The sequence below is a fragment of the Echiichthys vipera genome, assembly GCF_963691815.1.
Source record: "Echiichthys vipera genome assembly, chromosome: 20".
NCBI lineage: Eukaryota > Metazoa > Chordata > Actinopteri > Perciformes > Trachinidae > Echiichthys > Echiichthys vipera.
In genome coordinates, this window is record NC_139845.1 from 8,518,907 (window position 1) to 8,765,213 (window position 246,307).

General features: G+C 41.0%; 4 protein-coding genes across 4 annotated transcripts; 2 read left to right on the top strand and 2 right to left on the bottom strand.

Annotated features, from left to right (window-relative positions):
• Positions 1-13,680: 13,680 nt before the first annotated feature.
• snd1 (staphylococcal nuclease and tudor domain containing 1) lies at positions 13,681-193,738 on the bottom strand. The gene is made up of 24 exons (XM_083935604.1): positions 193,530-193,738; positions 190,657-190,806; positions 189,667-189,787; positions 189,054-189,135; positions 184,272-184,432; positions 182,545-182,636; positions 181,495-181,653; positions 180,582-180,688; positions 179,987-180,077; positions 174,399-174,503; positions 161,653-161,754; positions 153,427-153,527; positions 150,851-150,961; positions 149,133-149,205; positions 144,391-144,532; positions 132,226-132,335; positions 81,176-81,364; positions 55,408-55,549; positions 39,686-39,809; positions 37,924-37,993; positions 35,584-35,697; positions 31,298-31,501; positions 17,530-17,574; positions 13,681-14,684 (listed from the first exon to the last, which is right to left on the bottom strand). Exons 1-24 carry the CDS (start codon positions 193,602-193,604, stop codon positions 14,619-14,621), a joined length of 2,736 nt encoding a protein of 911 aa, XP_083791730.1. The 5' UTR covers positions 193,605-193,738; the 3' UTR covers positions 13,681-14,618.
• lrrc4.1 (leucine rich repeat containing 4.1) lies at positions 106,822-110,218 on the top strand. Its single transcript, XM_083934784.1, has one exon. It carries the CDS (start codon positions 106,825-106,827, stop codon positions 109,687-109,689), a length of 2,865 nt encoding a protein of 954 aa, XP_083790910.1. The 5' UTR covers positions 106,822-106,824; the 3' UTR covers positions 109,690-110,218.
• Positions 193,739-196,786: 3,048 nt separating the features above from the next.
• On the top strand, positions 196,787-203,220 carry pax4 (paired box 4; the record flags this gene model as incomplete). Its single annotated transcript, XM_083935072.1, has 10 exons — positions 196,787-196,805; positions 199,219-199,349; positions 199,538-199,753; positions 199,849-199,939; positions 200,428-200,568; positions 200,667-200,749; positions 200,833-200,896; positions 201,074-201,141; positions 201,448-201,553; positions 202,895-203,220. The coding sequence occupies 10 exons, from the start codon at positions 196,787-196,789 to the stop codon at positions 203,218-203,220; spliced, it is 1,245 nt and encodes a 414-aa protein (XP_083791198.1).
• A 5,316-nt stretch (positions 203,221-208,536) lies between these two features.
• On the bottom strand, positions 208,537-229,404 carry LOC310962313 (hepatocyte growth factor-like; the record flags this gene model as incomplete). The annotated part of the gene is made up of 18 exons (XM_083934726.1): positions 208,537-208,713; positions 209,092-209,225; positions 209,341-209,447; positions 209,678-209,815; positions 210,636-210,710; positions 210,808-210,907; positions 211,134-211,166; positions 212,186-212,325; positions 213,484-213,577; positions 215,950-216,101; positions 216,284-216,455; positions 218,519-218,637; positions 218,826-218,946; positions 219,211-219,353; positions 222,760-222,874; positions 223,528-223,640; positions 223,801-223,963; positions 229,341-229,404. The coding sequence occupies 18 exons, from the start codon at positions 229,402-229,404 to the stop codon at positions 208,537-208,539; spliced, it is 2,160 nt and encodes a 719-aa protein (XP_083790852.1).
• Positions 229,405-246,307: the final 16,903 nt, after the last annotated feature.

Genomic DNA, 246,307 nt, shown 5'->3' on the forward strand with positions numbered 1-246,307 from the left:
CCATAGGTGGGGTGTGCATGTCAACGCACACCTGACAACAGAGCCTGTTTCTATGGTGACCAAGAATTAAAAGTGGATGGAGAGGGGGATAATTGCAGCCGCATAGGACTGAAAAAAAAAAAACATGTGACCAGCTGTAGCTCTTTGAGAAATGAGAAAACGGAGACATTCTTTATCCTTTTTTATTACAAGCTGATTTGATTGGGATGAAAGTATCAAGGAAATGTAAAAATGAACAATTTAATACACATCCCCAGTTGGTGCCACGTACCTGGGTCTCAGTCTGTCAGTGATTATTGCTCTAGGTATTCCATCACACATTCTGACAGTGTAGCTGGTGGCATTAGCACGAGGCGAAATTACAAGGAAGCCACCATGACAAGATAAATACAATAAATCTAAAATTCTCTTTGTCAAATTCATGGCCTGCTAATGAGTTCTGGAGGCTTTAACAGTAAACAGCAACTTCTTATTTCAAACAAATGGAGAGTGTGTCCTTCTATAACTGCCAAGGCACAGTGAGTGATAGCTCAGATGGGAAAGAGTAAAGAAAGTTGCAGTTTTCTTTCCAAGTCTGGAGATTAGAAAATGGCTATATGGCCGTTTGCCGGTGAGGTATGAATGCTGCATTTGAAAAATGTACATGTCATGAGGTTTTAAGATCAGAAAACAAACCAAAAAATAACTTGAAGCTACAAATCGGCTGTGTTCAGACCACACTTCTTTGTGGAGTATCACAGAATAACAGTGTGAATCAGAGCGTTCCTGCTGACAAGTGTTGTGTAGAACCTGTTATGTAATCATGCCATGTCTGCACGCTACATTCAACATGCAGACTTCCAACTAACAGGCTCACTGGAAGGCCTGTGATGTCCCCCAACTGCCACCTGCTGCAACAAGCGCCATCTCCACAGTTGCAGGGCATTAGCATGGCATGAAGCTGGCACAGCACAACAGGAACCCACATACATCCCTCAAGGGGCGAGAGAAGGGTGTTTTTTCTCCTCTTTTTTGAGAGGGTTGGTTGTGTTCCTGGGCAGCAGGCACCCCCAGAGCAGTAGGATGTACAACAGAAAACTTGCAAACCACAGCAGGCACCAAGGAGGATTGGAATGCCACTTGATAATGCTGTATCCCTTGGGTGGCTTATGGAATTGGCAAACACATGCAGGCTTGAAGCGATGGCACTCGGTAAAGGGATGGGGGGAAACAAGTGTTGGCTGCACACTTTAAGATAGATATGTGGGGAGGGTATAGTACTAGAAAGTTAGTGTGCGGTGGACTGAAGTGAGACAAGGCATGCGTGCGTGCACATATGGTACAGTACATGTGTGCCCAAGCTGGAGGACAAAGGAGAGAGGGTGTACTTGTGCTTTGATGTCATTGAGTGATACGCCTTTATAATGTGTATGCATGCGTGTCATGTACGTGTGTGCCCTGTACTTGCATTGTGCACGCTCGGCTTGCCAGTGTACCGGAAGTACTGCAAGGCTCGGGGACAGAGACGGGCAGCGTGCTCTGGCGACGAGGTTCATACCCTCTGGTGTGTGCTGTCACTTCAGTGGAGGGGTTTCTCCAACAAGGTGCAAAAGGAGAAGACAGCGGAGGAGAACAGGCACTGTTTGTGTCTGTGTGTGTCTGGGCTGACCTCCTTCGTGCTTCCACCATGTCTGCTTCCTCCTAGTCCTCCCTCCTTCTCATATGTGATTTAGCATTCAACACAGGGCGCTTACAGCTTTCTAAGCCAACAAAGGTTTGTGTTTTCAAGCCTGAATGTCCACACAGGTGTAGTCATTTAAATTACTGAAAGTATATTGTGTTAAATTATACAGTAGGAAGATCATTATGCCTACTCAATGTCATGGAAACGGCTCCTATCAGATGTGCTGTGTATTGACCACTGAGTTGCTTTTAGATTAATTTCAATAATGAAGGAAAGAACATGTTTGATTCTTAATTGATTAAGTTAAAGATGAGTGCAGATGATGTATTAGTGCATTTAAAGGTTGGGAATGTTTTGATGTTTTTCAATCAGCTAAAGTTGTTAACATTTTAAATGAATGCACAATGGTGTACCAAAACTCCCCGTGTTCTCCCAAAACTTAGACTTTTGCTTTTTAAATCATGAATATTTAGTGTTATAGAAAAATACTTAAGCATTTAAACCAAGTTTCAGGGCATTTAGAGAGCAACCTGAAGGCTGAAAAGTTTAAGGCAATTGATTTTCCTGAGCCAGCCACGGAAGTCTCAAAATCCAACATGGCGGCGCCCAGCGTCAATAGGAGTTAAAGTTGTAGGAATTCACTGTTTATTCTCACTTCTGTCTTATCTCATTAAATAATCATACTCTCAGTACTGTCCATCTTTCACCTGTGGACAGTGTTTGTAAGCACAAAATACAGCATAACGCATTGTTATCAGCTGGTATCGCTTACAATAGCTAACCAGGCTAACAAATGAAATATTATGGTTTTCCAGCATTGTAACTGCAATGTAGTCGCCTCAGGTGTGACGGCATTGCCAATTCTGACTCCCAGGGTTCATGGAACACATCATCAGCATCAGTTGTCAGTCAGTCTTTGCATTTTGTGTTTGTGCACTTGTACCCGTATTTCAAGACATTGAATGGACAGTTTTAATTGCAACTGTAATGTGTAAGTCTGGCAGTGGAAGGTACAACTGACCTGGCAAGGTGGACCTTCTTTATTGTAGTTTCAGTTGTAACTATGCTTAGCTTTCATTGGTTATGCTCACATTAAATCTCAATGTTTCATTATTTGTCCTTATTCTTGCATTTTCTCAGTCCCTTGGTTACCTTAGCTCCTGTGGGCCATCGTATGTGTATGAATATCTATTTTCAAACTCCTCACTGCCAAATCTAGGTTTAGCAACCATATTTATTATTGTTAAACTTAACCGCTCTCTTCTATGTGATGTCACATATAACGATATATACTGTATATACTAGCTTTTCTTTTCAATACAATTTTAAGGACTGAATGAAGAAAAATAATTGAATTAAGTGTATATTAAGTGCATTTATTAAAAGTGTATTTATCACAAAAACAAATCCAATGAGAGAGAGAGAAGGAGTTTTAACCTGGCGGTGAGGTCTAGTTATGTACCAGGCAGGACAAAAAAAAGAAACTTATTTGTTTGGATTATACAAGTATAAAAGGAACATGAATACATACAAAGATGAATACTGAAAAGAAAACCTTGTACTGGGGAGACAGAAAACAGAGGTAACACAGTTGCCTCCTACAGCAAAATTATGTTCAAAGAAAAGCTGCTGAAACACGAGTGGGAAATAACATTACCTAACACACAGGTATACACATGTACATACTGTACACAAACATATACACACCAAGGAGTTCAACAAAGGTGTCTGTGGAGTCGGAAAAGCAGTGCAATCTGATAATTATTATCAGGATTATTATTGCTTATCAGGGCCTCAAAGGAATATTTGCCCTATTGGATTCATGATTAATCTGTGAGCAAATTATCACTGTGTCCTTGGAGGGTTCTTTTTAAATTGCAGTGCAGTGTCCCTCATAGAATACCAAAACCTGAAGCGGGTATATATGCTTTATACGAATAAGGCTTTCTGATTCACCATTTCTTTTCAATGGGAATTATTCACTCACCCACTGAAGACCTTCAATGTTTTCAAAAGAAAAAAAAGGGCTTGTCTCACTCATACTGCAATGACAGCTGAACGTACATAAGTGGATTATGTAATGTCCAACCAACAGACAAGTCCATTAGTGTCAGATTCGTGCAGTGATAGACCACCGCACTGTACATCCAAGTGGATCAGTGTGTCTGCGTGGATCAACACTTAATTGCTTGGTGAAGACTCCCCTCTCTTTAAAGACACATCCGAATGATGCAGGGTGGGTGGGAATGACAATGACAGTGTGGCTTTTTAAATCACTGTTTTCACTTCTTCTTGTTCCCCTTCTGCCACTCACCAGGTTGTGCTGATTTGGCAACCCACTGTGTTGGCCAATTAGATGTGTGCCAAATAGACACTCTTGTGACTCATGTAACACTGAGCTATTTCTACTCTTTACCTCACAAACAATCAAGGTGACTGCCATTGTATTTAGCCAAAATACTCTTTCAGTGCCAACCAAAATGTGTCCATAGCCTCTGGTTTAAAAAAAAGTACTGAAAACTTTCAAATGTCTCGACAGATATGTAGTATTGTTTAAAAAGATAATTTCAATCTAAAGTTTAATCAATTTTAGCTGAGGAATGTTATGCCTTAACTGGAGGTTGTTGTCCAAAGCTGGTGCTTCAACCTTTAAGCTTCAAGGGCACCCTTAGGCCCCAGTCCCAGAAGCGTTGCTAGCAAATCCATTATTTTCCCACGGCACAGTGCACCTGGGGTACGCTCCTCTCTTGCACGTTGCATTTTTCGAGCAGTTTTAAGGCATGCATGAAATTTGTTAAATGTTCTTAACTTTTAAGAACAAGGCGCAGAGGGGGAAGAAAGTATTTTATAAAAATAAATTTATGAACATATATGTTTACATGTCTGAAAGTAACGTATGAAAAGAAAGTTCTTCATTTTAGGTCAGGGTTCTTACCTTACCTTGCACAGTACCTGAATTCTTGCAATAACACAAGGTCACACGAGAATCGCGTTCACATGTCTCATGAAAATCCCTCGTCAGTTGCAGTTCTCTCAACCATCGCAGCCTCCTCTCTATGTGCTATAGTTTTGGATATTGTAGACCTTAATTTTACATTCATGTATGGTTTTGCTGATGGGGGATTCATTATCCAAGCAGAATCTTTTTTTTTACTCAGATCCTTTGAGAGCTTTCTTTAAAGAGCGTCTTCAGGCAAATCTAACTGTATAACCATGTGCTATAAATTGCCAATTGCTTGACATGAATGTTTCTGACAGAACAGTGTATTTGCATCTGAAAAGCCTTTAAACTGGACTTCCAGTCATCCAAAAACAAACAAACAAACAAAAAAAAAAAAACGCCCACATTAACACTCAAACCAACATAGTCCCTTGAAATAGTTTCTTTTCTGTGATGTTGTTGATCTGAATGCCTCCGGTGGTGGGAGGGGGGTGTCTTGATGGGTCAGTTTACTGACTGCGTACAGTTTATATGTCAGCATCATACTGGGGCGGTGTGATCATTTCGTTTTTATAATAGGTAACAAATCCCAACCTTTGCTCTGTGATCATATTTGAATAGAATGCACAAAAGCAAGTCTCGGATAGTTAAATAGCCTTAATTGAATTAAACTGCAGGACCAAATCCCCATCTCTGTGTCCACTAACAATAACTTCATTACTATCTAGGACCTACAATGGAATGGACCAGCACTTGTAATTGGAGCTTACAGAAAAAAAAAATACTCTGGGGTGTGAAAATGTTAAGAAGCAGGATTATACTGAAAACTGAGAAGGAATTACACATGAATCTATATATTCTGGACAATATCTACCTAATTAAACTTGAATTCTGGCTCCCGGGGGGTGTCTTCCACAAACGTATAATTCAAGTGATTTGTTGCACTGTATTTTTAAGGATTATTTTAAGGCTTAACCTGCTTCTTCACTTCCTCCTTTGTGTATTCAAAACAGTAAATTGACATTATAATAGAATAATGAGCAAGTAGGATAGAGTAGCAGGAATGAAAAGGGGTGTCATATTAATAAATCCACTTCCACAAGCAGCAGTTAAGACTGTGGGCGGGAATTTATTTAAATATGATGAATGGTAAAGTGCAAGACAAGCTGTAAAGCTCTATGACCGAATGTGGACAGTGCCAGTCCAGTGGGAATATTAATAGTGGACATAGATCCCAGGGGCTAAGTCCAGTACCTTGTACTTTATTAACATTATGGGTGTGAGGATGTTCTATTATAATGGATGGGATAGAAAGGTTCACAGATGGCTCAAAGGAATAATACTGATGAGACTGAAAAGGCAAACACCTCGTGCAACATCATGGATTTGAATCTCATATCTGCATTATTTAAGCCAGTTTAATTAAAATATCTAATTGATAAAGATAAGCTACAATCATGCCAACCTGCTGGTTTGAAGCATTAAGAACTGGTATTAGTATTTCAGGGAAATTATTTTCCCTAATTAATATGCATATTCATGCAATAAAGTCCTCCTACATGAGACACAAAATACAAAACAGATAAACTGATAAGTCCTTAGAAAATGAGTTTAGTGGTTAGCTCGGTAGATTTAAGCAGCAGAGCATTGCGCCAACAGCCATTTAATGCCATTGTCCCGTCACTGGAACCTTAGTGGAGCCAGTTGTCCAACACAAATTCAAGGGCAAGGTTAGTCTCACATAGCCAACCCTACCCACATTGCTGTGAAGTATGGTCTGGTTACATTGCCATTATCATTTTAGGATAGGGGAAAAAAATGCCGTGGCTTGTTACGCTAGACAAGGGCAAGGTCAAGCTGTTAGTGGGCCTCTCATTTTTTGATTTCAAAGGTTCTCTGTGTAAAGTTAAGAGAACCCTTGTTATTAGCTATCATTAGCTAAGAACAAAGGGTAGACCAAGGGCAGTGAGCAGCTACAATTTAGAGGGTTTCTGATAACTTCAGCCCTAATTGTCAGATGTGACTTAATAGCAATTTGTCATTAGTCACATAAAATGCAATGGCACTTTTGAATGTTATAATTAAAGTAATGAAAATGTAATTTTAGGTATCCTAGTATAGTCATTATCACTAGGCGTGTACAGCGAACTGGTATTTTCCTTGGGCGCACTGAGGATATTTCCACGACTGCACCGGTTTTATATCTTGATGACTCGAATTGAGAAGTCTATACTGAAGGTCTTTCCTGTTCTCTGGTGACTCTCTTCAAAGCCATCTGGAGGCAGCAGATATCTGTTCCATTTGCAGTCTTTAATTGGAGTAATACTGCGCACTGTCAAGGCACAATTACGCACTGCAGATCTGCTGGTTACATTTTATGCAACCGGCACCATACAGAAACCTCCGTACTTATGTGCATATCAAACTTGTTGTGATTAATTACTCCGTTTCTGTTGCGAATCAACAGACGTGTTGGAGACAGACACATTTAAACAGTTCACACAGTCCCATGAAAAATCATAGATTAATTGAAACTTCTCTCTAAGCTAATAATTCTCTCGGGACAGTGTGTTCCTACCAATCCTCTCCCAGTGTCTCCATCCAAAACAGACACATTTTTAATTATGGTACATGTAGATGTGAGGCTGTGATGAGTAACATGATGTGTTTAAATGTTATAGGGATGTTCCCAGAAACTAAGGGTTGTTATTTTACAAGCCCAATTAATTTGTCGGCCATTAGTAGGTTCGGGAATATATTGCAATATGATTTTAAGAGGGGCAAAAATGTATTTGGTGTTAAACACTGAAGTGGTATTAAAGCAACATATTTCCCCATGTTCACCTTCAAACAGCAATTTATTCTTAAGACACTGCTGTTTATACAAGTAAGAAAAAAGAAACGAAGGAAATACAAAGAGACACTTGAAGGCAGCTCAGTGACATGCTGAACTGCTTGTAATACACAAGGGAAGTGGTTTGAATCTTCTCGGATTTGTACAGCTGTGTGTTATCGTCGTCTGTGGCGTAATGTGATGATGTGCAGAACAAGTCTAATGTTATTGAAATCGCTCAGGGATAAAGCAACTGGCATTCCCCCATAAAAAGCTTTTTCAGGGTAGATTTCATCCTTGATAGTGGAAAAGTTATGTTGATAAAACCGTAGTGCACTGCACGTCAACAATACAGCACATAATGTTTCATTGCACCGTTTTTTAAAAGCCACACATACACACACACAATATTCTCTTAATATCGTAGATGTTTAAAAGCATGAAGCAAGTGCATTTCACATACTGACTCCTTTAAAGGCACTCTACAGAAGTTAATTAGGAAAAAAAAGGTTTGAATTCTATCCTGAACTTTCTTGTGAAAACATATTTAACCATTTTTAAAGAAAAGTTTAATTTTCAGGTGGCCGTGCCTTTTTCAAATGCTTTCACTTCACTCCTTTCAGTGTTGCCAGGCTTGCAAACACTGTTTATTCAATGGTACATGCTGATCTGACCTTCTTCTCTGTGAGCTTTTTACTCATTCTGCACATACCAGAGCTCTCTTACTCAAACTAAATCTTCTCTCCTCTTACAGTACTAAGTCCATAGTCTGTTAACATTTTTACAGGATAGGTTAAAAACTGTATAAAAAATGGACATAGCCTCTCCGCTGGGGCCGTTCTCTCAACTTGATCCAATCAATCCTCTGGGAGCCGCCATCTTGCAGTGCAGGCAGCCAACATTTATGATACACATGTATGATTTAAAAGGATATTCAGCACAGTACCATGCCCATAGACTGGGACGAACAGCTAAAATGTACATTAATACAATAATTTTAACTTACTGAACTAGATCTAGATGAAGATTTAGACAATTGACAGGCTACATAAGTCCTGCACACAGTCCTACCCTGTAAACATCCCTTAACAATCTTATGTTACCTTCATTTACTTACAACTATCAGCATGCTGGCCTTCCTGCTTTCGTGGTTTGACCACAGTCTGTATAGAAAATGGACATAGCGTACCCGCCGGGGTCCCTTCTCTCAACTGTATCCTATCGTACTCGCCTACGGGAGTCGGCATCTTGTCAGACTTAGACTCCGCCGCACTTCCTCTTACAAAAAAAGGGCATTGATGAGACGTTGCGGGGAGGGAGATATGTCCATCTGGTTGACGTATACCTCAGACGGGAAGTGAGGGCTAGCGACTAGCTGTCACTCAAGAGGCCGCGCCCCTAATTATTCATAAACTTTAACCTCCAATAAAATAAAATCTAGCATGGTACAAAATAATTCACCCTACTCAGTGTTGTCATGGAAATATGACCTACACATACAGACTAGAATGTTTTTTTACGCTGTGTCAACGGCCTATTTAACATGAGGGTCAATGAGAAATTGCTCTATTATGCAAACTGCCCCTACTGGCCCGTCAGAGAACAGCAGTTTTTGGCACTTAGGAATAGGACCAACCAGGAAAGCGCTTTGGTGGGGGCTTGGGTTTGACCTGGCTGTTTTGTTTCCACCTCTTGTTATTTTTCAACCCAATTGTGGATACATGTGTAACTCACTAAATATGTTACTGTATTCCAAGACCACGAGGCAGAGACATACTGATAAAAAACGCAATATGCTGCTTAATAGTGCAACAATTCATGCAGCAGTAAAACTAAATCAACTTCTGAAAGCAGGTTCTAAGCAGGTTTTAAGTATGTTGTGTGTTGACACTGGCAAAGTCACAAATTAAAGTAGTCTGTAATCAAACCAGTCAGCATGCGTACTAAAAAATATATTTTTGAGTGTACTGCTGATGGGCACAATTCTCCCACAATGCATGCACAAAGGAAATTAAGTGGCTCACAGCTGGGGGAAAAAAACCCTTATTGTGGGTGGTGAATAAACTCTATGAACACCTAAAAATATATATATATAACAATGGAACTGTTGGAAATACATTGAGTTCTCTCTGTGGACTTAGATTGATAATAGCACTTGTTGATTGGCATCCCGTAGCGCAATTGTTTAAAAACGTACTGTTAATATACATACATAAACAGTAGTATAATAGTATACACAATAGTATAAACTGTAGAATGGAATATTAATGTATGAGTAATGTATGGGTGCATGTATGAGTCTGCAGATGTATGTATGAGTCTGCAGATGCATGCAACTAAGTGAATAAGACTGCATTGCAACACAATATTCTTTAGTTTTTATTTGCTAATGTAAATTTTAATGCATTTTTCATGGTTCTCGTTTTCAAAGGTTACTCTTTATTTAGTTTTAATCATGTTTTCTCCATGGGCGGGGGTTGTCAAATTGACATTGCTTGTCCTGCAAGCATGAACGCAGCTTGACATATCTGTCCTTAAGCAAATGGTGGAGTTAATTTACAGATAAACACTGTTTCTACCTTACCAACAACTAGACACTGGGATGTTTATGATGTTTTACCAAGTGACAGACAGACAGAGAGCCCTTTCTGACAGGATCCCTTCGCTAAAATTATAACTGTATCCAGGAAGAGCCGATTAACGTGTGCTGGCCAGTGTGACGGTGGCTGGGATCCTGTAGGGGCTGAAGCCGGTACATTTTGGATACCAACTGCACCTCTGCAGGACAGTGGGCCGGACGTGAGCGTGTGTTACTGAGAGATAAGGAAAGACAAGGCGGTGATGCAGTATTTTTTGAGGCAGGAGGCATGAAATTAAGTGGCATGAACAGTAAATTAACAATTCAAAAGAGCAGATTGACATTATAAATAGAATAAAATTAACTTTGTCTGCCACATATTTGGCCCCCTAATCTCAGCCTGTTTAAATAAGAGGTAATTAAATGTAATAAAGATCTTATTTAAGCACTTGTAAAGGACACCGACATTTAAAAAGATAATCCTGCTTTTGAATAAGTTAAAAAGCTTTGGCTACTTCTCCTTTTTTTAAAGAAAATACAGTCAAATGTAATGTTACTCAAAGCACAGAGGTTCAAGAGAGAAGTAACCACGATTGACCATTCTGATCTATGTGATCCGTGATGCGTTCACTGACACCACACACAAACTATATACACTAAAACCATGCCACTCAAATCTATCCTACGTTTGCATCATTGATCAAATGTGTTTAAATGCATTGGCTTTCTTTCAGGTTTGTGAATTATTGAGATGGGTTTTTATCCTTTCCTCAAACCCTTCAGAGGGGAAACATGCCGTGGGTTCATGAAAAAAAATATATTTTCTCATACTGTTTCTTCTTTGCAACAAGTCATTTCTTTTTTTGTTTTTCATGTAGCTGCTCTGGTAACACATGTAAAGACGTGGATAGATGACAGAAAAACACCATTTGCCTAATTGAAAAAAAAGGACTGGTGATGGGTGCTTTTCTCTTACAAATCCTTCACAACAAGGCAACGTTTCATGGTTTAATTGTTGTTGACACAGTTTTGATTTGGCTGCCGTGGAAGGCACTGAATAATCGTCATTCCTAAGCAAACAATTTGCTGACAACAGCTCTTTGTAATCTGTGTGTCACGTCTGCTGGGCCTTGTTTCAACTATGACAGCTTTACAAACAGAGAGGAGATGAAACCAGAAGGCTTAGCTTACAACTCCAACAGACGACCACTTTTCCTATCACCCATGATCGCTTTCTTTTGCTTCCCTTTTCTTCTTTAGTAAGTGGGCCCGGTAGCTATATCTCATCAGCTCAGGGAGGACTAGCAATGAGGCAAATGGGGACAGATATCGGAGGAGAGTTGAGAGACGACGGATAGTTTGTGACAAAAAAAAAGGCAGAGAAAGGACACATCTATAAGACAAAGTCGTCTCAGCCAGTCTGAGTCAGCTGACAGGACAGACAGGATTGTTAATTGCCCTGAGAGCATATTTCTCATCCCAGCCGCTGGTAATTGGACGTGAACACCGGTGATAAATTGCTCAGGCCATGTTTGATTTGGTGGCTCCAGAGTGCTGCGTGGCACCTGGAATTAAGACTGGCATGCAGTGGGGAGGGATGTTGGCAGTTTCTCTTTAAAAAGATTAAATATATATATATAAATATGACTTTAACTTCTGCTCATACATTTTTGAATCATTCAATGACAACGTGTAACACCTTAGTATGAGCTTTTATTACAGGTAAAATACAAAGCTCAGTGGTGAATAGTTATTTATGCCTTTGGTTCTGTGATCGTGCAAAACCTTCTGTGTATTAACTATCAACCACAGGGAAAGTCATTTCAAATAAAAGTCTGTAAGAGTCATGGCATATAGATTTTTGATTTTCGGACACACTTTCCTATGAGTTTTCCTCCCTTTTTAAAGAAATGATGCCATGACTGCTTCAGACAGGCTACCCTATGACTGATTTAAGCAATTTTTGGACATATTTATACTTTTTTGACATGCTATGACTATTTTTTAGGACACAATTTTCAATGAGTTTTCCTAACCTTTTTAAACAGATTATGCCATGACTGCTTTATAATAATTTTAGCATTTTTGGACATATCTATATCCTCAGGCCTGGACTCTGCTGTCCACTTACACCTCAAGGAGAAAGCCCACTCCTTTGATTACAACAATGTCCACATCCTTGACAGACAGGACAGATGGTTTGAAAGAGGAGTAAAAGAAGCCATCTCTGCAAAAGTAGAGAAACTATCGCTAAACAGAGGAGGAGGTCTGAGACACCACTTATCTCCAATTTACAATGCAGCCCTTTCATCCCTTCCCAGGAGATTCAACAATCTAACCTCAAAGAACAACTGTTCACACACAGCCTCCTGTGACTCCAACGACTGCCGTTAAGACTCAATAGAGCACTAACAAAGTCGAAACCTACTTCTCACCAGCAACTGTCACTCTAACGACGGTCGTTGGCACTTGGAGGACAAAGGGTTTCAGTGACATCATCGGCCTTGTGAGAGGTTAAATACCTGGATCAACTGATGAAGCCTCTTGGATGAGAGGTGGAACATCTTCCTAGACAAATGACCAAGTCCAGTTGCTTTTGACTGAAATTGCTGGGGGATAACGATGACCAGCACAAATGAGAACATTCACATCCAGGCTTATTGTCAAAATATAATGTTTTATAATTGAAAAGTTGTTAAACTGAGTAGTTCTATAGTATGTCTAAAAGGTTCATAGTTTAGTTATGGAAAAAAGTAAACAAGTCATACTTAAGTATGTTGAAAAAAGCCTTCAAAAAAATCATAGTAAAGTATGTTAAAGGAAGTCAAAAAACGTTAAAATACAATATGTTGAAAAAAATGTCAAATGCGTCATGATATTGCATTTCTAAAACATTCATTGCATATTTATTCTTGAAAAAATGTAAATCAAATTCATAGTAAAAAAAAAAAAAGTCAATGCAATATGTTGAAATAAATTTGAAAATCAGTCATTCTTAGCATAGCATGTCTAAGAAGAAGAAGAAGAATTAGAAGAATTACTTTATCAATCCCGCAACGGGAAATTCGATTTGTTCACTCTATTATTCATGTTACACACACACAGGCCTGAAATACACACACACAATCACAAACAGGACCTATATACATGCAATTAATGGAGAGATGTCAGAGCGAGGGGGCTGCCAGTCTACCGGCGGCCCGAGCAGTTCCAGCCGAGTCACCTATGGACTGAGCTACTGCCGCCCCAAAGACTAGTTCCCCGCGGCGGTGAGAGCGCCGAATCCTAACCACTAGACCACCAGGGAAATAGTCAGAGCACAGGTTGTTGAAAAAGGTAAAGAAATGTCATAATACAGTCAAACAACTATAACAATTGAAGATAGTCTACTTTACATCATTGCTTAGAAGCTGTAAATATAATTTTATAATATTTGACTTTGAGGTGAAGTCATTGGAAAAAAATGCCAAGCTTTTAGTCAAAGACACTTGTCAGAGCATTTTGTTTTACAGGCAACAGAACCTTTTATCAGCACCGAAGTGCTTGTTTATTTAGGCAACTTTTTTTTTTATATACTTAAATCTAACATCAAAACTAAAATTCAAGTAGAACTTCAATAGTGCTTGTACAAAGGACTGTATTTAAGACAAAAATAAAGAAGACACTTAGTTTGCTTATTTTTATTCAGCAGATTTTAATAGAATGCAAAGGTCCATTATGTGGAAACAAATTCAAACACTGTTTCTGCTGTGGCATACAGAGACAGAAAGAGAAGAGACTGCCCATAACAGGATCATAACCATTACTAGAATGTAAACTTTACAGAAGGAGATAGAGAGATGATAAAATGCCACATGATGGCATCAATTTTTCATAAAAGTGTGACATGGTTAATAAACGACAAAACACTTCCCACAAAAACATCTGCAAATGTCATCACACAGATATACATTGAAGACAAAAATAAACTCATCCTTTTTTTTTGTCTGTGTGGCTCCACCTACAGTATTTCTCTAAAATAAATCCATTTACACTTTTCAACATATCCTCACATTTACATGAAATTCGTTAGGGAAGCATTTGTTTGCAAAAATCAAGCGTCCCCCCCCCCGAACACCCAGTCCCTTTCCTGTACAGAAGAAAGCAGGGATTGGGCTAGAGCATTAGAGAACAAAGAACATGATTGGCTGAAACACATACATAACTATAATAATTATTATCATTCACACAGAAAGTCTGCTGAAAAGGTAACATGGCAAATTACAGAGATTGGCAATAGTGCAGGCTGCTTGAGCTGGCAGTGGGCCATTAGGAAAATAAAGGATGAATAGAAAGTGATTCTTGCACGATTCATTTTTACTTTAGCATTGCTAGCATGCTCTATTTGGAGCTATGGGGGGCTAGCTGAAGAGAAAAAAACGTGTGAGCAGAAGAGAAGTCAGGGCTGGAGGGATGAAATGTCAAATAAAAAGGAAGATTGAGTCAATGCTTGTCGTTTAGTTTTTCCATCATCTGTCTTCTGTCCAATGTGCCACTTGCCGTCCATGGTGGTCTTTGGAATGGTGTTGATAGGATGGTCATTTTTCCCCCCCGTTTTTCTTTTTTAACGGCGGTAACCAAACTCATCGGCATCATCCGCGCGGAAGTCTCCATAGCGCCAAATGTTGAGCTGAAGAGAAGACGGACACAGATTTAATTGATCTTAATGGGATAAATAACCATAAAAAGCAGTTATGTACCAAATTACTTTGGATGGGGCTTCAATAACCTCTTTTGCACATTACCTTAAATGGTCAGGAGAAGAGAGAGAGTAGGAGGAAGATGGAAAGCCACCGCGTAATAGTGAGAGTAAGATCACTGCTTTCACAGCCCAGTGCGACGGCTGCATCATCATCACCACCACCACTACTACTTAATCCAACTCTTTGTGCTTACCCATCCAAGCTGGAGGCCCACATTGCCTCAAATACAACCCAGTCTATTGCTTCTCCTTTCCCATTACATTCACATACGTGCATCGCCTCATAAACCATCACATGCATTTCCCAGCTAAATGTCGCCATTATTACAATGCAATTGGCAAAGTGAGTGTGTGTAATTTGGAGAAGCATCCAGTATAGTATTAGTTATTTAAATGTGATAGAAACTGTACAGAGTGTGTGTGTGTGTGTGTGTGTGTATACACAGGGCTTTGTGTCTGTGTGGGATGTTTCTTTTTTGGCTCTCAGAAGCGTACGCGCTCAGCTGTTAATGCTGTGATTCATACCTAATTAGCGACTGTGCTAATTAGCACTAGTTATTAGGATGAATGAATGAAGCAAGCCATTTGTACGTTTTGACATTTCCCCCGTCTCTCACTCCACTACTTTTTTTTTTTTTTTATCTCTCCACCTCCCTGACAACCTGAAAACATGGTTGTAACTGGAATTGTGATTAGAGCCAATTCCACCTCTGACTGCTCATTTTCTTGAGCATGCTGCATAACTACGGGGTAACTAAGAGGAGCACAGGAGGAACGACTTCCTCAAGGATTCTTGAGCCATCATCAGCTTGACATTTACATGAGTAAAAACAAAACAGGATCCAAGTGCTATCTATGCAAGCTCAGGGGGTTCTTGTGAAAGGCACCTCGGCTCTGTACAAACGCTTGCCTGTCAAAGTCTAAATATAAAAACCAAAAGTGATCTGGCCTTTGCCAACAGAGCTCATGTATAGACATCTATTATTGCTTCTTTAATTCACCAGGAAACGACCCAAAACATCAATATTAGTTAATCCATAGCAATATTAACTGGCTTCTCGAGCTGGGCTGTGACACTCAGTCCCGAGTCCCAAGACACCTTTCTTTAAAAGGTCATGAACATCATTTTAAAGTCCGTAAAACAATCGGACACTGTTTCGGACAGAAGTTTAAAGCAAATGTAGTCTGGCTTACTCGATGTACAGTGCAGGTATAAAGCCTGACATCTGGAGCGTGATATCAGACTGTCTCTGCAACGTTCATTTCCGCGGACAGACAGCGCTGACCTAGCACTGTAGAGCTTGGTATGGCTTTGTGAGACTATAGCATATGTTACTCAAGTTCACACGGCTTGTTCCTTGAGCCTGTATTATGCCCCACCGTCTGAGTAAAAGCTATGAAGATGGAAAAGGGGGGCAGATCTGTCGCGCCTCTGAGCCGGCGGCGGTGCACAAGTTGACCCAGCGAAGGGTCAAAAAGTGACTAAGCAAACATTGGATGCTGTAGTCCACCTTCTATTCCTCTCCCCTTTTCTCTCTCTCCCTCGCACACAGCACAGCATTCCGTCTCTGTGCTCCTCTCTACTGACCGCTACTTGCGCTACTACAATGCATAAAGTTTATGGTTTGTGTGTCAGGTGGGATTAGAGTGGTTGAAAGGTTCTGATTGGCCCCAGTGCACTAGATGCTGACCGCTCTTTTGCTTCTGGAATGCTGGAAGAGTGTTTTGTGAAATCACACAGCGGGGTTGCATTTTCGCCACCTTTGCTTGGTTGTGTGAATAAACAAAGCCGGGGTAAACAGCAGATCTTTATTAGGGTGCTGCATGATCTGTGTGTGATGGGGCTTCAAACACAGGAGTAAATAGAGCATTCATTGGGGACTATCTGCAGCGGCGGTATTTAGCTAGTGAGTATTTACGGCAGCTGGATGGTGATCGAAACACTTGGTAACACCTTACTTTAATGTTTTGAAGGATCATTTCACAGTGCAAAGGTGTAGCACATTTATGTGTCTGTAACAGAGGAGCTAAGTGAGACAAAGAAATAAGCTATATCACACAGTCGATACTTGTAAGTAAGATCAACTGTTGGTTTAGATTTTTCCTTTGACAATAATAAATATATACTGTATTATATCACCAGATGTATCCTTCAAACACAGATTTGCTTTTCATCTCATGAGATGAGAGATTTGCTTTTGTCTTATAAAAATGAATACAATCATTATGATCTCCTTTCGGATGCTTTCCTTTGCTGCTAGTTTCACTCTATTTGAGCCCAGTAAACCACCTGGTCAGTCAGAGTCTTTTCCACTGGACGGTGTTGCGTCCAAGCTGTGTAACTTGACTCATCTTCACACGGGAGCACTGGGGTGTTATGTGCTGCTTCTATTAATTTTTTCCCCCATCTCTCTTTCTACCCCCACTGCACACTTTTGCACACATCCCCACCCCCATTTTCACAGTATGGACCTGCACAGACTGTGGGAAGCAATCCATATGGGACAATGGCGACTGCCAATGTAATGTGTCGCATTTTGAGAGAGAGAGAGAGAGAAAAGAAGCAAAGAGAAACGAGACTCTCTCTCTAGTATTTGGTGTTGAAAAGTAATTAGTGTTGTAATGTACACTTGTTTTGGCAACATTAGGTTTCTCACTGAGAGGCAGAAGAAGCACAATTATTAGGATGAGGAGCTGAAAAAGAAGCTGATATAAAGACGAGAAAGACAATGAGAGTGACAGAGATTGGTGGGATTTGGATGAAGTGACTCACCCTGGCACTCTTGGCAGATTCTTGACTGTTCAGGTACTCTGTCACCTGGGGTAGAAAAAGAAGAGTCATTAGCATATCACATCGCTGCGTCACAGGAAGGATTTTAAAGGATTAAGGGGAATCAATGCATCCTTTCAACCTGCTTTGCCCCTCGAGACAACCCGTTTTTTTTGAGAAAGGGCACTGCTCACCCTCCAAGCAACACTGGATGTAAGAAACAGTGTTCTCTGAAGATCAATAGGATCAAGATAACACACGTAGATGCAGTGGTTATGTCACATCTGGATGTGGAACGTATAAATGTGAAGAAAGCACACGGAGCACAGAACGCCACATTACGGCTCACCCTTTGGGGTCATTGCTTTATCCGCCGTGTGCAGGGCATCACTTTGCGGTTCATGCCACAGCTCACACTAGCAAAGCCATTGGAGATGAGAGGCTCTCATAACCCCCTTGTGCCTGCCAGCCTCAGGACAACACCTCACTGGTTTGGGGCAGCAATTTATAATCAAGGGCATTCACAGGACGCCTTATGAGAGCTACTGGCTAAAAAGAGTGAGCCCTTAGTTCTACCTGTGTTTCATATAGAAAAATCAGAGTTCTCTTGTATGGTAGTATATAGACAGATACGTATAGTATTTATGATGATTGCCAATACTATCCTTTATTCAAGTGAGAAAATGTAACTTTTGAAATAAATAATACACTTATGAAGGAAAAGTCGATTTCATAAGCACCCTTGTCCAATACACTACCTTACTGGTTTGGTATAAGACTGAATATTCTGCGGATTGCTTTTCGTATTCATCAATTCATCATTTCTAAAATGTCAGAAAATAATGAAACCACCCCCTCACATTTTCTCACAATCCAAGCTGACACAATTCAAAGTGCAAAGTGCAAAACCAAAACTCAAAACTCAAACCAGAGATATAAAATGAAGAAAAGCTGCAGATACCCAAATTTGGGAAGCTGGTACCAGTGAGTGTTTGATATTTTTGCTACAAAAAAAAGACCTAAACTAATCAATAGGCAAAATATTTGCAGATTCGTTTTTCTGGCAACTCACTAAACCTTTTAGCTTTTTGTGGCTATTGTGGGAAAACTTTAAGGAAGATAACTTCTGTACGACGGGCATCACAGATTGGCTAACCTTATGACTCTCTCTACTTGAGTAATAACTGTTGGATGACATTTAATCTTAACTCATAGCCACATTAGTCTCTATACAGCAAACGTCACATAAGACAAAGGCATTAGAATGTTAGCTACAAATCTATTATGCAACTTAAGAGTGACAATATAATAATATATTCAATATACTATCAAATACTACATTAAACAGAGTCTTATATAATGTGGTTTTATTTAAAACAACATTTGAGTCTAAAATTGATGCGCACACACATAGAAACACACACACGCGCACACACGCACGCATGCACACACACCCACAAATAATGTGTTTTTTATAAAAGCATTCGTTTTCTGGGCTTGAAACAAAGAACTGGAAGTTCGTACGTATGGACACAGAGAGGGACAAAAGAGTTGGAGGAAGAGAAGAGGAGGAAGCCAATGTGCAGTGTTGAGCATATTGACTGCTTCTGCAAGAACAGCCATTTAGCCTCATTGAATGAACCAGTGATGAGTCATAGGGCAGGGGGTGCAGAGAGAGAGTGAAAGAGGCAGTGTTTGGTCAGATGGGTACAGTGTAAGTGGATGTATGGACCTTGGAAAGCTGAAGCGGCTGACCCTCTGAGTGGAGTTGTCCTCCACCATTACAATGTCAGAGTGGATACAGAGTTATAAAGCTCTACCCAAGGCCCTCACACACAGTTCGCCTCACCTCCACCACGTCTAACCCTGGCAACCCCCACCACTCACATTCTGTCTGTGAATGGTGGAGGTATAGTTCTGCATGTAAGTGTTGCACAAAAAATACTGCATTTAAAGCATACTTTGCGGGATCCTGATTAGAGGGACACATGCAAAAGGGAATAGTAGCATTACAGTTCATAGAAATAACACCAAGAAAGCAAAACTCACTTGAAAGAAAGAGACTGTAAAGATGAGTCATTGTATTCTTGTAATGGTTTCAATTGTGCACCATGTTTTGTAGCTTATTATAGCAGCAGATGAGCTGGCTTTCACACTCAGACGCACACACCAGAACAAGGATGCCAGATGTTAAAACTGTCGAGTGTGGAAGGGGCTCTGGAGTGTAATTGCTTAGCTAGCTTGCGCACATAGGTTGATTTGATAGCTACGCTGCACATGGCATCGCCAAGATAACAGACTGGCAGCTGGATCGTACAGCCAGGTCTGTCTGGGGGAGTGCATGTGTGCGTGTGCGGCTGGGGAAAGTGCAGTGGCTGCACAAGTCATCCATCAAAGCCAACTAAAGGGAGGGTTTTTTGGAAGGCGTTGGGATATGGCATCTTGGTCCCATCAGGCAGATGTCACCATACGGAAGACCCAACCGACGATATTTCAAGAGCACAAAAGGGCCAGTGATGCCAATTGGGCTTTGGAGGGGAGCTATCCGTGCCCGTAGCGGTTTTAGCTGTCATTCGTAGTGCTGCGCTACGAGAGCTTGGGCCTCACTAAAAGGATGTGGAAGAGGATTTCATATCTGCCAAAATGGATCAAGCAATATTTGAACAGAAAAGAGAAAAATTTCATTGAAAGAAAAAATGGCTAGGACTATAAAGCCTAGCTCAACTTTAAAGGAAAACTATATCCACTTTTTCCAAACTCCACACAGCTGAGAGCGTGCCTCCAAATTATTCTGTGAAAGATGCTCAGTCAAGAGCACTACAGCACAATATGCACAGATGATATGCTGCCATATTGGCACTACCGCGGTGAGCCTCTTTGTACTCTGGTCGGGAGGGTGCCTTTCCTGGCTCGCCCTCATCCTTCACTGTTATGCTCAGTGTAGCTCAATGTAACACAACAGCCAATCAATGTGCAGCTCAACGCCGATGATCACTGCCTTCGGATCCTGAACAGCCCCACGTATCCTGTCCCCGGATCCTTCTTTCACTACTTTTCTATCGGCTCCAGTAGGGAGGTATAATAGCTCATTAAGACGCAAACAGAAGCAAAACTCATCTGGAGATGAGTAAAGGAATGTTTCTTGTCACGGTACACAAGTGCGACATTAAACACAGCAAGGATGGAAAAGAGGATAGATGGAGGATTGTCAGAATAATTATGCAAGGCAAAGGCCAACAAGGAAGCGAGGAGAAGAATATGAAACAAGAAAAAGGGGATAATGAATGAGGAGACAAGGAAGAAAAGAATTGGGAGGGGGCTTGGATGGCAGAAGGCAGCGGGTGACAGCGTGCTTTTCTGGATGACCCTACAGAGCTCCCATATGCCAGACAGATGCCATGTTTGGTGAGCAGTGGCCATGGACACTGGCAGTAGCAGAGAAAATGCTGTTCGGCTGAGGAGGTTGCTGCATGTGTGGGAGTGTCCTTCAATTTGTGTGATAAATTCGTAGGATCCATTTAACTCTGCTCGGAGTCTGTAACATGCAACCAAAACAGCTCTGGAAGTTTAACTGATTACAGAAGTCAATTTGTTATAATTTCATGCCAACAGTTCACGTTTTAGTGTTTTAATCACAGCCTTCTGAGACTAGAAAACTACTATGTGACGCACACAATCAGGGGAAAAACAAAAAGATTATTTACAACTGCTGTTTGAGTCCATTTTAATGCATGCAGGTGACTTTGTAGTTGCAGACTTGGTGAGGGACTTTGTGTGAGCGTGATGCTTTTCATAAGATCAACGACAGGTGGTGTGGGTATGGTGTTTTAGCACTTGTCAGTGTGTCTGCCTGGCTGTGAATCTGTCTGCATGAGAGTGAGACCGTCTATTTCCCCGTACTGGCCGGCATGCCGTGCCCAGGTGGTGTTCTGGTAAGCATGGTGTGAAAGTGATGGATCAGAAGCAAGCGCTAACATGGCTGTGTTCTGACAGGTTGTGTGTGTCTGGTGCGTAGGTGAGCTGCCTTCACAGCACCCAAGAATGGTAAATAAAAGCAGATTTTGGATTGAGTGCATATGAAAAAGTAAGTGACTAATCAAAGTTCTAGTGTTGAGTGTGGTCTCTTGGTCTTTGCCGCCGAGATAGCATGTCAGGCAACGTAGAAACCACTTGAGTGGAAAGGGAACAATGAGGCTTGTCCTCCACGCATGTTGAGCTTTTCTCATTAACAGCAATGACGATCAGACACACAGCCTCCCAGACAAGAGCAGTCAAACTCCAACCACAGAGAAAACTGCTACTCACTCCCTTTTGTAATTTTTTTCTTTGTTGCTGCTTTGCTCAGTTTTGTTTTTTGCTCTCTCAATCCTCATTACACATGGTTTCATCCTCTATCCACCTGCTCCGCCTCCTTTTCACTCCACTGAAAGCCGAAAAACTCTACACAAGACAGGTCTTTGTCAGAGGGTTTGCTGGAACATAACAGCTTTTTATGTGTGTAACTCACACTGTTTCAAGTTGAGTGTACTTGGTTGAACTGTGGATTGTAGTGCAAAGAGATGTCTCTCATTCAACATGTCAGTGCATTAATACTGCATGGCAAGCAGAGAGTAGGCCAGGGTGGTGGGAAAGTCTCTTCAGACTTCTCAAGTGGTTGGATAGCGAAAGGCTCGTCACACAAGCACCATAGTTAACCAGGGAGAGGATCCTCGTGTGTGCGTGAGAAACAGACGAGGGAAGGTCATCGCATTCAAGTAAATGTAGGATGAAACCATTTGCACTGCCTCATTTTCACAGATGTTTAACTTCACATGTAAATTTTACTTTACCCATACATTTTTTTTTTCTAAAAATCCACGATCGAACCGAAAAAAAGGTAGAAAATCCAATTAAATAACACAAAAATTTGTGTGAAAAGTTTCTCATTTTACTTTATATTGATTAAAGCATTTTGTGAGCTGTCAATGATGTAAGAGAACTTTGTTTACTGTAAACTGTAAAAAAAAAAAAAAAAAATGAGCCTTATATGTTCATCATGTGTATGAGTGTCATTGTCCCTATCTGGGGTAAAATGGGAATACGCCATGTTGCACGCTGTTCCCCCCCAGCATGGCTGTCGGAGAAGATCAGGCGCTTTGGCGGGAACGTGGCATGACAAGCCCACCAGCATGGGCTCATAAAGTTAAGGAGGACACACATACACACACACACACACAAGTAAAACACATGCACACTAAACAAATGCAAGGACTAACAGATATCACAAAGAACATTCTCCAATGCTCTCCTGGGGGCACTGGGAAGAAAACAAGTCTTATGTAAACACTAATGTATCATAGAAATATGTTGTGTTCATGATAAAGAAAAAAAGTACACACACACACACACACATACATATATATATATGAAGGCTGTGTAAAGAGTTTGCACTACAATAACTGTTTCCTATCTCCTGGTCAGGAGGTCACACAACTCAAAATAATCAAAGTTTGATCATTGTGGTGCCTCCACTCCCTTCCTGACAATTTTCTACTTAGCCTCAGGGTGTATGGGAGGGAGGATATAGTGTGTGTGTGTGTGTTTAAATCCGCAGAAGATAAAATGGCGTTTGGGAAGTGGCGCGTGTCAGCTAGGACATGTCAAAAGGGCCCTCAGAGCTGTGGCAGTAGGGGAGGCAACTGCCTGTGCGTGTGCTTGTGCATGCAGTCAATAACAGGGGAGCAGAAAATGTCCATTAAAAAGGCTACTTCTCTAAGTTTACTTGTAAATTAGGTATTGAGCCATTGGTGGAGAGCGGTCATGCCATCACACATGACCGTGAAGCTTAGTGTGCGTGTGTGTTTATATGTGCCATGTGATGTTTTTGTGGGATAAGGTGGGGGGTTGTTGATGGGCTGTGATAGCCGTTGGAGTTGAACACGGAGGGCATCGGCCTGAAAGTTAGTCAACTGGTGGTCTGGAAATGGCTAAAAGCCATTTAAAGATGACACGGTAAAGAATTTTGGGGTCAGGGTGAGAGCAAAGGGGACTGGATTCACAGTGGCAGGATCCATGGGGGTGCTTACTGGCTCGGAAACATAAAATTCCAACTCCCTATTTATGTTATAAAAAAAGGGAAGTAAACTCCAGATTTCTCAATGGATTATTTCATTCTTAGACATAATCAGTGGCGATTGCTCTAAGACTGCAAGGGAAGCTCAGCTTCCCCTAAAATGTCACCAAATTCCCACCATTCCGTTGTTCTGAACTGATCCGGAGACTTTACTGATCCCCAGCGACTTTGTCTTTGTTAAAAACAACTAGCGTTGCGTTTGGCGACTCTGTTCTGTCACTCAACGGTTTCTTTCCCTAACGAGTAGCCTGGCGCAGCAGCTCCAGCTGGGCCAAGGCTGTTTAAGCAGCCTAGCTCTGCTGACCATTGAGAGGACACTGATCAAGTCCCTGGAAAAGACGCCTAGTTGGTACGACAAGGTCACAGAAGGGTAGAACTTACAAATAAATAAACAAACACATTTATGAGGTAGGCCGAAAAAATTAGCTTCCCCCCCTCAAGACCAGCAGCTGCCACTGCTCTCTATAGTTTGAGAAAATGGTGTGAAGGGAAATAAATTAACACCTTATCCAAGGCACTGGGGAAAGTTCAAATTATATATAACCTATACTGTGACATAACGTTGGCTAGTGTTTACAAATATATATACACCATTATTTTTTTGCATTTTCTTTATTTTGTTTCTATTAACTTAATTTGGGACCGGAGGGCGAAATAAGAGCCATTTGTCAGGCAGTTGATGAAAAGTTATAACATATGTCGATAAAGAAGAACATCCAGTTATGGTCTTGTGTTAAGACTATCCATGTCCAATATTACAGATGTACCGTATATAGAGATGGATAATTTGCTGTTATTTTCAATCTAATAGCCTTGCATTTGCTCTATGTTCCAACAGTGAACATGCCATATCTTTTCTTTTTGCCCCATTTAAATTTTGTTTTTGTTCTATATGATTCATCTTGGGTTTGTTCTCTCAGGTATTGTATATGTGCATTTTCTCTTGCGCCCCCCCTATCCATTTCAAATAAATAGTTAAGTGTATGTTGGAGCTCATGAGGGATCCCCACACATGTACTATGTTTGTCCACTCTGCTTGGGGACAGCTCATAAGTGACCAGAGCAGCTCTACTACATGAAACATTGGTTGCCCATGAGGCCTGATTTTGTTACGGTGAACCTACTGTATAGAAACACCAATATTCCCATGAGGCATATCATCAGTGTCCAAACCAGTGCCTTAAAAGTACGGCAGCAGGGGACTACATCACATGAGCCATCTTACTGTAGGGTATGTGTACCAAACGGCACAATTGCTCTTTGATAAATGGAACAACCCATCCCTGGAGGCATCCTGTGTATGTGTGAGCCTCCCTCCTGATTTCCTGTATGGATTTCCCACATGCAGCTGTAGGTGTGCCTACACTTCTAAGCACACCATTTCATCTTCATCTACAGTTTCAACCCCCATTAACACAATTACCGTGCAATACAACTGCTGAGCTATTAACTACGCCAGGGACTCTAACTGCAATCTGTAAGAAAACTACACTACCCGTGAGGCAGTTTATGTGAAAACACATGGATAAATAACAAAATGCCTGCATCTCATGCGAGTCGCAACTTAGAGGCTGCCCTTCTGGCCCCTTGGAACTACTTAAAAGTCCTCTGCTCAGCATTCAAACATGAAAGCAAGGCCTCAGTGTGAATACAGCTACAATGCAGGGAAAGAAGATAAAAGGAAAAAATAAAACTACATTTCCCAGGGGGCTGCCGGATAATTAAAGATTCCAGGACTCTCATCTGCAGCGTTCACTCTAAGGGAGCCACCTCACAGCTGTTTTCCCCACAGTCCACCTTCCGCTGACACACACAACTCTAACATTTTAATAAAGATCTCAAGCATGTCTTTACAAACATTTATCTAAGGTGTGTGAATTCTTCTTTTATATATATCTTTATCTCTTCAGTTAGGAACGTAATAAACACTAGGCCTAGGTCAATACAGCAGGCGGCGTCGTTGTTGGTGATTGATAATTGCGCTGACAAGGGACTGACAGACACTTCCGTGTTTGTAATTGACTTGTAATTAGCAAACAGGAGGTTATTAGCTTGAAACGCTAATAAACTTTGGGGGCTAGCACCGATGTCAGTTAGCTGAGGAGAAACGCATAGCACCCTGTGGCCTGCCAGAGTTTGAATCAGTCATGTTATTTGGCAGCTGCTGACAGAAAACACTGGTGAAAAGCAGCAGAGCACAAAAGATAGTGCTTCTAACCACACAGCCATCTTCAAATTGAGCTGTCATGACAGACTCATTTCAGCTACATCTGCAACTAAAGAAAAAAAGTCAGGTCTGAGTGTGAATCAAAGAAAGCTACTGCAGGCACTTATTCAGGCAGAAAGAAAAATGCATTTATAGTATATCTAGTTATCCGTTGATCCCACTATCTCTTTCACTCTCTCCTTTAAATATTAGCCTGCGGACACACGCACCCAACTTTATGCCTTCACTTAGAATTATAAAAGAGAGGCATTGCTGTCAACTCAGCGTGGGTTCAGGGCAGAATCAGCTGATGCAAGTTGCAAATAATTACAGATAACCGCATTTTAAATCGCAGCTCATTATGAGGCCAACACCAGGTCTGATCTGAGTGCCTCTCCACTTTAATTTCTGGGGATTATTGTTCATCATGAAATTGCACGGCAAGACAAAATGGAAATTAGCACATGGAAAAGCTAAACTAGCAGCCTTTGCATCGCTGTCCAAATCCTCAAGCTCAGTTTGGTTAATATGAAAAACAAAGCTTAAAAATTAGTACTGGGAGAGGGGGAAGGGTGTATGAGTGAGTGAATCTCTGAGTGGAGAAAAAAGTAATAATGACAAGTATGGCAAAGTGAGGGAGCGATGTGCAGAAGGCGGAGAAATGGAGAGGTAAGAGGGACTGAGAGTAAAGGGCAGAGTAAACAAAAAAGAAGTGATGGAGAGGACAGCACTTTGAAAGAAAGGCAATGGGAAGGAGAGTGGTAGAATTGGAGTGATGTTGTGAAACTTAGGTGGAGAAAAAAAATGAAAGACACCATACTGAATGAGTGGAGAGAGACATTAAGAGGGATGAAGGAGAAGACAGAAGTGTTTTCTTGAGTGAGTGTAAGCTAGTGTGGCAACTTGCCAGTGTAGCAGTGGTTAGTTGATGGTGCCAGGGCAATTTAAGGATGGCTTAGTATATCTCTTGTGCCTGAGGTGTAGAAGGCATGAAGTCAGTGTGAGAGTCTCAGGTCAGAGCCAGAGTGAAGGATTTTAGTTTAGTTTTACAATTCAAAGTTTTGACTCATCCCTTTTTTGGTTGCCAAAGTTCAACTGTTTATAACTGGAGTGATTATACTTCAATATAATACTTAAAATAAGTTATGCTTCAAGTTCTGTCGCAGTTTTTGTCTTCAGTACTTTCTTGTTCATGCTGATGCTTACTTGATTAACCTCTACACTCTCGCAATTTATGACGATGAAAATCCATGCACACTTATTTACGCATTTGCTTGATTTTATACCGGAGGGAAGAAATACAAATTTTTTCGCTCCCTACTTAAGAATGGCAGTTGCCAACAAGGGGCAATCAGACAAAATTACATGGTTGACACTTATTACTGCTGCTATGGCACTTATTACTGCTGCTATGGCCCAAGAGCAACGAACATGAATATATATATATATATATATATATATATATATATATATATATATATATATATATATATATATATATATATATATATATATATATATATATATATATATATATATATAACAATCTACAACACAACTGTGTCTTATGAAACAACAGTTGACTTCTACAGAAGCTTCTCCTTAAGCTCTATATGTCATTTTAAAATCTCTGAGTGGTGATTAGGGCTTTGTGTTGGCAAAAATCTGGTGACATCATACGTATCATGGTATAGGGGATAAGATTCATTATATGGCCGTACTGTAAACATGGCCAGTATGAAGAACACACGACCAAATGCATACATTGTTAAGACGGGCTCAACAAGTCAAATGGCTAAGGATAAATTACAGTACAGTACAGTTGTATCAGTATTTCCTTTAACCCCTAGTGGTGACAGAGAGGAAGAGCAGACAAGAACAAAGAGATGGATAATGGGATGCGGTGAACGAGCAGGTGTTTTCATTGACAGAAAATCTGGTGGGTAGAGAGCAAAAAATTAAAAAGTAAATACAGGCTGAATTGGACACCAGCATGATATCCAGTAGTTACTTGCCCGTGGTGCCTCAAATACTTCATCTACTCGATGTAATGTATAGAACATTAATATCCCTTCTGTTTCAAATGTTGTGCTAGTGATAAAGCAATGATATCGCTAACTGACAATAATCTAAATATCAAAGCCTTATAAAGAACACGTACAGATGGACAACACATGATATGCCCGATGTATGACGGATTAAATTTTATACTATGACATTAAATCTGCCTGATTGTCAGTGTCGATACAGTATGTGTGTGCACACTAAATGCATCCTATAGATATTAACAGTATGGAATATACTGTATATGGTAGCTCTGATTCAGACTGATGTTGACATGGATTTTTGAGTCAGTCCACTCTGTAGGACAAAATGTCAGTTGCACTCTAATCCCTTGCTTTATCTTCCATCTGCACCTCTGGGTCAGTATCCTCTCACTCAGTACAGATTATCAATCAAAATTGAACTTAGTGATTTTCCACCCACCTACTACTTCCTGGGCCCCTGCCTTCCTTTTAATATCCCACTTCCATCCAATCAGATACCAGCAGCTGACATGCATACGATCATCTTTGCACCTACACTTTTACATTACTATTTATCCTTTGCCATAATAGTATAGCTGCAACAATAGCCATCCATATGGCATGCATAGTGGACACTGAATGTAGGGCTTAAGACAGAAATGCACTAGAAAAAAAAAGGACATAAAACCCCAAATGGATGAATATCCCTCTCTGCTCTCCCTCTCTTGGGACAATGCCATCCTCAAAGACTGGTGTTAACCTTCAGTGCACTTATGACTGACTATTGATAGTCTGAAGTGCCAGTGAACATTACAGCCCATCTGTTATGCAATACTTAGTGCTAGAGTAGAGATTACAATGACCATGTTCCAATCCCCTGGAATGGATAATGAATAAAGAATAGAGCCAAAATGGAATAGATAGCAAAGACAAAAGTCACTTTTACAAGGAGGCTGATAGTCTGGATGAGTGAGAGGAGAGAAAGAGCTAAGACTGAGCCTGCTTGGATATGACACTATCAAAAGCTTGAGGGGAAGAATGGGGGCATGGATCCAGAGGTCAACAAAAGGTTGTATCTTGGAACATTTTTTTGGCTCTACTGCTCCTGCAAGATAATATTTTCTGCTGTTGCACTGGCAGCAGCAGCTGCAATGCTGCTCATGAATCTTAAACCAGAAATGCTCCTTGCAAACAAAAGACTCTGGGTCAACTCAGGTAAATACAAAAAAAAAAGAAAAAGCCAATTTACAGATGAAATTGTAAATGCATCCAAAGCAGCATATCAAATAGGAATGGGTCAACAAAATCAATCAAAATAGTTTTCATTTGTTAGGTAAAAACATTTACCGTCTTTTTGAAGGGCTGCATTCAATTAAACTAATCTAATCTTCCCATTATTATCTTAATTAACGTTTTTTTTGTCCAGGAAAAATACCAAAAAAGTTGTATATTTTAAGGGAAATTTAAAATTTGTAATGACAATATATTAATTGCAACATAGCGGCAAATCGTTTTTTTTTTTGTTCAACTAATCCACATCAAGATGATAATTGATACATTGTTTCAGGGCTCCATCAACTTCGAAAAGTTTTTTTATCATCTCTAATAAAGTCTTAAAGACCAGAAAGGGAAAGCATTTAAGCAACATCCTTGGTCATCACAAAACCACATTATACATCAAGTCTGGTAGAAACAGTTCTATACCTTAGCTCTGATAAACAACTTCTAGCTGGGGGGAAATGCAGCTACTGTATAAAGCAAAGTACAATGTATCTATGTCTATTGCATAAACCCGCACAGTCTATGAATCCCTCCGTCAATACTCTTTTTGGAGGTTTGAAAAGTGGACTAATCACACTTCGGCTGGTTTGTCTTTGAGTTTGGAAGCAGACTTGATGGGAAGAATTATCAACAAAAAATGCTGTAGAGCTTACTTTAACACTCACTTGTAAGCACATTGGCAACACTGCTGCTTGTTAAGCTCTCTCCAGATCAAAATATTTGTCTGTAGCCAGCAAGGAAGGGGGAAATGCTGGAGATGCAGCTGTTGAATACTAAAGAGAAACTATTTGATCCAACAGAACCTAAATCTGTGCAGTCTATAAGCCTATTAGTCGCATAGCTGAAAGGTTTTAATCACTGTCCTTTGTCTATAAGGTCCATTACCCAGAGACTGCATTATGGTTCCTGGCTACTCTTCCGAGGTCAGAGGTCAAAACACTCTTACAATGATGCACAGTGCTTTATTGACTGACTAAGAGGCATGAAGTGCTTTTATTGGTGCCGTTTAGTGTGTACAAAAATTTGTTAGTAACTAAGTCTGCATGTGCGAATGAAACTATCTCTTTACAAATGTGTTATTCATAGGCTCTGAATTATATGAAAATATATTTTGATTATGCTTCTGAACAATTACACTCTTGTGGACATATTTCTCTATTCCGTTGTGCTTTACAATTTTTAAGTAAATAGCAGAGTGACTAATATTGGGGTTGTGCAGAAGCAGTAATTGCAGCAGAAATAAATGTCCTCCATTTTTCTCTATCGTTCATGTACAGAGAGTACAGAGTGTCTGCTACGCGAATTAGCATAATGAGTGGAAAGTAAATGAGCGACGCTTCGTGGTTTGACAAAATGGCTGCCATTTGAGGCAAATTGTAGAGGTGTGTAAGTGTTTATTGTGTGGCTGGGGATTATCAAGCGAGGAGAAGAATTATGTCTCTTGTGCCACAGTTCTCATTACAAAACCTACAGGCATTTAGTAATTTATAAAAAAAAAAATCTATACGTGACAAACAAAGATGGAAACAACTGATGGATGCTAGCATAGCAATGTAATTATTGGCTTGTTAGAGAACCAGAGGCAGGATACAGTCCCTTTAACATTAAATAATACACAAGGGGCTCATTTCCGAGTGAGAATGCTAAACATTTACTGTGCGCTTAAAAATAAGTAGCACCTGCTTCCATTTTATCAACTGACGGCTTTGTTTATTTAGAACAGCTGTGACACAAATATTGATCCATACTGTGCAATTCAACTGCACTATGAGCCACTGAATAACTAAAGTAGTTAGAGCAATATAAGTCATACTTTGAAACACGGATACTCGATTTGCTGTTTTGCATGGCCACAAACGAAAGTCAGAGTAGGGCAGGGTAAAAATAATTTGTTTACACAGACAGTCCCTTACCTTTATGCAATTTAAAGTACAATTCACATCTCACACTCAGTACAAAGTATTTTGCACCATGAGTGCCTAGTATAAAGTCCCAGTGAGACTAGAAATTGTCATGTACTAAAGGCCTAAAACACCAGCCTCCAATTTAGTTTCTAGGTCTTCAAAAGCTGAATTGAAGTCTTGAAATCTCTTTTATCTAATACCACCCTCCCATCACCAATGTATATTCCATCTCTTCACTTACTATCTTCTGCAGGTACTTCTCCTTGCGGACGTCCACCATGACCAAGCCCTCCTTTACCAGGTTAAGGCCAACGTCGTCCTTGGTGTCCCCGAACTGTATTGTGACATGTGGGCAGCTGACACCTGAGTACTCCACGTTCAACAGGCACTGGGTGTTATGGATGTCCCGCACAACGCAGTCCACCACGTCCGCGCGGGCATCATCCTGAAGAAGCAAGGGGTTGATAGGGGAAGAAAGGGGAGGTGCGAGAAGAACAGGAAATGGGGCAGTAATGGATGGTGGGATTGAAGGAGGTTCAAATGAAGATTGAGAGGAAAAAGGGAAGGAGAAAAGGGAGACAGGAGAAAAGTGAAAGGGATAATTAGTATGTTATCACTGATGGCTCTTAAGATATGCACACACACAGTTTCATTGATATGTAGGGTCATTTTATCAGCCTGTTGGGGGTAAAATCCTATCTATACACCCGGTAACGTGGTCAGTAAGAACAGATCAGATTTGTCGTGGAGCACAGCAACAATCTTCTCAACCAAGAGATTTTAGTTTGGCTACATAATGGTCTGACTCTCAACTGCCCTCCTCCTCCTCCTCATCATTATCCTGTCCCTTTCTTCTCTTTTCTTCTCATTCTTCAGTTAGTTACTTCGCTATTTCTTATTGCTGACCTTCTCGAATGTGAAAGGCTAGCATTTGATTGAACACACGGTGGAGAAGGAGGTGGAACGGCTGCAATGCAATCCTGACCTCACGTCCTCGAGCAGTCTGGGTGAAAAAAGTGAGAAAAACAAGGGAGCTGCATCTTCAGAGGCAGGAAGACTTTTAAAAACAAAAATCAGTCCCTGGCCGTCATCCATCCCTCCCCTACACCATCCATCTCTTCGCTTCCTTTCTTTCTCGCCCTGGTCTTGTCTCCATGGCAACCCCTTTCGAGCTAGCCGCCCTTGGGTACGTGCGTGTATGTGTGTGCGAGCGTGTGTGGGCAGGGAAGCTTGTTCAAGGCACAAAACTAAGGGCCTTTTTTGTCCCCGCTCTCCCCGTGGTCAACTCGTCACAGGCGCTGCAGGGGAGCTCTGGGCAGAGAGGGAGTTGCAGAGTGAGAGTTGGTGTGTGACAGAGCGACAGAGACAGCATACACAGGAGGAGAGGGAAGAAACACAAGCAGAGAGAGAATATTACAGGACCACAATACTTGGACGTTCGTGAAGGGACAATACAAAATTAATGAGAGCTTTCTAATGTGACCCTCTCTGGTCCAGCATATGCAGAACAGACCGGGTTAAAGCTTCAATTTGATAAAAAAAAGGGCTAAAATATTTGCCTTTTACTCCTGTAAATTGCACGTGCAGCTGGACTTTGTGTGAGCCAAGAAAATAGCTCAGTTTTCACTGCCGAAAGTATTACTAATTTTATACCTTTTTTGTGAAATATAAAAATGTTTTATAAAAAAATGAAATTGAAAATCTATTCAACATTTGGGTGCATTAAAATATATAAAGGATCACCAACTATTTTGGTAAACACTTAAAAAAATAATCTATATTTTTGGATTCCAACTTCTTTAATGTGAATATATTCTGGTTTCTTTCCTCCTCTATGACAGTACACTGAATATCTTAGAAAAAAAATAAGACATTTGAGAAAGTCATCTTAGGCTTTGGCAACCACTGATCAAGATTTTTTTATTTTTTTTTATTTTTTTACATTTTTCAGACAGTTTAATGACCAAAAAGCTAATTGATTAATTCTTGATTAATTGCTGTTTGGTCAAATCGATAGAGAAAGTAATTGTTGGTTGCAGTCCTAATCAAAAAGTTTATTATATAAGTTATTGTATAAGTTTTAATTTCAAATACAAAAAAGTAAATAGTATGAAAATGGTAGGATGTGCATGTGGTTTTATTTTTAGCCTTTTCCAATAACTTTTATTTTGCAAGTTTTGTCACAACAAAAAAGTTTTAAATCAATCAAGTAAATAATTAAAATTGTTTAAGAAGATGCAAAATCTCAAGCAACTTCTTAATTTGCCGTTGAATACAAACCACTGCCATAGGGAAGAAGCTTTGGTGTGGTTCGATTTTTTGTGTGACACTTTTTAGAGTTTATTTTAATGCTCATCCTTTATTTTGTGAACTGTTGGCATAAACTACTTTCTTTAATTAGGCATAATAAAGAGGTGGCAGTGTGTCCTGAGTGCAGACAACTGAGAAATTACAACGTCTGTGATACAATTGGAGTAAACAGTGTAAAACTGTGCCAACAGTTGTTGCTGCAGGTAACTGCTGCAGTCAGATGTAACTTACTTGACAAAGTACGAGGCACATGTTATCTCCATGACAAGCACACATTTCAAGTAAGACTGTTTTTCAGTGCACCCTACATCCTGACACTTTTCGGAAGATACTGTCACTATGAAATATTTTATGAAACTGCACGGAAAGCAGCAGCAAGATCTCCTCCTCACTCTCAGGATTTTGGTGCTGAGAAAAGAAAGATTTTAAGACATTTTATGCAGGGCATCAGCTGGAAGGTTGCGAGACAAACGGCAACAACCTTTCCTATGTGCATCAGCAAAGGCGCAGCACAAGTGGGGCACAGTGCCGTCAGAGTGAGTGACACAGTAAAAAGCTTCAGATAAAGCAGACGGCAAACACATGAAAGGGAAACCAAGAGAAAACAGAAAGAACAGGGAAAAGGTTAGACAGATGTAGAGTGACAAAGAAAGAGTGAGAAAGAGAGGGGTAAGGTGCGTGTCAGCTTCCAACATGTGGTAGAGGTGTGTGTGTGTGTGTGTGTGTGTGTGTGTGTGTGTGTGTGTGTGTGTCTTGGGGCTGTAAAGTGTAGGTGATGCCTTTGTCCCCTGGGCTGGACCAACAGATGGGCCACTTCATCCTTCAGGAGACACTGACTCATGAGACAGGTGACAGCATGCATGCAGGCACTACCAGCACTCTCTCTCACACACGCACAACCACTGTGACTGAGTGAAGCTTTGATAGACATGTCCAACAAGAAGCCAATAGATACATATCTAGATGAAAAAATGTATTAAAAAAAATCTATGAACCAAACTTAAATAAAACAAATATGAATAGATGTATTATAGATGTATAAGATGTATGTCTTTGTTGGTTGATAACCGCACACAGCTCAGTAAAAATAAAAATAAAAACACAAAACAGGCCCATATTTATAACGGCAGCCTCTCAACTAAACATTACGTTTAATCGCCGCCTCTTAGGGACAGTTTTAACAATACTAAACACTATAAACTTCAAAGGGGTAGGATTTATTGTCGGACTGTTGTATTAGATTGCATTATTTCAATTTTATACCGATCTAATGGACAATAAAGTTATCTGCATCTGAATTTAACTAAACTAGATGTACCTAATAAACTGGCCACTGAGTGCAGATAAATAATCAAAATTAGCAGCAAACAAATGTGTCCATAGTGGGGAATAGGAATGATTCATTTCAAGAACATGTGACATCACAAACGTGTTAATGCTCAGCACCTTATCTGAGCTTAATGGAACACACACACACACACAACACCAATTAAAGACATGACCCAATACTGTGCCAATCAGGCATACACCAAACGAAAACATGTTTGTATCTGCACAAGCTATTCAGGATGCTGCCGGCTCAGGAGGCTACCAATGAGTTGACCCCGTCACACACAAAACGTAATCATACACACATACACGCACACACGCGCACACTTACTGGAGGTTGAGTAAACACTTGGATGTAAACAAGAAGATTAGAGCTGCAGAAAAAAAAAACAGCAACTGCTGCTCGGCTATCAGATGAACATTTATATGCACAAACATAGGCATAAAGTACCTGGATGGTTTGCATCTTTCTATAAGATGTGTTGGAGTTTGGGTTGCTGAGGAAATATAGTATACACTATCAAATTGTTCATAAAACATTGATGTCTCTGCTACTATGTCAATTATTCTATAATATTATGAAACAAAGTAAATCAATGGCTTGGTGTTTGTCATTGCGCTGTCTGCTTGCACTACATCCATTATGGATGAGCATAATTTTCACAAACACTTGCTCGGAATGAAAATGCGACCCTGTCCGTCAGTTACACACTTATCTCTTCTTACGATAAGTGAAACTCAAATAGATTCTATGTCTCTTCAGAAAAGTCAACTTTCAAAAGCTGGCAGAAAACGAGTCTGAGGAAGTTGATATCTTAAAGTTAATTTTGAAGCTTTCAGCTGCGACACATATCTCTACTCTGCGCGCATGCTCGTCCGTGCACTTACGTCCTGTGGGACCTGGATGAAGGCCAAGGCATGCTCGGTGGCCTGTGCTGGCAAAGTCCTGGTGCCGAAGGCAGGGGGGATGGCAGCCAGACGAGTGGACGACACAACTTCTCTCTGAGGGAGGACGAGCAGAGGACAGAAATTAGACTCAATTTAGAGCATTTTTCAAGAGCGTCTTCATGGTGTTTATCTATGCAATCATACCCCGACACACAATGGCATTTGTTTTTCTGTGTTATCAAGGCTAAATACTGTAGCTGAAAAGTAAGCCTGGGTTTAGGATAAAACATATTGGCTCTTGGGAAATTATTTGGTTTATGAGTTTGAGGTTTTGAGGCTTGACAACAATTGGGAGTGCGTGTTTGTGATGATGTCTAAGCTAACATGACAGAAACATCCAGACAAAAGAGGCCACAGAGATCTAGGGAGAAAGGTCTGGTGTGTTCTGTAATGATACAGATAAATATAACAAAAGGCTTGTGATGAAAGTTCACTTTCTGGACTTTCTCTCAAATCTGCAAGCGAAGGACATTCTTAAACAAAACACAGCATATACTCAGGCTTTAAATTCTGTACTCTGTAATGTTTTACTATTGTCCCTTGATTCTGAATCAATTCTGAAACCTGTACGTCAGTTTAACAATGATAGTTTACAACTGTGAAAGGACAGATGCCATTTTGTAGCTTAAAGGCTGCATGCTTGTATATGTCACCTTAGCCATCGTTTCACAGCTGTTTCTACTGAGGCCCCTTTCCCTAAGCTCCAGCTGCTCTCTAGCTCAGCTACAAGCTAAGAGGAATAGAACCACAGTAGACGTCCAGTCGGTAGTCAGACTTTTCAGATCAGAAAAAACTAAAATCAGTAAAATGGAAAATCTGCGGGGAAAAAAAGTAACATTCTAAAAAGTGAGTAAGAGACTATAACTCAGGTTTTATTGTACAAAGATTAATGAATTAATGATCTCTGCATGTGTTTACCTGCATTTATAACCTGACAACCTGATGACTTGTGGATCTACAGAACATCAGTCAACATGGGTTATCGTCTCTATATTCATGGTCAGGCCTAAAAATACTGTATCTTGTGCTGATTGCATTGTCGGGGCTCCAGTTTGCACATTGCTTTATATGAAAATTTCTTCATTTTAAAGGTTTGACATGACATAATATATACTGCATAATGCTGATGATCACCACAGTCTACCTAAAAGGAAAACATGCTGGTAAAAAGTCACACAAATACAGCCATTTGAAGTGGGGAGTTAATTTAATGACCCCCATATCTTAGGTTAATGTGTTCATTCGACTGTACAGTCTAGACAGAAAACGCCTTGAACGTTTATTATGGATTAAGATGTTAAGATTTATCAACACCATATTAAGAGTTTGACAGCACTGTAAATGTGGGCCTTAAAAATGAAAGACAAAAGTGCTCTGCTGTGTTTGCTAATGATCACATAATAATTCAGGCACTGACCTATCCTGGAGACAGGTGGCAATATTACCAACTAATAGCTCATGACACAGAGACATGAAATCAAGGCCAGAGTGACTCAACCTTCAATGACGCAAAAGTAAAGGGAACAAGGTGGATATCAGCTCCATTTTTTTGGTGCGCCAGGTCGGCCTCAGAGAATCACACTTTCAGCAACATGCCAGGACACATCGCGTCTGCCAGCCAAACCTCGAGCTGTCCCCAACTCTGAGGTCAGTCACACACTGTGCCGCTCCACTGCATCATGGGAAATCACCCGCAGGCTGGGGGTTGGCTCCATGAGCCACTTGGTGATGCAAGCATGTGTACACACGTCAGTAGAAACACACACAAGGACACACTCACAAGGATGTAGTGCCTTCGTCATCACTGAATAAGAAATAAAAGAGATCCCAAGAGAGTGTGTGTGTGTGTGTGTGTGTGTGTGTGTGTGTGTGTGTGTGTGTGTGTGTGTGTGTGTGTGTGTGTGTGTGGGGGGGGGGGGGGGGGGGGGGGGGTAGTTTTGCTTTTGTCATTGTTATGAAAGGGAATAAAAATGATACACTCAGCTGCACTCTTTGCTTCAGTCAAACAATAAAGGGAAAACCAACAAGCCTGCATCATATTTGTCCTAAAAACTCCAGCTGTAAGGATACATAAAGGCTTTGAATGTGGAGATAAGCAAACAGCTGGTGTCTAAATAGATCCAAGAAGTAGAAGAGAAATCCCTCCTCAGATGCTAGGTTCCCTCTGGCTGTGGGTTTGGCCATAACAAGGGGCCCTAAACAATAGCATTGTGTTTTAATGATGACTATGCAACATTCAGCACTTTTAACACAGTCAAATACATGATCACAGTTACTCACATTGCCGTAGTCAATGTAGAAGACGTGAACCTTTGCTGGTGACTCAACTTTTTCCACTCTGGCTCTGTACCTGCAGTAGCAAAAGAAATAGAGAAAGAGAAAGAAAGAAAGAGAGAGAGCAAGAGAGAGAGAGAGAGAGAGAGAGAGAGAGAGAGAGAGAGAGAGATTAAGGAGGGTACAAAAAGAGAGGGAGATGAGTAAATGATTCTGTGGTTATTTCCCTCGGGAAAAGGTGCTGGAGGTTCTGTCTGTTGTGATCAGGGGATAGGAGCTAGAGAGGATGAGCAGGACGGGGGAGTGATAGGGGACAAAGGGGGTCTATCAGGATGTGGCAGAGCTGTGAAAATTGCACAGAGGCCTCTTTGCAATAAAGGACATAAATTTGGACCTATTTTTGCCTTGTAGCAAAGAACTATAGTTTTGTAAGGTTCGATTTTTGTACTTCAATGAAGATAAACTTGGTATTACAAAGACAAGTTAAAGAAAACCACAAAGAGCCAAATCCTACTCAGGAATTCATATAGAAGCTACAAAAGAGCAAGTTTTCCTCAGACTCAGGAAGTGCCTTCATCTGACCATCACTTGTCTGACTCTCAATTTAGAACGAGAGCGGAGAAGACAAATTGGCTAAGAACCAAGGAAAGCAGGAGAAAAGCAAAAAACTACGGCCACATGGGCAAAGAAAGAGACAAGATAAAGTTAAACTCAAATAAGTGATTAAGAGGAAGACATAAAGAACAACAATAAGTGCAGAGAGCAAAAAAAAAAAAAAGAGTTAGAGACAAAGTGTTTGTATGACTGATGAACTGAGGTTTTTTCCTTTCTATTTACTCTGAATGTGGTGTTCTGAGAGTATTTGAAAGGCGACGCGTTCCTAATTAGCCCCCTAATGAAACAAGCAGACATTCCACATGCATCACAGAATACAAAGATATGGACACAGAACAATGCGAACATGAACATAATTAGCTTGCTGAATAATATAAGACTGGTAGAAGAAAGGAAAAAAAAGAGACAAAAATCTCAGACGGGACTATGGTTTTGTTGTTGAAAGTAACAAGAAGACTTTTCTCTACAATAAAGGCTGAAGAAAGTGAAGGTTTACAACAGATTGTCTGTTTTAAATGCTTGCTGACTGGCAGAGGGGACAAAGGAATAAATTGTTTTTTTCCCCTTAAAACCACGAAGAGGAAGATGGAGGGAAGGATGGAGAAGGGAAAGAAGAACACCTGTGTCGGAGGAACATTTGGTTTTTTAATCAGTTTTGTGATCTTTTTTTGTCGTCACCTTCTTGACATAGACTCTCTCTCACCCTCCCTCGATCACTGTGACTTTTATCTGTCCCCATGACCATCTGTAAACTTCCGGTGAGGAGATGAAGGTGTGTGTGTGGCTGTGTGTATGTGCGTGTGTGTGTGTGCACGTGTGTGAGTGTGTGTGCGCATTACTGTCAAGCAACTGCTGATTCTGAAAGGCCAAAGCAGAGGCAGTGAGCTAATTACACCCTGCGGCCGTCTGCAGTTAACGCATCACAGGCTTAAACAGAGATGAGGTAAAAATGAAACGTCAGGGCTTCACACACAAACATATATATGTCTCGTGGAAATGAAGCTCATTGAACTGAAAAATGTCTCAAGTGTTGTAGATTTTGTTTGTAACTTTGACTAGTAAAGATAAGATGCTTGATATAGGTTATGGGTAAAGGGTTCAGATTATTGTAAGGCTTTTAAATATAACCACAAGAATCAAAATGTTTGCTTACCATTCGCCATCAGCAAACTTGGCTATGCAGTAGTCCCCCCGACGTGCAGCGTAGGATCCTTCGACTGGCGGCTGGGCGGCGATCTCTGCTCTCATGGTCTCCATCAGACTCTCCAACTGGGCCCCTGACAAAGACAAGAGAAATGAGGGAGTTGAAGACAAACTTCCATTTACAATTCACTGTGCTGTTTCCGTTTGACATAGATGTGCATACTGTTTTACTTCTTTCACCATTTTACCACATTTAAATGATGAGTTCCAGTTGAACTTCACCACTGCCTTAGAGAAGTTACCTCAAACCTTGATTCATATGAACAAAGACATAATAAAAATCCATATTGGTAGAGCACAAAACTCCTCATTAAAAACTCAAAAAAAATGTTTAAATAAAAACTTAACTTTTGAATAAAAAGAAGAGACAATGTTATTTAAGGACAGTTTCTCTTTAACACGTCAGTTCTAATGGTATGTCAGCTTGAAACCCAAGTAAATGCCATCTGCCTTTTAGAGACTGTGACAAAAAAACACACTAGGAGAAAGGAAAAATAGCTGTTAGGCCATCATAGCTGCACAGCTAACACAGATTGCCCCTGCTGGAGACGTATAGCTTTGAGTAAAGCAAGCTAGCTTTTCCAATGGGCCTTTATGGACTATCAAGCCATTTTATGCGCAATAGGCCTGTTATGGTGGATTCAAGGAGAGTCGATGTGGTGGGAATTGGAGAAATCAGATCGGCTCCATGAATTCAATGACTGTGGCAAGTGGCAGCCTGATTTGCTCCCATCACTGCCACTAAGCATGTGCATCTCCAAGAGAGCTTTTCCTTGGTATTTGAAGGACGTGTGGGAAAACAGAACTATACATATTACACAAACAATATAGGTATAGCACCTTTAGACCCATAAGTTACCCTTATTGACATGTTCCTCAACACTAGATTTGTTTTGCGTTTGCACTGCAGACCGGATGGTAAGAGCCATGGACAACTGTGTGATCAGAAACAAGCTGAAAAACCTTTTCAGTCCTCCCTACTCCATCCTTCATCACAGACTATGCAGAGGAAAATCTGCATCAACTGCTAACTACAGGATTTTGAGCTCAACTTTTTTATATATCGGATCATTGTGCTAGGTACGTCAACAGATGGTTAACGTAAAAAAAAAAAAAAATCGGTAAAGGATGGAATGGTTTTATTGGTACCGTCTACAACTTTTGACAATGGAAACACAAAAATAACTGTTTTAACATGTACAATCTTAACCGGACTGTTCGGTGGAAACAAGGCTTATACTGTATGTGTGTATATGTATAGTGCCGCTTGTATATGTGTGTGTGTGTGTGCTTGCGTGCGTGTGTAGCAGCAGCTAGTTTAGTAAGTGGCCCAAATTAAATTTGATGTGGTATTTCTAGAGGCCAATTTTACCAAGAAGAGGGTTTTGTGGGAATGCAGGGTCGTCAGTAATGGAGCATTTTAACCGCATACTAACACAATGGAGGGTAAATGGAGGCAAAATACAATCCTATCGTCAAATAAACAGTGTACAGTTTTGCAGCACTAACAGATACTGAACTTGAGATGCAAAACTTAAAGAAACAGATAATCACTGTTTCTAGTGTCAGCTCTCTGCAATAGTCAGATCTCTTAAACCGAAAATACACAATATTCCAGGTTTTCTAAATTGGGCTAAGGAATTGAGAGAAGTCCAGTTAACAACACGATGTCTTCAGTTTCTTGGCCAAATATACCACATGGTTTCTCACAGAGATTTTACACGCAAATACGTTTTGCATGATTTGGATTTTAAAAAACAGGAAAAAATAAAGTCTTGCACACTCTGGCTAAATATGCATTATTCAGGGCATGTTTCAGCCATCAGGCCCTCTTCAGGATGAACAATCAACAATTGAAGCATCTGTGATATCATCTGAATAAAAGAGAAATGGAGTGTGCAGACTTTTCCTGCTTCTCTTCGATATTATATATTGCATCTTTTAGAAGACAAAGACTTGACTGTGAAAAAGGATTACTGTTGCTGCTGTGAGGAAAGATGAAAAGATGTTTAGTCTGAGCAGTCCTTCCTTGTATTCTAAACAACTGAATCCAAAGCCACCTTCAAAGAGCCAATAACTAAAAACTGGTTTAAAATAAAACCTACCTGTCATAAACAATGAACAGGTATAGAATGGGAAATATTTGCAATGAAAAAACTAAACAAACAAAAAAGGCCTTTTCCCTGACGGATGCCAAGGAGATCTCCCCAGGAATGGATCACTTTCAACTGCAAACAATAAATATTTATATCTGGGTGCGAATAAATCTAAGGAAAATATGGACTTTAAAACAGTGGAGTAAGTAATTAAAACCTTAATTGGTTCTCATGCAATCTTGTGTAAAATATCAGCTACACATAAACGACCCAAAGGAAATTAACTAGACTAAATTGACACCAAGATGAATAACTCTAAATAAGTCGGTTTATACAGCTGAACAGAACCCCATTTGTTAAACTCAAGCAAACAGTAGGGAAACACTGTGTGCTCTCACACTGCAGAGTCTGTCCAAATGCTCTGAGCAGAAAAAAAAACCCTCTTCAAGCTGCAGCTTCGTGTATCACTAATACACTTTGAATATGCCAGCCTTGGATAAAAAACAAAGAGGAGAAATCGGATTACTGACCATCTGTATGTGAACTTGGGTTTTATAGTAACTAGGTTATTGCAGCTCAGGTAAACACATTCTCAGATTCCTTTTTTAACACGATTTCTCCCACTAACCTGGTTTCTTGTGTAGGTAAGTGCAGTCAGTGTGTGTGTGTGTGTGTGTGTGTGTGTGTGTGTGTGTGTGTGTGTGTGTGTGTGTGTGTGCGTGTGCGTAAAAATGAGTAAGTTAGGCTTACTATGCATATTACTGTTCCATCAAACATACAGCTTGGAGGCAGACAGTGCAGCACTGAAAATAGACACTGTCTTTTACTCCTTTACTGTTGAGTTGTCATTAACATCTACCATTATTTCTGCTTTTAGAAAAATACAAATAATGATGCTGTTTATCTGAGCCAACCAACGGCAGACAGGAAACCAACATTAGCATGTCAAACTTAAAAGAAAAAGCACCAGCTAGGGGTACAAAGGGATTTAGAGAGTGAGAAAAGAGGAAAAAGGGAAAATCAGGGAGCTCGATTTGATTGTGAAGGGGATCAGGGCAGGAGGGGGGTTGTGTCCAAACACCTCATTGGCCACCCACTGCTACACCAACTGCTGATGAATGCAGTGAGGGGAATAGGAGCATAAATACACACGCACACACAAAACAGAAACATCCTCAGCGTTTTCTAGAGAAAGCAGTTTTTGGAAAACACGTTAGATGAATAGCTTCCTGTACCCCTCGCCTTAGCACAAACACACGGGCGAGATGGTGTGGTTACATCATTGTACTCCAGCTTTGCCACAGCGGCATGGTGCAGACTTACTAGAATGGCATTGGGCTAAAGCTGTCGGAGGCAGCCACCTCCTTGATTTATTAATCTAATTAAAAAAAAAAAGTGTGTGCCTTCCTTCCTTCGCATAGTGTACTAGTGTGCATTTCTGTGTGTATATTTACACACTGAATTATATATTTATTTCCATTCCTGGGCCATGTTCCACTTTGGGTCCGGAGAGACCCAAATAAATGACATGAACTTAAAAGAGGGTTCTACCTTCTATTTATATATTCACGCACATGAAGCCTTAATGGATGGAGCCTCTTAGCCCAACCTAATTAAAATGCTTTATTCATGTAAATGGTACAGCAGACTCGAGCTACAGAATAGAGGTGCAGCTCGAATATGTGATACATTAAATGGGGTAAAATTCAAAACACACCATACTGTGAACAGGGTCTTGATTGGCTGATGGTGTTCTGATATGACTGCCAAATCTCTGCTTGTCAAAAGTCCAATTCCTTGCTGTCAAATCAGATGGTCTGCTAATATACGATGCCACTAGAATACTACGCCACCATGGTGCAATCTTTGAATTACTATTCCAATGCAGTCATGCTTATGCTCCTAATCTTCCTTTTTTCTCCTGCTTGCACCATGACAAAGTGCTGTTACAGTTAGTGCTGTTTTTTGATGCTCAGATGGCTCTCTTTGAACCGGTTGAATAATCTCTGAAGGACATCGTTCCTACATCTAGACTATGAAAATGTCTTGTTGACTGATTTTTTACGGACAAAAAATACAGGAAAACAAATGTTTCTTTAAGCTCCAATTGTATAAAGCAGGTTGAGGTGTTCTATCAATATTGTGAAAGCATTATAACGCTCAATGCAGAAATGCACACAGCTTTATTCAGAAACTGTGCCTTTAAATAAACCATCAGGACTTCCTTATGGTTGTGAAGTATAACTATGTTATAAATCTATACTATATAAATCTACTACAGTGCCGTTACAGTCATTCCTCAGCTGCAATGACGGTGCAGATACACCTGGAGCGCAGATGCGGAAGACCCAGAAAGACTAACCAATCAGAGCAGACTGAGCCTTTTCAGGGGTGGACAGTAGAGAGACATGCGCTTTTCAGATAGAGGGTGAATACAGGTACATTCATTCAGACAGAATGAGAAAAAAAAATGTGTTTTTTGAGCACTAAAGAATGTTAACATGTTCTGGTATTAACCCAAAACACAAGTATGAATCTGAAAATGTCCCCGTTAAAACAAGATTGTACAGTATGTTCCCTAGCACCCCAAATGTGTTGTATTATCCCCTGCAAGAAGACACTGACATTTACAGACTCACATACACACTGATATGCCATGGTTACTGTAGCTAAGACATATCTATGTTTAACTTGAATATATATCTATAGCAGTGATGGAGTTGAAATCGAAGTCTGATGCCTTCATTTTCACTGGTGCACTGAGCATGTGTTACAAGCTGCACGCACACATTTTGTTCCATCTCATTCTGAGTTTTATATATTTCCCCATGTCTCTGATCACATTAGTTGGACTTTTCTATAGGCTTACTTCTACGTCTGGACACACTGGTCTAGCTATACCTCTAGTTGGGGTTATACAATCAAAGGGCACTGACAGTATGGTGTTATGGATCGCCAAGTTTAACAAGCTGATTTACGATCTGCTGTGACCCATAGATTCACTCCAATTATAAGTCAAGTCCATTCACACTTTAACAATAAATCTATGACCATGCACTTACTGACATGAAAACATGTCTCCTGACGTCCCTCTGAGCAGTCTTTTAGAATTGGGTTCATGATTACAACAATTTACCATAAAAATCTGTTCTATATTCAATTTATGTCAACAAATTAACTCATCATATTGATCTAAATATAATTGACATAAATATACCACATCCTAATTTACTGGATATGTCTTGCAACACGCAGACATCTATAGCTCGCCTTGTCTCCTTATAGTAGTGGTAGTAGTAAACTGACAGCTTTTAATTCATACACCTTTTCTTCCCTGTGTGCACTTTAGCATTTTATAATGTTCATGTCCACATTTGTAGGGTGCATTTTATTTAGTATGCAGTGTGCCACATGCATTATCATTATTCTCAGTTGGGATTTTACAGATCCAATTTGCTGTGCAGACTCTTGGACAAAGGGGTTATGAAATTATCAGGAAAACATCATCCATGTGTGCAGGTTTATGTCCAGAGTGTAAATATATAATAAATAGATATGTACAAAAAAGCAGACATTTGGAATCACACATTATACAATAAAATAAATTATCTTATCATTAAACATTAAATCTAGGCCCTTGTGGGTCAATTGGGCAAAGTGTTATACATCCTACTGAAATTCTGAATGAATGTGAGCAGTCATATTAGGAAGTAAGTACAGCTAGGACAGTCTGCTTTACAGAGCCAGACTCCTATTTAATGTTGGCATAAAGACAACCAAATATCTGCGTGCAGAAGGGCTAAACCATGTCGAGCGTGAGAGCTCATTTTGTGTTAAAGGGAGAGCCAAACCGATGATCCAAAAAACAGCCAAACCACTGACTTTGTGTGATGCTGGCCAATTTCTCTGTCTTCATCTCTTTATTCCTCCATTAAATTTTCTCTCCCGTTCGGTAATTTGTTTTTACACCATTATGGTTGCAGCTGTTTGTAGATCATATACAATTACAATGTGCACAGTGTTGAGTGAGGGAGCGATTAGGCTTAAAAACAAGAAAACAACGGAGAAGGGGAGCGAGAGGGTAAGAGAGACTTAAGACAGTTTTACAGGTTGGTCATGATCGGATTTGATTATGTTGTGGCACACGGTGTGTGAGCACAGACAAGGGGGAAACAAAAAGCCAATGAAAACAGTGAATCATGTGCCCTTTCGCTACGCATCCCAAGGCCATGCTGAATTCTATTAAGCTGTTTACCAAAGCCATTAAACCACAGAAGGGTAAATAATCACAATATGACAGAGGCATAGGCCAAGAGAGAGATGGTTGCATATGAAAGCATTCTCATTTTCTGGCTTATAAGAATGAAGGAATTAAGAGTCAAAGTGGAGTGCATCCATGAAAAGGACACCTGCCAGGGAAACAATAGACTTGAGAGGTTTCGGAGACATAAATCTGGCTATAATTGACTATAATTTGCGGAAAAAAAAGGAGGGCAGCATCTAGAGAAATGAGTCACAGTTTGAATACATTTTTGCATAAACTTTCCTGTTCACCTTAGAAATACCACAGACCTATTGCTGTGTGCCCTGGCTGACTGGTCAAAGACTGTCCTGCATGCATGGATGGTGCATCATCTACATTCACAGCGACTGAACAGAGCTTGGTGCTTTAGCTCACCTGTTAGTTTAGAGAGTTAAATATGCATGAGATTTGGGCAGGCTGCATCCGCTGGAGTAGAGGGATGGCTGCATTTCAGGACAGGCAAGCAACACTTCAAAAGGTAAAAAGGCAGCACTGACAAAACACAGGCTCTGTACAGTATGTACTGTACTGCCCCTGGAGGCCTGCATTTTTGTGTGCAAGCAAACACACACAGCTGCCACGAGTCTAATGCCCCTTGTGGATGGACAACAATGAGCTCACCTAGGGATATCCGTACATTCTGAAGACACAGTGTGACAAGGAGGGAGCCAAGACAAGAGAAAGGCCATTTACTCCCCTTCATGAGTGATGTTTAAAGTGGTGTCAGCATCTGCTGAGCATTGAGGGAGGCCACTATAAAAAACAAATGATCCCCCTGCTTGACTAATGCTGCTCCACTCCCACTGGAGAGAGATATGGATTATATCTCATGCGATACCCCCCCACCACCACCAATTACCCTGTTCCATTCTACCCTTCCCGGCAGTCTGGAGCCTTTTACAGCAAATTACTGTTTCTGTAATTGGCAAAACCATCACTGAAAACCTAAACAGAGACAGCATCTGTGGTTCTCTTTTTGCATCAGTCTTTCATGTTCCTCTCTGCCACCTGTCGAGCCTCATTGACTGCAGTTAATGCCCTGTTTTGATTGTGAGGAGTCCAAATATATTCAGAAGTTGGCCGTGTTCAAATTTTGGGGGAGAGCACTGGGGAATGGGAGCCCGGCTAATTTTGAAGAGGACCCCACTTGAACCTGTAAGGTGCTCACAACTGCGCAAAGTGTCATTAATCTTTAGATTTAGACCCAGAAGTTGACAGTGCAAATCATGCTCGCTAGGATAGTGAAGAACACGGATGAAGATGATAAAAATCAAAAGCACCCTACCTCAAAACCACAAGTGAGCTGACCTTTTAGAAGCTAAGTTGCATATCTGATTTAATAATGGATGCCTCGGGGGGCGGGGGAGATCATCTGGGCATGGTCTGACCTCTAAATATTGCAGCGGCCGCATCTACTGCAACTTTCATTCACCTGATTTGTTACTTTGTTCCCTGCTGGTATATGAATATGACTGCAACAAGGCCTTGAACACCCTTCAACTGAATAAAACACGAGACAAAAGACCAATGGACGAAGTCACATGGGCCACAATTTGGGTAAAGTACTTCACTGAAAGAAGCACTTTTGAGTACACAGTGTGCAGTGTCTAATTATTTAGACAGCAAGATATTTTATTAAGGCTGAATTTATAATTATAATAATGGTGCAGCTTTAGCTTTGAGATGACTGTGCATTGAGAGAACACTATAGCAATTACAGCCATTCTCCCCTAATTCGATGGGGCCATTAAACTATTCTACATAATCATTAATACAATTGTCACATTAGGTACTCTGTTGAATTTCTTTTGTCTGTTGCCTGAAATCAGAGTTCATTTTTTCATTTCACAATTAGTTCCTTCACTTCATTGTTTTAATTAGACTGATCAACAAAGAACTTGCATGATTAAGAAAAGAATTCTCTCTCAAATGCTTTTTAAAGAAAAAAAATCATTTCTTAACGCTCTGCTGTAGGAGTTAATTATCTCAACCCCTGACTGACTTGCCACAGGAAAATATTTCATCCAGAATGAAAGAAAAAAAAGACACTGAGAAGCACGGCAACTACCAATTCTACCCTTGTTTTTTGTGAAGTTCTTTTGCATAAAGCAATCATCACTTGGCTGCGTTGACATGACATCCAATTAGCGGGCCACTCACCCAGATCAATATGAATTGCTACAGTAATTCTCATGTCCTCTTATTGAAATTGACACTGTGAATACCAGTGTTATTGTGGTAACTTGCCTCTGTTTAATATAGAGTTGGAGTTGGAAATAAAGATACTGATGCTGTGATACTGGGAAATCACTGAAGGGAGGCCATATTGGCTGAAGATGTCCTTGTGTGGCAAAGCATACATCATTAAATGAGGAAACCAACACAAAGAGGGAAAAAGTAAATAAGCCAATGGGACAATTCTCAATTGGCAGTAAAGAAAACCAGCCTGTGAAAAAATAAGTTTGAAACAACATTTCAAAGTATGTATTGAATTCAATTTCAAAAAGAGAGAAAGGGGCCTGGTTTGAAGTGTAGCCAGAGAGAGAAACAGCTCCCTGCATGCCTTGCTCCATCAGTAGCTGGGCCCAGCATCATTAGGTGATGAACAGCTGCTGTGTGTAAAAGGTAGAAGTGTGAATAATGTGGACGGAGTGGCACCTGGTTGGGGGGGAACGACTCTACTCATTATGAGTCTGTATGGGTGCCAGGAAACAAGCACCAGACAGGATGTACCGCCAACTGCGCTGCAGCTGAGACTTGAGGTGGGCAGAAAATGTTTGTCGGTCGGAGCCCAGGCATCGCAATCCAGCCCCACGGAGGGGATAACAGAGTGAGGTCCAAATTAGGTGCATGCTGCTCGCTAGGCAAAGAAGACCCTGAAAGAAGTTTGCCCTGTGATAGTTTGTAGGCCAGGACAGACCATGCAGGATGGATCTTACATGTCTAAGTGTTGCATCTCAGTCATTGACAGGACCAAGGTGTGCATACAACGTACAAAACAGGTGATAACAAGTGGAAACGCGACAAACATCAAGCTGGGGATTAGTTATCTGCACTAAGCATAGAGTTGTCCCTCTAGCTCTATTTGAAACCTTCCTAAACTAGAATGCAATATATAATTGGGCCAGAGCTTATGAGTTACAGAACTAATACTACTTGTACTTTATGTGTTTGATTAAAAAAATTTGAAAAGTGGCAGAGCATCCAATACTCAGGTTGCAGCCATTACGGCTATTTACCCGTAAAGACTTCCGGGGTATATTTAGTGAGTTTTTTTTTTATTATGTTGACTCTCCAGCGTAGTAGCAAAGCAACAATAGGGTACAGCATAGAGTCACTTACTCCCTCTGTGCCTGGAGTGGCCTCTGTGTTTTAGTGTCCAAGGTCACACAGATCTATGCAGGTCCCCCTCTGACAGTAATTACATATAGCCTCCGGAGAGAGAGAGCAACACACACAAGAAAAATAGGGAGAGAAGAGAGGAAAAGCAGTACGAGGAAATGACAATGGGTTGCAGGGAGGAAATGGAGACAATGAGTGATAAACACATACAGCAACAGATAAAGACCCTTAAAATAAACTGAGGATTAAAGAGTGCAATCCCCCAAGCTTCTCAGTGACTTGGAAAAACCATTCCTAACGTCAAATGAATCACTAATCGAGCTTGTGTAAAGATATCTATATGAAAAAGCAGCTTAATAATAATTATATGTGAATAATTAAAATAGTAAAAAGGCGTAAAATACAGAGCGCTTGGGACCCCAGAGAAGAAAAGATATTATAAACTGCTTTATCTCCACAAAATATAGGAATCACTTAGAAGATAACAGATGATTTCATGGGCCTACGCATGTTCATTTAAGTGCAACAGCTGTGCAGACTCCAACCACCACTGCCCTCAGCAGACCACAATGAATAAATAAATAAATCCATCCACCCTGGCCTAGTATATAGCCCCACTCTTACAGGCTTAATGGTTGGGATACAGAATTAACATATTAACGGTTACTGTTCCTTTTAAACGTTTTTTCCCTCTTCTGTATTGCTTTTTAAAAGATGTACTGTCCACTCACTATATGCTATTTCAAACATCTGGTAATTTGCCCTACTAGACTTCTATTATGCTGACATTGCATCATTCTTTCTTCTACTTCTGTATATGGTGCTCTCTTCAGATACCTGACCCAATTTACCATATCCAGTTCTTAACCGCGAGAATATTTACCAGACAATAAAGCATCAGTGGTATTACCGGGACAGCGTCTCAACCGTGCAAGATACACAAAACTATGTACCGTATTTTTCGGATTATAAGTCACAGTTTTTTTCATATTTTGGCCGGGGGTGCGACTTATACTCTGGAGCGACTTATGTGTGAAATTATTAACACATTACCGTAAAATATCAAATAATAGGCCGGGCTATTATTTATGACAGTCACATAAGAGACTAGGCGTATATCAGCAATCGTCACACACACACGTCAACCACTCAAAATTGGGCGGGGGCGGGTCATGGCAGAAGTGCATTGTGAAAAAGATGCTACCTGCTACTTGGAGTTGGCGGAGTTATTCAGAAGTGACACAGAGGAAGAAGAGTTCATCGGTTTTAGTGATTAGGTGGGACAGATTGTTTGGTAAACGTAGAGCATGTTCTATATGTTATAGTTAGTTAAATGACTCTTACCGTAATATGTTACGTTAACATACCAGGCACGTTCTCAGTTCGTTGTCAATGCGTCATATAACGTACACTTATTCAGCCTGTTGTTCTCTATTCTATTTTTATTTTAAATTGCCTTTCAAGATGAAATGTCTATTCTTGGTGTTATTTATCAAATAAATTTCCCCCAAAAATGCGACTTATACTCTAGTGCGACTTATATATGTTTTTTTCCTTCTTTATTACGCATTTTTGGCTGGTGCGACTTATACTCCGGAGCGACTTTTAATCCGAAAAATACGGTAGTTGGGACCAAAATGGAGGCAGAGTTTGTGATCCATGCAAAGGCACTGGAAATAGGGGGGGTTAAAGGTAGGGGAAATAGACTATGACGCCCACTTTACCTGGAATATTTCACTATGTTCTGGTCCCTCTTTCCTACGTCCAATCAATAAAGTTCCTTTTATCTTATTGAAGCAACGCTTGAAACATATGGAAGCTTAACTGCAGACAGAAAAATGACTCTCTGCCAACTGTATTTTAATCATCTTTGTTTCGATACATGCAGCTATCATTCATGATTCGTTTTACACTCCCAATGAAAGCTGTGGATTATTATTATATAAGTTAAGTAAATGTGCTTGCACCAACCATCAATAACAATACTGTTTCATTCTCTTGTTCAAGTTACTTTCAAAAGGCTGGTTCCTGGCTTTCAAACTGAACATCAGTTGAGCCCAAGGGAAAGCCAGTTAGGCTTGTCCTCCATGCCACAAGTGTGCTATACCTCAAGGATGGTCAAGGAGTACTCAGTGTAAGTGTTTTCTCCATCTGGCAAATGGAGTGCTGGTAGTGGTTGCCAAAAACACTGACTGAATTTTTGCTCCGTTCTTAGCCAGTAAATCTGAAACACCAGTGGAGGAAATATGCAGGTGTTAATAAAATCAACAATCTGACTCGTAGGGCAAGTGTTCATACCTCCTAAAGCTGCATAAATACTATACAATTTCAACAGAAACATCACAATTCTGATTTTGTCACAGGGGTCATAATTGCTCTTGTATTATGTTGAACTGCAGTGATATTTACAGTATTGTGTGTGTAGTTTAAGTGAAATGTAAGCATTTGTTTTTGCTCTGAATCAATTACTTGACAAACACGATTTGTGAGAGGTTAATTGGGTCTGGCCAAGTGCTGCACACATGGGATGAGAACATTCATACAAATTTCACAAACTGTGGTTCATAACCGCACAATCATTTATGTTAAGTGTTATGTTGTCATCAGTTGCAATCACAAACATGTTTATGAAATTCAGTCTCTGCTTATCTGCCTATATAAAGTCCTTCATTTCAGAAATTGAGGGAAAGGGGGGGTGGAACATGTAATGATATTGCAAAGCACTCTGCTTGTATGATTTTACAGGCCCTAACACTTTGATGTGCTCTTCAAGGGGCTGGTATGACTTAATGTAGCTTTGAGGAAGCGTCAGCGAAAATGAAAGAGACCATGGGAGAAAAAGAGATGGAGGAAGGCGGGGAGGGGAAAACAACGTGATATAGAGGGAGATGAGGAGAAGTAGGCAGGGGTGAGGACTGGTCAGGTTTTGCCTCCCTGCTGAGAATAACACTTTTTTTTATGGTAGCATGTAAGCCTCTTGGTAGAAGAACACGGGGCAATTAAAGGGGGAAATATATAAATAAAAAGGAGCCCAGCATTGCTGGATCATCTAAAAATCAAGCCTTCATCAGAGAAAATATTAAATAACGCACCTGTCAAAATACACTGAGAGCAGCAATATAAAAAAGTGCATTTGTGTACAATTTCTTTAAATACAACACTTATGTTACTGCTGAGAAAATGCTCTGCAGCCTGCTGTTTCAACGATTTGCTCTTTTGTGTGTAACTCAGGCTAAGGTTTCACAATACATGAATTTTAAACTTTGATAAAATACAAGTATAAGAAATGGTGTTCAATACTATGGCACAAACTAAAAAACAAAATAGTATTTCTCAAAAACGGCACACAGTTCTTGTACAGTACTTAAACACAAAACCATCACACCATTGATTTTATTCTCTGTTTTATTTGTGCAACCTTGTGTTGAAAATCTGATTGTATATCTGCTTTTTTTTATAGCTTCGATAAGATTTAATACTATCGGATGTGGACTAAGTTTTGGGCCATGTGTTGTTGAAAAAGTATATAAGAATCCATTCCACAAGACATTTTGTCTGCAAGTCCTTTGGTCGACATGTGCCATGTACAGTACATTTCAACCTCTTTGCAGTGACATGTGATTTTGTTTAGTGATAAAACCTTGCACATAACCTCAACATCACTCCTGACTTGCAGGGGAGTGAAGCTGAAGTAGCCAGAGGAAGTGTACAGGCTTTAGATTTGAATCTGCAGCTCAGGGCAAGAAGATGAATAACAGATTGTTTGTGCACAGTTTGTAACACCTGGAGGAAAGAAAGATAGACATTCTTAAAGAACAATTGAAGGCCAAATGCTTTCCACACTCATATGTGATTGGATTATTATGTTGTGAATGATGCTTAGGCCTAGATTGGCAGTAAATGAAGGCAAATTAATTAATTTCCACAGTGAGGCAAACTAAGAGGTGGCCAAAGTCAATTTCATGGCCTCTGACAGTCGACTGCCAGTGAAACCAGATGTGGGGGGGCTGTGAGAGGAAGACCTCTGCATCCTGTACTGCTCCCACACACAAACTGGCAGACGATGAAGGGATAGGGATTGGCATGAAGGCTTCAGATCTGTTCCAGCTAGTTTGTGAGTGCAGGTTTTGGTGTAATTATGACAATGATTAAGTCACAAAGTCCAAAGGTGTCCAAGGACAGGCTGGTCCAAATCCTAATACTCCTTCAAGGATCATAATGATGATTTGGAAACGGCTGAAATACATGCTTTTTGGCTATACAGTACCACTGAAAAGAGAATTCTATTCTCTCATTATGTGGACCTTATAATATTGACGATTGTAGCAATAATAGCACAAGCTTTGCTCTTAGTGAATTGCTGCTGAAGCATAAGACCGGTCTGCCCTTAGTTACTGTTGCTACCTCAGAGAACTTACTTGCAACAAACTGCTGTGTGTGTGTGCACTTTTTCACTACTAATTAAAAATGTATACATATGTATACATATAGACACGCACCTTGATTTTGATATTGCAGAGGATGGACCATTAGGTATACTACCTAAAAAAGACAGACCGTTACCCAGAACAAAACAGAATCGAGGGAGGTATTATGTGTGCATACAAGCATTCACACACACACACACACACACACAACCACACACCTCTTGTCAGAGGGAGCAGCCATGAGGGAATACTAGGGATTGTTAGTTTTCTCATCTCCGAACTTTTCTCTCCTTTCCTCCCCCTGTCACTGGTGACAAGACGGGATGGTGTGATTTATTCCTGTCATTCAGTAGTAATAACAAGTAGGACGTCCTTTGTTTTGTCTCTGCTGGTGGGAGGGATGCTGTGGCTAGGGATGAGGTGAATGTCAGAGAGGTAGAGATAATTGTCATTCATAAAGTCAGTGTGGTGTTAAAAAGGGAATAAAAAGTGAGATCTCCTGCTTGCGTCTCTGTGTGGAGAGATGTCGATGTCACAAAAAAAGAAATGTGTATCAGGCACGTTTCAAGCAACTGGTTTGGAGCGAAAAACTGAGCCACATTGTAATTTTATAAGTTGGCATACTCGGCTACGCATGGCTGTAATTTGCCGGTAAACAGAGTAGAAGTAGAGATTGTTAACCAGAAACAACTCAAGTCACCATGGCCATCAAACTCATTTACGAGAGAAAATGGACACGGCTTCAGGAAGGGTGTAAGTGGTTCAATTCATGCTGTCCAGAGACGAAGACACATTATAGTAGTAACCGCGAAGACGCTGACAGGAAACAGCTGATTAGTCACAGGGATTTCATATTTTACTAAAACACATCTGATTTGAACCAAAACTCATCAACTGGCTTAAGGAAATATCCACAACTTTACCTATGGAGAAGATAACTTAAATTATAAAAGGAAAACTACCACTATTTCAAAACATTTGGGGTAATTTTAAGGACTATATGGAGAGTGTGGATTTAAGTAATGCGGGAAATGAAGCTGATGAGGCGTAGCCGTCGGTAGTCCTTTGCAGTGATCCAAAGTAATTTCTTTTCTTTTGATATTTGATTTCTTTATTCTGTGTGAACTGTACATCTAAATTTGTGTTTATGATCTAGGCACAATAGTGAAATAACCTGGGCCAACTATTGATAAGGCAGAGAAACATTTACTGTTTGGGTTGTTGTTGTTTTTGGTTTGTTTTGTTTTTTTATACTTGTAATTTAACCTAAGTGTTGCTCTATGTTATCTCATAAATACCTGACTTGTAAAGAGGGACAATTTAACTGCTGGACAATAGTTTAGTTAACCCTGACGTCTTCCTTGATGTGAGAGCACTCTTATTTATATATTTTGAAAACATTGTGAAAATTCAATAAAGATAATGTTGGGGAAAAAAACACATCTGAATTACCAATGTATTCGATTGATATCACACATTCTTGCACACACACAAAACTGGATACCTGTCTCGACATCCTGGGTGTAGAAGTGCAGGGTGTCGCAGATTTCGGTGACGTATACTGCTCTGTAGTTGGCCACTCGTTCCTTCTCTTCTGTTACATGCACAACCTCCTCGACTGGCTTCTCTTCATAATTGGCCCAGATCTACAACACAAACGGAGGGGACATAGACAAGTCAGAGACTGCAACAAATACCAGACCTCTACAGCAATAAAAAAACACAGCGCTTAAGTAAGTACTTAAGAATATTCTTTGTATAATTTGCGAAAAAGAAGGATAGATTGTGTGTCACAGAACAAGACTCAAACTAATGATGTGAATGTCCTTGATATGCCCAATCAATAAATATTTTGAATATCTTTTCCTACCTACTTTATACATAACAGTTATTCACACATTTTTCACGAATAACATATTTGTGAGAGCACAAGAATAAAGACAGAAACAATATTATCATGGTGACACACCAGGCACGGTGACATTTTTGTTACTCATTATCTTGTGCAAAACTCAAACCCATGATGCTGTCAGCATATGCAACAATCTATCTTTCTGCTTTCAGCTTTCTGAGCCACCATGGTGGTCCAAAGATGTTTCAATTTAGAGAAGATAACTGTAAAGACCTTATGTGACAGTCTTATCAACAGACGGTATGAGTAATAATGGAAAAAGTAATATACCAATTCACTGATTTAACATTCAACACTGATGCTTTGAAAGTAATAATGGTTGTCATAAACCACTCTGCAAATGATTAGAGCCTGAATAATTCTTGTGGTAAAAGAAGCCAAATGATGTCAGCTTACATCCAAGACTCCTAATGGATGCTTTTAACTAAAAATGCCAAACCATTGCTGGTTCAAGTTTCTCAATTGTGAGGATGTAAGACTGTTATTTGCCATTTATGACAGTATACTGGATATTGTTGGGTTTTGGATTGTTGGTCGGACAAAACGTTGTCTTGAACTCTGAGAAATTATTCTAAGAAATGTCATAGACTAAATAAATGATTAGTTTTTGCTCAAGAAAGAAATCTATAGATTAGGGTGAAATAGACAAATCTATAGATTTCTTTCTTGAGCAAAAACTAGATAGATGTAACTAATTAAGTTGCAGCTTTCAATTAAATTACAATTGAAAGAAACTGCATTTTTGCTCCTCACTGAGTGTATGTCAAAACCTTACAATCTTCAAGAAATATTTGGAACATGGCATGCAGGAATAACAAAAGAATGTATCTGATAGAACCCAGCTCGACTCAGTGATTTCCAGCGATACGTAGTGGGTGGCTTTACTTTGCCTGTGCTGTTTAGCCTAAACATGATGCATGGAACTCAACTGTGAACAAGTCAGGCCTTTATTTCCACGTGTCCTTCATGTGTGTATCTTTGCTACCGTCTATTCTTAAGAATCAATTTGAGATACAGAGTGTGATAGCAGTTTTGTACATTTTGGCTAGTCTTGACCTCCTCAAGCTGCTATTTTAGGGTTCTGTCTTGGGTTTAGGGTTAAAGTTATAATTGGGTTTAGACTGGGGTTGAGGTTAGCCATGTACTGTTCGGAATACAGGTTTGGGAAATAATGTAACCAATGAGGTTCCTCACAAGCATAGCAATTTGTGTGTGTGTGTGTGTGTGTGTGTGTGTGTGTGTGTGTGTGTGTGTGTGTGTGTGTGTGTAAGCGAGCAATATCCTTTCTACTGTATGCTGCATCAAGGTTACTTCTCTTTCGGCTCCCCAGGAGAAACAGAGGGCAGGAGGCTCATTAGGGAGAAGTGCTTCGCCTTGGGCCACATATCAAACTGCATGGATGTCAGAAGGTGTGTGTGTGTGTGTGCGTGTGTAAGCAAGGGATGCACCAGAAAGAGTGGGTGGTTGACTGAATACAGAGTGTTTGTAAACAGCTTCAAGTACAGTAATTGTATTAAGCACGTGCACCAACACAGGATGGTCAGGATGAAAGTGAGCTAATCAACTCCCCGCAGATGAAACGCTGCAGAAGGGGAGTGAAGGAGATGTACAGGAGGAGACAGGGAGTGAAGATGGGCGGGGAACTCAAAAGTCAAAAAGTGCAATCAAGCTTCACAGCGCCCCAACTTCTTGTGCAGCTGCAACAACACAGCTTGTTACTGCTCGTTCCTGCAGGCTATTTGGGAAGTGTTTACTTTTAAAGGTTAGAAAAAGAGAGGGAAAAATGGGAGACAGATTTTTTAACAGCACAGTGATATTAGCCAATTAGGTTCTGGCTAATTATTTAACTGCATGGTATCATCGAGCTAATTAGATTAGCTGGTTTTAATGTTGTCATTTTTTTCACTCTGCCTTAGCTCATCTGCCGAGCTACGCTAGTGTTAAGGCTTAGTTAATCATACCCGAGGCATTTTTTTTTTTTTAATATGCTGGCTCTTCAGCATGCAACGCAAGATTATCCTTTTTCCCTCTATGATTCGGTGATGTACAGTGGCAAGTCTTAGGAGGGAACAGAGTGTGTGTGTGTGTGTGTGTGTGTGTGTGTGTGTGTGTGCAAAAGAGAAATAGGTGAATGAGATTTGGAGGGGGAAAAAACAACAGTTATAACCATGGATTAAATGAATCAAGTGACTGAAGAGCTGAGTGCTGCTGCCTTGTCTACCCGTTGACAAAAGACAGGGTCATACACTACAAAATTACACTCAATTATTTATCTCACAAATGCTGCAACAAAGAAAAAAATAAAAAGAATAGAGCTGGAGAATGGGAAAAATTAGGGAAGAATGAAGGGGGAAAAAAGCAGGTGGAAATTCTGGGGATTGAGGGCAAGCAAGGTTAATGACGAACCGAAAACACAGCCACGCTTCGTAAACCCTGAGATCAACCAGGACTTTTTTTGGACAGCATTAGACAGGCATGTGCATTATTAGCACACTTATAGACAGCCATATGCAGACACTATATGCACAGTCACAAATGCTAGACTATAAACATGCTTCCCACATTCGCAATTGAGCTGACATGGCTTGGCTTTTAATCAAACCTGCAGCCCCAATTAGGGAATACAAAGATTAAAGTGTCACCTTTCATTAGAGTGGTGACTATCACTGCAGCACCTTCAGGGTGGTAGCAAGTGGGTGGGTTTAAGGTGGGGTTGGCGCAGTCACATGGCTTCTATGTTGACCTCTGACTTTGTGTTGAGTGTGGATCAAAGGGGAAATACATTTGCCTCCCTTTTGAACACTCTCTAGGTGCTGAAGACACAACTAGACTGCTCGATTGAAATTTAGAAGTTGCACAGATACAACAAAAGTCAATAAAACTCAGGCAATGTCGAGCATCTCATTCAATCTGGAACTCTTTGGGGTCAGTGTAAACGTCCATTTGGTCTCAGTGTGTTATTTACATATTCAGCTCTGACTGAGTGAATTGCTGTGTATTAGTTCTCTGTTGTGACCAAAAATCTTTCATCAGAGTTGTCCACCAGTGTGCTATCACACATGTTTTGCTGTGGTCAGACAAATGAGTCCAGTTCCAAAAGAAAGCCTGGGGAAATTTTTTTTGAAGAGGTTGTAATGCTGATACAATATTTAATGGTAATGCTTGAATATAAATATCGCTTACGCACACATTTCACATAAACTGCAACATCTTCTATTAGCTATTTGTTTTGCACTACACTGTAGAGCTTTATCTCTTTTTAAAGCGAAAATAAATGCACGTATACAAACGCGTGTGCACAGACACACGCTGTGCCCAGGGCTTACGACCTTCCGTGAGCAGCCAACCATCCTGTTTGTTCCACTTGAATGCAGGTATGTGGCTGCTGCTGCTCTGCAACTGCAGCCAGACGCTAGAGCCACCAAGCTGCCAGAGACAATGAGTATGAGAGAGAGAGAGAGAGAGAGAGAGAGAGAGAGAGAGAGAGAGAGAGAGAGAGAGAAAGCGAGAGAGAGAGAGAGAGAAAGCGAGAGCAAGGAAAAAGTGGCAGGCCATTAAGCTCAGGCTGTAAGGACAACAAGTCCTAATAATGGAGGCCAAGCTGAAAGACATGGCAGGTTAGGCTGACCTTCACAACTCCTGAATGACAAAACACACTTACACCCCAGTAAGTCCAGTGGGTGATGATGGGGCAGTGTTGCTCCACTGCTGCACATGGTGACAATCAGAACCACATGGAGTGTTTAAGCACTTGTGGTAAGGATTAGGCCTGTTCACCTATCCATTTTTTCGGTTTCCTTCTCCTCTACCTTTAATTCTCATACTACATAGTAAAAATTGATCAGTTCACAATTGAAATATATTTTCCAGTTATATAAATGATAACGTTTTAAGACACCAGCCACTGTACCTTTCAACAGCCACATTGGTCTCCTGAAGTGAAAGCTGAATGCAAAAAGCTCAGCACCCTGAAGAAGAAATACCTAGTTATAGCCAAATCGTTACAGCAATTCACTCATGGTGAGTCTTAATTTCCCAACCTGGCACACCAGATACCTCGCTGATGGAAGAGTGGCTCTTTGACAAGTGCAGCTCTGCTGTGTAGAGCTAAGTGGGCTGCTGATTAGCTTAGTGCTGATTTGTCTGAATATTTGTAATTTGATGAAGAGTGCGGCAGACTAGAAAGACTAAGCAAGTGTGATACATTCGTACAGTAGATTCCCACATACAAGCACAGGTGGGTGAATACACAGACAGATGGATGACTGAACACACACATAGTGCCAGAACAAGGGGGTGAATGCTGGTTTGAACACTGATTAAAGGTGGCAGTGTGTCAATTCCGGTAGCGTGTGTGGTTTGAGGACAGAAAAATCACCAATGCTCCCTAAAGTACATACTATGCACTTTGTTAGCAGGCAGATGCCCAAATCTATATAATAAAAAGACAAAGGGTTTGGTTAAAGACTCGAAGTTGGAGCATCTTTACTGTAACTACTTTTACAAATTTCCAAGTGAAACAGAATATTTGAGAGCTGCTACAGCTACAAGAGGGATATATATCATATTCATCGCATTGATTGGACCGCTAAAGTGGGTGGGCTTAGAGAGAAGCACCATATGGAGCTACAGAACAGAGGACTGTTGGCTCCAGTTGTGATATCAGGAGGAGGATGAGAAAGAAATGAAGGGAAACTTTGCCAACTTTCATCTGGCCCTGTGTCTGTGCGGACAGGACACGCAAATAAAAGATGCCCGGCCTCCCAGTCCCTCCAAGGCGTAAGCGGCTTGGAGCTCACCCTTGGGCAAAAGTCTGCATGTACTGCCCACCTGCAGCGACAAAGAGTCGGGCGAAAGCCTTCCTGAAATAGACCTCAGCCACTTTTGATGGTTAAAAACATTGCTATCGTATTGTAATCCCAGATTCTACAAATGACCAGTGTGGCTGGCTAGTTGCCCAAAGTGGTGTTTGATTGGATTCGTTTTTGCAAATGCCCCAGAGTGCTGGATGAATCATTCAACATTAGTAACTCTTTTACTTGGTTTTACAGGAACAGAAAAGAGAAGGATTTAAATGTAAAGACACTCCAATACTCATATGTGGCATATATCAAGAGACAGATGAACAGTTAACAAAGAGACACAGGATTCAAACTGGGAAAATGTATGTTTAATTTCAACGGTTCTTTAAGAGAAACAGTAATAGTTCAAAAGAAACTGACTCCCATCTTCGATACTCAAATCTGTTTTGAACCGAAATCTCTAAAACTTCTTCTATGATTTGAGAAATTCATAATAACTCTATTGTGAAATTAAGAATACATTTCACCCCTTCTATGATTAATCTGACACACTCAGAAGAGAGCGCTCCTTGTAAAGAACATTATGTCCACCACTCTAAATACAGTCCATCCTCACAATTCCTCATTAACTGGTCTCCCCTTCACTACTGCATTATGTGAAACACTTGACAGCTGCAGTATGCACATGTCGCTGCCAACCGATTCAACCGCACCTCAGTGAGCAAAGTTGCTCAGCCTTCACAACCCGTGACAAACTTGTATAGCACTGAAACAACTGCAGCAGTGGCAAACTGGAGTCATGTGAACAAAGTAATATAGAGCAGTCTCCTATATATATATATATATATATATATATATATTAATTAATTATCCAATCACACTTGGAGACCAGTTGAAATCAATAGGAGTATGTTAGTCATAATAGCACACTTTGTACGACAGTTTAGCCCCCATTATATCCCTGATGAATCCCCCTTTAGAGAGAATGGTTAATTAATTCTATTGAGGGCATGTTCTTCTCTTCTGGTCCTTGTCTGTTCACTTGTTTTTTTTTTTTTAGAAGGGCCCATCAGAAGCTGCAAATAAGAATAAAAGGGGACCACCTTTACTTATGACTTATTTTATCCTGTTTAGATGCTTGCTACGTGAGTGTCACTGATAACAATACAACAAGAGATGGTATCAAACTAATTATGAGTAGGTCAGTCAAGGCTGCATATTCACATGAAAAGTTAAACACTAACTGCATTCTTTTTTGCTGTAAATACAATCCCTCTGGTACTCTGTTATCCCTTACAACAAGGTTTGATTGACATGCAAAGTGAGAAACAGCTCATTAGAAATCTTGATTGGAGTCACATTCATGAGTGGGACAGGTTGTATGTGGCAGAAAGGTGGACGACCCTGGATTTCCTGTTGCTCGATGATGTTGTCAATATCGACTAGGCAATTAGGGGTGTAAAAATATCAACAAGATTGACAATTGCTTCACTGGGGGGCAACCTGCCATATCCCAATTGCCATGATTATGCTTCCTCCTCTTAAAGTCATAGGAACTTTATTAAAAATTAAGAGTGGATTTACTATGTATACAGTACATGCATACATGTCGTGTACATTCTATCATACGATGTGTAGAATAATATCTGAGACATGCTATTTAGGGTGCTAGTGTGGTGTAGAACCGCTTGTTAAAATATCTTATCAATTAATATTTATACTCTACCCTTGATAAAAAGGTGAAATGTAAAAGTAGCGCTAGGCAGCATGCCAATATATACCATCTGTCCTCTCTGTCCAGTTTGAAAAAAAAGTAAAAGAAGCCATCTATATAAAAGTAGAGAAACCATCGCTAAACAGAGGTCTGAGACACCACTTATCTCCAATTTACAATCCATCCCTTCCCAGGAGATCCAACAATCTAACCTCAAAGAACAACTGTTCACAAATGGCCTACTAACGATGTCAAAACCAACTTCCCACCAACAACTGTCACTCAAACAACGGTTGTTGACACTTGGAGCACATAGGGTTCCAGTAACATCACCGGCCTTGTGAGAGGTGAAGGGGCGCACTCACACTGTCCGTCTGTACCGTGCCCCCAAACGGTCCGTGGCCAGCAATGGCGCCACAGCTAGGCAAGGTACAGTTGCACTCACACTGGTCAAACGAACTAGACTTTACCCGTAAAACCTGTTTGGGCACGGTACGGATGGACAGTGTGAGTGCGCCCTAAATACCTGGATATCCACACCAGATAGTTGGACCCGGCCCAGCCCGGTCAGATGCATAAATGAACTGTTGAAGCCTCCCTAGACAAATGACCAAGTGTAGTTGCTTTGACTGAAAATGCTTTGGGGATGATATATATCAAATATGAAATTATCTGTAATGGGAGAGAAATGATTGGCCATATAGCCTAGCCATAGATTAATGGCTGTTTATGGTTGTAGTTATAAATACAGGTAGTGCCATAATTGTTGACTAGATGTAATGCTATGGTTGACAGTCAATGAGAAAATCCTCTTTAGAAATAAAAAAAAGCAAAAGGAATATTCTCGATGTGGCCATTTTGATAAAAGAAACACACATCAAATGGTGAAAAATAACCTTTTTCCTCCTCTTTGCTGATATGAGTAAACATTCTCTTTTCTATTATGGCTATTCAAACCACTATGACTCACTGCTAACAACTGATGTGATGATTCTGATGAGCTGATAAAGGTACCACACAGCTTGACGGACTGACAGGCATGCTACCAGGGTCCCTTACTTTGATTTATCAATGGTTAAGAGTTCATTTGAGGTGCAATGATCACAATGTAGGTGACAGTTTTCTTCATTGAACTCGATTGGACAGTGAGTTGAGTGACAGGTGTCAGGGTTGCCCTATCGCTCTTGAACAGCAAAGAGAAAAGACATTAACCCAATGCAACTGCCTGGCCTGAAGAGGCCCGCCTCCAAGGTTAAGAGGGGTTGTTGGTACATTAACCCTGATCACTTACCTTGTCATGGTGGGATAAGTAAGAGGGGCGGCCGTGGTAGTGGGAGGAGAACTGATTTACAGGAAGGGGGACTGTCTTGTCTGTATGCAAGTCTTGTCATTCCTTCCTTGCTGTACATATTCAGACATAATGCATGGCAGCCTTGCATCATAAAACATAAAGACTGTGTTAGTACACACAAACACATATACGTGCACAGAGGCACGGTTGTGGCCTTGGGAAAAATTGGTTCATGTTGAGCTACGATGTGGTAGCATCATCGTTCCTGCCACAGTGGGCTAATACAGTCCCACTGCTTATGGGCCTGCAAGGCCACACACGTGGACATGGTAACATAAAATGTCAGCTGCACACAGGGCTATTTGACAAGCCGTAAAAGTTGCGCATCACCAGTATATCGTGTTTGCCGAGGCAATTGGTTTAACACATTGAACACACAAAGCATTCCAAAGGCGATTATTGTATATAAAAATACTAGATAACATATCTGTACAAATATACCAGTATTTGAATAGAACTCTGCAATCAACTGTATGAAGCAGCAAGAAAAAAATAAGACAATAATAACATGGTCCTCAGCACAGGCAAAACTGCGGTGTCTCAAAATTTGAGACGGCGCCTCTAGCAAAACTTCAACAGTTACTTTAAATCAATCTTATATTTGACTGCTTGCCAACGAAGAGGTCAAAATATAAGGGTTATATGGTTTCTCAGTTTGCTGCCAGTTAAGATTCCAGTTGAGACATTCTAAAAAATCTGAAGAGGTGAAACTGATGTTATAATAAGAGAATAAATGGGTAGTTAGAATATTCTGTAATACTTAAAAACTAGAAATAAGACATTTGCAATTAATTCAGGGTAAAGTAACTGCATTTGAAACAAGGGCTCCATCCATTAAAAACACATCTCAGAGAGATACGGTGCTAAGATCTAGGTTCAAGCTGAGGCTACACTGTGGATTTAAACTCTTGGATACACTGCCCACCACTGGAAGCCAATCAGTCCTAATCTGCTTAAATAAGAATATTAAAAAAATAGGTGCCTATTTTCACATACCAAGCCAAACACTGAGCAAAGAGGGGGAAAGCAGGAGAGGGATGGAGGGATGAGTCTCTCGGATGTGGTTACTTAGCAGATAAATTATGCATTAAAACTGCACAGGTGGCGCAGGACAGGGTTTTTAGGTGAAGGGAGGGAGCTGAGCAGCTGGGGAATTCATAACAGAAACGGGAGAGCAAGTGAAGGAGAGAGAAAGACATACTCCCTAGCTTCATATCACAGCCAACAGATGTTCTCCCATCACAGAGGCGGCAGGCAGGCGGCAGGGCTACTCAACCCCGGCTTACACGGCTAATATGACCCCCCCTTGTGCTGCCACACACACATATGGACACACACGGACACACGGCAGTCAAGGGCTTAGAAACGATTTAAGGCTGTCGTGGTGGTAACTTGTTACACTTTTAAAATTGGCACAGATGTGTGTTGGGTTGGGGGGGTTGTAACAAGTCTGTCAAAGTATTAATAGCAACAAGTATGTAAGTTTATTTACATACATTTCAAGAACAGAAATCTCAAAGTGCTCCACAATAGAAAAAAACATATCGCAAATAAAACAAAGAAATGCGATAAAGAGATATGCGTACAACAAAAAGTATGGTGGGTGATCTGTGCCGGTGAACTGAAGGGGGGGAGGGGGGGGGGGGGTGTTACCATGGAAACAGGACACGGGTGCATACGTAATCGAGGCAATACATGCACGTTTAAACCTACACCTGTCCTCATGGGCGCCACCCTACTCAGCTGGTATGGAAAACCAGACGGCTGAGAGTACGAACAGGGCATTGCTCACAGTTCACACACACACACACACACAAAACCACACACATCGTCCCCGGAGGCAGTCACTCCAGCATATGGAGCCTTATGTCAAGTGGACCGTTTTTTTTTCTTCTTTTTCCTTTTTTACTGGGGCAGTGAGTGTGTCTATCTACGGTCATTAAAAGATGATCAAGCCAAGCAAGATGTCGTCAGAGCAGAACAACAGCAGCATTGGGGAATAAGCGTGCAATTAAAGCAGACCAGCTGCAAGTGCGAGGGCACATGATAGAGACACTCAATCTTCAAATGGCGTAGACAGAGAGGCAGAAAAAAAAGAGACAAAAAAAGAGGGGGAGACAAAATAATTAAGCTGTAGCCAAGACAAACACTTTGTCTGATTGTGTATCATGATAACCTTGCTGGAAGGAGAGATGGAGGGCTGTACAGAGGGACAGAGCACTTAGAGCTTTGCTTGATTTGTGCTTGATTACTAGGTTTGTTTGCTTGTCCGGCTCCGATTTTGCATTTTAATGTGTGATGACTTCCCCACTCTCTCTGCCCTTGTTCTTTGCATTTATTCTGTGTTGATATTTTTATGACCTTGACATCAAATGGCAGGAAGGAATGGGAGTTCTGTCTCTTTTTTACGACTACACCCACCTAACTGAACAGCATGCTAGATAGCAGTGGGCTGAAATCAACAATGAATACACAGCATTTTAGCCAACCCCATGTCTCTTCCGCCCTCTGTGGTTCCTTTCATCCTTCCTCTGTAAGATATGTTTATCAACTCAAGCAGAATATTGTTCGTGAGAGCATGCTCTCTGTGTGATCATGGGAAATTATAGGGCTTAAAGTAACAAGGAGAGAAAGAGGAAAGAAAAGAGCAAGTATAAAGTAAAGTGATTAAGAAATTGTACTACCTCAATGTTACAATGTATAAGTATGCAATTAAAAGGCAATTAATCAACTTTTTAATTAACAGGCTAGTCTGTCCTGGGTTGCCACAGTGTTGCCATGACAACTGGTTTTCCAGGGTGGCGTTATCTCTTTTCTTCCTTTCTGTGTAGACTCCTGATCATTTTTCTCTCTGATCACACCTTCCACTCCATTGTTCTTCCACTCCCTATGCACTCTTCTTTAAGAAGAAGCAAAAATAATAGAGGTACGAAAAAGGAGGGAGCGATGGAGGGAGGGAAGCAGAGTTGGTGGGGATTAAGGGAATGGGAAGAGATGCAGGATAGCAGAGAGTGACAGAGAGGTTAATATGGAACTGGCAATTGTGAGGAGCAGCGATGGAAAGCGAAAACAGGAGGCAACAGAGGGACTAGAAAGGGGGAGGGGGAGAGAGAGGAGTAAGGGGAGAAAAAGATGGCAGTATTATCACATCAGAGGTAAAGCTCCTTGACGTCGCTGAATCGTTTCGCACATCTCACAATTTGTAGGGCGATTCAAAGGTCTGGTGTTGATCTTTTGAATAGCTGCTTTCCCCAGCTTCAGAAGCAACTGAGGTAATCTGCATTCTTGTAGGTGGGACTATGGTTTGCCCTGTCATCTACGGCTGCCAGAGAACAAATGAATATGGCGACAAAGGCATGGAATCAACAGAGCTATATCAGCTCTATAATTTAGACCAGGCACTAAAGTAATTTCTTGTTTTTGTCAGATTCGTAAATTTGATACTTGACCCCATTACATACAAAGGAGAGTGGTAAGAAGGCATCTTTGTTTGATCCCCTGAAACTAAGAGTCCTGGCCTGAGTACACCGCAGTAGTAAAATAGTTAATGCACAATAGGGTTGGGCGACTGGAAGAATATACCGGCTATCCCAAAAAATAACAACCAGCAATGTAGCTGTAAAAAACAGCGTCTAGAGCTATGATCAAATCTTACTCTAATTGGTGAGTTTTATTTGAGTTTGAATTAAGTGAGTTGAGTGAGTTGACATGGCAATTAAACTTGTCTTAGTTTGGTAAAGGAGAGCGACTTGAATTCAGAAGGTTATTTGTTTTTCTTTAAATATTTGTTATGAACGTAGATGTGCATCAAATTGAATACTGAGTCAATAGAAAATGATTTGTCAAGACACCTACTGACACTGCAGAAGGGGAAGTAATGTGGGAAATGTGGAGAAAAAAGCACCAACAACAACAGAAAGAGAGAGAAGGAAGCTAAGAGATACTGGTACAGCAGCGCAAATCGGAAGTGCAGTGATGACGAGAGCCTGTTTATGTAACCATCTCTCCCCAAGGCTTAAGAGAGAGGGGAACAGAGCGACTCTGTAAAATGTACAAAAACACACTCACAAAACTAGCAGAGTGGTCCCATTCTCTAGATTTAGAGTGTTCTCTGCAGGCTAGCCAACCAGGAGACTGAACACAATTAAAGTGAACTGACCTAAATGACAAGAACGCTTAAGATTTCATCAAGAATTCTCTCAAACCTAGATATTTACAAAACAATGGATCACGCTGGTGACAAATAGGAAACAGAGCAGGACAGGCACAGAGTTATTTCAGGTACCTTGTCCGCCCTGTTAATAAACCCTTCCACCCTCTTAGTTTGACTGATGAGATGGATCGCACCAGCCACACCTCTAATGGTCAGTCAAAGACAAACACACAATATGGAGAATACAGAAATGGACACATAAATATCAACTTTCCCCCCCCTTACAAAGTACTTGTTTAAATATTTTATGGTAATATTGATAGGATAAATCTATTAAAATGATAATGTACGGGTTTGAAATTATATTCATAGGTGCAGGTGGTACAGAGCCTATAAAAACATAAAACTAGGGTTGTCACAGTTATCCAAATCCAGGACAGCACTGACACCTATGTCACTGTTAGACTAGACTAGACTAGACTAGAGTCCCGATCCGATTCATAAAGTTCAACAAATGATTGCCACTCAAATACTTCTCTAAAATGAAGTTATCAAGTATGATAAAACCGACATATTTTGGAGGAATATAACACACTAAGGCCATAGAATACAATTTAAAACCGTAAACCTGCTTCTGATGTTTGATAACTGAAAGCTAATTTCCATCGGTTTCTGATTTGTGACACCCCTACATCAAACTGCATAAAAGCGATGGAAATTCCAATGATTTCAAATGTTTAATATTATTTCAAATAATGAATACAGTGATCGCAAAACCATGAGAGCATAACTCACACACTATCCAGTAATTTAATCCTCTGAGTACAAATAGCATCTCTCCCTGCTTCCTTTTATTCATCCATCTATTCCTCTTTGAGCACATCACTGTGCTTCCAAGGTTGACAGCCCGTGAAAAAGGACCCATTCGTTTTCTATTAAGGGCTACCATTTTTTAAAGGTTTAACAAACATGTTGAAAGCCTTACTACAAACCAGCAATGGCAATCTGCAGTGCACTGGCATTTTATGACTTAACTAGGGTCAGGAGAACATATTTTATTTGGTTGGACAGTGTGACGATTTCTGAGAGGCCACTAAAGACGCTAAAATATGGGTCTCAGATAAAACTTGAGCTGACAGGTATGGCCCTCTGCAGTTTGCAGAAATCATAGTGCTGGTGGAGCGTGACGCACAAACAATACAGGGAACTGCAACGACAGTGTATAGTAACAAACAGGAGCAAGCCATTGTTGCTCAGTGAGAAGTTGCAGTCAGTTCTATCAAAAATCCACTGTAAGACAAATGAGCAAGAATTTACTTTTGGGTGCTTTGGTTAGAAATCACACTTTGAAAAAGGTGCCTTTAGAAAAACCAGAGGACAGTAGATGAAAAAAAAGTGTCACCAATAAATCAATGCTCTTAGCATTCTCCTTACAGAGAGAAAGCATTAAAGAGCATCTTAGGTAAGGGGTGAATAATAAACAGGATGCCTAATACAGGGCTTAGATCTGGAAAATGCAAAAAGGCGAAAGGGAATAAGGGATCCAGAAAGAGAAAGAGGCTAAATCAAAGACAAGAAGATGGAAAAAGAGAACAATAGGGGTGATAGTGTTTAGGGACTGAAGCAAGCGCAAATGAGTGAGAGGAAGAAACGGCAGAGGAGTTGAAGAGGGAAAAAAGAGACAGAAAATCAGAAGGATGAGAGGCAATGGAGGAGCCGTCATGGGGCGAACAGAGGAAAAGAATAGGCAAATGCATTAAGGAGTGGAATTGCCCGCTCAACCAAGACCGGTCTGCCAATGTGTGGAGGACTCAGTGTCTGTGAGCAGGTAATAAAAAGAACTGATGAGGCGTTAGCACCACACTGGCTATAAGCTGCTTCTCCCTGTGCGGACTAAGCGTAGGCTGGCCTGATCTGCCTCAACTTAGATGAGGCTAGAAGACCGTGTGTATTGGAGTAACAACAACATAAATAATGATGCATATTTAGCAAGGTCACAGGTGTCAGAGGCAACTAACTGTCATAGCCCTTTTAGGTGACAACAGGCCAGTGGGGCTATGTCAGCAAGGTTTGATCTTAATTCCTTGGAACTAATAAAACCGGAACTCATTAAACGGAGCAAGGTTTGAAGATCCCAACCGGCACACAGAGCATTTAAATGGTGCCCTCAAGAAACAAATATTTAGCATTTCATTAGACAGTGGAGGAAAGCGAGGGAAGCATGGAGGGGAAAAAGCAAGGGAGGGTATTTCACTGCCGACCCATATTAAATGGAGTTAAATGTGGCTCCGAGCAGAGGCCCTAAAAAATGTCAAAGTGTGGGTAAATGACGATAACTTGCGTGTGTCTTGTTCTAGCGCAAGCGTGGCAAGACCTCACTGTTTCCTTTTTCCCCCTGATTAAAAGGACGATTAGAGAGGACACCTGAAGCAGGGCAAAATATGCAGACTTGATGTTTTCACAGCATCTGCTTGATGACTTCAAAATAACATAAATGTCAGTTATCTGTGGGGGGAAATGTCATCAGTGCTTCAACCCATAATGGATGTTTCCATGAATGGTGTGGCCGATACATTCTGGCAGGGTTCTCTGTACAAATTGCTGCAAGGTTACAGGCATGTCACTGACATAGGCTAATCGGAGTTAGTATCCAATAGATCTAATCCTTTAGAAGTATTTCAAGAAGACGTTGACTAATAGATTATAAAGGATGAGAAGGAAAGAAGATGCATTTAAAAAGGCATAATTTAAGAATAAGTAGGTTCAGATAAATATGTATAAGTAGACACCCATGATACTTAATCAATTAGAGGCCCTTGACCAAAGTAATGACCTTTGCAGTGAATGACTAATCAAAGCGGTGCAATCTGAGGTCAAATATGGCGGTGTTAAAATTCAAGACTCGCTGCCTTTATTCCATGTACTCATTCTAGTGGAGGTAGGAAGCAGTCAGCCACAACCAGTCCTCAGCAAACCAAGTGGAAAAGTGTCTCCTTACAGTGTCCCAGGGGGGACAAACCAGAAAAAAAAGGAGAAAAAAAAGAATCCGCTAGCCCAACTCTCAGTGCATGTCCTTCACACTCACATCCATCAGCAGAGATGGGGTAGAAATTGGGGCAGATGGAGGGAAAGAAAGAAAGGGTAGCCCCAAGATATAAGAAGCAGGGAGGGTGGAGAAAGGTAGACGGGCAGACCTGGGGGTTTGTGTTTTCTATCGCGGGTGGTGGAGCTGAGCATGTGTTAATCAGCCATAATGCAACGCACTATGTCATATCACATTATGCTCTCTGCCAGCGTTTCACCTCCTTTCACTATTTACAGTCCTCTCTCTCCTCCGGTGGCCTACGCCTTTCATCCCGGGAGCAGAGTGAATGGGTGGGGGTGTGCAGTTGGGGGTGGTGGTTTGTGGGGGAGGTGGGGTGGTTGAGGGGGGCTGAGTTTTTCTGCACTGATAAACCAAAGGCAGCCACAAACCCGCCCCTGAGGACCTCTGCTAAGAGCCTGCAAGAATCCTGTGCATGACTGGAGAAGGGGAAAGCACAAGGCCAAGGACATACAGACAAATGCATATAAACACATGCAGGGTCAGAAACAAAACAATGCACATGCACACGACTGCAAGTTAAAGGAAATATACAAACAAAACAATGACACACAGACCGTAAAGACCATAATACACACTGCCGTGAAGGAAAAATCAGCACAAGTACACAAAGTACACACAGATGAAACTCTGCTAAACAAAATAGGCCTACTTCCTACTTATATGCTTCATCAAGTAGAATATTTTCTCTAAGCGTGTGTGTTCCTCAGGATTGTCCTCGTGTCCTTGAGGCTGGATGCATTTTTCAGATGACATTTTCAAAGTCAGCATGTAATCCTGCAACTCATGTAAATGTATAATTTAGCATGCAGAAGGTGAGACTGCTGAGACGGAGTCGCTTCATTGAGTGTGTCTTGAAATGTTTTAGTTTCTGGCTCATCGAAACGAGTTTGCATGCGTCAGTTTGCAGGTGACAACCATGTGCACGAATGCACAGCCTGTGTGTCGGATGGAGAAGGAAGTAGATAAAGATGGTAAGAATGTTTGCATGTGAATTTGCAAGACTGTGAGTGAAGCTGACAGACTGCTGAATTTGCAACTTGGAACTGGTGAAAAAGAGGTTGAAGACAGAGACAGGGGGGGGGGGGGCTTGAGGGTGGGGTGTAAATAACACACACATCACTGGGTCCACTGATCTCTTTCTCTGTCTTTCTGTCTCTCTGCCTCAGGGCACTGAAGGTCCAGCTTGCAGTCTGCAGTGTGTGTGTGCATGTATGTCGTGGTGTGTCACCAGAGAGTGTGTGCATACGTCTATAGTGTCTATAATTCTGCACATGCTCAAAGTGTGTTGAGAAAAGTGAGAGACAGTCAAGAGTATGGTGTGTGCACGTGCGGCGCCTCCCTCCATCTGCAACCAAGTTTGTATGCGTGTGGATGTGTACACAACACACTGGGAATCACATTATGTAATCTTTAGCCCTATGAAAGAGCCTGCGTCAGCTCTTTGCTTTTGTGTGGTAGGTGGTTTATTTTGTGCATACAGTCTTGGGGAGAACGATGAAGGCAGGAGCAAACAAGCAACACACACACACACACACACACACACACACACACACACACACACACACACACACACACACACACACACACACACACACACACACACACACACACACACACACACACACACACACACACACACACACACACACACACACACACACACACACACACACACACACACACACACACACACACACACACACACACACACACACACACACACACACACACACACACACACACACACACACACACACACACCGATGTGAGGTCTCGCACGGGTCACCTCTCCCATTGTGGCCACCCTGCAGGCAATAATGTCCCCTTGCTGTGATCCCGCTGTCCTTTCACACTTGCCAACAAACCCGGCAACCTTCATCATGCTTGTGTATTGACACACTGGCAATGGGGCCAAACATTCTCTTCCTGAATGTGTTGATTTCCAGCATGGGATAGGATCTCCTGAGCCACTTATAGTGTTCTGCTGTCTTACGCTGTATGCCTCTGCTCGGTACAGGCAAGCTCTTGACTTTTCTTTATTGTGACTTAACTTTGATGAAATACTGACAACATGATTAATTGGCAAAGAACTAGCAAATATTATGACACATATAGGTATTTTACAATACTTTATAAACACCAATGTAGGGGAATAACCCTGGCATGGTAATACAGAAAAAAATGTGCTTCGGGCATATTCAATTGATTGCAACAGTTATTTTCTGACATGCTGTTAGCTTGTGCTGCAGAGGCATTGCACTGCATTGCTCTGCTTTCTAACAGGGCCGAACGATTCGTGGAAAAAAAAATCTATCTGTAATTATTTTATCTGATATTGCAATATGATTTTCTTTTCCATTATTCTCATTTTCATTGAAAAATATATTCAAATGATTATGGTGTGGGTTTTGAGAGGATCTGTACCAAGCAAAGGTTTTGACAAGTCTTTAGAATATGACTAATAGGCTAGACGTCTCTGCAATACCACAATACTAATTTCAGAATGGTATTTTGATACATATTTTGCCTTTAACAAATATAGCGCCTCCAGGGATTTGGATATTGTACTAGTTCATATTGCGATTTAGATTTTTAAAAAAGCTGTTCCTGAGGATTATTTTACTTTAAAGAAAACATGGGTAACTGTTTTGAACAGAGCATGGAAATAGCTGGTACAAACGATAATTTGACCACAGAAGGCTGAGGACTGCTGCACCATGAGTCAGCGAGCTGTACTAATCTTTTCATTGCTTCACACAACTACAGCACTGTGTTCTAGTGAGAGAAAAAGATAATGTTGTCCTAAAGTAAAGCGAAGACCTTGGAGTTTAGTGGTTATTCGACTAAATATTGCTTTTGTGCTGCACTATGAAAACCAGTGGACGATATATTGGAAACACAAGCGAGAAAAGCCTGAATAGATTACCCATAGGTGAGGTGATGTACTGTGACTTTTGGCAAAGTTTAAGCCACTCATCTCCTAAAGGGCAGAAAAATGCAAATCACCAGTGACATAATGACTCTCCTGGCCCCTCCGTCTTTGAGATGGCTGAGCAAAATGCTGCCACTGACACCATTTTATTCTACCATTCGTTTTCTGGTATTTGACAGGGCCTCTTCACAAAGCTGCCATTTTAATATATGTCCTCATTAAACTATCAAGTAAAAACAACATGTCAGTAGTTAAACAATATCCCTCAATGACTTAAATACATATTGAATTGTAACTCACACAAGACAAAATTGTGACATTTGATTCAGAGGCATTTTAACGTATGTAGAAATGTAATTTTCAGACCTGCCATTTACAGGTACAAAACATGGATGTTGTGACATCTATCATCTATGATTTTCCATCAGCAGTTTTAAATACAACAATTGCATTATGCATGGTCTTCAGGACGCACGCAATGTGTTTTCTGAATGTCTCCAGCTTATATTTGAGGCCCCTTCACTGGAGGAAAAACATGGGAAGACAAAAAAGGAAACATAATCCACAAAACTTTGTTGGCAGTAGTCCAAGTTTAACAAATGAAGATGAAGGAGTTTGCTGGACTTGGAACATTATGACCAGATAAAATATTTTTCCTATTTTATTCAAAGTTCACCCATTTAAAACCTTGCAATTGCCTGTTTGAAACCTTTCCACAAGCGAATTGAGGAAATACAAAATAGTTTTGCTTGTGATTCTGAGAACATATCCAAAGCTGCAAAGAAAGAAGCAATCTATGATCTCATTGTCCAATTCACACCTACAGGCCACAGTGTACTGAACACAAAGGAGCCAAGAGAAGCAAATACAAATGTTCAGTTTTTAGGCATTATGTGTTATCAAAGAAACCTCTCTGGCATTAACGGACACATTTTAAAAGGAAGTAGCTTTCATCTCTCCGAAGGCCATATCTTCTAAATTTACAAAAGTGACCAAGACTTCTCTGTGATAACTAGAATTAGGGAAAAGGGGCAATAGAGTGTGGCTACCTGACCCGAAACCCGAAATTGTGAGTTCAGACAAATATTTACAAATGATGTTCGCGTAGGGTATGGCCTACTAGAATGGTGCTTCAAGATCTTTGAATACAGTGAAAAAAGAAACATAAATGATGGATCTACTGTCTTTGAAACACAATGGGTTTCTCTTTGGTCAGGTTCGGACGAAGAACAGAATGCCTTTCGCGTTCGGGTCGGGCTTGGTAATTACTCTTCATTCATTTCCCATTAGCTGCCACTAAGGTAGCAACTATTCTTCTTGGGGTTCACACTCTCTCACACTCGGGTCAGGTTCAGATTAAAAAAATTATATAGGGCCCAAGCCCCGCTTTAGTGGGAAAATGTAGTTCACAAGAAATCTCCAAAGTGGCTGGCAAATCTTAAAAAATCAGCACTTTGCTCCTGAAGAAAAACTTCCTCCTCAATCCTTTCAAATGCAGAAGGATCATTTCATTTTCATCCTGGCATGAGAAGCTTTTTCCTCAGCCATCAATCCTGTTTCTTCTCAAATGGACTGGACAGATATCTCATTAATTGAATATCACTTTCTGTGATTGGCCATGTCATGGACGTTGTTCCTGTCAACACCACACAGCCTCCATTTGTTAAATCACAAAGGAAACAATAATAGCAGTAAGAAATAGATGGGGGAGATAAAAAGGGGTGACTGTAATGGTAATACAGGTGCAATCATCCTGTTTGCTCCAGAATGCCATTAAGGCTCAATCCTTCACAAAGGCTAATGCAATTTGTGAGAGAAAAGTAATAACAGTAATGATTTCATGTTCGCCAAAAATCTCTCTGCAGAGCGAGGACAGCCAGGGACTAACACCAAAAAGTTGAGAGAAGATAATTTGCAGGAGCAGCAATGGGATTTGGCTAAAAGAGATCTAAATTGGAGAAACAGTGGGTAGAGTCGGGAAGGGAGTCAAATTTACTTTATTTCATTTGAAGCCTCCATAGATGAGCTACTTTAATAATAATCCCCAGAATTTTTCCATGATATTGCCTGGTGACTGCCACAGGTTATTTCAGTATAAGAGGCTAAGAAAATGGCAGGGGAAAGAGAAAAAGATTGCAACCCTGAAAGCGTTTCAATGGCTTCGGGGCTTAGGAAAGCACTGAGCATGGTATTAATAGAAAAGGGACTGCCATCCATGGAAAGTAAAGAAGGCTGCTTGTATGTAATTCTACATAGACAATTTATCAAAGACTAAAATCGTCTTGCCACATGCGCAACAGAAAATAGTCCTTGTACAAATCATGTTTCTTCTTAATTTGTTGAGTGCGAAATCACTCTAGGTAAAACATGCAATACCAAGTAGATTTTCATACAAACAGTATTATTTGAACAGGACAGAATGCTAAATAAAGCTAATCCTTAAGAGTGAAACCATTCCACAAGCAGTAAACTCCTCCTGCCTGAACTCAGAGACACAAGCCTGTTAGCTTTGCTAAAAGCCCAATTATCTTGATTCATCCACAGTGTGTTCCTGTTTAGCCAGGTGTGTGATGTGCTGACTGGCTGGAGAAGACACAGCCTAGATGAGAGGACAGGGAGATGTCACTTTTTGCACAGTGAGATATCTGGTTGGATGGTTAGTTGTTTGGCTTACGAGGAAAACCATTTGATCCTTGAGAGAGCGCGCCAGAGGCAACTGAAATGAAATAATGGGACAAAAATGGCAACGTATATAATAAGACATGCTTACAATGCTAGTAAGCCAATCACATCAAATCTAAGTGCTATGACTTGCTTTGCAGTAAAAAAAAGGTTTGTGTAAGCCATGACATTAATGTATTCTTTTGAACAGGCCCCTGGGCGAAGTGACAGTCAAGTCGGCTGGACTTGCAGCGTTGGATCCTGCCCGAAAAAACAAAATATGAAAAAAAAAAAAAAAAAATGGAGAAAGCTTATGTACTTCAATAAGACTACGTCAAGGACACGTCACCAGGCTCAATGTCAAAACGATGCTGCTTCAAATGCTTTGACGAGTGTCGTTGATAGACAGGTGAAGCATAAGGAACAGCAGCACCGGGTCCTGGGTTTATGCTTCAGAGGGATTTTTTCTCTCAAAAATGGTACAAGTGATGCAGCTGCCTGACTCACTCTGACCACAGTCCATGCCAAATAAGGAACCGTCCTTGATACAAACAACTGCCAAGCAGCTGAGGTGAACAAGGGCATGACACCAGACATCTGAGCAGGCATTAATCTGGTTCTTACGGAGGCATTCAAAGATGATTCATTGAAGGAGAAAAGAAAAAAAGAGACAGTGTGAAGTGAAGAGGTTGAGCATAAGAACGTAAGAACACTGAAGAGGTTAAAGGAAATACAGTGGTCTGAGGCGGGCTGAGCAGGACTGAAGGAAAGGGGCGGGCAGTGATGAAAGGAGGAGAGTCCTGTGACATGAAATATCTTTAACAGGGGTTGTCATAGCCTCTTTGTTACTCCATTCACTCTCTTTTCTATCCCCTTCTCTCCCACTTCGAGACCCACCGGAGTGTGTTAATTTCCTTCAAGGTTCAGTAATTACCACAAAAAAAGAAAAACCTTGCTCAACAGGAAGCCGATGGTTATTATTGAAGGCCAATTGTTGATTTGCCTCTTTGCCACGCCAATTGCTAGCCTGTTTCCTTCCCCTGCCTGTTTGCGGATGTATATTGGAAAATGCATGTATGCATTCAACATTGGAGGATGGTTAAGGCTCTGACTTGCAGGACCAAGAGCTTCTGAGGATGCAAAAGTATGTCCCTCATTATCACAACTCCTCATTCCATTCCATTGCAGAATTTTCATAGAAAAAGGGAAAAAAAAATCCTCTTAGGCACAACCAAATATTGACAAACCGCACCTGTTCAGTCTTGGGGAACTTAAATGAAAGCTACAGCCTATGTCTCTGCAATCGAAATCCCTGCTCCCAATCCACTTTGAGCCAAACTGCTGCTATCTTTTCAAATTTCTTTCACTCAGCTGCAGCATGGGAATACTGGAACATCTCATGAAATTGCTGCAATGAGCCATCTCATATTACAAAGACAAAATGTTTTTGCAAGCCTTGTTTACAGAGATGCCTAGTAAGGAAGAATTTGTTTTTTCTACCCCTCGGAGTATCCATATAAACACAAAAATGCTTTGGAAAAACCATGCAAGATATTTAAGAAGAGGGCATGAGCATCGCTTGGCAACAACCAACTCATTGTTAAAACAATGTGAAATAAGTTAATACGGTTTTGTGGGTCTGTCTTGGAGCTGAATTGTTGCAAATGTTAGCGCTGAAAGCGCGACAATAGGCTCTGACAAGGTGACGTGCTTTAAAGAGATTTATGTAAACAATAGTTCAGCCATAAATAAACGTAATGGGGAACAGAATTAGGAATGTGCATAGGCCTACAACTTGAGCCTTCTGCATGTGTTTGCTTTGAGGACGGCCCCAAACATTGTTCCAAGAGATGCTGATGTGCAAGATCCAAATCTGCTGAGCTCTAGAAAATCCTCTCTTCTTCAAACCCTTTGGAATGCTTCATTTAGAACACGATCACTTGGTCCCATTGGGCTCATTGAGGGAAAAACTCATTCACTTAAGTCACTCGAACTAAGCAGTTTTGGTTCAGGATGCTACTGCAGAAAGACTCAATCCCCCTGGTTGTCCTGGGTCCCTGCTGGACCACCAACGCACAGTTTTCCTTAATGATGTGTGTGTGTGTGTGTGTACACACCCTACGAGTCCACTTCATTACGACAACCTTGTTTTCTTGTAGGGACGCCTGACACAGCAGTACCACTGATGTCTTCCATATCCACAGCCGTAGGGCCAGTAAAGAGAGGGCAACGAGAAAGGAGGAAGAAAGGGAGGGAGGCGGGAGGAGATGCAATCTGCCCTACCTAGCCTCAGCCTACACATAGACAAAGACCAGCTACTACTTCAAAAGAGAGAGACGGGGGGGGGGGGGGTGGGGGGGGCTCTCAGCTTTTCTCGAGATGGTCTCTACGGGTTAATTAGAACACAGAGTCCCACCTCATCTGCCTTCAAGTTGCATACTATGCATTCACACACAGATACAACCAACTTCCCTGCGCTCCATTAACACAACACACTCTCAGCTACACACACACAAGCAAACAAATCAGGATCTGTGCACCAGTGCTTGTGGCAAACATTAAATATAATCACTGTCTGTCTGGTCGACTCAGACTCCACACGGTCGTTGTTCCTCTCGGCCCTGTTCGCACTCAGGTAAGCTAAAGTCAAAACCTTGTGGTGAAAGTCAATCCGTCTCAATGTGGGGAACTGGTAGTAGTGCAATTGTCATTAGAGGTGTCAGGAATGTGCCGCAACTGGCTGCAGTTAGATTTAACATGACAGAGTTGGTGTGCTCACCTCGCACGCTTTCTTTTCAATCCAGACAAAATGTTCTCACCGAAAATGTTTGTCCACTCACGATGTTTAGCTCTCTCTTTCAGATTTTTGAGTAAAGAAAGACACAGATGGAGTGTATCTGTGAGGAAAAAGAGGGAGGCCAAGAGCTGGAACACACTGACGAACATGATGGATTTAGGGAAGGGAAAAAAGAGCACAGTCCCTTCTTGGCTCCAGCAATACATCACGTTTATATGTGGAGAGGAGGCATTTTTGTCTCCTCAAGGACCCAAATAGGTAGAAGTGAGTGGAAGAGAGAGAATGGAATAGATAGAGGGTAAAAGAAATGGGTTACAGAGATAGAGAGAAAGAGGACAAGGATGACAGCTGGCCGGGCACTTCATGCATCTGGCAGGGGTGACTCGTAGAGCCATAATGAAAATGCAGGGCTAGATCAAGATCATTGCGAGAGAGGCCTTCATCCATCAAAAGACTCCCATTGAGTAAAGGAACCTTCAATGATAACGGTAAAAATGTGGCTATTCTCAACCCCAGATGAAGCATTTCCACATTTGCTTTACCTAAGGAACTGCCTACATGCCATTAATGCATAACTTGTTATTTCTCATGATCAAATGGGGTGTCATGCTAGATATATTACCTTCATGAGGATGTACGCTAACAGGTGTGATTATAAAAAAAAGCTCAGTTTTTATAAATGAAAGCCAAGGGTCGTGGCAGCACCTGTCCGAATTGACAGGCTGGTAAGGGAGATGGGCTGTGCCTTTGAGAAGGGCAGTGTGTGGAAGTTTACATACAAGTGACAGTTAAGTGAGAGTAAAGTCGCTGTCGAGCGAAGAGTTAGGTTATGCCAAAGAAAGCATCTTTTTGCAGACTCCGTGAAGAATGTGTTTGTGTTCCCTGTTTTTTTATATTTTCTTCAAAAGAACTAGGTCGCGGGTACAAGCGGCTGAAATGGGTTTTCTCAGGAGGGTGGCTGGAGTCTCCCTTAGAGATAGGGTGAGAAGTTCAGCCATCCGTGAGGAACTCTGAGTAGAGCCGCTGCTCCTTTGCGTTGAAAGGAGTCAGTTGAGGTGGTTCGGGCATCTAGTAAGGATGCCCCCTGGGGGCCTCCCTAGGGAGGCTTTCCAGGTACGTCCAGCTGGGAGGGGGCCTCGGGGAAGACCCAGGACCAGGTGGAGAGATTATATCTCCACACTGGCCTGGGAACGCCTCGGGATCCCCCAGTTAGAGCTGGTTAATGTGGCCCGGGAAAGGGAAGTTTGGGGTCCCCTGCTAGAGCTGCAGCCCCCACGACCCGGCCCCGGATAAGCGGTTGCAGATGAGATGAGATGAGTTCTGATCATTCCTGATCATTCCTGTTGACTTACCTCCACGAATGAGCTGCTAACAAGTGCTGAGGAAGGAGGTGGAAAAGAGCTAGCTAGTCGTGTAGCTTGCAAGGAATGGACCACACCCTTACCAGGTTTATGCAGCACTGACTAAAATGTGTCCACAGGCAGCCAGACCTGGCACACCATAGATCAGGGATGTTGAAGGCAGCAAAATAAATCCTGATCTGGCAACCCAGGCTGGTTGCAGTGGCACAATTAACTTTTTCTATATAGTGCATCAGGCATGCTGGAACACAGAAATATATCTTGAGCCTTAACTTTTTTTTTAATTAATACAATGGTAAATGTCAAGTTGAATATCCAAGTCTCCCATTAATGAATACGAGTAACTCAATTCAGGTGCTTCTTTCACCACTTGGAAGCTTTATAGAGACAGTTTTATGCCAGTCGGGAGTGTAGTCGTCACTTCAAATGTTTAAACAGGATATATAGCAGTTGCAGCTCTTGTAGCATCTAAATGAGACCTACCTTCTCTTTCCTCTGTCGGCATGCCTCCTCTGCTGAGACCAAGGTTTTGTAGTAGGCGCTTCGCTCTGCTGTAAAGTGGACCTTGGACAGAGCATTTTCTACCAGCGCGACTGACAGATTCACACCCTCAATGTGCAGCCATCCAATGAAGTTCCCTGCTTTGTCCATGCTCTCCACTTCAACTTCCACCTGGAACAGAAGGGTAGAGAGGGAGGTGGGGGAGAGAAAAGAGGCCAAGTTAATGTCCTGTGTCCGAAATTAGGTTTGAGATTCAATTACAGCAATGAAGTGAAGGCGGGGGGTGACCTGCGGGGAGTCACCACTGTTTTTAAATAGGCATATCAATGGAGGCCAGTGAGCTCTATATTGATTTGGTAGAACACACACAGGTCGTTTCATTCCTGTTGGGGATTTCCCAGTCAGTGGTATCTGGTCTTGACCAGCATGGCACACAAAGACCCAGTAGTTGCCTCTTGTTTTAGTGCACATTAAGGTAAACTTGTCCTTGACATTTTCAATGAGCGCTACGGTCAGTTTCCAAAAGAGGCAACTTCTGTGTCAATTACTGCAAACATTAAACTCTTAGGCGTAGAAATCCCAGGGTCTGCACAAACAGTATGAGTGGCTTCAAATTAATGTTGTGCATGCACGTCAACGTTAAATATCACCATCCTCCTTTTTTTTGTAATGTAAATCATTTGCAATTAGTGACAGCCAACTTGCAATTCCCTTAAGTTAACAAATGAGGGCACTGAAAAAGCTAACCCTGCTGACAAAGTAGGAAAGATCTCCCAACATCCCACCCGATGGACTATAACCAAATTCTGCCTATTCAGGCTAATTATCTATTCATTACATTTTGTTTCATAAGTGATGGACGACCAGGTAAAAAAAAAAAAAAGGGGGGGGGGGGGTCAATTGATTATTTTTTTCCTACTCTAAAGCCTCAGTCAGCAAGAAAGTGAGAGGGCAGGTGTGCTGAAGAGATAGGGAGTAGGGAGAAGTCAAGAGATTAAGACTCGGGCTGCTTAGCCCTGAAGCCACAAGGGAAATCTGAGGGGAATTAAGTTTGTAAACTGCTCTGCCTGGTTCTGAACTAAAGTAAAAAGCTTTTATTAATGAATGCATAATCTGTTCTATTATTAAGATCAAAACTGACAACACGGGCATATAGCAACGACATACATGTATTCCCACTTTGTGGATCCAGTTGCCATTTGGATTAAGCCATCAGCAGTGTGCAAAACAACAACACGGTGTTTAAGGCTCTGTTGCAACAACACCTAGTGTCTGTGATTTGTCTCCCAAAGTTTGTGATATACAACAGTAGTTGAGTTCTTTAAAAAAAATAATGATGATTGTACTTTTCTAAAACATGTAAAAGACAAAAGAGGACTACCCTCCCAGATCCTGACCGTGATTCAATCTACTCCTACCTCCTTTAATCTGCTTTATTTTACTCTACTCTCTTCCTCTGTCATCACAGATACTCAGCCCATTTTATCTCTCTTTGTCTCTAAGTGCAGAAGTGGTTACATAACTAGGCTATTAGAGCAGCACTGGTCCTGCGAGCACCCAAATGTCAAAGTGGCGAGTGCTGGCTAGAACCAACTTAACTGTCATCAACTACCACTAAGGCATCAAATGCAAAAACAAAAATAAAACTGCACTGACAACTCAACACTCACACACTAGCTGGGAAAAATGCCAATTAGTAGGAAAAATACAAAGTTTCAATCTGATCTGTTCCACAAGGTGTAATAACATTTTATGCAAAAAAGAAGACAAAGTGTGCAGACTAAAAGCTCCTAAACCACAAACAATTATCCCTGTGAAAAACAATGGTACAATGAGACTAATTAATTACCCATTTTTAGTATTAGTAGCCTTTTGCTTCGCAGGTCAGTCAAATAGAAGAAAAATGTTATGTTAATAAGAGATTTAATCATAGTTTACACTCCCGGGAAAATTACACACTCAAAATGTCCCATTTGCCACCGTATTGCTGATCATTTACAATCCTTCTCTTAAAGCTCAAATCATTCCACAGTGATTTCTGTTTAGGTGCAGAAAGCTATCTGGAGGTCAAGGAGATATTCTCTCAACCCGTCATTCCTTTACATCCATACGTTTGTTCAAGGAAAATATAATAGCAAAATACATAAATGTGATGGATGTCACAGCAACTTGGAGACGTCACAGAGCATGACAAGTCGGATCAATCATGCCTTTATGGGGTCAGATGTAAACATGTGACATCAGAAATGATGAGAGGAAGAGGGGGGAATATGCTGTAGGGATGGAATTGTTTAAGTTTAATTATTGGTAACACAGACGTATTTAGATTATAATAGAACAAATTAGTCTTAGTTTTCCCCAGTCCGCTTAAAATGGAAACTACATATACCTCATACTGCCGATCTTATGGAAAGAAAATTAGCTTGACAACGGAACAATATGACTAGAGGGGAGGCGTCACTGCACACAGCGTTAATAACCACTAATAGGCCTACTGAGGAATGTCAGTAATATACCAGAATACATGCAAATTCACATAGCACGATTGACGAACAGCAGCAAATTCAACAGGCTAAAATAAAGCAGTTCACTTAACCAATTACTCATTCAATACAAAATAAATCTGTTTTCATATGTATCTTTATGGGAAGTGCTATAAGTGAATTTGAAAATAAATGTAAATTATAAACCTTGAGTGACCAAGATCTTGAAAACATCATTAAATAAAAGGAAACTGGCATCCCACCGGGTAACTGAGATGAGATGAAAGGGGCTAATAGAGGTCAAATGTGAAATTAAGAAGGACAAATTAATTCATAAAAAAAGAGTGGAGGCCCAATTTTCCACTGGCAGCATAAGATCAACTAGGAGAGGCTTTAAAGCCATGGCAGGATGGCATAGTGTGGCTACAATGTGTTGCACTTTATACGAAGAATTGATAACAGCTCTTTCATCCAGTGAGAAATCAATGGCAATAATGAGAACCTAAAAGACTGAATAGCACAATTGCCAATGACAAATATGGATGACATATTAACAGTCTCAAAGATAGCGAGTTTTACTGTAAGCAGCTTGCACAATCGACCTATAAGGTAGTTTTTTGGGTGACGACGGTGTCCCTGATTAAGTTAGCTAATAAATTATTTTAGGGCACTGCTGAGATCTGTCAAGTTATAATCAGAATTTCTCCTTTTTTTGACATTATATAGAAAAACTATTACTAAAGGAAGTAATCAATAGATTAATCTTTACTTCTTGACTTTACTAGGATTATTGCAGCCCGTTGGGAACTGCTCCAACATAATTTCCCTCTCTGCGTCCCTACTTTGCGTCAAGAAACCGTGCTAGATCTGAAGATTGAATTTCATAGTTTTAAAAATACACACACACATGGAATTTGAGGTCCTCCTCCCTTAAAAGTAAATAGATTTGGTCACAATGTGAAGAGGACAGGCGAGGCTGAGTGGAAACTGCTTTGTGTAGAGCCCAGATGGTTCCCAGCGGATGCTTCCTTCGAGCCAAAATGGCTCCCGCCGGAACACAAATGGGCTCTGGTAATCTCATAAACGGCGGGATTGTGTCGACACAGTGGACGGAAAAGAGAAAAAGGCAAGAAATACGCATACACACAAAGTGATGCGTGTGCGTGCAAGCACATACACACGTGTACTCATTCACAAGTACAAAAGACAAAGCCATTTGGTACCATTGAAGTGAAACCTGGCCCGAGGGCATGTTTGAAAACTGCAGCTGATTTAATTCACTTAGCTGTTTGAAAGTGAACAGAAAAAAATCAAAAAAGACTGCGGTAGGTGACACGTCATGTCAGAGCCAATCCCTGCACTAAAAGAAAATTAAAGAACACGGTGGGCTGGCAATTTAAAAATTGGCAAGCAGTGGGATTTCCTTTTATCACCACATCTTAACAAAACAACACTTGAATACCTGGAGGGAAAAAGCTAATGGATAAATAACCAAAAGGTTACAGAGAGCAGGTTGTGTCCACTTGTGTGTCAAGCCAAAATTAAGACCCCGTGAGGTCTAACCTGGCACACAGGCGAGAAGCTCAATTCAAGAATTGCTTTATGCAAACATTATGCACTACGCATTCTCTCTTTGTGGAAAAGGGAACAGGTTATATACATTATGCAAGGCACAGAGGAGATTAATCTGTCAGTCAGTGCTTTCAATCATCACTGACGGTAACTCTGCCACTGTTTAAATCTGAGTTTAACGGCATATTCCAATTACTGAGATCACAGTTATCACCATAGAGATTTAAGTCCGCAAGAGTCAAATTACCAGCCCTGGTCGTAAAAGTTTAAAGGCAGAGACGGGGGACAACATTGCATTTGTTCAGAGTGTACTCCGGGCTGATGCTGTGTGTGAGTAAGTGAGAGACAGAGTGAGAGGAAGTGTATGTGTATGAGGGCCTTGGCAATGTGCAGATGCAGTGAACACCAGTAAAACAGATTGGCAGGTGAAGATGTTTTGGCATGTCTTCATTTATTCTCATTAGGCAACATGGAGGTGGCTGCTTCTACGGCTCATGTACTTTGCCACCTAGCTCGGCTCTCTCAAATCTTTGTGTGTGTATGGAATCAAATCAAAGTGAAATATCAATACTTTTTAAGTAGCAAGTTAAATGATGCAGGGTAAAATACTTATGTGGGTGTGTTTGTGCCTGCTTGAGTGTATGAGTGTTAAGGGATTTAGTGTTCATCACATTAATGAATCTGGGTGTTGGTGTGTATATAAATGTGTCGCATGTCAGCACACATGGCTGATATAACAAGGTAAGGTAGGCCAAAGTAACTTACTGTGACCAAGAGTACTGGCATCCATTTTTTCTCTCCATCTATGTCATACTATCTGCTCATCTCCCCCATCATAATGACTCAGAGAAAACAAAAAAGACTGGCAGATGGACGGACAGAAAGAAAGTCAGACAGAAAAAAGAAAGAAAAAGAAAGAAAGACTACACTCACTCCCACTTAAAGCCCTTTGCTCATCCAGCAGAATAAGCCATTCATCAAACTGAGCCTTGGAGAAGATTGAAGGAGCGATGTGGAGGTGTGCAGCGTGTGCATGCTACTTTGTGAGCTGGGGCAAAGCGATCAAACCTCCTTGAAGCAATGAGTGATCCTAAGCCCTAGATTGAGGTGCAACGTGGAGAGAAAAGGGAAAAGGGGAGAGCGATCAGATAATCTCTATACCTTAATTCCTATTCTTAGCCTTCCCTATTCACTTAAAAAAATCAATGGCTCTGGACACTTAATTCAAAGTCATGAATGTTGCATGAAAAGGACAGTTTGTCCTTTTCATGTGGATTTAAGTAGAAAAGTCTGAGCACTGACGGATCAGCCTCACTGCTCTAAGACCAGTCTTGCGTGAAAACTCCATTTGGGGGTATGAACGGCTCAATCCAACAAAAGTCCATCATCTTGCAATATTGCCCCTCGTGCTGGCTTATAGAGATCATTTTTTCTAAGTGGACACACAGAGTCCCTTGTACCCCCGGCAAGATGTACATTTTCAGATGTTCAGAAGATTTCAAACAAAAATCAATATCTCGTGAAGGTGTTGCTGTTGGGCGGAGATCATTAATCAAAGATAAATTGCAAACTGAATGAACTTGTCCAGGACAGCAGATGAGAAGAGAGCACAACAAATGAAGAGACAACTACCACTATGTAATGAATACACTATTAGTGCGACAGAGTTGCTACAAGCCAGGACAGCTATGTGAAAGGGCTCTATGGTGATTCTGTAATATCTGTGTGAGATTCTCTGCGTGTGTGCCGATAGGTATGTAATTGTTTGCCTGCCAGAGAGCAGGAATAACATCTCAGTAGCGCTGCCACGGTTGTGTGGCAGTGTGGACAGCGCTAAACAAAAAGAAAATGAGAGGCGACATCCTCGTGTTAATATTGGGTCATCTTTGCTAACAAAAGGGAAAGATAAGAAAAAATGACAAGCTGTTGAAAGTAAATTTTTTAACACCCTGAAGCTGTTGACATGCTGTGCGGTCATTTGGTTGAAAAAACACACACAGGCCACATGCACTACCGCTGTCACCCTCTAACAATCTTCCCACAGCCCATTATCAATAGTGCATGTCCATTACTAAGGTCCATAAACTGCTGTTAATGGAACATAGCAGCATAGCTTTGTCAGGAAACGGGGCCACATGCTAGATCCTTCAAAATAAACACTAGCTATTTATTATTTTATGAGGCACTTTTTCAGGTTTAGTTACCCTGACTCTATAAAGAGACGTGTCTTTCTTAAGTGAAACTCTGAAAATGTCCAAATGTGTTAGCATATCACTGTGGTCAAATTGAGAGAGGAAAAGACCTATCGGTTCTGGAAGAAATCTATAAGTATGGATTTTTTTTTAAAAAGAAGAGAGAGAGCAAGATAGAGAACAAGAGAGAATAAATTAATGAATCAAACAAACCACTATTGATCCCTTAATGGCATGGATCAGGCAGGGATGTAAATAGCGTGTTAATGGGCCCTGGTTTACAAAAAAAAATCAGCAGCCAGTAGTAAAAAGAGGTGAGCCTGGAAACCGATGACCCATGTAGTCCCCACTGCAAAAAAGGAAATAAGGCCCAGAGAGGGTAAAGCAGGTCACCAACCATCGAACAGGGGTAATATGTGGGCAGCAAGACTGCTCCTGTTTTTATTGACATACGCTAAAATGATTGACCTATTTTCATTTTTCAAACACGTGAGAAACATGCGCCATCTGCAGGGGGAAAAAAAACATTCTGTCACACAGATAAAAATAATTATTTGGGGTTAGCAATGGGATTTTTCTTTTATCACAATGTCCATACAAAACATATTTTTAAAACCTGGAGGAGATAGACTTCTATCAGCAACACCATGCCAGTGGTACATTTAGAATGAAAAAAGGTTGGATGAGGTGAAGCTCCCCTTCCGGCTACCCTAAGCTGGTAGGATGTCTATGTGTGCAGGTTATTGACTGTCCTTGCTTCGGCAAGCTAGCGCCACTGCTAAGCTCTAGGCCAGGGGCCAAACCTCTGGCACCAATTCTAAACTAGGTTGCTTCATTAACAATCGGACCATGGAGTCAGGAAAAACAGCTATTTGTCAGAAGTTTGATTGAGTTAAGCCTGCGAACGGGCGAGGGGGCCGAGAGAGGTTGTAAAATATGTTGGGGAAATGAGGGATAAGCAGTTAATAACAAATAAAAGGAGTACGACACTATGCACTAATATAGTTAGAAGCTGAAAGAAAAACACTTTAAAGCGTTTATTCATGTATGTTAGGTTATACTTGTTGAAAAATAAATTAATAAACACTATCTGCTGACAGGAAATCTCATTGTGTAAATATCTTTTTTTTCACTTTACTTACCAAAAGTCAACCCTACAAGATTGCCACAATATCATAAATAAAAATAGTTATATTCACCATATCGCCAAAGCTCCACTTACAACTACATTAAAAATGTATATAATGCTCATAAATGTGAAATAGGGGGACTTAAAGTGTTGCCAAACATCTTTCCATTGTACAAGAGCAACACACAGGGGGAAATGGCAGGCAGAGCTCATGTTGAAAGAAGCTCTCCGTTTACAGTGTAGTGTAAGGTGAGGATTGGGCTCATCTTGGCAGGACATTACCATCCACAGTGTTCACTACACAGCTGACGTGGGTCTCAATCTGGCTGTTTAAACAACTTAGTGACCAGAAGGACGCTTTTTCACATACCCACAGTCTACAGTTATAGCAGCAGTTGCATCGAGGAAAACAAATATTTTACTGGCACTACAGCAAACTAACTACAGTACCTTTCAGTCTTGACAAAATTTTAGTGCTTTCTGCCTGTTCAACAGTTTCTGGAGCAAGCAGTCCAATCTTTTTCTAAATTTGAGGGGAAGCAGTTAAACCTGGCTATCTTGGCTGTTACATAATGGCTGAGGTTATTTTGGGGGGAAAACACACATATCCTGTGGGAATGGAACACTTTCAGGAGTTTAAGAGTCCAATTTCAGCAAAGGCTGGTGTTGGTAGGAATGGAACAAGAGCATGCAGTCTGGCTATGAATGTGTTTGTGAGGGTGCCTGTGTGTATAGACTCTCCCAGGGTGATCAATGTGACTCAGGGGGTCCCATACATCATTGTCAGTGGCAGGCTGCTGTCTGTCTGTGGCAAGGTGGGGAAAAGTCAAACGGCTTCTCTAATGGCCAGGGCCATTAACGGTCAGGCAAACAAGCATGATCCCCATCATTAAACCTGCCTGATGCCCATTAATGAGTTTTTCTTTTATCAATAGATAATTGATGTTTGTCCTGCTTCCTTGTTCTGACAAAACAGGTGTATAAAGGGAGTTGGTGGAGAAGGTAAAAGGGGGAAGAGATGGAGAACCAGGCAAAATAAATCATATGCTTCCAGTTAATGCAGGTGGAAGACAAAATGATCTGGCATTATTACCCACTTAACTTTTTGAATCTGTTATTTTATCCTGGCATCACTCTCCTTTCAAGCTGACATCAAACTATGTTATACAGCGAAATCAACAGTTAGAATTGGTTGTCCAATTTGATACCTAATATAAAACTTTCAATCAATGCTCGGTGGTCTCTGCAGTTGTCTGGGCTCATTATCTGTCAGTCTCACCTCAGAAAAGAAAGAAGAAAAAAATTCAAGCTAGAATTATTCAGGGCACAGCATAGTCATAACTACAGCCAGCGCTCGGGAGAAGTAATGGCAAAAGAGTTATACACTGGGAGAAAAGTCTTCCAAAGGAGGGCTTTGAAAGACTTATGAAGCCTTCACGAAAGAGTCAGAGTCAAGATGTCGAGAGTAAAAAAAGAAGAGGTCAATAGTGAGTCGATCAGAGCCATTGTCCTCTGTAAATGACCTACAGTAGACTACCAAACTAAAGCAATAAATTATGGAGGGATCTCCTGCTGAGGGATGGTGTTTGTTCAGGGCTACACTAGGCATTTTAAGTCATGTATGGTCAAAATAAATCAGTCCCTTTGCTAGTGACAGAATTACTTTGCATCTTTTTAGTATCTGGTAGCAATTTGCTGTGGAGGTGTTGGGAGTTGGAGAAGTATCCATTAAAGTCAATGACAGATAAATCACGCATTATACTCTAAGATAAACACTTGTCATGTGTTTTCAGCATTGATCAGACACAGTTGTAGCCCATTAAAAAGCACACACTCGACTAAAGTCATGTTGAAACGTATACAAAAGAAACTGACTCTGGTCGGAACCTGCAGGCCTTTGTAATGCTCACTGACCTCTGTGATCTTTCTTTTCCCCCGAAAGCCACAACATGTACAAACAATTATGGACCATAGGGGTTTGACAAGTACTAACACAATGAAAGGGTCAGGGACATCGGGTAATGCAAGACGTCTGGTGATGTAATGACCGACATCAGTCTCTCTGTATGTACCCTTATGGATCAATAGTGTTATGAAGAAGCTTGATCCTTCAACTAACACACTGTGCCTGGCTAAGGCCTCCCATTTGAGTCCATTACCTGGGCCCCCCTAGTCCTGTGATCTCCTATTAAATCAACACTTTATACTGTATGTGTGTGACACTTTACAGAGTAGGTATAGACCACACTCCATGACTTATTTATGATTTACACAGACCCAAAATTTCCTCCATAGAGTACGGTGGCAATGAAAACATTCCCTGGTTACGAGCGTTTGATGAGAGAAGGGGTACAGCAAAAGTCAGCAAACCTCATCATGCTAAACCTGTAGTTAAATTAGTTTATAGATCCTTTGTTACCCAGATGAAAGAACAGCACAGTCCTCACGCAGCACAAGAGGTAGCTGAGGGATAGCGAGACTCTGCATTGGGCCTTAACAGCCTGGTTATTAAAATCAATAACAGCAATAACTACAATCCATCTCATCTTTAAGAGAGGGGTGACATGGCATGCCGGTCGATCATTATTGAGCTACATTTGTAATATTACTAATATCATATAATTCCCCCTAACTGGGGATGTGAAGGTGTTGATGGGAAAATGCAAATTGAAGTCAGCTGTAAATTATTGAACAGCTGTTAACGACAAATGTAACATAGCTTTGTACAAGTTTTTTATTTTGTAATATTTTTTATTTTGTGGTCCACACATCCTAGCTACTACCGATTTAAATAGAAACAAAAGGGGTGAAAACTTCCAGATTAATTGCCGCTCAGGACACATTTGAATAGACACTTTAATTTGATTTCTAAGCATTTTTCACTTAGTTCCCCAGAGGTAAACTGTGTTCTGTGTTGAGACTCCCAGCTTCTCGAGTCCCTAGGGTATTGGAAAGCAATGAGAGGTAAGAGTCCAAATCTTCAAATCGTTGCCTGAAGCAGCGAGTGCTTGGTGGGAGCAGTCAAGCCACATTGAGCACATTCAGGGGTGGCCAAAATGATTGGAGAGGGCATTAAGCCACATTACCTCTCAAAATGACAGCGTTGCTTTCCCACAGATCCATTTTCACATATACCTTGGAGTACATAACCAATAAAGCCGGGCCATTATTTTGCCATCACTGAGCAGTACAGCAGAAACAAAGAGCAAATTACAATGACATGTTTTCACTACTAATTTTGCTTCAGTTTAAGAGCAGATATTTTCCTCTAGACTGAGGCTTTTAAACACAATCTTCCAGCATGCTTGTTTTTCATGAGGATGGGGATCATTTCAAAGTGCAACACGATAGTTGCCATGTGTCCAAACAAAATACAAATACTTACAGGTGGTGACATGTTAAAATAAAAGGCAAGAGTCTGTACCTTTTTGCTATGTCAAACCTCTCCACGAGCAGCTGTTTCTTCACTCATGCTACACTTGACACAGCTTTATGAATCAATTTAAGATTTCATAATGGAATTTTAAATATTCATGATTCTCTGGCATCAATGGCCAAACCATGGTGGGGTGCCATAGATAGCTCTATGTATAGAAAACAGTGGGGTTACGCGATTTCTTATTGAACATTTCAGTGCAATGATTGCTGATGAGGTCATTAAAAAAAAAAAAGAGTTGGGTCCTCTAGTCCAAAATGGAGGAAAAGAAAATGAAGAATGAGGACCACCTGACAAAATCAGAAGCTGGACAACCCCATAACTATTTTTATTTTCTTTGATTCAAAAGGAGAACGCTCCCAAAGGAGGGATAGGGAACAAAACTCAAATTAGACACAGACTTAAACCTACAGGCATTGTAATGTGTAATGCGAACTGTTCATTATTCACAACTGGCTTACAGTACCTAATCCCTTACTTTCAAGTAATATCTAAACACATGAATTCGGTCCATGGAGAAAATTTTAAAAGTGTGTAAAAAAAAATACTGAAAGAAAACAAAATGAGAGAAAAAAAAACTGTATTGCAGAGGAGAAAAAACAAACTTCCATAGCACTGTGAAAAACATTTCTGCACCGTCTGGCATTGTAGCTATGTTATTTGGACTTCAATGACCTCTGGAGGGTGGAGGGTGAAAGCGAGAAGGGCACGGGGCAATCATGGCCGGGCCATCATCATTTGTCTCCACCTCCTTTTCTATCCTCTTTCACCAGTTGACACGGCAAATGGCATAGCCAGCCTGTGTCACTCAAAAAGCCATTTCTGTCCTCCCAGACCATGCCTGGGCTGACAGAGTGAGAGAATGAGGCAGAGGAAAAAAGGGTCGGAAATAAGCAGACAGAAGCATTTTTTCAACTTCGCTTTTTGTCAATGTTGGTGTGCTTGTCAAACTGAGAGGCAGTGCCCGGTTGCTAGGCTGGTTGGAGAGTTGTTAGGCAAGGGTTGAGGTTTGAGTATGGTAAAAGTGGTAGAGGCGAGCTACTGAAGAGGTACTCCATGCAGCTATAAACTAGTTGCATAAATAAGAGTCAACATTGCAGGCTGGATAGACACACGGCACAGAGGTATTGGTTTTGTTTCACCTTGAACACTTTCTTTCGTCGTACCTGGTCTGTCCTTTTATCTTCGCTGGTTGCCATTTTCTCTCTCTTCCTCCATTTAGCAATCCACACAATCAAATCCAATAACCATTTCACCTCTTCTTCATGTGTCCACAGTGTAAGTTGTTGTGCAACAGTTATAACATTACTAAGTTACACTGATGAAACAAAGCTTCCAAGGACGGGTTTTTTTTTTCAAGGAATCTTTTCAGCCTTGGTGGCAACTGTGAGGTACACTAAAAGAGCATATTATAAAATGAATTTTTCATGCCAACAGACAGAGATCATATAATAACTGCAAACAATATAAAATCCTGGAGACGAATCATCATATAATCATCCTTCAATTCTGGCAATCCAATTCAACCTCTCTGAAGGTTCAATCACATAAACGGCAACTGACGATCAACAAATGAGATAGTGGATTGAGATGGGTGGTGTGTGGGTGTGTATGTGAGAAAGATTGGGGCGGCTGATTGAATCAAATCATGCCTACTTACGAGTCATGCAGTTAGTCTGTTGCTAGACTGAAAATGATGATTCATTTACAAATAAGATTTGCCCTCTATTTTCTTTCTCACACTATAATAGCACCTACCCAAAGTAGTTAATCTAATCTGTGTGCTGTCAAATAAATATGATTACAACCACGTTGCAACTTTACCTTTGTTTAGCAAGCCCACCTTTGGGGAACATGTTACATTACTGAACCATGCTCTTGGACATAATATACAAGCCGCTTTATCTTGCCGTCAGAGCTCTGCTCCATTTTCCACAGAAGTTTCCCCTCTCTCACCTTTGGCTGTTGAGTCTCCCTCTGCTTAAGTTCTTCTGTATACTCCAGATCATTAAGGGATCCTCCACAGTGGACAGCATTTCATCGCTTCATTTGTTTATTTAATAAACTGTAGAAAGTCTGACTCAAAAAGCAGGACTGCTGAGTAATTCAGTGCTCAGCATAGTTGCTCTTATACATAGGAATACATAGAGAAATGTAGTGCCAAAGGAGATGGCTGCCTGACAGCAAGGTAAAGCTGTGAAAATGTTCTAAATATATGTTCTATTATATATACACTTAAACTGATATTGTCTGCTTCTCCAAACTGGCGTTGTGTTGACCATCATCTACTGCAGGTAACACACCGACTATTCTTCCCAGTACAGCCCAATCAAAATCCCTGAACTGAGCCTCCAAACCACACAAAAGTTTCAAAAGGGATTCATTTCTTATCACTTCTCTCAGTCACTTTGTTGCAATCATCCATTTCCACTGATTTTCTCCTACCATTTGGGGAAAAGGGAGGGAAATCAGTGTCAAAAACAAGACAGGGCTTCCAAACACCTCCATAATGAGGAGACAAGGGAGCGAAATGGGGCTAATATTTGCGGAATATATATGAGAGAGAGACAGAGAGAGAGTAATGAAAGAGTGTATGAAAAAGCAGATGCTGTTGATCAGCGTTACCTCGGAGAGGACATGCTCTGACTAGATCCGCACAGAAATGGAAGATGCGGGACAAACAATGAAAGCAGCAAAAAAAGTACATTTCTATTTTCATTCATCCCACTGGTCTGTACTACCCAAAACTCACATGAAGGTATAAATTAAAATCCCTAATAGTAACAATACAGTAGATATAATTGTACTGAAATGATCCCTCAAATGACAAAATTGTGTATGTATGTATTGTACGTATTAAATGACTGCTGGACAGAAAAAAAAAACGAGTGAACATTACTCACAACGCTTAAAGTAAAAGCTTTCAAATTACATATAATATAACAAATGGATTCCTGCCACAGATGGGTTCTCTTTGCTTGAGGATAGCTATGAGTCAGTCATGAATCAGTCAACAATGTCAGTATTGCATTTTATCCCTTCAAAGGATCTTCATGTATAGAGCTTGTGTCAGTGCTGCAGCAGGCTCTTAACTGTTTTTTTTCACCCCTGAAGGATTGTGAAGCGTGCGTGCCAAGACCATGGCGCATACGCAGTTCAATATAATGCAATCCAGTACAATACGCAGGAAGGTTGAGTCATTCATGAGAGCACATGAACAAAAGGGCATCAGACATGTCTTTAAGCCAACGTGATGTCACTAGACACTGTCACAGTATGTTTATCACAGTTTGATGGATGCATTCCCTTTTTTTTTTTGTCGTTTATACTTTCTAACTTTCTATGGCAACTGCAGCCACTGTCTTTGGTAAGTACTGTCACTATGGTAACATATTTTTGTCTAACACAGCATCTGAGCAACAAGTGACTGTCAGTTCAAGTATGATTCTACAGGATAATGTATAGGATAATTATATGATATTGCAAAGACACAGCCAGCAATAATATGACAATGAATGTGTCAAAATGTACTTGTACTGTATAAAAAAAATATAAATTTTAAACAGACACACATACACACAGTCACAGTGGAATAGAAACAGCATGTGATTGTTTACTTGATACATTTAGCTTCTGCACACCATTTCCTGCTTTTAACACCACCAGGTGTGCAATATGACAATTCAAAATAGAATGGATAACGCTCACTTCAATAAGACACGCACAGGCACACACACAAAATTCAATTACAACAACGTGGCCACAGGCAACGGCAGACAACCCACTACTACCGTAGAGTTACAGCCACAACAATCTTGTGGCCAGCTCAACACTCATGCAGCCCAGACTTACTGCCTGAATACCCAATGAGACACTTTTTAACAGTTAAAACCATATGCCCAAAGGCTGTTGTCTCATGGTGTTTCCGCTGAATGAATAAGTGGAGAGCTCAATTGCTTCCTCAGAAGAAAAATTTAAACCAATGTGTCTTAGTGGTTTCATAATTTTTTAGTAATTTATTGCTGTGCACAGCTGAGCTACTAACAAATGGGTGGCAGAATGATGATGGGCAACAAGAAAATAAATAAATAAATGGCAGCCCATGGAAGAAGAGTGTCTAGACGGTTAAGTCAGCAAAGCCATCTTCAGACAAAACATACATATTAAATTGCATACACAGGCACTCAAAGCTTTGCAAGCAGTTTGTTTAACTAGGAAAGGAAAAAAATACAATCTGAAGGAGCATCTGAGTCACAGCTTAGAGGCAATCGAAGGTAGAGCAAGAATAAAATACCTATGTATATCCATTAGAGCAATGGCATGGAATCACATGTACACATGGGCAGTATTGAGGCGAAACAAGAATGTATTTTATTATTAGGGCTGCGACTAATGATTATTTTCATTATTCATTAATCTATAGATTATTTCCTTGATTCTGTCCATCCCAATTTCACACAGTCCAAGGTGATGTCTTAACATCTCTTGATCAGTTAGTCCAAAACCAAAAAAATATTCAGTTTAACATGATAAAATAAGAGCAAGAAATCTGAAGGCTGGAAATGGCATTTTCTGATTTTTTTTCTCTTAATTAATCAGTTATCAAAATAGTTGGCGATTATTTTTCTGTCCATGGACTAATCGATTCATTGACAGATCTTTGCAGCTATGTTCATAATAATAATAATAATAATAATAATAATAATAATTTAGTTGCTCGAAGATCACAGGAGGCCCCCCTACATCATGACGCTTATCTACAGGTATTACAGCAGCACAGACTTCAACATCTTTCTTCTTTCCAATTACTAGGGGCAATATTTTCACCAACCCTCAATGTGGTTCCCTCATGGTTTGTTATTGTTCGGTCACTTGAAATGAGAAAAAAAATAAAATTAAGCTACTGAAATACAGCGATAGGTTTCAAGACTAAATTATCATTTTCAGCAGAATGTCAAACTATGAGTGGCAGGAAAATGAAAGTGAAATCAATGTCTGCCTTGGGAAATTACCACTGTCCACCCAACTACAGTGCAAGTGACCTAGACTGATGCCATCAGTGAGAGAACTGACAGAGAGAATAGAGAAAGAGCACCAGTGGGAGGATTAGTAGACAGTGGTCTGTGTGCAGCATGGATCTATAAAATATCTAAAAGCAAACACTGGCAGAATAACATGGAACAAAAGTAAGAGATTCAATGTAGCTAAAACATACGTGATGCACTTATTGTAGATTGCAGATGGCTTTTAGTGTGTTGTGGAAATGCAATGTCATTTCTCTATGTGTATGTTTAAAAAGTTAAAGAGCCCTTCGTGCTTCATTTAGCTTATTCCCTTGATATCATGTAAAATGTATCTCACTGCATCATAAAACCACAGGCATGTACCCGAGTATGACCATATGTGACTCTGTATGCAGTACTTTTCTCCAGATACAGGGAGAACGGAATCAATTTGACATTAAGGATAGTGCTTTACAGTTATGAATCCATCAGCAGGAACAGTCTTCCGATAACGGAGTTATTCTCTCGTACAAATACAAAGAAAAAGGAATGTATATACGGTCGCTTAAAATCCTAACAACTCGAGAACTCAAGTGGGTTTTATCATAAAACTGCATAAACACGCATAAACCTGTCAGAAAGTAACAAAACTGCAGCCGATTTACTTTTTGTTTTTTTTTAAAGTTCACCTCAGCAAAAGTAAGCAAAAAGTGCTAGCTAGTAAACAATTTATGCCTGTTCAATGCTGTGTGAATGTGCCAGTAACCTTTATATAGTCGTCATCAGATTCAGATACAAAGTAACCAAGCTTACGGCACATATCAACATGCAGGGAAACTCATGTCATGTATCAGGTCAGCCGGATGTCTACCTACTGCCAGTCACCAATTTCCTTTCATGCTCCTGTTCAGGGCAGGCCAACCATACCCGTTTTAATCCCCAAAGCTATGCAGAAATGCTAACACGCAAAAAGGGATTAGAGGGCATGTGTGTCTCAGATATGCCTGCATTAGCAAGATTTAATACAACAGCCAGATGAAGAATACAAGCACTTGCATGTAGCAGGCTCAGGGCATTTACTTTCCATTTTAGATTACTTCTACTACTTAAAATTCAATTCTTGTTGTAAAGTTGTCAACCACACACAGAAAGGAACAACAATTGCTGTCTTTTTTTTCTTTTTCTTTTTTAACAAGACCAAGCTTGTGAAGTGTACAGCACTGGTGCCACACCTCCGTCCACTGATGCTACTATTTCACCTCATGTGCGGTTCACCCACACAAAACACATGTTGCCATGCGTAGTGGTACTTCGGAGAACTCAATCGACATCCTACCCTCAGCTCTCCTTAGTGGCTGGAAGCGGACTGTGTGGGTGGATTGGCTCTGACAGAATGGACTGCTGTGTTATTGACTTCAATTTAGAAAGTGCTCCCTGCTGCTTCTCCCCCCATTCCCTTCATAGCCGGGACCCTGCTGGCCCCCAGCTGCAGCCTACGATATCCCTGATTGCACTTCTACAGAAAACACATTTAAGCAAGGTCACAGGGCTTGGAGTTGGTAGGGTGGGGGGGGGGGGGGGGGTCAAAGCCCATGCGGGTGTCAGCCCTCCCTCTCCTGCATTGTCTCCTATCCGCTTGGGCGGACAGCTGCTGAAGTGTTGTATTGTTGGAAGCTACAGGTACATCGGCACCAAACATTTGACGCTGTGCTGGCTGCGCTCATAGATTAGACACACTTAGCTTGGCCTCTCAAATCCCCAGTATGGGGAAATGATGGAGGCAGAGAGACAGCGGATATTAAACAGGAAAAATAACTGGCCGGGAGGTGAGTGGTCTTATTAGAGAATAGACAGAAAATGAATCTTCTGTACAGGCATAAACAAACTCCCATCCTTTTTCTGCAGCATATACAGGTAAAAGGTTAGTTCAAGTCACAAGAATGACCCTTCTTAACTCAAAGTATACTTGATTAGTGAGTGTTTATTATACTCCTCTCACATTGGGGAGCAGATGGTTCAATAGAACACAGATAAAGTAGACAGGCAACTATCAGTAATGAAATCCAAATTGGATGCATATTAGGAAAACACTCTTTAACTCCCGTCTGCTTTCTAACATTGGAACATCATTGGAAGGTGGTTTGCAGTACTGTCTGGTGTCTGTACAAAGATATCTAGCACAAGGTAAAATACACAGCAAGATACTGTAGACGAATAGGCTTAAAACTCAAACATGGAAGTGGAAAAACAGATTCTGTGTGTGCATGCCAATAATCTTTATCTGCCGGACATTGCTGCCGTAATCTGGGCGTGGACAGGTGGATTTGAGAAGATGAAAAGCTGTTTCATTCTTTTCTTCCCTCCCTGGGTCTGTGCAGTAACAGGCCTCAGTATGGCTAATCCTCCCCAACATGAAGCTTGATGGAGATTCTGGGATTAGCAGCTCCATAGAAATAAAACTGTTAAGAAGGTAATTGTCGCTGTGATTTTAGGGGGAAAAGGGTATTTGAAGGTCACGGTATCATACTGGGAGAGGAAAGAAGGGTGGTCACAAGTATAAAAGACCTGAACCCTGAAGATGCCAACGTGGTTTCAACATTTAGGGATTTAATGAGAGAAAGATTTTTAGTTTAATAAGCAAACTAAGAGCTTTTTGTAGCAATGCATGTTTGATCCAATCCAATTAGCAGCAGAACTTTCATACTTTAGGAAGACTACACACAAAAAGCTAGACAATAGTACCGTATCAAGACAAGAAAATACAAGATAAAGCATTTGTTAGTGTGTCCAATAAATCGCTGTTTTGACGTTAATTCAATGTAATACTATAAAAACAAGTACTGCAAACTGTGACAAGTGCAATTAATGCAAAGGCCCAACTTAAAACTAATGTCACATATATTGTCAGTTGCAGAATAGCAACTCATCAGTTAGGAATTTTGTTTTGACCAAACCAAGGACACATAAAAATAAAAGAAGGAGAGGGAGGGGTGGACCTGAATGAAGACTGCATCTTTGCTTCCAAGGAGCTAAAAGTCTAGAAGATTTAGGTGCTCTCTCAGTAGTGAATTACTATGCTTTACCTTCACATTGCTCAGAGAAAGAGACATCCATTTCCTACGGCCTGGCAGTTGGCAAGGCAACATTGTGATGAACACACATACCGGGATGCTCCATGAATCCTAATGAGGCCAGCTGACCAATGACGTGGCCAAGGCAAGACATGGGGAGCATTAGCATATGCCAAGAAAAGTATAAAGGACATATTATAAGCTTGGTACTATGATATACTGCATCCATATTTGTTTTTAATTCTAAATTCCATTCTTAAAAATAAGTGTGGAGGTAATTGGTGAAAACAGGGTTGACAATGTTCTAAATGTCAACAGGCCAAAGTTAATACACTTCCATTTCCAAATGTGCATGCAGTATCTCCTCCTTTCTATCTATCTTGGCTCATGATGATTGGGTTAACAGTGCTAACATGCTTGTATCTTTCTTCTGCTTCCAGCTAACACAGCGCTAGGGCTAATCCCTGCTCTGGCAGCCAATATGAACACAGCTCAACATAATGAAGCCCATTAGTCTGGAGACAATGACTGCTAGCAAAGCTCATACACTGAATAACACAGGATGAAAGAAAAAAAAAAGAGCAGTGAAAACGTTCATCTTTTATCACGTGCCTTCAGTTGCCATGAACTCATATTGCACTCATTTGAGAGGAAACACACTGTCACATACAAAGACATATGCAGAATGAGCAAACAGAATTAACTTGAGAATGGCCTGCAAATAGCCAAACAGAGGAACACTGTAAGAAGTAGCAATTTAGAGAAGACGAGTGAGGGAAAGAAGACAGAGGGGAGGACCGAAGAACACCTGCAGCAAAAGAAAAAAAAAAGAGGACAGACAAAATGGGGGTGAGAAAAATGAAAACAGGGCAAGAACAAAGGCACTGAAAGAAGAGTGCAAATGCAAAGCGAAGGAGGAGAGGGAAAGAAAGAACGAAGAAAGGGGGCAAGGGACCAGTTGAGAATAGGAAAAGTTTAACACTAAGACAAAAGACAACTAGACAGAGCAAACATGGAAAGAGAGAATGGGAATTTAATGTATTAATGGAAGAGCACTTCATTGCCAGATAGTCTAGATTAAAAGCAATAGTGAATTTAAATGAAACATTGATGTTAATTTTTTTCTATTGTTTGAATAACCTAACCCGCCGTTGTCACAAAAGCCCCCAGAAAAGCATTAAATTAAAATGGCATAGGATGTTATATGTAGCATGATGCTGAAATTGTTATCTACTGTATATCTGTATGCTGTGTTAAGTGGAGGCCAAACAAGATCAGTGAAAGCAGACTTTCAAGACCGAGCAGGTATTGGGATGAAACAACATTCATTCAACACTCATTCAACCTGGGAATACAGAACCACTAATATACCGCTTTGCCTATTTTAACCTCTTCATACACTGGCATATGATTTGTGTGTGTGTGTGTGTGTGTGTGTGTGTGTGTGTGTGTGTGTGTGTGTGTGTGTGTGTTTGTGTGCGTGATGAGAAAAATGATACACAGAAAAAAAGAAAAAAATCCCCATGAAGCAGTTTAAGCCTTTACTGGGACAGTGATAGCAGTGTGTGTGTGTGTGTGTCTGTGTGTGTTAGACATAATCTCTTGCGGTATTAATTCCTGGAAATTGAAATGAAAATAGGAAAGGAAGTGTCTAGTCGCGGGTCCTTTACCTCAAGGTCAGCATAGTAGAGTTCAGGATGTCTGTGTGTGTTGTCTGTGTGGACACATTTAAGTATGGTGGCCTGGAAAAATTGGTTGAAGAAATTGGTAACATTGTGCCAAGGTGGGCAGTAGGCAAATCACTTACCAATTAATGGATACTCAGAGGACATGTTCGTTCACCCACACAATGTATGCAAAGAATTTGTTATAGCTCTCGAAGCACAAGACGAGCCCAAAAATAGTGTACCTCTTGTCTCCTTGAAAAAATATCTCTGTCTCACACACAAACAGAAAATTATATGTGGATTCCCCAAGGGCCTACACTGTAAATCCTTGATCCTGGCAATGGCAGAGGCAATGACATTATCATTAGATCTATTATTCGACTGCACACTCCTAAACTTGTCATTGCTGCTATACCATACTGCAGGCCACTCACCCAAATGGAACTAGTGACACGCACACACATGCAAACAGACACAGGCTGCTGACCTACATGTGACTGGCCGCAGCCCAGATTTGCTAGCACTCACCCCAGGGGATGGGTTCTGTAATGTTTGCATATACCCCTCGAACTTACTGGCTGACTAGCGGACAAGCTGAGCCAAAGTAGGTCTTCCAGTACCCTCAAACTACACCCAGTGCCCTCTCGGCCTGATGCAGGGGGTGGGGGGTGGCTCCGTAGAGCCTTGGGTGAAACAGGGAGTGCAGGGGGTTGCACAGCAGGGGACACAGGGCTGGCATAACTGTGTGAAGGTCCCACATATCTGACAACTCATCAAGCCATCAATGGTCAGCAAGTCCCGAAGGTAAGGCCTGACAAGACTCTTCTTGTCAAGATAATGTATGGATACACTAGCAAACCTTGAAATATACTCTAGACAGTTTAGCCAGGTTTACAAATTAAACATTGGCCTAAACCATCAAATTAAATTCAACTTGGAATCCAGTTACACCCCTTAAAAAGGCAGCTAGTTTGACAAAGACTTTTCTGGTTCACCCCTTTGCCGGTTTCAGGAATGTTGCACACACACAAAGGCACATGCCGGACCTTGAGAAAACCTTGCCGTAATCACAGACTTTGGCTGACCATCAAGCAATGTTGGCTATTCTGAGCCAGGATCAAACTATAAAGCAACGGGTTGACCACTTTTGGTCAGTAGAGCATCACAGAGTTTGGCAGGCCATGACCCATGCTCCCATCAGTAGTGAGAAAGCAGTGTCTCCACTGGCAGAGAAAAGAAAAGACAGGAAAAAGAGAAATAGACAGGATTAGGGCCAAGAGAGAGCTGTCCTGGCAGCGTTGGTCATGTTATGGGTCAGTGGATGATTCTGGTTAGATTGTAGTCTGGGATGTACAGTGCTGGGTGGTTAAAGCACAACCTGAACTCATTCTGGGTCACTTGCTCATCAAATGGTGGCACACCACACCTAGAGCACAGTGCACCATCTGACACACACAGCTCGCGGTGCCAGTGTGCACAGTGTACTACATTTGATTTTTGTCATCAATAATCACACAGATAACCACAAACCTTATTTGTTGTTGGCTTGATGATGCTGTTTTGAGCAGCCCATGTGCTGCATGCACATCGTGTATTTGTATCATAATCCACTTTTGCGCACTTATTTAAATATATGCCTGCATTATTTCATGTTTTTGCGAGAACGCAGTAGTGCCGCACACTTCTGATATCATCCTCTACATGGCTGTGGTGCTTGGGAATCCCTGTGGAAAGGAAAGGAAATAGCCTTTCTGTCTATAGAAAGGAAAATCCCCCTCTATACTCCGGTGGCTGCTACCTCACTGTTACATGTGCTTCATTGAATCCCATTCTTATTCAACTGCAGTGAAGTCAAGGAGAAAGTATGTGTGTATAATATAGGAGTTGGCTCTATACCCCTGTGCCGGTGGGAATAACGTACTGCGCTACAGGCAGAGTGACCTTTTTTAGCTGGCATGCGTTCTCTCCTCCCTCATGCTTACACACGCACACACACACACACCCGCGCACATGCACGCACACACGCAAGCGCACGCACGCACACACACAGCTAGCTTTACCAACCATCAATTACTCACGCTGCTTCCTAGTTTAATGGACATAAGGCTTGTACAAATCATTGGAAATAGAGGGGTGATGGGACAGTGGGGTAAATTTGTTTTGCCTCATCTCCTGCGGCAGGAAGGTAAAGCATTTCTTGTTTTCTCCTGTTTGCCTTCCTAACCATGACCTTTATGGCTGTGTGCTTCCTGAAGCGACAGTTTGTGCTCAAATTGAGGGTTAAGGCCTGCCTGTTTAGAGGCATCTAACTATCTGTAAAGGCATAAATGATGAAAGGGGGGTGGAGAGTGGATAAACAGGTAACGGGTGTAGACGCAGAGCAGAAAAGTCTTGGTTTTATATCATATACTGCTCTTGCTTCCTGTCATAGAGTAAGTCAAAGTCTATCTAATATATAGTAAAGTAACCTAATCAAATTTTTAAACTACTTCTAAACTTTTTGTTTCATTGCACTAAAGAGATAGATCGATATGCATGTGGATTAAATCACACTTATTGTCATATAAAACTTGTAGGAAATTGTATTTAAAGAGATGAAGCCTGCAGTAGTGTGACACAGTGATGGAGCAAGAGTGAGCATCAAGGAGAGACAGCAAGGAGGGTGAAGGTGGAGTGGGTAGGGGGGAGTTAATGCACAAAACACACTGCATCAAACCAAAGCACTGCTCCGAGCAGGATGCGTCAGCAGTCCATTCCTGTTCTTCTCTTTCCCATTAAAGGACAAAACGAAAATAGTGAGAGCAAAAGGAGGTTAAAGAAAATCAAAGATAAGAGAGAGAGAAGAGGAGGAGACCGGGCATCATGAAAGAGAAAGGAAGCGAGCCAATGAGAGAAACAGTGTCCCATCTGCCTGCCTTTGCCACCACAGCGACGCTAAAAAGTCTTTGCCAGTCTTGCTGGAATGGCTGGATTTTTGCAGAAGAGGAGGGGGTTAAAATCTGGGTGCTGTGGGGATGCCACTGTCCATCTTTGCCTTTTGCTTGGACAGCCTGTCTATCCCCCTAAGCCAAACAAAGCCCCAGAAAGGCACAGAACAAGAGACTGTGAGCATTAAAAACGGGAGCGGAGGATAGCAGGAGCAAACTGGTAGAGGTAGATCTCTAAAAAGGTCTGAGTGCTTTGAGCTCACCCAACTACCTTAGGACACTGCAGAGAGAACAGGGAGAGGGAGCGGGAGAGGGAGAGAGAGAGAGAGAGAGAAAAAGAGAGAGAGAGAGCGAGAGAGAGAGAGAGAGAGAGAGAGAGAGAGAGAGAGAGAGAGAGAGATCCAAGCCGGCGCACACTCTCTCTTTTGCTGCTACAACAGATCCTTTCCACATCGACGCTACTGTTAACGTCACGCCTGTAAGCCGCGCTCACCCAGCGCTTGCCTTCCCTGTCTTGCTCCTCTCCCTAGCCGGACGCTGCTTTAGTGAGGGGGTGCTGATCACCACGAGGAGAGGAGGAAAAAAAAAAGAACTGGAAAACAAGAAGAAAAAAGAAACAAGCCGGAGAGAGGAAGGAGAAACTGCGCACCACCCCTCCTCCCTCTAACCCACCTCGATCACCCCGGCTTCAACACCCCCACTCCTTCCAGCACCCCATCCATCCCCCACCCCACTCCCCCTCTGAAGAAATTGACGGATTATTGGGAAGTGCAAGGGAGGCAGGCTGCAGCTGCTGCTGTGTGTGCTCACTACTGCTGCTGTGTGCTTCGCAGGGATGGTGTGTGTGCGTTCGCAATTGCTGCTGTCGCCACCGCGGCTGCCGAGGCTGGAGCGTGTGGCTAGTTAAGAAGAGGAAGAAGCTAATGAAGGCAGTGTGTGTCGCCTAGTCTTTTCAACCCCCGTCGAGCACTCTGAGGAAGAAAAAAAGAGAAAGAAAAATCAAGTGGACACGACGCCACATTGAGAGGGGGAGAAAGGAAAAGAGGGAGAAGGGCTATCAGACTAACCAACCGACCAACTGATTGACCACTAAAAAGTGAACAGAGGAATACAGAGAGGAGGGGGGCTGTTTTTCCCCCCCAAGCTTGTCAACCTCTCCTCCTAACCATCGTAAACAAAAGGCAAAGAACATTGGAGAGGACTGTGGAATTTTCATTCAACCTTCTTCAATCCCACCCCCACCTACCTCCCTCTTTTTTTCCTATCTGCCTTTGCTTTTGGCGCACAAAAAAAAACTGTGCGTTGTTTGTGTGGTCGCCTGTGCTATGGAGACCTGGGTAAGGTGTCTAGCAGGGGAATCAACTGTCGGATTCCAAGGACAAGCAAGAGAAGAGGAGCCGACAGCAAGGAGCAAGCAAGGGAGCACTGCTGCTTTGGGAGCCTGACTGGATTCCTATCTGCAATCTTTGTTTATCTCTTTTTTTCAACAAGGGAGCGCAAAAAAAAAAACACTCACGGAAGGGCCTTCGAACCTTTCTCTTTGGATGTGTGGATTTACAAAAGGGCTCATCTTGGTTAAGCTCTTTGGCATTGAAACCTGTTTTAACAGAGCAAATATAAAAAGGCTTTCTTTGCTGCTCTTGGGATATACATACATCTGATGTGAACACCACAGCTCTTTCTGAATGCAAACAGGAGGGAAACTATATATCTCAGTTCAAGGACCTGTAATAATAACTTGAGGTAGGTGTCTAGTGTTTCAACCCCTCTTTGCATCAATTTTTAACCCTCCCTTCTGTCTTGTAACACAGTCTTTGGTTGCTTAATTTATCATTATGTCCTTCTCATACACACGTTTTAGAAAAAGCAGCCCCCTCTACCTTCCCTTCTCCTTCTGCCCCTGAGCACAGTTCATGGGAATAGAAGCATTGCTTACTTGAGGATAGGTCAAGTCCTCTTCCCTTAGCAAGCGCCCAAAACCCACATTCTCCTCTTGTCCTGCTCAGTTCCCTTGACTCATTTGCTCCGCCCCCCTAAAGACTATTATCAGCGAACCAGCTACTTTCCCTCGTCCCCAAAGCCCCCAAACACCAAACCCAAACACCCCCATCCTCCCCCCCAGATGATGCTGAATTATGAACGTGCCACATCATGAGTCTCCTGGGGCGGGTAGCTGTGCATCGTGCCAGGAAAGCCGCCCTGCTCTGTGTAGTCTTCCTGATGGCGCGAGCGTGGAGCAGCGCCTCCCTGGCCTTGGCGGGGGCGGCGGTGTCTCAGGGACCCCAGGGCTGTCCACCGCAGTGTTCCTGCAGTAATCAGCAGGGGAAGGTGGTGTGCACCCGACGTGGCCTCACCCGTGTGCCCCCTGGCATTCCTGCCAACACGCGACACCTCAATCTAATGGAAAACGCCATTGAGGCGGTGCAGGCTGACTCTTTCCGCCACCTGCACCACCTTGAGGTGCTCCAGCTTGGGCGAAATGCCATACGGCAGATTGAGGTGGGCGCCTTTAATGGACTTACCAGCCTCAACACACTGGAGCTATTTGACAACCGGTTGACCGTGGTGCCCAGTGGGGCCTTTGAGTACCTGTCTAAACTAAGAGAACTGTGGCTGAGGAACAACCCCATTGAAAGTATCCCCTCCTACGCCTTCAACCGGGTGCCCTCCCTAATGCGATTGGACCTAGGAGAATTGCGGAAACTGGAGTACATCTCAGAAGGAGCTTTTGAGGGCCTACAAAACCTCAAGTACCTCAACCTGGGCATGTGCAACATAAGGGGTGATATGCCAAACCTAAGTCCGCTCAAGGGTCTGGAGGAACTAGAGATCTCTGAAAATCACTTCCCAGAGATAAAGCCAGGCTCATTCAAAGGCCTGCGCTCACTGAAAAAGCTATGGGTGATGAACTCTCAAATCACAGTGATAGAGCGCAATGGTTTTGATGACCTATCCTCATTGGTGGAGCTTAATCTTGCCCATAATAACCTGAGTGCTGTGCCACATGAACTATTCTCCCCGCTCAAGTACCTAGTGGAGCTCCATCTCCACCATAACCCCTGGAACTGTGGGTGTGAGGCTGTATGGTTAGCACGCTGGCTGAGGGAGTACATCCCTACTAACTCAACTTGCTGTGGACGCTGTCACTCACCTGCCAGCATGAGAGGTCGACAGTTGGTTGAGGTGGACCAAGGTGAGGGCGCTGCTGTTCAGTGTTCTGCGCCATTCATTGCTGATGCACCAAGGGACTTGAACATCTCAGCAGGCCGAGTGGCTGAGCTTCGTTGCCGCACAGCCCCAATGTCTTCAGTGCGCTGGCTTCTACCCAATGGGACTATACTGACACATGCCTCCAGTCACCCAAGAATATCAGTCCTGAATGACGGTACCCTTAATTTCTCAAATGTCCTGGCAGTGGACACAGGCACTTATACCTGCATGGTGTCCAATGCAGCTGGGAACTCAAATGCCTCGGCCTACCTCAATGTGAGTGCAGCTGAGCTAAATACATCCAACTTGAGTTACTTCACCACAGTGACTGTGGAGGTCTTGGGGCCAACTACTGAGATGCCCAAACCTAAAACCACCACGACCACAGCTGCTGCAGCAGGGGCTGGGGTAGCTGGAGGAGGAGGGGTAGGCCTAGGGACAACAACCACAACTGCCTCTCCTTCTGTTTTTCAGCCAGTCTTCATCTCCACCCCAACTGTGCTGCTGCAAAGCACTGACAGCCCACCTGGTGCAGCAAAGACATCTGTGGTGCCAGGACTCCAAGGTGTCACTGCCAAACCAGGCAAGTCTGGCCCCAGCCTGGATGATGTAATGAAGACCACAAAAATCATAATAGGTTGCTTTGTAGCGGTAACACTGCTGGCTGCTGTCATGCTCATCGCCTTCTACAAATTGAGGAAGCGACACCAGCAGAGGAGCACAGTGGCAGCTGCCCGCACTGTGGAGATTATCCAGGTGGATGAAGAGGACCTTCCTCCACCAGCGTCTGCAGCTCAAGAGACGGCTCTCACATTGCCTGAAATCCGGGACCATAACAGCATACACAAACTGGACTTTATCAGCCACAAGTCTGACTATAACTTTCACAAACCCAAGGCTGAATACAAACCCCAGCCTGATTTCACCCTTCACAAGCCGAAAGCTGAGTATACCACATACAAGCCAAATATGGACTTCAGTAGCCACAAATTCATCCCAGATTACAGCACTCACAAATCTACACCGGATTTTACCCTTCATAGACCAAAGCCTGACTACAGCCCATTTAGACCGGACTACAGCACTCACAAACCTAAAGTAGAATACAGCCCATTCAAACCAGACTTTGGCACTCACCCAAAAACTAAAACAGACTACAGCCCATTCAAACCAGATTACGGAACTCATCCTAGGCAGAAAACTGACCTCAGCCCATTCAAACGAGATTACAGCACCCAACCAAAACCTAAACATGACTACAGCCCATTAAGATCGGACTACAACACACAGCATAAACCTAAAGCTGAATATAGTCCATTCAAGCCAGACTTTGGCACTCACCCAAGACCTAAACCTGATTACAGCCCATTTAAGCCTGACTATAGCACTCAACCTAAACCCAAAATGGACTACAGTGTCCAGAGATCTACAACTGACAGTAACTACAAACCCAAGGACCCTTACTCCTCCCACAAGACTGCAACTGATTACAGCGCCTTCAAGACTGACTTCAGCCCCCACAAAGCCGATTACAGCGCCTTCAAGTCTGATTTTAGTCCACATACTCAGAGACCTAAACTTGATTATAGTCCGCACAAAGTGGACTACAGCCCCCATAAAGTGGACTACAGCACTCTAAAGCCCAAATATAACACATATAAACCATCTGGCCATGGGGCTAAATGGACAGACAACAATGTTGGGAACTCTTTGCCTCGAACCATGCCAAGCACCATCACAGCAATGGCTGAGCCCTTCATCATAAAGACTCACACCAAGGAGAAGGTGCAGGAGACTCAGATTTAAAAAGCCCCCCCCCCCCCCCCCCCCCGAAAAAAAAGGCTCCAACTACTTTCCCTAGGTTCCCACCTCCCACACACCACTCTCCCTTGTCCCCCTTCGTCATGTCCTCATAAAATCATGCAATAGAATGCACAACGAAAAAAGGACAGGAACTACTTTTTTGTACAGTGAGTGCAAACTTAAAAAGACTGATGATTTCTTGTTGTACATGCTTATAAATAAATATATATATGGACAAATTGAAACTACCATGGGCTGGTGATAGAGAAACATATATTAAAAAGAAATTGAAACTATTTTCTAACTTGTAACTTCTATTTAAAACAATGAGTTGTTTAAGATGCTGTCTTGACTTTGACAAATGAGGGTAGTCTTGTTTTAAAAGGGGGCATTCTGTGTGATTTTTACACCATGCTAAAGAGAATGCAGTGATACGAAAAAAAAATATTTATACTGAGAAGACTTTCTTTAACAAAAACCGTAAAAAGGTCAGTGTTGATCTTTACAGGTTTATCTTGTAAAAGCACCAAGAATTTGTACTGTGCCAAATGTTATAAATGCAATAAAAAGGATTTTTGGAAGAAAGGAAGTATTAGAAAGAAATGTTTTTTCCCCTTCACTTCTTCTCCTGGTGTATACTGTAACGATCAGCCAAATGCTTTAGACACTGCAGTAAGACGCTGCAGCTATACTTTAACCCTATGTGTGCTGAATGACTCACGGTGCAGAAGTGGATGGTGTTTTTCATTCTTTTCTTCGTTTTTAAAAATCTCTGAACACCCATTATCGTTTTTTTTTTTTATACGTAACAGAAGAGTTTGTTCAGTTTCTATTTTACACCACCAGTGTGTTTGTTTCATGGTGATTCATCAAGGTGTGGCTGATCAAAACCACGTATTTAATCTGGGTTCTTTAGTTCTAGAAATGTTTTAAGATGTTAAAAGATGAAGCAATGGTCTATAGTATAAGTATAGATGTGCTATCACAACATATGTGGATTGAAATGTTCATCACATAATGCTGTTCAAAAATGCAAACAGATTGTGTTACCTATCTCCATTTCTACATTACAAAGTGGTATTACTAATCATGTATATCTAATGAGTGAAGAGGGTGATAAATTAAGGTGAAATGCTGTTGGGGTGTTAAGACTGTCTTGCACTTTGCCAAAAAATATAGATCCTCATTTCACTTTTCATTGCATTGCCAGCTGTTGTGCCTTCATCAATCAGCATGGGGGCTTTTTATGGTGACAAATGCATTCGGGTCTCGCTGTTAACTGTGCATTTTTCATCTTCAACAATATCACCCCTCTCAATCATAATACAGCCCCATGGTTCTCTGTCTAACAAAGAAGGATAACATAGAAATTACACAGTGTAGTAGGTACACATGTATTTGAAAAGTGAGCCAGTCTGTTTTCAGAAACCAAAGTGTGTGGAATTAAAGACCACGCAGTGCTGTTGCCATTCTTTCTACTGTAACTCTAATTTAATGACAACACTGGGGACAGTGTTTTAAGCAGACTGGTCCATTTCAATGATAAAAGAAAAATAATGGTGATGTAAAAGAATAACATGTTTGGAACTGGCACAATGTAGGTGAGAGATGACAAAGAATTTACAAAAAATAACTCCAGGGTAGTGAATGCAAGCTGTGTGGTGCACAGATACTGCTTTCTCATTATCCCTTATAAAGCTGTATAATTCTAAAATAACTAACATAAATCATAAAACAATAACTATCCAATAGAGATATGTGACACTATCAGATCCATAGTCCAAACTATGGCTTAGTTTGTAGTTGACGACACCAGTTTAAATAATCAAAAAAGTGTGGCAAATGGAGACCTGCGGAGAGTATTTGCGAGGGCCAAGGGACACAAAATCAGGGTTTGCCCCTCCAACACTGTATAGTTTTAACATTTGAGATCGAGTAAGTAAAAAAGGGTGAATGTATGAATAGATATGAAAGAAAAAGAAAGACGTTTGCTGAGAGCTGATGTGATGTGTTGTTATTCTGTAGTAGAGGCTCTCAGTAGAGGAGAGTGATATGTGTGTTTGTGAGGGTGACACTTCAGCTCTGCAAAATTAGAGAGTGAAAAAAAGAGGGAGTGTGAGATAGATAAAGAGATGGCGGATCAAGAGGACAGCTGAAGAGGAAGAATGAGTACATTGTTCAAGTTTTTTTTATTTGTTATTATTTTATTTATGACATTAAGTGATTTTAGAGGATGGCTTGTGCTTGAAAACATCAAAGGTTGTAGAGTAAGAAAACATTTGTAAATGTAACATTTAAATGTCCTCTAATATTTTGCTACATTACGAGGCTTGGATGGATACGATGGTCCCAATGAGTAGAGACTGTTTTTTTTTAGTTAAAACATGGGTGGAAAAAGAGTGCAGTGAAGCATAAAAATATATCACAGAGAAAACTGAATCCTATAAAAAAGGAAACTAAAACATTACTTACACCTGGCCTGTAAAGAATGTAAAGACAGGTGTGACCAGAGAGACATATTGAGAGAAAGTTCAAATTTAAACATTTATCCCTTAACAGCAATATAATAAACAGCATATTAGGTCAAGCTATAGGTGCGGTAACATACAAAGTGGTCACAACTGCATCAGTGGCTTATCCTAAAAAGAGAATTTTACTATCCTCTAACAATTTTTATCACATTGGGGTAAATATAACCCCCTGCAGCGTACCCAGGGCTGTCACAACTGGTCACTTAGGGAAAACTCCTTTATTTATGATCAAATCAACTACAGCTCTCGCTAACCTGCCCTTCTTGCGATGTCTGTTGATGACTCAGCCAGCATTTTTAATATCGAGCATTTTCTACAGGTGCATGAATGAGCTAGATAGGTCAGACATCGCAAGTCTGTTTGTATGTGTCCATGTATGTGTGTCTCTTGCACCAGCTATGTTTTCTTTTGTGTGTTGGGCAAAATCAAACATGGAGCATAGAAACAACAACAACTGCATAATGAAGGAGGGGTTAAAAGGGAAATGGAGGGAGCGAAAGTAAAAAGTAAGAGATAGGGAGAGAGCAAGAGGAATAATCTAAACTTCACATTTAACGTGGCCATCACAGTGTCCCTGGTAACCGAATGGTAAAGGCGTATACCACATAACTGCAATGGCCACAGTTTCATTCCGTGGACCTTTGTGACGTGCCCTACCCCCCCACCCCCAACCCTGTTTCCTGTCTGCCTCCAATACTATCAGCTCCCAATAAAAGCAAAGTGCCAAAAAAAACACATGCAAACACACCAACTTTATACTTTAAAGACAATGTGTGACTACGCTGGCTCAAATATCAGACAGCATGCATTCAATTCCCACTCAACTGCTATTTACTTCTAATTGTTTTTTTTATACCATAGCTATACAAAGCCAGACAGTGATTTCCAAATTTTTCTGTGAAGCATATGAAAGTAATGTTCAGACAAGTGAAAGCAAGAACATATCGGTATGTTATATCTAAGTGAACAGTGTAAATGGGTTAGACGGATTGGGAGCAGTTGTATGAACAGATGCTAGTACTGTATTAAGCATTAAGCGGTGTTATGGCATTCCATTGTGAGCTTGGCCATACGGTATTTCATTGCGTATGCCTCAATATGGGATAGCCGGGTGGAGTTAATGCTACACTATACTGTTCAATACTGAAGTATGTTGTGCTATGTGGTCACATATTACAGTAAGCTGTGCTATAAAAGGCTCTGTCATACTAATCAGTCAGTCATGGCTACACGGTCATCAATCAGCCAATCAGCTAGGCAGGCACTGAAGGGCCGGTCTCCATTGGAAACACTCCTTCCCTCCATCCCTTCATCTTCTTTTTTTTCCCTCTCTGTATGCTTCATTAGCAATCATGAAGCCATTTGAAAGAGGAAGCAAGGCAAGATGCGCCTATTTACCCACGGTTCACAGAGCCAAGGGAGGGACGGACTGAAAGGATGGAAGATAAGCGTTAAAGGAGGAAGAAGATAAAGTGGGATAGAAATTTAGATCTAAGAAAGAAAATTTAAGGGGGAAGGAAAGCATAGAAAGAAGTTATTAGGGAGCAAGTAGAAGTGAGAAATTTAGCTAAAACTGAAAACAGGCTGAAGCAAAGAGCAGACAGGAAGAGAAAAAAAACAAGATGACCCAAAGAAATATTGCAGGACTGGATAATGTGGCTGATGCTCCATAGTAGTATTGTTGGGAGACTCAAAGAAATGAGAATTGGAAGTGTGAGGTGACGGAGTGAGGCATTAAAGGACAATCCGGCCACAATGAAAAGATAAGTAGGGGGGAGAATAAAGAAGTAAAAAAATACAGTAAAAGAAGCAGAGAGGAAGTAATATTTGAATGAAATGAAAATGAGAGAAAAATAATTAGAGGTAGAGCTGCCAAAAGAGGGGAAAAAGCAGCTAGAGTGAGAGGAAAAGAGAGCAAAGGCACTCGGGGAAAGGAGTGAACTGAGCAAATGTGATGCAAGAGTGCCAGCTACAGATGGAATGGGGGATATATAGCCTGGACATCATGGCTCCTGCATGATTGGTGAATGGCCTGTACTGCACCACAAGGGGTGAGGTGGTGGTGGTGGGAGGGGGAAGATGGTGTGTGATGTTACCATAGCATAGTGCAGCAGATAAGAAGTGCTGATACCAGTAATGGACTTGACCGCTGGGGGTACTTGAGGAAGGGAGACCGGTGAATATGACAGTAGAGAGGAGGGGAGGATCAAGAGGTCAGCGCAAATGGAACTGTGGGGACGATGACTGCAGAGTGAAGCCATGTGCATGCGTGCGTGTTTTCAGTGTGAATTTAACAGGTCATAGCCCTTAAACCAGAAGCAAAAAAAACAAATATACTTTTACTTCCATTCCATTTATGGAAGGAGCTCATTTGCAACTTTAAAGGGTTTTATAGGAAATTTTGAAACCCAATTATTTTGATGCAATCTCTTAATTAGATTTTTTTTCTCATTGTAAATTACTATGCACTGAGGCGCAGAAGATGGTTGTAATAAAGTGTTATTCCATTAAAATGACCAAGATCAATAAAGTAGGCATTAAAGCCTCAATATCATCAGCCATTTATCAGCTAAAGCTCCTTTGCTCAGATCTGTCAGTAAAGCAACGGGAACAGTCTTAAAACATATTCTACTTCTGTCAAAGAGTCTTTTATATTTTACTAATCAGTGTCTGCTAAAATGTATATAGATGCTGCAATTCTAATTGATTAATATTGGCAAACAATCAATCTTTTACAATGATCAAGAATAAGACTACAAAAATATGTTGGAGCATTCCTGGGACCTTGTTTCAACTCATGCAGGTGTTCCATGGGGCTGAAGTTAATGCTGAATTTCCATACAATTTAGTTATTTACTACACCATCTTTGACCAGAGCCTGTGATTAAAACTTAGCACAATGGTTGTCAATATACAGTGATAAAAAGGTGCTTCTTCGTCTATTAGCTTTTTTGCTCATTACATGCATTCTTTCTGTAGGATCCTCACTCCACTGATAGGAACAAGTGCATTGCATGTTGAGCTTCATGTGATTTATGGTTCTCAGTAAAGTCTGCATAATTTCAATGTTTAGGTTTGTTTCCTTAGTTGCTGCATATTGGTGTGGTTAAACAGCCCATGCAAATCTGCTTTCATTGTGTTTTCATGCATTTGTATTTTCTAAGCTTTTATCGATTCTTAATATTTAACATACTGTAGCCAACAATTGATTACAGATCCTACCTAAAATCTGCATCCCAAATGTATGCTAGGAGTGTTTGCTATACAGTGCATGTGCAAGGATATTATTTTTTTTGGAGAACTAGCTAGTGTGCTAGTGGAGCAGACAGAAGGCTATTCTAAGCAGGCCTGGGAGCGTGCTGCCTTGTGAGTCAACATGAGTCAGGGCCAGAGACTTGTTCGGTCCTAATGTCAAATATAGCTGGACGCTATGCAGAGTCAAAGGTGGAGAGAGAACATTAACTATGCAGAGAGCAAAGCCGTGCTCATTATGACAAAAGAGAGATTGAGTCAGCTCAAGAGGAATACTAACTCTTAAGTATTTGGCTTTATCACGTTATCTTTGATTAAATGAGGAAGTCATAATGAGAATACATCTTATATACACTAAAAAAGGAGGCTTAGGGTGTGGAAAGTGTTGGTGGACCTGAGGAAGCTGTGACAAGTTGATGTTTGCTGGTGCATCTGACTCTGACCGTGCAAACCTAATGTAAACTGCCATATCCAGTGACCAGCTGGTGGAATGATTTGTCGTAACTGAGGTCAACAGAGACAGAGGAAGTTTTTTTATCACAGTATACTGTTGGCAATGAGCCCAGTGAATTCCAGGCTATACTGTTGAATAGGTGCATGCCAACAGATTATATATATATTTATTTATTTATTTATTTATTTACAGATTGTGTATAAATATGAATTTACAGATCATGTTGATAAAACTGAGACTGAATGGGAGCTGGGTTGGAGTTATTTTTGCCATGCAGAGAACCACTCAAGTGTGTTACACCTTGTGAGACAGTTTATGGCCCTTTTGGTGGGTGAAAAATATCCCTGTGTTTTCTTAGCAGCCAGCAAAGATGAAGCCTTACTTTTACGATCCCGTCCAGTAGTTGAGGCTGAGGTGTGTGTAGTAAATCATGTCTCTGAGAGCAGCAAACAGGGGACTGAGACATATGTGAGGAGGGGCGGGGGGTTTGTTGAGCGCACGAACACAGATACACACAGGCATACACATTCGCACAGAGCCAAAAAAATGAAGTCATTGACCATTAATTTCACTGCTTTTGTCGTGATTTACAGCCTGCAGAGTAATCATGACACAGGCGCAGCATCACCAAGGATACTGTGCTCAGAATCAGCCCTCGTTCGCTCACTCACAAACACAGGCATACATATACACAGTCCAACAACTGGAACAGTGTTAACATGTTGTTTCTTATTGTTTATAACTGAAGCACAAGCTCCCGGATTCTGCTTCTATTAAAAAAAACAACTTTTGAGGCAGCTTATTAGTAGGTAAACAGAGGCAACTGTGCTGACCATGAAAAAAACAGAATGTCAGAGATGGTTGTATACGTTATTCTAAAGAAAGAGGAGAAGGTTGAGAAAGGGTGCATAAGGTGTGCTGATAAGAACATATTTCCTTGGATTGTACATGCAGCATAAAAGCAAAGAAGCATAAAGGAGAAAGGGATGCTTTCTTACAAACCTGGAGAACTATATTGCACAGGGGAAAAAAAGAAGTGTAGGGGTTACATGGAGTGTTCTGAGATTTCATCTTTTCCAGGATGTAAATGTGTGTATCTGGGTGTAGAAATTGTTGTGATTGTGGAGGGGGGGAACTGGGGTGACAAAATGGCTTCCTGCATCGCTCAACACATAAAACTAAGGAGGCAGTGTGAAAGACAGACAGTGGATGGTGAGGGCGACACATTATCTTTGACACTCTGATTAAGTATGTTAGCAGATAGCAGTGCGAGATGGAAAAGGGACAAGTAGAATGAAGTGAGAAAGAAAAGGAGAGTGAAGAAAGGGAGACAAGGAGCAAGGATGGGGAACATGAAAGGGGAGAATTGAAAAGGTGACTGCAATAGATAAGTAGCCCCGATCTGAAACATTGAGGCGAGCTCAGCATTTGTTCTGTACTTCTGTAAGTGTAGGATCGTGCGTTTACACTGATGTGGACTTCAAGATGACAAGCAGTGTGCTAATGTCAAAGACTTGCTGAGAAAATGTGCACTGCAGAGCACAGAATGGCACATGAAAGCAACGTCGAGATGAAAGCTCTGACGAGCTGCGTCGAGCATCCCAGGTTTCCTGTGGTGGCAGAATTATTCAGCCGCTGCAGCAAAGTGCCGTGTGTTTAAATGCAAGTGCAGGTAGGTCAGCAGCGATCTTTAAACATCAAACAAATCAATAGTCAACCTCTGTTTGCAGCGGACAAGAAACGTCTCACAGCACTGTAGGTAGTGAAGTCTTCTTGCCCTCACTTGTATTTTTTTTTCCTTAGTGGGGGGGGGGGGGGGGGGCATTTGGAAATCTGTCAGGCTTTGTTTAATTACTTAATCTAAGTGGAATAAGTTCTAGCTGTTTTCATGAGACGGCGGGGTGCAGGTGCTGATCCCAGCTACAAATTTTAATGAATCCTAAATCAATGGTGTCTCCAAATGGGCTCGTTTAAAATCCACTCCTTACTTAATAGTAAAGAAAGCAGGTTTTCTTGCTTTTAAGACAACAGTGAAACAATAAGACTGTCTGAAAACATTTAGCTCATTCCTTTATCCACTTAATTCTGAGTTCAAATAAATCTGGATCTTAAGCACAACGAGGAAAAGAGTACAAGTTCTGTGAAGTGTTCCGTTTGTGTACTTGTTTGTGATGCAGTAGATACATATGTTACCAGCTGTGACAGCCACGCTGATTGCGTTGGCTCAACACTTGACGCCCCTAGCCCAATTCCCGTGCAAGATGCAGTTACAAAAGTGACAAGGGTTCAAAGATGGGTGTGGTCCGAGCAATGGCATTGAAAGTAGAGGTGTCGAAAGTAGAGAAGGGGGTATAGACCTATTTTAGACAGGTTTCAGCCCTCTGTAAAAACACTTGTGCGACTGCATGCTGTCTATGTGAAAGAGCTTGTGTAGGAGTCGCTGCAGGTGAACCTGTGCCAGTCTGACTATGCCACCTCCGCATAAAAACTGATCAAAGCATATGCCAGCACAGAAAACAGAAAGCAAAGAGCATTTTAATCCAGTATCTGCCTATTAATGTCAGACAACGTGACAGTGCTCAGACTTTAACTTTGTGACATCCTCTACAGCTGCACTGGGACAACCCAAAATCTAAGTCACTGAAAACAGAGGAAGAAATAATAAATATGAAGATATAACTTCAAAACCTTGCAAAAATACATAAATTAAATAAATGGCTTAAGACACTGCTGCAAGAAAAGAGATTGAAAAGAATATGACAAATGTCCATCCCACGTCTTTAAATGTATTGTTTTGACACTCCAAAACCAGAGCCAATGCTCATATGCTATATGATAAAAGCAAAAAGTAAACTAAACACGAAAACTCCATTTTTGAGAGGCTAAAAAAAACAGATTCTGAATTATTTCAATTAATTTGATAATTAATTGATCATCAAAAAAGTTGGTTATGTTATTTGGTTGGTTATGTCATTTTTTTCTGTCGTTGAACATATCGATTAGTTGAATCATCGCAGCTTTAATCACGACATATCTTTAATCACCACATCAAGTGCCAGTCTACAGCTACGGAAACATGTAGTGGTGTGGGCATCAGGAAGGATTTATTTTGCATACATACTCCTATTAAAAAGACTTAGGTAATAACAGTCATAATTATTTTCCAGGAAGGGAAGTTTTTTCACAACCAAGAGCTTTTTAACAAGAAGGGAATCCGAGGCGCTGTGTGGCCCAGAGCTGAGCGCAACCTCGTCGGCCTGGCTGATATAAAAGCACCTGCCCAACAGGGAAGCCAATAATTAGACAGCTAGTTATACTCTTCTCCCCTCAACACTCTGGTCCTGTTTAATTAGCAGGAGTGAGGGTCACAGCACATCAAAGACGTCTATGTGGGAGCAGGGCTTGTGTTTGTCCATCAATTACAGTTTTGTTGTTGTTGTTGTTGCAGTAAAATCACTTCAAACCAAGTTGTGAGCCATAGTTGGTGATGTGCTGTAAGAGTGTCAACATGAGGGATTAGTGCCACAAGTGAGAGGGGGGAAAAACAAGTAGGTGGTATGGTGCAATAGTATGAGAAGCAGAAATCCTATGGAGTTACTACTCTAGTGGGCGTTTAATACTATGAAGACAAGAATCCGTCTGCAGCTCATGGGATAAGTATTGAGAGAGCAGAGGAGTAGAGAGGGAAATGATCAAAGAAAATACAGAAAGGGGAGACAGAAAGGTGGCTCAAAATTATGGGTAGAGTATGGGATGGGAAAGGAGAGGAGAGAGTTGGCAAGCATTCACCCTCCCACTCTGTTGGCAGCAGAGGCACAAACTGTTTGCTCACAGCAGTACATGCATCTATTAGTATTGTTCCGGGAGATAATAACTCTGTGTGATGCGTGAATGTGTGTGTGTGTGATTGCGTGTGTGTGATTGCGTGTGTGTGATTGCGTGTGTGTGTGTGCGTGTGCGTGTGCGTGTGCGTGTGCGTGTGCGTGTGTGTGAGTCAATTCTCAGCCAAACGTGGAAAATGCCTTTCTAGGAGGTGGCAGACGAAACAACATGGAGCAGCATTATAAAATGTATGAGAATTGAGGAAGCGAGCATTTGTCTGTCTGTGGGTGTGTCAGACTTGAGTGCAAAATGTCAGCAATATAGAAACACCAGAGGCCGTGGCGCTAACAACAAAAACACAGCTCCTGAAATCTACAGCTTCCAAGAGTTTTAGCAATGGGAGGACAGACGAGCAAAACCGTACCTGTAGTTACTAAAAAACATATTGTATCCTTGTTAGAATGGCATGGAGTTTAAATTAGACTGTTCAGTACAGCAACTTACAGAAGCCCCTTATCAAAGATAATGAAAAGCCTTGGTGGTATTGATCGCCTTTCAGACAAGCCTTACTGAACACACTTACACAGCAGCAAATGCTCTCACTTTAAGAAAGATTCAGCTGGCAACGAAAGCATTTTAAGAAACTGCAGTGCCCCGGCCAGCCTTTCTTGGAACTTCCCCTGCACATTCAGAGAGAGATTGAGCCAGCAAAGGGGTTTAAAGAAACTACATTTCTATAGCTGGCCTCAATTGAAGCTATGCTCGCGCACATATACACACAGCTCTCTCTGCCTGTCGCCCACTTCTGCCATTAGCTTTATCTGTTTGAATTCAAAGCTGAGAGCCCAATCCCCGTTGGTTTTTTGAAAAGATTTTGCCAGGCTTGTTCTTCCCTTTATGCCCCAGACTCTCCTCTGGGAAAACAGAGAAAGAGAGGGAGAGGGGAAGGAGGCGGTAGAGATGCCGATCGCTGACACAGCCACTGAGATAGCCTCTCTTGTTGGTAAGGGATATAAAGAAATGGAACGAGAGAAGAGGTAGATGGAAAGAGATGCTGAGATGGGGATAAGAGTACATGTGCAAGGACGTTATGCTGGGGTAAGCTGCCGAAGGATTGTCGCTTCAAATCTTTCCTCTTTTTGGCCTTTATTTGCGGCTTATTTATTCACATCTTTGAGGCTATATTTCTGCTAACGCCAGGTGCGCACACACATAAAAATGAGCTTCTTGTGAAAGCAGAGGAAAAAAAAAAGGTGAGAGGAGAATGAAAAAAGGAAAAGATAAGAGGAGATGGGAGGTCTAGGTAGGTGTGCCCTCCACACAGCAGGGGCCAGACATTGACGACTCAATAAGCGAGCATGTAACAGTGGACTGACATGAAACATGGAGAGACACACACAGACGATGTGGGGAGGGGAAAAGGTGCTATGTGTAAACAGCAGGGTGCGGGTGTGTGTTGGTCTGCACGAACCATATGTAAATTTGCCAACATAGAGAACGAGCAGAGCCCGAATGACTCTTTTTATCATGACCGCTGAATTAAGTGTGTGCATGTGCAAGCTTGATTGTCTTTGTAGCATGTTTTAAGCTCTACAGCCAAGAAAACGCCGATGTGTAGCAACTGCTATGTTGTCAAGGGAACCATTAGCACAAACTGAAAGGGCTGGTATCCGCTCTAAGCTTGCCTGTATACACACACACGCACACACGACATCGACCCTCTTCCATGAATGTTAGTGATGACTGAGAAAATAACTACACTGCATAGGCCCTACATATAGATCCCAGGGTTTAAGAAGCTACAAGTAGAGCTACAGTTTGGTGCAGACTGCAAAGCAAACAACATCAATATAGCACTTTATCGTTATCTACATGTTTGATGTATGCATGATGGAGACACAAAGAAAGATAAATGTGAATTTGCCTGTCAAAGCTGTCAATATGTTACGCAGTGATCAACAGAATAGGATCAATCTGAGCATCAATAAAGCATAGAGGCCTAGAGCCATTTCCTCAGGCGGGCTCATCAGAGATTGAGCTAACATATGGTGAAGGACATAGACTGTATCCTGTTTCTCGCACAGTGCCCTATCTAGGTCAGACTGCAGAGAAAATTCTGGTATTATTCTAGCATTAGATGCCAAATAACCACATTTATTTTAAGCATGTTATTATAACAAAAAGCTTAAAAATGTTTCCAGATAAAGACGGAATGTATGTGCTGCTTATGAATCTGAACAGACTGTTAGTTTTGCCTCTGAAGTTAATCACACGCCATTTTTGTTAGTGTCAAACAGTGTTCATGTTTAGATAACAAATACCTAGCGGCCTGCTGCTCACATGGTGACACAGCAGGGGGGATTTACGAACTGTGTGTGTGTGTGTGTGTGTGTGTGTGTGTGTGTGTGTAAGGGCTGTGAAAAAAGTTAGTGAAAGTGTGTACACAAAATCACTAAGGGGGCCGCAAGTCAGGGTGATGAAAAACAACGGTGACGACACAAAATGGAGACTGGAAGTGCATGTGCAAAAGCTAGCACTAATTTAGTGAGGAACATAAAATGCCGGTCAAGTGAGAAGAATGGTGAGGCGAGACAACAATAATAGCAAATTAAGAGATAAGCAATAAAAAAATGAAGCTGCCTCATGGGGCGGAACAAGAGATGAAGGACAATCAGCTGACTGATGGAGGATTAACGAATCTTGATAGCTTGGAGAATAAAATCTCTGGTCAAAGCTGAGGCATTTTCCAACCATCCTGTGTATATCTATATAGACTTTTTTTTTAAGGCCAACCCAGAATTAGCATTGCATGGCTTCCCCGACAGAAATTGATATTTCTCCCCCATTGGATTTGGATTAGTACAGAAACTAAACTTTGTAGCAAACAATAGTTTATAATATTTACAGGATACACTTTGTTCAGTAAGATAATCTTCACAAATGAACAACACTTTTAGGATATTTGAAGTTTAAATGTTACCACCAGAAGTAAAAAAGCAAACATTAGGCTATAGGCAAACTACACCACGGTCACATGACTTCAATGCCACTACCACTAACTTCCAAATAATTTAACGTATTCAGCTCATTTAGCCACTCGTTGGGCTTTTTTAAGACACATAAAAGTGGGCTATTAAGAAAACGTGAAAATATCTTAAGCTTGTGACCTTATCAGACATGTTTTTAAATCTCATATTTCTTTTTCCCAAGAGAAATTCATTAATTTTTAAAGAAGAGCTTTCAGTAACTAACAGGAGAGTTTATAGGACCTCCTTGTTTATGATAAAAAGACAGATAATGACTAAATTTGGTTCAACTGTCAGGTGACCATTGAGCTATTGAGTGTGCCCTGCTAGACCTGCCTATTTCAATAGCGTAGTCAGTATTTCAGAGTAACTCTCAATTCTACATATTCATTATTTGTCTCTTTCATAATCCTCTTCATCGGTTTGTCATATCTGGCATTGCAGGCTGAACTGTGCTGACTGATGGAGTGAAGAGAGAAACTGAAACTAACTTGTTGAGAGGCTGCGAAAAATAAACGAAAGAAGAAAGAAGTACAGAATCCAAGTAATGAGACAGGTAACGACGTATCTATTGATACAGTCAACGGCTATCTGGCTGGAGGCCTGCAGTATTCTCAGACGGACCAAAATTCAATATGTAGCTTGGCTTTTTTCTACTTAAGTGAGGAGAACCAGAGTATAAGCGGGGAAAGGCAAACAAAAAGGCAAACAAAGTCAGAGACAATAGAAGCCCTCTCTCCCGTTCCTACTGCTTTAATAACTTCTGAAACATTCCATCTTCTGGCCACAGTTTCAACAATCATTTTAGAAATGTGTCTATTTAGGAATATGTGAACCACATTGAAGCCATACATACCTTCAGTATGCTGTTACAATAAGTCTTAGCCTTAAAATCTAATAAAAAAAAGCAGCTAAAAAGCAATGTGTGTGTGTGTTTCCCCCAAAGAAAGAATCAATGATGAGAGGAATACAGTGAGTGATATACTGATAAAACAGTACAGTGCAAGTGCATGAGAGCATTATACTATTGCCCTCATTGATGTGGAAGAGTGCTGCAGTGCCCTTCAAGAGGAAAAGGCTAAAAGGATTCAGCTGGTCCCCAAGCACTGTGTGTGCCTGTGTTTTTGCACTGTTTCCAGGGTATGCTTATCAGGGTGGACGGTGAAGTCGCAATTCCATTACACACATACACACACAAAGCACAAGGTCGCCCTCATAAACCAGTTGGGGGCGATAAAGTGGTGAGCAGGTTTCTCCCTTCCTTTCATCTCTCCATCTCTATTCAGGTCCATCTATCTCTCCGTCACTGCGATGGTGTGAATGCGTTTATGTGGGCCGCTCTGTTCACCTTCAGGCTGTAATTCACGATTTTCAAGGAGCAAAGCCACCCGACTGTGACAATGATACACACAAACTGAGCGGCGCTTTATTTGCAAACTGCTGCAAAAGCTCAACTTCAGCCTTGGCACCAATTAGTGGACAGTTATGTGGACAGGCTATGTGAGCGTTGGAATTTATGGTCAGTACTCAGTGGAAACTACAGTTAATGGCATTAAGCTCACAAGGTGAGTATCAGGGTCAAACTTTAAATTACAAATTTAATCTCCATTTAAATTGAAAACTAATATGGTTTGCCAGTTATTTCTATTCCACCAAGCGAGACGACTCCACCATCAACGCAGATACACAACTATTGCTCAATTGTAACTCATGGCCAGAAGTAGATACCAGATAAATGGATGGCACAGCAATGGTGTACAACTTCCAATACAAGCATCCACTCAGGTTTGTATCAACATCAATAATGATATAAACACAGATACATCGGTGATTGTTCTGGGCGGTTGTTGTTGTTTTTGTCAACAGACAACTGATGAACAAGATTTCAATTTCAATCATCTTTTTCTGCCAGTGACGATCTCTTATTGTACAACTCTATTCACCAGGAAAAAACCCTTGAGAGGATGCATTTTGTTTTCGAGGGCTTCCTAGCATACAATACAAACAAAAATGAATAAGAAGCTGAACAAAGACACTCAAGTAATGGTAAGTAAGAAAACAATTCAACCCGCACTAGAACTAAGACAATCAACACAAACATCGCGAAAAAGGAATCAACAACCATTTGACGGCCGCAGAGAGGCTGTGAATAAATGTTTGCCTAACAAAAATATAATAATATATATTTTGTAGGTACAGCAAAGCACCATCTGAAACGTGGGCAATTTAACTTAGAATAAGAAGACATATCATTCTTAAACATGTGAAATGATGTTAAGGATTGTGTGTTTAAAGCTGAGATAATCCTGAAGGAGCCTTAAATATGAATGCTTTCCTTCGAATTGCTTTTCTGACCGTAGGAATAGAGAAGAATTTCGTAGAATGCCTTAAATTATATAATAAAGAATATGGCACTAAAAAAATGGTTGTAGGTAAAGATAGTTGGAGTTGCAGCAAAAAAAAAGAGGTCTTATACTTAGTGGGGGACATTTAAGTGAGTTATACAATGTACAGTAATGAGTACCAAATACAAACCCGAGAGTAAATCTACAAAGATTATTGCCTGCTGTATTAATTTAGTGTTGGGTAGATTTTGATAAACAACGTCAGCATAGTCAAAAAATGGTAAAATAAGTTGATTTGTCTTTGTGTAATGTTAAAGTCATTAAAAGCCCATCTGTGTTATATTGCTCCAACAAGAACAAACATAATTGTATATTACTGTTGGTAACACTATCAGAAGAATTAGCAATGATATGATGGTAAAAAGTCAAATTTCTATGGTAATAGATGAACAAGGCTGCTGCAGTTATGAAGGGATAGGGACAGATCCTGTCTGTGGCTTTAAAGCAGCAGTAATATGGATATGGGTCTACTTTCTGCACTGGTGGTTTGTTTAACTACAGTGTGTGGTGGAGAAAAAAAGGACCCGAGGGGAAGTTCACTGTCCCTACCGTCTGTTTGTCTCGCTGACCAGGAAACCACACCATACATTATTCATTATGTGTACTCGTATTCTCTCTCTCTCTCTCTCGCTGTCTCTTCATTTGTATGCCAAAGTATGAGAAAGAAAAAAAGCGTGTCATAAATAGATGCAATATATACAAATGTATTTCTACAAATCAGGACAATATGAATGACAGAATGTGAAGCAAGTGTGTGAGTGAGAGAGAGAGAGAGAGAGAGAGAGAGAGAGAGAGAGAGAGAGAGAGAGAGAGAGAGAGAGAGAGAGAGAGAGAGAGAGAGAGAGAGAGAGAGAGAGAGAGAGAGAGAAAGAGAAAGAGAGAGGAAGAGACATGGTCAAAGCAGTACTTGTATAATCGGCCTCATGCCAAAATAATTCAAGCGTGATCGGAAATCAATGTGAGAGCATGGAAGCTGTGGAGAAATCCAATGCTGTCCTGCGGCCCTGAAAGGCAAAATAAGACGTAGAAAAGAGGCTCAAACGCATGAAGGATGCATTCTGTGTGCCTCTATGTGTGTGTGTGTGTGTGTGTGTGTGTGTGTGTTTGTGTGTGTGTGCCTCTATGTGTGTGTTTTTAGTGTGCTTGTGTGTGTGTGTGTGTGTGTGTGTGTGTGTGTGTGTGTGTGTGTGTGTGTGTGTGTGTGTGTGTGTGTGTGTGTGTGTGTGTGTGTGTGTGTGTGTGTGTGTGTGTGTAGAATGCTAAATGAATTGATCGCTGCACTGACCACAGATCTGTACGGAGGTAGATGGAAGAAAAGAGATTACCCTCTGATTATCCAATTGCCACATTTGCTTATTTATACTGGTAGCATATGAACTACAACACAGAACAGAAAGCAAAATCATCTTAAAATACTAAAAGGTGCTGAATGTATTAGCATTTAATTAAAATGCTCACCAAGTAGAGTTATTAAAGCAGAGAGCTCTAAGATCTGTAGAGGGAGGCGTCAACAGGGCATCTGTGATGCAGTGACTCATCAACGCAGCAGAACACAGCCTCCTGCAGGTCTGAAGGTTGCCTGTGCCAATCCCCACCTATGGCAGCCTGGTGCACAGGGTGCTCACATCCCAAGGTGGGGTAAGGTGGGTGCGGGGGACCCGTTTTCAGCAAGTCTAGGCAGGGCTGTGACAGCACACGTGTTTCGGCAACTCGCAAGCCATATGACACTGAAAACTGAGAGCACGTAGACAGAGGTAAGTGCCTGTGCATGTGTTATTATGGCAATTATGTTAATTCAAACGTGTTTTGTTTTTTCGTCTGATTATCATTTTTTGTTATTGCCATGTTATTTATTTTCAACTGCAGCTTAAAGTTGAGGTAAAATTATGTATTTCTACATAGTTCATCCAAACGATGACAGACGGAAAAAACTCTCGATCAAACTCTAAATTAATAACTGGAACTTGACTGCTCGTGTCTGGTTGAAAATATAGTGTCCTACTAAATAGACTGACAAGTTTTCAGGGACTAGAAGGCTTGGGACAATAATGACCGTATCTCATTTGTCACTTTTCTCTCAGGTGCCGTTAAATGTGTATCAAGCAGTTGTATTTTTTCTACAGCCCAATGTGTAAACACATTTTTGGAAATCATTTTTATCAAATCCATGAACTTTTTTAACCCTCTGAACACCATACCCACCGGTGGGTTTACACACGTTATCTTTAAAGAAAAAAATATTACACCATGTATCATAGCCAGAATCAGTAAAAACAGATGGATGGATTTTTAAAGTTTTCAACTGTCCTTCAATGCATCATCTGTACTGAACTTCAACAAATCAAACAATGAAGAAAGAAATAATAGTTAAGAAAAAAATAATTTTGCTTTCATTTAAATTAGATGAAAATGTTTAGAAAAACTCCCTGTCACACAGAGAAAAAGGCCCTCTGTGTATGTGCACGTTTGTCTTTACATGTGAAGCAGTTAGAGAGAATAAAAGAGCATCTCTGTGTGACACAGAGAAGTTGCTAGTGAGTAGGCAGTCAGGCCAGTACAGTAGATGAGACCACCTAGACTGAATGAGGTCAACAGGACTGACAGTTTATGTAGGTGGATCAGTACTTTGCATATTACTGTCCACTTAGCCTGCTCTCAATCAAACACTCCATCTCTGCTTCACCCTCTTTTGTTATTCTTGCTTCCTCTCCTGCCGGGTGATCACTTATACTTGGAATACATAAAACAATTGTTCCGACGAACAGTCTGTTCCATGATGATTATATAAACTGAAAAAAGCTCAAAGTTTCAGAGCTAACTGGTTCAAATAATTTAATATAAGATAAAATAGTACAAAGCCACAAGTAGATGCAACCTGCACAATTATGTAAATACAAGTGGAAGCTGAAAGTCAATATTATAAAAATAACAGATTTTTCCACCCGGAGAGCCCTTATCGTAAATACTGTAGCTTGAAACTTTGAACTATGAACCTTTGACAGCAGCACCACACTGTCATCGTCTCATTTTTCACACTGCAGCCCTCGCACTTTGGAATGACTCTAATGAAACATAAAATGTTTTAATGAGGCATTGGGAACAGTTTAAATATTGTTTCACTGACTTGTGTATTTTATTAACTAACACTACAACACTAATTATGTCCCGTCGCCGGCTGACTCATTCTAGAAAAACACGTCAATGCGGTAAAATTCTTCCGTCCTTCTCCCTCCTGGTTAGGATGAGCCTTTGAAGTTACCACCCAAGAGCAAAATGTAAAATCAACAGAGAGCCTCAGTGATTGAGACTCTGGATGAATGTTTGGAAGGCAGGAGGTGACAGAAATTAAATGGAAGAATAGGGAAGTGTCTGGGGAGTGATGTTCACCAATTTTTTCCCCCTCAGAATTCTCTGCTGCTGTTTCGCTTCCACGCTGGGAATGGGAGCAGTGTCTGTCAGAGATTAACACAACACAGAGGGAGAGGTAGACAGACAGTAAAAGAGAGGAAGAAGGGAGGGGATAAAGGAAGATATTTTTTGAAAAGACGGAGTCTAAAGAAGGAGCAAATCACCAGAGAGACACAGAGGGAATGAGGGGTGGTGGTGGTTTATAAATAGAGGAGATGCCAACTAGGGCCTCTCCCCTCACTAGATGCCACATTAATTATGTGAGTGTGCATCAGGAGAAATTAAGATATGGCTCTGTGGCAGTTTAGAAAGAGAGAGTGAGAAAAGAGAGGATCGGGAGAAATGACATGCAATGAGGAAAGAGAGCTAAGATCAAATGTCAGTAAGAGATTTAAAAACTGGACACCAAAGATGACGATGGGGGGGGGGGGCGGTGAAGCACAAATGAGAGGGGGGGAAGAGAAAACAGGGAGAGAGAAAAGACTATTAGTGAAAGACCAAAACAGCGGCAGAAAAGAGAAAAGCGTGCTCATGCCTGCACCCAAACTTACTTTCAAAGGAGACAAGAAAGAGAGCACAGCTAATTACAGAGTAGTGAAATACAGAAGTGCGAAGAGATGAAAAAGCAAAGGGACCATTGAGTCAACATGTCATCAAATCAACAAAGCTCTACAAAACTCAAAATGGCTGTAAGCGAGACAAATATTTTATGAATGCAAATAAATATGCCGCCAACACCCAAATCAAATGTTATTCTCGTGAGGCCATCTTCTGAACATCTTAAAAAGCTTCTGCAATCAGATGCTATTCAGAGACGAATCAACAGAAAAATCTTATGCTAATGAAATCAACTGATCCATATTCATGTTTTGAGTGTGTCATACCTTAAAAACCTGTTTCAGTCACACTCCTCACAGAGGAGAGATCGAGAGAGAGAGAGACAGATTAAGGGCACAAACCATTTCTACCTGCTGCTACTTATTCGTCTCTCGTTAGAGCTTCTGCACTCCCTCTCACCGTTTTACTCCGTCTTTCTCTCATTCAACTCTCTCATGTTTCAGTGTCAGGCAATGTACAGGCATTGGACCGCTACGCCAGTGTTGATTCGATGGCTGTGGGCTACGCTAAACACTAAAGAGGAAAATGTTGCAGATTTTCAACCGGCTGAGACAAGTGTACCTGTGAAACAAGGGTGAACAAGGAGCTACGGCGCTGGTGTCGTTCATCTGCATGTACTGCCTGCACTGCGGTGACAGAGCTGGTGGGAAATCAGCTAAGTTTCGCTAGGTATGCTAGTTAAGCTAGCAGCTAATGTTAGCACTAGCTAGCCGGTTTGATTAGCAAGGTGAAACTGAACGCTGTAAAAAAAGTACATTTTTAGGCGACCAAAATCTTAATATTAACTCTGATGTACGGAAAACACACTGTGAAAGGGTCAACATTCTAAGACAGAAAACACGCACAAGACCCAAAAAGGATCATGGATATGTTGGGCTAAGGTTATATCCTGACGCTACCACTGCGACCTGTCAAACACATGGAGGCAACATCCTATAGCATAATCTGCTTTAATCGTCTATTATAGTCTAAATGGGACCATGATCTACTAAATGAACACCAAGCTGAAGTGAACGAGACTTGAACATAGTGACTGAGACCATAAACCCACAAGAAGAAAGATAGACTTAGACTTTTATCAATCAGACCTTTTGGTGACGATGGAGTGGCCTGCTTCTGCCATTAGAAAGAATGCAGGTTTAAGGCACTTCCGCACTGGCTTCACTTTTCAGACCCAGAAGCTACATCCACTTCTTTTAGTCAGTCAGTTTTTTCCCTTGCCATGTTCCAGTCATTTTAACAAAGCTTTATGAACCAAAACAATGACTTCAAACTGGTTTTCTATGCAGGGATTACTTATTTTTGGTTACCGATTTTGCCTTTTTATTTTATAAAAGTGACAGCTCTAATTCGTCTGTGTTGTTATCTACTTGAATGTGTTCGTTTGACAGTGAGTATGTTTCTTTCCATATTAGCCCATAACACAGCAGGTCAATGCAGCCAGCCAACCAGCCCACGCACTGGGCTGTGGACTCATATGGCTCTGTCCTGCCTGCTAACTCCTACCTATCTGTAAAAACCTCGCTGACACCACCAATGACTGGCAAGGGAGAAAATGTGTGAGACGGTGTCCACAGATGAAAGAAGCTATGTATAACAGATGATTCATTAAATGTGTGCATGAATCGGAAAGCTAAAGGAGAAAGTTGCAAAACATGTGGATGATTCTTTTACATCTGATTAATTATGCATTTGTTCGTATATGTGCATCTGCAAAAACAATAAAAATTCATATGAACATGGCAGCGCTAGATTATCTCTGCACTGCACTGATGAGTAGAGGTCTACCTACCTGTCAATCAAAATCCCCTGTTGCTTGCATCAATTATTTACTTTTTAGTTTCTTGATTCAACCTATACTATTGGCTCGCCAAACACACACACACACACACACTACCATACACACACATACACACTAACACTAATCCACTTCCAACGCTGGCCAAGGCTACATTTCCATGACAATTAAACACCAGAGGACAGTAGAGTCAGCCACCCTACGCAAAAAAAAAACTTTAAAACGTTGATAGGAATGGAGAGGGGGAGTTAAAGAGAGCAAAAGAGAGGTAGTGTGTGGCCTGGATAAGTGGTGGCAGGATTATAGCTAGTTCCATTATGGCTTTGGTCCGTTCACTGCTTCTTATAAAAACCTATTAGCATGTGAATGAACAGGCACACAGTGGAGTTTTCTAAAGCCCAGGGGCACTGATCCACTATCAGGTGAGCTTTCCATAAACTGGGAGTAAGCAGGTGAGGATGGTGTGGGTGTTGTGGGGTTAGTGCGATTGTGGCCACTTTTGCCTGGATATTTGTTGAGATTTCACAGCACTCAAGTTAAGTACAGTGCTTTAAATGCTGTAATGTGTAATCATTTGGGAGTAAACAATTTAATTATCTTATTAAAGTCAGTGGCCCAATCCTTGTACTTCCCAGTTTCTGATGTCAAGCATCAAACCAAATGTCAAACTGTCTAAGGTCGAAGTTTTAATTGAAGTAGGTTTATGCATTTCGGCCCTGGATCTTTTTGGGGAAAAATCCTCCAAACAAGAGACATCCTGTCTTTACTCCGTGAGTTTAAATACTGTGTTCTAAATATTGTGTTTGTTTACTAATGTTAAAGAAGAATTGCCTTGATCATGTTGACATCAAATGTGATTATTATTCCTTAATTTTCTCTATTAAGTTAAAGATTGAATATGTGTTTAATCAAATAAAATGGGCTTGGATCAACGTGACAATCGCACAAAACAACGCCAGAACGCCTGATGGAAATTTGTTTTCAAGCCAACGTAGCTTCTTTGGTAATCAGTAACTGTTATTCCAATTATAATAGACATTATTCTTCTCATGTCTCTCAACCAGATGATGCTGAACAGACTAAATTGGACTGCCAGTGTAAAAATTAAAAGAGGTTGCCAAAATAGGGGAACACATGGGCCAAAATAGTAAGCCACATGCGAATGGGCAGTGAAACTCGAGGAAATGATAAAACCAAGGCCAGAATGTCCCGCTATACTGCTTACCTCTCTTTGCAGCACCAGCTCTTTGGTGAACAGCATGGCCTCGTCACTGAATGGTTCAGCCACCTGCATCCCTCCGGGCATATTTCTGGAACTGCGTGGACATTCGATACCTGGCCAAAGACAACACAAATGTGGGAGTTAGAGGTTAGCACAGCAGATCGTTCAAAAGAACAGCCAGACGTCTTGAAATTGTATCCGTTATTTGGCTTGATGAGTCCGAAAACACCACCAGACATTTGGATCCATTTGCCAAAAAAATAAAATAAATGCAGAAATAATGTGGGCCTTAATATAAATATCAAAAAAAGTCAGTGAATAGACTGGTTTCCACAATTTTCAAGACCTCTAGTCTAGTCCTCCGAACAACTGATGCTGCATCAAGCATACATCTCATCCCTCTTAACAGGTCAGGGTCAAAATAGTTTAGCCCCTATTTCACAAAGGTACATCCGTGGCACAATACAGATTAACTAGCGACACTATCATCAGCGCTCACTGGATAATTGGTCATCAACGGGTCAATCCTGAGTGCATAAAGTGCTTTTGTACATGCAGTTTCAAGTGAAAAACAGCCTTGTTTGAATTTGCGTCTTTTGGACCCTTCGACATTGACTCTGCTAGATTTTTCAGAGGCTTCTTTGCAGGGTTCAGGTATGAATGGATAAGCTTCAGGGCAGAGGTGGGGGAAGGAGGAATGAGTGGGTATAAAGGCACTGCAAGACTGTATAATTTCATGTTCACCCTGTTTAATAAATATATACTGTGATAAAAGGAGATGTATGCGAGAAAGGCGTATGCATAAGAGAGGATTTCTGTGTTTGAAGATGAATGCGACTGGGCTGCAGAAAGTATGTGTGTTGATCTTACCCTTACAGAGTTTAAGTTTTGTGCAGAGTCTTCACACACTATGAATTTTGCATGTACAGCCTTTACTGCAGGAATATACCTAGCTTCAATCCAGACTCCCTTTATTTGTATTTTATACCCCTAAGGAATTGATATACTATATGTTCATGCAACTTGTGCCAAGGTGCACAATCAGACAAGAAAGGTGTGTGTGTAAAGACAGTTGAATGTGAAAAACCTGAAAAGTAGCAACACATCTATCCGTTGAGCTTTCAATCTTTTGAAATTATTGAATTAATATGCGCACCAGCAAGCAGATTGGTAACACATTCATATCTCTGACCAACCAGTGGTCTGCAGTTTAATTGAAACAGGGTTTCCCCATGCATCTTCCAGCAGCATGCAGATGAATCAGGTGCTTCCTAGCTTAAGGACAGCACACTTAAATGGAAAAAGAGAGGACTGGGCCACAATGATTAATATTTAGCATGTAATAGTGCAAACACCACCAAAAGAAGTTGATAGCTGCCATTACACAGCACAGCTGCCAACCTCAGGTCCATCTCTGGGCTGCTGCTGCAGAATGTATAATGGAAGAACAGCGTGTCATTTGTTGACGTTATGGACTGCATTTAACTATCACTGTTGGCTGCAGGCAAGCTTAAGAGAGGTGAGGGACTCGGAAGCGCACATAGCATCACATCCTTTAAAGTTTCCTGGAAAACCCGTCCACAGACCTTCGCATAGAAGTCACTCCACATGCTGTTATAGGAAACCAAGAAAGTACCTTTCCTTGAGCAAAAGGGCTCAACTGGAGTATGGGTGTAAGGGGCGCTTGGGTGGTCTGCACTTCGAACTCAACCTTCTAGGGTCAGCTCAACTCGCTTTGAGCCTCAACCGAGGAGGTACAAAAAAGTACCATGTACTATCCACAACTTTTGCTACTGGAACAAAGTGTGAGTCGAGATCTGCCTTACCATTCCATGCAGTGGAAATAAGGCATTAATGATAGTTTTGGTAGGCCATTAATAACATCCAGCATTGTACTAACAAAGCAATAGCTCTATCTCCCAGGTTGTTCCTTTCTTCTCTGAAACCATGTTGAATTTAATGAGATTCACGGTCATGGCAGAAATTTGAGCAAGGTGGACTCCTGCAGCAGCATACGTATGGTAGTATAGTATAGTATACGCACAGCAACACATCCCTGGCTTTGAAAATTACTTTTTTCCATGCAAGTTGCGCATGTTCTCCCCATCGTCCCCTGACTCCAAAAACCCTATTAGGACGGGATTAGTTTAATGTGGGGACATGGGCTAAAATAGTCTTACCTCAGGACATCTGTAATATACTGTAAATGGCCAATTCGCACGGGATTAAGAAATCCCTGTATTCTGCCAGGAGTAGGAGGGGTGACTTGATGTACGTGCTACCTAGCTTCTTGATATCATAATATTAGGTAAACACGGAACTAAAGGAAAAAATCGATTATCCAAATAAAAACATGTGTTAAGAGTGCTTCTTCATGCGCCTCCATGCTCAAAAAAATGTGGAAACTTTGTAATGACAGGATAAGACAGTATATCAAAATATGTTTTACAGAGGGTCGTATTCGGACAGGATTAGTATTACCTAAAGTATTTTTTCCAGACCATTTTACAGAAGGTGAAAATCACTCTCATTTCCACTGACATTCTCTGAAATAATTACTAACATGGCGAATTCGAACAGGACTAAAACCTCTGGTAAAAATGACCTTAACCCACGTCCCCACATTAAACTCATACAGTCCGAATAGGCCTTTAGACTATCAATGTATTCATATAGAGAGTTTCTGAGTCTTTTCGCTCAAGAAAATGCTGCTCCAATGTGACAGTAATGGTAAAACAAAGCTATGTTTGCTTAAGAAAGTATGAGTTGACGTGTTTCTTAGATTAAGGGCTGAAATTACACACTGGACACTGAGCCTTAATGTTTTTTCGCATTTGTCATTGGCACACATACAACAGAGCTTAACAGTGACATTAATCTGTGACACTGTGTACCAGGTGTGTCTAAACCTTGGCTACTATTCTCTCTGTCAATCCTAGTATTGGAAATCTCTTAAGATCTGTTATACAAGCCACATTTGTATTATTCTGTTTTTTATCAGAATGAATTTCAAATGCATAATTCCTGTAGGGGTTTTATGTCCGCTAACGTAACCGCCAAACAAGAACTACCTTTTTTTTTGTTTATTTCTTTCTGTCCCCACAGAAACCTCTGCCCATGTCCATCCCATGAGAACAAGAACAGGAGACATCAGCGTATTCACACTGGCAGAGAAGGGAAAATGACCCAGGAAAGGCAAAATGTTGCCACAGGACCGTCAGCACCAATGAGATGTGAAGAACTGTTGAGTCACCCTTTTGCAAGACAATTGTCTAGTATACAGCAGGGAACATTAAAACACATTAAATTACTGACCAATTAGACATGCAAATTTTAGTCTTGCACTGCTTGCATCTTTTCACTTTAACTGTAATATTCTGCAAAACTGTGATAAAAAAGTTTATTGTGCTTTAAATGAGAAGGAGCTTTTAAAATGCAAGTTTTACAATAACAAACTGATTAAATAGCGAACTGCCTTCGAAATGTATTCTTAATTAGGTTGTGGTTGAATATTTTTTTAATTGTAAGTATTCTATTAGGTATTCTACTGTATTCAAACATTGAATAAAATGCAATAAAAGGCTTCCTGAGGAGCAGAGGAGGAGGAGGAGGAGGAGGAGGAGGAGGAGACACTGATGGCCAAGATTATCTGAAAGCATTTATAGAAGTGGACCAGGCCGGGGCTTCGACGTGGTACACTGTGGCCACAACATTGCCAGAATAAAGAGAAGAGGAGGGATGAGGGATGCAGAATAAAAAGAAAAGAAAGAAGAGAGGAAAGACAATGAGACGGAAATACTGCAAACCAAAAATTGGTGTATAAAGTAATTGCAGGGAGGGAGATGATTTCGCCGGAGCTATAATAAGAGCTATAACTGCGTTTTCTAACATTATCCACAGAAAAGACTACATTATATTAATTTAGCTGATGCTTTTTTTCCAAAGTAACTTAAAATGACTGCATTCAATCATGTGGATAGTAAAAATGCAAAAACTGCCAGAATAAATGCAATACACAGAGAAGTCATGTTTCACTTCATAGTCCCAAATTCCTTTCAGGCTCACGTCAGAAAACAATTCTTTATCTAGCCCATGCGCTCGAAAAAAGACAAAAACATCCCCAAAAAAGTAATACTCAAAGAAAAAGTACCGTAATAGGCTTATAAACAAAAACATTGGTTTTAAGAGGTCAAATATGAATGTAATAATCCTATGTACGAGTCTAAGTCTGCATCTGCAGTCAAATGCACACAGGTAAGCCGTAGACAATTTTAAGAGAGAATGCCTAACGGCACTCAATATCCTGCGTCTTACACAAAAACACTGTAGTCTTCTCCCTGCAGCATTTAAACCGAGCCAGCGAGTCACTTAGCGCAGTCAATTTCTACCTGCACCATGATACATAACTCATGCCTGACACCAAGATAAACATCTGGGTCAAACTACAGGATATCCATCTTATCTGATCTCAGAGACAAACAAGACATTTGCTGATCACTACTGACACCAAAACACACACACACACACACACACACAACGCTGTTGTACAGCATCTCGCAAGTGCTTTTCCTCACACAGGGCCACCATCAATCCACCATACACCACATCAATCATCAGGTCTGTAAGACGTGGATATTAGATTTCTCATTTCAAAATATTTGAAGACAGAAGTGAAAACAGATTAAGCCATGACTTTAACGGAAAAAAAAATTGCACAACTGAATGAACAGATTAAAGAATCAATTTGTGCAACCCAACTCCTAAAAAACAACAAGCTAGCAGCGATTTCATTTAACAATGCTCTGGGTTTGTATCACTTTCTGCCCACGCTTATTCCCCCCTTCCTCTCTCTGGAGCCCAGGCTCAGAGACGGGTGGGGAGGCCCTGTGGAGTAGATGTAACATTTGAATCTGTTATTCAGGGTGAGCCATGCACCTTGTGAAATACGGCCTGCCCACGAAGCCTAAACACACACAGCTTTGATGTTCAGTGAAACACACACACTGTAGATCCTTCTCAACAATTCTCCTCTTCATGAATCTGTCTTTCATATTCTCCAAAAAACCAAAAGGTGGAGCGTCTGAGGAGCTGAGGCGGGGCAAATGATGAAACGTATGGTCTGTGCTGGCCACCTTTGAGGGCACCCACCTGTCATTCAAAGTGGCCTTTAATAACTTTAGGCCTTTATACAATTTAAACAGGTGAGTTGTTTACCTGCCATATAGTTGTCATGAACAGGAAAATGAGTTTTAGAGACCCAAACCGTTTATTGTCATCTTGTCACGTTTCTGGTTGCTATGTGGGTGGGTTTTTTGTGTTTTTTTCTCCTTTGTAAACCTTATTGACACACATTCACCCCTGTACTTTCGGCACTGTAAATCCATACACACACATCCTATTAAAACTTCTGCACTGACCGATTTCATTACAATGAAACGCAGCAACAAACAGTGTCGAGCTACACCGGCAGACCAACTGCCATCAGCAGCGTCACTAACATGGCGGCGAATTTGCATTTACAGAGGGAATATCGCCAAAGACCCAAAGATTGGAATTCTCAACAAAGAGGCAAGTGCTTTTATTAATGGGTCATATGATAAATCATCATGTGATGTTTTAACTCATTTTTTGATAGATGGGAACTTAAAAGACAATTAACTAGATGAAAATCTTACGGATTATATTTTAAGCATATGTGGCTGAAGTGAAGGAAGTGCAGTGAAAGACAGAAAATCACAAATCTTGCATTAAATTAAAAGCATTATAACCTTAACTTATTACTTATAAACTCAGGTTTCAGTACATATTAGACAAATTGGATATAAAGCGTTAATGAGTGAACTTTAAAAAGGTCCTTGTATCCAGTGTTTGTGCTGAGCTAACCTAAGCCCTTGGCTCCAGCTTCACATTACCAGGTAGATATGAGTAGTACCAATGTCCTCATCTAACTCTTGGAAGAGGAAGCAAAAAATGTGCATTTCCCAAAATGTCAAACTTTTCCTTTAGCTGTGGATTCATAATGTAAATAGAGTAACCTAAGACTCTCTAGCCGTTAAGATGCAGTAGCAAGTGCTATGAAAATATACAAGAGGCACATACAGCAAGGAATGGTCTTCATTTTAGTCCTCAGTAACTACAACTAATTGGATGACTTCATACGCGCTTGCTTCTGGCAAGCAGTTTCTTTTCTAATATATTTTTTATACCCTGTGACTGAATGAGTTTTCAATCGACCCAACATATAGCAGGAACAGAATTGAGTTGACCTCTCTTCCTCTCCTAACCAAGGCGAGATAATGAGCTTCATCTTGTAGAAATGGGTCTGGAGGGAGGAGTGTGGAGATGTGCGGCTGCTGTGCATTAGTGTCATCACTTCAATTTATACAAACATGCATCATGTTGCAAATTCCCATACTAATAATGTGCATATTGATTAGCCTCTTACATTTTTCTCATAACCTGCCAGATGCTTTGTGCTCTCGCTTTGGCATGTCTGCAGGTATAAATGGATACTTGCAGGATTCAGCATAGTATGAATGTGATTAGTGTCCATCTTTTTAATGCTATTTACTAGTTGTTGATTTTTGACAAGCTGTTGACAGGCCATAATTAACACAGTGACAGTCAAACACACAAAGACCTAAAAGCTTGGGAGGTGTGTGAGTGTGCACATTTGTGTGTTGTTTCAGCTCTACTATTCTTCTTTCCTCTATTACTCATATCTCCATCATTTCACACTCACATTTCACATCTCTCCCTCCCTGGCAACGAGTCTGTTACAAGAAGGAAGTCGGGCAGTGGGTGAAAGATGCAGGCTGGCAAGACAATGAGGTTAGAGAGTGAATGAGAGGCAGACGAAGTGAGCATGCTGTTAGAGAAAATCCTAGGATTGTTTGACTATGCCTTGCTTTATCCTCTCAATCCATCCCTCCCTTTCACCATTATCTCGCTACGGCTCTCTAATGTAAGGCCTCATTACCTCAGATGAGGTTTCGGAAAAAAGCTACGTCCTTTCCTCCCGAGCGGTGAAATGTTCCACAAATTTTTTTTTTATATTATATAGTCTTAGGTAGTGCCCTCATATAGGATCTAAGTGGCCTGAGGCTCTTCCTGTGCCTCTCATTGCTGGTCTGGTGTATCCAGTTCCTTCTTCCCAACCTCATTAGGGAGAGAAGACTGTTATCCCGGTTGTTGGGATCTTTAATGATTCTCTTATTCGCCTTATTTTTGCCAGGCCTGGTGCAAATATCCTCAAGGCAAGGAAGAGCAGCGTCTAGTGTATGATCGGCTGAACAAACCATTCTTTGTAGGGCCTTGCGGCCCTGTTCGTAACGTTCTGGTCCAAGGCAGTGTGTTCCCTTCAGGACACTCTTGATGGTGCAGGAGTAGAAATTCCTCAATATTTGAGGGGATACCCAGAATTTCCTCAGGCGTCTGGTCACCACGAGTCAGTATGCACTTTGGGGGATGGGGGTAGCTTGTAATCTGTTATAGTTCTTAAACCTTTTAGTACTCCTTAGTTCGCTTCTTACATTGTAGGCTGCTGCTGCTTTTGGTTGGTTTACAGACTGCAGACCTAGTTTGTAGGCTGCAGTAGGCTGCAGGGGGGGGGGGTTTCAGCCTACACCTTTTGGTCCATGTTTCACTGACCAATCAATGTATAGCAAACATTTTTCAGTTGTTTTTAATCAGCCAAATAAACAAACTCATCATCAAAATTCAAACTAACAAATACTCTAATCTTAACACGATAGCCACATCGTCACTCTTCCCAAGCGTGGGCAGCAATTCAGACTTTCCGAAAGGTGTAAGATCTTGAGTGCAAATGTATTTTAGTGCAGTATGCCAATTAAGTGCTATTAACATAATATTGTTTTACTTATTAATGGCTTTATTATGTTGAAGGTCTGGGGCCCAAAAAGATCCTAACCCCTGGTTAGAAATAACTATGTAAATTTCAATGCGATGCAGCGCTGCAGTCATTGCAGTCATAACGGAGCACAGTAATATTTGATTTGCAGACTTTTTCTGACTGACTTGAGTCTATGCCAAACTTTTTTTTTGCATGTATTTTAAGGAAACATGTCTACACATTTTCTGCTCCCCCTGACCATCTTCTGCGTTCACACACTGCAGGAAATGGATCAGCACACAGGTGTAGACAGACAGACAGACAGACACACATAAAGATATCAAAAATCTGATAAATGGCACTTTGAGCCACACACTATGATGGCTTATGCTTCTTGCTGACACAGTAAATCTTTGTGTCCGAGTGATGGGCGTTTCATCTTTTTGACAGGCCACTGCTCAGCATACCTTTTTCAGTAACTTAAAAAGTATGCTTCACCTGCTGTGGTCTCGGAAACTCTTAAAGCTATTGAAGCTAGTAAACTTTTTATGGTCTTTTCACTGCTTGGCCTCTATAGTCACGTAACTCACATCAATTGTACTTTTTTGTCCTTTGTCTTCACAGCTCTTACTTCACCTCCTCCTTTCATCACCCCACATTCTCAAATCCCTTTCCTGTGTAGAAGCTCTCCTTTCCCTTTCAGAAACAGGATGAGTCCTTTACCCTTTATCAAACTTGCATACGGAGCAGACACCATACAGGCCAGCAAGTGAGAGGAGAAGAAAAGAAAGGTGACGTGGGAGGAGAGGAAAGGGAACTTCCCTTCAACTCCTGAAGCACACCTCCGGCCCTCTTTGAAGCGGGGGCTTCTCTTGCAACCCTTTGTTTCCTCAACCCGTTTTTTCTTCATTATTAAACCAGGATGATATGGCTAAAATAAGGGGGAAAGACGCCGCTGGCTGAGCAAGCTAGTAGTTCAGATTCAAAGATGCATGTGTTTTTTGGTATTTTGCTTCGGACTTGCTGAGTTACATAACTTACTGCTTTGGGATTATTTCATTTGTAGCTCTACTGTAAACAGTTTGTTCTTCAATCGCCTCCCACAACAAGAATAACAATTTGGCCATGATGAATACAGTATGAAGAGAACAGGGCTAACGAAACAGATGACTAATGCAGGACTTGCTTTGACAGCATCCTTTGAATATTCTCTATTTGTCTGCATGTAGTTAATAATGACTCAGAGCAAGTTACAATAATGGTGCATGATAGAACTCTGCTTATGACCTTTAATAAAAAAAATGAATGGAGCAATTACAAACAATTGTGATACATGATCTTGTAAAAGTAGTCAGGTCACTGAAAGACATTATGGAGGCTTACAGCAACAGTTCTGATGCATTATGTATGAATGGATATATACCACGCATTAAAGTTTCCTAGTGAAACAAAATATTTCAGCGGTGCAGTTACAAGAGGGATATAAATCAAATCAGTTACATTTAATTGGACCAATAAAAACTTGCAGGCTTAGATTTTAGCACGATATGGGGCTACAGAGGACTGTTGGCTGCACACACACCTCCCTCACCTGTGGTTGGATTAGATGAGGACGAGGGAGAGATTAAAAGGGAAACTTTGCCGATTTTCAACTGGCTCTGCGTCACTGGAGCGAGCAGCCCACGCCGATGAGTGGCGCCTGGCCTCCCAGTCACTCCATATGGGATGAGTATGGGATGAATCAAACATTTGAAACTACTATTTCTACTTGGTTTTACGGGGAAGAGAAAAGATAATAATTGATAATGGTTGTTTGACATATTTGGTAAATATCAAGAGATAACATAACTGGTAAATATCATAGGGACATAGGGACAAAGGAATAAAAGTGGGAAAATGTATTTTTCATTTCACTGGGCCTTTAATACAATACAAATACTACACTAAACAAGGGTGTAGTAAGGTTTTGCACTCGATTCAACAAGTAACTTACTTTACCCTAAGGTGAACACTTCCAATACTTCTATGATGAGAGGCCTATTTAACTTTAAAATAATGAGCATATCTGATATATGTATAATTAAGATCGGCTCTCAACACACCTCATTATCTGTCTCCGGTACGGGATAGTTTAAAGAGAAGAGGTCAAAGTGGCTTCCGCTGTTTCATACAAAGATAAACACAAGAGACTCGGGCAGACAATTTATCATGTAAGTGTCATTTCCAACACCACGCATAGTGCAGATGGGTGAATAAAACACAGAAAGATAACTTTGACAGGAAAGAGAAAAGGAAGGAGATAGGAAGTGCTACGAGATTAGAGGTAGAGAGATAAGAAAGGGCTGTTTGTGCCTGAGGGCTTCATTTCATGTATGGTTGAAGGCTTAACATCAGTTATCAGATAAAGACAATCGTGCACACAACAACATACATGCACGGAAACACTGAGGCCATGACCCACCACACATAATATTTATCTCATAAACATACAGTCTTTAAAAGAGAAAAGAAAAGGGGATGACAATGAGATGAAAAGGCACTCACACACCTATAGGGAGACACACACAAGGAAGCTCCTCAAGTGATACAGAAGACTATAATTGGAAGAGAGGTTAAACATACACGGAACAGGAAAGGGGATCATTTGTGTCAAATCAGGGCTAATCCAACCTAATTTGTATATTAAAGACAGTACGTGTCGTCTAATTTTAAGCAGATGAAGCTTTTCCTGAGGAGACAACCTTAATCAAATATGTCTAATGTGCTTCTTACGATTCGCTAATAACCTTTGACAGAATAAAATCACTCCAAAAGTAGACTGACTATGTAAACACAATCTCACAGACACACCTGACATTTTAACTAAGCACTCTCATTTAGGGGAAATTGTGAAATGCAAACCGGGACTAAAAAAGATCTTACATGGTCCTTCTTATATTGTAGAATGCTTATTGGCAGGGGTCTTGTCAATGCATCTCGTAGCAGGCAGTGGACACAAAAATGCAATTATGAAAATCATCGGTGGATAGCAAAGACAATCAGAAGCAAATTACAAAATTAATTAATGCATCGACAACTCAGCCACACATAATTAAACTGAATCTGTCAGAAATATATGCCGTTTGTCTTACTGGAAATGGAGGGGAACTATATGGCTGGCAAATGTATGCCTGAAATGGAGATGGATTGAGATGGATTTTTATTGCAACTATAACAAACGGCATCATCCGTTGTTGAAGGGATAAGCGTTCTAACCATTCCCATGATCTGAAAGGATGTGCAAATCATTGTTGGCTGCCAAAGATACAGTCTCAGTGTTTTTATTATAAGCGCAAACTGTCAACGCGGTCGAGGAGCTGAAATAAATGACTAGACCTGCTATCAAACACTCTGTATTTCATCCTATCTGCATCTTGCCCTAAACCACTAGTACTTTCTCACGTTGTAAAATGGGCAGAAAACGATAAACATAGTGGACCCATTCTTGGATGGATATTTTCATTGTATGCATCTATCTGTTGGTCATTTTACTCAATTTGTTTATATAATCTCAGAAAATAAGGGACAATGTCATAATAACCCATAACCCCAGTGACGTATTCAACTGACTTATCGATCCATCCACTTATCATTGCAGCTCTATTTCATTCCAATTTATTATCTCTCTCTGTGCCCCTATTAGAGCTGGGCAATATGACAATATAGACAAAATGATATAAAAAATGTAAAAATGATATATATCTTACTATATGGTTTCCATCGCAATCTTAAATTAACAGTTGGTGAACTGCGTTAATGCATTTTTTATGTCATTTTGAAGGCGCTTTATGCTCTGATAGATTGCACGTTATGTTAATTTTGCACTAGAGTTCTTAATAAAATAAAAAAAGTGACCAGTTTCTAATGAAGATGACCACTAAAGTAAAAACAGACAAGATGGGGAGAGTATGAGTCCATTTCAAACTGAGCAGGAATCCAGAGAGGGGAAGGCGAGGTCAAAGGGGACACATGCTTCACGCCAACCCTGGTGTTTTGAAAGAGGCTGGGATGTGGTTGGTGCAACATACCCCTTTGCCCCGTCAGGGCTGCCTGCCAAGAGATATGGGGGGAGCTTGAACTCTGCTGTCTGAGCCGACAGAAGCCTTAATGTGGCAAATATGCATTTGCTTCGATAAACACACTCTCTTTTTTTACTAAAGGATATGCCAATGAACTTTCACATGGCAGCAACTCACGCCTGTACAGAAATAGTGAGTAGGTTAGATGACACTGAAGGACCTGACCTTTGCACCGGTCAAAGAAAGAGCTCTACCCACCGGCAAGGAGGAATGTGATGAGGCAGGTTTCTTTGGGCATGTACAGCTTGAGGCGGGAGCCGCTGAAGACGTATTCGACCACAGCTTCTGACCGGCCAGCCCTCTGTAGAAAGGGCAAGAACTGCTTTGCTTTCTGTGTCTCCTAATGGACAAAAAAAGAGAAAAGGTTAGATAATACTTAGAGCAAGAACCTTTTTGAAGTTATAGAACTTTCTTATAACATCATTTATTGAGCCAAATCTAAAGATGTGGAATGCTAATATTTATAAACATAACTATATAACTGTTAAACAGTTGTAAAGCAAGGATATCTATAATCTCAACACTTTCTTGATATCCGATGCATTAATTATGCATCCAAGAACAAAACTGTGGTTATTCAAATGGTGTTATTTCAAGTTATACGCCTCAATGAAAATAAAACATTGAAATACGAAAAGTGTGACAGAATCCTCCTTGATACAGCACCCACAAAAAAACTCAAATGAAGATGTAAAATGACAAGTAACCAAAATAGACAAGATGGACTAAATGGGTTCACTGATGACAGAATCTGTGGGATTTTTCCAGATATCTTTAAATCTTGGTCTGGCCTAATGAAGTCTGCTCCGCTCCTCTATGACACGTCTGGTAACTCGTGCAATCAAAAATAATTCTCTCCCCTCCTGACTCCGTCTCTGTCTGCAAGGGTGAGTCACTGTAGCTTATCGTTGAGCCTGCGCCAAAATTATAAGCAGAGTTAAATCATGCATATTGAAAGCAGGGCTGGTGATGCAGTGGCTACTCCAGGCATGAACATGTCGGCACAACAATCTGGGGCTACCTATCAAATTATTGTTGGGGCATGTTTTAATTGATTTCCTCTTTAGGGGACTCAACATAAAAAGGGCAGTAACAGCACGTCACCGGTGGGACTCAATCACAGGATGTTGTGAGTAAAGGGTATGTGCTTTAGCCATAAGATGCACCACCTGAACTCCACCCACTGCAGTCCAAAATAGCGACTTGAGTGGGAGACAGCTGAACCAAACATTCTGTCGTTCACACAAACATTTACAGCACCTGCAGTGAGTGGGATGTGCAGTCTAACTTGGTTCAGAAAAAAGGAGGAGACATGAGAGAGGAGAGGACCTCAGTCATTATGCAACCTTTAGAGGTACGAGGTGAGTCAAGTGCTTTATCCACTCTCCTCCCACCCCCTCTGTTCATCTCCTACACTATACGTTTATAAACCTATCTCTGCTCTATTTGTGACTGCATCCCACTCAATGTACATAATCCCTTTCAGCAAACCTTTACCACCATGCTAAAGGATGCTGACGAATGAGAGTGTGTATTTCTCTGTGTGTACTTCTGTGTGTGTACTTCTGTGTGTGTTTGTGTGTGTGTGTGTGTGTGTGTGTGTGTGTGTGTGTGTGTGTGTGTTGGGGGGGGGGGGGGCTGTGCACATGTACAGCTATGTGTGGGTGTGTAGCATAAAAGAGAAAGGGAAAAGAAAAGAGGGAGGGGAAGGTGGGGTGGGCAATGTTGCTATTTCGGTCCTTTAGAAGGCTCATTACATTAGCCTAGCAAAACAACTGGTGCATTCGCATGCACACAAACGCCTACCGGCACTGATTGGCAACAGTCCTGGACTGTGCTGTAAATCCTGTATTGGAAACGCTAAGAGTATGCCAAGAGGAGGAGTTGTAGCTGCATATAATAACACTGACCTAAACCACTGACAGGGTGGCACTAATCAGGGTGAGTTTAGAGGGGCTTCACAGTGCTGATGTCACACACCAAATGCATTACCCAGCACAATCCTGGTGAAACGTAAAGCCAGCCACAGCCTGTGCGGGGTTACTGGGACACTTTTTAATGACTGAGATGTGTGAAATCTCTAGTTGGAAGCATATATTGCTTTTTCTTGTTATTAAAGTTAATTAATTATTGAGCTGCTCCCCTGAAACTACTCCCGAGTCATCGCTGCACAAAGAACGTGGTCAATTTAGCCTGTTACGTTCAGGGGGTTTAAAAATATAAAATGCACTAAACTCCAGGATGAAGTAGCACAGGGCTGCTCAGTCAGCACAACAATTCCCTGTCATAATTATTTTTACAAGGTCCAGTAATTTATCTGTCCTGCTGACACAATAACACATAGGGAGGTTACGATGATGACATTGTGGAACAGCGTAACATCGGAGAGCAGTTATGCAGAGCAGTGTCGGCCTTATTAGGCAGACACTAAAGCCCTGTTGGTGCTAAACAGGTTTAATAACCTGGCTGAATGCCTCTGTTCAGATGCACTTTAAAAAGCAACTTAAAGAGCATACATGACCACCTAATGCAGTGGACCACTCTGAGCTAAAACAAGTCTGATTAATACTACCGGATATCTCTCTTGAGCCTATAAGTGCAAGTACTACAAGAGAGGTTAAGTAAGAGAGACAATGAGATGCTAATGTTTCTGAAGTTCAATTTTCAGTCATTCACAGCAGACCATGTAGTGGCTTATCAAACGGTATAAGGAGATGGCTCTTCCACACATACAGAGATGCATAAAAGGCACTTGAACAAATCTGAATAAAAGAATGTTACAGTATTTGCATAGCTGCTTTTGTGGTTTGATAGCATTTTCTATTGTGATATTTAACAAAAACTACCAAGGTGTGAGGGCGCTAGCTAAGTCCATTGTATAATATAGAAAATGAACGCATCCCAAGGGTTGTAGTGAGGTGCTGATCATTAGAAAGATTGGGGGGGGGGGGGGGGGGACGTGTCTGACTCCCTATACATTTCTCTTTTATTTAGATGTTTCGGCACTCAGGCACTGCACTGCAAACCTGATATTATATAGACCTTACCCGGCGGCTGTATGTAAGAACGCAAATGTCCTATTCAGTTGGACTGCACATTAAAGTTATTTACCCTGCCAGTTCCCCAGTACCAAGTCTGTGTAATGTCTGATTGAGCCAATGTTTGAATTGTCTGTCTCCCTTGTCTGGAGAATTCACAGCAAGCAAGTGGGCATGTTGATGATTTCTCCTTCATGCAAGGATGAAGAAGGGTGATTTACTGAAAGACAGCAACAAAAATGTCTAACTGGAGAGATCCAGGAACTTCTGTTGGTAAGGGCAGATGCGGAAATAGTCACACAAATTAGAAGACCGATAAGAGACTTGGCTGTTCTTTAACAGCTGGGTCAACTGGCAACCATGGTGATTTGAAATAGGCATTACGTCCACAGGGGGACAACAAACTGCACGGGTTAGGCCGGCCTAGTAAAGGTCCTCAGTCAGGTGGAAAACACAGCTAGAATGACTTTGTTGAAAAATATATAGCCTAGTGAAGAATAAAAATATATTTTGATATCACCTGAGAACAAAAGGGTGACCTATCTACCACCTGACTGAGTAATCTGAATTTCCCTCTTGGGTGTTGTGAGAAAACCACATGTTCAAAATAAGCCAACAGCAGGAATAGTACCTAGAAAGCAACAACAACCATTATAGTACAGCATTTAATGTGGAGTGCCATCAATACACTTTCCACTGCTCTGTTCCCCATGTGAGCTTATCTAACCCAGCCACTCATTTTGACAATGTTGGACAGCTACAACACTGCGGCGTATAGTGACTTAATGAAGACTGCACTTGGGTATAGAAGTGCACATTGACGGCCTGTAGCCATGTAGGACTACATCTCTCATGAAAACTAATGAGGGAAAATGGAACAAGTGGTGTGCCTCCAAAATTAATGACAAAACTAAAACGTGCCTGAATTCACAGAATTATAGATTGAAGGAGAACGTGAGCAGGGAGTGAATGGAAAACACAAAACACATTCAGATTTTAAAAACCAGCTTCCAGGGTCTTTCGAACAAAAATAAAAAAAATAGTATCCATCGGCCATTACTTGTTACTGAGAGATTTTATGGGTTCCTCCGTGCTAATGTTCATTTGGTGAGCACTCCCAATCAGGCTTCATTAGCCAAATGATGCCTCTATCAAGCCCCTGGGCACACGTAAACAAGCTACGACCAAGCACCAGTGATGGTTTTATTAATGGCGCTGATTATTTTAGAGGCCGCTTAGTTTTTTTTAAGATGAAGAAACCGGCTGTGGGGATTATAGAGTGTGTGAGTGTGTGAGAGTGTGTGTGTGTGTGTGTGTGTGTGTGTGTGTGTGTGTGTGTGTGTGTGTGTGTGTGTGTGTGTGTGTGTGTGTGTGTGTGTGTGTGTGTAAAAATCAGTAGCTGTTGGGTATTTGTGTTCTTTGAGGGGTGGCTGTGTGTAAATGAGTTCACAGTTAAAGGTCCCATATCGTAAAAAGAAAAGTAGGTTTCCCTTTTTTCTTATAAAACCGGTTGAGGTGCTAGAAAAAGAAATAAAAATTATGAAATTGCTTAACCCACAGAGAGATGCACACAGCCTATATTCAGAAACTGTGGCTTCATACGAGTCGTCAGGACTTTGGTACAGTTGTGATGTCACAACTGCTGCTACAGCGCTGTTATCATCAGAAGGTGAATACAGGTATATTCAGACAAACAGTAAGAGAAAAATAATGCTTTTTAACATTAAAGCATTAAAGCAGTTAACATGTAGAAACCAAGAGTACAAGAATAAACCTGAGATTTAGCAAAATATAGGAACTTTGAGTTATATAGGTATTTTTAAAGATGCTTGTCCTATTATACACAATGGAAAAACCTTCATACTCTTGTGTAGGAAAACCTGAAGACAAAAATACACATACCCCAGAGATATCAGCCACTCTGTGGATGGGAACCTCCTTCTTGCTGTGCAGCCCTTTCCCGTTCTTGATGGCCCTGAAATCAGGCAAACCACAAGCACAAACATAGCTCAAGCACCATCATAAAACATTACATTGAGAAAGCATAAGGCTGGAGGCTTCACAGAACCGGAAAAAAATAGAAGCTCTTTGAGTAATCACTGTAGATACAAAGAGGGAGTCACTGTGCCTTTGTGAAGAATGATGTAAATTCATACCAGTTTCTTTTCCCTGAAATGCCATTATGGCTCGACTGGAAGCACTAGAGGGAGGGTTTTTTCCACCCAGATAATCTATAAGCTTGAGATGAAAAGTGGAATTGGTGGTAGAGAAATTATAATAGAAAAAAAAAAGAAAATAAAGAAAATGTAATTATTGTTAGAATGAGGGGGTGGGGAGGAATGGGAGACAAGGGATGATTCTTTAGAGCCAGCTGGGGTTTTAGTGATGATAACTGGTGCTAGTGAGCGCCGCTTTAAAAAACCCCACAGGCCGAATGACATGAAGATGACCACTGTGGTTGTGGCTGTGGGTGGATTAATGCCACCTATGGCTCACTGGGAAGCAGGCCATTGCCTCTAAGATGGAGCGTGTGCATTTATGCAAGCATGTATATATGTACATTTAATAGCCTGGAGGAGGTTCCTTGAAGGCTGCAGGCCACTGGCCTCGTGCAGTGGGAACTAAAAATAAAGCCTAGACTATAGAGAGAAACCTCTCATCAACTCTTAAGAGACCCCGCAAGGGACAAAGATAGAGAGAAAGGGGGGAGAGAGAAAGAGAAATGGGAGAAAGGAAGACACAGAGGAGCAAGGCTAAAGAAGGACAAAATTGAAAACAGCTAAGGTGAAGAAATAAGGACAAAATGTGCAAGAAGAAGGGAAGCAGGAGGAGGGAGAAAGGGAGGAAGGGTGGGCAGTGACACTGCGTGAGAGAAAGAGAGAAAGTTAGTCCTATAAAAAGGAGGCTGTGGCTGCATATGCTCTACCTATAGGCAGCAGATCTTAATCTATAGCAGAGTAATAAAGCTTGTACTAAATCTCTCCACTAAAACGTCTACAGTATATAATTATATTCATGGGGCCTGGGTAAAGAGAGCCGCTGATTTAACGTCCAGCACTTGGGAAGGTCTATGTATGCACAGAGCATGTATGTTTAAAAAAAAAAGAAAGGGAGACTATGTGAGGGCAATAACATGTTTTTTTCTGGGGAAGGGGCTGACAGGCTGTGACTCATGATGGTAGCACTGCTAAAATAAATTCTGAAATATAATAAGTGAGTTGATTCACCTGTGCCATGTTGGATGTAGCAGCAAATGTAAAAGCAATTTGGGAGGAAAAAGCCTCAAGGTCATATTCAATTCACTTGCTCTTCCCAAGAGCAAAAAAATCTCAAGGTCATATAGAGCTCGTGGATGGCAGAGTGTGAGTGTGAGTGTGAGTGTGAGTGTGAGTGTGTGTGTGTGTGTGTGTGTGTGTGTGTAAAAAGGTTTGTGCAAGAGATTAGTGTGTGCACATGCATGCTTGTATTCGAAGCAACAACAACAAAAAAAGCCTTTATGAAAATGAGCGTGCTGTTGAGAGACCCATTGTGTCAGGTGTGTAGTTGTCTAGGCTCAGGTAAAATGGAGATGGTAGGAGTAAGTGTGTGTGCGTGCGTGAGCGTGTGGGTGTGCGTCTCACCGAGCCTCTGCGGCAAGCAGCTCATCGTAGTGGGAGGAGCGTTGGTCGTCATCCTGTCTGTATCTGATGACTGTGGCCAGGCCTTTACTGACCAGAGCCTCCGCTATGTTACTGGAGGAAGGGGAGAGAGCAAAAAAAGAGAGATTGCTTTAATAAAAAAACAACTAGGCAAAAAAACCTTTGCTTCACACAGAATTCCAAGTGAGCTTTCTCAACAAAAAAATATATATATATAAATAAGGACAAGATGAATCCCAAAGGTGGCTTAGCAAAAGAACAAAGGTTACATAAATGTTGACATTGCAGACTTGACTAGCCACTTCCTCGCTGTGTTATGGGTGTACTGAAGAAAGGATGAAGGGCAGAAAGAGGCGAGTATTGTACTTAATGTAGCACTTAGTGGTTAGCCCTCGGACATCAGTGCTCTGGTTGAAGATTGTGGAAAGGGACAAGAAGTAAAGTCTTCAGAACTAAGCTTGTGTCATCGAGTGCATCCGTCTGTCCCCATGTTGCAGGCATGTAACTGACGAGATATTACAGCTCTTGTAAGATTCTTCCTTTAAACATTTGTTAATTGGATTTTTTTTTTTTTTTTAAATGAGGGCAAAATAAGAAGAGAGAGGAAGCAGACAGCAACATTTTTCTTTTGATGGCTTTTAGTGTGGTATATCATACAAAGAGGACTTCCTCTCTGCTTCAAGCTTCTTGACCTTATCACCTCCACACAGCTTTAAGAAGCATGGCTTTCTAACTTTAACAGGCTCCAAAAAAATATCAAGCAGAGCCCATTTCTGCCAAAATATGGGCTACTGTGCACAAACTCTCTTACAACAAGCAGGGAAATTGTGATTAATTCAATACATCATAAAACAAGGTCATACAAGGTCAAAAACATTTTCCCCACTGACCACTTCACCCCCCCGACCTCAGCATTCACAGGGAGCCATACCAACTGTTATATGTGCAGCAGAGCAGCTGGTGAAGTTGGTTAATGCTGGGTTGTAATTGGCTGGTCATGAGGTCAGGCCCTGACCTCTGTGTACGCACGCGGATACAAGACTGTTGGTTTGATGATGAAGTGGGATCTATGATTCCATGTGTGTATGTAACTGTGCCATAAAGCCAGTGTTATACAGACAGAGAGAATCAGAAGATACATGTGGCTTTAAACTGTTTTTGGGGGGAGTGAAAGAGATTGTTCATTTCAAGTCACATGGCATTAAAGCTCCTTTATCTGGTTTTGATTAAATTTGAACCTCTACACGCATTTAAATGTGTGTACTGTATAAAATACATGTTTCAAAAAGATAAACCAGGTCTCCTCAAAGCAGTGTTTGGAGATAGAAAATAATTGCGTGCACTGAGGCAGACCTTCTCATGAAAATTAAAATACAAAGAAGCACTTTCAGGTTACCGTGAGATAAGAAACTTTTATTCTTTGTGATTATTGATGAGATTACAAGTTCTAAGCATGTACAAATGATTATTCTGTATCAGCTTACATCAGATTAACCTAACTTTTACAGTTTTACAGAGGGAGACAGTTGGAATAAAATTAAATGTGTTTGTGGAGTCCCTTACACTGTCAAAAGTTATACTGTACGATCTGCTTACGGGAAACTTAAGGCACGGTGTACAGATGTATAAGCCTGTTTGCCATGTTTCACTGATGCAGCAAGCTCATCTTAAAAGGTCTGTAATTGTAAAAAACGAAATTTCCACGTCTTTTTTATAATTATAAAGCAGCTCAAAGTGCTAAAAATACACTCGATACACAGAGAAATGCACACAGCCTGTATTCAGAAACTGTGCTTTTAAACAAGCCGTCAGGACTTCTGTACGTTTGTGATGTCACAGACAACAGCATCACATCTTCGCCAAGACAGTGCCTCGTTTTGGGGGAGATAAAAACTGGCCCATATGGAGAGAAACGCGAAAATGCCGAAGAGCTGTTGTGAATCAGGTTAACTGTGACTTTCACCCCGAGATATGATGCTTAGATATTTTAATATTCAACGTCACCGTTTTAAATCCCCAATTGATGCTAGTGAGTCACTAGCATCAATTGGTGGCAGTTAAGGTTACAGAACAATTAGACATTTCTATAAAATACAAGTTTATTTAACAAGAAATAAATGCATACAAACTTGTCGAAATTGCATCGACATCTATAGGATCTCCTGTTTTCTGTCCCCCAGAAGGGGGTGTGGTCTTGGCGATGATGTAATGCAGGTTTGGTCTATAGGTAAGAAGAGCAGCTACAGTGCCACTACAGTCATTTCCCGGATGGCGCAGAGACACCGAGAAGACCCAGAGATGCTGACCAATCAGAACAGACTGTGCTTTTTTTCGAGAAGGGGTCTTAAAGAGACTGAAGCTAAAACTCACCGTTGAACAGAGTGTGAATACAGGTATATTTAAACATGTTCTAGTAAAACCCCAAAAGGACCTGAAATGACCATTGTGTAGGACCTTTAACTGTTAAAATTAATCAGCAATAGGAGAATAAACCTGAATGGAATAGAACAGACTTAAACAAAAGAAGACCACCCAGTGTGGGATAATGGGTTACTTACATGCCGCCAATTGTGACTGTAGCACAGGTGCGCTCTGAGAACGCAGGGGTGCTCTCTCCTGGACCGGTAGCTGCTCTGATGTAGTCAACTGTCACATTGACCTAAAGGGACAAAGCAAAAGATGAGGTCAAAAAAACATGCCAAGAGTACTGAGACAAACTCAACACAACAACAGTTATGGTAATAGTTAGTATAGGGAGTGTTCTGACTTATGTGTGAGTAGATCTGTGTGTTTGTCCCAGTTCTCAAGGTCACCCACAGTCAGTGTGAATCACATCAGGCAGCAGTGTAGAGCTCCCTAGGGGAGCAATATTAACACACTGTGGGTGTTTAGGGGGGAGGCAAACACACACAGAAGGAACAGTGATGGAATCCAAGTGACCCTACGCTGTGTTCTCAAAAAAGCTCCCTCGGGACAAACTCCAATACACCCACCCTTTGGATCGAATTTTGTCACTCAGCTCTGTGTGTGTGTGTGTGTGTGTGTGCATAACCACAGGCATGTGATGGGAAAAGCCTGCTTTGTGGCCCAGACACAGGCAGACAGCCCTAACAGCAGGGATGAATCCGTACCTCTACACACAATCGTCAGTTTAAGAGCTACGTGTCAACCAAGTGTGATGGGAGGGGGAAAAAATGGTGGAATCTGGCTCTGCATCACAGCGTTGACACAAGTCAAAGAGACAATGCAGGCAGCCCCATTACAGGGACATGAAAGAGACGCCAACCAGGACATGGATCGACGCTGGCTTGTCATTAGATGGACAGGATGAGAACATGGTGACGTGAGCAAAGGAAGAGAAGAGCTTCTGTCAAGGCAGAATGGATTGTGTTATTATGTATCATTGAGTAGGAAGTGCGGTTTGCTTTTTCAAGAGCAGATGTTAAATAAAAAGGATACCAGGTGATGGATTATGGCGATTTACATTACATACAAAGATGTTGGTGAGTTCAGAAGGCACTAAAAGTTAAGAGTAGGGATGCTCGATATTGGCTTTTCTGCCGATATCCGATATTCCGATATTGTCCAACCCTTAATTTCCGATACCGATATCACCCGATACCGATATCACCTGATACCGATATATGCAGCCTTTTTACACCAAAATTCATCACATATCACCTATTATGGAATTAACACATTATGCCTAATTTTATTGTGATGCCCCACTGGATGCATACATAGATGCAACACGGCTTTTCAAATGTAAACACAGTCTGTACAAAATAAGTTATTGAAAAAAGTGCCATTCATTTAATTGTTTGTGTTTTTAGAGAGAATATTTTGCCTCAAACAACACTACAGACAACATCACAACAAGGAAGATGCATAGCTTCAGTCCAGAGTAGTAAACAAACTTAGTTTTCTTTTCCCAGACTGAGTAACCGGCCGTAACTTGACAAATAATACAGTCAATAAATTAGCAGTTAAGCTCAACATGCTAACCTGTATTGGATCTAATGGATACAGCACCAGAAATTACCTTCTCGACGTGACGGTAAACAACGCTGTACAGTTCGGGTAAACACTGGTCTGAGAAATACTTGCGACTGGGCATTAAACAGACATAACGGGGCTCGAGGAACTCCACACGTTTGGTGAATCCGGCATCCTGAACGATAGAAAAAGTTTGTTTCTCGGTGTCGGCTGTTGCTTCTTTTCATCACTTTGCTGCACAGATGTAGCGTATAACTCCGCATGATTCTTCTTGAGGTGGGTGATCAAATGTGATGTATTAAAGGAGGACGCCTTGTTTCCTCCTCTCATAACTAACGCCTTGCAGTCTTTGCAAAGCGCAAATTTACTGTTAGGAGGTGACACTTGGAAATACTTCCAAACCACGGACATTTCATGCACCGGGAGAGCTGAAGCTTGTTAGCCACGGTTAGCAACCTACGAGTGAGCGTGTTGTTGTTGTTATACGTCATCAAGCACGCGCCTGTAAACGGCCCGTGTTGCATTCAGGTACACTCGGAAATGCTGAAGCCTACGGCCCGTGTTGCATTCAGGTACACTCGGAAATGCTGAAGCCTACAGAACTAACATCGGTTGTAAAAACCCGATACCGATAATTCCCGATATTACATTTTTAACTCAATATCGGCCGATAATATCGGTGGGCCGATATTATCGGACATCCCTAGTTAAGAGGTTTTTTTTTTAGTTGGAAAAAGAAAAAAGAAAAGGAAACCTAAAATCAGGGAAATCTAGTAGTGTGTTTGCAGTAGCATATGCACATTGACACCACAATTTTTATCCAACCTTTATGAGACACGTGTATCCCAGCTGTATCATAAGTTAAAAAATAAGCACCGTAATGTACATTAATAGCACCCTTATCCTGATTAACAGTCATGCAATCAGTAAGAGAATTGGTTTGTGATCCCCGTAGAATCCAACCATAGAATATCATGCAATATCCTCGCTCTTGTTACACCCCCAATTTCATTTATTTTGTAACCATATAAACAACCCATTCTTATTGTCTCCAAGGAAGTAATTTATCCTCACTCCCACATTGTGGCTCTTCATTTCATCGTAGTCCAAACATAACAGAGTTTCATGTCTATTCAGTTTTATTGAAAAGTGGAGCCACTCAAATGAAGGGAAAACAGCGTTTACGTTTGTTACATTTCTGTTCAATGACTAAGTACTGCCAGGCCCGGGTAATTAAACAATTGAGGGACAAAAAATAGCAACCAAAACAGTAAGAGTTGAAGTTGATTAGGGAGGACAAGATGAGATAACATGGGACAGATCTGAGGAGACTGGAACACACAAAATACTGTATAATGCCAGATGCTATAAACTGTGAAACCGCCCATTAAATGAGGTGATGACAGATTGTAAAATTTGACCAAGCGATGTTAGATTAAAGGAGTTCCAGGCCCATTCTCCACAAGCCATCTAACCGATATCCTGATAAGCCAAAGCTATCTGTAAGAACCCGGCAGAGGAGAGTGAGACGAAAGGGGGGAGGCACTGGATGGATTAGAAAGTGTGGGAGTGATAAGGCCAAGGACACTAGGACAAGTGTGAGGCAAAATATTTTTGTTCTGTTGAGGCGACGACGAGCATGGGGAGATTTGGTTTACTCTGCTAAAGGAATCATGTTTATAACATGTTTGTATGTGTAATGGGAGTTTGAGTGTTTCAATTTTAGAATAAAATCTGTTTTGTGCAGTATCTGTTGCAAGTAAACAACAGTATATGCATGACACCATATGCTAGGACAGGGTATTGCCTACAACCTTATGACAGAATACGCAGAATGATACAGAGGCAACAATACAATACATATCAACTTGTTGATTTTAAAATAATGACCATGTCCTACACAGAATTTACCACAACAATTAATTCTTAATTGTAATAAATAAAACATTCTGTAAAAAAAAATATGATATTATATTAATATTTGTATCATTTTTAATTTTTCTGTTTGTTCTGAATTGAAACATGCGCTGTTTGTGTAATGTGGATTGGCCTTGGCTGCCACCTGGCTTTATTGTGCATTGCACCACAGGTGATGTATCTTTTTCTAAACTGCCGTCACAGCAGTGCTGCTGTTGTATGTAAATGGTAGCATCTGCATTGATATGCATCTCAGCAAGGAGTACGTCACAATATATTGTCATATCAATGTATTAAGACCAGCCAACGCTGTTGTGTTTCTCGTTACACCTCTTTTGCTTCTAGAAGGCCCACATGCTAACTAAAATCGCATACTGGGGAAGCATTATGCCGCTGTCGGTTGGATCCTCTTTATCACAGTAATGTGGAATCTCTGTGTAAAGGAGGCTTATGATATGGTAGTGATGCCTGTGCCATGTTGTATCGTGAGCAACAGTAATAATCGTCCAGCATGGGCTCAGCATTAGTGGTTTTCCCGACAGGAGAATGGTAAAAGGCTGCTCGCCCTGATAAATTGTAGGAAGTTTGATGTTTGCTCAAACTGAAATAAGTACCCGTCATCTCAACCGTTCCTTCTAACCCAGCTCCCACGGACTGTTTCTATTTTTGCAATATTTTAACCAACAAATAAACAAAAAAATAGTGATCTATGGATGCAGACTAATTTGAAATCAAAAAGCACATTTAACCCCATTAGGGTTCTACTTTGAAACACATGAGAGTTCAGGGTATGAGGCTAGAAATGCGGACATAAACACAGGTGTCGCAGCAGCCTGACACTGCACATTAGCACATTCACAGTAGGTTTGAATTAGAGAAGGCTCTTGGGATATCTTTAAGCCTAAGGGAGGAAAAAAAAAGTCAAGAAAGTGAAAGAAAGGTGCTGCTGTGTTCTTAGCAGGCTGAAGTAATCGCAGTAATCATTTAATGAAGTGAGCTGTGCTGGAAGGAAAAAAAACTCTGGGGCAGCACAATGTAGAGAAGAAAAGAGGGAAGAAGGAAAAAGTGAGAGTCCATCTGGATTTTCAGCCACGGGACCTGGTGACGCTTAGATATACATGCTTTGCATTTGCTTGAACACACACACCTGAAGCTTTCCCCCAAAGCAAGTGTCATTCTCACAAATACAAACCACATCATATACAACATTGCACACGAGGCATTCTTAGTGCATGGCGCGCACTCGCATGCACACCAATAAGAGGGGAAAACTGTGGCGCTAACAGTACTACACAAGCAGCTGCATAACAGGAGCCACTTTGAGCACGCAGGATTATCCGAATGTGCTCAACCCTGATAAGTGGCTTAATGCAACATTTCCACTGGACTTTTTTTCTGCTGAGGCTGAGACCCAGGCACACAAGAAGCACTACTTATAAAGTTAGCCAAATCGAGCTTTTTAGGATTATGTCACCATGCAAGCACTGCCATTTCAATGGGGGTGGGGATATATATATGGGGGGGGGGGGGGGGGGGCAGACAGACAGAGTGACAGAGAGAACGAAGAAAAAAAGTGTAGTGCACATTTAGCTAACCCTAAATGAATAGTTCAGAATACATTTTTAAAAGTAAGTGATGAGTTCAAAAGAGTTATATCAACATTAAGTTGATCAACGATGTATGGTTTGAGTTAAAACTAAGACAAGATTTCATCACCACCTGTAGCTATGAAGTCCTCTTTCAAAGAACGGTTCAGGTATTGCACCAATTCCTTTTTTGCCTTTGAAAGCTATCAAGCAGACTCTGCAAAAAAAGGCAGTCTTTTGAATAGGGATATTAGATATGCTTTATAAAAGATCAAAAGCACCATATTCTCCTTATAGAGATAAGGAATAGGGGGTTTAATAGAAAAAGAGCTTTTAATGTAGCTTTATTTCCCTAAAGCGGTACGGTGGCATTAGGGCTATGAGCTTTTGCTCAGAACGCTGAGACTCGTAGTTGATGCTCAGTCACGTCCAAGAAAGTTTAGTCAGGGGAAAATCTGCTTGTTTTCCAATTCATGCAATGCATTGCACTCTCGGGCAGCCTCTGAGCTTTAATGGAATATTGTCACAAAGAATACCTAGGTCAGTCTGATAACTCAACCTTGTGACTGGACAGGACAATTAGCAATGGGCAAGTCCAGTTTGAGCTAGATGATCAGATGACACTCCTTTAATGATCTGAAATATCTGCAGTCACATCTTTGTATGTGACTCAGGTCCTCTTCCCCTGTCTTCTTTTTAGGGAAGACCCAGACCAGACAGAGTATTCCCTTTTAAATCCAGCAGGTCAAGGCACAATTACCCCGCTGTTAAGGCAAAATCTTTTGTCTCGGTTTGTGTCGACGAGGAAAGGGAGAAAAAAAAAGAGAAGATAAAAGAGGAGCTCTTTGGAGCAGAATTTCAAGGAAAGCAGTGGTCTTAGACTTCAACTAATGCTTACTGCTCCAAATCTGTCTCTACAGAGCTTAGTGTTCGGAGACAGGATGACAGTAAGTGGGTCGACTAAACTCCTCTCCTTGTTGGAGTGCAACATGCGTCTGTACACTTGTGAGCCTACCTGCATTGAACTTGACAACTCAAATAGGCCAAGGTAGCATAGATTAACAATAAAACCAGCAGAGTTAAGTATTATGCTTGCACATAAACATTCACCCATAGAGGGCCTGTGATCATTGCATCCAAAATAATTCTTCCTTGTTACCAAGGCAGCTGATGCTTGCACTTTCAAAAAACTGTAGTTTTTTTTTAGGTCCTCTCATTATTTTTACTAAACATAATATACTGTGACGAAGGGTTTAATTCAGAGCTTTAGCCTCGTGTCTTAGCAACAATAAAGGAATGGGAAGGAAGAAATGTTCTAGAGCTCTTCCGTTATTGATTTTGCAGATTGAGGGAGGAGGCTGCACTGCTGGCAAATAGGCAAGAGCTCTCCACTTAAACCTAACTCACTTCAGAGAGCCTTTAAGCGCGCCCTTGGGAGACCCAACTTCAATACAAATAAAATACAGAGGCATATATACTGCATAGCTTAATGATGGAGAAGGGAAGTATGATGCCACATCTGGGCAGATCTTAAGAGAAATGTAGAGATAAATAAGAAAGTTATTGGACAACATTGGAGGAAGGCAGTAGATATTTAGAGACTGTGCTTTGGTGTTTGCTTTTTACATATTTACACCATAACAAAATACAAACACTCAATTTATACTGTAAACAGGGCCACTGATGGACATTGGTGCATACTATCTTAGCTTACGACACAAATTATGTGTGTGCGTGTCCGTGTGCGTGTGCGTGTGTGTGTGTGTGTATACAATATACGGTATATGCATGTATTCATCTACATGCATGTACACACACCACACACACAAGCCACTTTGTTTTAATAAAGACATTGACTTCTACAGACCAGCCCAAAATGGTACTTTACACACATGACATAGTTTCATGTTACAAACCTGCGCTACACACACCCTATTCCCATCACACACAGACACTCATTATCCCACAACACAAACACCACAAATAAAAAGCAGAATCATTATTCTCGCTTCACTAGTGAAAAGCCAGCTCACTGCGGAATTTTCTGTCATTAAGAAATCATTAATGAGGATGATTAAAATGACTGTGATGAGAGGAATGTGAATCTCACTCCTGTACTGAATGCCAAAAAAGAACTCTCTTGGCTTTTGGCTTTGGGGGGGTGTATGCGTTTGTGTTTATTAGGATGTAATGCAAATGTTTTTTTTTGTTTCAACTCTGTACACTAAGGAAAGTGTTTGAGATGGGGATGTCTATTCCATTTATTGTCTGGGTACTGTGGCTTGGACCCCTGGAATCTGTACATTTAACATATTAGGGTTTTTTTTAAAAACCCACTGAGAACCGATTTGTGGAGGTTCAAGCTCCAAAATCTTATACTTTAAAATCAGCTTCAAAAAAGGTATTAAATGCATGACATAGCTTCAGAATAGGAAAACCATTTTGTCAGTATGATTGTTCATAAATGCACTATTTGACAGAGTTTTCAATCAATCTGCACTTTCAACTGAATTTCCATGTTTTTTGCGAGAAAGATTCCAATCTTTTCCGGCATGGTTCCCATTATCATGTGGCCTCTCTGAGCCTGACAAGTGTTAGGAGTTAGCTATTAGGAAAAACAAACCATCATTAACTCAGGCAGTGGACAACAGCTCTAGGCGTGCCTGTGAGCAACAGACACATTCTCTCCCTGTGCCATTACTGGTACTGGATGTTCAATGACAACAATGTAGGGTTTTTTTTACTGATTTACTGAAGGGACTGTGGTGTGAAAAACAACACTTATGTTATATATTATAGTAAAGTGCAGTATATTATTATTCAGACAACCAACCTCAATTCATCGTTCATTATTGAAATTGAACATAAAAATATGTTCAAGCGGTGGTGTGTCTCAAGTGCTCTCTAGCTCAGTGCTGGGTTCTGCTGGGTCAGATGTGTGTAAATCATAGCAGCCCCCTAGGTGTACAGACTTGGTAAATCAATAGACACAAGAGGGGGAAATCAACACTGCTTGTTTAAAGGGTGCGCCCAGGCCAATACCAAGCCCCAGGGTATTACGAAGAGTACTTGGTATTCAAACTAAGAGAGGGAGAGAAACACATAGCTAGCTTAGGGCTTCAAAAAAGTGTTTGGCTAGCGGTGAGGGGAGGGGAAGGGTGTTGGAGTGTGATGTTCAACCACTGAGGGAATCCTTGTTTAGAGCTATTGTTAATGTTAATACGTACAAACAGAGAGCCAAAAAGTCAATTTACTTCAAGTTCAATTTCTGTCACTGGTACTTACCTTTTTACCAATGAGCTTCTTCCTCAGGAACTCACGGGCCTCGAACATGTAGGGGATGTCGTAGAGCGGACGGAAACGTTTGTCTTTGTCCTTGTTCTTCTCCTGAAGAGAGATTGAGGGAGAAGAAATTGGAGGGAAGGGTCAGGAAGAGGATGTGGGGACAGAGGAGACAGAATGGAAAGAGGAAGATTATTCACATTGCACTTTCAAAGCTGCGTGGCTTTACATATCTGCTGCAGATGCAAACGTCTGAGAAACATGCACACACACAAAAACAAGCCCCACTTCATGCATACAGGCATAAACACAGATTCACGAACAGTCAGCTTGTTTGTTCCCTCTTCAGTCCCGTGACAGGGAGGATGTGGTCTCTGAAGTCACTGATTGATTTTAATGTGAAAGATGTGCAGATTTCACACATGCACAGTCGGCAGAAACTCCTTCCTTAAAACACTTTTGCGGTCAATACCCACAAAAGAGACACAGTTACCAAGGACATGGATGCAAAGACACTGTGTCAAACTGATGCTCAAAGGCGAAACTGACTGCATACACAGATGTACCCGCACGTACACTCGCACAAAAACTTCCTACAATACACTCACACACTCTGTGACAGGAGCAGGCCACAAATAGAACCTATTTGCAATTTCAAACCAGTCTGAGGTTTTGTGTGAAAACACACACACACGCACTCTAACAGGAGGAAGAAGGCTATGAATGACAATACCAGTATACTCGCCACCCCTGCCTCTCCCACGCTCTTCTATGAATGCCATTATTATCTTTCACACAAACAGGAGTAACACTTTTCCAAAAATAAACACACAGGGTTGGATTAATTCCTCATTTCCTCTTCTCTTCAGTGGTTTTCATTCATTTTTAATGCCTCTCCAGTTGTTCGCCAGGTGTGGCCCACAGCTGGGTTGATAGATGTAAAGAGAACACATGGGGAGTGAAGGGTGTGTGAGCAGGTGTTTGCATGTTCGAGCATGTGCTTATGGCACCATTAAGGTCTTTAAGATAAATCTTGTGGGGACAAACTCAACTGTTGTCACACACAAAAAAATCCTACACAAAACAATGCTTCAGTCACAAATTTTCCTTGGAAAAATACTGTTAATATTTTGGGTCTCAACATGACTGCACAGAAGGCCTGTTGAATTGGCCCTGGTTAAGGAGCTCTGGAAACTGCCAAATCTACCAGCCAGTTCCCTTAACCTTGGCAGGCACGTAACAACCTTTGAGTTTAATAGCTTTCCATCTTTCTTTTCTTTCTCCCTCACTCCCATCCTTCTCTGCTTTCAATAGCGGAGTCAGCACAGCATGGAACCTTGGAGGTGAGTTAATCTCACACATGGCCAGTGGAAATCCCCCACCGCTCAGCCAAGAGCCGATGTCCTCCATTTTGTGTCAGTCGGGGCTTACTGTCAAGGTCTTTCATCCCTACCAAGTCGGTTGCGGTGGGATGATGGGGCCTTTTAGGAGCACTGCCAACCAGGAATCCTGCATTTTGTGCCTGAGCTGCAGATTTAGCCGTCTACTGCTGGGGATGAGGAAAACTTTCACCAAGCTGGCACTGTTTGGGAGAAATCTTTCTTTTGGGGACATATTTTTTTTTAATCTCATACATTTGGACAATTCCCAGACAGTGAATGATGGTGTGTTTATATCCTGAGGGGCTTTTACACACATCCTATTTATGGTAGTCCACGAAAAAAAGAAAATAAAAAGAAAATGTAAGAAAAAACTTCAACAGAATGGTACACACAAAAAGGTATGCATGTAACTAGGCCTAGCTAACTGATAAGAAGACCTAATCGGGAAGCCAACATAGGTGTCTGCATCCTCATTCCCAGAACTCTCCGTCTCCGATCATCCAGATTAAAACCCAACCCTGGAGTTTTCAAAGTAAAAACGACAAGCAAAAGCAATGCCTTTTAAAACGAAAACGTATTAGTGCGGATGTAACCTGAAGAGAGGGAAAGGGGGAAAAAAGAAGAAAAAAAACATTTTTAACTAATAAACGGTTTCACGGTAGAAAGGGAACAGTGTCACTGATGCCGAAGAGCGTAAATGTCAGCACTCTGTGCCAATTAGGCACAAGGAGTGGAGAAGCAGACGAGGACGTAAGGTACTTCTCCATCTTTCAGAAGGCCTTTGGGGACTGAAGCGAGGCTGAGTTGAAGACAGCAAGGTTAAAGAGTCCAAAAAGAAGAGAAGGAGAGGAAATGTCACAACTAAAAACATAGCCAGTCCTAGGAATCAATGATGGGCCTGATGCACTTTGTATTCAAGGTACAAAAGGAGTCCAGATCAGTTACAATGGTATTCAAATGGAACATAGAGTATTACGTGCAATTGAAACTGCTAAAAATAAATGTAACCAACTGCCAATCAAACAAAACGTATACAAGGCTGTTCCACCTTAAGTAATATGTGAAAACAGACCATGACAAGACAAATCATTTGCCTAAGGAGCCAATTTCAACATCAGTCTCCAGACTGAAATAAACGGACAACAATAGCATCATTAAATCACTAAGAGAAGACAAACTGTGTAAGCCTTCCTTAAACTGTTATTATGTAGTTGCATGAAGGTTACAGAAAGAGGAGAGAGTCACTGCTATGTCTCAACCGTGACCCAATAACAACAGTTAGCTCCCACCAACCTCAGGGGGAGTTCTGTTCTATTTGGGGTAAATTCCCTTCGTTCCAAATTACCAGCTAAAGCTCAGGAATCATCTTTGACTCTTGCAGAGGCATGACGCTAGCTGGATTGTACAGTGTCGCAGGGCTGCAGGGGCTGGGCTGCAAATGTGTGGCTGCTACAGCTGGAAGCATTTGCAGCTTCTGGAACTTCAAGGGTAAAAATCATGACTCAGGAGTATGTCATGCTTTCTGATGTGTGGCGGTGGAGTTGGGCATGTACAGTATTCCGCCTTAGTTTAATCAGCATTTAATAGATTGAAAAGAGTGCGTTGTTCTGTATGTAACTAATATTTAGAGAAATACACTGCTGTGCGTCCCAGACAAAGTGGACATTATCTTTGATTAAGCTGTGCACTGGGAGTCTTAGACAACATTTACTACTGTGTGCCTAATAACATTACTCAATTGTGCATGCCTTAACATTAAATGGCTGCAGAGGGCTGGGTTGGAGACAGGGAGACAATGCAAGAGGGAGAAGAAAGAGAGAGAGAAGGGAATCATCTCCTGAAGCAACAGCATGAAGGATGTCTCTGGTTATGATACTACAATAAAAAAAAATCTAATATATCTAATGTAATAACCACAGCATTATTGTCCATATGCCAGAATACAAATTAGTCAAACTTAAACTGACTTGAATTGATCCCACAATAGACTGAGAGAGAACCTGGCTTTCACAATAAAATGATGTTTGTTGTAGTTGTATCATCAGCTGATATTTGCGTTTTTTAGGTGTATCGGTACTGACCGATGTGGGAAACAATGTTCCTTTGTTTAAAATTGAGACTTGTAACATTTGTTATCATCATTGCTTCATTTTTAATGATAGAAATTGAGGAAGCAAAAGTAGTATCGGCTCCAAATATCAGCTCAAGAAAATTGTCCGTATCATTCACCGGCTAAGGATGATGGAAAAATAAAGGGCCATATAAAATTCATTGTCGATCCCTATTTAGCTGTTATGATAGTAAACAGAGACTGAATACAGACGGATGACTTGTCCCTACTTCCTCCCAATGTACAAAAAAGAAGCCTAAATATGCTGAATAGGGGCACGGTCATGTTGTAATTTTACACACAGAACCTGCGCAATAGGGATCAGACGGTATTGAATTCCTGCCATACACCCGTCCGACCAATCCACAGCTTTGATCACCCCATAATTATAGCAGAAATTTTATTTCATCAATCATCAATTTCATCAATCATCAACACCAGGGGGCAATAAAGATGCTTTGGCTTCAGTTTTTGGGCATAGTCGAGCCGTCCATTCATAAATGTCCTCTATCAAAACAAATCCTGTTGGAAAATGAGTTTTTTTTATTACCTTCCTTTTGAACTTGACAATACCGTTGCTCTCAAAAGCAACAGTCACATTATCGTATAATGCAGCCCTTTGTATAACTTCGTGTCCATGCACACAAACAAGCCAAGTCCTTGCTTTTACAACAGTGCAATGGGGGGGGGGGGGATAAAAAAATCACACAGTATCGAGGGATACTGGCTACCAATCTGCCTCATCCAGCCCTTGCACAAGTGAATCATGAAATAAGCGACCCTCCGCCCTTGCCATCGTCCTCCCAAACTTGAGGTCAAAGCATGTCATGTCAGGCTAGGGGCATGCTTAGGGCACATACATGGCCAGACATAAGATTTGGAGGATGGAGGACAGAAGTGAGTGAGAGAACAAAGAGGGGTATGAAAAAAAAGAAAGCAAGCTGAAGATGTAAATAGGGAATAGTGAGCAGATGGGTCCGTCTGCTTAAAGACTGGTTTTCATAAAATTGCACCTTCAGATTTTTAGTAAAAAATAATCAAGGAGGATCAGACTTCAGGAATTATATTCCTACAATGACATCTGAATCAGGAAAGGGGCATGATTTCGCTTGAAGTCAAAATATATATGATCTTACTTTAAAACATGGTCTGGGGGAATACTTGATTTTGATTGGGTTCAGGGTGACCATTCAAAATGTGATATAGGACATCTGTCTGCTCCATTCTGAATAAATTTGCCTTAATTAGCAACACGTTAACAAGCTCGCATCTTGAAACGGGAGACACTGCAATGTCTGAACAGGAATGTCTGCAGTCCTACATGTTTGCGAATCCAGGTACAAACTACTTATATACACCGACGGTCAAAATACACAGAGCAGGGCTATTACCCATGCCGCAACATTTGTTTGAGAGAATCTAGATATCCATTTGTCTTTGAGTAGACTAAAATATGTCCTGCTGCCAAGTCGGATCTAAGGTCTGTCCTATGTACTGGAATACTGAAAAATGTTTCCACTGCATAAGAACCTTAAGGGATGGGAATTATTGTACCAGGTATTAGTCAAAAGTTCAGTTGTTACCAGGGAAACTAAGTTATTGTTTGGAAAAAACAATGCATGAAGGTTTAAATTAATGGCCTTCAATTTTTGTGACCCTGGTCTTAGAGTTATAATGCACTCCATAATTAGGAATCAATTAACTTTACGGGGGCAATGAAAGCTTACCTATTACACAAACTTGAGAACCAAAATTCCATTAACACACCCGAGCCTCCTCTCAATTTGTCTTACGTGCTGCTGTTTTGTTACTTGTTTGTTACATTCTGCCCTACACTACAGTTAGATACTTGACTAGCTGTAGCAGCATTACAACATGTTTTTTCCATAAAACCTACCACCTTTTCTTAGACCTTGATGTCTTGAATGCAACTGCGGATGTGGAATTAAATATTATGTGCAGACACAAGCAAAAAAAAATATACCACTGTGTAGCAAATGTTCAAAATAAGAATATGTGAAACAACAGTAGCTGCTCAGCAACAAAAAAATTTAGTAATTTGTTTTGTGTCAAGCCTTCCAGACTTATCTACATATTCTGATGTACTTCATAGTTATAGTTAGTGATTAAATTCTGCCTACATACTTCACCAGACTTTTAAGACCTTCTGTATTTACAGAAATGCTAATCAGTGTGAAGTGTTCTAGTATGAAAATAAACCTAATAATGTGAAAAGTAAAAATAAGAAGACAGAAGATGAGAGAGAGGCAGAAAGATAGACAGGTGGTTTATGGGAGGCAGTGGCAAAGAGGACAGAGAAGAACTTTTGTGAGACAAATTCATCTAGAAAGTCAACACAGAAAGGTGGAGTGTAGAGTGGTTACACGAGTATGCAGGAATGTATGGAGTAGCGTGGGGATGAGCCATAGTCATTGTATTGTCTTATATAAGGACAGTGGTTTGACCTCTCTATGTGCTCCATTAGCACTGTCCTTAACCCTATTTAAACCAAATAAGCACACAGATGCATTACAATGCATGTATACACACACACACACGCACAAACACTCGAGACATTGTCAAAGCAGATACACACAAACATATCCACACACTGATTGTGAGTGAGTGGGTGTAACAGTGAGTCACTGAGTAGCATGGACATCTCTCTCTACTCGTGTTTACGCTGGGCTTGTCCTGCTGCACATGAGAGAAAAACGGAGGAAGAGAAGTGTGTGTGTGTGTGTGTGTGTGTGTGTGTGTGTGTGTGTGTGTGTGTGTGTGTGTGTGTGTGTGTGTTGGGGGGGGGGGGGGGGGTAGAGAAAAGAGGGAGGAGGAGAGAGGAAAAAGCTGACTCCCAAGCTCAAAATAACTCACATTTGAGGATATGCTACAGCAGTAACACTGGGGAGGATTGGGAAAATGAGGGAGAGGAGAGCGAGAGAGGAAATGTGGGTCCTGTGGTTTGCTGCAGCAGCCAGACACCATTGGTCCACCAATCTGTCAGTCTGAGCACAATTAGTATAGTCACAAGAGGGGAGGGAGGGGTGTGTGTGGGGACTAGAACCAGAGGAGATGAGGAGGAGGAGAAGGGGATGGGGATGGCAGAGACGGTCATAGTTCATCAGCACACTGGTACATCGCATCTGGCCTCAGTCCCCCCCAAACAGAACACACACCCACACAAACAGAAATGGCCTTGCAGAACTAACAGTCAAGCAGAGCACACATGCACCCAGACAGAGATAATAATGACAACTGGCACAAGAAAACCCCCACAGACCTCTAGAGAAACACATGCACGCACGCACGCACGCACGCACGCACGCACGCACGCACGCACGCACGCACGCACACGATCTTCCTGGGTCCGTGGCTAAACTACAGTGCTAGCATGCACATATCTGGAGTGTCTCTATAGCCACACATACAGCACATGTGTGTGTAATCCGTTTGTGCACAAGCTGACACCAATTTCCAAGATGTTTCCTGACATTGGCTAATGCAGCTTAACCAGCATGCCACTGTGTGTGCACGCGTGTGGGTGTGTGTGTGTAAGCCTGTCTGTGCTGCAAACCGTGACGATATCTTTGTGTCTGTCTGCTGTACTGTAAGCAAGAAGCCGGCTCCCTCGTGACAGTGTTAGCCAACATGATGTCAGTGTGCGTATAACCGGTGGCTGAGAGATACCTGCTGTGACTTCTGAGGTTGGAATCAATCCTGCTGCTTACAACCACACAAAAATCACACAAAATCAGTTGTCAGGTTGTCCGCACACACGCAGCTACTAGCCATGGGTGGGAAGTGTTTCCTTCTCTAGAAATACTTTGGCAAATGAACACCAATATTAGGAGGTGCTAAATAATAAATGTGATTGCCTTTAAAAGTTCAGAATAGGTTCCAATAACATAACGCAAACTACTGTATCTGCATCTGTTAACAAGTGTAGACAGGGCATGAAATGAAGTGCTTGCCTAAGGTAACAGCTCACTCGCCTAATTTAGTGATCATTCTCAAGCCCAGCTGGCAGTGGGACTGGTCATAAAAATTCTCAATGCATGCCATGAACATAAAAAAATATTTAGTCAAGATATCAGAGAAATGCAAGTGCTTCTCTGTCAGATGCCTTCATTCTACCTCACAGTCCAAGGGCTCATCACAGCTTCAGTAAAACATATCAACTCTGTATTGCTGCCATAGCGACAACACTCAAAGCTTAGCCAACAGCATTACAGACAGACAGGCAGGCAGGCAAGCAGCTCTTCAGTTCATAGACAGAAATAACTAGCGAGCAAACAGCACCAGCACTTTGAACAACCCTGAATAAAACACAAAATGCAGAAACAGTTGTGATGTAGGACTGCCTTCCAAAAAAATTAAATGGAAAAAATATTTTGAATACTGGAGGACAAAGTTACTTAAAGTGAAATTCAGGTGTAAAATCATCCCAGGTTTTTTTAGGCAAATTGGGTCATCAAATAAGCCATTGAGACAATTTTTTGCTACTAGTCACTAACAGCCTGTTGCATCAAACACTGATTAGCTCTGGGCGGTGAGTTGAACACATTAAAACTTGTTTTTACCAAACCTCTGCAGTAACATGATAAGACTCATTAACCAAAGCACCAACAATGTAATATGTAATCATGGAACGTATTAATAGAGTGTTTTGAAAGACTTGCCTACTTGTCCTGGTACCAGCTGCTCCATTTAAGTCGATTACCAAAGCAATCCAAAAGGAAGGAGCCCATTGATGATTTATTCCAGCAAAACACAAACACTGCAGTTTGTAGCAGTTTGGCGAAATACAAGTAAATAATAGATTGTAAAAGGTTTAGAAAAGTCCCACAGCTTTCCCTGCAGCACCAAAACATTACGCAGATCGCAGGGGTCAGGGGAAGTGTGTTGTTGGAAGACTCACAGTGAGGTCAAGCACAGGTCTGCAACTCGAAGTGAAGAGGGACAGAATGGTTTGTATCTTTCCCGGCTGCGAAACAAAAATGAAGCTTACAACCCAGAAACTTTTCATAGGCTGCCATTGCAGTACGATACCCGTGCACTGATAAATGGGTGGCTTTTTGTTTTGAATCTGGACATTGAGACGCCGATGGAGACGCTTAGGCAGAGGGGTCTGCCAAAAAACCACAACATTTACATGTTTTGCTGGAATAAATCATCAACGGGCATCGAAATGGAGCAGCTGGTACCGGGGCTAGTAGTCAAGTCTTTCAAAACCCTCTTAATACACTCCGTGTTTACATAGAACGTTGTTTGTGCTTCGGCCAATGTGTAGGGACTCTTATGCTACTGCAGATGTTTGGTGATATCATGAGCATTATTAGTGGTTGAAAAAGCCGTTTTAACCGTGTTAGCCGTGATAGGCTGTTAGAATCTCTCCGGAAAATCTACTTTAATAGTTCATACATAAAAAAAATTGTGTCTATGGCCCAATTTGCCTAAAAAGACCCTGGGATGATATTACACTGGAATTGACTTAATGGGAGGTAATTTGGTGTTTCAAAATCATTTTATCAAGCTGAGATAGATTCCATATTCTGTTAGTGTTCAGAGGCTGCTAGTGCGAGGCCGACCTGGATTCGACCAGGCGCCGGGTCGCCACCAGAGTTGATTGTGATCGCTCTAATACACTTATGTAGTATGGATGTGTATCTCAGGAAATCCCTTTTCCCAGGTTTAAGCCCAACAGATATTATCTTTTGACTCTGATTATCTTATACCTTTTAATTTAAATGATAAAGACACCTGCATAGTCTATGTTGTTATTATCATTTCACTGTAGCATTAGTCTCTTTTTTCCCTTTAAACCTGTTAATAATGTCAATTATGCGCTTGTGAAAGAGTGTTAAGTTAGTAACACAATCTACAATGTTAATAATGCAAATACATTTGAATGTGCTCTTCCTAGTTCAAGATGGATATTATATTATTATTACAGGGCTAGTAATTAAAGCCAAGACAAATTTCACTCTAATAGCCCAGTGAGCTGGTACTGATTTTGATAAATATGCAGGGTATTTACATGAAAGATCACACGCGCACACAACCACACAAGAGCAATTAAAAATGCATGAAGAGCAAGATCTAGCAATACAACATCATGCCAATATAACACTAATACAATACGCACAAACATTCACACATCTGGGCTCACTCTCCGAGGCGCTGTGTAACATACGACAGTGTAATGAAGCACAAAACACATAATGTTGAGGCATCTGGTTCAGGCAAAGACAGAGCGACAGACAGAATACAGACGAGCACTGAGCGACAGAAAGAAAAATGAGGAGAGAGACAAGTGGAAATTTAACAGGAACATAGAGAAGGAAAGGAAGCAGAAACAGGGGGGAAGTAAATCAGAAAAGTCATGTGGGAGAAAGAAAGGATCTGCAAAAGCGGCAGTGTCCAGGTCAGAAAAGAGTTGGGAGCAGACACAAGAAACAGGAGAAAGGGAAGAGAGACAAAATAGAGAGAAGTTCCTCCCACAAGCTTATTACAACCACATAGAGCTAAGGAGAATAAACACACAGGAAGGGCAACGTCGCAGGTCAACAATCTGACCACAGCGTTCACACCCAGAGGGAAAGGATGGCAGGAGAAAGTGACTGTGGAGGAGAGAACAGAAGGAAGGAGGGAGGCAGAGAGAGTTACAAAGCAGTCTCTTAATGATGCGAGGCACTAACAACACCAGGGGAAGAGAGGGAGACAAGGATGGAGGGGGAGGCTAGAGTATAAAAACTAAACAACAGTACAGAGGAAAAGATAGGAAAGAGTAAATCATAAAATAAAAAAAAACAAGCAGAGAGGAGTCAATAAAAACATAACCAATCAAAACAGACAAAATAACGGGCTGTTGCAGACATTCCACAATCAGACTTTTACAGCCATTTTCTAGACAGAAGCCAAACATCCCCTTTGTCTAATACCTCTTAGAACAGGGATATGCGAAACATGACTGGAGCAAAAACCGGATATTATAGTAAACAATGTGTTGATTTGAGGAAACGTTGTCAAACAGTCGCAGACAGGTTAAACCAAATAGAGAAAGGGGTTATATTTGAAATACAGAACTCAAGAGAACAAAAAGACAAATAACTGTTGTTGCGACATTAAATCTGACTAATTAATGGGAGTGACACTTTCAGATATCTTGAGCCTGTCATTTGGAAAATTATAGCATTTTAGAGGACTCAGACACCAAGGGTAATTGAGTAATAAAAATTGATCGCTCCTTACAAAAACTAGTGCAGTGCCCATTCCGAATGTGTGCCTGTTCAGTGCTTGGCACTCGGAAGTGCTACTTGCAGTGTTCACAAGAGCCGCTTATCTGATCGACTTCACACTCGACACTACACTCCCGTGGGTCCTCAGCAATACACCTGCCAAGTGTGAAGTTGATTGGATGAACATACGGTCGGGTATCGAAACCCGGATCTAAATTTGCCCCGGGGCAAGATCACGAAAAACCGTAGTATCTATAGGGTCTGTTCAGGAGGAATGCGAGGATCGTTAAGCAGAACCGATAATGTCAAAGCCTGTGTCAGAGCCTGTCCTCCTGGGCAGGGGGCAGCGCAGGGTGGAGTGCTGTGGCCTTTCTGTCTTTGGGGCGGCAGTAGCTCAGTCCATAGGTGACTTGGCTGGGAACCGTAGGGTTGCTGGTTCAAGTCCCTGTGTGGACCATGTATGGAGAGTGGACTGGTGGCTGGAGAGGTGCCACTTCATCTCCAGGGCACTGCCGAGGTGCTGTTTAGCAAGGCATCGAACCCCCAACTGGGGCGCGTGTGACTGGCAGCCCCCTCGCTCTAACATCTCTCCTTAATTGCATGTATAGGTTCTGTCTGTGCATGTGTGTGTGTATTTCGGGCCTGTCTGTGTAACATGATTAATAATAAGAGTGAAAAAATTCAATTTCCCTGTTGAGGGATAAATAAAGTAATTCTTCTTCTTCTTCTTCTAAAGACAATGACGGAGGGAACCAAGCGGTCCAACGTGAGGCTTTATTTCCCCCAAAATTGATGCAAATAGTAATGTTCGTTATTGCAACAACATTTTTCTGCATGTAACATCTAAAAGTCCATCATATTCAGACGGATAAATGCGCTCTTTTTGACAGGCTAGTTCTCTGCTCTCTTTTTTTCCCCATCTACCTCAGATATGTTAGTTAATGCTAACTGTTAAAACGTTTAAAAAAACAAACATTTGATGACATTATACTGTTCTTTCTCCAAAACTGTGCTGCTGATTTGGCCTTCAAAAATGTGAACTACAATACAGTTTGTTTAATACATTATAAGATACAAGAAAATAAAGCAGTTCATTCAATTCTCAATTTGCTTCATTTTTTTTTTTCTATAAAAAAACAGTATCGCTCAAAGTAGTAGTACCCATCCCTAATTGAAGACGGTAAATTTACCGCATGCATACATATACAGAACGAGATTCCTTCCCATCATACAATTAGATGATGCCACTACAGTGCCATCTATCAGTCAAATGGCATTACCAAACCAAACCTATTACACATCAATACACCCGCTCAGTCTAAAATAGATCAGATGAAGAGTTCTTGAGATACGCAAAGGACACATGAAGAGACAGACAGACATAGATCCCTTGCTTTACAGTTAAATACATGGTGTTGAAATTAATCTTTTGGAAGAATAAGCAATGCAAATTTTCTCTCTATATTGTATGCAGTTAAAATCTGCATTGCTTATTCTGTGTGTGTGTGTGTGTGTGTAAGCATGTGTGTGTACATTTTCACAGTCTTGAAGTGAATCTGAGGGGAAAGGAAAAAAATAATCGATCTGTTACACTCTCTGCAGTGGTGCAACCAATGGGTGTGTGCAAGTGTCTTACTGTGTTTGCATGTGCCCCCACTGCAGGGGCGCCACCAAGTGGTCAAAATGATTCCCACGGTGGTTTAGAGAGAGACAAAAGTAATGTGTACGGGAGGAGGAGAGGGCAAAAGCACGAGAGAAGAAGCGAGGGAGAGGGATAAATATTCAGGAATGTGTGGAGGGGAATGTAAACAGCTTGTGTTTGAATTAAAATGAAAATAAACCAACTCTGTCACAACATCAGAGACGGCAGTGACAAGTCGCCCCTGAGGAGCTTCTGATTAATTGGCTGACCATGCAAGACAGCAAGGTCTCCCACATACAACCACATTCAGTCACAAGGAGCCTTTCACTGTGTACACACGCACACGCAGACGGACACACAGGTTTGTTTGTTTGTACCTCTCCCTCAATTCTGGGGGGCCGAATGCTCGACAGGTGGATGGTCTTGAGTTCTCCAGAGTTGAGCTTCACTACCATGGCGTCAGCGTTGACCACCTGCATCACCTAGAGGGACAGACAAAGACAGGATAGACTTTTAGGACAATAATGCAGAGGGATAAAAAAATTAATTGCTGGGTGAAAACAGCACCGAAAGGAAGAGAAGAAGCTCAATAAGAAATTAATTTAAGGGTCCAAAAAACATGTAAATCCCCAAGGGGAAAACTAAAACAGAAAGTCACGCCCCTGCAGGTCGGACGCTTGTTGGAGCAGAAAGACTGGTATTGCATTTTGGCGAGTGAGTGAGTGAGTGAGTGAGTGAGAAAGATGGGAACTGAAGGAGCAGGTAAAGGACAAATAGAGAGGAAGAGATCTATTCAAAGGTGGAAGCAGAGTGACAGTGCAGATCGTGTGCTGTCACGAGCAGAAGCCACTGAGAGCGAGGTAAGAAAGAGTGATCCTTGAGTGACTGCGTAAGTAAGCGAGCTAAGTCGTCCCAGCAGGCCGGCGAGGTTTGGAGGACAGAGTGAGGACGTTTAGCTATCTGGGGGATTGGCACGAGGGGGGTAGGAGGAAGGGGGACACAGAGTGCAAGAGAAAAAGCTTTAAAACACAAACATCCTGTTAAAGATAGACTGGTAGAGCATTGCACAGCCCTCTGCTCAACAACTGGCAGCGTTTTGTTCCAGAGACCTTTACAAGTGTAACTACAGAAGCAGATTAAATTATGTTTGGCATTTAAATGTTATTTCCAGATAGCAACTACAATTGATGTCAGGTACAGTTCTGAATAATATGTGCGGATGTTCAAAGCTACACCTGTTAAGTTACAGTTCACCAGAGTATTAGTCTAGTATCAGGCTTGGGTAACAGGACGAATATATTAGCGATTTAAGGGTCTGCCTCCAAAGAACAGGTGAGAGCTGCTGCTCAGTGGGCGACAGCAGCGAGAGACCGTGGGGAAAAACAGCGTGCGGAGGCAGCATATTTTCACATACAACTCTGTGAATAAAAGGGTTATTTCAACCAAGCCAGAGGTGGTGACTGTTGGAACAGTGGAAAAACTAACCAAGAAGATTTAGTGAATTTTATTTTGCTTCTTTCAAATTTGAATGTTTTGAATTTTACAACAAGTAAGCAAGGCAATTAAGCTTAACCCCATCTAGTAAATGACTAGTACGCAACTACAGAACTAGTAACCAATGAAGAAAAGCACTGATAAATATTTGTACCTCAACCCAATCTATGTATGCATCTGAGCCCTTCCAAGTAAAAAGACGGATTGGGGGTATAATGTGACTGAGATGAAGGAGGCATCCTAACCCAGAGCCTTTAAGTGGGCCGCTTGCAAGAGACTGAGAAATCAATCGCCCTACACATGTTGCCACCCACATGTGCATTAAATGGCCTCACTATCACTCAAACTGTGTTCATATGTAGGCTGTGTTCAAGCTAAAGTCCTTAAAGTGAAATGTGCAGGTCTGAGCCATGTTTCAAGCACAATTTAGACTATGTGGGTGTTTTTGTAGCTCACCGTGTGGTAGAAAAAGAAATATCCCAAAAATCTTTCTGAGTTATTGAGACTGAACTGAAGCTATTTGATAGTGTGCATGGCAAATACAAATTCAGGTGAATTAGGCGCTCTGGGAGATTCATTATTCCATGAAAACAAATCAGATTGCCATTGCATTTGCCACCAGAGAACAGAAATTAGACCAGCCCACATGCTAAATAGGCTGCCCACAACAGCAGCCAAAATACATCATATACTAATCACTGAGCTGAGTGGGAGAGATACAGAGACATAGGGAGCAGGAGGGAGAGAGACAGAGAGGGGGAGAGGTGCAATGAGTAAGTGCGAGGGGGTGCATGCATGCACACAGCGACATACACACATGCATGCATGCACACCAGCCTACACAAATTCACACTGTAACAAGGTCATTTTGTGGCCTGCCCAACTAAATAAAGTGCAAGAGAGAGAATGTGGCAGGAGCAAAAGAAAATGGCTCAGCATTTACTGGCTAATTATCAGCCGGAGGAGGCGAGACAAGAGAGGCGAAGGAGGACAGATGAACACACCAAGATAGAGGAACAGAAAGATGGAGTGAGCCAGAAAGACAGAGTGTAATCTCTCAGCAAATATCACAAGAACAGAGACAGAGGAAAAGATGGGGAAAAGATAGAAAAATAAAGCAAAAAGTCTTTGCAAAGTAGCTGCCATGAGGGTTGAGTGAGCAGGCAGGGAAGACAAATAGGCAGGCAGCATGACTCACTGGTCTAATCTGATACTCAAGAGGTGGGGATCTACTGCCACCCTCTGCCCATGGCTGCCATGACATCTGCAGTGGCCAAGATCAGTCAAAGCAAAAAGGAGGATCTTGGCTACTGTCGTGTCAGGGACTGTGTTGGTTGTCGGTCACATTCATTAGGTCAGTTTTAACCACAGGGCCAGAGAAAGGGCTCAGCCAGGACTTTACTCATTATTCACGTCAAATCATCTCCCTCAAAAGCAACACCTAATGGCGGTATTTCAGGGTTAATGTCAGTGAAGATTATTTGTCACCCAAAATGACATGGTTTCAAATAAACTAGTGGTTGGTGATTCTATGATTATCACCTTTAGCTGGCATGTTGCCCCCCCTGGCTGCTGAAAGAAAGGTGACTGATGAAGTATAATGCTTTGTGAAGACATTATCCTGGGACGGGTACCAATAATCTAAAGAGACTTCACACCTAAACGCTTGACTGATTTTAACTGTGGCACAAAACACTATACCCTTTTCTCATCATCTTCCGCAAAAGTGACTTTAATTTTTTTTCTCTGGACGTGAAAGCATTACCACGTATTATAACTGGTGCATACAGTACACCAACAGTCATCATGCCACTCCCTTTTGTTTAAGTGTACTATTCTATTCCTATCCAACACGACCTTCAATTGAACCTATGCACAAGTACATTAAGGAGCACTTGTCTACATGTTGTTTTCTTACTCATAACTTAGGCCAGAAAATACTATAGAGATACTATACAACTAAGAGCACACTCACTGTCCATTCATACCGTGCCCCTTGCTTTAGGGTGATTGTCCCCCGGCGTGGGGGATAGTGGCAGCATTCTTAATGTCCGTCGCTAAGGACAGTCGTATATAAATAGATATCAAGACCGCCACCAGTGGTCATGCTTGTGCATGTGCGCATACTCATGCTCATACTTTGCTAAAGCCCACCTCTCTCTCAGCCGGGCCACGGCCGGCAAGCCCGCTGTGCCTTGGCGCAGTACAGTTGTACTTGCACTGATCAAACAAACTAGACTTTAGCTATGAAGCGTGCTTGGACACGGGATGAATGGACAGTGCAAGTGCACCCTAAGTATTATCAGAGGTGGAATATGTAAATGTAAAAATATGTTTTTTGGCCATTACTGCATGTAAACATGTTCTAGTAGAAATTATAAATGCGAGAAAACAGGATCCTGTTGCTGTCTAAGTGGCAACAGGATACAGGCAGACTTATGATTATGATCTCAAAAAAAAAAAAAGCTAAGTATGACAAAAAGAAAACATCCGGCTTTAGGTTAGGATGTCTTGAAAACTTAAGTTGTTGTACACTTGCATTAGTACAGAAATGCATATCATACTGTATATACCCCTCAGACATGACCAATACACACTAGGTTTGTATTTTAACAACCGTATTCTTATGGATTTGGTCATCCTAATAGCAACAGTGGAAGTGTTCCTGACAAGCTAGTGATGAGAGGCTGGTGAAGGGGTTCACACCACGTCATCTTTTATCCATCACCTCGCAGGTTGATGGTTACCCTGGGGAGAGACGGGGTAGGGAAGGGAAAGTAAAGGAGGGGAGAGGCAGACCACTGGGGCCTGGCCTACATCCACTTCTCCAGTCCCAGTAGAGGTGGGAGGAGAGAGAGGTGAGGCAGTCAAAAAGGAAGATGCGTCAGCAGGATTGACTTGTGGGGATTGGACCCGCTCTGCCTCTCCACTCTATCCATCACTCATATAATAAGAAGTGAAAAGTAGAGTGGACGAGAACAGGAGAGGAGTGTATGATGATGGGATTGATGGATAGATGAGACCATGGGAGAGTCAGTGCATTGCAGTATTAGGTGCCGACAAATGTCACAGGGACAAGTATTGAAGGGCCATGACAGGCCTGAGGAACCTTAGCCTGTCGAATATGTAACTTTAATAATGGCTCAAGCAGTAACAGGGTCAGCACGAGGTTTTCCATCACGACTTTTAACAAATAGTTTTTGGAGTCACGTCGTCCTAACGTCATATTAGAGGCCTGTGACACATACGTACAACTTCAAGCCATCTTAGATCAAATTTATGATTTCTTTATAAATAACAAACTCCATTAGGTGATAATCTGGAGAAGTCTCTTGCTCAACACAAGGTGCATTAATAGTATTAATTATTCAAACATGATTGTATGGCCATAGTGTGGAACACTCAAATTAGACAAAAAAGGTACTGTACATAACACATATGCATCATTTTAAAGAAGATCAGAAAATGTGAATGGCAGTTGTCAGGGCATAAAACCAATTATCTGTTGACCTTTTTGAATCATGAGTTGATAGTCTAAAAATGGCATAGCTGTCAGTGCAGAAAAAAAAGTTTAAATACAAAATTTAATGGAATTGTGACCTTGAAATCTACTCCCTAAAGAAAAGTACTAACACAGCAGAAGCTGACATGAAGAAAGCCTCCTCTGTCACCCCTTTAGGTGTTAAAGCAGAGGAAAGAGGACAGAGAAAAGTCCTAGAGATCAAAAGGTGCCCCGGGGTTTAAGTAGAGGGATCAGCAGTGCAGTATCATAACAGCAGGGGGGAAAAAAATAAAAAACTGTGCAAAGATGACAAAAAAAAAGACACGAAAAAGACCCAGGAATCTTGATGATTCAGTCTTCCTCTCCAAACAAACTCACACCTGGAATTTCTTCTTTGACCCTCTACCTTTCTTTCAGCCTCTTTTCTTCACCCTCCAGAGCTCAACACCAAATATTCCTCTTTTATTGAAGGGGTTCAGAGAGATCTGAAAGTAGTTTAAGCCGATCATATAAATGCTTTGTCCTTTCTGTTGCTTTTAAGCATTTCTCCAAGTACCTTAATTAAAGAGATTCTTATTTTTATTCATTGGGGAACGCAAATATGAAAATAAGAAGTGTCTGGAGGATATTGTTCGTTAGAAGACTCAAAGTGGCTCTGCTTCTGCTGGGAGAAAATTGGAAATTCCACAGTAGACATGGAGTGGTGGGAGAAGGGGAAACAACCGACCTCAACTTTGCACTGAAGCCAAATATTATTCATGCTGTATCAAGTCTGCATGTCACGCTGAAAGGTTTATGCCTCACTGCTTCCTTTGCTTTTGTAGTTGAAAAATAAGTGAGGGCTTTCAATGGTAGCAAGATCACCCTAACTGAAAAGACATTATGTTAAGGGTCAAAGAAAAAGTGCCAACTACAGACAACACTTTCATCAATGGGACACAGCTAATAAAAGCCACTTCAGGACCTCACCTTGGCGACAAATTGCCTGTCCTTCTGGTCCAAGTTGGCTGTGGGTGCCACATAGTCCTTCCAGATGCGGACCTTGCGCTCTTTAGCAGATCTGGCAAAGAACAAAATTACATATTCATCACAAGTGGGAGTCCTCAACATCAGCCAGAAATACATAGGACATAAAAGGCTTAATCAAGTGAATAATAATTATCCATTTGGCTGGAAAGAGCTACAAAAGCTCATTAAAGTAAAAAGATTCCAACATGATTAGCCCATAGTCATTGCTGCGATGATTGTATGAATGAATATCATTGCAGCAGAATAGAATGAGATTGTTCATCTCAAGTCGTGGCGGCATAAATTTGCATACCATTTAAATTACATAATTATCTTCAATACCTCAAGAATCTGCATGTACTTTCTTTATTTATTAACCAAATGTAAAGTAAATTCCTACACTTTTCTCCATCATGACACAGCTTGTCTGCCATCTACTAAAATACATAAAATGTTTATTAAGAATCAAGACTTATTTTTCTAAATGCATTTACTTTTCCTGTTTCACTCTTAGTATCTTCAAGAACTGTGTACTAGCTAATTGTTGGATGAGTACCGTTCAGCAGCTCTGAGTTTCTCAGCTCCCTGGGTGTAGACAGCCATGGACCAGTCTACACAGCGGGCAAAGCCTTCCTTCAGTAGGAGTTCTGTAATGTTGCCATTCTGACACAATGGGGAAAAAACAGACAGTAAAAAAAAATTATTAAGGAGAGAGAAAGCAAGCATATTAGGGTACGTCCACACGATCGAAAACAACCTTTTTTTCTCTGTTGTTCTTAAACAACAGGCTCAAGAAATATCTAGGTCCACAAGAAACCAGTGAAACCGGCTAAAAACACTAATACACATGCCAGGAGTGGATATGGCGCTGTAACTGCCACAGAAATACACCAACAAAGGACCGGCGGGGAGACGCTGTGTATAATACTAACACCAGAGAGTTTCTCTCCGTATCTGGAGACTTCCCAAATCCTCATCCATCCCATCGAGAAATCTAGCGACTATTTCTAGTGTTATTGGAGAATTGTATGGTGTTTCACTCTGTCCTCAACGAGCAGCAGGTGCTGCTGTGAGTCCCTCCCCCGTCCCATAGCACTCACAGGCGGGCAGTGTCTCGCTACTTTTTGCGACCTGCTTGGCAACTTTATTTATAAAAAGCTACTAGCGACCAATTAAGCGACTTGTTCAGACCATCAGGGAAAAAGGAGAAATGTATGGTTGGCCTAATTTATTCCCATGCATGTGGCTCAGAGTACAGTTCAGTAAACAGTCTATGGCGTTCTCGAAAATATTCCCACTCTGGGATCTGGTTACAAAAAAATACAGTTTACAGGTTCCGATAACGCCGTCTGCATGTGAATGGTCGGCCAAAACGATACTAAAGTTGTGCGGTTACAGGAAAACGCGTCTTCGTGTGGACGGGCCCTTAATGACACTTCTACCACCGGGTGGCGACTCCTGTGTCTTACCGGGTGAAGGATGGTGCCCAATATGATCTGGTTGGGACAGCTCTCCAAGATGATCTGAACATCTCTCTGCAGAAGACGGGATTCAGTGAAGAATTTGGCCTCTGCTGCGAATGGCTCTGGCGACTCTGTACCATCAGCTTCCCGCTTGAACGTGGGACACTGGAGAGAAGGAAAACAAACATTAACGCAATAATAAATCATACCTAAAATAGATATGCATACTGTGAGCAAAGGTGTAAAAATGTGTCTGACTTGATTACATCACCGCTACTAAAGAAGAACACATTTTGTCAACTGAAATTCCCAGCAGTCAACCAGTGCCTTGAGGAGGTTTTTTGTGCACACATTCTTTTGATATAATCTGTTTTTATGTGTACTACCGTTATCCACTTTTAACTGATGTCACCTTGCCCTGTGTGCTATCTGTATTCTCTTTTGAGCGCGGCAGAACACCAGACAGATAAAAAAAACAACAGTTTCAACGAGCAGACAAGACTTTGAACAACAAAACAAAGAACACCTTGAAATGGATGTAATATCTTCAAGTGGGAGATGAAAAAGATTAGTTATCTTGAATGGTCCATTGGCAAATCTAGGCTCAGTGAAAGAGATTGATGGGTAAAATTTAGTGTAGCGGATATGACACTGGTAGAACAAACTCAGACTAAAGCCCCTTTCCCAAAGGACAAAAAAAATCAATCAGCACTCATTCCCAGTAGAAGTGACTTTGCAGTTGTCACAGGTGTTTATCAGCTATGCATAGCAATGCTATGCCACCTGTTGGTAACTTCTGCAAATCTTAGTCATAAAAGCCACAAATTCCATCAGTCTCCGCCCAAGCAGTCCTACATCCTCCTACATCGTTCCAAAGAGTTTAAAAAAAGAGACCGATAGCAGTAGTGAGCTAATAACCATATTCCACACCACGAATGTGCCAGAAAATGGTTACTTCTTTTTAGCGGTTACTGTAATCTACTGAAAAACAGTTCAAATAGCTCCACAGTTCACATTTCACCACATCTGTAAATGTAGCAAGTGAGTGAGTTTCACCTTAACTCCAGACAGCATGACAGTGACCAGGTAGTGGTCGGGGAGCAGCAAGGCACGAACAACACTGCCATCACGCACATGCTCGATGATGGCTGGAGGGAAGAAGGAGAACAGAATGTTAAAGCATTGGAGAGAGAGAGAGAGAGAGAGAGAGAGAGAGAGAGAGAGAGAGAGAGAGAGAGAGAGAGAGAGAGAGAGAGAGAGAGGGAGAGAAGAGTATGTGGAATTGTAATGACTATACAAACATCACACTCTCTGGCTGGACTAAGTGATTATATATCCAAGGTGAACCCTAATATCTGATACCTTCAGGAAAGCTGCCCCCAAGGCTAGTCAGGCTAGAACAATGAAAATGAATGAATGTATTTCATATATTTCCATGATTCATCCCGGGATGATTGTCACAGCATCTATTCTCTTTTTCGAGAATGCCCTGCATATGACTTAGATTTCAAAACTACACCTGTGGTCTTCTGAAAACAACTACAGTGTCTTACTGAGTAGTGGAATTGAGATGTCTGGCTAAAGGGCCGCTCTCTGGTACTTCTCAAAAAGAAGAAAATCAAGAACTCCTTTGCAGACTGTGTACACGTAAATTAATACTCCAACCAAAAGCTTAATCAAACACTTACCACTGTAGGTGGCTGGAAAAAGATTTGCGGTTTTCTTCCTCATAGCCTAAAAAGACTGTGGTCAGCTTAAATTAATTTCCATCACTGCTAAGTATGTTTGAAAGCTTACACATTGGACAGTGGAGAAATCCTGTTTTAATACCTGTCCCTACTGACACCATCAGAAACCCAAGCTGACCACAGCCACTGCTCTGGGAATAAATACTCTACATACTTCTATTGCTTGTTTTTATAGCTGCCTTTCAAGCCTACAGAGAGGAGTACTTGACACTAAAATATATACTAAAATATAGTTTTACTATGCTATATGCAACATATCAAAGCTTGAGGCAATACCAAATTATTTGAAAAGCTTTTGGAGATATTACATTGTATCTTTCTCTAAAATCACATCACTCAATCGTTGCTCCTGACCACCAAAGTACCTGATGAAATTGAGCGGGATATGAGTCACTTGTGTGAAAGGCATTTCACGCCTAATGGCATTTTGATGATGAGTCTCTTTATACCATCCCTCTGTGTATAACTTGTGTCCCCGTGTACGTGTATGTCCGGATAAGCAGAAGAGAGAGAAATTGGTATTCTGGTTTTCAACCACACCAACTCGACGCACATTTAAAGTGCTTCGGTTGAATTGCTGCTTCCAATTTCAAAATAACGCTGAACGTCTCTCCCGAATGGAAAGAACAAGAAATAAAAGAATGAAAAAAAGCCTTCCCCTGTTCATTTCCCCATTCAATTAAAGCATAGTGAAATGAGCTGAGCCACTGTTAACGGCAGTCGCCTGGAAATGAATTGAGTGGCACATTACACCTCAGGAAGAGTCAGAGCTGAGAGACTGGAGGAATGAGCCGATAAAAGGCGATATAGTGCGTGCTATTAAATGCCCTGAGGTGGATATTTAGAACGAAATATCTTTAACCAAAATGGTTGATTACTGACGATGCCTACAAACGTGGCTTTTATGGGACAAAAAAGGCTTATGTAATATTGTGTGCTTTTATACGCCATGTGTGTTTGTTTCTGAGGTCAAGCATTCTCTGTACGAGTGTGTCACTGTGGATGTTTGCATGTTTTCTCTCCCAAAGTCATTACCGTTGATAGGTTTCTGGTGCAAGGAGTCAACGAAGTTGCGGGGGTTTTCTATGGTGTACTTCATGTCTCGGATGGTGTGTGTGCCGCCACCCTCGCTCCACATGCCCTTCTTGGAAGCCTTAGACTGGTCCTCCAATTCACAGAGTCTGGCCTGGTCTGGACTGGACACACACACAAAAAGGAAAGTTTGAGATACAATAAAAGGAACACCCACAAAACACATTTCAAAAGTGACAAAATCAATGTTCTGCTCTATTTATATATGCATGGTGTGATTAACAGTTAGCTGTACAGCCTTCGTACGATATGATTGTTGGGCTGTATGTCTCCTGTAGGAGAATTTGCATCTTGCATTTTCAACACTTGATACAACTTGTCACCTTGATTCCAATACGTGTACAGAATTTGTTAACAAACTATGAAGAAGAAAAAACTAAAATGTGACTAAAACTAGAAAGCATTTTCATCTAAATACTAAACCTAAATTAGCTGCCAAAATTAACAGTTACAAACATCTAAAAAAGTTAAACGGGTTCATTGAGTGCCAAAAACCTCATTGACAACCTGCTTGAAAAAAAATGTATAGATAGATAGAATTTCACACCAGTCAGAAATGGATAATCAGCGTAGCTAACAAACAGAAAGGGTTTTGATTGTAGAGTCGCACCCCTTCTAATTGCGCTTATCCAGGCGGTGTTAAAACATGGGCTACCCAAAGCCTCGCCCCGATACGCAATTTAGCGTTACAAGATTTACAATTACAACAATGTGAAAGGTCTTTTAATTAACTTCCACCATGTTGGCTTCATTACAATTCATCAAATTAGAGCAGCAGTTGTAGCTTTTTGGTGCAACAAGACTGTCATTGGTTGTTAGCCTCAACATGCAAGTGCTCATTAGAAGTAATATAGGACTGCGTGTGTAAGGGTTTGGTGAGGCTCCAGGTTTGTTGAATTGAGCGCTGGATAAAGTGCTGTTTTTGACAAACTCCACTGTTGTTTTAGAGACAACTAGCTGAGGCCCATATTACAACTGCTTAAAAAAATGTATCCGAGCATTTTGTGAGTTGACCATAACAGTGTTTGACAGCTCCTTCAAAAAGCAACCACGCAGCTGGCTATAAACGCCACAGTTAATTCCATAGTGGCTCTCTAAAATGTGCGGCCTAATGCTTTTTGAGGGCACTTGCACAACTTTAATTATTCATTACTTCAAATTGCCAACAGGCTTTTGTTTTTCCAAGAAGCTAAGACTGCCCAGTTGATATAAGAACAGCGACTAGAGCGTTTAAAACATGAACCGTGCACAAACTGAATATTTCACATCTTCGCCTAAAAGACACTGTTCGCTTTGGAGAGGCATCAAAGTGGGTTTCAATTAAAATGCTACACACACACACACACAAATGTAGCCTGTTATCCAGCTGTGTGTTCTTAATTGGGCTTTTGGACTCATGCCCAAAAGTCATCCAGTTCTCTTTCTACCCTACACTAATTTAGCTACTAACTTCAAATTGAAGTGAAACCGTTTCTTGCTTACTGAGCAACAATAGTGAAACTTTCCATAAGAAGTCAATTGTGTTTTAAGCCTTCTTAAGAATTTAAGCGCTAAACAGGAGCAGAGAGCTACAAAGATAGAGTGAGAGAAACTAACAATGCAATCAAGGAAAGCAGACATTTTAAAGCCACAGAAATGAATGGAAAGCAACTCACAAGCAGAGATTGGTTAAGATGTGGAAATAACTTCATGTGTGGAGGCAGATGATAGTGAACTTATCCATGTCTCCAAATAGACCAGTTTCTTTTTAGGTCAGCAACTCCTTCCAAGCAACACATGAGACTTGACTTGAAATCAAAACGGATATTGATGGGTAAGAAAGTAATATGCCGAGAGGCTACTTGAGGAACAAGGGCCAAGAAAGAAAGAAAAACTTTCCAATTCCCTTATATTTGAACACACTGTGGGCTATATCTTTCATCTCCATGTTGCTCCCCTGTGCAACCAAAAGAACTTTAAATATATATAAAATACTGAACCATAGCAAGTTGTTTTACAGCTCCCTATTGTCCTTGTACGGTTTGAACAGAGTGTAGGAAGTCTTGTTCCCCAGTGTACTGGACTAGAGGGGTACCACTTGTGAGGGCCAAGACGTTTACACCCCTCTACCAGCACTCCTCTGGGGCTCCAGTTAAAAAGGAGCAATGGGGGATTATAAAGCACAGTTCTCCATGTTAATGTAGCTCCCTTCTGCTCAGGTGGGTGGGTGTTATATAAACCAATCAGTCAAACACCCCACACCCCCATCCCCCTGTGGTTTTTAATTTAATTTTTCAAAAAGAAATTGTATTGCCATGGAATCTGACCAATTCCCAGGCACTAGCCATCTCAGTGAATGGATTAAGCATTTTTAGAAGTAAAGTAGTCTGACTGAGTGATGCAGCCCAAGATGAAAGACAGAGTAGAGGAGATTGATAAATGTGTCTGCACCAATCACTGTATGGGTCAGCCCCAAGGACAGGTTTTTTATGCCTGGCCATTCAGTGAAATTCTGAAGCAAACCAAAAAGCTCATCTGTGTGATCGAAATAAACATAAATCGGCCTGACACTGACAACTGCAAATCTGTAAAAAGCTGACCTCACATAAATCATCAACGGTGAACTTTTAAGTTACACACTAGCCTAGAATGTTATTTTTCTGCACAAGTTGACAAGATTAAAGATTGAAATAAACATAATCATACACTTTTGTCTTCATACTTCAGGATTATGATTTTGTAGGGCAAAAAACAGCTCTATACAGTGCAAGTAAAACGTGGAAGGATGTTTTCTGGTAGAAAAAAAATAATAACTTGAATGAGTATGGAGAAAGTTCTGCTGGAAGATTTTAACACTGTTCTTTATCACCACTCAACAGCCACGCCGAAGGCTCTGTGATGACCTGGACGCAAACCATACTCGTGTTTTGTGGAGTTGCACTAAACCAAAGCCTTTCTGGGATAATGTAACTGCAACCATAAAAGAAATTACAGGATATTCCAAACAACAGCGCTGTGGTGCATTCAGTGAACTCTGAGGAGGCTATACAAGGAAGAGAACGATACCGTACGGGAATGGCTATTACAAGAAATTGGTGTAAAGCTGATCCTTCAGTGAATATCTTTTGAGAGAGATAACCTAATGACAAGTATTCAAATGCTACTTTCACCTGTTGCTGGTTCCAGATTTTTGTGCGGAGGAGTTAATTAGTACCATGCTTCTGTTTCAATGTGTCACTTCAAGGTGCTTTCATTACAGAATTATGTAAGTACTATTACAGGAAATGACATTTATGTGCAAAAAGCTGTTAATTGTATTCATAATACATGATTGTTACACGTTTGATTTTTTTAAGCTAGGGTTTGGCAATAAAGGACACTGATAATATTTTTATGCATGTGTGTGTATGTGTAAGAGAGTGACTGCGTGTTAGTTTTTGCTGTAACAAATCAATGAAAACAAGCCCCAAACAACTATGCCACAGCCTGCTCTGAAGCACGACTGAACATTCGTTCACGCCCTTAGATCTCACCGCTATCACAAGCCGCAGTCAGCTTCGGAACACGTTTAACTGCAGTGTCCGAAGCCATCATTGTTATAATTACCCCCATAATTATGATCACATCATAGTTACTGTGATCAACGTAGCCAGTCACGAGGGGTAATGATATTGGAGGCTCACGCACTGAGGGAAAAACCAAGGCCTTAAGTCCTCACTGAGTAATGGGCTTCTCCTTTGGCCAAATGATGCCCGCTTACACTTAAAGCATCATTTACATTAGTGCTTGTTCTGGGCCATTGCACAGAATGCTTGAAATGGGTCATTAGTGACAGACTATTCCCATCATCTCTATTCATGTTGGAAGATACACATGTAGCAGCATGAGTCAAATTGCTTGTAAAGTGTGTAATGTGCAAATACTGCCACTGGGGGGGATATACACTACTTTGTCATAAAGTGCTGGGTGTGCAAGTGTATTTAGGGGATTACTGGGTAAAGGCAATGTGGCAGAAAAGGGTTTCAGAGGGACATCACTGTAGCAGCAGGATAATACTGCCACCATCTGGGACACCATGGTTCCATCTTAATTCTCTACAGACTGCTAGTTGATGACTTATGCATGTCTCCCCACTGAATTACCAGTGTGGTGTTGCTATATGAAGATCACATTAGTTGCCAGGAATCATTTCCTTCTCATTCTAGTGTAGAGTTGCAAACTAAAAGCTGATTTGACGTCGAAAAGTACTTTAACTACACTCAAGGACCAAACAATTTTGGAGGGAAAGCACTTGACATCAGTCTCTTGTATAATGAAACCCCTGAGGTCAGCCATGCCGACGTAGCATCACGACAAATATAATACATACCACAGAATGTGATATGTAACAGTTCGTACCATATGCCATCGTTTCTCTTTGGGTTATCTTTCACAAATGTAATCTGAATGCATTTCCTTTTAGACCAATCTTCCAAAAAGCAGAGAGACAGACAGAATGAAACCCTAAACTTTTGAAGTATCAGTTTCATGCTAACTTCTAAATGTACTTATAGTGAGTGTTTTACCACTGACAAGACAGTATTAACAACTTTGACCGAATGGTGAGTGATATGGCAAAAATACCCCAATATTTGTCAGGCAGGATCACGATCCTCTCTCTTAAAATGATTCTTTTTCATGCTGGTTTCTTACACTATTAGGACTCAGTTAAATGCATGATAAATGAATCAAAGCACACAATCTTACTTGTTCCCCCTGATTCCTTCCCTGCGGACCATGGCAAGGCCATCGTTCACCAAAGTCTCAGCAATGTTCTCGCCTGTTGTGTCTTAAATGAGAACAGAAGGGGAAAAAAACAACTGTTTAATTGAATTTGATTAGTTTTATTTGTTTAGACGAGTATGATTAAAATTACAGAGCAGTTACTTCTGGCTGGGTAATTTGATTGAGAAAGAGGCCATAATCAGTCCTGACATTTGGATAAGAGGGATGTTTAGCTTTACAAAAAATCACTTCTTGCTGATGTGTTGATTTAACTTCCCTGAAAAAAAACACTCAAAAGGTAGTATATAAACATCAAACTATTTTTTTTTTACTAACTTGAATGCTGTTTTAGAACAAAATATACACATAATATTTGGATAGCACAATCATAACCCACAATTTGGGGCGACCCCCAATTTGCAATAACAAGTATAACTTTACTATTTGATTTCCCCATCACAAAGATGTTTACGTCAGTGTTTCCTCTCAAACCTCTAACCCGCAAATAAAAAGGAACATTTATGTAATTCATATTTTCCCCAATGCGTACATTGTTCAGACCAGTTTGTGATTTTAAATGAGAGTGTCCACTCACCTTTCCCCAGGTACACCATGCCGTACTCCCTGCCCAAAGCGGTCTTGATTTCCACAGTGAAGCACACTTCTTTGCCAATTAGCTTCTTCCGCAGGAACTCTCTGGCTTGGAAGGCCCACGGCTGCAATACAGATAGTAATACTGATGTGTTCTTCCATAGGGTGATCAAATCAAAAGCTGGTCACAAACAACTAATCAAGGTGTATTTTGACTCATCAGTAACAACAGAATTGAACTAGTAGAGACATACTGCTGCAACAACAGACACAATCCTTCGTTTTAAATAAGATGTGTATTATTTTCTCACTTAATTACAGTATGATAACAGTTGGGCTGCAGGTTGTCTCCTTTTGCCTCCTCACAGCCACCAGATACGCGAACAGTCCATTTTAATGAAGTGAAAATAGTTCCCACTAAACAGCAATACACCTGCCTTTCAATATGATATTATCTAGGTTAAAGCAAACCATCTCTGCAAGCTGATTTAAATTTAATTTTTCTTTTTTTCTCATCTGATAAAAAAGGCATGACCGCTGTCAAGGGAAAATTGGAAATGTATTTGAAAATAAAAAGCAGAAAGGTCAACATCTTGCAACCTTTAGATGCAAGTAGATTTTTTTTTAAATCCAAAAAACAGACAATAGTATTATCTGACTTTGATGAATAAATTGATGGACTTTTCAAAGGCATGAAAAGGAGATTAGGAGAATTGACATGTGCATCTCTAGGCTATATCATCATTTATACAATCAAGCATGGTCTGAATACCAATTTATAAATTATTATAACTTAAGAAAAAAGGATAGCAAAGCCATGTAACAAAAATTCTTATGCAAAATCTTCTACCCCCTGTAAAAAAAAAAAAAAACAAGACCCCGAAATTGGAATATGAGTGTGTGCTAAAGGTCTTATTAGATGGACCTTGTTCTGCCTTTGCCAAACACACACAAATACAAACAAACACCAACACAATGGGATAGAGCTGTTCACCTCATCAGGGGTGTCCTTGGTGTCAGGCTGGCCCTGAGCAGCTCGACGTGCCATGGCCCCGGCTCGGATATTACTGAGATTGATCTGACGCTCCGGGGGTGGGCCACCTCGAGGCTGGCCCCGAACAATGATGGCACAGCCTGACAAGACCTGGAGAGACGACAATCAAGACTGTTAATTGGAGAAGATAATACTGGCCACCATTTCATTTGGCAAGTGCATTATATCAAACACTCTCTTCCTGCTTCTTAAAATGTATTCATCCCAAAAAAAGGTTTACGCAATTCACCCGCCACAAACAGAGAGAACAAATACCAAATCACCACACCTGTTTGGAAGAAGGAAATTACTTGTAGCTTTCAGTTTCTATAACCTCTCAGACAATACATGCACTCTGTTACATTCAGTAAACTGTTGTAATTGATTGGGCATTAAGGTAATTGGCAACCTGGTAAGCAAAATCTCAGTCAGTCTGAGGATTAATTGAACTGGTCGAACAAACAAGTACAGTAGGTAGCCAACTAAGGAAATCATCAATTTAGTTCATTCGATTTGAGCCTGCTGGGTGGATGCAAATCAATTTACAATCCAAAACAAAAAAATCACAGCTATAAATAAACACAATCTTACAAGATGTTACAGAAGCCCGTAAAATTATTACAGAGCTGGAAAAGGCAACTTCATGTTGCCATGGCGGCAGTCTGTCATTCAAACGCAAGGTGAGATCATGCCGTCTGATAACGTAGCTAAATACAAAAAAAAAAAGATAACTACTCTTGGGTTTGACAACCATGGCATTTACACGAATCTGAGCAAACACCTTTTATCTGCTGACTCTCCAGTGTGTCTGCAGGGAGCATCACTGGGGGCTGTTGATCTAAGATGTGAGCTAGATAAAGTCTTTCATCAAATCACCACCATTGCGCACTATCTGACTCAATCCCCCCCAGGTATAGGCTAAACAGAAGAGTAGTATTTGTATACACTGATCAGACATGGAAAAAAGTGGCACTACCCCAGCTTCTCTGTTTACAGACGGGACAAGTTCCACTTGGAATGTACTGCACAGCTTTGCTGATCACTTTTCTCAAGGCACAGAGTTAAAGGGTCATTAATGAAAATGTATGTAAATCTGAATGATGTATACTGAGTGTATAATACAACAAAGACAGACCTGGTAAAAGTTATGACTTAATTTAAAACCAAATTTCTTCCCGAAATCATTTTTTTAATCCAAGGTGCAATCGCAGATGCTATTATTCTTTTCACAAAACACCTCAATTCCTTTGGTAATAAACCCCCCAAGAGTGTAACCTCCTCACACATTTCCTGCTCAAGGGAGGACACTCACCTGTTTATAGTAGTTGCCACAGTTATAAAACAGCGCCTATTCCCAGGCCTGTAGACAAGTGGAATTGTGTGCCGAAAATGCTCTCTGTGATAAAGAAGCATGAGGTACAGGGACCTTTTCTTGCTAATACTAACATCTTAAAAAAATTATATACACACTACAGGATAACTCTGGATTAATCCATCGACTCCAGTCTGTTTGTTTCATACAGAAGACTGGGGATTAAGCCTACTGGGCATCTTCCACAGGTCAAACTATTCTTCCCGCAGGCTGTCACTATGATGGACACTTAATATGCAGTGTCAGGAACAATCTACCTGTTATACATTAATATTCCAATTTTATGACAGCACCCTTTGAACTCTGCACCATTGCACTTTTATCATGTTTACAAATGAATTGTCCTGTATTTTTATTTGTGTGTATATACATATATGCTTATATCTTATGTAATTGTTTGTTTATGTTTGTTCATTTTTGTTTTGCTTGTTTTTAGCTTTATGTATACGTGTTATAATTTAAACTAAAGCTCTTATTTACTCTTATTCTTTTCTTAAATCTCCTCACACAGTTGTAATCATGATTCATTCAATTCTGTCAAATTCCTTGTAGGTGTTCACACTTACTTGGCCATAAAATCATTTAAATCATTTCCCCCTGGGATTATTATTAAAGTATTTGTGATTCTGATCACATCCGATTCTGATTAGGAAAATATATTAACTTTATCTAAAAGAGTGGAGGCGTTCTTGTGTTATAGAGCAAAGTGCCAGGACGAATCTAAAAAGTTAAAGAAGGCAAAGTAACAGGACTAACTCTCCCCACCGAGATGAATGGGAGATTATAGGGGGCAAGAAACGCTGTAGCGACGTGTCATTTCCCCCGGTGGTTGGTTTGAACCAGCTCACTGGGGGGGGATTGCTCTGTCTGTGTAAAGAGGTCGGAAAACATTCATCTGGAGCACCACAGATTTCCTTACGTTAATAAACCGGGACTTTAATCACTAAAATGTGATACAAAAGCACGTAAAGTTAGTGCTGAGGGGGGTGAAACGAAATAGCTGGGAAACTAAACATCTGTTAAAGCTAAGTTACTGAATGACAGTTTCCACACAGCTTAGCTATTACGTTAAGTTAAGTAACATTTGTCTCACGGTGGTGGACTTTTCCTAACTTGAGTTAATAGTAGTCGACGCACTGGACATTTTCCACTTAAATGGTTAGTTTGGGTTACTTACAGCTAACTAGCACGATAGTAAACGAGTGCTAACGTCTATTGGCTTTAGTTTATTAGCAGGTTAGCAATTTTGTTAGCACCCCAGCTAACATTAGCTCCTGTGAGCTGCACGCTACTGACAGTTGTTAAGTGACACGTTGCAAACGCTGGCGTTTAAGTGACATTTATATCGTCATATAACTTCAACTAAATATGCATGACAACCGACAGTTAGTTTAGCCTTCATTAGCTTCCAAAGCTAACTTAGCTGTATCCCTGTCACATATTCACAGGTTAGGATTCCTACCATTTTCACAATTCCTCTTTGCAGCGATGCAGACGGAGAAGGTGCCGCCTGAGCTGGTGCCGAAACAGAAGCCATGTCCACCGGTTTTGAAATATAACGCCGTTAACGGGTGACCAGGTAGAGGGGAGCTGTGGGACTCTTTAAGTGAGTGACTGTTCTACTGAAAGCCAAGGGAAAAAGGGTGAACACCGATCAACACACACGTTGTACCGGAAACACACTCTGCCATGCGTACACACACGCGTCCAAATCGTTCCGGGTCTGGGGGAACAGAATGAATGGGAGCGAATGGAGCCGCTTCTTCGACCGCATAGGCGATTTGAAATAAAGTCTTCCGGAGCAAGACGTGCGACACGTCAGCATAGCGTTAACCCAGCGAGTGCTGCCTTCACGGTGTGTCGGAATTCTCCAATTGAGATCTTAGCTTCACACAAGCGACCGTACACGATTATAGTAAAGTAACAGTTGCCAGAGTGTGTAATTTGCATGCAATGTTATTGTTTGTATATATGTATATACTTTTCAGTATCTTTGTTGTCACATTTTTTTGTAATAAATCAATTTATTTCGGATCCCTGCATATTTTCTTCTCATTCTGGCCCTGCTGCTTTGTTTCACAATATCTCAATACTTTGTTTCGACTTGTATGAAGTAAATCAGAAAAGTTCATACAGAAAATAATATTACAGAACTTTTTTTTCTTTTCGACATGTCTGAAAAGGAGTGGGTAGAGACTTATTTAATTATTCTCCATAAGTCATTGTTAGTTACCAGCTCATACATTTATTATATTTTTGTATTTATTTATTATTATTATTCCAAACTAGACCAATTTTCACTGTACAATTTATTTCGGATCCCTGCATATTTTGTTCTCATTCTGGCCCTGCTGCTTTGTTTCACAATATCTCAATACTTTGTTTCGACTTGTATGAAGTAAATCAGAAAAGTTCATACAGAAAATAATATTAAAAAACTTTTTTTTTCTTTTCGACATGTCTGAAAAGGACTGGGTATAGACTTATTTAATTCCACCCCTTTTCCATAATTCATTGTCAGTTACCAGCTCATACATTTATTATATTTTTGTATTTATTTGTTATTATTATTCCAAACTCGACCAATTTTCCCTGTACTTAATAAGTATCTTGCAAAATACAATTTATTTCTCATATATTACTATCAAATACTGTATGTATTATAATCTCTTGCAGATTTAATCAATTTAATCAAAATGTATAAACTTATTTATATATTTTAGTGTCAAAATATAAATTCATTCAGGATTTAAAAATGAATAAACAAAAAATAGCAAAAGACTGAAAAGACAAAATTTGATTATTATAGTATAACAGTTATCCGACCAAACACATAAAAACAAGCCGGTATGCACGAGGTTTACAGGCCAAATATGAAATATTAAATTCAGTTCCCTTCTACCTTTTCACAGCAGACATTTGGACTTGTTATGCAGGCTCACTCACTGTTATTGCTTACTGGGGCATTTATTAAAATGGAGATATTGTTAATGGTAGTAACAACACCTGTGTTTTTTCTCAGAATGTTGTCAATTTAAACTCTAATAAGGTTTTTGTTAAGATGAATACGACACACTACAAAATCTAATGACAACAAATAATAAGTAATGGGTAGTGTTGCTATCAATAGTGTGGTGATATCATCACACTGGGGTTAATCTTGCATCAGATGAACTCAGCCAGCTTGCAGATGTGATGGTGAGTAACTGTGGGAGTGGGAAGCAGGGCATTGCTGGGAAAATAACAGCAATGCTCATGGGACCCGCTCCAAATGTTTTGACGGATAAATAGCTTGAGATGTTTAATGTTTTATATTGATTCCTAAAAAGGAGTAACTCGTAACGACTATGAACTGCATGTAACAGAGTGAAACAGGCAGACAGACAAAAGGCTTCTTTTGTATTGGCATATGTATTCTAACTCTGCTGCATCTCATTTTCACACTCATTAAACCATCCGCTGAGTCCTTTGTGTCCTGTTTGGATTGCTTTAATTGTCACCTGTCTGTTGAACTGTTGACACACAAGGCACAGAGTTTCTATCAGCATCACTTTAACTTAGAAGAGTTATATTCTTGAATATATATATATATATATATATATATATATATATATACAGTTTTATACAAATAACCTATCATATTACAAAGTAGAGTGCATTTATGTACATATGCATAATACTGTATATGTAATGAGTGTACAAGTGTGGCAATATGGACTCCCAGGATGGATTATTAACATATTATCATTATCAAACTTAAGTATGTTGATGTTATTATAACCTATTTTTGTGCCATATTAAGATAAAATAATAGTAATAATATTTTTTAAATAAAATTGACCACGTAAACATTTATACATTCACAAAACAAAAAATAAATTATGTCCATTACCCCCAACCCTGGGAAAATTTAAAATAAAAAATACTACTAATAATAATACTTTTGAAAACTGTTTCAAATCATTCAATATTATGAACTTACAAAACCTTAATAATAGTATTATTACTCAGTTTCAAGCTGACTTATTCTTAAAACCCTGGTATTTTTTATTAGTGTTTTAAAAGCTACACTTATTTCAGTAGTTTCAGGAGAAGTTGTCATCGTGATATCACCTGAGGAAATAAAAATAATCAAATAAAATACAAAAGGGATGGTATCAGATATCAGATCGAAGAAAATATCTTATAAATAGTAGGATTTACATCGGAAGTGATTGGGCACTGACATGGCTACATTGAAAATAAAATTTAAATGTAGGAGAATGTGCCCATACACACGATGCAAAAGTAGCATGAAAGAAAGCCATGCGTGAACATGACACCAAAACGCTTGCACTGTGATACTGACCTGCAGTACACTGTTATAAAATCATCTCCAATTTGAAATTTGACTGTTGTCTTAGCAACAAGATTAACTTCACTGCGTAATTCGACAGCAATCCAATGGTTCAAAGAGACGCTTTTATTAAGAAGAATGAAGAATTGCAAACATACCTGCTTTAACCTGGGCTGCATAAAATGTGTAATTATCACCTCAGTTATCCAATCCTCAGTCCTTATATATTTTGAAATAAACAAGACGTTCTAGATAACCTTGTTACATTATGTTTTTTGTTTCAGAAATAAAACATTTAAGACCCAGTGAAAATTGAATGGGCTGTTCAGACTGATGCGTTTTGCGTGTTGCCCTACTGCTTAAATCGTCACGTTTGGCCGGACATGAAACTGGAGATCGATTGTAAATAAAGGACTAAAACACACGTCTGCATTCACAGGATGGAAAAAAAAAACATTCACTAAAGTAAAATTAAAAAACAAAAACGTGGACTATGCATAAATCTTATAACAGTTTGTCTCCACCCAGCTAGACAAAGCGATCCAGGGAACCACCTTCGTTGCGCACACAGCACTTCATTGCGCTTTGGAGAGGTTATGGTAACATTTTTACGCGGGTGAATTATCCACATTTCTCAACGTCTCAAGGCGCAGTAATGCACCCATGTAGGTGTTTTATGCACAAGGAAAAACACCTCGGATGTGTTTGTAAAATGTATACTTATTTTGTGGCAGGATTCAGTTACTTAAACTCCCGCTCCCTCCTTTGGAGAGCCCAGGTTAGAAATTACGCACCACGAATATGCGGTGCTGTCTTAACAACACAATCTAAGTACTTTAATCAATCTTGTTTGGCACACACTGTACGTGCAATAAAGTACTATAAATCAATGAGCACATGAACTCCACGGTAATAAATACAAAGGCTTGCCTTGTGTGTCCTTTGTCTCGGTTGGCAAGGAGATTATGGTGTCCAAAAATGGCTGTTCTCTATCTAACCTGGCTGATTGTACACAGAGAGTATTATTGTGCTCGAACTCATGGTTAATGTATAATTTGGGCCATATGGCATTTTAAAATCTGAGCCTTTATTTCGGTGGCACTTCGATCTGTGTGGACCCAACTAATGATATTCAATTAGTCATTAAACAGGCCCAAAGACGAGCCTTGTGGGTTTTCACATAGGCTAATATTTGCTCGTCAAATATTTCCCTTCGAAACGTTTACAACGCATTTTTATCTGCTGGCTGCCCAAGGAACATCTGTGAGGGTTATTTTAGCCTCCCTCTTCTGGATAAACGATGTCCCCCAATTGGCCCTTTCCTTGCGCCCATATACGAGTCTATTTGTTCAAGTTTTGAAAGAAAATGTAATAAAGAGAGACTGGGTGATGGATTTATGATTTATCAAAAGCACTTTACCATATGGCAGTCGTCATTGGCGCAGATTTCCAAATGTTTGTTTTATGAAAGGAGACCAGAGCTCCTTTTAATCTGAAGCCACTTCACCTGCAGGATGCTCAAGTCACGTGACCACAAGTCCCCCCTAAAGGATGGGAAACATACCAGTGTTGATCATTTTGCTGATTTTAAACGTGGAATATGTACATTCACTTTAGTAGGATGACACGCATCGAAGCAGGAAGTTTAACGACCGAACTGTGTTGCACTGAAACACTGGTTTGTCTGGTTGAGACGGAGGCAATCACTGCGCAAAAGGAAATCCCCAAATTTGAATATTACCATGTTGATCCGCTGGTTACAGAAGTACACGGACATTTTTTGAATTGAAATCACATTTTATAACGACCCAGAAGTGGAAATGTGTCTTTATGGTGCTCAGGAAATTTGGTATAGCCAAGAAATGTAGTAAAATCCACTCAGGTGCCGTCACTTCACTGTTCTGGTACAGCAAGGCTATGCCTAATTGTATGTAGTACCAAAACAATACGGTGCAAATATAATTTAATTTATTGCTAAGTGATATGACTTAGTCCATCAACCACATGCAACTCAGATAGCACATTTGTGGTGACTAGAGTTTTATTATTTTTATTTTATTTTATTACTAAATATCTGATGTGCATAATGACTAGACTGAGCTCAAATTTAGAATTATGTTGAATTAGATAACAATTAGTGCATCTTGCTGGGATGATCCTTGGAGAAATCTTTCTTAGTCATACATTTCCATGACTCCTTTGATCTTTCTTGCTCTGCATATTTCTTAAATAAATTAAGTGAGTACTGGACTCTGGATCTCTCTGCAACAAATGCAAATACAAGTGGAAGGAAAACCATAATATAGTTTTATGTCTTCTGTAAAGCCATACCAACCTGAAGCCCGTTTTAAATCTATAGTGCCCACATTCACTTCCAGGCAATATTGACATTTCAGGTAACAGGCCACCACGTCATGTTGAGGTCTGCAGGCCTATAAATGTGTGCTGGAGGGTGTGATTCCCCTCATTGCCATTCACCGGAGATACGCGGAGATACCCGGACAACTTTATTTTTCTACTTTCCTTGGTGTGTTTTTTTTTCTGGGAACATTTGTTTTTACCAAGACTGGGGGCCCGCAGAGATGTGTGGAACAAACGATCTGCCAAATCCAGGTTAATTTCACCATTTTATTTTACTGCACATTTAGGCCACCTAATTAAAACACCTCTTAAGACTTTACAGTGCAGTAAACACAGTCCAGATGTGAACGGCAGGAAATGTTATTTAAGTTTGCTGTTTTTTTTTCAGTGTGAATAAGCAATTTAATTAACTTAAATGTTATTATAAAGGCATTTAAACAGGCTGTGTTATCAGGTGGTGGAAGTGTCAACCAGCTAGGAGGGATGTTTCTCAACGGCAGACCTCTTTCAGAGTCCAAGAGGAGGAAAATGATTGAACTGGCCTCGGAGGGAGTCCGTCCGAGTCAGATCTCAAGGATACTTCGGGTACGCAAAACTCTTTTTTGGCGAAGTGGCACAAATAACCACATTTAGGCTGTGATCAACCCAGGAGAAAAGTAGGCTCAAGGGTCCAGCTGGGCTAATATCCACAGGCACAGGTCCGCAGTAGTAAATAAAACCATCACTTTATATGCTTAGAATTAAAGAGACTGCAACCCACGTTGTCATTTCAGGTGTCCAACGGGTGCGTCAGTAAGATCCTGAGTCGCTTCCGCAGCACTGGACTCCTGGAGCCCAAGACAATTGGAGGGAGCCGACCCCGGCTTCTCACCCCGGGCGTCATCTCCACGATCATCCAGAGCAAAAGGGAAACTCCAACCATTTTTGCTTGGGAAATACGAAAACGTCTCGCAGCAGCACGGATATGCAAAGCCTCCAAAGTTCCCAGCGTAAGTGGGTTTAAAAAAAAAAACTTTTTTTTTTTATCTAACGGAAAATATTCCTGCATTTCACATGATGCTCTTTACACATTGTCTTCTGCAAGGTGTCGTCTATTAACCGGATTTTAAGAAAGATCCACTTGGATCACGGGCCGATGTGCATGGAGACTAATGCGCACATCAGGACTGAGCAGGGTAAGTCCAGCTGACTATCATTATGCTGACAGCCACTATATATATATATATATATACAGGACAGTGTACATCCTTTCCCAAAAAACCTAATCTGACAATTTTAGACTAGACCAAACTGTAAAGTTAAACCAGTTGATTCCCTACATAATAATAATAATAATATATTTATTTTATATAGTTCTTTTAAAGAACCCAAAGATGCTTACAATGACAGTGAAAAAAGAAAAGAAAAAAATCAGAAAAGAGTAATGACTTCAGGGGGGGGGGACAAGCAAAATACAGCACAAGAGTAAACAGAATAGTGGTATGTAGCACATAATAATGGTGTGTGTGTGTGTGTGTCTGTGAGGAGAGTAGAGAGGAGAGTGTAGAGGGGAAAGTCAATGGGATAAGCCAGGGATGGAGGTGGTTAGGGGTAGGCGAGGTCAAAAGCTTGGGTCTAACCAGTAAAACGTCCTTGATTTTCCTAGCCTGTGTGCATCCTGCAGATTTTAATTTTCTGATTCAAGAAGAAGTAAATGAGGGAAAGATGTCTGAGACCATGTGCAGCAATGACCAGAAGCCTAAAGGTGTCCAGCAACGAAACCGCACCACCTTCACCCCGGAGCAGAGCAGAGCGCTCGAGCAAGGTGACTTAAAATCTAGTTGTATACGAGAACACAATACTGCATTTTTTCCAACACTCAGAGAAGCTCAGTTACCTACATGTTTCTATCTCCCTGATCAGAATTCTCTCACAGCCAGTATGCAGACATGTACACGAGAGAGAAACTGTCAGCTGAGATCAAACTCCCAGAGGACACCATCAAGGTAGAATCTTTAGATTTTTTTAAATCATCAAAATGCTCTTTCAGAATCACAAATGTAAGCTTTTCTTTTTCGGTCTCTCATAGGTCTGGTTTTCAAACAGACGGGCTAAATGGAGGAGGGAAGCCAAGCACAGGAGCAGCACACAGAGTAAGCATGTGTGTGCGTGTGTGTGTCTGTGCGTGTGTGTGCGTGTGTGTGCGTGCGTGTGTGCGTGCGTGCGTGTGTGTGTGTGTGTGTGTGTGTGTCAGTGTGTGTTCACGTCAATACCTAGAATCCATAATACCACCTTATTCGACGAAATGTATTTCTACATAACACCTGCAGACCTCCAGAAGCAGCAAGATTTTGTTCCTGTGACTCCAACAGCACCACACAGCTTCACATCTAAACAGGTACAGTGTGAATTAACATCATTTCCCCGCACAAATCCGGATTCAGCAGCATTTGTATCAAAATCTAACAACAGTTGTTAGGTGTGTTGTTTGGTCACTGTCAATTTAATTTGATCAAACCGCACCAGACAATCCTGATGAAACAGATTAGCTGGTTTCTTGTTAAAGTCTTACGAAATAATACCTAATGATGCTTTTTCAATTTTTAATTTTTACCTATTAGTCGTGGATATACAATGTGTGTTTAACAACTAAAACAGTGCGATATTGCTCATAGTTACATTTGGACTATGTGTTGATTTGAAGGCAGGTGGAGTGTCAAGAGTCTACTGTGAAAACTCAGATGCCTCCCCCACATACAACACAGTTGCTAGGAAGGTGCAAAATGGCTACATCTTTCCAACGGACACAGGTGAGAGAACGAGTCGAAATCTCTGTCATAGCCGTGTGTTCAGTTGTTTCTATTGTTTGACTGGCTCCATCAATGATTCTCACACTGTGGTACTCAAGCTCTCTCTGGTGGTACTTGAAGGAAACCCAACACATTAATTACAAAAATTATATAACACTAAAAATATACTAAACTTTTTAAGATATGTGAAATGTAATTTAAAACAAGTTTAGCATTCCCATTTTTTTTCAATATCAGGCTGCCACGTAGTCACGTTCATAAGTTACGAGCTAAACTGGGATGATAAGCCGAGGTAAAATGATTGGTTTGGAAACACTGACATGTCCGTTCGGATGCTACCCCTTCCTGCAGCGTGGCTGTGGCTGAAGACAGTCAACAAATAATCTTCTGATTAGGAATAAACCTGCCTGTCCGTAGCTGTATAGTGTCGGCCTATGCTGCTGTATTTTAACATTGGTCTTAGTGGTGGTACTTGAGAGAGCCTGATATTTTCTGAAGTGGTACATCATGTACAAAGTTTGCAAACCACTAGGATTGTAACATGCTTTAACAGTAGGGTATGCATGTTGGAGGTAATTTTGAGTTTGTAAAGTAGTGGCTTATGTTATAGGTTATAAATCTAGGTGTAGCTCAATGTCAAGCTGTAATTGTGCTGAATATGAAATACAGATCAGTGGTCTTCATTTTTAGCAAATAACAGTTTGACTCCTAAGGTAGAGGTGCTGTATAAATACTGTGAAAGTATCAAAATGCTGAATCTACAGAGAAATGCACACAGACCGTACTGCACCCTTAAAGGAACTGTACTTGTCATTCAGAACATTACTATAGCATCAAACAAATATTTACCATGTAAAGATATAGAGGACTTATGGTGTTCTGGACTCAAAATCAATTCACTCTCCCTCTGTGTGTGTTGTTGTCCCTCTACATTATTTTTTGTTTTCAGTATTTTGAGTACAGCTCCTTTAAACTAGTGGTCTGGGGCACTGTATGGTTGTGATGTCACAACTATATATAGAAAGTGAAGCTATACAGTGCTGTTATAATTATTCTCTGCCGGCAGTGTCGTCGCAGAGATCAATCAGACCAATCAGAGCAGACTGGGCTTTTTTTGGGAGGATGTTATAAAGAGACAGGAGCCAAAACTGGGCATTTCAGACAGAGGGTGAATACAGGTATATTCAGACAGGCAGTTTTTGAACATTAAAGCAGGTAATTATGTTCTAGGAGAAACCCAAAATACAACTATGGACCTTAAAATTAGCATTATGTGGGATATTTAAGTGTATTTTAGAAGACAGTGAACAAATGATTTAATGAAATTCCTTCTGACAACAGGTATGAGAAACTCCGTCCATCTGACATCCGTCTCAGCCCCACACTCATTCCTCCATCAGTCTAATAACATGATGGCCCAGACCATGGCAGACAAGACTCCACTGGAGCTCCACAGAGACAGGTTCTCTTTCCCGCTGGTTCACCATCATGCAGACACAAGGATATACCACCCTTTGGCAACGGAGACAATAAGAGCGGAGCACCCTGTGGCTCAGTGCTGGAACCAGCAGGGGATTTCTTTTACCTGGAGCCAGTTTCAAACAGATGAGAGGTTTCTATTCACGCAGCAGCCCAGGGATGCCAATCCACTTCGCTACCTGGACTAAATGGGTTGCCAACATTAGTGAGCACAGGATGTACAGTATAGTACATGTAACTGGAGTGCAACATCATTTCCAGACTGGAGGGACACATTCTAACCAGCAGAGGGCGACAGAAGACTGGAGTTACATTCGTGTCCCTTACACTCATTACTCTTGAATTACCAGAAATATGGAGTAACTTAGAAATTAATATCTTATTCAAAATATGAACTTGTTTTCAAACACTTTTATTGGTTACATGAGACAAAGCGGATGGATCTTGAATGAATCCATTAAAATTACTTCTAAAGAAGACAATATGAATGCAGTCATGTAAGAAATGAGGCACTAAATAAAGCTGGATAGAAAACATGGTAGTGATTTATTTCAAATGTTTTTGAAAATGATGATTGTTTTTATTTATTTATCGGTTTATTTATGTGAGCTTCTAGGAAATAAGGTATTACAGGCCAAAGATTAAGCCAATGAACATATGTTCTGCTGGAAAGGGTAGATTTTAGAGGATATATTTAGTAATTCTAATTCTAAGACAATATCCATTCTTTATTATTATTATAGAATAGATAGAACAACTATTATTTATTCTAATAGAGAATATAAAAACAGAACTGATATCTGGATAAATGAGCATAACTTTAACTGGATGCCCTACAGCATTGTGACATAAAGGTTATCCCTGGATAATATGGATATTATCTCTTTTATTGGCTTGCTGTTTGTTTCAGTGCACAGGGAGGTTAAGATGCTCTTCCAAGATTTTCTTCCAGGGAAAGCCAGCGGGAAAATCTATAAAAGTATAGCTTCAAAAAGTCTAAACATGACCTGATATCTGCTCTGCTCGGTATCAGCTTTTTACGACTGCAACAGGGCAGAGGCATTGAGTTCCTTTGTATCCCTTTACTACAGCGAGGAGACGGTAAGACTCTAAGTTTCTCGATAATTAGTCACCGGAGGAAAGTTGGGATCAGAAGGCAAACAGCTTGGTCAGCAGCATGGAAGTGGCCTACTGGCAAAATGACCTGTCGGAAATTTAACGCTATGAGGCCAAACAGGTAAATTACATCGCCACATGACAGTGTGTTTCTGTGTGTTGATTCCTACTGCAAATGTAAATCATCTGTAAGCCTCTTAGATAAATGTATATCAGTTATTGAAATGGGAATATGGTTTCCTCCTCGCCTTGTAGTGTTGCTGACGGTGGTCAGGACGGTTGCCTGTAATTCTGTTCTTAAACGTCCCATATTGTAGTAAGTGAGGTTTCCATGTCTTCTTTTTTTTTTTTTTTTTTTTTAAATATTATAAAGCAGGTCGTGGTGCTATGGAAATACTGTGAAAGTATTCAAATGCTCAATCCAAAGAGAAATGTATACAGCCTTTATTAAGAATGTCTTTAAGTCTTTAAACAAGCCATCAGGACTTCTGTACAGTTGTGATGTCAGTGTTGCAGTGACGGTACAGAGATGCCAAGAGTGCAGATGCGGAAGACCCTGACAGACTGACCAATCAGAGTAGACCAGTTTTTCAGGAGGCGGATAAAGAAACAAGCGAGTGTTTCAGACAGAGGGTGAATATATTTATGTCCAGACAGACAGTATGAATGATATATTGTGTTTTTCGAACACTAAAGAATGTAAACATGAACATGAACTTCAAAATGAGCATGAATATGTCTCCAATTCTGAGGTACTTGTTTGAGTATTGCTACTCCATTTCATATCTATTGTCCTTTTATATTATATAACAATATTTTTTTTCCCCTTATTCCTGCCCCATTAATCATCTCACAATTCCTGAAATGTATCTTGTGACCCTATTGAGAATATAAATTAACTAGTAACAATAGTAAAAAGCTAAAAAAAAATTACAGTAAAAACCATATGTAACAATATCAACACAAGGTCCATTTTTATGCCGAACAAGAAATTTCCCGTTTGATACTTTGAGTACATTTTACTGATACTAGAGTATAATTTTGAATGTAGGACTTTTTTTTTTAACATTTGTATTGCTTCTTTTAATGAAGTCAAAGATTTGAGTACTTCTTGCACCATGGTTACCAAAAGGTTTAACAGCCATATGATAATTTGACATCTTCATTAATCTTATTTGGAGCATTAAGTATATCTAATCTCATGTTGTGCAACCGCATGTTTCAGAGCTGTTGAAAGGCTTATCTAAAGTTCAATTGTATCTCGACTAAGTATGGGACGTCCGAATTCATTATCCAAACGTTTCTTCAGACATGTTATTATTCATCTCCTCCAGTGGCTGTATTAATGACCCCTGTTGCTTTCGGCTACTTAAGATTATTTATCATGCGCTAGAATTCGCTGTTCTGAGTCATATAAAGAGTAAACTGCCAAAAACTAAGTAAACAGATAAGTGTGTGCTGCTGTGACATATTCCTTCAGACGGATTATGCATGGGAAAACGAGAAGAGAAAGAAACAGCGGTACAGAATGCAGCTAAATGTAATGTCAAGTTGTTTATTAAAATAGGAATAATACAAAGGCTACAGGATATAAAACAACTCACTAACACAAAATAGCAGCTGTTATATTTAAAGTTTACAGTTTAGGAACATATGAACAGAATGATCATGAAGTAAAAATATGTAGTGTGATATTTACAATAATTACAAAGAGTCATTTACAAAATGCACTGGGCTATTTACATTAAGGTAAATTAAATAACAGTTCCAATGCCATGAGAGCACAGCTGACAACCAATTTACAAAACACTTATATGATCAGTTGCCTTTTAATGAAGCTTTCTTCATTTAAATGGCTACCTCACCGACTTTTACCTTGCTGTGAACCTGTGCAAGGCTAGAAGAGGATTGCATTTGTCCTCAAAGTACGATTAAGGCCACAGTTATAATTCAGTGATCTACAGTTATGGTCTTTGAAATGAACCAAACACAAAATGACTCAAAGGCTGATGGGAAAGCCCCTCATATTAATGTTTGTCCCTTTATTGCTCTGTACCGTTTTCCATGTGATATTCAGAAGAGTCATCTCAGAGCTGAGAATAGAATACATGGTTTAACTTATGCATATGAGCCACAGAAATATGAGTAGAGTCTACGGTTTGTAATGCTAAATGAATTGGGAATTTTGGTATAATTCAGGGCATTTATGGCTAGGTATAATACTGTACTGGTTCACTTATTGCTACCTCTGCCAAGGTTATGTATTTGGCTCTTTTTGTCGCGCTGATTGTTTCTTTGTTTGTTTGGTTGTCGGTCAAGGATTACGGAAAGACTTCTGGCTCAAATTTCATGAAACTTTGTGTGAGGATGTAGCATGGGCCAAGGAAGAACCCCCTTAAATTTCAGAGCAGATCTGAAACACAGGGTGGATACATGTATAGTCATGTATAGGTGGATACATGTATAGTATATGTCTCTTTCAACATTGCAAAATACTTGGAACTGGAATAATGGAATGGAAATACTGGAAAAATTGGTGACAGGAAACCCGACAGGAAATATTCACACCAAATTAACATTTTTCAATGATCGGGCATGCCTTAGTGGAGGTCTGGGCTCTCCAAGTGCCCTCCTAGGTTGGCTTTCTTTTTGGGGTGCTACGGTAATTACAAGAAATTTGATGAGAGATGTTCTTGTGTTGCTTTTTGTTTCATTTTGTAATATATATTCATATTTGCTTACATGTTTTTTCCACGCATTAAACGTGGAATACCATCATGATCCTTGCACATATTTATCAAGCTATTGTGTTTGTGCATGTGTGCGTTTGTGTATATTTGCACAGTAGCCTGCAAAGAGCACGTTGATTAAGATGTTAAACCAAATGCTGCTGTTGGCCACTGTAACCAAGCATGTTTTTTTTTGTTTATGTGGCTATTACCCTCGAGTCAAACATGCACCCCAGTTATTCTGGGGGTCATACTTACTCTCAGAACAAAGACACAAAATTCCAAATATCACACCAAAATCTGGATTCTTTTAAAATGATGTCTTTTGCTAATTTAAAAAAAATAAATATACCTAACTACTACTTACAAGCTACTAGTCTCTTTAAATATATCAAACATAATCAGAGGAACGAAGAAGCCAATCTGACATCAGTGAACCAAAAATATTCAGATCTATAAGACCTATAATATTTTACAGCATAGCAGAAATATACTCAATAAATCTGCAGTTATGTACATAAAAAGTCATTTTCCATGAAATAAAAAAAAAGGTATAAAATATTCTACCGACCACACACAGCCCACCAGGGGCCAAAGTTCCTTCCAAACAGGAGACCAAATAGTCATGTTATATTTGGCATGGCTATTCTCTCTCTCATGCTATAAATAATAGCATAAGATTTCGAAGCAGACCGCTCAGTCTGACTTAGACCCTCTCACAGGGAATCTAACAGTTACAGCTAACTGGGGAAACAGTAGTCCAGCTACTGCACACAATTAACACTGGATGGTTTGCCAAGGCTGCTGCAGTGTATTGCATATACCCAACAATTACGGTATATTTGAAGCCAAACGTTAGCCTCTGCTGGACTTAGAGGCTTGGCTTAATCACTATTTTCATTTGAGATTTTAGTGTCTGTGCTAATAGTTAACTGTTAACTAAATGTATAACTAAATATAAGCATGAAAAGGTCAACTAATAGTTTACCTTGTCATGCTTATATTTTTCTCCCTTTTGGTATAACCATAGTTCTTTGTTGGATTATTTGCTGAGTAATATTTATCCGTTCTGCTGTGATGTATCTGAGAATGTATGACTAGATTAATATATTTGATGGCACTCAAGGTACACCCCAATTATCCATCAACATCTTTTGTGATGCAATCCAGCTCAACGCATAAAAAAAAGTCACAGGAGGGTACCTCATGTGGTTACCTCCCGATAACTGCCTTCTGTCCATATTCAAGTATATTCCAGGAGATAATACTGAGTCACAAGTGTCACTTTCTTTGTTTGCATGGCTTCAGAAATTCTGAACATGTCAAAATACAATTAGAATGTCGTCAATGTGCCCAAGACTTTGGTTGCAAAAATGATATTAAGGCCAACAAGCGGGATGACTTCATTTGCAATGTGGAAGAACGGACGAGATTCCACGCGGTTTATCAAGTCTTCAATCACTAATCTCTGTCATCTTTTTAAAATGACAAATTCAGCCGCAAAATCCCAAAATGGCCACTTTCCATTAGGTGATTGGCCTCATTTCTACCCTGTGGTCCACGCTGGAGAGGTCTTGGAATTTGTTGGCCCAAAGCCTCCCCTCCTCTCGCAGTCAGCCGTAAGAGTTCTTGCAAGGGGTTGATTTTCACACCGCGCCATCAGTTCCGCTGCAAACTGGGGTAAAGTCTGAACACTTTGTATATCCATTCAGAGTAGAAAGCAACGTTAACAAAAAGCGCAGGCTGCGAAGAGGCGCATTTTGTCCTTTGGATGCTCACGCCGACAATGACTTTGCGCTCATGTTCCTGGCAAACCAATGGACCACCATTGTCTTTCTGCAAGAAGAGGGTAAAGGACGACACATCAGAGACAGCACGCTAACAAGCGCATTGTACTGTATTGCAGTATATGTATATGCAGTATATGCAGTATATGCAGTATATGCAGATTATGCAGTATATGCAGTATATCCAGTATATCCAGTATATGTTTAAACTAAAATGCTGATACAAAGCTTAAAAGGTCAGCTCACACAAACCTTTTTTTGTCATCACTGGTTTACTTCAATTCCAATGTCAACCATTTTCATTTGGACTATTTCCTTAGAAGAAAGTAGTCCCAATGAAAACTAGCTATTTAAATGTTGCTATGTTATTTGAGTGCCTTTTAAGAAATGTACATTCATGCTGCATTCAGGTCATTTCGGTTCTTACATCACATACGCCTTCTCCTCTTTTGCCACCAGCACATATTCTGCTTTCCCCAGCATCCCCTTTGATTTGTGAGCACATGTCATTGTTTACCATGGGCATGGTCAAAGAGTTCAGTGCCTCATCGTATCCTGTGTCTGAACAGAGAAGGAAATGCAGTGTAATTGTAAGACATGGTTACAGACGTTATTTTTGTTTGAATAATGGTTAAACTGCAAAGTGGCATGGCAAATGGGTGAAAGAAGGCAGTACTTTTGGTTTCCCCCCATCCATACATGGTGCAGTTGGTACGCTCGGGGATGTGACACTCTTTAACTGGAAGATGAATAGTGGAGGCACCCTCGGACACAGGGGCAGGACTAGAACAAAAATAATAAATCATAAATTACGTTAAAAAATAAAGTATAATAAAGTATCTCATATATAGATACAATATAAGAGACATGTCAAGCAAATAAGAAATGTTCTTTTTTTAAATCAATAGAAATAGATGTAGTTAAATCCATATCTTTAATAGATCAAATAGTTTTCCATATCCCTAGTCTAACATTAGGATCATGAATTAGTAGAAACCTAATGAGTAACTTACTCTTCTAGTTTCAGCATAACCAGATTGGACCCCTCTGGACCACAGATCAGGCGAGAGATGCGTAGTCTTGGGTGCCTTGAGGATTCATTGAGGTGGCGCAGACCAACCTGCACACTATAATCCTTGAGATCTGGAACACTGATGACCACAACGACCAAGATGTCAGTTGTAAACCTACACTAGTGTTACTTGTAACGTTGGCAACTGGGCCTGAGAAATAAAACTTTAAACAGAAAGCCTGTGTTACAAACTGGAGGTGAGGGGTTTGAAAGAAGTTTGTATTTAAAAGGCAGGCATAATCTAATAAAAGGTGTTGCATTATGGGAAAAGTAGGATCCAGTGTAAATGGATCTTGACCATACTAGAGACTACAAGTTGGCATATCTTAGAACTTTTAAAGTCCAACCAACTTTATGGAAATGCAATACCAAATTACTGGAGTAGCTCTTTAAGGTACTGCAAGGAAAGTGAGCCTTGCATGGACCTGCAGTGGTCTCACGTTTGAAAAACAAATATGCACAAGACAAAAAGCAAAGTCTCAAAGCAAACCATGTTTTTTCCACGACCCCCACCAGGCCTTAAAATATCAGCCTAAGGCCACTGATGTACACCATATGAAATGCATACAGAACTGTACATAGATAAGAGACATTTCCTTTAAAGTCTCTACTTCAGATGTAGAGATACTATGTGTATATGACTGACTGACATAGACAACTGCAGAAGTTAAACAGATCTGTTGGCCGAAGTATTCTGTTCCATAGCTCAGGTCAGGCCTGTGGGAGTGAGTAACTTTCAGTAAACAGGATATATCCTACATCTTTGTGTTAATTATTAAAGTATTAAAAACAAGGTTTCAAGGAAAAAAGAAACATGTTTGGGAGATAAATAAAAGAGGTAAACGAGAGAGGGATTTTGGTAAAGTTTGTGAGATAAGGATGAATATGCGGAGTATTACCAGGAGGTGAAGCACTGTTGGTCCGTCAGAACCCAATCTTCTCTGATCAACGAGCCCCCACACAAATGAACCTTCCTAACAATATTTAAGAAGACAATTACGTTAGGTATAAAAGCATAAAAACAAATACATTTGAATAATTTTGTAAAAACACAGATGTAAAATTACTTACTCTCTTTGGATGCTTACAACCCAGCTGCCGTCTGTCCCTCGCACTTGGTGTCCTCCAACAATTCTGGTGTTTATATGCACAAAGCACGATATCTTGTGCCCTGTTAAATCTTAATGAGAAGACATTTTTTATGCCGCATGTTAGATGGATGTATGTATTGTTAAGGAAAACTTCAAAAGACATCCATAAAATATGATTTGCTTAGTCAGGTACATGACAACATAATGCTTTGGTATAAAGAGTTAAAAGGAAAAGGGACAAGATTAGACATAATATGACAAGGAATAGGACTAGACTAGACCAGATAAGCCAAAATGATAACTCACTGTGTGGTTGAGGAGCAACTGTAGCTGATTCACCTGATAGATGTAAAGACAAGCACATCAGTAAGAAAAGACCCCACAGCAGCAGGGAATCATTTCGACCATTGACAGACAAAGCATGAAACCTCATTGAAAAAGACACCCTGCTTTACTTTATAAAGACTTATATCTGAATCTGAATCATCGTTGGAGGCTATAACAGTCAGCAACCGCAGCAAATACATTTGCTCAAGACCTCAAAAACTTCATGGAAGATATGTTTTACATTATGGAAATTATTGTGAAGCCTTTTGAAAGAGCCTCTTCCATGCGGCCAGATAGAATCCAGCCAAGAAAAAAAATGTCGGGTCCAGCTGCTCGAGTGTGTATTTTCTCCAATAAAAGGATGGCAGCAGAGCCCTGCATCTGTTTGATGTTTGAGCATCACATGCTCTGCCAATTGGACAAAACCTTGGCTAACATAATACGTACACAACAAGCCAAGCTGTATAAAACATACACTTGACATCTTAGTTGAAGTCAATAAAAGCTGAAAACCTAAATCCCTTGTTTTATTCATTGTACTGCACCCTACACTTACACTGTCTTCTTCTGTACTGAGTGCCAATTAACGCTCTTTCAGACACAATATAGAATAAGTACAGCCAGGAAGACTATCCTTTTGTATTGGGTTAGCTTAGTTTAACACAAAGACTGGAAACAGGGGGGAACAGCTAGCCTGGCTCTATTAAAAGGTAACAAAATGCTATCAGCACATCTAAAGTACATTAAATAATATTTTTGTATCTTCTTTGTTTAAGCTGCACAAACACGGAAGGTAGAAAAAACAGTATGTTGTGGATTTACATGTGTTTCGAGTCTTTTTGCTGTGCTAATCAGCGGCAGGCACTAGAAACATATTTAAAAAACAGCCTATCCATATTTTTATCCAACTCTCGGTAAGAAAGTCAATAATATCAAACTACTTCATTAAGGGGCTGATGTAACAAAGATGTATGTACTGTTGCAGTGACAGACATTAGAAAACACTAATATTTTGTATTTAAGCCACTCACAGTGCTTCAGTTTGCAGTAGTCCCATGCCAAACGGTTATTTGGGTTGGTGTAACACCAGGGGCCATGTTTGTCCCGGTCTGGATTCCGGCAGTAGTTCTTATCCAGCCCTACATGGGATTCTGTAGAGTGAGTATCCCCACTGTAAAACACACAAATACAGATTCTCATATTCCATTTGTTATTTTGCACACAGTGTATCATAACTAACACTGGGCCACACCTCATGAAGTTTCATACACGCTCTTGCACACTAATCTAGCATGTATGTCATCACGCACATACAGTACATACACACTGCAAGTAACCATGGTATGCCTGGAAAGTCTGACTGTGGCTTTCCTATAGTGCAATGAATCCTCTGCATTCGCTGCACAGAGCCCGTAGAAGGAAACGCAGAGTTTTGTGAAGAGCACTCATGGGAGTATGAAAGTATGCACTCTAAGCATTCAGCAGGGCTCAGACCAGCAGGAGCCACATCCTCTGTCGAATGTTTCGGCTGTGCTTCCGATTTGGTAGAATTCACGTTTAATTGTGTGTTTTTTGCAATGTTCCAGTTGGCTCAGAGATAATTAAATGTAATTTTCTCAGATATCCAAAGTATCACTGAAAAACAATTACTTGGTAGGAGTTTGGACACACACACACAAAAATAATACTAAGCGATGGGCAACAATTTGTCAGAAGGTGAAGATAATTCCACTTCCCAGGAGAATGTTAAACAAGCTGTTGCTCTCAGCAGTTTTTCCTGGGATGACCCTTAACCTTGAGCAGGGTAGACTCCCTGGCTGCAGTCTATGCGAAGGAGCTGATTGGCTTTGATCTACTTTCCTCGGAAAGCACTTCCTGGGGTCAGGGGTCGTCTCTGGAACATGTCCATCTGTCTGTGCCATTTTGGCTTTTAAAATTCCTGTAAATTAAGTAATTCCAACAGCCTGACTTAAGCATAAAGCAACAATCCTGGAGTGGGCAACCTTTCCGTCAAGATGGGTCACTTGGAGAGCACTCCAGGGTTTCCTCTCGTCAGTTAGATGAATAATAATTGGGCCCGGTATTGACCCCTGAGGAACCCCTGATTTCCTTTTGCTGTTTGTTTTCACTGCTTAGCTTCATTCATATGAAAGGGATTTTCACAAGGCAATGGGAACTAAATCGTCAACAAACACTCATCAACTGAGCTGAAAAGAATGTCAGCCTCTCTAGGAAACGTCTCAAGTGTTTCTCAGTACAGCTCAAGCTTGAATGGGAGTTAAAAGAAGGAGAAAAACAACATTTGATATGCAGAATAAAGAACGCTTACCTGTTAATATGATGTGACCAGTCTGCACAGGGAATCCCAGATCGAGTTATGGATAAAGTGCCCCTGTACGTCTCTCCGTTGTCTTCATAACACTCTAAGGAAGAAAGGGATATCTTAATTTCAGACTGTCTTGTTAAATATTTCCAGGAGAGCATAGAATTACTCAACCCAGCAGTTTTCTCAAACACTTAAATGCAAACAGTGATTGAGCAATACCCAAAGAAATACATACATGATTTGGGTGTTGGCTGTCTTTCTCATTGATGCAAACATACCATAATCAAGTTCAGATTTTTGGCTTCTCTTTGTGGTTTTTTGCATGATTTTAATGGCAAGGGCCTCTGTGTAACCTGTGGTAGAAATCCTAAAACCTTACTATGTCTGTTCTTAAACAGAATCAGAAGAGGGGCTGAAGTTACATTACTAACAGGCTGCCCCCCCCAGTTTAACATGTGTGGTAATCTTACTGTAAATGTAGAGGAAAGAAACATGGGAAATGACAGCGAGCACTAATGCCCAAGTCTGGTGTTTTTGTTCTTCTATGAAATGGAATTCATTGGGCAGCACGCTGCCAAGTGGCCCAGTCCTACGGGGGCAATACAGAATGCCTGTGTAACTCCAGACATGGCTTTTGAAGCATTTGTATTTATGTATTTCAATCACATTATTCATTTAACTATATGGATAGTTGCTATTCTTTTGGAGTTTGATCCTAAGAAAACACTGGCAGTCTAAAGAAATAGTTTGACATTTTGGGAAATAGAGAGAGTTCGATGAGAAAATAGTTACCAGTCTTGTAACTAAATAAACACAGTTGCTTTTGGATTTATGCTCTTTTGGTTGTGTGGCATATCTGTTTGGATCTGAAGCCCAGTTTACACGTAAACGGTTATTTTTAAAAACAGAGACATCCCTGCTTCTGTGCCCTTTAAATGCAAACAGAGAATTTGACTCCGAAAACGATTCTTTCTAGAAACTCCGGCCATAGTGGAGATTTTGAGAAACTCTGGTTCCTCGTTTGGAAGTCTTCTGAAGCCAATGCCACAGTATGCTCCAGAACGTGCAACTGAGTCATAGGTGTGGCCTATGTTTACATTTTCATTTGGCCGTGGTGATCATGGATCATTGGCTAACAAGGGCTTGAGCTTCCCTATATACTGCCGCCTACAGGTTTGCTGTTGATGGCATATACACGGGTTAGTGCAAACACATTTCGAAATATCTAATTAACACATTATATCTTTTCATGTTCACTGGTCACAAAATAGTTACAGCGCACAACTTCCTTTAAAAACCACAACTTGTCGCTTTCCACATTTCTGTTGCAGTGAGGCTTAAACATAAGAAATATTCGTTAGAAAGCTTTGGGTAGTAGTAGATGGATTTTCTTACCTGTGGACAGAGCCAGGCTAGCAGGTTCTCCCTCTTTCCATTGCTTATGCTAAGCTAACTAGCTTCAGGCTCTAGATCCATATTTATATAAGGGCGCACTCACTGTCTGTTTCACACTTAAAGTGCACTCACACTTGGCCCAGATTATCCGTGCTTTAGCGTGATTGTCTCCTCTCCCTCTCCCCGCGGCCCAGGCCTGCTTGCATTTCAATGAGCTGAGCCACGGCTTGACTGCTTATTAATACGTCATCACCCCTCAGAGATTTAGTTTTGACTGACTGTTTTAATGTTTGAATGCAATGAATGAAATCTGAATGAAATCTGCAATATAAACCTCCGCTTCAGACCACCGCGAACTGTTCGGCTGCTCAATGTCAATCACGGGGAACAGACGTATGTAAATAGGCTTCAGGACCACCGTCAAATACGTGTTCAGACACGTGCATCCAGGCTTTACAAAAGTCCACTTATCTCAACCGGGCTGCGGCCGTCAAGAGTACCGTGCCTGGCCATGTTAAACAGGCCGTTTTTTACAGCATAATTAAACCTATTTAAGGCCTGATTACAAAAAAAATTCTACAGAAGTCTGTATGTTTAGGTCATATCTCCATGACAACACTGAGGGGGATGAATTTTTTTTTTTTCCAGGCTAGTTTTTATTTTTTTGGGAGGTCAAAGTTTCTGAATAATTAGGGGTGCAGCCACTTGAGTGACAGCTAGCTGCTGGCCCTCACTTCTCCTTGGAGGCATACGTCAGCCAGATGTACATCACCCTCCCTTTTGGTAAGAGGAAATGAGGCGGAGTTAGAGTCTGACAAAATGGTGGCGACTGTAGGTGAGTACGATTGGATCAAGTTGAGAGAACAGACCTTGTTGGAGATGCTACGTCCATTTTTTACACACTGGTCAAACGAACTACACTTTAGCCGTCATTCGTGCTTGGGCATGGTACGAATGTACAGTGTGAGTATGCCCTCAGAGACGTATTTTCTCATCTAACCCTTGGAAATGAATAAGCATATTTCCCCAAATGTCAAACCATTCCTTTAAAATTTAAGTCGTATGGTAATTTACCTATTTTTTGTGTGGCCTCAGCATCGCACCTGGGGATGTGGGTGCAGTTGGCTATCCTCTGATTAGGGTCTGTAGTGAAGCACCATGGGTAATCTGCACCATCAGGGTTACGGCAGTAGTTCTCTCTGAGGTCTCTATAACACATACACAAACTACAATTTAAATGATGGTGCTGATGTATTTTTTTACAGCAATGCTGTCAGTTTCAGGCTCATCACTTTCCTTTTTGCATTTCAACAGTCAAACGCACAAAATGCTCAAAAATCACCTCCTTGGCAGAGCAGAGAGAATTGAATCCAAGCTGTCAAGGTGCCATGAAACAAACATTACTCACTTGCATTTGAAGTTCTGAGGAAGAAAGGAGTGGTTATGGGGCAACTGGGAGTCCCAGCGCTGACACGTCACACCCTCTGGAGTGACATTCATTGTGCCTCGGTAATCAGTCCCCTTTCCCTGCACACAGGATGTTGTTACATTGACATCTGTGTCCTCACTTGAGTCAGAATCTAGCAAAGAAAGAAAAAGACAGAAATTGTAATTGTGAGATTAAGCATGAGAAAGAAGGTTGCCGAAGAGAGTGCGATACACTAACTGAAGGCGGGAGGGAGGGAGATATTAATCCCCAGAAGAATGTGTCATGCTTAACCTAGAGACAGATGATCAAAAACAGTAGCACTCCCCCCTTGTCTCAACTACGATAGGGGACTTTCTGTGTATTCATAACACCAGTGCCCCACATTCTTTCACGTAGGGACATCCACAACAATATGCAGTTATTTAACTTGCTGACGGCACACAATGTCGCATGTTGTTGTAAGAAAAACCTGGAGCCTGATCATATTCGTGAATACATCTTTGCCTCAACATTAAACATAAATGTCATTTTCTGGTGAATTTGTTTATTGCAACCCAACCAAAGTTATCACATCCAACCCGATCTGGCTGGGGCAACTTTATCCACTGGAAAGCTATTCCAAACATCTTCAGATGGAATTCTGCTTTTCAGCAGTGCAGGGATAGCAGTACACGGGGAGCGACTTCTCCCCTCTGGATTTCTGTCTCTGTTTCTTTAGCCTTTGACAAATGAGATGGGAGAAGATGGAGGAGGAAAGGGAATGTTTTGAGGCAGAAATGAGAAGGCGGATGGAAAAGAGGGATTCTTTTGCTTGATGTAACGCATGCCAGTGTCTGTGTGCACTGTGTAGTACAGGTCAGTGGTTTTTATCTTTCTGAGGGCAGGCATTGAGGGATGCACACACATCTGGACAAATGCAGATTCTCCACCCTTGCTGTAAATCATAACATGAACACATGAACTGTAGTACATGTGTGTATGTGTCTGACAAAGAGAGATGCTCCATGTGTTTGTAGGTGTGCATGTGGGAATATTTCACTGTGCTTTCAATGAAAAAAAAGAATAAATCCTCCAGTGGTGTTATTCTCTTTCCATTCTTTTTCTTTTCCCTTTGTCTTTTGTATTACATATGAAGGCAAACGTCATTTAAACCACAACCCGGTCAGAATCTTTCAAATGTAATATGACTCAAGTGGAGTTATATTGTTTATTCCCTCAGCAGATGTCGAGACACATACGTATGTCTGAAACATGTTGAGAAACACAACCATATCATATATGATAGTGCTGCAATTATCCCTAAGGTTATTTATTTATGTATTTATTTTTACTTTACAATTTATCGAGTATGAATTGTTTTCATATTGCTTGTTTTTTTTAGTCCAAGATCCAAAGATATCCAATTTACGTATATCAAATAAAGAAAAAGAGGCTGGAACCAGAGACAGTTTGGCATTTTCTCTTGATTAATAACTTTAAGTTGCTTGTGTAACCTTTGTTCTTTGAGTAGTGCTGTCTAACACGTCAATCCAAAATCTCCCATAGGTTTTCAATTGGATTAAGATCTGGCCATAACATAAGATTCACATCATTTTCACACTAATCAAACCCTTCAGTAATCCTTTGTGTCTGCTATGGCAGCATCTGTATTCATTGTGTTCCTCCACTCCACTTTTCCTTTAATTTGTCACTTATTTATATACATAATGATTTTCATACTGCTAAAAGAACCTTTAGGCCTTCTGATGGCCATGTGACGCATCTCTGCATAATAGCCTCTATTGTAACGAACCATTTTACAGCCCCTTGTCATCTGGGAGTGGTCTCTGAAGTCAGAGTGTCCCCTTAACAAACAACATATTAACTATTCCTGGTTGAGGTAGAAAGTTTTGATGCTAAGCACCACATGACAAACACAGCACAATAAATGAAAACCTTATGACACTGCTGGGGGGAAGAGGAGCTTCCATTACTCTGTTCACCACAACCACCAAAGTCCTAATACCCTGGCTCCCTCAAACACTGAGCTGGTAGAACTCAACCACAGCCTGTCCAAAAACCAAGTAAGGGATTCTCAACGCCACATCCACTTTTAAATCTTACAATGGATTTCTAACTGTGTGATACAGACTGTCACAAGTCAGTTAAACAATAATTTTGGTCTTCTGTTCAAAGCCCCAGACTTAAAGTTTATACAGTACACACAGCCCTTACCACACACAGAGATGTTGCAGTACTCCCACACAGTTTTGGGATCCATGGTGAAGCACCAGGGACGAATACGATTATCAGGGTTACGACAGTAGTTGTCCCTTAAATCTCTGTGTCGATACCTGAGAGAGAACACAGAGAGGATACAGAAAGAAAGAAAAAAAAATCAGAGGGAGAGAAGTACGTCATATTGAATGGTGAGGTCTGCCTCTCCTGAGTATTAGCGTAAGTTATTCAAGCATCTGCCGTGGGTGTGTGCAGCGTTGTCAGTGAGAAAGGTTAGTTTGTGATTATAAGCTTTGCAGCTTACTTTTTGCGTTGGAAGTGGTGTTTGTGAGGCCTTGTTGAGTCCCATCTCTGACACTCCTTGCCACTCTCTGTATGGTCCATTTTGCCCCGGTAATCTTCCCCATTACACGTCATACAGACTTCTGTCAACAAAGAAAACAACAGTTAAAACTTTCTTTTCTCTAATTATGAATTCAAACTCAACTAATGACTTGTGGGTGGATGGATGGATAGGTAGGTATCTTTGACTGAGCTATTTTGAAATTGTTTATCGTGTGCAACTGTTGTGTAATGTGCTAAATAATAAAACATGTTAAAGTTCATTTTAATTGATAAAAAAACACAAACATTTTCCCCATGACTTTATAATAATGTGTCTTATTGTCCACTGGTGTCAGATGTCTTACCCTCTGAACACTGTGGTATCCCACACTCCTCGGCTCGTACGTTGGGGTCTGTCGTGTAGCACCACGGACCACCGGGATCGTTGTTGGGATTCCGACAGAAGTTCTCCCTCAGGTCTTGTGTTGGGTACCTATCAGGATAAAACCTGCAAGGGAGCAGACAGAAATTCTTGAAAGTGTTAACTGATACTGTAAGCTGTATAAATAAATTTTAGGGAGTACTTCCACACTTGGCTGCGCTAGTGGTGTATACAGTCTCGTACCTGCCTGCTAGTGCTCTCAGTGACAAGCCAAATAAATTCAAAGGCATATACATTAACATATAAGCTTCATTCTGAGAAATGCTTGCGCCTGCAATGTGACCAGGTTACTTTTCAAGTCACATAAATCGTATGCAAAGTAAGTCATCAATATCTCTTCAGTTTTGCACCTTTTGCTTGATTGCCTTACTGATTCCTACCATATCCCAGCTCCCTCATGTGTGAAGCAGCCAGACTTTTTCACAGCACAGTGACCACCAACAGCACAGAACAATGCTACGAACCACTTGGAGCAGACCAAGCAGCTCTTTTGCTGGCAGCCTTTGAACACGTTTAAACCTAATCCCTCTCTGTCATCGGCTCCCTCACATCAGTGTGAAACAAACGACTGTAAGGCCGTAAGAAAAAGAACCTGGCTAGTCCAAACATATGGGATGTAACAATGAGGAGCAGCATGGGACCCTCGTACTAAATGAACAGTGCGTGAAATTCGTCTTCTGTCAGGGCAGGATGATGAAAAGCTGGCATGTCAGCACCCCCTGATCCGCGCTGACCACATTCCCCCTCCCACCGAGGGAGACAGAGAGTGAAGACAGGAGAAAAAGATGTGGTTGTGGAAGTGGCTGACTTTAGTGCGGAAAACAAAAAAGCGATCATAACGGAATGAGCAAAAAGGCGTGAGTTCAGTGTTTAATTAATGATGTACAAAGAAAAAACATGTGCAGGAAACAAGGAACAAGTCACCCTCCCTTCAGCAGCTTGTCTGAACACACTACCCCAGACAATGACTCTTTTCTAGGGGGAGTCTGCTCTGCTCTCCCCTCCGTGCCCTGGGGCTTACGCAAGGCTTCTACACTAATGCACTACATCATTCAACCCAGAACTAGAAGAAATCTCAGGCATCTAACTTATCAAGAGAAAAAAGAAAGGGAAGGTCCTGAACTTCAGACCACAGTCCAACTACAAAAACATAACAGGGTTAAGTTTAACAGCAACATTTCACGTTTGCATGTAACTGCAACAAAACACTTGTTCCTCTTTGCTGCAGCAGTCTGCCAAGTGCTAAAATCCACATCTGTTGTATGTAACTCACAAGCTCAAGCTTGCTATGATAAAACGGTATCCTTAATTTATAAATGGAATTACAAGGTCCCTCACTTACAAAAAAAGGTCGCATCTGGTGAGAGTCCGTAAAAGGCCGCTGCATGGGAGCAAGTTAGCCATAATGATGTTACACTAACAGATGTTGGCCAGTTATTCATCTCCTTGCCAAAGTCTGTTCCCATCGGAGCACAGACACACATGCTTGCTCTCTGGGCCGGCTATTGGCTAGGTTTTTGTAAATCACCAAAGATGAAATCTAGACCTGAAGTAACTGCTGCAAAATGTCTTGCAACATGCACCTGGAACAAAGATAGTCATGCTTCAATGCTACAGCATCAAAAAGTATTCAGAGAGTAAAGCAAGCGAACAGGGGCTTTATAAATCTTAAGACATTTTGTGAAATGCACTTAATCACTTTCTTGCAAAGAGTAAAATGAGAAGATTAATAGCACTCTTGGTTTTGTCTGTTTAAAAATGGACATATGGCCAGAGGGTGGTTAGTTTAGCTTAGCTTAGTTTAGAGACTAACTAACTTCAGAGAGAACTACCTAAAATGACGGAAACCAACTTTGGGAAAAATGTATTGTATATGTATAATGTATAAGTACTTTGATTTTTTTAGTATGGCCCATGTACCATCCACTAATATAGAGGGGTGGGATTTAAGTCCTGTACTGCAGCCAGCTACCAGGAGGTTTCAAAAAATAGGCCTGCCTAACAAATTTAGCAAAGTGTACAATCGGTTGAGCCATGCTAGTTGTTTCCCCCTGTTTCCAGTCTCTCTGCTAAGCTAAGCTAAGGTAACTGGCTGTTGGAGGCTTCATATTTAAAGCACAGACTTGAGAGCGATAACTTCTCGTCTGCAGGAAGCTGTGTGTTTCTGTAGCTGAGCGTGCTCCCTGAAATCCCAGTGGAAATGTAGAAAAATAAAAGAATGTCCCTGTGGGAATACATTTATGATTGCGATGATATTTATGATTATTAATATGGACAGAATTTTTCCATTCTCCATGCTTGGCTGGGAATCAATACACACTTCTTTCAGAGCCTTGGTTCAAACTAAATATAGACAACAGGTGGAAGTCCCATTCCTGGAAGGGAACCTCCTGAGAAATCACCCCTGGCCCACGGCGATCGGTCAAGCATGAAAATAATAGTTACCTGAAGCTCAAATGGTGCGTGGTTCATTATGGTGGTAATTCTCAAACAGCGGGACAGTCCCATGTTAGGTAACCCCACAGTGGCACTAAATCTCCCTTAAGTAAAGCTCCCTTTGACCTTTTGAAAGTTAAAAGTTGCTGACAAGCCAGGGCGATGTAACATTCGCCATCTGGGACGAGGACTGGAACCGTGTGTCAAATAAACAATGACAAAGCATTCCCAATGTGAAGAGCTGCTTCTGGAAAGGGTAGGGAGAAATAGACGAGGGAATTACGACCTGATGGGGGATCAACACTGTAATGTGCTTTAATTGTGCGGGCTCACTGAGCTTGTATTTTCTTTTAGTATGTCTGTGGCTTCGTGAGCTGAGGTAGACAACAGACAAAACATTACTTCAGTATATGCATTTCTGCACTTTCTTTCTTTTATTCTATCTCCCTTCTGTCTATTTTTCACTCTTAACTTCTTCAAACTCTTCTCACTCTGTCTCTCAAACCCCCTCCCTGCCACAGTTAAAATATCTTGTACCTAATGAGCCCCACTAATGAGATGCTGGCACAGAACCATCGTCACAAATTCCCTGATCTTACCTCGCCTGAAGTTAAGAGAAAACAGCTTTGGGATACACCTGATGGCCTACAGTGCAGCAGAAAAACAATCCTGATGGAGAGGACATCCCTGCATGCGTTGAAAGAAATCTGACTTATTCCTGGCTAAACGTTCACCCGTCTCCAAGCCTCCACCTTCCCTTAAATCCCAAGGTGCAAGGGGATGATTGGAGCATCTATAAATCAGCTGCTGAGGCCTGTACTGTATCACCCAGAGAAACAGAGAAGGCGCATCCAGGAAGGTGGCGGAAGCCTAAAGATTAGAGAAGCAGACTTTGAAGGCTGCTGGTTCAAATCCACAGGAACCTGGCAGGAGGATCTGAATGATTCACTCCTTCCACTCTTAAAAATGTTACATCGAGGATGCAATGATTTGCTTGATGACAAGAAAGGTTAAAAAAAAGAAAGAGAGGACTTACGTATGTTCATTGATGTTATTATCTGACCAAGCTTGGCAAGTGATGTTTGACTTCGTCCAAGACCTCCTCCCTCTGTAGTTGTCCTTGGTGCCGATGATACACTCCCTTATATAATCTAAGTAAGAGCAGAAGACATTAAAGGCATTTGAAAACATCCATGTATGTTCTCACTTCTACACGCGATCTCTGTTTACTCTTTGTGTGCCAATTTATCCACAGTTTAATCAATTAAAAGTTGATTTGCTTTCGCTGCCTAGACCACCTCGAATATATTTCCCATATATGGTCAATAGGACTTTTTTTTACAGCAAGTGTTTTAGTAGGTCCCAGTTTGTGTGTTATTCCCAAAACAGACAACTCCCTGAAGTTCATTAAATGTCACCCGGGGGGGTTTCCATAAATTTTGCAATAAATTCTAAAGTGCTAGATTCCACAGCCTGCAACGGAGAATGCCTTTGCGTTTCAACTGTAAACAATGAATTTTTGTGTTTACACTCTACTTAAGTGTGTTACATGTTTATGCATGCGACTCCCAAATGGAGTGATTAAACAGCAGGGGGGTAAGGGGGCTGCTTGCTTTTATTGTGTCAACAGAAAAACCAAAGGCCTTAAAAAGCGGGATCCGACGTAAGCAGCACAACCTGCAATCACCAACAAGCAATTTGCCTGTGTAAATCCATCTGCACCTGACCACTCTCATGAGAAAAAGCACCAGAGCGCATAAAGTCAACTTTAAGAGGCTTTTCATTGAAATACCACAACATCTACCTTTTTTTTCATACAAAGTAAAGTTGACGTTGGCCTGCTTCTGCACACCACGGGTGAAACGGTCAAAGGGAAGCAAGTGGCATTTCCTGTTGTGCCGTTGAAAGTTGAAAGCCCTGTAAAAAAAACGAAACACGGGAAGTAGGGAAGTAGTTGAGAGATGAACAAACGATAAACTACAAAAATATGTAAATACTGTGTCAACACAGGAGGAGAGGAGGAGTGAGGGGAACACGGCCGTGTTTCAGGGAAACCCAAAAAGAAAAATGAACTCACCTGCAGGGGAAGTTTTTCTTGACCTTCTTGCATTTGCGAGCGCAGTGTTCCTGCGACCGGCTGTTTCGCACCAAAGGGGGCTGAGGGCAGTCTGTGCAAACCAGCATGTGATTCTCACTCTTCTCATACTTCTGTAATGACGAATGAGTCCTTCTACAAAAACCTGCAAGAACACGAGGACACAACAAGTTATCTGCATGCTCTGGTGCAGCCATTAGCTTCACTGTTAGACTGGATGGAGATGGGACCTGCTAATGCCAGATTCATCTCATGTTAGAGCTACTGTCTCGTATAACATCAGGTTGCAAGCGTAACAGAGAGACTCAGCATATGGAATTGGCAAGAAATACGCCTGAACAGGTCAGCCGAAGTCAGCCGAACCCACATTTTCTGGATATGTGTATTTCCCTTTAAATGACCAACTTCTCAATCATACAACTGTCTAACGTTGTCCAGAGACGTGAATGCTTGCAAGTCCTAAACACTGAATTGTTCCCTACCTCTTCCATTCATCCCATATGTGTAAACGTGGCATGAGGACTGAGTTTGCCAGTGGCCAGTTCCGTGAGGAGTGAGTTCACACTACGTGACTTTAGATTTTCCACTTGCCGACTATTTTTGAAGTTACCCTACAAAAGCCCCAGGTCAGAGGAAATCAGAGCTCGCAAACTGGTGTGTGCTTTGTGTGACCCGTTCAAAGACGCAAACCAAGATGCTTCCCAATGCATCACACACGCATTGCAGCTATCTAGCAGGCAAATTATCTGGACCTAATGGGGAATCTATCGGGAAGCTGCAGCCAATGAAAGCGAAAGACATGGGCTGAAACCTGGGGGAGGGGTTGCTGTATCAATAGGACCTTTACTGTATGTGTTTCATTTGCAAGAGGGCCAAACGTTGTTGTTGCACCGAGAGGAAACAGGATATACAAAGTAAAGTGTTGTGAACACGTGTGCCAATGACAACATCAACATGACTACAAGAAAAGTTCTGTGGATTGATGCATCATGCACTGTATCACGTCATTTCCTGTCTCGTGTCTCGTGTTTGATAAAATGTAGTTTGGAGAACACATTCCTGCTGGTGAAAGATTATGTAGTGCATGACCCCCCCTGAGGCCAGTTAGTCATGTAGCGTGAAAACCACAACGACTTCAACACTCCCGATTACAAGACAGCAAGTTGTGTAGTGTGAACTTAGCTTAAGGTGGCATTGCTCTTTAAAGCCACCGGCGTTCAAGTTTACACTCCGCCCAGAGGACAGTTTAGAGTCATCATCCGTCTCCATTATGCTTTCTATTTTCTATTTATTTTCCCCACCAGATATAATTTTCCTCTGCGGGGTTATTTAATGGCATGTGGTTCAGACGAACAGAAAATAAAACTCTTTCAAAGAAACCACGTTTTAGGGCGTCCTGGTAGTAAGATATCAAGGCAAAATGAAAAATGGAATAAAAAAAATAAAAAAAACTGGGATACATGGCCAAACATTTCACTAATGCTGTCAAGGTGCTGGGGATGAAGAGGAATCTTCCAAATTGAGTCTCATGGTGGTTTTACTATTAGAACAGTGGGAGGCATGTACAGGTTTCAGAGTCTTGGCACGGAGGAAGTACAGGAAAGATGAAAGTATTTCACTGTCATATATTTAACTGGGTGGCCAGATGTCCATTAGAGCATCCTTCAACTACAGTTTGCCTACAGCCCCATGCCTGTTGGCATCCCCACTGCTAAATCATACTGAAACACCATTTTGCAAGTCCTGAACCCCTGAAGACCTGAGAAAACACTTCTTTAGATCCTGATTCAGCTGTGCTGGCAAAAGCGAGGTGGCGGACTGGTTTATGAGACAGACAATGAAGTATGAAGTGCATCCAGGATCAAAACCCAGCTCCCAAAATGCTCCCTAGATCTCCGACTTCAAACCGAGGTAGCTGCCTGAAAAATGCTGAGTTGGTGCTGAACTGTGAAGACAGCCAAGAGAACATAATGACCTGTTGTCCGTCCAACAGGTTGATGTGATCCAGCGCCTCAGTTGGAGATTTGATGCTTATGAAAGCATATCTCATATTTTACTGCTTTCAGAGAAAGCCACAAATCAATTTTTTTTTACTACTTAATGGTATTAGTTATGCTACAGTTTTATATTATGTAGGAAATTAAGCCCAATGGGGCGTTCATTATCAGGAAAACATGGACAACGGGGAGGCCAGACCTATATAACGGGCACATGGAAATATCTCCTGTCGCCAAGCCGTATCTTAGGCTTGTCCTATTTACTGATGAACGTTTATGGGAGGGTGATGATTGCTCCAGGCATTAGTCAAACCCTTAAGTGTCATCAGGTAAACTGAATTATAGTTTTGCGCCCATTAATTCCTGATAATGGACACCTCGTCGGGCATTAACGATTAAATAATAGACACCCTGCAAGCAATCATTTACCAAGACGGTTGTGGATGTATTTATGGATGGGAATCGAGAACTGGTACAAGAAACAGTAACAAACTAACAACTCTGAGCGTATCAATTCCTTATATCAATGCCAGCATGTTTTTCTGACAGTTGGGCATGCAAAACAATAATGTCAAACTTGTCAAATATGTCTACGTTGCTTGTAACAAGAAGGAGTCACGGCGGAGAAGAAGAAATAGTCCACAGTGTGGCGTTATAATGACATCAGGCTTAGCAAAAAAAAAAATTTAAATAAAAAAAGAAAGCTTTAAAAAGATTCTCTCATCTTATATACACTGTGTTCAGATTCAGAGATCATAACACAGTTGTACTGATGCTTGAAATTTGTGTCGGCCTACTATCGAGGGATCAATAAGGGAATCTGAATTGGAGCGATAAGTAGAATCGTTCCCGGTATTGGTATCAATAAAATCCCATCACTTCCCATCCTGACTATGATTCCTACAGATTTCCTAGGAACTTGCGTGCATGACTCCTTAACAGTCACAAAGGTCATATTAGAACTCCTGCTGTTTAATTGCAGTGACATTTTGCTTGTTCCTTGTCATTTTGAGCAACAAGGGTGGAATTAATTTTTTTCAGGGAGCAAAACAAGATGCGGTCAGAATTTCCTTTTGGCAGGCAAACTTTGATGTTATTGTTACTCATTATTTCTTTTAACTAATTACATTTGTTTTATATGTGCTAGAATCACTCACTTAATTGGCCTTCAATGCATGCTATAAAACATACAGTATGCTGGAAAATGGAAAACTGACAAAGTCTGATACAGGACATACGATGAATCATTTTTTTGTATTAGTTACAGGCCTTTGTTAAGAGCCATTTCTTTGGAAGAAATAGATCAAAAGAGAATTATATCATTGCAAAGACATGGCTAACCGTATATGAGATCCACGCAGGTTCAAAAGCAGGACAAAACCATATTTTAGGAGCAAATCCTCTGTGATACAAAGCCTTCATTTCTACCTACTGGGAAAAGTTAAGAGCCCATCCTTGAGCAGAATGGAGGTCTACTGTAAATGCTCGTTTCTGAGGGCTACATCTATGAATGCATTATGTGTTTAGTTACAATAGTTTTCCGTTTATAATTAGGGGCAAGTGCGATATAAATCACACAGGAAAATCTCATGCTACCGAGTTACAGCTACACGCTCCTGTGCCAAGAGCCGACACAAGACGTTGTGTGTGTACTTAGGATATTGTAAACTGTAGAGCGTTTAGAGGCTCCTCGTGGTTGAAAATGGTTTTCGGGGAGGACTTTGTTATTAATGTTTGGACTCCACCGGACCACATCTGGCACTCATCACACTGTTGTTCCAGCCCTGATGTCTGGCCAGGCTGCTCAATTAGATTTCACTTAGTCTCTTCCTCTCCTTGCAGTCAGGGTCCTGCTATCTCCAAATCCCAAACATTCGGTGAAGTTGGAGATTATAATAAAACGTGCTCAATGGGCGAGTGTGAGAGAGGTGAGATATAATGAGACAAGGCAGCCGTAGCTTACAGGAACAAGTTTGAGTCCCTTGTTAAGCTCGAAGAATGTAGATAGGAAAGGTGAGTGACCGACACTCTGACCTTCCTCACAAACTTCCACTTAGGTGCCCTTGAGCAAAGAACTCGCTCAAGAAGTGTCATCTGGAAATATATTTTAGCCCAGCTTTCCTAGAAAACAAGCAAAGAATCCGCTATTGTTAATCACAAAATGTGCACATTCTAAGGCACGTGTTGAAGGAAAAATGTAATCTATGACCAACAGGAAAGTAGCAGGTTAAAGGTGTGCCTCTGTCTGGGAATTAAGCAGATATTACATCTGCTTTAGAGAGCCAAGATGTGGAACTGGGCTCAGCAGCCAGATGTTCCCCCCGAACCCACCCCACTCTCCCTCACTCTCCCTCACGCACTCACACACACGCGCACACACACACACACACACACACACACACACACACACACACACACACACACACACACACACACACACACAGACGCACTTTCTATCTCTCTACCGGGACAGACGTACGAATACCACAGTCCGCGGTGCGCATTTTACTTTCCCCAGCTCCAGGGCGGTCAGAGGTCAGGGTCAGCACCCCCTCTTGGAGGTGGTAACTGGGGATTCAGTGCTTTACTCAGTGACATGTCAGCGGGGCGGATGTAAGCCGGGACAGTCCCTGTAACCACCCGTTAATCTGCGCCTCGTAAAAGAGCAGCACGAAGCCCGTTTGGATGACGGTTGGTCACGTCTGCGCCCCGGGCTGTGCTGGAAGACATGCAGCGCATCCTTTTGGTAGCTTGCGCCAGTCCAACAAATGCAGGAGTGTCAGTTTTATTATTATTATTATTATCATCATCAGTATTATTATTATTATTATTATTATATGAAATGACAATGAGCAATATAACACGTTTGACGACAAAGCAGATGCACTTCAAACGAAGCGCGCTGGCACGGCTGACTGCTGAATACGGCGCGCGTCATTATGCCTGAGGTGCAAACTTTGTGATTGCTAAATATTATTTCACAAAATAATTTATGGGCACAAGCTATAACTGATCGTTAAGTGAAATAATGGGAGCCCGGTGGATGAATGGGTTTCTGAAAGGAGGAACAGAGAAGTCTAATTTCATTCAAAGTCTCATTGTATAAAACAGAGAGCCTAGGTGTTTAGAAATATCACCTTGAGCTTAAAATAATAGCCCAGAGTATCACACCTCAATAAATTACCAGCCGTAGTCATTCATCAAAGAGCGCGAGCAAAGTCAACAGCGCAAGACAGGGCTTGTGATCAAGTTCATCAACATTTTTTTAAAGGGCTGCTTCAAGGCAAGTCCTGACGGTCAAAATCCAATTTGAAATGATGACAAATGAGTGATTCTGTCTTTCTTTTTTACTAATCACTTTTCTAATTTGTTTACCTTTTTATTCCCAACTTTCCGTTGTGTGTATTACTCACTTATAACAACAAACAAACAAATTAGATTCTGACATGAGACTAGAATGAATCCCAGCTGACATTGACCATGGAATTAACATCTCCTGCAGAAGCACATCTCTTCATGTCTTACCTGTATCCGATATAGTGACCACAACAAACACCACAGTTTGGTAAATCCATACGTTCGTCCTCATGGTTAAGGACTTGGAAGCGGGTTAGAATCCGGGTTAATTGAGCGACAGGCTCGGTGGTTGCATGAAGTCCAGAGTGGCTGATGAGCAGCACAAGACTTGCCTTCTTCACACTGATGAAAAGCGCACGTCCTCGGTTCAACCCCCTGTTACTTGAGTTTGCGCTCCTCTGTGTCAGGCAGCGTCTCTCCTCACCAGCGTCAAATCCTGGGCAATTAAATAGCGCCCCTTCCGGTAATTATTTTCAAAATAAAATCGGATGTGACTCACAAAAACGTGCAAATGTTCTGCATGTTTTTTTAACAGGCAAGGCAAGTTTATTTGTATGGCACATTTCAACAACAAGGTAATTTAGTTAAGTGCTTTAAATGCAACATTAAAAACATTGGAAAGAAAAGACCTAAATAAAATAAATAAAAAAACAAGGAATTGATGCTGCTAAAAGGAATTTTAGCAGCATCAATGACACAACATAACAATAGCTATATAGACAATGCAAATGTAGGCTTATGAGTTTAGCATTGAGTCAGTGAATCCAACAATTAGTGGCAGGCGTTGGGGTCCTCACCGCACAAACTGGGTGCCTACACAACTTACAAAACAATCTCAACAATTAACAGATTTACTTTTATTCACATACTTAGATCCCAATTATTCAGTTGTCAAACATTCATTTTTAAAACATTAAAAACATTGGGAAGAAACGCATGTAAATGACAATTAAGTAAAATAATTAAAAAATAAAGACAAGATCATCAAAAGCAAGAGAAGCAATTTCTGAAAAGGAATTTTCAGTTGTCAGTTATTAATTGAGTATTTTCAAGACAGGTAATAGAAGTTACAGTCCATTTTTGTCAACAAATCCTATGAAGTATGAAGCTAACAATGAATACCAATCATGTCTGTATAGCCAAAGTCTAATATAGTTTAATAAACAGGGTCATCCAAAGATCATTACAATATATTTTCACTGGTGACATATTCCTTCATTAAGGGGAGACCGGGGGAAATTGTAACATTTTCCTTTAGCTCACAGAAGTCTTGAAATACACTTGCCACCTTTTGATATAAGTAACATATATGTCCACCAATTAATTATACAATTGATAGATTTTCACAAATAACAACAAGACTACAAGACTTTAACATTCGGTTTAATGCAAGAAGTCAGTGTTACAACTGCCCTCTTGTTACAGTAGTTGTCAAGCCCATTTACCCCATGAGAGAAATAAAAGCTCAAGTTCCTATATATATAGGAACTTGAACTTTTATTTCAGTATATATATATATATATGTATATTCACACTCTGTCAATATTTAATATTGGAAAAAATTAACTGTTATACTAGAACAAATACATTTATTTTAACTTGTGCTTTTCAAGTGTATTTTTTTTACATTTAAATTTAGTGAAATATGTTAATTTTCTAAGAGAAATATATGATAACACGGAGGAACAAAACAATCTTGTATGTTGGCTAGCAACACCTATATTAGCACAGGTTGTTATGTAAAGAGAGAGAGTAAATTGATTGAAGTTTAAATTTGCAGTCATCCAAACTTTAAACAGAAAAAAATAGTATACATGAAAAAAAAAGTAAGTTTCCTAAAAAAAACATTTTTTTGAGAGAATCCCAAGAGTCAGTGTCAATGTAGTGTGTTTCTGAATGGAGGACTTGACTTTGATACAATTGTCCCCGGTCTCCCCTGTGAACATGGGCACATTATTCTGGGTCCAACACCATTATGTTACCTTAGATAGTACCGAGAGTGTTTAATCACTTTTTAGCACAATTTACTTTTTTATTAAAAACTACAGTCAGCCTTGTTGTGACCCATTTTTACATCTTATTAGGAATGCCAGCCTTGTTACTTTTTCAAAGTGTACTGAGGGAAAAATCTGTAGTAAATGAAAACACAAATTGGTTTCCCCTCAAATCCTCCCAGTTATCAAAAGCATATTTAACATATTTCTATAAGCATGCAGGATTAAGCGAGATTCCATTAATCAAACGAGCCAACCAGAATAAGCCAACTGTGATAGAATAATGGTGTGGTTGTTCCTAACACCCCTCCAATTTGTGTAACTAGTGATTTGCTTTTTATTTTGAAAGTCACATTTCTTATTTATTAGTCATACCGTATTTTGACTAAATCGACTGGTTTGAAGAGCACTTTAATGTAGTGTATTGGGCATTTCAACATCGACATAGTGTATGGACAAATGTATTAATTCATCAGTTAATTCAACAATTAAATAATGGTTAAGCTTTTGGTTTAACAGGTTTTGAAAATTTTCTCTGGCTGGTATCCTCTAATACTCCAGATGACAGGTTTTTCCCAACATGGCAACCCAAGAGTTATTTTAATGAATGTCTTTTAATTGATCTATAAAGAATTTATTTATGCTAGGCCTTAATGAAGTAATTAATTACAACTAGTAAGCCTTTTGTAAATAGTGTGTTTTTACAATGTGGTACCTCACATGTTCACTCTTTAACAGCAGGTGGTGATGCTACAGCACAAAGAAACTAACTGATGAGAGAAGTAGGTTTGGCGATAAAAATAGCTAATGATTCGAGCTTTGGGCTGGAGGTTATCAAACACGATCCTTTTCGACAAGACCTGTCTCTTTTCAATTCCCTCACCTTGGCTCAACTGAAAAGGCAGATGGTATTCTTTATTGTGTGCCAAAAAACATTTGGCACAAAGTAGTGATTGTGTCCTTAAAAGACGTTGCAAAATATCTGTGCACAAGCATAAAGCTTACAAACAAGCAGAAAAAAAGCCTACTGAAGTGTCCTGAAAGGGATAGTTTGGCTTTTTTGAAGCGGGGTTATGTGAGGTACTTATGAAATCTGTTCTCATCCCAATTCGCCCCAGCTCAGCTCATTTTGTCAGGATCCTTTGGCGTCAACTGTCAATGCACTGAGCAACCCTCCACGTCAAATACATGACGCTCCACTCAGAATACAAAACACTACAGGTAGGGTTAAAGCTGCAGTTGGCAAGTCTGTCAGATTGAAATGACTCAGTCAAATTTTTAATGTTTACAACTCTCACGCCCCTCCCACACCACCACCGAGCTCCTCCGCGCCATACCGTGCTCTCCAATCGAGTTCTCGTCAGTGCGTGTGCACCAGATTCCTGTGAACGCGGATTCCTGTGGAGTACATGTTACATGGAGATAGGCTGTCTAACGCTCTCATAGATAGCAACCGCTTACGCCATTAAGCGTATGGCTAGCTTGACGCGTGTCCCTGTGATATTGTAACATGCGCGGGCAGGAAGGGGGGGATCTGTGGCTTGTGCACGAACTGTGAACTCCGATGACAAAAACAAACCACAGGTTCTACGTGCATGTAGAGGCGCGTTTTTTTTCCAAGACTGGATGATTTATGTTGCTCTATCAACATAGTGTTGGCTTCAGTGAATAGGATCAAGCAAATGTTGCCGACTGGGACTTAAAGAAAAGATTGTGAGTGGGGTTAAAATAAGTACATTTCAAAAGGTGACTACAGTGGACACACAGGACATGAACAGGACATGATCACATTCTCCTGGGTGAAAATCAGTTGTGTTATGCAGAGTTTACCAAATGCAGAGGGCTTTGACGAAACAACGGTTTTGTTATCCTGAGAATGAGAACAAGTTGGCACGTAATCAGTGCATTAGGACCTACAGCAGATGTATATGCTATATTTCGAATATTTTCACTGCTTTACCCTGTCATCAGAAAACCCTTTCCTATGGCACTACAGTTTCTCAACAAATTCCTATACCCAGCTGTGCCGTGGACTGTATTACACTGCAAACCAGCTGTTTGGGTCAGACTTCCTGTAGTCTATGGAACGAACACATGAAAAATAAAAATAAGAGTGATCATGAAAGCTATGACAAATTTTGCTTTACTGTGGCAACAAGAGGATCCTTTTATGAGCTTTTATGAAATTGCGTTTTGTTGCTGCCCCTGTCCACAGCAGTACATTGCTTAACTTCTGCGTCTTCAAACTGTGCTAACCGTCATCTACTCTAGCTACAGTAATACACTGACTATCAATAAGTTCCTCATACAACTCCTTCAAAAATGATGAACTATTCCTTTAAGTAAGACACAGAAACTGCAATAAATACTGCTGACATTGAACTCTGGCCAACTGGTAAGGAAGAGGCTCCGGGTTTTGATTAATTCGATCAATCAAAAATGATGATTTGAAGTTTTATTCATATCAGAACAAGACTGGATTATATCTGCGTCCTAACTTGTAAGATTACGCTTTCTATGAATTATGTGCTCAATAAAGTGTCAAACTTGTCACTGAATTGTACACATTTAGTGATTCAGTGTTACTGTATGCTTCATTATGAGACAGCATCGTGTTTTCTTATAATGATCAAAGACAAACAGGGTCAGCTGTTCTCATGAAAGTCACGTCATGGCAAAGTTGAAAAAGGGGAATATTTGTTCTGCGGTTCACACAATCCCCATGAGTGAAGGAAGTGTGGGGGAAAAAAATTGTGCCTCGAGTCTATTCATGGCTTAATCAAATGCCACATTTGAGTCTGACCTCACACAGCACCAATAAAAAACTGGAGTGTTCACAATATATGAGCAGCTTTATAATGTCCTATATCTTTGTTATAGGAATATCCAATTGATTATTGGCATTTAAAAATACCATTTACCCACAGTAAGGTGTCTATAAAGACAAAATTGAGCACTGAGACGCAGTTTAAACCCCTATAGGGACATTACAAGACATGAAGTTTGTGTCTGTGTGTGTTTCGGTGTGGGCAGCTGGAAGTAATCCTATTTAGGTACCAACGTACAGGACTTTTGTTGGGCCCTAACCCTTATTTGACAGGAAATCCACACTTTAGCCGTTAACGGGCGGCGGACTTAAAGCCCTCCAGAGAGAGCAGCAGGGGGAAGAAATGGTTTGAGGTAAATGCCAGACGCCTGGCTCTCCCTCATTAAGACGCGTGCAGGTCATTTAATTTTTCTTTGGTCCCTTTTCCTCCCTTTGGTCTGTGGCATGCAAGAAAATACCAGCAGGTGTAAAGGTGTGCGTGTGTGTCTGTGTGATTGCTCAGCGGCTCTAGGCCTTGGCAGCAGGCACGGAGGTACACTGCACACCGTATACACATCACACCCACAGCGTCAATCAGTGTCAGCGCAAAGAAGAATTCCAGACGCTCAGAAAATCTGTCTTGGAACAAATTTTTTTGTATATTGGTAACTTTTGAACTACAGCTAGCCCGGTCCCATGTGCTTCACAAGCCTCGGGTAAATATGTTAGGTTTGACAGCTGATTATGTATCAAGGGAGAAGATGTTGGAAGTGGGAATGATCTTTCATAACAGACCAAAGCAACGGGAGTATTAACTTCCATGATTTATTTTTTTGTTCTAAGCCCCGGGCCCATTGCTGAGGATTCCAAAATGTCAGTCATTCTGCGGCATTGTTAATTACAGGATGGGAAGTTTGGTAGCGCTAAGACCGATGAGCAACTTTATATCGATACTAGCTTAAGATGTAATCAGTGTAACTGACATAAATGTTGCGACTGCCAGTAACAATCCAGTTCTCGGACAGCACAATCGCAAGCTACTTCCAAAATAATACCCAGATGATTTTTATCACCCTTAACAAAGTCCAGGAGCCACAGGGATGCCGAGATATAACTTTCCAGATTGCATCCAACTGTTTCTGCATTTTCAAAGTGAAGACGGTTGGATTAGACCTACACGAGAGAGTTGTAAAAATACTCAACATTGTGTTGTAATGGGTTCTTTCTTTTGCAATTTGTAACACATAAATGCTGTTTTCACAGACAGAGAAAAATAGGTCATCATTTTAAAAATACACATTTTCTTGGTGGGAGCTAGCGGAAAGTGTGGCTCTCAAAACCTTAAGTCCAGGTATGTATAATTTCTTAACAGAAAAGACATAGGCAATCGAATAATGAAGGATGTTACAATAGCCCCTTTCACACATGCACTGCAACCCTGAAATAATCTAGACATTACCCGGAGGAGGTGGATGTGAGAATGTAAATGCCTGAATCAGTTGAACTGGACATTGAACAGACTTCACTCTGCAGGCTCCCTTGTACATCGTTGATGTAATCTCAGATTGAGCCCATGTGTGAATGGAGCAGCTCATCATGTGGCTGGCATGAAACTGCAAGAATACCAACATCCAAAAGCGAAGAGAAAAGATTTCTCACACAAAGACAGCAATGAAAATGTCCAACTGGAGAGACAACGAGATTCTGGAATTTCCGTCGGTAAGTGCAGACATCAGAACTGGGAGCCAGATTCAAAAGACTAAGTTGTTTATGACAAAATTACAAAGCAGACGACGTGAACACTGTCTAATCTGCGTCATGTTCTGAACACTCTACCCCGGTACCACCCTTTGCCTAAGCCAAACAGAATATTTCCAGTACGTGAGAACACATCTCACATGAACAATCTCCTATTGCGTGCTACGTGTGAAAGGGAAACTCAAGATTATGTCTGGACCTTATTCTCTGGACATAGCCCGGAGTTCGTGAGAAAACGGCTAATCTCATAAAAACCGGAGGCTAAAGGCTCTATTTTTGTATCTCTCTTTTTTGCTATTGCTTTCTCCTCATGCCCACATAAACACACACCTATTTCATGGCCTGCTGAGCCACATGAAGAGGTGTGGACAGGGGAAGTGAGGAGGTGGGAAAGGGACACCCAGAGAGATGGGTAGAACTCATCATCAGGGAGAGCTGGGAGTATTTAGAAATTGTCAGCTCCCAAGGCTAGAACCTGTCAGCACTCACAAAATGCTGCCTCATGTGCCTGCTCCTTACAACACGATGCCAATGAACCTGTTTTTACACACAGCTGATTAGCTTATCCGGCTGGCGGCTTCAAGTCTGTGAGTTCCGGCATTAAGAACAGTTGTTAGGATGTAGTTCGAAGGGCCGAAACACAAATTCCAAACAACCAATACATGAAATTTTACTGTCGCTACAGCGTTTAAGTTCTAAATGAAGAGTCAAGCGTTTTTTGTATAAATTGCATTACACTGCATGGCATTTTTGGGGGAAGATTCTTGATTGTAAGAGAGATTTTATGGATTTTACCTGGACTATGTTATCAGGTGTCTATTCCTTGACCTGGGGCAATATCAATAATAACACTGACCATCCTTGATGCATGCATTACCCCCCTCTAATTACTTTACACCCCATCTGCCCAACAACACTCCCCCTGTCCCCGCTTCCCTCCATTCCTGCAACATGAAGGAGGCTAATCACCGGTGTGATCTCCCCCTTTTCACCTCTGACCCCCCCCCCAACACTAGAATAACAACCTCCACACCAGCACCCCAACCCCTCGACGTCCCCTCCCCCCCAATTAGGAGGGTGCTTTTCCCCTTGCAGATGACAGATGAGGGGTCAGAGGGTTGTCAGACCCCCTTGCTAGTTTCTCCTCGTGCCCATCGAGGGATGAAACAGGAGGACGTCCTTGCCTTGGGGAGTGACAAGGAAAAAAGGTTTAGAGATGGAAGTTGTATTGACATAGATGAATGACTGTCGGAGAACTGGGCACAGGAGCACCAGGAGGGGAAGTTGGAGCGGGAAACAGATGGGAAGTTAGACCTGTTGGAAGGAGTTAAGGAAGAAAACGATATTCAAGGAATAGTGGAAAGTTGAGACTGAAATGAGACAAAGAAAGAGTTAGAACAATTGCCGCAGCAAGACTGAAAAACTGGGACATAAATTAAAGGGGATCAGAGGTCAGAAAAAGAGATAGTGAGTGGGTTGAAAGATTGAATGACCAAAGTAAAAACAAATGAAATCGAGAACAGGGGAGGAAAAAGACAAAAAGATAAGGCAGTGCTCGCTGTGCTGAACCGCTGCAGCAAGCCTTTTTCCTCCGCTGCAATAAAAGCAGAGCTGCAGTCCAATGAATCAAGGCGTTGGGGGCTTTCCTCTCTCTGTTGTGTGTTATGTCCACTGCTAATGGCCAGCAGATGTTGAGGTATTTCACAAGTGTGGCTTTGGAAAACATTCCCGCACATAAATCCAATTAGGTCGGACCCTGCACACGAGCTAGCTAGCGAGCAGGCGAGTGTGCTCACGACCGCCCAAACGTTTCACAGAAACAGTTGATTTAAATAATCTGATTTTTCACAGCAGGTAGAGGAAGATGTAGACTAAGTTATGGTTAAAGACTTTTTAAGCCTAAGTAAACCAATGTTCTAATTCGGGATTTTAGATTGTCTGGTTTTGATTTTGTGGTGGATGATCAGCTCTGACAGCTCAGTGTTTGCTGTCAGGGTTTTCTTTATACAGGTGGTCTGAAAACACTGTTGAACTATCTTATAAAGAGAGAAATCATGAGGAAATGTCAAAGAGTACATTTCAGCCAAAGTTGTATCATTAAATGGAAATGCTCCTTCTCCCTAGATCACCTGCCCTGGGATCAAATAATAAGATCAAATGACCATGAATGAACTCTCTGCCAAGCTTATATACCTCAAGGCAGCAAAACATCAGGGTAATCACGTTTCCTCTGGGAGTCAAAAACATCGGCCTACCAAAGTCAGTTATTTGTTACTTATAGTACAAAGCCTTGTTTAGACAAGAGACTGGTAGCCAGATGACCTCTGGTTTATGTCTTTGGTTACAATATGAATTTGGTTTTATGGGGTGAGGTAAATTGCCATCAGCGTTTAACACAGAGAAATCAAGTAATAAATGTTACATGTGCGTAATTAAATCCTTAAATAGCTACGCTGGGTTATAAACTTTGATTAATTCAATGTGATGTCAAGCATGAATAGGTTATTTGTATGGGACAGGCATCATTTCGAGCCTTCCCATTGCCTGAATGAATTGGCGGTTTCCTAAGCCATGCCCCCCCTTAGCACACTCGCCCGCTCGCTAGCTAGCTTGTGTGCAGGGTCCGACCTAATTGGACTTATACGCGGTAATGTTGCTGCACCTGTCAAGTTTTCCGTTACCACGACAAATTGCAGTTAAAAATCAGAATGGTAGCATATGAACCTGTTCAACTAGGTGTTAAATCAAACATCGTATTTTTTATAAGTTATCATCCACATTTTTGTACATAACCTTTTGTAGGATATCATACAAACCTGTTGATGAGAATACGTTTAGAATTCCAAAGCTCGAATAGGCTGTAACTAGGCCGCTGTGCCTAGTTACAGGTCTTGGTAAGGGTTAGGGTTTAGCAAATGGTTAATTGGCTGGCATGCTAAATTAAGAAAAACATGTAAGCTGTTCCAAAAACATCAAATGTCAACTTTATTATCACCAATTTGTAAATAAAATAAAACCTAGGAAGAAAGATAAATTGCGAAATCATGTTCCAATATGTCTATAAACTTGGACGTTTTGAGATATTGCAGTGCTTTCTGCAACAATAAATTGCATCTGGCCTCCAGCTCTCTCAATAAATGTTTTCCAGAATAGAATCTGGTATCAAACATTTTTTTTTGTTTCATTTCAGAGCTTTGGACTTTGAGTGTGCACAAGCTTTTACCTTTCTTATCTTTCAACACATCTGGCAATCCATCAAAACTTTGATACAAGACAGCAGCTTTTGAACACAAATAAAAAAGAAAGAAAAATGTAAGGTATGGCGAACTAACATTGCCTTCAACTCATGCAGTCTACATTCACCTGCTTTATGAAAAATTCAGTGTGCAGAGTAAGCCAGGTCATAAAAGAGAGGTGACATATTTTGTCCTCATTTGGACGAAAGCCAATAAGTGGTATATTTTCCAAAAAGAAAATAAAAGAAACCTGCAAACTGACAGTTCACAATTCACAAGACCTGGACACTAACATCATCTCAGCATTTATACGGTCAAACCTAGAGTCAGCGCTCAGCAGTGACTGCAGCCTACTGTGTCTGGAGCATGAGCTATTGTCTCTAGTGTGGCAGCTGCTGCAGGCTTGTCTGGCACCTCATTCACTGCTAACTGGCTCCACGTGTGTGTAAAAGGACAGGTCCACATACATAACATATACTTTCTGAACACACATAAGGTCCACACATACAGGCATAAATGCACACCTCGCCACACGCCAGAGACAGACACACGTGCACACACACGCACACACACTCACTCACTAATCCCCTGGCTTTAGTGGCACAGCGGGAGTGTGGTGGTCTTGTGTGGCTTTATTAACTGGGGTGGGGCAGGGAGAGGTGAGATGGTAGAGCAAGGGTTGGAAGGATGGAGGGAGGGGGAGAGAGGGGACAGAATAGGGGACGGGGACGGGGGGGCGGGGGGGTCCCACCAGGTGCTAATAGATTTCCTGCAGCTTTGAAACGTTTGCTTGCACTGGTCTCCTGGAATGGAGTCAGGTTTCATCTGTGGCAAATTACCCGGACCGAGGATTGACCTCCCTTCAACACACACCACAGACACACGCCTGCGACACACATTCTGACACACACTTACCAAGTGGGACAGAAGTGTGCACACACCCACAGTTACGCCTACATAGCACCAACATACATCCTAAGTGATGAAATGCCTTCACAAACTCATATTCATATACATATATAGTGTCTTTAAAAGGAGGAATTTTGGAAACACCAAATTTGTTTCTGTTTTGAAAGTTGGATAAAGGATTGTTCATCCCTATGTCTGGAGCTGTTATTTCAACTAAAGACAGGAAGCGGGGAAAACAGCTGGCCTGGCTCTGTCCAAAGTTTCAAAAGACTCCTAACAACCTTGTACTTCTGATGATTAAGTCGGATCAATTTTAAACTTAAGTTCCTATAATATAACAATGTATTAATCAGTGAGTTTGTTTAAAGGTGTTGGTGGGTGGGTTTTGCTACCTTTGAACACAGCTATGCTCGAGCAATTCCTTAGCAAACAATTCCCATTTCTATTATTTATACTAATCAGTTATAGCTTGATCCCTGTGATAGACTGGCGTCCTGTCCAGGGTGTACCCCGTCTCACGCCCTAAGCTGGGATCGGCTCCAGCGCCCCCGACAGGGACAAGTGGTTGAAGATGAATGAATGAATGAGTTGTAGCTTGATATTTATCCTATCTCATGTGGGTGGAATCAATGTTTTCCCCTTGGCATAAAAGAAAATTCACCATTGTGTTACCTCATTCTGTAAGATAATGACTTAAAGTCATAATCTGTAAGAATTGCGATGCGCTGTTTCTAGCAGCCGCTTTGTCGGTAAGATGTTACTGCAGGCGAGCTAATGGGACCCCAACTCCCAGAGTTCATTTGGAATCTCTCACCTCCGTGATGTGGCGTGATGCCTTCACGTGCTCCATATGTCTGTTGATCCTCCATTGTGAGTGTGCAGTAATAAAATGCACCTGCACCTTGAAAGACTTGTTTCATTGTACTTTTACTTGTCAGAAGTTAAAAGTTCCCGGTTTCCGAGTACAATGGAAAGCAGCATAATCAGCAGAGTTGAACTCCACCTGGGTAAACCAACCCCTGCTGACTGACGTGAAAAGCGCAACTTTGCGACGCATTTGCATTTAGAGAGGGAATGTCGCCACAGACACTCTGATGGTATTTTCCACAAAGAGGCAAGAAGAAGTGCTTTCATTAGTGGGTCATATGATCAATAATTTTTTAACTTACTCTTTTATAGATAGGAAATTAACAATTAACTAGATGAAAATCTTACAGACTACAACTTTAACAGACATGTATATAAATTAAAAAAAGTTACTTTCAGGTACATAACATGTCCTCTCTACATGAAACTGATGTTAACCTTCTTATCTAAATCTGAGGGAAGAAAAAGGACGTATCCCAAAATGTTGGACTGTTACTTTAACTCTCTCATCCACTTGCACTAATTATGCATTAACAAACAGAACTTTTCACTACACACGGGTTCGCCACACACCAAACCTTTGATACCTGCTGTGGTAGAGGCGCTGCACTTTCTCTGCATGTGTGTATGGAGGGGGGCTGTCTTAAGTGGTCTGGAGATGGGGATTTGTGGATGAGTCACCTTTCCTCAGGAAAGTAATTTATGTAGCATGAGTGTTTATGCTGTACTTTGTGTGTGGGTGTAAGGATTTACAAGTTTGTTTATCTGTTTATCGTGGGGCCATCTTTCGTATCCATATATGTGCGTTTGTGTGGGCTTGTAGGAATGCGCACATCTGCATAGCTCCAGTTGTGAGACACAGCTGTAGGTGAATTTAACCACATTAGACGGGACTTGGCGTGTCAGAAGATCTTTAAGCGGGTTCCAAATCTTGGCGCCTAATCACACATATTGTTATACGCAGTCGAAATGCTGACTCGCTGTCCTTATCCGACACTAGAGGAAATAACTCACTCTACCAGAATAATAGCTGTTTGTCTGACAGTGTGTCTGTTGTATCATTGGTTTGTATCTGATCTACCTGATATGTGTCTGTGTTTGTAACAAGAGACTGTAGGACTCATTGTAGCTGTTTGTCTGGCAGTGTGAGTCATTATTGTTTGTGTTTGATCTAATGATCAGTCAGGTAAGGCCAGTCAGTTGGTCAGTTAAAAATCTGTATGCCAGAGGGAACAACACTCACGGCATGGGCCAGATGCTGACAAATCTTTGATATTCCAATTTACTTCTACTATTTACTCGTTTGCATGACTGATTCATGCTGCTTCGTCAACAGATTACTCTTATCAAGAGAACAATAATCATTTCCTGTAAAGAGGTGGCTCATCCAAATAAATGAAAAAAAAAAAAGCCTATCCATGGTTTTTTGTACTGGTTTAAAGATGGTTGTCTCTATATTGAAATAACTCACGAACGAACTAAGAAACTTCCAGAAACCGTGTCCCTTATGCTCTGGATGAATCAGGGATCTTGGTGTGACCACTTCTAATCTGAACAACTAACTACCAAAACATGGTTCGTATGAAAACAGTTCCTTTTGTGTTCTGTGGATTATCCAGAGCAATATGTACACTGTTTCCCGAAAGACATGTTGCTGTTGAATTGTCATTTTCCAATCAAACCCAGTTTGTGAAAATATATGTGTTGGGACTGTTTCTTGGCTGGGAACAGGAACTATGGGAACTCCTCATTTGCGTTTTCTGTTTGGATTAAACAAATGGGATATAGATGGTTAAAGGAGGGTTAGGGTTAGGGTTATGATAAAGGTTATGATTTTTATGATAAAGCCAGTTGAGGTGCTGTATGAATACTGTGAAAGTAAAGAGACTGGGCCTTCAAATGAGCCGTCAGGACTTCTGTACTGTTGTTATGTCACAACTATATATATATATATATATATACACTGTAGGTAGAAAGTGCCACTACAAACAGCAGCAATGATGGTGCAGAGACACAGTGAGCATGGATGTGGAAGACCTGAAAACACTGACCAATCAGAGCAGACTGGGCACAGACAGGAGGGAGGGCTTAAAAAGACAGGCGCTAAAACAATGGGTTTCAGATAGAGGGTGAATACAGGTATACTCAGACAGACAGTATGAGAAAAATTAAGTTAAAAAACATTAAAGCATGTTAAAATGATGGAGAAGAAACACAAGGTATAAGTATGAACCTGAAAATAAGCATAATATGGGACCTTTAAGTAGTGAACTTTACTTTAAACTCATTCCCAAAATGTTTAACTACCCCTTTAAACTCTTGTGAAGAGAGGTTTCCAAATTACATAGTACTGTTGAATCAATAAAAGTCAATCCTATGATTCATGTAGATGAATCTTCAGCAGTTTTCAGGGGCTGTACATGTATTTCATGTTCGGGGCACCATTGTTTAAAGACAGTTTGGACAGCTTGTTTCTTTTTCACCTCGCGTCTGTCTGCAAATCTCTGTATATGCTCCTCTGTTTTCTCTTCTCCTCTGCTATTCTCTCCCCTGAGATAAGGACCACTCATATTTCCAGTCAGGGACAGCTGATACAGAACCGTGGGTGATGCTGGTGATTCAAAAACCACATCAAACCTCCGGTACTGGTCACTCAGGGCCTGATGAGGGAGGGTGTCTCACATCTGTCCTGGGTATTTTTCCCTTTTTCCTTGTACTTAAGCCTTCACTTTGAGTTCACTTTCTCTGCGGCCAAAACTGTTGAACAGAACATGAAAAGCAAATGCTAACAGACAGAAGTAATTACAACAAAGTGTGATAAATAACCAGCAGATGAGTCACAAAGTCCGGGCTCCCGACAGGGTTCCCAAGTGGTGCAGAGACTAAGAAGCAGGTGAAGACGATTTGGAATAAAGCTGTTTTGGAACGGGGAGGAAACGGTTTTGACTTTGCCAAACCAATTGTAAAAACCTCCTGTTTTTATTATGAGCTGTGCACACAAGATCTATTCTGAAGTTGATTATACAATAAAATGCGTCATCAAAAAGCAACCGTTTCCATCATGCAAACCACATTAGTTTACATGGAAAATGTAAGACATCCTTCTCAATGTTTCTGCTAAAGATTTGATCGTTTCTTTCTTCCAAATATGAGAAGACATTCAAACTCATGTGAAGACGATTATGTCCTATTCCTAGCTGCTGTACTTCTTACACAATGACGCACATTTAAATGCAATGTGACACGTTCATCCAATGAGATTACTCACCTCCCAGAGAGAGCATGTGTGGTCCTCCGGCAATCACACGCTCAAGATGTGAACCCAAGACCAACGTTTGAGATCAACCCGCAAACCACTTTGCTGGGTTACACCTGGATTCCAAAATAGCCGTCACATTGTACAATTTGTAGCAAAATTTTGATGGTAACAAGAGAAAATAAAGTTAAGTTAAATGTGGAAACTCTCTAAGGTAGAAGGTTTTCTTTTAAGAATGGTTTCAGTATGTTTTAAACCAAGGGTTTGTTGCACCAGCGTAACTCCCTTTGAAACCTTTTTTCACCACACCTCTGACGTCAGAACTGTGAGTTCTGCGTGGAATAACTTTTATAACTTTATGAAACTTAGAGTTTGGAAAGACTACATACTTTGCGCAGCAGTTGGTCAGATGTGAGAGTATGGCAGGGTTCAAAATGATCTTTCTAGCCTTTCATTCTGTCACTTTCTTGTCACTGTCGCAGACTTATAGCCCCGCCTTCAAGTGTGGCCATTCGGAAACAAACTCAGACTTGTCACACTAACTTGTCCATTTCGAACTTACGCAACTCTCTAGACTCTGGATTCTGAAGGGTTAAGTATCTCAGAATAAATAATGATCAAGAATTTATCCTGCAGTTCCATGTGGTTATCTTTGTGATGATAAAAGCCAAACTGATAGACAGGGATAGATGTTATGTATGTTTTACATAAACAGTAATGTAATAATAGGTATTTTCCTGTACATATATGCTTTCCTAAAACTACAGGTTACCCGGATCTGCTTACCGCCTTTATGCATGATGAAAGAATGCCATACTATTACTGTAATCTCCTTCATCATAATCTAACATCTAAAAAAAACAAACATGTAAAGAGTTACATGCAGTTGACTGCTGACCCTCAGGGTACAGCCTTTCTGAATAAGAGAGGCACAATCCATTTATCCACCCATTAGCTATACAGGCCTATCCCTCAGAGGGTCGCAGGGGTGGTGGACGGGTGGGGGATCTGGAGCCAATCCTAGCTAACATTGGGTACACCCTGGATAGGGTTGTCTAGACTCAAGAGGAGCTGTATGTGAGATGGAAAAATGTCCAAATCAGTTGGATTGGAATTTAAATGGTCTTTAACCTGCCAGCTCCCTGGTACAAAGTCTGTATAATATCCCATGTACATGAAACCGAAAGAAAAACAAACATCTAAGGGTGAAGAAGAAAGTTGATTTACACAAAGATCTCAAACTTTAGACAAGATGACATTTGTGAACTGTCAGTAAGGGCCGAAGCGGACATCGACAGACAAATTCAAAGGATGGCAAGATACTGAGGTTTGTGACCAAATCTTGAATCGGCTCCATCACCCCGATGTAATCCGCATCATGTCCAGTGTCTGATATGGAAAATCTTCTGTTATGTGCTACATGTGTGAAGGGGCGACTTTGGACAATGTCCACATCTGATTAATTGGGAAGTGTCCGGAGTTCACACGAGAAAGTTTCAATTCAATTCAGTGAGAAAAAAGACAGACAACCATTCACACTCACATTGACACCTACGGGCAATTTAGAGTTGCTAACCGTGCGGGTCGAAACTGGAGCACCCGGAAAAAATCCATGCGGACGGGGTGTACATGCAAACTCCACACAGAAAGGCCCTAAGGCACCGGCCGGTGGAAGTACAATATATGCTAAACATATCAGTCTCAGCTTCCCTGAAATGAGATCCCCCTGTGCCTTAAGTATCACAACATATCTATAACAGCAGTTGTGATTGGGTTTTGAGCCTGGGCCAAAACCGCCTTTATGAGGTGTTTGAAATTTAAATGAAGGGGTACGAACTTCATTTTAGATTGGGGTGGTTACATATGCCCCCCCAAGCATGGAGTCAAAGTAACAACCTGTAAAATTACACAGAAGAGCTAAAAGACCGGAGATGTGGAGACACACCAAAAACCTCAATAATGCCTTGGTGGTCTAATCGTGGCTTTGTTTTTTTTTTTCCAACCGCAACCCTCAAAGTTGTTGTTTCTTTCCTGCATCTGTGCAAAAACAACATTTTGTCAGCAGTGGTCATCTGGGTTTGTCTGCAGGCAATACACAGGTTTTGTGCGTGGACAATGTACTTCTCAGTAATTCAAAACGGGCCATACTGTACAATCGCTTTAAAGGAATTTGAAGGGAGAACTCAGAAACCATATCTTCTTCATCTCGCACGCTGAGGAATGCAAGTGTAAGCATTATCTAAGAAGAGGGGGAGAGAGGGTTTTGAGAGGAGAACATGCATATAAACGAAGTAGTGAGCTACAGTATG

Excerpts from the sequence above, each read along its gene's own strand:
- lrrc4.1 (XM_083934784.1), top strand. The coding sequence starts at position 106,825 with ATGAGTCTCCTGGGGCGGGTAGCTGTGCATCGTGCCAGGAAAGCCGCC.
- snd1 (XM_083935604.1), bottom strand. The coding sequence starts at position 193,604 with ATGGCTTCTGTTTCGGCACCAGCTCAGGCGGCACCTTCTCCGTCTGCA. Across the intron at positions 180,689-181,494 it reads TGGGCACCATCCTTCACCCG|AATGGCAACATTACAGAACT; the intron begins GTAAGACACAGG and ends CCATTGTGTCAG. Across the intron at positions 81,365-132,225 it reads AGCTGGTGCTGCAAAGAGAG|GTGGAAGTTGAAGTGGAGAG; the intron begins GTAAGCAGTATA and ends CTTCTGTTCCAG.